General features: G+C 41.2%; 1 protein-coding gene across 2 annotated transcripts; it reads left to right on the top strand.

Annotated features, from left to right (window-relative positions):
• The first annotated feature begins 7,094 nt into the window (after positions 1-7,094).
• MTUS1 (microtubule associated scaffold protein 1) lies at positions 7,095-211,359 on the top strand. Of its 2 annotated transcripts, none has more exons than XM_029587065.1 (10): positions 7,095-7,480; positions 76,972-77,180; positions 122,999-123,065; positions 163,344-163,558; positions 163,847-163,952; positions 193,844-193,917; positions 194,005-194,100; positions 202,120-202,233; positions 202,521-202,618; positions 209,282-211,359. In XM_029587065.1, exons 1-10 carry the CDS (start codon positions 7,360-7,362, stop codon positions 209,493-209,495), a joined length of 1,314 nt encoding a protein of 437 aa, XP_029442925.1. In that variant the 5' UTR covers positions 7,095-7,359; the 3' UTR covers positions 209,496-211,359. The 2 variants fall into 2 exon arrangements, with proteins under 2 accessions (XP_029442925.1, XP_029442919.1); XM_029587059.1 differs by having other exon boundaries at positions 7,097-7,480; positions 202,117-202,233.
• The last annotated feature ends 671 nt before the right edge of the window (positions 211,360-212,030 follow it).

Below are 212,030 nucleotides of genomic sequence, written 5' to 3' on the forward strand. Positions count from 1 at the left end.
TTTAAGCAAATATATATTTGTTTTAACTGAAGGTATAATTAAACTCTGGATTTCATTGCTAGAGGATGTGGTAAAAGCTGGTAGTGAGCTGGCTTTAAAAAAGGTTTGGACAAATTCCTAGAAGTAAAGTCCATAAACCATTATAAAGGTAGACTTCGGGAAATACACTACTTATCCTTGCAGTATGCAATCGCAACCTTTTGGGATCCTGCCATGTACTTGTGTCCTGGATTGGTCACCACTGGAAACAGGGTACCGGGCTTGATAGACCGTTGGTCTGACCCAGTATGGCAAATCTTGTGTTCTTATGTTTTGCATTTTTCTAGTATTTTATACTATACTGTTTATTTTGTAATTGCCTTTAATATTTTTTTTTTTATTTATCTTTATTATAACCCACCTTGAGCATCATGTTGTATGGGACAGCACCTGAACAAAACCTACCCCAGACCCTCTCTCAAGGGGTCCGGGCACAACTTTGCATTCCCACCATGAATCCCTCCCAGGGATTTCAGACACTTCCCTTGCCATAAAGGCAAAAATCTCCAACATGGCTAGCACAAAGCAGCTTGAATGCAACTGAATGGAAGTTTAAAAGTCAGTGCACATAGGTATTGCTCCTCAGCATCCATGTGCAGTTTCTGGAGCCTGAGAGAGAGAAGCACCATGCACACTTTGGCTCTGGCCAGACAAATTTGCTAACAGTCCCAGTAGGAAAATAGCATCATCTTCGTTCCCTCTTAATGATTCTCTAATCCATTATGATATCTTGCATTCTAAATACAACAGAAGTTTAATTTCAGTATGTATGTAACTCTGGATTGTGGTCCTTCTTGTAGGAGTCCAAGGGCACACAGTTAACCCTGGGATTAATGTTCTTTTCACCACTTATAAGGTTTACCATGGGTGGGAAGAAGAGGATAATTGCTTGGGCCCTGAGTGTTAATCTGTGCCTACTTTCATTGGTTCTAATAACCATGCTGGACTCAAAGCTAGTGTTTCAACACAACTTGACTGAGTTTCTTTAAAGGTCAAATATGGCACTATTTAAGTCTTTTTCCATAAAATTCACAAGTTTTGGTAAATCTGTGAATCTGATTTCAACTGTGTCCCAGCCAGATCCATAGGGGGGACTCCATGAAGTTAGCAAGTAGCACATTTAAAAGTAATCAGAGAATTCTTTTTCACTCAACGCACAATTAAACTCTGGAATTTGTTGCCAGAGGATGTGGGTAGTGCAGTTAGTGTAGCTGGCTTTAAAAAGGTTTGAATAAGTTCATAGAGAAGTCCATTAACTATTACTCAAGTTGACTTAGAGAATAGCCACTGCTATTACTTGCCAGGTACTTGTAGCCTGCATCAGCAATTGTTGGAAACAGGATGCTGGGCTTGATGGACCCTTGGTCTGACCCACTATGGCAATTTTGTTATTTTCTTCCTACTCTGGTGTGTGTTTGGGGCTTTCTCCAAGGATATTCATATCAGTGTAACTCCCATTTACCATACCTTGCCTCAGATGCCCTGGTATCAAATTCTTACTCCTCCTGGGGTTTTTTCCACACCCATTTTTGTACCAGAAGGGTACCTCACAGATCCTTCCCTGAATAACAGATGGATATTTGTAATGGCTATACCCTAGTTGGATGCCATTCCTGTGTCTTTCATCTTCTTGACACTGGCTTCATGTCCAGTCTTTCTCCGAAGTTTTTGTTGAGTGGTGCTTAATCTCTTGGGTTGAGAGAGCCAGATTAAAATTAAAAAATCCATGTTCTAAAAAAAAAAAAGGAAAGGGGGTGGGGTGGAATCTCTCACAAATTGGATAATCCTGTCCCCCCTCTCAATGAGGAAAAATCAGCAAGAAAGTCTGAGCTTTACAAATCCAGGTCCCACTGTGCTGGACCAAGGATTTCTCCATAACAAAAGAACTTGAAAGAAAAATTCCTCTTGGGACTCCAGCTAAGATCCATACATATTCTAGAGGTCTGTCTTGTACAACAGGCAGCAATAACTGCAATAGGCTCCCATGGGGCTGCTGTGGCATAGATGGCATGCCCCTTTCCTGGTCTACATGTATAGCCTTTCTAGAAGGTCACACATTAAGCACCCAATGAGGCCCTGCATGTAGCTTTATTTTGTTAACATTTTACATTTCATTCCTGTGGCGAGTTATCCAAGGTGCCTGATAGGCTGTGATGCTATGGGTTTGGCATCAGTGAGTTGGGCTGCTTCCACCTATTGGCATGGTTAAATGCAAGGTCTATACAGCCAAATCTGGACACTTCCTTTTCCCTACTCATGCCTTTACCTCAAATGCAGCTTCTGAGGCCCCAGAAATGCCTCGAGGATATGGAGAGGCCCTGCTCCTCCTCTGAAGCTGTCACTTCCCTGAGCGCAGGTACCTCATCCACACCAGCAGATAGGGGGCCGGTGGCTCCCTGCATGGACAAGCTGCAGTGACAGTGGCCTGACAGGAGTCTATCCCTGCCCAGACACTGGTGAGCTGGAGGCATCGTTATGCAGAACTAAGAACGAATCATTGCTGGAGTTGCAGGAGTTCACTGGGACAGTTAACACAATGGATGACTTCTGGAGGTGGTTTGCTGGAGCAGGTCTGGGAGAAGATCATCCCTAGAAGGCACACAGTTATCTTAGTGCACAACAGGACATCTCAAAAGCCCTGAAACATTTAATTTTTAATTATGGAAAGCTATAGCTGCACATCAATTATCCATGTCAATCAAATTCAACAATTATCTACCAAATTAGAAATGGGTGGTCAGATTCTTAAGTATTTTAAACTATTTTGCGGGGATGGGGGGAAAATATTGCCATACAGTTGTGTTCATAAGTTTAAATACCCCTAGCAGAATGTGTAGCTTTCTAAGAAAACATGAATGATCAGACAAGACACATAATTTGTAATGTTTCAGATTAAACTATTATGTATCACAAAATAGCACAATCATTAAACTATAGCAATAAAGGAAACAAATTGGTCCTGTTCAAAAGTTTGCATACCCTTGAATGTTTGGGCTGATAATCACTCATGCTGACACACAGGTTCAGATGACAGTGAAGGATAGTTAGCCATTACTGGCCCTTATTTGATTGTAATTAGTGTCTATGTATAAATAGTCAGAGTTTAACTCTTGTGAAATCCTTGTGTATTTCATTCAGGGTTATACTGCCTTTGGTTACTGACGCATGGGGAAAGCAAAAGGTGACAAAGGATCTAAGAGCAAAAGTAGTTTAACTACACAAATCAGGGAAAGGATATATAAAAAGATATCCAAAGGTATTGAAACTCTGATCAAGAAGTAGAAAATTATGGGTTCTATTCATACCAAGCCACAGTCAGGTAGACCAAGAGAGATTTTGAATGCTGCCAGGAAAATTTGTTGGGATGCTATGAAAAACCCACCAGCAACTTCTACTGAAATCCAGGCCTCTCTGAAATAGTGGTTTGGGTGTTTCAACATGCACAATATGGAGATATTTGAGCAAAAATGGGCTGCATGGTGGAGTTATCAGAAAATAGCCGTTGCTGCACCAATGCCACAAAAGAGCCCACTTACAATATGCCAAACAGCACTTAGAGAAGCCTCAGAACTTATGGAACAAAATAATTAGTGATGAGACCAAAATTGAACTTTATGGTCACAACCATAAATGCTTTGTTTGGAAAAGTCAAGACCTATGAAGAGAAGCACACCATCCCTACTGTGAAGCATGGAGGTGGATCTCTGTTTTGGGTGGGGAGGAGGGGGTGAGCTACAGCAGCACAGTGAATTGGAGTTAAAATTGGCAGGATGAATGAAGCAGCTTATCCGAAAATATTGGAGAATTTGCATTAATCAGCCAGGAAGCTACGCATGGGGTGCACTTGGACTTTCCAACATGACAATGATCCGAAACATAAGGCTAAGCTGAAGGTTCTGGAGTGGCCATCAGTCTTTTGACCTCAACATAGTTCAGTCACTTTGAGGAGAATTCATACCTGCAGTGCATGTTAGACAACCAAAGAATTCACAGGATCTGGAGGCTTTTTTCCAAGAGGAATGGGCATGGAATGAAGAGAAGATTTATATTCAGACAACAACCGACAACCAACAAGGAATGAATTATAGTCTGGGTAAACAAATAAGCATGGGTGTAGCTTGCTTGTTACGACTGTTACTACCCCGAATCAATTAAGCCTGAAACTTCACTTAGAATACATATCCAGCGCAGCTCACTGCTTCAGTGGCAGGGGGGGAATGAAGTAAAGAGGATTTATATTCAGACAACCAACAAGGACTGAATTGCACAGGTAGGGTAAACAAGCGTGGGAGTAGCTTGCTTATTATGGCGGTTACTACCCCAAACAAATTAGCTAGATACTTCACTTAGATGCAGCTCCAGCAGTGCTGTCTGCATCGATGATGGGGGTGGAAGGAAATTGGAACCAAAAAGTTACCAATAAGGGCCCTGACCTCAGCAGTCAGAGTAACAGACAAGTATGAAAACAAATAGGTGTGAAAGCTTGCTGGGCAGACTGGATGAGCTGTTTGGTCGTCTTCTGCCATCACTTCTATGTTTCTATGTTACCACATGAGAAAATAAAGGGCCTCATTCACAACTATCACAAGACTGCAAGCCATCAGTGATGCAAAAGGGGGTAATAAATTATATTAAGAACTAAGGGTATGTACTCTTGAACAGGATAATTTTTTCTTCCTTTATTGCTATGGTTTAATGATTGTGCTATTCTGTGGTGCATAATTTAATTTGGAACACATTAAAAATAACGAGTGATCAGATGAGACCTCTTTCCTTAAAATGCTACACATCTTACAGATTCTGCCAGGGGTATGTAAACTTCAGAGCACAACTGTGCATGTATACACACACTATTTACAGTTTGTGCTTCTTACTTTTATATTTTTTATTCAGATCTGAACCAGAAATCTTAAGCCACATATGGTGGTTTCATGTATGCTTAAAACTCTAGCAACATACAACTGTGGATTTTTTTTTTATAATTTGCAGTACTACCATGTAGATGGTATCCAAATTATGTGGGCAGTGATAGGCTTTTGCTGCAGCGTGGTTCTGTTGTATAATGGATAAGTGATTGTGTACTGCATGCAGTACTATTCTAGTAGATTTTACATGTACTGCAGCTCGCATCATTATGCAGTCTGTACGTAATGTTTCTGGTTTTAGTATGTTTTTAGAAAATGTTTGTCTTTATATTTATATTGATGGTGTAACTTAATTCTGGTGAGATAATTTCACACTGGCAAGATATAAATTTCAAAATACTTTGACAATCATGCAGGCCACAGTGTGTTAACTGTTCTTCAGTTGGCAGTAGTAGGAAATGATCACTTTTATAGCCTGCATGATTCATATCTTTTTCATGGGAACTGAATGTATATAAATCATTGCATGACTTGAGACGTTCTGGGAAATTTGTACCATGCATGTTCTGGGCTTTTGCAGTTGTATAAGCAATAGAAAGCCAGTGTAGGCATCTTTTTTTTTTTTTTTTTTTTAATACAACCTTTGTTCTGCAGTGAAAGGAAACGTGTTAGAAGCTGTAGTTCTTTCCTTACTTTCAAAAACAATTTGAGTGTGCTACTTTTTTTTTTTTTTTACAGCTGCAGCTTGTTCTTTTGACCTTGAAGGATGTTTCTAGTAAATAAAATACTTGTTTTGGCCATGATAAAATAGTGAAAATCCACCAGGAATAAGAATCTAAAAATGTACTGAACTCTAAACTATAACCATTTTAAAAAGTAGTTTAATTCAATGTTGAATTGGTCTGAAGCTCAAAATGGAAGCTTTTTGCATCTGGATCTCCCCTTCCAGTTTTCTCTTTGAGAAGCTGGTTGGGTTTTGCTTATTGCTGTTTGTTTATTGATATAGTGTTTCCTACTTTTGATGCACAGTTTAAATTACATTCTCATGCTGTCTCGACTACTCTGAGAACACAGGTCCAAACCTGCTTTTCTAAAAGTTTACATACCCCTGGCAGAATTCGTAAGATGTGTAGCATTTTAAGAAAACATGAGTGATTAGACAAAACATCTCATATTTTTAATGTTTCAAATTGTGCTATTCTGTGAGTCATAATAGTTTAATCAGTAAAACAAAAACAAAAAAAAGCATAGCAAAGGAAATAACAAGTTTGCATGGCCTTAGTTCTTAATATTGTGCATTGCCCCCTTTTTTGCATCAATGATGGCCTGCAGTCTTTTTTGATAGTTGTGAATGAGGCTCAGCATATGCTATCGCTTATTTTTTCCAGTGTCAATAGGATGCTCCTTTAAAAAAAAACAAAAAAAAAACAAAAAACCCCTCATTTTAAGAGATACTTGATATAATGTTAAAACCTGTTATAACGAAAAGAAAGCAGAACCATTTTAATGTGTACGTTTGAGTAAGAATAGCACAACATAGCTTGAATGCTGTTTGTGACTATTGAAGAAATATTTCTTCCTGTCAGATTTTGTCTGCCACAAGATTCAGTGGCTTTTGTTTGATGCCTTGTAGTAATGCTGCCTATTAATTTAGCATACAACTTGATTTGCTATATATATTTTTTTAAATATTGGACAATTAAAACATGGGGGCTCCCAATGGAATCCTCATGTAATGTTTTCTTTTTGTACACACTTTTTTCACCATCCAACATGTTCTTAAAATATTAACATGTGTACTTAGTAATAAAACAGTACCAAACAGTATTTGGACCAGGGCTTCCAGCAAATGCAAAAGAGTGCTTTAGTGTGCATGCATATGCTTTAAGAGTAGATGTGTTTTGGTAGCTGATAAACACTTCTGCTTCACTTAGAGCACATAAATACATATCAGAAAAAAAAAACCTGAGAGCTGGGATTTCTTTCCCATGTGCAGGAAATTAAAATCTGCCTAGTGTAGTATGAATAATTTTCTCCTTGGCAACCTCTGAGGTGGCTTTTTATGATCTATGGCACTATTGGATGATATATTTGGCTTGCAGACCACCCCCCCTTTCTCTCTCCCCTCCCCCATCTCCCTAGTGAGTCCTGCATAACAGATTAATCATGAACACAGCCTGATGTAATTCAGAGGCTAGTTGTTCTAGTCAATAGGAGGTTTTATTCTGAGGACAAGCGTTGTTTCTGTAACATCTGGTGGGGGAAGTGCCGCCAGAAACCGCATAGTGGATTTCTGCATTCTGTTTGGTGTTCGTGATGGAATGAACTGTACTAGCTGCCAGCCTTTTTTTTAAAGGATTACTTGGCTTTGATCAGGGTGAAGCTAAAATACATAGTATGTCACAGTACATGGAGGCAGTTTATTGCTTGTAAATCTTCCACTTGCTCTGAAGACATGTTATGGTCCCCCACGTTTTCCTTATCCAACATGCGTGTGCGGCTGACTGCAAATGGATTGCTCCGCAACCTTCGGCTTCCTTCGGGATATAGGAAGAGCACAATAATATTTCATACAGGTCTGTGGGTTTCTAGCTCTGTATTGTATGCATATCTGTGTATACCTGCTAGTAAAATGGTGGGCACCTTGTTAAATTCTGCAAAACAAGTCTTCCAACAGCCATTTTATTTTTTAATTTGTGTCATTTGGTTTTGATGTGACTCCCTCAGCAATGAACATAAAAATAAGGCATAAACAGATTATCATGAGACCAGGGCTGTGTGAGGCATAAACTGCTCAGCTAGCAGGCATGTATTAGGTTGCCTTTAACATTATGAACTTTGTATAAAATGTGTGTAAATCTTACGTTTAACTTTACAGAGGAATTATTTTGCCATTTTGTGTGCACATTCTCTTCAGGGCTGTGTAACACATCTGGTAGTATTGTAGGATTCCTTTCTGTTTCTGCATATAACTAAGGTTTGGAAACATTTGGATAGGTGTTACAGCACTGGTTTCAAATTATGTTTAACAGCAATGTGCTCAGCAGTACTTTATACATTTTATGTAACGAAAGGATCAGGTATACTATTAGGTTCTTGGCTCCTGAGGCATTTGTTGTTTTAAGCAGCCCTCAACCTTAGGTTTCTAGCCAAACTAGAACCTGCCTCGGCTGGCAATTTGGCATGACAGCACTTAATGCTTGGTTATCCAGGGTTTGTTTTTACCAGGTTTTTGCTCTGCTTCCTCGCCTAGCCCCAGCCATTGCAGCCCCAGGGATATGCACCATGGGTCCTACTGGGATTTGGCACATGTGTAAGCAAGCCAGTGTGTGTCACTGTTTGGTAATGGCTAGCTACCCCTTCTGGTAATGTCCTCCATGCATTTGGCCTGAGAAATGGACACCAATTTAGGAATCAAACCTAGATCTCTCATATCACAGCCTTGATAACCAGATCAATCTTGTTTTCACATTAACTGATCAGACTTAATCATCTTTTTAACCATTCAAGGTCTTTTGTGCTTGGTCCATGCTGCCTTGAGTTTAGATACTATTTTCTCATGAATATATTGGAAACACTTCTGTATTTGAACCCTTCTGTGAAATAGTACAACCCTTCTGTGAAATAGTACAACCCCAGCCGAGGCAGGTTCTAGTTTGGCTAGTGATGGAAGAGCAGACTGATAGCATACCATGGTCCTTGTAGAATTCAGTTAATTAGAAGCTGAAGACTAAAAAAGGAAAAATTCCAACAGTGTTTGTATAGTTACTGGATTTCTTTTTTTAGGCTAATTGGTAATATAGGAAAGATTGCCATCTAGGATTATACAGGGAATATTTAACAGCAAAGAACAAATAAACAAGAGATGTTAAGAATATTATACTTGAATGCCAGTCTTAAAATGTTATACTTAACAACCATGGTGTCTGTTAATTTGCATAAATAGTTGGTTTAAGGGTCAAGTAATAGCACAGCATGCTGGTACAAATGTCAACAGTTTTAGTACCAAATATTAAATGGGAGGGAAGGATCTACTAATTCTCCATCATATGCTCAAAAGTACATATTCCATTGAAAACAAGCAGTGTACAGATGGAATTAAAATATTGTATACAAAGGACTGTGTGATCAGTGAAGTTCACCTCCAATTCTCCTCTTTCCAGACAGAGCTTGTAACATGTCAATATGCGCACAAGAGGGGAGCTACTTTAAAAAAAAAAAAACAAAAAAAAAACTTAAGGTGCTAACCCTAGATGCAGGGTTAGGGTCCTGGAACACAAAGCTAGCATGTATGCTTTTTGATGTGCTACTTGGCATACCAGTTAAAGGGAACCTTACTGTTTCAAATTGGCGCTTATAACTACTTTTTGAAATGGTTGAGTCATAATGCCAAAAGATATCCTACATCTTCTGACATTGAAAAGACTTGGTGGTCTGAAATGCATAACTACTCTCAAGGTTCTGAAAGGATGCTGATAGTGCTATACAGGTCCTGGAGGAAGCTGGAATCTTTGTAGGCTAAGATACATTTTTGACCAAAATAAATATTAAATATTCCAGTATATGAACTTTTGAGAGCAAATAGGTTTGTTTAATGAAATACTAAGTACTAAGGACTCAAATTTTGTGGCAACTTTTTTCTGTTGTATTATAAATTGGATGATATTCTTCGAACCTGCCCCCCTCCCACACTCCTGCTTCTATAAAAGCTTCTGGTGTCAATATCTGAAGTCCTCAAGGTTGAAAGGAAGTTCCTTCGATGTTTTGTTTTACTGCTTATTCCTGAAATGTTTGTAAAAATGGCTATTTGTTGGACAGTTTAATATGTTTTTATTCCCGCTGTCGTCATGGCTTTGTTGTCTTGCTAGAAGTAGCTATCCTCTTTTATTCGTTTTGTCCTTGATCTCAAAGTAGTAAGGATGTGCAGCCCCAAAAGTTTTGGTTTAACATTTTTCATTTTGGGGTTTTTCAGTTCATTTAATGTTTTGAATGGTTCATTTTCTAAACTGGAAAAAAAAATTCAAAAAAATAAAGCCTGAATCAATTTTTTAAAAAATAGACCTCCCCCAGCCCTGTATGTGCTGTTCTGCTCTTCCAAAATTGAACCCAGGTCCCAGGCCTGCTTAGCTGGGCTTCTCCAAAACATTTTAAAATCAGTCATGACCAGGTTGCTCATTCCCTGGCCCCCACTTACCCCTTTCCCATGGTCTTTAGAATCCTTAAGAACAGGTGTGATGTTGGCTTGCTCCTGCCTTGGCAGAAGGAATTTAAAAAATGGCACCAGAGTGATGTCACTTTGGCATCTGCTTTTGGTGCAGCCAGAAAGAAATGAAAATGCCTCATTGCATTTTTGACTCATTTTAAATGAATGCACTTCCCTAATACATAGGCCCCTTGGTTTTTGATCTTTCCATAATGGGAAATTAATTTATTTTGATATGAAATGCTTTAACTTACTGCTAGTAGCGGAAGTAAAAATGTCCAGACATCAGTATGAGTAAAAACACACACTCATTGACATTGCTGCTACATTCTATGAAATTACCTGAATTTTTTAAACTTCAAGAACAAGCAGGATGATAGTCCTCACACAAGGGTGACATCGGAAGGAGCCGTATGGAACCTTGATCTCAAAATTCTAGAACTTTCGGCATGCCCTACTGAGCATGTGCAGCTGTAGTGGTCACTCTGCCCCCTAGGCAGAGTCCCTCAGTCTTTTCCACGTAGCCGTCATTTTGCTATTGTGGAGCTCGTGCTCTTTTTTTTTTTGTCAGAAAACATTTTTGGTATTCAACTTTGTTCTGTTCTTACGGTTTTTGTAAGTGATTCTTTTCTAGAGCCTCAGCTTTTCTTCTGGTAGTTCTATTCTTTCCGCTGACCACATGGTGGGCTCTCCCTGTGCAGCCTGGCAGTCTGCTTAAAAAAAAAAAACTGCTCCTGCAAATTTTGTATTTGTCCTCTCCTTGCTCTATTCTTTATTTTTTACCACAGTGCTGTCAGGACTGGGCTTGGCAATATGGTGATCAGTGTAGGCCGCTGAGCCTGGGGACTCGCCTGAGTTCTACACAGGCTGGAGTTCCATGGCAGTTCACAGATTGCTCTGCATCAATGGAGTCATGTGGTGGAAGAATCGAGGATCATGCTGTTCCTGGGGGGGAGGAGAGCTCTTACTTCTCACATAAGGAACTAGTCTCCATGGGTGGGAGCCTAGGATGAAGGGGTTGAAGTGGTGGTAGGCCCTTGATGCTGTCAAAGGCATAGCATCAGTGCTGCGGCAGCCCTCACCACTGAGTCCTTCCTGTATCCAGGAGGATCTATGCCCTGGATGCTGCGGTCCCCCAATAGGTGGTTGGTGTGGACCCTCAGTGCCAGCATGACCTCAATGCCATCGTGATGCGGTGCTGCCCAGATACCATTGTCTCCATTGAGGTGTGAGGCCACCGGAGACCTTTTTGGACCACCAACACCTCTCATTACCACCTCAACTACATCAAGCCCCACCGACCAGATACCGGATCTGCCATTGAGTGCCCTTTTCACCCCTGTGGCTGTTGACCACTGGGATTCCCTGAAGTCACGCTTGTCCCTCCAGCCATTGGTTGGCAAGGGCTCTTGGTCTCTTATGGATAGAGCACAGTGGTAGCAATCTACTCGAGGCACCCTGATGCACTGGTGAATCTATCTGCAGTGGCCCAGTGCCCTCTGGGATACAGGGTGGTGCCCACTACTTAGCACTAGGAAGCGCAGAGCCGCCCCTTCACTGACAATCCCAGTGTTAGAGGTCCCGCAAAAATGCACATACTATTGATAATGAGCACTAGTGAGGCTCTCGTCAGCCATTCTGCTTGAGGCCATCGAGCTCGCAGCATCAACACCGAAAGAATCTGTGATCTGAGGGGAATTGCCTTTGGCACTAGCGATTGTTTGTTCCTTTTGACATCAATGACCTGTTGGAAGGGCTACAGGTCCTGTCCCTGGTCCATACCATTGGGCATTGGGGCCCCCAAGCAGTTGACGTCTGTGGGCACCTGGGGTGCCAGGAATGGCACTATTTACTGGCAAACTGCTTTTAGATTGCAGATATGTCCACAGTCCTCCATAAGAAGCTGTGCTTGCCAGGGACTTCGCTGTAGTTGTTCCCTGTGGGACTCGCAGGTGAGCCGGTTCCGACGCAGTTTTGATGACTCACCTCTCGGAGCGTTCTCAGATACTGAAGGGGGCAACATCATAGCCTACTACCCTCCACCATGCCTTACCCAGACACCAGTGGTGCTGGGGATGCCGCCATCACACTGTCTTCTCCGCCCCACTAGTTACTATGGTCTTGACATGCGGTTTGTGCGGTTGGGATGGAGGGAGGCTTCTGTTCCAAGAATATCTGATGCTGGCAGATGGTGTTCTCGCTGGCTGTGCAGTCCTCACCCATCTTTCATCCTGGTCTCAACTCTGCATTAGTTTGCAGTTCATAGTGCTGAGGAGCACTGGTGGGGGAGGTGCCATTACACATTGTGCTTGGTTTTGGGATGGCATGTAACCACTGAGAGTCTAGCACATGGTTCTCGATCCTCGATGGTATGCAGGATTTCTCCTACAAGCACGGCGCTCAGGATCATAGGTGTTACCACCATTTGTGGATAGGTTACCACTGCATGAGTTCTGCCCAGCCTGCTTTTGCAGCAGAGGGCATCCAGTGCCCTCTGTTGCCTGGGAGTTTTGTGTGGGTTGTTCCCTTGGGTGGTCACATCAGGTTATGTTCCACAGGTGCAGGACTGGCCTAGGACTGTACTCCTGGTTGGAACCTGAGGTGACTGGACACTGCAAGAGTGGCTCGAGCATCCTTTCCTTTCTCTGCAGAGGCCTGTCTCTTTCGCTCTCTACCATGTTCTTGTGAAACAGTCCCTGGGGCTTTGTGTCTGAGCAGTTTTTTCTCTGATCTGGGGCCTAGATCCTCTGCATCGGCATGTCTCCTTGGAGGCCGGGGAGCGGCAGTGGTGGTCATTGACTGGTCTTCAGCTGGGGCCCCTCTGGGTATTGCAGTGGCAACTTCCCTTATCCGGGCTTGATGCCTGTGCTGGGTTGGTCACTTTGGTGCCTCAGTGATCAATGATAGTGCCTCAGCTCTCCTTCGGGGAGTTGCTTGATCTTTCGAGATTGGGAAGCCCTGATCCTGCTGCTTCCCTCTTCCCCCTTTGAAAGGGGAGATTCGATTGGGTTCCAGAGCACTCCTTTCGGGTTCCCCTCTGGATGTCCCACTGTGCGCTCCTTCCCAACAAGGAAGGTCACTGCTCTAACTGGCATCAGCTCCAAGAATTAGCTGAGTGTAGCACTCTCCCTTGGATGCTCTGAGGAATGGCAGGTCTAACCTCAAGGGAGCCCTGTCCATTGTTGCCTCCCTGGTGACCCTCCGGGTTTCTCCTGGTTCGGGGGTTACCTTGTATTTGCTGGACTCTCTGGGCGTTTTCCTCAAGGATAGCTGTTGTCAGCCATCCTTGCCTGGGGGATCCTCTGTGAGGAGTGTTTCAGTCCATCAGCTGGGTGATCATGCCTTTCACCCTTTTGCCATGTCCATGGATGAGGGAGTTGTGGTCTGAGTACCCGGTATGAGAGGTTCTGCCCTCTGCTCACAGTAACATGCAAGCTGTTCTTTCCCCCTTTTTCAGCATCGCCCTGTCTGCAGACACATCAGTCCTGAGACATGCAGCGCTGTGCATTGCTGGGCCACATACTCCTTTAGTAGGGGAAATATATACACTCATGGCTGGGATAATGATACCAAAGCTGGGTGGCTTGGTACTCTGTTCCGAGATTGCCCTGGACCTGCCCTGATGCCCTTTGAGCTTCCAGGCTGGTAATACAATCAGGTTTTGCCGGGGTGTGCAACTCCCCAGTTTCCAGTCTGCTGGTGGAGCAGTCTGGACTTCTCCCTGAGGGCACTCACTCTGTTTCCATTATTTCAAGAAGACTGAGGGTTCAATCATAGTGGGATACTCCCTGCTGTCTTTTTGAGGTTGATAGACAGCAGGGTGAATTGTTCTTGCCCCGTGGTTGGCTGGTCTGGCTCCTTGAGTTCTTTGCTCCTTCCACCTTCTGATTGGTTGTCTGGGGAGTGGAGATGAAGCGAAAGCACTCATGGTATCTCTCCGAATACCTGCAGGGAGAGATTACCTTAGTTTATCTCATTCCCTGGATTGCCCAAAGGGCCTTCCTGTTATCCCAGGTACAGGCTAGATGAACCGATTGAGTGAGCTTGAGGCTTATTTTATCTCCCTGCGGGAACTTTGGGTACAGATCTCTTGGGGATTGGGCTCATCTTCTGAAACCCATGATCCTGTCCTGCGTGATCAGCTAGGTCTGCTTTCGCACGCAGCGTCTGTCCTAGCCTTGCCATAGTTTACTGATTGTTCTTCCAAGCGTGGTGTGGGTTTCTTTTGCCCATTCAGCCTACCAGACATACCTGGGCACTTGTCCCCAGATCTTTGGGTGTCTGTCGACAGTCTCTTTCTGGAGGGCTCTTGGACCCCAGTTTGTGTTTGTTTTTCACACTGAAGGAAACTGTGCCGTTTTCATCCTAGTGTCACGCTTATTTACATCTGTCCTTCCTGTATCCAGGAGGATCTATGTCCACTGTGTTTTGTCTGGGTTTACTTATCAGGAATCCTGTTTGTACTGTTTTCCGTAATGTGGAGCTTGCTTCTGCTAGGACTCGCTTCACTCCTGTGCCTCAGGCATCCCTGCTACGCATGAGGGTTTCTTTGTAGAACCCAACTCTTCTCCAGCCTGCACCCCTGGTGGGTCGGCTGCCTCTCAGGCAAAGAAGGGAGGTAGTGCTCCAGCACTGTGCGGTTTCCCACTTTGTCCTGCTTGTTCTAGGAGAAAGCAGAGTTGCTTACCTAGGACAGCAGGATGCTACTCCTCATAACACCCTCCTGCCTCCCCTGGGAGTTGGGTTTCTCCATATATTAGCTATATCATGAACTGAGGGACTCTGTCTAGGAGACAGGATGTTGACTTCAGCTGCACATGCTTAGGGTATGCTGAACACTCTAGAATCTCTGAGATCAGTCCCCGTGCCAGGCTCCATCCGATGTCACCCATGTGTGAGGACTAACAGCCTGCAGTCCTAGAACACCTGTTACAGGTAAGCAACTCTGCTTTATTTTAGTATAATGAAATCTTCCTTCAATAATATCTGGTTGAATTTCAAGTTTTTATATAGAAAATCAAAGGTCCTTCTTCAGTTTCAGAACTTACAGCCATAGATTTTGTCTAAAATTAAATTCACATCTGTAGGAATTAACTTGCAACATGCAGCTTTCAAAGTTGCAGTATGTAAGTTAGGTACTGTTTTGCAATTACTTTTGTGTAACTTGCCTTGCAAGGCATTGCTGCAGGGCCTGGGCAGCTCAAGCATAAACTTGCCCAGTGCTGCTGCTGCCTTGAGAGATGGAGGCAGAAATGGATGCTTTAGAGAGACGTTCTTTTTATTTTTGTAGCTGCCTACAAGCAGCAGCAGCAAGGAATTGAGTAGGCACATGTGCCTTGTCCCTGCACTTGCTCCTTCCCCTTTGCTGGATTTCCTTCTTGCTGTATGTAGAATAAGAGAGTTCACCCTTGGGGGCACTGTTTTTACACTGCTGCTGGGACCATAGCACCCCCGGTTGCCGCCTCTTGCTGTTTCCTAATGGGAATGTATGTGCATAGATATTGAAAGTGAAGAAAAATTGGAGTGCAGGGCTGGGAGTAAATGAGCATTAGAGGGTGATGTGAGAAAAATAGGGATATGGAATAATGGGAAAGGAATAAATTGATGGGGAGGATTTAGAGGTGGGAATGGAAGTAAGATGGGTTGGTGGAGAGGAAGGAATAAAATTAAGGCAGGCTAGATGTAGTAATGGTTGGAAGAGTATTAAAAAAAAGATGAATGCTAAAGGAGAAATGGAAGTTGAGAATTCAGTAAAATGGAAAGAAACAAAATTGGCTAATGACAGATATGGAAGATGGACTATAAAGAGAAAAATGAAACTGAAAAGCAGAAAATAGTAATGTACATTTATACACAATATTGAATTTCTGTGTGTGTGTATTTGTTTAATCAACCACTAATCCTGTATCTTCAGGGCCAAGTGCAATCAAATTCTGAAGGAGGGGAGGAGGGACTGGTATCTAAACTATGGAAACTGAGCTCTGAAATTTGTTTTGAGGACCAGAGAAGTCTGTGTCCACCTGGTAGTGAAAATCAGTAGTACTAGAAAGCAAGGCAGGCACATATCAATAGTTTTATAATTTAGTTTTAGTAACATACTTGTTCTGAATATAGACCTAATTACTTCTTTTTTTTTTTTCACATACACAGTAGAGCACCTTTTATCCATTTACAGGAAACTCTAATCTGTGCTTAAAGTCTCCCACACCTTGATCTATCATTGCTTGTATGTGGAATGTCTCTTTAAGGTATAAGTTTTAAGCAATTCATAGGGGATAGGAAAATTAAAATCAGATTTATGCGCTGCACGGATATGAACCAGCAGCATAATCTCATTCTTGTCGTCATGCAGTGGAATGTTAGCATAAATCAGCAGTATTGCTCTTCTCCAGATCCCTGTGTTACTGGCAACGGTGAGTCCAGGAGCTAATGGAACAAAACCCTTAAACACAAGTTGGAAAACCACAGGGTGAGCAACGGTAGAATGTTGCCTGGACTGTTTGGCCTGTTATCTTTTGTTTTTTTTTTTTTCTGGGTTTTGTTCTGCCTTTTAGCTAATGATTAAATGGAAAGGAAGAATCAAGTTTATCCCTCACTAAATCTGAGGCTTCCTCTGTAACTGGCCCAATGGATCAGTTATCTTCTCACAGCCAGTGTACTTTTTTTTTTTCCCATTTCTGGCACAGTGCCACTGGGGATACTGGTGGGGGAAGGAGAGCAGTTTACTTCCCTAGGTTTTGATATAAATATATGAGCTTAGAGATGCAGAGTTCACTGGTTGATCAGCTGACTTTGGTCCCATTGCACTGGCCATCACCGATGTTCAGCTGCTGGAAGCGACACTGCTAGGGAGCAGTTAGGATACTATTGGAACTACTTCTTGCCATAGTGAGCCATGGGGGAGGGGGAAGCTAGTGGCAGATTGAAAATCCTGGGTGCTTTGATAGCTGTGTGATGGGGAACAAGAAGCCATTAATTTGGTTTTGCTGAAGCTACAGGCTCCCTGAGTTCAAGCTTGGTACTGGCTGGAAGCTTAGCCCCTCTAGGACTAGTCCAGCTCTGTTTGAGACCTAATTTCTTAAACTTGTTAATGTCAGTCTGACATTTATACTGCCCCATCACTTCTAGGTGAAAATTAACTCCAGAGACTCTGTATTAACTATACAGCCTATAATACATGCCAAGTGGAGCACAATCACTTAATACTACTGTTGATGGATGTTTTATGTATTAAAAAAAGGTGGAAGCTGGAAAACTACTGAATGTGCTGATACCAATAAAAGTGAGTAACTGCAGGGTCTGCAATAAGTACATGCTCACTAGGACATTTGCATTCTTTTTTCTTACCAAAACAAAAACATGACACTGGTAAGGGCGCAAGAAAAGCAGTGTGCGCCACAAGGCCAAATGAAAAGGGTTAAAAGAAGCCCAATGTACCCCCCTCTTCATCAATACATCACCTGTGACTAGGCATACAAATGGCAAATGAGCCTGATGCAGGATATTTTCACTCTTTTTTTTTCAAGAATTTCTTGGCATATACTGTCAATATCTCCTTCCATCATTACTTAATTTGGTGTGACCTACTGGACTGAAGCATTATCTGTGGGAATAATATTCGTATATGACCTTTGGCAATCCCTTGTGAATGCATATAACTAAATTGCTGCAAAGAAATACATCTGCAAAATATATGGTTGAATTGTAATTTTATTTTTTTACATAAACCTTAGCCTGTTTGGAACTTCTGGATTCTAAGGCTTATAAAATGCTTTTGGTGTTCAGCATACAGTTACTTCCTGATTGTCTTCCCCCCCCCCCCCCCCCCCCCAATCAAACCTACAAAAATATGGAAGGCCATCAGACAACTTGGTATGTTCCTCTCTAGGTCATTTTCTCATCTGTTTGGACAATGAAAGGAGACCTCTTAAGTCCACATTTCAAAATGTGAGAATTGTGCACTATAAGATACTTGGACCCTTGAGAGGTAAAAACTGAAATTTCAAGTGTGAAAGCACTTGTTAATAGTTTTACTTAATAAACAAGCTTTGGAAATGCTGACATAACTTAAGCCTTAACTGTATGAGGACTGAGAGTATAATCTATATCAGCGCTTCTCAACCAGTGTGTCACCAAACACCGGCAGGTGTGTCTGGTCTCCCGCTGTCCCACTGCCCCGTTGTACTTTCCTTCTCCCTTTTTCCAGCCCCCGTGGGCCAATTTGAAGCCTAATTTCTTCCTGCCCCCGTGGGCCAATGGGAAGCCGCCTCCATTCTGCCTGCCCCCGAGCAGGCCATTCGGAAGCCTCCTCCCTACCAGTGGGAGTAGGAAAAAGGGAGGAAGCCTTTGGCCGATGAGGCAGGCATCACATAGCCCGGGGGTGGGGTGGGAGGAATGGCAGTGTCAAATCCTGATGAAGCAAGGCTGCCACTGGAGCCCATCCCCGTGATGGCGAAGAGAAAAACCTGACCCCAAACAAGCAAGGCCACCACAGGAGTCCATCTCTGTGGCAGTGAAAAAAGGACCGCTGGAGTAAAGCTGTAGTGGAACTGGAGCCAATCCCTGCAGTGAAGGAAAAATAAGTTTTTGGTGAGAGTTTGTGTGGGTGTGAATAAGTACCTGGGTGAGAGCTGGTGTGTGTGGGTGCCTGGGTGAGAGCTGGTGTGCATGGGTGCGAGAGCATTTGTGTGTGATTGAGAGAGACTGGTCAGGAAAATGAGACCAAGATTGGGCGTGTGTGTGTGTGACTGGTTGTGGGCACTAAGGAAGAAGACAGAGGACAAAGCTTCAGCAGCCCGTGCTGTTGGCCTGGAAAGGAAAGGAGTAGGAGAGTTGCTGGAGAGGGTAAGTAAAGATGGCTTTTCAAATTTATTTTTCTTGATTGACTGCCATTTTCATTATTGGGTATTATGCGGTCTGCTGTTTTGAAATTTATTATTTGGTCATGTTTTAATTTTGGATTGGATATTCTGTTCAGCAGCTGTTTTGAAACATGTTTAGTATAGCTTTACAATTATTTGTGTGGGGCTCTATAGCAGCTTGGCTTATTCTGTTTTCCCAATAGAAAATGTATTAGTGTTTAGGGCCTGGTTTAATAGTTGTATTTCTTAGATAGGATTGTTACTATTTGAGTGTGTTCCATAATACAGGTGTAACTTTGTGCGGGTTAGTTTGTGTGCATTATTGCAAATCCTGAGTCTGTTAGGTGCTACATTTCTCTTTCCATTTCTCCAGGTTCGCACTGCATGCAGAGTGGCTTTTTTGGTTTTCCATTCCAGTTTGTCTCCATTTGTGGTTTTTCTGTACTTGGTGAAGGTCAGTTTTGGGTGTGCCGAAGTGAGGTAATTTACTAGCATGTAGGCATTTGTATCAATCTTATTTGTTGTGTTTTCTCAATAGGATATGCATTAGTGGTAAATTACTGTCTTTTCATAAGGAAGGCTATTGTGCCTGGTAGTAAAAGGAGTTTGTTTTGCTTTTACTGGGATGTCATCAAAACCAGAATCTTTTTTGTATGGTGAGTTGTACAGGGTAATGACCTAGATCTGCTCTGCACTCATTGCTGGGGGTTGAGGGGATTCCTGTGGATGCAGAGTGCATGTTTACATTTAGCCCCGTGATGGTCACATGTTCAGTGTCACGCATGTGAGAATCATCTGTCAGGTGTCCCAGCCAAAACAAGGTTGAGAACCACTGATCTATATCATGTTACAATTCCTTCAGAATGTCTCCCTCCAGCTACCATCTCTCTCCCCCTTTAAAGTACCAAGGATGAGAGACTGTTAAGAGCCTATCAGCAGTTCTTTTTTTATTGGTTTAAGTGATAGAGGAATGGTTTGAAGAGCTTTCGGTTGTACTTTAATTGTGAATTTTGTATTAGATATTGATCAAGACTGAGCTCTTAGGTAGTTTTCCAGATATAGATGTTTTGTTAATTTACATTTTAGTTTTTTCTGTTGTGGTGAAAGCTGCATAAATGAAAAGGAAGTAATCTCTAACCAGATCCAGATTTCCACTAGGAGATTTATATTAATTTCCTTGAAAATCTTTAAATACAAGATTGTGAGCTATATTTTTAGGAACAATCTGTTAGTCTCCTTTTCAGTGACAAACTAGTCCAAGAGGGTCTTAGTTATATTTTTTGTTTTTAAATTTATGTAGCCCCTATACTATGGGGCCACCTTCGAAGACCTGGGGAGCATTTGGCTGTTTACCCCAGGATGGGGTATATTCAATCTCTGTAAGGCCAAACTGGATGAAGACACCTCTAAAACTGGCCATAAAGTCCAATGTCTACACCTTACTTGTGCTATTACTGGCATCAGTAGCATGGGATCTTCTTGGTGTTTGGCTACTTGCCAGGTTCTTGTGGCCTGGTTTGGCCTCTGTTGGAAACAGGTTGCTGGGCTTGATGGACCCTTGGTCTGACCCAGCATGGCAATTTCTTATGTTAAACATTTATTGTAATCCACTAAGAGAATTATAAAGATCATCAGGTTCATATCACAGTTGAGTATCTTTCCAATCTATCCAAGCATATACTTAAGGAGTATTATCAGTGTCTGTCTACCCCTGATCTGCTGGGCACAGTGTCAGTCCACAACCCTGTACTGAAATAACCAGCTGCAACCCTTCCCAAGGTCCAGCCAGCCCCAACACAGTTCCTGAGCATAAATCCAAACTTCTTCCCCTTCCAGCATTTGGTACTCATGAACTGAATCTGAAATGTCATCCAGCCTCCACACACAGAAAGTAGCTCCTGGGAATGCCCCCCCCCCCCCCCCCCCCCCCGTCGGAGCCAGTGCTAATCGAAAGCCCTGCACTGAAATAACCAGCCACAACCTTCCCCTTAAGGCCAGCCAACCCCCCCCCCCCCCAATACACTCACACACTTCCCCCAGCACAGCTTCTGCATCTAAATTCCAGATCCCAAACTTTTCAATCCGTAAGAATTGGTAATCCCACTCTTGTACTTCTCACTTTTTGGGCTGTTGGAAACCCCAAACTCTCTGCTCACCCCTTGTATTATACTCCGGTCTTGCTCCTCAGGCTGAAACCCACGCTGTAGGTCTTTGATACTATGTGCATTGTAGCACTTCTGGATGAAGTACTAGCTGTTTCTCCTTTACTTCCTCTTGACATGAATCCTCCAGAGCCACCTGTTGTCCTTAATTCTTCCTCAAATGACTAAGTCCTGGCACCGGTCAGTCACTCCTTTTCTACGGCGTACAACTCTCTTACAATTGGCTAACAGCCACGCACCTCCAGTGAGCTGTCTTAGAACACTTTGTGGTATTTTCCTAGTTCAGAAAAATAGGAGAAACTTTTAATCCTTTGAGTAAAGAACACCCAATATGCACCCCTTATAGGAAGGGCTACCCAGATACCTCCTACTAACCATCTTCCTCTAAAACTTTGGATGACCTCTCCTAACTATGACATTCCTATGTTAAAGTAATAGGATAATGTTGTGAAATCCCCTCTTAACCATATACAGTAGTACGTAGACCCAGTATGAGCTACAGCGCCATCTAGTGAACCCTTAGGGTTAAATATATATTCTGCACCTGCTGTAACTACCTGAATTATTATGTAGTAACAAAGCATAGTAAATGGCAAATAAAGACCAAAATGGCCCATCCAGTCTGCCCAGTTGATATTCATCCTATTTTGGTAGATGTGTGTTAGATTGCAGTTGGGGTTTTCCATGCAATCTCTCATCATTCCTATCATGTCTGTCCCAAGCATACCCAAGTCATCATTGTCATCACACTGTTAGACTATCCTTGTTATCTTTGAGACCTCTGTCACTGTCGTAACTGCCTTTGTCTGCAGGTTACCCCCATGCTTTTTTTATGCTCTGAAGAAATTGTACTGCTGTTTTAGCTTGCAACTGTTAATCTACAGTTTATCCCAATATACTTCAATTCCATCTTCTTGCCACTATGGAACTTCTGTGCTTATCGCATGCATTTTTTTTTAAAAATTCTACTGTTTTTCTCTTTCATCTCCTCTAATAGGGTATGCCAAGCATCCACCACCTTTTCTATGTGAAAATATTTCCTAACATTGTTCCAGAGTCTTCCCCTTCAGAGCGTCGCATCATAACCCTATTTCTTCATCTTAACTTTTGTTGAAAAAGATTCACCCATTGTGCATCATTAATATCTTTCAGGTATTTAAATGTCTGTCCCCTGTCTCTTTTCCAGGGTGTTTATCTAGTTTTATATTACTCAACTTCCTTAGTCTGGAGCAGATTGTAAATATAACATTCATATAAGATTCAATTGACAAATATGTAGACTGTCATACAATACCATAAAACACATACAATCATTCATTGATAAGCTTCAGTTAAAGCCTTAACTTTTAGGAAGAAAGTTAAGTATTTTTCTTCATGTACTTCAAGCGGGACTTTATTTCATAAAACGGAATTGATGCACAAAAAGGCCCAATTATGGGTAGATTGAAACTTATATTTGTGGAGAGGTTATCTTTAATAACTATTACTCCCACCACGCCATAAGGAACACAGTTGATGACCAGGTTGATAAAACTGTAATTTGTTGACATATTTAACATATCAGCATATAGAAGTTTGTGTCTAATCACAAGAAGCTTAAATTAAGCACATAAATCTATAGGTAGTCAGTGAAGAGCCACTAAACTGGAGGTGATGTGGTAACTCCAATGATCTTCAAAACCTTGTGGCAGAATTTTGAATAAGTTGAATTCTAACAGTTTTAGGAAGACCTACATAAAGGTTGTTAGAGTAGTTGAGGTGGCCAAAAAGGCAGCAATGTAATACTGTACATAATAAACCAGATGATGAATTTAATGGCCTCAACAATTTAAATGTGTGAAAAAAAATCTGATCAGATTAAGTGAGATGTTAATGTTAATTGTGAAGCAAGTATTTCACTCAAATTGTGGACTTCACCTACTATCTTTAACTGAATATTTTCACATACAGTTTTAAATTCACACAAAGGTAGACCCATTCCTATCCACAATATAATGCTTTTGGCAAGATCCAAGGCTAATGTAGTCTGATGAAGCTAATAGATTACATACAATGTTGAAAATGGGTTCAGGGAATTCATCCTTATTTTATTTGATGGGTTTATAATCCACATCATCTAAACTAGTCAATCTGTAGAGAGTATATATCTTATATTCATAAACATAAAACAGATTAAATATTCGCTAAATGATTTGAAATGTTTTGTAAAGACAAATCTTCAGGTGTTGCCTAAAAAATTTCAATTCATCGTTCCTCCTTATTCTGACATGGCATAAACTGATTGGCGTATCCCAAAAAAATAACGGGCCCAATGACTTCAGGACATTTTGAGTATAAATAAAGATTAAACAAGATTAAAAAGACAGAATCATGTGACTTCATTTTTTTTGCGATCTTTTATGCTCTCACTTAGCTTTTAAATGCTGACCAGCACATCTGTTTCCCCCAATATATCTGCTACATTTTGCTCTGAAACGCTGGTAAGCTTTTTCAATATTTTCTCATTTACTCATGCTGGACAGCTTTAATATATTTCAGGTTTTGTCCTATTTGTGTTTTCCTTTCTTAGGATATATTAACTGGATTTATGTACAAACATTAAAAAAAATAAAGTATAAAAGAAATTGCCTTGCTTTTGATACATCCAGTCCACACACTATCTACTGGTTAAATAAGTTTTTATAAATATTTGACCATTTAACTTCCTGTGCTATTATTTTTTCATCCTTTGTATTCATGCATAATTCTGGGGGTGGCAGAAAATGGCTAATGAAATTGATATCACTCCCAAGCAATACAGGATGTGGAAGGAGAAAATAAAATCAGCTTAAAAAAGCAGAAAAGGTGCCTAAGAAGTGCAACAAATCAAGGGACGACTACAAATGCTCCTAGTTTGAGCAATAAAATTCCAGACCCGCAGGCCCTAATGGTGGAGGTGGACTTGGACATTGTTGCTATTATGGAGACATGGTTCACGGATTCTCATGTTTGGGATACGGCCATACCAGTCTATAACTTAAGGACATAAAAGGGGGAGTAGCAGCACTTTGTCAAAAACAATATTCAAGCAACTGAGCTTCAAGGAATGTGGGGACTCAAATGGAAGAACTAGACAGATCTGGTCGAAGACATCCAAAAGGTGGGAAAGGGAGAAGTGTTGATTGTTGGAGACTTTAATCTGCCGGACGTAGCCTGAAGAATTTGTTCTGCGGAATAGAGAGATAATGGATGTTCTGCAAAGGTGTTGTCTCCAAACAAATGGTAATGGAACTCACAAGGGGGCAGTTATACTCAACCTAGTGTTCACTAAAGGGGGATAATGTTTCTAATGTCCTGGTGGGTGCCTACCTCAGCACCAGTGATCATCAAACAGTATGGTTTGATGTCACAAGTAGGATACAGAGAAGTCACACGAAGACCTGACTTTTGCATTTCAAAAATGCGGACTTTGTCAAAATGAGGATGTACCTAGAGGTAGAACTAGAAGACTGGGACAAAATGAGAGATGAAACTTTGTGCCAAACTACAAGGAGCAATTACAAAAGCAACAGATCTGTTAGAAAAGAAAAAAGTAAAAGAAATAAGCTGATTTTGTTTCTCAAAAGAGGTGGCAGACAAGGCAAAAAAAAGCAGCATTGAAGAAATATAAAGGATTCTAAAAAGAGACAGGGAAGAATATCTGGTAAAACCGAGGGAGATGAAGAAAGTAATCAAAGCAAAAAGTCAGGCAGAAGAAAGGATTGCCAGAGGGATAAAGCGAGGTGACAAAACCTTTCAGATACATCAGAGAGAAGAAAAGGTCCAAAGAGGTATAGTGAAATTGAAAGGAGACAAAGATCAATGTGTGGAAAGAGATGAAGAAATGCCCGAAATATTAAACAATATTAAACTTCAGTTCGGTGTTCACTAAAGAAGATCCTGGAGAAAGATAGTTGCTAGTTAACAAGACTCTGGATGGGAGTGGAGTAAACAAAACTCCATTTACAGAAGAAAATATATGGGAAGAGCTAGTAAAACTGAAAGTGGACAAAACCATGGAGTCTGAGGTTCATCCCAGGATACTTATGGAGCTCAGATGTGCTGGTGAGTCCACTGTGTGACCTGTTCAATAGATCCCTGGAAACAGGAGTGATAGAGTGATTGGCGAAGAATGATGGTCCCATTTCACAAGAGTGGGAGCAGAGAGGCTGAAAACTACAGGCCAGTTAGCCTCACCTTAATGGCAGGAAAAATTAATGGAGACTGCTGAAGGAAAGGATCGTGAACTGTCTACAATCTGGTAAGGTGCTTGATCCAAGGCAGGGGAAGGCCTTGTCAGATTAATCTGATATTTCTTTTTGATTGGGTGACTAGAGAATTGGATCAGGGAAGAACACTTAATGTGATTTACTTGGATTTTTAGTAAAGCTTTTGATACGGTCCCACATAGACTCATGATTAAAATGAGAAGCTTGAGAGTCAGCGCTAAGGTAGTGGCATGGATTACAAACTGGTTGATAGAAGACAGTGTATAATGGTAAATGGAATCTACTCTAAAGAGAGCGATGTTAAGTGGAGTGCCACAGGGATGGGTGTGGGACCAGTTCTGGTCAATATCTGAGTGACATTGCAGAAGGGATAGAAGGTAAAGTTTGTCTATTTGCGGATGATACTAAGATCTGCAACAGAGTGGACATGCCGGAAGGAGTAGAGAATGAGATGTGGTTTAAGGAAGCTTGAACGGTGGTCCAAGATATGGCAGCTGGGATTCAATCATTCAAAATATGAAGGAATCATACAGTATATTCAAGATATATTACAATTACCTTTAAGCGACATTTGCAACATTTTAAAAATTACAAAGTAAACCCCACACACCCACAAGACAATGCTATGTAATACAAATAGGACATCTATCCTCTAACATTTTGTTGATTAAAAGATACATTGTTATATATATATATATATATATATATATATATATATATGTAGTGTATGAGTAAGATATGTGAATTGTATATATATTTTAAGCAAAGATAAATGTTTGATTATGGGTAGAGGATAGATGTCCTGTTTATATTACATAGCATTGTCTTGTGGGGTTTTTTGACTTTGCAATTTTTAAAATTTTGCAAATGTTGATAAAGGTAATTGTAATATATCTTGAATATATTGTATAATTCCTTCATATTTTGAAAGATTTTGTATTTGGAATCTTGTCTAATCTACCTTTTGTTTGCTTGTCCCTAGCTGGGATTCAATGCCAAGAAGTGCAGAGTCATGCATCTGGGGTGCAGTAATTGAAAGAGTTGTATGTGATGGAGGGTGAAGGGCTGTTATGCAGGGAACAAGAGAGGGACCTTGGGGTGCTAATGTCTAGTGATCTGAAGACAGCAAAGCAATGTGAAAAGGTGATATCTAAAGCCAGAAGAATGCTGGGCTGCATAGAGAGGAATAACCAGTAAGAAAAAGTCCTCCAGGTGAGGCCTCACCAAGGACCTGTACAAGGGGATCATCACCTATGTTCAGTTCTGGAGACCATATCTCAAAAGGGACAGAAACAGGATGGAGGCGATCCATAGAAGGGTGACCAAAATGGTGGTGGGTCTCCATGCAGTGACTTATGAGGAGAGGTTTAAGGACCTAAATATGTATACCCTAGAGGAGAGGAGGTGCAGGGGAGATTTTAATGATGTACAATCATCAACAAACTTTTTCTGTTGGAAAGAAATCAGTAGAACTAGGGGTTATGAAATCAAACACCAGGGATGACTACTCAGAGCCAATGTCAGAAAATATTTCTTCACAGAAAGGGTGATGGATACTTAGAATGCCCTTCTGGAGGAGGTGGTGAAGACAAAAACAGTGGAAGATTTCAAAGGGGCATGGGATACTGTGGATCCCTAAAGACTAGAGGATGGGAATGAAGAAGAGTGCACGGGGTTAACTTTGAGTGGCAGTTACTACCCATAACCAATAAGCCTTCATACTGTTGATGCAACTCCATCATTGCGCTCTGCTTCAGTGGCAGGGGGGAAAGAGGCATTAGATTTGGACAGCAACCATCAAGGACATTGAATTGGTTGTCTGGGAAAACAAGCAAGGAGGTAACTTGCTGATGTGGTGGTTGCTACCCTTAACCAATAAACCCGATACGTTTCAATCAACTCCAACATTGCTCTTTGCTTCAATGGCAAGAGGGTAATGGATGTCAACTCATTGCAGATCTTTGTATCATTTACAAACTATTCATGCCCTTTGCTTGAAAAGGCCAATTTGGAGACTCCTCATCAAATTAAACTACTGTATTTAACTTGAACATAACCTACTACTGGTGAGCTCGAGTACATCTTGCTTCTGTCTTACTTTTAACTAGTAGAACCATGTTGGGAAATCAGTCATGCTATGATGTCAACTATTCATGCCCTTTGAAACTTGAAAAGAAAGATTTGGCGATGGGCTTTGGATACTTCTCAGAGCATATGCTTAGAGTAGTTTAAGATGTTGGATAAACGGTTTTCTTCTTATCAGGCTGTTCCATTATGAGCTATAATACTGTTTGAATATTCTCACCCTATGTTTGATCAAGGCAGATATTGTCCCCATAATATAACCATGAAGTGACTAAAGGAATTTGTGCCATCTTGGTATGCAATTTCAAAATGCAAGATTATTGCTCCTGATTTTAAAACTAAGATTAGGCTGATAAATACTAGATTTCTTAGTCAAGACTGAGAAGAGATGGGTTTAAATTCGGAACAGTTTTTAACTTTGGTTTAAACTCCTCTTCTTCACAGGAAGGCACTGAATTTCCTCAGTCAGGCTGGGGGAAAGAATTTATGGGTCCTGTGGAGTAGGGGTAGGAAACACCTGTATGGCCAAACTGGGCAGAGGCTACCTTAAAAAAAAAATAAAAAAAAATCAAACCGGCCATACTAAGGTTGTGCACCAAACAGAATAAAGCTGACGTGAAAAGTAACAGTTTCAGAGAATACAAAAATAGTCCCCAGAAAAATAGCTGAAAATCCAGACACAAGACTACAAAAGTTCAAAACTCTCTTCCAAACTTACTGTTTAGAAATAAGATTGTATATACCATAAGTATTTTTCAGAATTAGTCCTCTTCTTCCTCCCCACTGTTACCTTGTCTCTCTAACTCTTGCTTGCAGTGCTGGTAACATAGTGACCCATAGAAAATCTTCACATTGGTTTCTAGTGAAGATGTTGCAGGTCCCACTTTTGGGCTGTCCAAAGAAAGGTTCTTCTCTTTCTCAGTAACAATCCTGGAGCTGGAAAGTCAGGCTAGGACAATATCTCCTTGTGCTTCTTTTTCTTCCCTTCCTTATATTTCAAGGTGGTTATTTTAGCAAAAACAGGTCTATCAGCTTAAGCAACTCTTGCAACTAATTCCCCTCCTCCACAAATTCAGTCCCCTTTGGAGAGAACTATTCGGTCAATCATATAAGCCACCTACACCCACTGAATGTTCTGTGAACCTTGTTGCTGCTAGAAAGTACTCAGTATTAAAGCATAGGTTCCAGTACACCTCTAGTGGCCAAAGAAGGTGCTGACATGATTCTGAATGGGCTTTGTCCTGGTTATAGTTGAGTCTACCTACCCAGGCTTGACAAGTAGTGGAGTGACTGTAATTTTAATATCATTTATTCTGTTTTACTCCTCTCTCCTAGCAGGGTTTTTGAAAGTTTAATATCTTGCTGATAACATTGTGCTTAGTTTACCAGCCACCAGGACCAAAGGATGTGACCTTTTTTGGCATAAATTCTTGTTGTCTTTGTTTTTAAAGAACCTGTTTCTGTGATATTTTACATATCTTACATTATGAGCCTCCTAGGGGCCTTATTGACTATTTTTTGAATCTTATGTTTTTCTTAGGTATGTCTCAATAAGTAATTGTTTTGGTTTTTTTAATTCCAACTGCTTATATTGATTTGTTAGTGCTAAATACTATTGTAACACCACCCCAGGGTGCTTACTACACTTCGGTAGGCCATAAAAGTTTGTCTCTTAGGGGGCTATTCCTGGCTAGCTCTTAACATTTTTCCCTTCTCCACAGGGTCAGGATCCTTTGGAGGGAAAGTTCTGTTTTCAAGGCCCAGAGTGACAAGGATATTTTCTTGCATATTCCTTTCTCTAGTTTCCTGAGAGGAATACACATTTTCACTGTGTGCTATAAGTGCCCAAAACACTACTCCAGAGTCACTGGGAGAATGTCCAAATCTTTACAATTGAAACACTGGTGAATAATGGCACAAAAAACCGTAAATTGCAGATCCACAGGATTCTCTTGTTAGATATTTTTTTACATTCTCTTTTCTCTGTCTGTGCAAGTGTCATACCAAGGTCAAGGAAACTTCTAGCCTCCACAGCTTGGAAACTAAAGTCCCCAGGTGGGCAAGGTATCACTTAGTGAGCGGGAAACATCTTCCAAATTGGTAAAAAAAAAAAAAAAATCCCTGTCTCTGCACAGAGAGCTCCAATACTCTCTCTCCCCCAGGGGTGACTACGCCTGTGAGGTGTCCTCAGTGATCTTGCAAAGTTATTTACTCAGTGTTTTCAATATCTTGCTCTTAGGATTCCAGGCTAGATTAGCAACTTCAGTCCTTAGGGGAAGCAGAATCTTCCTCCCAAAACGGTCTTTCTCCAAAAAATGATGCAAAAGCTGCAGGTGGCCAGCTAGAGGTGGTGACCTGCCCTTGTCACCCCCCTCCTCTGTCCTCATTGAGAGTGTAGAAGGGGCAGTCTTTCCTAACCTACACAGCCCCAAAAACAGGGTTTCCCATTCCCTGAGTACAGGTCGTGTGCAGGGTCTCTCCTGCTGCCTACCTTGTAAAAAGTCTTTAAGACCAAAATATTCCTGGAATACCACTATTACTTACCAGTGAGTGCATAGGAAAAAGCAGATCTCTGGCTCAACTTGCAGGGTTTGCTGGAGCCCTAAGAGCAGGCCCAAAAATCCAAATTTAGGCAACACCTTGAAACACCACCTAAAACTCCTGGTCTAGGGTCTTCAAGCCTTTCCAGATGGCGAATCAGCAAAGCAGGTTCTTGTTGTGGAGGCTAGACCGTGCTGGAGATTCTGGGTAAGTTCCAAGGTGGGCTTACTGAAGTGATCTGGTACAGCTTTTGGCAGGAATCTGCCTGTGCTACCGTGTGCTTGGGTATTATGTCTGTGGATGGGACATGTGCTGTTTAGTTTTTTGTCTACTAACTTTTGAAGCATTGCCAAACTGATAAAAACTACTGTGTATTTCAGGACAGCTCTGAAATGGTGGATTCTGGGGTTTTGTTCACTACTTCTTCTTGCCATTTTGTACCTCATTCTCTCTCATATAAGTACTAGCCTTGCACTTTCTCTAAAGCTAAACACATTCAACTGGACACCCAGAATCATATCTACATTAGTATCAGTGTCATGTAAATAAAATCAATCATTTAATTATTCATATAGAAATACTACTGTTAAGCCAATAGTAAAATAAGAATGTGAGTTCCCAAAAGCTAAAAGTGCACTCTCATCCATAGGGTCTGTGAATCTTATATCCAGTTTATACTTTCCATAAATTAAATCTTGGCAGATGCCAGGTATTTTCTTGCTCTCAGCTCTCACTGTTACAAGCAAAACTGCAAGTTCTATACTTCACTGAGTATCAAGAACAAGATTTAACTCCCTAACTGTGAGCTGGCTCTAAGTGATGTTCTTATTCTCTAATTAGGTCTTATCTCCATCTTCTATTCTGTATTTCTGTTTGTGACCTTGAAGTTTTCAGACTGATTCTATCAAACTAGGAGAAGGAAGGTGTATCTAACTGCCCAGAATCCTGCACTTGCTTCTTTATGCTTTCAGCATTGTAAATGCGCATATAAGTAGTACTGTCTGTCATCTTTTCTGGCAGAATATTCAGTACTTTCCAAGCAAGCTAGGTGCTGACCTTGTGCTATAATGGAGTATAAGTTCTATTCTCTCTCAAATCCTTTTTTGCGATTTTACAACATACTTCACCATTTTGACAGTACTAACTCTGATCATGCTTTCACACACAAAATGGGGCCTATCTTTCTCCTCATACATACATATATTTAATCTTCACATCCACCCCTATGCTAATACTCCTTTATAAAGTTTAATGTCAGTAGCCTACTTTAGTTAAGGTGGAGCCCATACTCTTGGAATAGTCTCCCCGCTTCCCCAAAACGTTACCCAATTCCTACCAAAGTAAAGCTGTTTAAAATGCTATCCAGTGAACAGGTAGGATCCAACCACCTTCACGCCAGGTAGGCAGATTACCAAATGATCCTCAAGTCCACCAACCATCCAGCTATCTACATTCCTAATGATCAAAGCACCATCTAACAGCCAGTTTAACCCTTCTAGGCTCATGGCCTTGGAGATCCAGCCTCTGTGCAAGAGGATAATGCATCACCTGAAGATCAGGACCTAGCTACAGGATCAATTCTGCTACACCAAGATCTCCTTTCAGGTGAAGTTGTTGCTCCAAGGCAGTACAGGGGCTGCCAGACAGGACTTGACACTTGGTTATTATGTCCCTGAAAGTCTACTCTATATACCTCTCTATGCCTCAGCTCCTCCAGGTCTGCCACTCTAGCCTCCAGTGATCACTTGTTTTCTGAGAGCTAGGAGCTCTTTGCACCAGGTGCACATATGCATCCTCACCAACTGGTAGATAATCATATGTGTGACCTCTATGCAAAAGACTGGAAGGCTCCCATCTCACTGCTGGACTACTGTCCATTTTAATTTTGTTGAGGTCTTGGTTAATTTAGATAGCTATAGAAGTAAGAATATTAGAAATCAGTCCTTTAAATCGGGGGTCCCCAATTACTGGGCTGCGGATCATTTGGTACCGGGCCGCACAGAAAGAATAAAAACATTTTCATTTTTATTTTATTTCCATTGTATTTACTATTGTAGTCTGCAGGGTGACCACTTCCGTCTGTACCTCGTTTCCACATTTGCGCACTCAGTCGCGGTTTTTTACATGCATGGATAAATTAAGCCCACAAGCTGTTAGCTGCTAACCCACTTTGTAAGGCTTATAAAATAAGTAAAAAGCAAACATTGCTGGAGAGCTGGAGAGACTACCAAAAACAAAAAAGCTGCATTTAAAAGAAAATACCAAGAGTCCTACTTAAGTTATGGGTTTATCGCAACAGGTGATGCACATGCCCCAAGCCTGCTCTAATATGTGGCGACAGGCTATCTAACGAAGCCTTCAAAACTGTTTCGCCACTTAGAGACCAAGCACCCTGCATCAAAAGACAAGCCTTTGGAGTTTTTTGAAAGAAAAAACGTGAACACAAAGAACATAAGAAAATAACATGCCATACTGGGTCAGACCAAGAGTCCAAGCCCAGCATCCTGTTTCCAACAGTGGCCAATCCAGGCCAAAAGAACCTGGCAAGTACCCAAACAACAAGATGATCCCATGTTACTGATGCAATTAATAGCAGCAGTTATTCCCTAAGTAAACTTGATTAATAGCAGTTAATGGACTTCTCCTCCAAGATCTTATCCAAACCTTTTTTGAACCCAGTTACACTAACTGCACTAACCACATCCTCTGGCAACAAATTCCAGAGCTTAATTGTGCATTGACTGAAAAAGAATCTTCTCCTATTAGTCTTAGAAGTGCTACTTGCTAACTTCATGGAGTGCCCCTTAGTCCTTCTATTATCCAAAAGTGTAAATAAAGATTCACATCTACTCGTTCAAAACATCTCATGATTTTAAAGACCTCTATTATATCCTCCCTCAGCCGTCTCTTTTCCAAGCTGAACAGCCCTAACCTCTTCATCCTTTCCTCATAGGGGGAGCTGTTCCATACTCTTTACCATTTTTGTTGCCCTTCTCTGTATCGTCTCCATTGCAATTATATCTTTTTTGAGATGCGGCGACCAGAATTGTACACAGTATTCAAGGTGCAGTCTCACCATGGAGCGATAGAGGCATTATGACATTTTCTGTTTTATTAACCATTCCCTTCCTAATAATTCCTAACATTATTTGCTTTTTTGACTGCTGCAGTGCACTGAGCCGATTATTTCAAAGTATTATCCACTATGATGCCTGGATCTTTTTCCTGGGTGGTAGCTCCTAATATGGAACCTAACATAGTGTAACTACAGCAAGGGTTATTTTCCCTATATGCAACACCTTGCACTTGTCCACATTAAATTTCATCTGCCATTTGGATGCCCAATCTTCCAGTCTTGCAAGGTCCTCCTGTAATGTATCACAATCCGCTTGTGATTTAACTACTCTGAATAATTTTGTCATCCGCAAATTTGATAACCTCACTCATCGTATTCCTTTCCAGATCATTTATAAATATATTGAAAAGCACCGGTCCAAGTACAGATCCCTAAGGCACACCACTGTTTACCCTTTTCCACTGAGAAAATTGACCATTTAATCCTACTCTGTTTCCTGTCTCTTAACCAGTTTGTAATCCACGAAAGGACATCGCCTCCTATCCCATGACTTTTTAGTTTTCTTAAAAGCCTCCCATGAGGGACTTCGTGAAACGCCTTCTGAAAATCCAAATACACTACATATACCAGTTCACCTTTATCCAGATATTCTTCCCTATGTCAGTGCTAATCTTTTTGTCTCTTACTTTTTCAGCCACCTTTTTGGTAAACTCTGCTGGTTTCATTTTTTTCTTTTACTTTTCTGAAATAGAGATCTGTTGCACTTACTGTAGCTCCTCTTTAGTCCATGCTTATTCACTTCACTTCCCACTAAATATCCTTAAAATAGTTGCCCATTTTATCAGGCAGGTTTTGTTGTTTTTTTTAATTGAGGACTTTGCAATTTTGCTGCATAGACTAGGAGCATTAGTATTTGTAACATACTAGTTTCCTCTTGACTTGCTTATTCTCTCTATAATCTTACACCTGTTCTCTTCTATCCTCAAGCTCCAGAGTAGACTAGAGAATTCTGTTTTCCATATTTCCCCATTTCCCTTTGTTACATAGACTGCTTGGTCTTCTGCCATCATGTTTCCATCGAATCTGCCTATCCACGCAACTACTCAACTCTACAATCCTAACCACTCTGACGTCCCTAGTGCTTTCTCAAATTCAGATACTGATCTAATCTCCACCATTTCCACTGGGAGGCTGTTCCATGCATCTACCTTATTTTCTATAAAAAGTAATTCCTTCGATGACTCTTCAATCCACCCCCCCTTTCACCCTCAATCCCTGGACCCATCATTCCAGAGTCTCCTTTCTGTTGAGAGACCCGCCTCTGATAACTCTGAGGTATTTAAATGTCTCTCCCATCTTGTCTTTCCTGTACATGTTTACATCTTTAAATTTGTCCCCATAAACAGACTGTAAACCATTTTAGTCACCACCCTCTGGACAGACTTCGTCCTGTTTATTTCCTTTGAAAATGTAGTCTCCAGAACTGAGCATAAGATTCCAAATGAGGTCTCATGAGGGACTTACATACGGGGCAATATTACCTTTTTTTTTTTTTTTTGGGTTAACTATTCTCCCTTTGTACCATGTATGTCTGGTTTTTGCCATTAGCTTAATAGGTTGCATTAGATACTCTTCCAGCTGGGTGTTCTAATATGCTATTCCTCTTTCAGGACCCAGTATAAAAGGAATAAGCATGTTAAGAGGGGATAAACCACCCATTTATTTTGATTTGAATCATACAATTAGAGTTGAAACCTGAGTCAAAATATAAATAGAACAGTTGTTATGAATAAGGGCAACATGATAAAAAGAGAAAAAAAAGTAGCTGTCAACTGTAGTAGTCATCATCCCGCAGCAGTTCCGTCGCCCCAAACTATATGTAGCTAGTACGGGGTGCTCTTTATGATCTCGCAGAACTTAAAAAAAATCTTCCGTTACAGGAAGAAGGGTGCAGAATGTAAGTACTAGTAATGAACCTAAACACCACATTGCTCACGTTGGGTAAGAGGTGAGGCACTGCCATCTTGTGGTAACCTCCAACTTAGGATTCTTGCATATTGATGTTGAGGACATTACTGCTTCATGATCAGTGCACATGAAAAACTCTTGTCTGGACAATGTTTATAACACAGGTGGGAAGCAGAGACTGGGCTTGGCAAATCTGTTCTTTCTCCCCCCCCCCCCCCCCCCTTACAGCATCAACACAGAGAACAAGTCCAGATAATGCCAAATAACTGTCAAAAACTTTTGAAACTTCATAAGCAGATAAATGTGGTTATCTAACATACTACCAAAACTTCCTGAACATATTGATTAATTTTCAAGCACTTTGCACCATTTTCTTAAATCTTCTGTTTGGCCGCCTTGAGATACAGATACAATCACACCCAGATCCTACTCTTGTTTCATGCATAGAACAATTTCACCCCTTAGACAGTATTTCTCCCTTAGATTTGTATTGCCTGAATTCATAACACTGCATTTTTTAAGAATTAAATCTTAGCTGCTAGACTTTAGATGATTTCTCATGCTTAGATAAATACCTTGTCATGTTTTCACACCCTTCTGGAAGTGTACTCTGAGCATTTTGGTATCTGCAAAAAGACAAACATTTCCTAATAGACCTTCCACAATAGCATTTAATAAAAATGTTGAAAGCCAGTTCGAGTAATCCTTGTGGCACACCACTGGTAACCCTTTCTCCTCTGAGTGAGTTCAATTTACCACTACCATTTATTGCTTCCCATGCACTTAGTTTCTAACCCAGTCAATCACTTTAGGGCCCATCCAACGGGCACTCTATAAGTGGCTTATGTGGAACAGTGTCAAAAGCCTTACTGAAATCCATTATATCTAGCACTGCCCTTTGATCCAACATTCTGGTCACATATTTGAATAAATTATTCATACTTGTATGAAAAGACTGACCTCTGATAAACCATGCTGCCTCAGATCTTGTAATCAATTTGTTTTCAGAAACTGCACTAACCTTTTAGTAGTGATTCTATTAATATATTCACCACAGAGTTTGGGCTAACTGGCCTGTAGTTTCTAACCTCCACTTTTGTGTGAGGCAGAACCACATCTGCTTGTCTCCTGTCCTCCAGAACTACTCCCAACTCTGAACCACTATAAGTCAGCCAGCGGAGCTGACAGGAACTTTTTCTAAGTTGACTTAAAACCCTCTGAATCCTGTTGAGCCACCTAAAAGTAGCTGTGCTGGGTCAGATTACAGCCTATCCAGCCCAGCATCCTGTCTCCAACTGTGGCAAATCCAGATCACAAGTACCTGGTAGATCTATAAAGTAGATCTATTTCCTGTTACACACAGGGATAGCAGTAGCTTTCTTTTGTCTACCTTGTTAATGTTAGACTTTTCCTCCAGGAACTTGTCCAGGTCTGTTAAACCCTGCTATGTTAGTCATCTTCAGCACAGAAATTTAAGCAATTCTGCCTTTTCCTCATCCTCCACATTTTTCTCCCTTCTTGAGTCTCACAGTATTTTTCACTGCCTCCTATTGTCAACAAAATTGTATGGGGTCTGTATTGAAAGTCATATGAAAGAGACCTGAATATCTATTCTCTGGAGGAGAGGAGAGAGGAAATATGATAGACTTTTAAATACTTGAAAGGCATTAATGATGCACAAGAATCAAACTTTTTTCAGCGGGAAAAAAAAGCAGTAGAACTAGGGGTCATGGTGTAGAACTCCAAGAAGTTAGACTTGGGAATAATGTCAGGAAATATTTCTTAACAGAAAGGGTGGTGGATGCATAGAATGCACTCCTAGAAGTTCTGAAGACAAGATCAGTAATGGAATTCAAAAGGGTATGGGATAAACTCAGTAGTTCTTTATGGCTAAAGAATGGAAATAACCTAGATAGCATATTACCTCTTTTAACCTTTATGGAGCGGCATGGCGCTCACTATACTAAAAAAAATAAAAATATAAACTTGCTGGGCAGACTGGATGGGCACAATGAATCTTTCTTTGCCAAGTTTTATACTGTTTTTCCCTATCTGTTTTTCTCTATTTGTCATCTTCCGTTTGTATCTTTGTTCTCCTGACTGCTTTCCTAGCTTCTCATAGCTTTTCCAGATATTGTTGCCTAGTTTCCTCTATCTGCAATCTTTTGTAGTTTATAAATGCCAATCTTTTTTTATTACTTTTTCAGTAGCTACTTTATAAAACATAGGGCCTTTACCTTTCTAACAAAAAGATATCTGCTTTTAGCTTTTCCCACTGCTCTTCTCTCTTTCCCCTAGGTTTTCCTATCCAGCTAAATTTTCTCCCCCATTTTAAGAAAGTTAGCTTTCCTGAAGTCTAGGACCCATGCCTTAGAATGAACTTTCACTGCCTGCATGCTAATATTGAACCACACTATCCAGTGATCACATGATCCCATATTATCCACTATATCAAAAAGTCTCCCTTGGTAAGCACTAGGTCCAATATCATCCCCTCCCATACGGGTACCATTACCATTTTACAGAACACTTCCCCCTAAGAGAATCCAGGATCCCCTCTAGAAAATATTGCAGCCACGATGCTCCAATTTACATCTGGCTGATTGAAATCTGCAGGAATAGCACCTTTTTCTTTCATTGTAACTTCATGAATATCCTCCTGTAACCATTTTTTGGTGGATGGCATGTATTCTGACTGTCTGAAAACTAAGCATTAAATATTTAACCTTTGTTAAGTTATGTTGCACAGGGGAAGCATAAGGTAACATTTCTCCTTAATTAAGGACCTTCTCGCAGATGCTCAGGTCTTCAGTGTCATTATCAATCATCAATCGTAAAACTAAAGGCAGAAGAATTTTTTGGTATTTTTTTTTTTTAAATGCTCATAAAAAAATAAAGCAACATTACTTCCCATTTATGATGCCTGACATGTTTTGAGCCACTGCTTAAGGGACTTATTATTTGTGAAGCACCATTAGTGAAGGCTTTCTTTATTGCAGACTGGCTACCTTCTTGTCAACGACCGTTAAGAGATATTATCTTATGCTTCCCCTGTGCGACATTACTAACACAGGTTGAATATTTTGTGTTGAGACATCTATTTTTTGGAATTGATTTATAGGTCTGCACTACATTTGACTGTTTTTGTATGTATCCTGAGGGTCCATAAAAGAATTTATAAGTCAGAACATTCTTCTGTCATTTCTCCCAACTCTTCTGTCCCCAAGGGGTGGATTCTTTTCTGTGGGGAGAAGGTTAACCACCTTCTCCCAGGCAGTAGTGATCTCCCATGTGTGTATTACCATAGCGTTTCAGGACACGTATACTTACAAATCAGACTAGACCCTCTGGATGGGTGTTCACATTAGTTTACTGTGATTGATTTCAAAAGAATAGGTGCAATAAATAGTGTCCAAGTACATCCAGGTTCCTCAGATTTACAGGAGTCAGGTTTTAAAGGATCTTTGCATCTGTATGTCCTTCCACACAGGGGCTTATCCTCCATGGAATGGGGTAAGTGTCTCAAGTGGGCTGGGGTGACCTAACTGTGACTGGATCCCTTACTACAGTGCCCGAAGTCCATGAAGAATCCCTCATTCTAAGGTGGCAGTGTCCCATGTTCATATGCTTCCCTTCACTCTTGCTACCATCTTTGACTGTCTATTTTTCATATCATTTGATAAAAAGTCAGTCCCAGGTAGTGCCTAAAATAGAAACTGTTATGTACCAGCTGTCACTTTGTTTGGGTGCTCAATAGCCATTTGTATAGTGGGCTAGTGGTTAGAGCAGCAGGCTGAGAACCAGGGAAGCCTGGGCTCAAAGGTCAATTTTCCCACTGACACACCTTGTAACTGAGCAAGTCATTTTGTCCTCCATTACTCAGCATGCATATACTGTACCTGAAATGTAGCTCTATTTGAGCATGGGTTTGGATAAGAAAAAGAGAAAATCCAGATACAATAATGCTTATATTTAAAACGGTTTTAGTCCAGACCATGCTGGTTAAAAAGTGCTTTACTGTGTATACTCCTTAGTACATCCAAGCCTTTTTGCAGCTTAATTGGCAATACAGATCAGAAGTGTTATTTATGGACATAAGCTTAGAGAAATTTTACAATGGCAAGGCTCTCAAGGGTCTGTATTCTTATGATTTGTATTTCTCAGGTGATTTAAAGCACTTACTGTCTTTGATCTTTTGGTTTAGAAGATACCAGAGATGAGAAATAATAGGTTGAGAAAACATGCAGTATTACTATAGTAGCTAGCATACCTTGCATTATCAGTTAAAGCCTAGACTGAATTGATTTTTGATCTGCTTTTTAAAGAATTCATCTCCTCTTTAAATATGCCATTTGCAATAACTGCTCCCATACATTGGGGGGAGTGTAGATCACTAACAAACTATAAATTTTTATTGGAGTATGTGGAAAGAATATTGCTTTCTGTCGGTGCATGTTGTAGTCTGGCTTCATGGAAATTTCAGGGAAGGATTTTGTAATATAAAGAATTACAACCCTGTCTGTATGTTTTGTTTCCAAGGCAAGGGATTTGATCATAGGATGCAGACATCTGGCACTCAATACTGTGTTGGTTCATCAGTCAATGGGCTGAAAGGTGAAACAAAAACTTGAGTGGTAGGGGAGGATGAGTAAAGCAATGAGCATCACGGTGGAAGAATTCAGGAAGCAACAGAATCAGTATTTCCTAAATATCTGAATTGTGTACGTTTTTCAGAAACCTTAAGGGAATGTGAAAAACAGCAAAGGAGGAGCACATATTTCAGTATGTGAAATCACTTCTAGTCTATACGCCTTAAAACAATAAAGGGAAGCTGAAGGGAGTGGTGATAAGAGATGTAAGAATTGTTGCCCAGCAATGTATTGAGTTTCACTATGGGTTTCAAGCTGCTATTGTCTTCGATGCAATGTTTTGAAAAGATGACAGACAGATATGGAATAAAAGTAGGTTTCAGTGCCTGCAGTGATAATTTGTGTAGCTTCTCTTATTTCTACAAGAAATAAGCCAAGATATGTTGGCAGATTGAGTGTATTTGCGGATTAATCTTCATAATTTCAGTGGCTGTGTTAAATGGGATCTTGTTTCAAGGATAAATTCTTATTTCTTTAGATACATCAATATATAAAATAATTGCAAACAAAAACAGTAGAACTCATGGAAGTGATGCAAACTTATTTGGAAAAAGAGGACCCTTGAAGCAGTTTGGTTGTGATTCATCTGTCTCTGCTTTCTAGGCTTGGATTTGGATTTAATTGTTCAACTTTCTAAACACCTGTTTAAGGTAAGTTATAATTCAGGTATGGTAGGTATTGTTGCCCCAGAGTCCCCTAAATTAGATTGTATCTGAGGTAGTGAAGGGTGAAATGACTTGCCCAAGGTCAGAAGGAGCATCAGTAGAAAAGATGTTAACAGTGCAACGTATTACAGAGCTTCAAGTACTATTTTAAGAACTCTTGAGTTGTTTGGGTGGAAGGGGGAGACATGACAAGTGAATTTTGTCCCTAGTAAGTAAGCCATGGAAATATTTTTCATAGTCTCAGGTGTTCCCTATTTTAACATTGAAAATGAAGTTTTGTATGAGCCTTCTGTTTGGCTATTATAATAGACCGGTGGTTCTCAACAGGAGTGAAAGGACATGAGCGTGTCGCGAGGTCATGAAAGGTGTGTCGCAGACCCAGCAGAAGGCTGCTCTTTCCTCATCAGTCTGGATAGGAGTTGTCTGATTTCTTCTTTATTGGGTTTGAGAGGAAGCTGCTCTTGCTTCCTTCTCCTCTTCCTGGCCCAGTGGGAGGTTATTCCCTTCTCTTTTCACCCAGATCAGAGCGAGATGTAGTCAACTTCTGTTCATATGGGCCCAGCAGGATACCAATATCTGCCTGGCCTGCCAGTGAGGCTGCCAATTCTCTCTTCACCCCACTGGGGCCTGGACATGAAAGCAGGAGCATGAGGAAGAGAGGTGCGTGCTCTATAGATCAATTGCTGACTGCTGCTGCTGACTCATCTTTTTCCTTTCCACAATGCTGCTTTCTCTCATCTGCTGCTGGTAAAGCAGGGGGGAGATTCTGGATTGGACTGAAGACTTATGCTGGCTGGGAGCCAGGAGGAGGGGGAAATGTGCTGGACAGGAAGGCCTGGGGAGATAGGGAGTCAGGAGTCTGGGTAGGAAGAGGTGGGTGGGAGAAAGGAGGTTGGGGTTGCTAGGTAGGGAGAGGTGGAGGAAAGAGGCTGGGAGTTGCTGGGCAGGGAGGAAAGATGGAAGTGGAGGGAGAGATGGAGGTGTGGGGCTTGCTGGGTTTTGGGGGAAGGGAGGTCAGAGGATGCTGAGCAGGAAGGGGGTGGGAAAGAGGTGGTTAGATGTATGCTGGGTAGGGAAGGGCAGGGAGACTTGAGCAGGGGAGAGGGAGCATGAAGAAGAGGATGTGGGGTGGGAGGTTGGGAGGAATGTTGGACAGGGATATGTGCATGTGAAGGAGGATTGAGTAGATGGGAGAAGTGAGGGGTGATGGGGCCATGGAGGAGAATGACTGGCTACAAGGGCCATACTATGTCAGTTTGGAGAATGTGTTTCTTCTTCTCTTTGAACTTTGCTTAGTGTAAGAGGAAATATTTTTGTTTCTAGTTCTCCAGGTTTGCACTGCATGCAGGTGGTCTTGGAGTTTCCATTCCAGTTTTTGTTTCTGCATTTGTAACTTGTGGTATTTTATTCTGTTAGGTGAAGGCAGGTCAGTCAGTGTTCTGTATGTGTATGACTGAGATGAGGTACTTCACTAGCAAGCAGGGATTTGTATCAGTCTTATTTGTTGTATTTTCTCAATATGATGTTGCAGTGGTCTTGAACTGCTGCCTTTTCATGGGTAGGGCTATTGTTTCATTTCTTGTAGTTAGTGCTGCTTCAGTATGGCAGGTTTGATAGACATGTACAGAGGGGGTTTGTTTGTATTTTACAAAAAAATACAGTGTACCTGTTGTAGAGGAAGTTTGTGATGCTGTTGAGGTCAGAGAAGAATCAGAATATCATTTTTGTATGGTAAGTTGTACAGGGAAATCGCTAAGTTCTGCTCTGCACCCATTGTTAGGGAGATTCCCGTGGATGCAAAGTATGTTTATATTTAGTCCCATGTTGGTCAGTGTGTGTCACATGTGAGCGTCCTCTCAGGTGTGTCCTGATAGAAAAAAGGTTGAGAACCACTGTACTAGGACATACATCACTGGAGCTTTGCTCACATACCTACACATTAGAAGCACATTCTCCACTTGTAAGTACCAGGTCCAGTACCACTATTTCCCTGAGAAATAGATCTATCTATCTTCTGAATCCATAGTGAATGTTCCAGTTCACATCTTGCAGTATTACACTCTTTGTTGCTGTATTTGACTAGACCTTTACTCAACTTTTCTGCCTTCCAGAGAGATCTGTAGGTTACTCCATTGTAGATGGAAGTTGCATCTCTCTCTTTTCCATGGTAAATCACAGTGCTGCCTCCTCTCCCCATGCTTCCTGAATTTGTTGCCTTATTGTTTTGGCAAAGTACTATTTCCACTTTTTGTCTACCCTGTAATTCCTGAAAAGATTGCATGGTAAGACTGTGTCCCTATGACTAGGAAACTTGGAGCCACATTTTTTACAGCAAAAATCTCTAAATCTGTCCACTATTTTTTAAGATATATTTTAGTCCATTTATATTTTGTACTATTTCAAGATGTCATAGTCCATGTTAAACTGGTTTTGAACCCTTGGAGAGGCAAGCCAAATTGAATTAGGGATTGTAAATCTAGATTAATAAACTGAGTATTTATGCTTAAAACCTTCCACATGTTCCTCTTTCCCTGGCCTTAGCTTTGCATAACCTCAAACATGCCCCCTTTTGTCCTTTCACTTTACATGTAGCCTTAAGAGATACTTCCTTGTTTACTACTAACTTTAGAATGACAGATTTAATCATTTGCCATACATTGCTCCTTCAACTTGTTGATACCTCATCTTATTTCCCTTCAGTCCTGCCCTCTGTAATGATCAAATTCCTCATCAGAAATAATGTCCAAAGCAATAACTGGTGAAATTTTATTTTTGAACTATATAGTAAGTGTATCTACCTACATATGATTCCCCTAATGCTCGCAGCAAAAGCTATCCCACTTCTGGCAGCCGGAATTGCCATAGCCTCAAAAGTTGAAATGTTAGGTCAGGAGTAGGCAACTCTGGTCCTTGAGTGCTACAAAGAAGTCTGGTTTTCAGGATCTCCAAAATGAACATGGTGACAGATTTTTGCATACAATGGAAGCAATTCATGGCAAATCTCCCTCATATAAATTCATTATGGATATCCTGAAAACCCAACCTTTTTATGGCACTTGGCTACAATTAGCTACCTCCTGCATTAAGGCATTCAGCTGAATGCTGGGGTATAGTATGGAAACACTTTGGCAAATCTTCATCATGGAGCATGCAACATTTCAGATTAAACTAAAACAAAGATTTTATTTATAGTTTCCTGTTCTAGACTTTAGCATAACTTTTTCCTTGGCTTATTTTAACCCATTTGAATCTTTAATCAGTATAGTCACACATACTGTGCTATCTAGATGTCATAGCTGATCAAATAACTGTACCCAAATAGATAGTGATTGATACTGATGCATTGTTAGATTTTGATTTTTCTCAAAATTAAGTCTGAAAGTGGTGTTAGCCTGTTCTTTACCTTTAGAAAAAAAATTCCAGTGGATAAATAAAAATAACTTCTATTAAAGGTTACATTTTTATTTTAAATAGGACAAATGACTACTTTGAGTAAATTACTCTCGATTTCCAGTAGAGATGTGTAACCAAAAAAGCTAGTTTCATTTTAGTGCATACAAAAACCTATTTAGTATGCGCTAAGATTAGTATGTAACACATTTGATTTTATAATATACACATTCAGTTTATTGTACAGAAAAATGTCCACATGAAACGAAACAAATGACAGAACATACCTACTTTTTGGTACTATATGTATTCTGGGATAGGATGTTGTGGTAAAAATATAAACAGCAATAGGATTGCTGGGATATTTTTATCATATTGTATATTGCATATATCTCACACATGCTCTAACCTTGACAGCCTTTGTAAGTCCAATGTGTATATTTAGTATAATCAGCATAATACTCTAGTAATATGCTCCCTATCCCCCTCCCTTTCCAAATCCTTGGAAACAAAATACCTTTCACTTGTTGCCTAACCTAATGAAGACGGACAGTAGTGCTGATGTTTGTTTTTTTATGTTGGAAGTACTTGAAATAGACACTAAATTTAGCAGGGAAATAGGACACCTTTCCAGAGCATAACTGGCTGCATCTAAGTTGTTGGGCTCAAGTTATGCTTCTCCCGTCCCTCGGCAAAGTGCTTACAGAAAAGGTTTTGTAGGGAAGCAGAGGTTGCAGGCACAGGGCAGCAAGGAAACTTCTGGATTTAGTTAAAAAAAAAAAAAAAAAAGGTAGTAAGCTGTAAACTTTAGTAGCTCTGGACTCTGCTAAAGTTTACAGCTTACTACTTTTTCTGCTAAACTATACCATTTCATCTTGGTCTTCAGTTTACTTCCGTTTAACAAGTGTTACAGTAACTTCAATGTTTCGGTATAATTGCACTCTAATGCAGTTTCTGTATGGCACATGATAAAATGAAGTAGCTTATATTTGAAATTCCAGGGGTTAGCCTGGTGGCTTATTGGCAGAGGTACAGCTGAGCATGCTGCAGAAGCAACCTTCACAGCCCTTGGGACAAAGGGATCTCTGCTATTGCACAGGAGCAAAACATAGACATGGCTTAATGGAAGAGTCAACATGGTTTTAGCATAGAAAGTATTACTTTATCAATTTTTTACTATTTTTTGAAAGTTTAAAACACACAGATAAAGGTTAGCAAGTTGATAATGTGTTTGTGAAATGACTTCTGAAAGTCCAAAATGCCCCATGAGAGACTCCTCAAGAAATTACAGTCATGGGACAGGAGGCAGTGTTTATTATGGAATTGGTAACTGGTTAAAAGGCCAGAAACAGATAATAGGACTAATGGTCAGTTTTCCAAATAGAGAAAGGTCATTAATAGAATACTATAGTTAATAACAGGACCTGCTGTTTAACATACAAATGATCTGGAAAAGAGGGCAATAAAGTGATCAAATTTGCAAATGAGACAAAATTAATCATATTTGTTAAAATTTTGGGGAACTGCAGAAGGTCCTTGTGAGACCACGTAACGGAAGATTTGGCATTCTTGTGGACAGTATTCTGAGATCTTAGTACGCAGCAGTTATCAAAAAAGCAAATAGAATGTTAGGAATGGAGAATAAAATGGAAAATGTATCGAGCCATGGAGCAACCACATCTTGAGTACACTGTGCAGTTCTAGTCACCCCATCTCAAAACACACAACAGAACTAGAAAAGGTACAAAGGAGGGTGACAAAAGTTAGAGGATGTAATATTTCTCCAGTGAGAGGCTATGCAGTCTAGGGCTCTTCAGCTCGGAAGAGAAATGTCTGAGAAGGAGACATGAGAGTTCATAAAATGAGTGGAGGTGGAATGAGTTAATAAAGGACAGTTTTATTTATCCTTTCAAATAATACTAAAACTAGGGGATACTTCATGAAACAACCAACAGGTTCCAAACAGATTGCAGAAAATACTTTGACTCTGTGTGCTGTCAGGCTGTGGAGTCTCTTGCCAGAGGATGTAATCAAGGCCACTGGCATAGCAGGGTTTGAGTTTGGATACGTTCTTGACGGGAAAGTCAATAAATATTAACCTAGTAGACTAAAGATAGCTATTGCTATCCCTGGGAGTAAGAGGAATTAGATCTATTTTATGGCATCTGAAAAGTACTTGTGACCTGGATTGGCAACAGTTGGGGACAGGATGCTGGGCTCGATGGACCTTAGTCTGACCCAGCATGGTAATTCTTATGCTCATAGTGGCCAGAGTTAAGATGCGTATGCCTCTGGTTTTGGTAAGAGCTGCTAACTATTCTTTAGCCAAGGATTGTTGATGTCATATCTGGGCTAGTTTGGGGGAGAGTTATAAAGTAAGGGTAGCAGAAATAAAGGCTCCTGATGCTGTAACATAGGGAAGCAAGACCATCAGTTTGCTCCCAGAAACCCCCTCTCCCTCCCCAAATAAAACGTTAATGCCATAAATTGTTGAACACAAGGCCGCAGTTTATTACAAAACCTAACCCGAGCCCAGCATAAGCATTAAATGTTTTACCCCTCCCCCACCGCCATCATGCCCCTCTTCACTTACCACCGCATCCCAGTGGTAAGACTCACTTGACGCTCCCCCAATTCTTACCCCACCACGGCTCCAGCGAGGGTAAGCGTGCAGTCTGAGCATCGTCCCCCCCCCTTGCTCTTAGGCCTTCCCGTGTAGCAGCCCCAAACTACATGAGCATTTCCTCCCCCCTCCAAAGTCCTTCGCAAACCAAACACAACACATTTCAACTTCGGGCTCGGGTTTTCCGCCACAAACAAAAGTAACCCCTGTTACCTTTGTTCCCCCACTGCGGCCCTCTATTCACGCAGCTGTTGCATGAATCCCTCCTCCAAGGCATTGTTAAACAAATCCAATCCTATCTCGGAAAGGTGCACCCCATCCCCTACAAAGAAACCCCCAAGCACTTCCTACAACCAACTATGCCTCACCCAGAAACCCCCCCTGCTGAACCAACCATTTGCCAACCTGACGATTCAGTTTCTTAACCCCTTTACGCCATAACAGTTCTGAACAGTATTTGATTCGAACTATATCGGACCAACCTACCCTCGTGACTGGCAATAATCATTCATTATAGTCGCCAAGTCCTTCCTTATAATTGCCACTAATTTACGGCAAGACATTTTTCCAATGTCGTTCCCCCCCCTAAATGAAATACCATCTGTGGAGCACCTCCAATTTGCACTCGCCTTTGGAGGAAAGATCGCAACTCCTCCCACCGCATGCCTCCCTTCCCAAACATCGCACTGTCAAATTACAACTATTCAAATTTAATTGCTCTCCGTAAGGCCTCTTCACAGCCCTTCGCTGCGCATGATGCACGAATGAATGGCCCACGACCCAGGCACATTCGCATTTGGATGTCACCCCCTTCGTATCTGCGAAAACAAAGGACTGCATTAACCTGTATCGTGTAAACCCCTTTGATCCCCGCTTACCCTCATTTCTGCACATATGCCCAGAAAGCATCTGATCTCCATCTTCCCATCGCCTGAATCCACGTCTCTGACCATCCTAACTCTGCCGCCGTGGTTGCTACACCAAAATGGAAGGAATGCGGCAAGTAAACCCCCCGCATCCTACCCCAAGCCCTCAACTACGCACTGCAACACACAAGCGAATTGGAAGATTGTTAACGGTAAACCATCTTCGTGAATCAAGAATGATCCCCCGACTAGCGACCGTACCTGTACGAAAGCTTTCATGCACCTGACCGGGCACGCTATCTCGTCTCTCGCCTGTACCAATGAAATCCCACACCCTTTACCTTTCTGGTCAGTCTTGGATTTTAGAAATTGCAAAGTTACCTTACGCTCATATACCCACATGTCCTGGGCTCGCAACCCCTCTCCACCTGTGTTGACCTTTGATCGCGTGACCAATTCCCCGACTCTCATGGCCCCAAAAAAGGCTAGGGAAAACCCCACTCTAAATAACAATAACTCATATTGAGACTTACACACTACTGCTAATTGTTTTGCCATTGACAAAAGGTAGACATACCTTATAGGTTGGTTTGTCACCCTGCTCTGTTTGAGCTCTACCCCAGCCCCACAGCTCCCACTGTATCATGAAACCCTGTGTTGGGTTTCCATGTCCCCCCAGCGTTTGAAAAAAAAGCGAAACCAGCTAGCTGGCAACGCACAGATGACATGGAATACCCCGCCCCCTTTGCCCATAAAATATACTGCATGATGTACCCTTCTTGAACTTCCCCCCGCTCCAACCCAAAACCCTCAAAAAACGAGACACCAGTGCTCTGCCCATCATATAGGATCTCCACGTAAATGGCGCGAGGGATCAATGAATCAAGTGCCACATCTCAGCAATCCAAGGTTCCACAGATGTGCTGGGATTGTCTCTTCTGTCAGACATGCCTGGTGCGCCTCGGACTTGCCTGGGGCGCCTCAGCCCAAAATACGTCCCACTTGAAACGAGAGAGAGCATCAGCAATCACATTCCTGCTACCCGGCATGTCTTGCCGTGATCATTACATTCCACTGCAAGCATAAGAATACCAATTCCCTCAGCAATCCTGACACCAGCGAGCACCTGGCGGATTGCCGATTAACTACCTGCACAACCCCCAAATTATCGCACCACCAGACTACTTTCTTGTTCTGCAACTTCTGACCCCATATTGTTAACGCTACGATCATCGGGAACAGCTCCAAGAAAGTGATGTTGCTTGTGATACCTTCCGTCTGCCAAGACTCCAGCCACCGTTCCGAGCACCACTGCTCCTGCCAGTACACGCCAAAGCCTGTTGCCCCCGCTGCATCAGGGTATAATTCCAAATCCACGCTCGCTGTCTCCTTCTGCATCAGGCGCACTCCATTAAATGAATCCAAGAAACCCTCCCATATACCCAGTTCATCCTTTATGCCTTTTGTAACCCGAATAAAATGATGCCCAGCTTTACCCAGACTGTCCTGGCAGACAGCCTTCGGATAAAAGCTCTCTCCCCATGGGAATGACTCGACACGCAAAATTGAGCGAACCTATCAAGAACTGCATCTGCCTAAGCATCACTTTGACCGATCCACGAACCAACTTCACCAACCCTTTCAATTGGACAACCTTCTCCCACGGCAGTCGTGACACCATCTCGTCTGAATCTAATTCAATACCTAAAAATGTGATTCTGGTCACCGGCCCTTCCATCTTAGCCTGCGCAATGGGCACACCTAAGGACAGTGCCACCTCCAAAAAACCAGTTAACTGGTTTTGACACGCACTTCTCCTACTTGGACCCACAAACAAAAAATCATCTAAATAGTGTAACATCTCTTGTTGCCCTGTATGCTACATCGTGGCCCATTGAATGAAGGTGCTAAAAGCTTCGAAGAACGCACAAGAAACTGCACAACCCATCGGGAGACATCGGTTCACAAAGTAACCCCCGCTACTCCCATTGCCCGGGGAGTGTCCATTAGCTTGGCGTCCACATATTGCTGGATCATCTGCTACCATGGCTGCATCCAGGCTCCTGCGAAGCGTTGACTGCCAGGCGCAGCACCACCCGGGCCAGCAGCGCAAGGCCGGGCCATGCACTCTTGGGAGCCTATTGCTATCCTTCCGGTCCTGCCCTTTGCTTTAATCTTGCCCTCCCCCCCCCCCCCCCTTACTGCCTTTACTCGTTCCTACCCGGCCCGCCTGGAAGGCAGAGCGCTTCGGGGCCATTCCCACATGGGAAGGCTGATCACCCCTCACCCCTGTCCTGCCTATTGCTCATCGCCTGCGTGCGCTCTGAAAGCAGCCCAAGCCTGGGTCTGCCACAGGAGCACCTTCTCAGATCCCCTGACGGGGGCAGGAACGGGGAGGTGCGAACTTCGCCTGCTGTTGCTGCTGGGGCAGAGCCCGGGTCGCGCTCCGCTGGGGGGAGGCCCGGCGAAACGACTTCTTCGCCGTAAAACTCCTGGCTGGACGTATGTAAGTAAATTGCTTCTTCTAGCTCGGCAGGCAGCTGCCGGGGGAGGGGGCGGCTTCAAATGGTGGGACCGGGCTGGTATCAACGAAGTCGGGCTCAGGGCTGCTCTCCCCGAGTCTACCTGAAAAGGGGTGGAGGGGCGTGGCACGTGGGCCCGCAATCCGGCCATCGAAAGTGGGCTGTACGTCAGAGGGGAAACCCTAACTTACCAGCCCGATCCTCGGGGGGCGGGCTGGGACCCAGGACTTCCCTACCACCAGCGCCTTTCTGGTAGCAGGGACCGCCCCGTGGGGTGCATCCGTTGACTTGGCCCTCGCTCTGCGCATCATTAGATTGCCAAACCGCCAAAAACAATTTGTTTTTGATTACCTAAATGCCTGAATAACGCTCCTGTCAGGAACCAGCACCAGAGCAAAACAGCAAACCTGTCCTCTGCTTTGCTGCTGGTTTCTGACTGCCGTTAATCATGCCACCCTCCCCGCAAAGAACACCCAGTGGCCAATCGCAAGGCAGCAATTTAAAATTGTTGCCATTGCTATCCGTCCTCTTCCCCTCCCCCACCCCACCCTCTGTCCCCGTCGCTCCCAGCAGCTTGTACCCATGTTACAAAGGCAGCATGAAACCAGTTCACGCTGCCTTCTCTAGTCTGTGGAAGGTTCTAATTGAAGCTATGATCAGGAGAAATGCCAGCAGGCCAAAAAAAAACTATGCTCAGTTGTCCATCAGTTAGGCCTTTAGTCTTTTCTGCTTTTGTCTTAGACTATAATAAATGTGTTCAGCAATTGAGCTGATCAGCATAAACATATACAGAGGAACATAAGAACATAAGAAAATGCCATACTGGGTCAGACCAAGGGTCCATCAAGCCCAGCATCCTGTTTCCAACAGTGGCCAATCCAGGCCATAAGAACCTGGCAAGTACCCAAAAACTAAGTCTATTCCATGTAACCATTGCTAATGGCAGTGGCTATTCTCTAAGTGAACTTAATAGCAGGTAATGGACTTCTCCAAGAACTTATCCAATCCTTTTTTAAACACAGCTATACTAACTGCACGAACCACATTCTCTGGCAACAAATTCCAGAGTTTAATTGTGCGTTGAGTAAAAAAGAACTTTCTCCGATTAGTTTTAAATGTGCCCCATGCTAACTTCATGGAGTGCCCCCTAGTCTTTCTACTATCCGAAAGAGTAAATAACCGATTCACATCTACCCGTTCTAGACCTCTCATGATTTTAAACACCTCTATCATATCCCCCCCTCAGTCGTCTCTTCTCCAAGCAATTCTCTTCTCAATGCAATTCCAACTGTACATATTTACAAGAACTGGGAAACAAATGTAAGAACTTGAGTAAAGAATACTCAAAACCTGTCACTCAATAGTTGTGGTTCAGGATCAGACCTCTACATGCATTTTGCAGTATCTACTAATGTTCCTCTGTAGTCCAAAAATAAGCCATTCAGAATCAGTGTGACCCATCAACAATAAGGCAAAATGGGTGTCAAATGTTGAAGGAAGTTAATGATTGCAAATGACAAGCAAGATGAAACCATTTTGCTCTAATGGTCAGAGATTTGAACATATACTTGCTTTATGGAGCAATTGGAAGAAACTGAATTTCAGTTAAAGGACAAAAAATGGAGTATAAACCCTTCAGATTTTACTAACCTTCAGATGCATCCGAAGATCTGCAAGGTCTTCAAAGTTCATGTACTGTATAGTTTTTGTTTGCTTTAAATATATAAAGGAACACAACGAACAGCTTTATTAAAGTAGCAGAATAGATAAAAATGGCTTTTCTCAGATTGTTTTAAATTAAAATCAAGAAATCCGATGGATGCTCTACCAGCAATAATGTCCACAAAATATGGAATTCGGCGATTTCTCTTGTCAATTCTCATTTAATGTACCAGTAATTGTATAATAAAAGAACAAACATCTTAAAGGGAGTTAACACACAAAGTTGTGCAGTCAGCACAGACTTTAAAGGAGCTGACAAATATGAGCAAATTTCAGAATATATCACTATGGTAGTCCAAATAGAAATAGATTTTCAGTCATTGCTTCATTGCCTTTGATACCATAGTGCCAATTTGTGTAGAAATGGATCTCCATTGTGAAAGCTGAAAAATTAAATTATACAGTAAGCATGGCAGGAACCATTGGAAAGTCATTACCTTAACCAGCTGGTAGCTCTGTTCTTATGTGAATTTTTAAGTGCCTTAAGGTTATAGATAAATCTGTCAGAACCAATGGTGCCATATTGGGTTACTCCATTGTTGGGTACCATAGTTAAATGAATAACTGCCCCATACTTGAGAGAAATAAATTTTATTTTATTTTTCTTTCTTGTTCAGTGCTGCTGGCATAGAGCATATTTCAGAATGATTTTTGAGTTATTGGTTTTAATTTATCAAGTTTAAGCATCTTACATCTAAAAAGAGATAATGTGAATATACAAGATGCTGAGCATCAGTGTGTTTGCATATTTGGTATGTTTACCAAACAGTTTAGAAAGTCTATTCATGATGTCAGTTTGCATATTACTCGCATTGCACTTGGTAAATGCTCATGATGGGATAATGCCAAATTAACTGGTTACCCCATTTTGTTGTGCCAGTTCTTTAGCTTCCTGTGAAATACTTAAAATTTTAAGATGAAAAGTTGTAATTAATGCTAAATTTGGATTCCTAAGTAAGTCAAGACACTTAGGATGATTCTATCCTAAAAGTGTTCTAGATGTGCTAATTGATTTGGGAGGCATTCAAAGTTGCTTAGACATCTTGACTATTCATCTCTTCCACCCCTCCCCCTCATCAATTTTCCTAAAAAGGTCCCTTCCATAAAGACATGCCATACTGGGTCAGACCAAGGGTCCATCAAGCCCAGCATCCTGTTGCCAACCGTGGCCAATCCAGGCCATAAGAATCTGGCAAGTACCCAAAAACTAACTATCCCATGCTACTGTTGCTAATAGCCGTGGTTATTCTCTAAGTCAACTTAATTAACAGCAGGTAATGGACTTCACCAAGAACTTATCCAATCCTTTTTTAAACCCAGCTACACTAACTGCACTAATCACATCCTCTGGCAACAAATTCCAGAGTTTAATTGAGTTGAGTGAACAAGAACTTTCTCAGATTAGTTTTAAATGTGCCACATGCTAACTTCATGGAGTGCCCCCTAGTCTTTCTATTATCCGAAAGAGTAAATAACCGATTCACATTAACCCATTCTAGACCTCTCATGATTTTAAACACCTCTATCACATCCCCCCTCAGCTGTCTCTTCTCCAAGCTGAAAAGTCCTAACCTCTTTAGTCTTTCCTCAAAGGGGAGCTGTTCCATTCCCTTCATCATTTTGGTTGCCCTTCTCTGTACCTTCTCCATGGAAACTATATCTTTTTTGAGATGTGGCGATCAGAATTGTACACAGTATTCAAGGTGCGGTCTCATCATGGAACGATACAGAGGCATTATGACATTTTCTGTTTTATTCACCATTCCCTTTCTAATAATTCCCAACACTGTTTGCTTTTTTGACTGCCGCAGCACACTGAACCGACGATTTCAATGTGTTATCCACTATGACGCCTTGATTTTTTTCTTGGGTGGTAGCACCTAATATGGAACCTAACATTGTGTAACTATAGCATGGGTTATTTTTCCCTATATGCATCATCTTGCACTTGTCCACATTTAAATTTCATCTGCCATTTTTATGCTCAATTTTCCAGCCTCACAAGGTCTTCCTGCAATTTATCACAATCTACTTGTGATTTAACTACTCTGAACAATTTTGTATCATCTGCAAATTTGATTACCTCATTCATCGTATTTCTTTCCAGATCATTTATAAATATATTGAAAAGTAAGGGTCCCAATACAGATCCATGAGGCACTCCACTGCCCACTCCCTTCCACTGAGAAAATTGTCCATTTAATCCTACTCTGTTTCTTGTCTTTTAGCCAGTTTGTAATCCATGAAAGGACATCTCCACCTATCCCATGACTTTTTAATTTTCTTAGATGCCTCTCATGAGGAACTTTGTCAAACGCCTTCTGAAAATCCAAATATACATCTATTGGTTCACTTTTAACTACATGTTTATTAACGCCTTCAAAAAAGTGAAGCAGATTTGTGAGGCAAGACTTGCCCTGGGTAAAGCCATGCTGACTTTGTTCCATTAAACCATGTCTTTCTACATGTTCTGTGATTTTGATATTTAGAACGCTTTCCACTATTTTTCCTGGCACTGAAGTTAGGCTAACTGATCTGTAGTTTCCAGGATCGCCCCTGGCACCCTTTTTAAATATTGGTTACATTAGCCACCCTCCAGTCTTCAGGTACAATGGATGATTTTAATGATAGGTTACAAATTTTTACTAATAGGTCTGAAATTTAATTTTTTAGTTCCTCAGAACCCTGGGGTGTATACCATCTGGTCCAGGTGATTTACTACTCTTCAGTTTGTCAATTAGGCTTACCACATATTCTAGGTTCACCGTGATTTGGTTCAGTCCATCTGAATCATCACCCATGAAAACCTTCCCTGATATGGGTATCTCCAACATCCTCTTCAGTAAACACTGAAACAAAAAAATCATTAAATCTTTCCGCGATGGCCTTATCTTCTCTAATTGCCTCTTTAACCCCTCGATCATCTAACGGTTGAATGGACTCCCTCAAGGCTTTCTGCTTCTGATATATTTAATTTTTTTTACTGTGAGTTTTTGCTTCTATGGCCAACTTCTTTTCAAATTCTCTTAGCCTGTCTTATCAATGTCTTACATTTAACTTGCTAACGCTTAAGCATTATCCTATTTTCTTCTGTTGGATCCTTCTTCCAATTTTTTAATGAAGATCTTTTGACTAAAATAGCTTCTTTTACCTCCCCTTTTAACCATGTCTGTGATCGTTTTGCCTTCTTTCCACATTTCTTAATGTGTGGAATACATGTGGACTGTGCTTCTAGGATGGTATTTAACAATGACCACGCTTCTTGTACACTTTTTACCCTTGTAGCTGCACCTTTCAGTTTTTTCTAACTATTTTTCTCATTTTATCAAAGTTTCCCTTTTGAAAGTTTAGTATGACAGCCGTGGATTTGCTTACTGTCCCCCTTCCAGTCATTAATTCAAATTTGATCATATTATGATCACTATTGCCAAGCAGCCCCACCACAGTTACCTCTTACCAAATCCTGTGCTCCACTGAGAACTATATCTAAAATTGCTCCCTCTCTCTTCGGTTCCTGAACCAATTGCTCCATAAAGCTGTCATTTATTCCATCCAGGAACTTTCTCTCTCTAGCATGTCCCGATGATACATTTACCCAGTCAAAATTGAAATCTCCCATTATTACCACACTACCAATTTGGTTAGCTTTCCTAATTTCTCTTAGAATTTCATTGTCCATCTCACCATCTTGACCAGTCTTAACTTCAGTTTATTTCCTGCCTTACTGACTATTAAAAGTACAAACTCACACACACTAAATATTCCCAAAGAAAATTTCCCGAGCAAAAACTTACTGATTCCTTTCAGGCACCAGCAGGAGGTGATCCTCTCCTCTGGGCTCCCACCATATTGATAGTACTTGCAAACATACCTTCTGAAATGGGAAAGACACAGTATCTCATTTCTGCTCAGAATCTTGTTACTGAATAAGGGCTCACAGGGTTCATTTGGATTACTTGAATATTGCCCGGTATGCCAGTTCTAGCATTCAAACACCCTAACCTGAAACAAAAACGTATAAAGTATGTTAAACCCAAATATAAGAAAATGGCACCAAACCCTACAAGACACCACAGTGCAAGTTGTGACCCTACAGCTACTCACATGGGAAATATAATCAAAATGTTCACTTTCATATGAATATTGTATATGTACATACAAAGAAATGTGTGAAGGATGCTACATTGATTCTTGTACTCAATTTTCTTCTTGTTTCACCAATTTTCATAGACAGAACAATGAAAGCATAGTAGGTGAAAACTTCAAGGCAAGATTGATCCCTTAATGAACTCACAATCAAGGTACTTAAAGAACTTTAGGAGTACATAAGCTTGGAAAACCTTTGAAATTAGAATGATCAAACATAAAAGGACTCAATATCAGATTTAGGCCCTTTCAGCTTCAGAGTTTGTCTCCTCTTATTCTACTCCCTCCCTTTATTGAGTTGTAACAGCAAATGCAGGCAGCCTATGACACAGATAATGCTGTACTACTTAGTGTAGCTGGAAGGGGTGAGGGGCAATGGAAAAGTTCTGGAGGTTGTGGAACAGTTGAAGAGGCAAAACAGAAGGGGAGCTCAGAAACCAGAGAACAGCCACACTACACTGTTCCTGAACACAGCTTTTCTTTGTCTTCCCCCCCCCCCCCCCCTTCCTATATTGCAGGGAAGAGAAGGGGGAAGAAGTGATATTGAAGTAGATACTGTTGTAGAGCAAAGAACAGAAAAAAAAAGGGATTGAATTAGCACAAGTGTGAAACTTGTGAGCTGTATTTAACCAGTTTCTATTGCACCGATCTGAAAATCGCAGCAGATTTCAGCTTCACATACATAGTTATACAGTAGTACAACTACTTTATATAGTGAAATATTTTAAAACATAAAATGCAATAATAGCGCAACATCAGTACTGAAATTCAGTCTGCAAAGGTATGCTGAAAGTAAGATTGTAGGGACTTTCTGATGTGGGCAAAGCCTTCCTCAGCTCTATTTATTTTATATCTCCCGGTTTACATTCAGGTACTGTAGGTATTTCTCTATCCCCAGAGGGCTTACAATCTAAGTTTTTGTACCTGAGGCAATGGAGGGTAAAATGACTTGCCCAAGGTCACAAGGAGCAACAGCAGGACTCAAACCCTGGTCTCCTGGTTCATAATCCACTGCTCTAACCACTAGGCTATTCCTCCTCCCTTCTCTAATCTCTAAGAGTAGGGAGTTCAGAATCCAAGTCCCATAATTTGAAACAAACATGCTCTCATCTCAGATAAATGAACCACTGTAAAGGAAGGAATGTCCAGGAGAAGCTTTTGGGTAAATTGGAGAGCACAGGAATGTTTCTCTGCACCGACTGTCAAGCAAGGGGCAGATTTGCCATGAAGGGCCTTGAAAATTAAGGACAGAACCTTAAAACATATCCGCAGACTAACAGGTAGCCAGTGAGACTAGCCACAATTGGGGAGATAAGTGCACAAGAGAAAGCACCTGTACTTAACCGAGCTGCTGAGTTTTAGATAGTAGGGATCTAATATAAGAATTTGGCAGGCCCAGAAAGACAGCATTACAGTAGTCTAGTGAAGGAAGCATGATGGATTGGGTGACCATATTGGAATTAGGAAGAGAGAATTAATTTTAGCAGGCAGAGCTTAGAGTATGAAAATTGGATAAACGTATTATAGGGGCGCATAGAAGGGATCAAGTATAACCCCTAAATTGTGGACCTGAGATTTATGGGGGGTAGAAAGTCCATCAAATGAGAAATGTGTGGGAAGGCAGGCTAATTCTGAACGTGACAGGTCAATCTGTTTTCTTTAGGCTCAAAGCAAGTTTGTCATGTAGCCAAATCTTGATCTGAGCCAGACAAGTCTAGATGATAAAAGGCCTGGTCCATCGTTGAAGTGATTGAGGGGAAAAAGGAATTGGATGTCATCTGCATAAACTTTGAATGACTTTCCTAAGCAGAGCAGTATGGAATATAGTGATGCAAGGTACAAATTGAAAAGCAGTGGTGAAAGTGGAACCTTGAGTATCACCTGTTGTCAAAGGATATGGAGGTGATGTACCACCCATGTTTACTGTGTAAGAACGATCAGTTAGGAAGGAGGAAAACCAGGCCAAGACAATGGGAGGAAATACCCAGAGTTTTCAGTCTGTTAATCAAATTGTTATGGCTGTGCCAGATGCTGTTAAGATAACTAACAAAACCAGAATAAACTGTTTTCCTGTGTCAAATCCAAGATGGGTGGTATCAAGGCTTGATACAGGCAAGGACTCTGCAATGTACTAGGTACAAAAGTCAACTGAGTTATCCAGGAAGCCATGTAAGTCAACGAACTCCTTGTAACTGGGGAAAGTGCAGCCGTTCCATGATTCTAGATAGGAGGAGGATAGAGATAGGGTGGTAGTTGGCTGGATCAGTAACGTCCTCATTGGATTTCTTGAAGGGGATGAATTACTACTGATTTCAATGGTGAAGTAACCAGACCCTCAGAAAATTTATTTTCCCTATTACATTCCCAATGTCTGAAGTACTTTGAGGGCAGTGAAAGAGGAAATGAATGGGCAAATCCCATCCTTTATTTTTCCTTGTACCTTAATTACTTCAGAGGTGCAGATAAATATGAACTCAGTCCTATTTCGTTTCTTTGAGAGAGATGGTTTTAAGACTAACTCTTTATAGGCTGTGAAACAGGTGTGTTGTAGTTACTGTATATTTCTTGCACATAGCATTGGGGAGTCCATTAACTGCTATTAATCAAGTTCACAGAGAATGGCCTCCGCTATTACTGTCATCAGTAGCATGGGATCTTCTTGGTGTTTGGGTCCTTGCCAGGGTTCTTGTGGCTTGGTTTGTCCTCTAATGGAAATAGGATTCTGGGCTTGATGGACCCTTGGACGGACCCAGCATGGCAATTTCTTATGTTCTTACGTTCTTAAATAGGCTTGGAAGGCAGCTTATGAAAATTGTGAAATAAAATCCTGGTTAGATCCCTCTGCTAGTATCCCATGTAGAGATGTAAAATACATTTATAGCGCAAACCAGGTGGTTCCTTGCTTAATGAGATCTTGACTGTTTCCGTAATAGTATATTTATTCAAAAGAAAATGTTAATTTTGGGAGGCAAAAAAGACATGAAAGATCAAGGAATATAAAAAGTAAGCCAATAACAAGATATGTTAGTGATAAGGGATAGGTTTTGCTGAAAAAGTTTGGTGAAATGGGAAAGGGGTAATTTAGCACCTTGTGAGAAAGTTATGATGCAACTTTGTGCCTGAGTTCACTGTGAAGCTTATTGTGTTAAGTGGCCTTCCCTTTGCAGCCCTCCCTTTTCCTAGACTGATAAAGCAATCTGGAAAACTTCAAGGATGCAGACAGATAAATACAAGATGGGGGCATTACCTAGTCAGAGAATAAGAACACCTCTTAGATGTGAAAGCAATCAAGCTGGCTGTTAGGGAGTTAATATCTTGTCCTTGATGCTCAGTGAAGCATACTAGCAGTTCTATTTGATATGGCAGGGAGGGAGGCTGAGGGCTGGAGAACTTGGCATCTGCCCAGATTTAGTTTGCAGACACAATATAAGACTGAAAGAAACCAAGAAAACTATACAGCACGTGTCAACCAAAGAAAGGCCTTAAAATCTGAGAAGAGGGGCAAACTCCTATCAAGCGCTGAGCCTGTCCAGGTCAGCACGACCACCTCTGCAGTGATTGAGTTCACAGTATCATTCAGCCCTCATGAGAGAATGTTTGCTGTCACACCTCGGAAGAGATAAAAGGAAGCTCTTACAGGAAAGTGACTGCTTACTGCTCGGCCACTTGTATATGTAATTATTCATTTTAGCTGGGGGAAAGATTTACTTGGTGCACAGTGCTTTTATGACTTTTTTCTACTTTGTGCTGTCATTCTTATAACTTTGTTTTATTACTATACTCAGCAAATACATATATATACTCATATGATATACTAAATGATTACCTCGCATTCGTTGGGGAAAATCAGATTAATTCTGTTGTGGCCCTCTGACTCCTCTCATAACCTTCCACTCGGTTCCACCTGTGACACAGGATGATTTTAAAAGCAATTTACATGGGTAAAAAGCATTTTATCTGCATTAATTGTCTGCGCCTTCCAGTGTGGTAAGAAATCTAAACTCAGCTAAATGGGTTCTGGAACAATGCGTAAAGGAGGGATTACTTGGGGTACATTTAGTTTAGGAAAAGTATTTGTGTAGATAGCATTTTAAAATCTTCATGCCTACGTTTCTAGGCAAAATGTACTCACTGAAAAAGCAGGGCAAATGACCATACCTACTTTGAACCTGTGGCAGGTTTCAAATAAAGTATGCATGTACTTAAAAAAAAAAAAAAAAAAATTGTAAAAAGTGCATGGGTATAAAGTGTGTGTGATCTTTGCCATATCTATTTGCCTTTTCCTTAACAATTAGCATTTAAAGTCAATTTGTTAAATTTTACACACCAATTTTTTTTTTTATGGAGGGAGAGTGGAAAAATAGAATAAAATAGCTCCCAGCACAAACTTTGCATCTGTATACTGAGGTACTACAGTTTTCCTAGAAAGTTTAGTTTTCTGATACTTTGTGCTTTAAAACTGACACACCCTGGCTCATGTATTAACATTTCTTAGTCACAGGACTTTTTCCAGCCCTTACAGCTATTATCAGAGTAGTGTTTTGAGTATCAAGGGAGAGACTTAGCAGTTGGTGTGAAAAGAGGAATGAGAACTGCCAGAAATCTGACTGTGGAGAATGAACAGAAAACAGAGAAAAGGAGAGGTCTGTAGTAACTGCTGATGCAAAGGCAGATTTATTGACTTTGCTTATGGAGGGAGTATGCTTGAAACTTCAGGAAACACTAAGTTGTGTGAGCAAAATAAATGGGCTATAATGAAACCATCATTACATGCATTGGACTTAATTTATTTCCAGGGTTTGAGTTTGCATAAAGTGAAATGGGAATGTGTTATTGTGTAAAAAGGAAGAGAAACTTGCTAGCCACATAGTTTATGTAGTGGACCAGGCCCAAGGCGATCTCTTTACTAAATAGAAAGAACAATCCACTATTAGTCTACATTTGTAAGAGAACCCAGTAAACAAGAAAGTGTGTAGCGCACTCCTACCAGCAACTTGTTACATTTAGTTTCCTGATAAACCTTTTTTTGGTTGCTACTTCCAGTGATGTGGGTGGGGGTGGTAGAGGAAATGTTAAAATGAAAGTAAGCATCAAAGCTAAGTCAAACATCCAACTTAAGTTGTAATATAATGTTAACATAGTCCATTCCATCTATAAGGTAAATTACTGGATCTGGTGTTAAAATCTCTAAGCTGTAGTTTAGTTCTTCTACAGTAAGGATTTGTATTTCTCTGTAGAATACTCAAATATGAATATAAATATTTGAAAATGAACTAACATGTGTAAAGTGCAATTAAGTGTCATGTTGTGGGTGCATACTAATACAATTGAAAAGGGTAGAACACATTGAAACAAAAAATATACGTGCTGACCAATGTAGGTCCTTGTTAGTCTCTCAGTATGCCATTTTTTAAATTGGTTGCTATTCAGAGCCATTCTGAGAAGGGTGATTTTTCACACTCTGGAAAACTCCGTAATTGGGGTTTTTTTTCTGTTATCAGATATAGAGCATTATGTTGCAATTGATTAGTATAATAGCAGCTGCTTTTGATAAGCTGTTGAAAAATATACTTTTTTGAATATCTTTTATTGAAACCAGAGAATTCTAGACAGTAAACAATAGCGAAAAGTTAACATGATAGGTACAGTTAATGCTTTTTACATACACAACAGATATCATAGAAAGCAGTCATTTCTTGTTTCATTTTCCTTTTTCCAATACAGTTTTCTTCACCTCCCCCACCATTCACGCACCATATATTTATTTTATTTATTTAAACTTTTTTTATACCGACCTTCATGAAAAAATCATATCAAATCGGTTTATAAAGAACAGAGTGATAATAAACTTTAACCTTAACATAAAATAACATAAACAGGTTGCAGGAAAGTTACAATAAAACAGGGGTAAATGGGTTGGGAGAGGAATACGCTAGAGGCGGAAAGAGTAACTTTGTAACAATGATGGTACAGTAACAGTGACTTTGAGGATTATCTAGTTACATGACTGGTGTCTAAGACCTAATCAATAGCCTAGCTGGTATCGGGATAGTTACAGGAAGGCTTGGCGAATCAGCCAGGTCTTAAGTTTTTTCTTGAATGTTTGCAAGCAAGGTTCCTGTCTGAGGTCTGGTGGGATGGCATTCAATATGCTAGGTCCTGCTGTCGAGAAGGCCCGTTCTCTAGTGCTTGTTAGATGAGTGGATTTAGTGGGGGCGGTGTGTAGGGATCCTTTGTATACGTCTCTGATGGGTCTAGTGGAAGTGTGGAGCCTGAGTGGGAGTTGCAACTCTAAGTGGGTCTGGTGGTGTATGGTTTTGTGAATGATGGTAAGGGCTTTGTGCATGACTCTACTTATAGGGAGCCAATATAGATCTTTGAGGATGGGTGTAATATGCTCTCTTCTTTTGGTGTTTGTAAGGATTCTCACAGCTGCGTTCTGGAGCATTTGAAGTGGTTTGGAGGAGGAGGGGAGACCAAGCAGAATGGAATTACAGTAGTCAATTTTCGAGAATAGAATAGCTTGTAGGACAGATCTGAAGTCTCGAAAGTGTAGGAGTGGTTTGAGTCGTTTGAGAATCTGTAATTTGTGAAAGCCATCCTTAGTGGTTTGGTGGTTGAACTTTTTGAGATTCAAATGGTTGTCAATTACTACTCCCAGGTCTCTAGCTTGAGTGATAAAAGTATTGGGTTGGCTTGGTTGAGGTGTGTCACTATGTTCAGGTGAAATAAGTAGGAGTTCCGTTTTGGCTGCATTGAGTACCAGGTTAAGGTTGGCGAGGAGGAGATTGATGGCTTGAAGGCAGTTGTCCCAGAAATTAAGAGTTTTTGTAAGGGATTCGGTTATAGGGATTAGAATTTGAACATAGTCTGCGTAGAGATAATGTTTCAGCCCTAGATCTGTTAGCAATTGGCAGAGGGGGAGGAGATAAATGTTGAAAAGGGTGGGAGACAGAGAGGAGCCCTGGGGAACTCCTAGTGAGGGCTTGATGAGTGGAGATTCTTTATGGTTTACTTTGACTTTATAACCTCTATTGGTGAGAGGATTCAAACCATCTGAGGGCCGTTCCTGTTATCCCTATGTCGGATAGTCTGTTCAGGAAGATGGAGTGGTTCACCGTGTCAAAGGCCGCCGAGATATCGAGTAGTACTAGCAGGAAGGATGTTCCCCTATCAAGACCCATAATGAGATGGTCTGTAAGGGAGATGAGCAGGGTTTCTGTGCTTAGCGATTTCCGGAATCCGTATTGAGAGTTGTGAAGTATGTTGTGGTCCTCAAGATAGTTCGAGAGTTGGACATTGACTACTTTTTCCATTACCTTCGCGACGAAAGGTAGATTAGAGATAGGGCAGAAGTTGTTAGGGTCTTTTGTGTCCAGGTTAGGTTTCCTAAGGAGTGGTTTGAGAGTGGCAAGTTTTAGCGCTTCTGGGTAAATTCCTTGACAATGAGCAGTTAATTATATCGGCCAAACATTTGGCGATAGTGTCTGGTACTAATAGAAGCAGTTTAGTCGGGATATGGTCGGAAGGATGAGTAGAAGGTTTCATTTTTTTCAGAATGGTTTCTATGTCTGAGGCGGAAGTGGGTTCAAAGAATTCCAATGATGCTCCCATATATGAGAGGGAGGCCAAGGGAGGGGTTGTAGAGCTGGCAGGGAGGCGTGTTAGGAGATTGGAAATTTTGTTCTGGAAGAAAACTGCCAGTTCATTGGCTTTAGTTTGTGCTTGGTTGTCTGGGATGGGTGGCGTGGTGGTTTTGGTGAGTTCGGTTACATATGAGAATAGTGCCTTAGCATCAAATATAAGGTCATGTATTCTAAGAGCGTAAAAATCTTTTTTTGTTTGTAGTGTTGAGATCCTGTAGGAGTGTAGTGCAGATTTGTAGACCGCAAGTGTACTAGGGCAAGGAGTCTTGCGCCATTTGTTTTCCTTTTGTCTAAGGTCTTGCTTCATTTTCTGGAGATCTATGGAGAACCAGGGTTGTTTGTTTTTTAATGCCGGGTTGATTGTTTTGGTCGATAGAGGGCATAGTTTGTTTGCTACCAGGTCGGTGATGCTATGCCAAGAGCCTAAGGCTGAATTCGGGTCTGAGACACCCAGTTTGGTGAGATCTTTGGCTAGTTGCTCGCTTAGTGCCTCTGAGGTGCAAGTTCTTCTGTATTGAAAAGTGGATTGTAGTTGGTGTTATGAAGGATTTTCTTCCATCTTGAGGGTAGTGGAGATCAGGGTATGGTCGGACCAGGGTATGGGGACACATTTGGGAGGAGTGGTGTGTTTGAATCCTGAGTTGATGAGGATAAGATCCAGGGTATGACCAGCTTTGAGTAGGCTTATTAACTATTTGCTTGAAGCCCATTGCACACTCTCACTCATTGGGCTGAGATGGTAGCGCCTTCTAAAGATGGTAGCGCCTTCTAAAGTAGGGTGGTTGCTCTTTTCCACAAGAGGCAATAGTCCTTCAACAAGAGCAGGCACTTAGGATGATATCGCCTTTTTCCAGAGCAATTCCAGCTGATCCTGTTGCATTGAAATTCACCAATTGTATACCGAAGGCAAAGAGTGAGTTCCATTGGAGCCGAATGCTCTTTTTGGCCAGGACCAATGCAATAGAAACTGGCTGCCTCCCCTTGGAAGGGAAGCGCCATCGCTGGACACATGCAGGTAAAATAAAGCTCCCAACCAGGGAACCGCTCTGCCAAGTATTTTTTTTCCACGTCCCCGAATTTGTGTACAGTATCCATTCAATTTAGGACATCCAGTGAACATAAGACAGAATCCCCGCTTGGACATTGCATTTAAGGCAGTTGTCAGAGCCCCAAAGATGCATTTTAACCCACTGTGTTCATGACAAATAATCCCTATGCAGCAATTTAAATTGAATCTCTCACAGGGTTGTGGACGGTAACTGCTGCCAAAGTCCCAAGAAGGCCTTTTTCACGATTTCAACTGACAGGTTTCCCCAAATCAACCCTCTACCCTTCGGCCAAACAGGTTAGATGTAGGTCGGGTAGAATGGCCTTCAATTGCATGATCCAAACTGCAATTTTATTAAACTTAGGGGGCGTGTCAGTCTTCCATGTCAGTCATGACTAATAAACTAAGGTCTCCCTTACAAGTTTGATAATTTATAGTGATGTCCTTGCAGATACGCAAAGAACTGCATTTGGGGGGGTCTCCCACTGTTTCTAGTTGCTGAAAAAAATAAAAAGCTTTAGTTTCCTCATCTACCCATTGGGAGAGAATGTGGAAGCCTTTATTGGCCCATGTCTTGAAGACCCCAATCCTCTCTGGTATGAAATTATTACCCACAAGGGATATGAAGGGAGACACGCAACAACTAAACCCAATTGACTTGACGCCACCATCACCACGCCTTGCCATAGGCTGTCAGCTAAAACAGAATGGGGAGCACTGAGGCTATACTAGTAGGAGGTAAGTGTAGAAGGTTGAGGGGCAAAAGGGCAACCCAGTCTTGGAACAAACCTTCAACATTGAATTTGGTATGTCCTGCAGCCCAATCATGAATTTGACACAAGGCAAGCAATTTTGTATACAGGTAGGTCAGGTAGCGGCATTCCACCCAGTTTCTTGTCAGGCCTGAGTACATCAAATTTAACCCTAGCCCACTCCCCCCCCCCCCCCCCAAAAGGAATGAACCAACCATAGAATGAAAAGCTCTAATATCCTTTTCCTTCAGACCAATTGGGAGCATCTGAAGGCAAAAGAGAAACCTTGGGAGGACCACCATCTTGACAAGCCCATTGCTCCAAAAAAGATAGTGGAAGGTCTTTCCAACGACTAAGCTGAAGCCTTGATCTTTCGATTACAGGTGATATTTGCCTCATAATTTTATGTTCCTGGAATCCAGGCAAATTCCCAAATAACATATAGAAAATTAAGCCCAGCTCAAGGGGAAGGGACCCTGCCACCATAGTGGCAGAGACATGTCAAGAGGCAAGGCTTCAGATTTGTCATAATTCAAATGAAGGCCCACAAAAGAGCTAAACATAGATATAGTATGCAATATATCATTTAGCGCTTCCCTCAGGTTCCTAATAAAGAGCATCATATCAGTGAATAATCCCAACTTCACCTACTGATGTTGTAATAGAATACCTTGATAATGGTCTAAGTTACATAGAAATGACTGCAGAAGACAAACGGCCCATCCAGTCTGCCCAGCAAGCTTTCACACTTTTTTCTCAAACTTACCTGTTACTCTTGGCCCTTATTAGTAACTTTTTGGTTCTAATTACCTTCCACCCCTGCCATTGATGTAGAGTAGTGCTGGAGCTGCATCAAAGTGAAGTATCAAGCTTAATTGATTAGGGGTAGTAACAGCTGCAATAAGCAAGCTATTCCCACGCTTATTTGTTTACCCAGCCTTTGCAATTTAGTCCTTGTTGGTGGTTGTCTGAATATAAATCCTCTTTTCTTCATTACACCCTGCCATTGAAGCAGTGAGCTGCGCTGGATATGTATTCCAAGTGTTGTATCAGGTTCAATTGATTCGGGGTAGTAACCACTGCAACAAGCAAGCTACTCCCCTGCTTATTTGTGAATGCAAATCCTTTTTTTCCACATTTCCTCTTGCTGTTGAAGCATAGAGCAATGTTGGAGTCGCATTAACCGTGTGTGTTTATTGAATAAGGGTATTAATCATTAGGTAGTAGCTGTCATTCCTGCAAGCCACCCCCATGCCTCTTCTCTTCATTCACATCCTCTAGACTTTATGGATCCACAGTGTTTATCCCATGCCCCTTTGAAATCCTTCACAGTTTTGGTCTTCCCCACTTCCTCCAGAAGGGCATTCCAGGCATCCACCACCCTCTCCGTGAAGAAATACTTCTTGACATTGGTTCTGAGTCTTCCTCCCTGGAGTTTTAAATCGTGACCTCTGGTTCTTCTGATTTCTTTCCAATGGAAAAGGTTTGTAGTTGACTTTGGATCATTAAAACTTTTCAAGTATCTGAAAGTCTGTATCATGTCCCCCCGCTCCTCCTTTCCTCCAGGGTTTACATATTTAGATTCTTCAGTCTCTCCTCATGTGTCATTTGATGAAGACCATCCACCTTTTTGGTTGCCCTTCTCTGCCAATGGTTCCAATGAGAGGACAAAGTGTAGGGGAGAAAGAGGGCATCCTTGTTGGGTGCCTCTGCCCAGTGGGAAAATATCTGAAAGTACCCCGTTGACCAGGATTCGAGCCTGTTGTTGGCAATAAAGAAGCCAAACCTCTGCAATGAAATCTTCCCCAACACTAAATCTGTCCAGAGACCAAAAAAGATAAGGCCATTCCTCACAATCGAATGCTTTAGCCACATCTGGATTGCTTTGAATGAGAACCTGCAAGACCAAAATGGACTTAAATTGGACACTGAAAGGTGGCCTTTAATAAATCTAGTTTGAGCCTTATGCACAACCCATGCTATAGTTACACAATGTTAGGTTCCATATTAGGTGCTACCACCCAAGAAAGATCTAGGCATCATAGCGTATAACACATTGACATCGTCTGTTCAGTGTGCTGCGGCAGTCAAAAAAGCAAACAATGTTGGGAATTATTAGAAAGGGAATGGTGAATAAAACGGAAAATGTCATAATGCTTCTATATCGCTCCATCATGAGACCACACCTTGAATACTGTGTACAATTCTGGTCACTGCATCTCAAAAAGATATAATTGCGATGGAGAAGGTACAGAGAAGGGCTACCAAAATGATAAGGGGAATGGAACAGCTCCCCTATGAGAAAAGACTAAAGAGGATAGGACTTTTCAGCTTGGAGAAGACTGCTGAGGGGGGGATATGATAGAGGTGTTAAAAATCATGAGGTCTAGAACGGGTAGATGTGAATCGGTTATTTACTCTTTCGGATAATAGACTAGGGGCACTCCATAAAGTTAGCATGTGACACATTTTAAACTAATCGGAGAAAGTTATTTTTCCCTCAACGCACAATTAAACTCTGGAATTTTTTGCCAGAGGATGTGGTTAGTGCAGTTAGTATAGCTGTGTTTAAAAAAGGATTGGATAAGTTCTTGGAGGAGAAGTCCATTACCTGCTATTAAGTTCACTTAGCGAATAGCCACTGCTATTAGTAGCAACAATAACATGGAATAGACTTAGTTTTCGAGTACTTGCCAGGTTCTTATGGCCTGGATTGGCTACTGTTAGAAACAAGATGCTGGGTTTGATGGACCCTTGGTCTGACCCAGTATGGCATGTTCTTATGTTATTAACCTGCTGTATTACCAAATTCAAGCATGCTGCCAGTACGGCCGCTAATATTTTTATGTCTTGGTTCAATAGCAATATAGGCCTATAGCCATCTGGTGATTCCACATTCTTCCCTGGTTTGGGAATTATTACTATGGTGGCAACATTTTGCTTTCCCCCAAATAAGCCCAGAGTGTGCGCCGCTTGAAACATGCAGATCATAATTGGTGCCATCTGAGGTCCTAATAATTTATAGAACTCTGGGTGAATCTGTCTGCTCCTGGGGACTTGGCTAGGGGTAACTTCAAAATAACTTCAAGCACCCCTTGCAGCTGAACAGGGGTCACCAAATGTTTGGCCTCTTCGGGGAAATGCGGGAGAGTCAAGTCTTTAAAAAATGCATCCTTGTTCGAATTGGAAGAAAGTACAGAAGTGGGAATTCGCTGAAAATAGTCAGCGAAACTGGATAAAATTTCTGGGGTTCGAGTAACATACTCGGATTGCACCTGAAGATGCTTTATTAGCCCCTGCAGGCCCCTACTGCTTTTAAATCCCGGATTTGTTTCCCCACTGATATAATTTAAACTTGTAATACAACATTGCGCTGTGCTTTTGCTGTGAGGAGAGCATTAATCTCCTGTCTGGCTTTTTTGTGGAATCAAAGTTTGAGTATGCAGTTGTTTTAAAAAGTGTTTTGTTTTTTTTTTGTAAGATCGAGGATGTCTTGCTGGTATTTTATTTTGTATGCAGAGTAGGCCAGTATATGGCCTTGTTAAAACTGCCTTTGCAGCATTCCAAAAAGTAATACTGTCCACATCCTCTGTCATTAAGATAATTGTAATCTTCCCTTTTCTCTTTAAGAAATAAAGTGAATTGCGGATAGTCGTGCAGCCAGGGGGACATTCTCCACAGCCTGGAGGGCTGGACATCAGGAGCAAATTCTAGATGGCATAGCACAGCGTTGTGGTCTGAGAACTACAGGGTCAATATTACAATCTTCTACCATAGAATATAGTGTTTCCGATAATAGTAAATAATCCAATCTGGCATATACCGAGTGAGAGTAGTGCATGAAACCCGCCTCCTCCATCAATTAGCTGCAAATCTTTACATAGATAGCTGATGCCTATATTCTCTTGGGGGGGGGGGGGATTTGAGTTTTTGGAGGTTTGCAATCTATGGTGGGATTATCAGTGGTGATAAAATTTCACCCCATTACTATAGTATACTCAGTCCAAGAGGCCAATTGAGAGAAAAAAATGTGAGTAGGAATTAGGGACATAAATATTTACTAGCAAAACGTTGAGCCCCTGCAAGACTCCCCTCACAATTAAGTATCTACCTTCTGGATCCAATGTTGTGCCCTCACAGGTAAAAAAGAGATTCTTGGCTATCAGGATGGCAGCACCCCATTAACTGGAGGAGAAGGAGGAATAAACATGACCAACCCACTCTCTTGAGCTTCTGGTGCTCTGCAGCAGATAAGTGTTTCCTGTAAAAAGGCTACTGCAACATTTTTGCGTTTAAAATATTGTAGCATTTTCTTTCTTTTAACAGGGGAGTTTGTCTGCTATATTAAGAGATCCAATAGTAAAGTTAGATATTAAATAGTATAATTTTCCACCAAACTACAGCATAGATCTCTGGCAGCAGAAGTTCCCAGCAGAGACTCCAATACGTTGCCATTGGTATCCTATGAAAGACCATTAGAATATTTTTACAGAAAAAGCCATGAACATCTACAGCCCCTCTACACATCACATACACACTCAAACAGACCCATTCACACTTAGTATTACATTCATACACACCCAATTACCCACAGCAACTATATTGCCCAAAGCCCTGAATTCTGAGCCCTGATCCAGGCCTTGTGGCAATGCCAGACTCCCACCTAATAGTCCACACTGGCCAGGAACCTCAGGTGCTCTGGTGGTCTGTGCCAGACTGAACTGCATGGATCGGGCCCCTTGAAATGACCTGCTTGGCCTTGGTAGCGTCCTCATCAAAACAGATACTAGAATATGCAAGTTTGTAAGCTAGACTGCCACTCATAGGTCTATTGCAAACCTTCCAGAAACGAGCAGGCCTCGTCCTTTGTCATGAACTTTGGCTTCTCCGTGGTAGTACGCTCTCAGTCGAGCAGGAAATTGAAGGGCAAACCGGATCCCTTTATCAAATAGCTGGGTGCAGTATGGTGTCATCTCTTTACGGGCAGCCATTACTCTGGAAAAATCAGGGAATAGAACGATTTTGTGATCTTCATACTGTAATTCTTTTTCGATATGCTTGGAGGATATTTTTGTTCATATAGTGTAAGTAGCAGGCAATAGATTTCTGCGGTCTATGATTAGAGTCCACCGGAGGACCCAATCAATGCGCCCGCTCTACCAATATGGATCTCACATTGACGCTTCATTCCCAGGGCATTGGGCATCCACACTTCAAACCAATGATGTAGTGAGTCTGCTTGCAGTGATTCTGGCAAGCCCACAGCCTGAATGTTTCTCATTGAGCGATTTTCCAGCTCATCGAGCTTCTCCTCCAGCTCCAAATGTTTTGCGCATAAGGCCTCCATGCTGGCCTCAGCCTGCTCTTGTCATTCTTCCTGGTGTGTGACGCATGCATCTATCATCATTCGGGATTGCTTATTCGCCCACTTGTGTAGTTCGAGTGATTGCAGTTTCTGCAATTTGTCGTTTAGTGCAGCCGACACCACTTTGGTGATTTCCATGAGTAAGATCTCAGATGCCGCCTAGTGTTGTGTTGAGCTCGGCTGCCATTTTGTCTTCTGAGCTGGATGCCTTACCACAGTCATCCTCTTCCCCGACTCGACATGATACAGGGTAATAGTAGGGGGAGAAGCAGCAGAGGTTCACAATAATTCAAAGTAGAGATATCGTGTGATTAAGATGGGATTTGTTTAAGTTCTCATTTGAAAGGCCATGGACCCCCCCGAGGAGCATCGAGAATAGACCACCGCTCAGGAAGACATCATCGCTGGAAGTCCTGAAAAAATATACTTAACATGCATTGTTACAAGAACAGTAGAAAAGGAGTTTTCAAACAAAAATGTGCTTGCATTTGTGATCTCTCACTCATGAACTATTTTAGAAAGATTTAGTGATTTTAATTTTTTTTTTCCTGTGCTTTGTGTGCAGCTGTCTTTTCCTCCTATTTAATTGAAACCTGGACTAACCGGAGCTTTGGTATCATAAACCTTCATGCTACTTGTGATCTTTTTTTACCTGATTTATTTTCTTTCCCATTCAGCCTTGCCATTAGTGGTTTTAGATTGAGGTAAAGACCAGAGCTGCAAATGTCCTGAGTCAACCAGTAGATGTCACTTTTTGAGTGACTATTAGGACTTGTTCCTTCCTAAGGGGCTGTAAAATCTCTACTATTTCCTGACAATATGAAAGCAAGATGGGTTAACAAATATGAATTTCACAGTATATTTGTGCTAAACAAACTCATGTTTCAAGTACCTTCTGGAAACCAGAGATCTCCAGAGTGGATGATTTGTAGTTGGAGGTTTTAAAATAAAATATCTGAGAAATCCAACCACACTTGAGAAGGTAAGGACACTTGGCCTTCTTCTGAATACCTTATAACACATGTAAGGTGTGTCCAGTATTTTGTATCACCACACCCTGTTTGTTCTAATTAAAACTAAATTATTTTATCTGAAGGTTTGCCAGTCTCATGGCTTTGGATAGGATGTTGTAATTTGATAGTGTACATAAATAAGAGGATTTTTCAAGTAGAAATGTTGCCTTGGAAAAATTCTACAAACCAGTTATAAATGTGAATTTTTTTCATATCCAGTGGTGTCCATATCACAATGAATATGTATGAGGTTATATTTGTATGCAATGCCTCAACTGTATGCAGATCTCTCATGCATATCATATTGTGAATGTCCTGAAAACACTTGTTTGTAGCACTCCAGGATTGAAGTTGCCTATTCCTGCCATAGATTCTTAGAAATTTCAGGTTGGTTGGTCTAGTCTATGGCAGAATGTATTTTTAAATGGTTACTTTATTTGAATGGTGGTTGCAAGACTATTAGGCTTAATTTTCAATTTACAGCTTAAACATACCCATACCATTTGTATGTCTCTTTTATTTGGGAGTAGATTGAGTTTGGTACAGTAGTGGTATGTATATATTGCTTACTGCATAACTTGCCTTTAATAGGGTAGCTTGAATTTGATACTGCAGCAAACTCAAGTAAGATTAATTGATGAAGACTGTAGTAATCCTCTGGGAGATGGGAGAGCCAAGGACAGAAGCATCTAATACAGTATACTGAATTATGCTTGACAGCTTCTGGGAATAGTTTCCATTAAGAACACATAGTTACGGGTGGAATAACGTTACATGATCTTTAGTTGATATAAAGGGCAAACGTGACTGAAATGCAAGCAGTGTATTTGTGATATCAAAGGAATATAATTAAAGAAACTGAAAAATATATTTTCTTAGATGGCTAAATGATCATACATGATAAAAATGAAAAAGCAGTCTCTGAAAAATAAATCAGTGAGAGCAAGTCTCTAAGCCAGTTTGAGCCCCTAGTTCTCAAACTGCCCACAAGTGTGGATTTCAGGATTTGTAATATGCAAATCTCATGCATATTAGGGATATCCTGAAAACCCAACCCATGTGCAGCCCTCAAACTGGAGGTTTCCTTCTCCGTGTTTTAAGCCAATGATGGTGAGAAAGTCCTCTTTGTATGTGAAAACATAAATTAAAATGGTCCTGCTTTATATTCAGGTGGGTATGCTAATGGCAAGATATATTTTATTACACTTTTATCTGTTGGATGTAATTTTCATGCTACCAGATATGTGGTCCTATGGCTGCTTGGAACTCTTGAAACTCTTCACACTTTTTAAATTACTTCCAAGTAAATTAGGTAAAAATTTGAATGACAATTTTGGAATGTGTGCATTCATTGAGTAACAAATTGAATAACACTGCTTTAATGTATGAGACCTTGTTACTAGGAAACCTCCCTCCTTGAACTAATTAGAAAAAAAAAATCCTGGTATTGATAGACCTATTTAAGTATGATTCCAGTGATGTATTTTGCCTGACCAAGTCTTGGCTGTTAACATCTGACACTGTTTTGTTGAAATAGTACATTGCTGCCTGTCTTTAAACCACTGGAAAAAGGGGAAGATGGGATCCTTATTTTTGCCAAATCTTTGCAGCTATCCTGGGTCCATACTGAGAATATTCCCCTATTAGAATTACTTTCTGATCTCTCCTCTAAATTGGGGATCTCTGTTTAGTTTATGCTTCACCTGGTTGCTTAGCTTCTAAATTATCTGTATTAGTTTCTTAGCTGCTAAAGCTGACAGGAATGCCATAATCTTGGGTGGTTTTAACCCTCAGGCTGATACTTGCATGCAAGGACTTTCTGGCCATTATGCAGTCCCTCAAGTGGACTCAGCTGATTAATTTTCCTATTCACACACAGTCACACCCTTGACCTGAGCTTGGTCCACAGTGATTGGGTATGAGCTAATATGTGCCTTGCACCATTCATGCCTTAATTTACTGAATGATAATCATCCGGCTTCATTCCCATAAGGCTATTGTTCCTCATAGGATTTTGAGATGACCACGGAATGAGACTGATCTACTGTGTTCTCAGCAGCTTCCTGCTCTTGCTCAAGCCCTGGTACAAGATGTTAAGTCTAACCCGATCATTGGCAGAGATCCCATCATTCTTCCTTGAATATTCTAAGCCAAACGAAATCCCTGCTGCTCATCCAATGTCATAAAACCACCCCATGGTTCACTTCTCTCAGAATTTCAAAACACAAACTTTGGGCCGCTGAACGCAGCTGGCATAAAGAATAAGTCTGATGCCAACTTTGCCTCTTACTGTACAGGTTAATAGCCTATAAGGACACCATGGGAGAGACAAAACTGTTATGTATTCCACCCAGATCTCTGAATCTGATTTGCAGACTCCAGCAAAGTTTAGTATCATTCACTCACTTCCCTGCCCCAACAAGCAATTCCTTAATTGCTTCACAATCCTTGTGTGCAATATTTACTGCCTTGTTTTCTAAGAAAATTGCTCAGATAGTTGGATGCTTTGCCCCTAATGTACCAATATGCCTGCTTCCCTCACATTCCTTGCATGCTGCCTGCACAACTTCTCGTCTTTTTGTTCTCAAGGTCATTCTATACTAGGTCATTTGAAAGATAAATTGTGTGTATTCAACTCTGCTCTTCAGCCCTGATTAAAATACTGTGATCTGATGTATTTAAAATTTTTTCTATACTGTCGTTCAGTTGAATACCATCACAACTGTTTACAGTGAGGCACATAAATACATCGTTGGTAAATTGTATAGGTTAGTACTATCTCTAGAAAGTGCCATTAAAGTCGGGTAACAAAGTTTCATAATAAATACTATTTGTAAAGTGTTATAAATCTTGTCCTTTTCCACGCTTATCAGACTTAATTACATTTATAATTCTATTGTAATGTATATTTTGTTTAAATAAGATACACATATTGAACAATGAGGTGCTGTGTGCTGATGTTCTGCTGCCGGATTTCATATTCACTATTCTCCGTTTTCTTTGTAAAAAAAAAAAAGCCAGGTTTTTAAACTTTTTGAAAAAATTGAAATCTCTGTAGTCTAATTTCTAAGGGCATGGGGTTCCATAGTATTGGTCCAGCTAATGATAAAGCCCTATCTCTAACTTGGGTCAGTCTGGCTGTTTTAACAGAAGGAATGGTTAGGAGGGCTTTGTTAATGGATCTGAGGTTTCTATGTGGGTCATGAACATGTAGTGCTGTGTTTAGCCATTCTGCTTTTTCGTCATGAATCAATTTATGAATTGTGCAAAGTGTTTATTACAGGGATTAACTTTACCTCTATCTGAGGGTTCTAATCTGTGCCTCCCTTATTAAAAGTGGCAGGTATCTATACACTAGTTAAAAAAAAAAAAAAAAAAAAAGCCAACCTAGATTCCTTAGATCCATCAAATTGCTGTCCCATGTCCTCTTTGCCCTAATTTATCAAAAACAAATTGTCCATACCCAGCTGCAAGAATATTTGGAGGCTAACAACCTCCTTGAGAGCTCACAGTTTGGATTTTGACCACATCACAATTGTCAACTACTTTTTTGGTTTGACAGTATCCATCAGGGCTTTGATATAGGGACTAGATATCTTCTAGTCTTGATGGATATATCTTTGGCCTTGGACACCCTCAGCCATAAACTATTGGTTGTTTGGAGTCACTGGGTATTTCTGCTACTGTTTGCTCTTGCTTCTCCTTTTTTCTGTCAAATCATTTTTATCAGGGGATGATGCCTCATCTGTTTTGTACTCTTTAACAGAATATTCCTCAGGGTTCCTCTTTCCCCACAACCCTCTTTAATATCTATCTTGCCCCTCTCTGTTCTGTCTGGCTTGAATGTGTCTTTAAACTGAATGCAGACAATATACAGTTTTTCTTCTCCATTTCTTCAATATTTGCTTTAGAAAGATTTGCCTGACAAAGATTAAGGGATGAAATATGCAGTAAGTTGGTTCTCAATATTAAGAAAACTGAAATTATGCTCCTTACTAGAGTTCTGCCAGACGATGCTCCTACCAAGTTTCTATTTCCTAGTGTGTAGACAGATTGACTCAGGACTAGTTGGTTTATGCTCCCCTGCCAGCAGATGGAGACTGAGCAAGCTGAAGTCACAGTATACATAACCCTGCAGTGACCCCAGCTTGCCAGTATTCTCAGACTCAGCAGATGGTGGAAATGCATCTCCCTATTGGGATTGCTTTGAGTTTTTTGAAAGGAGAAATTTGAAATTCTAAAATCAGGAAAAGTCCTGCTCTTCTGTGGTGATACCTAAAGTTCCTTCCCCCAGTTGAGAATTCCTGAGGTGCTTTTCCATGGTCCCTCAGAGGTGCCTTGGTCAGGTAGCTGGGTTTTAGCTGCTAGCTCAGCTGAAGGGCAGCGGGTGCAGGAGGCAGACAGCGGCTGTGATGGCAGATGCCCTCTACCCCTGCAGCTGAAGACTTCTCTCTAATCAGCTGGTAAGCACTAAGCTCAAGTAAGGTTTAAAAAAAAAAGTACCTGAATAAGAGGCAGAGGGGTTTCAGGACTTAAGCCCACTGGTCCTGAATCCATCTGTCTACACTAAGGAAAATGAAATTATCAATTTATCCATTTGACCACACCAATCTGATTCAACGACTTGTCACGTCAACCTCACATTGACTCATCATAAAATTATTGGATCAAACTCCCATCTGTTCCGTGTTCTGAAGTTGTTTCTTTGCTACTGTGATTTTCACTATTAGCCAATCTCTCACTTTGTCCTCTCAATGACTATCCCAGTCTGTTTCTAGGCTTACCAAACTTCTTTCTACAAGCATATCAGCTAATACAAAATTCCACTGCTCAGTTAATTTATGGTGGTTGTTTGCTTAACATCTTGCCTATTCTAGCTGAAAACTGCTTATCTGTTATCTGGATGATAAAGTTTAAAACTCTTGCCTTGATTTTTTTAAGGCCTTTCATGAGCTTGTCCCGCCTTCCCTGATTTCATCAGTCTGGAAATATCAGCCGGCCTTCATCTCTTACTTCTCATTGCAGCATTTTCTAAGAATTCCTCCTCGAAAACAGGCCCAACTGACAGTCTCAGAAGCGAATTTTCAGTAAAGCTGGCCATGCCCTATGGCGTTGTCTCCCTGAGGAGATTAGATCCCAAGAGGGGACCTGCTTTGTTTCAGGAAATAACTTAGGTCCTCTTACCTCAGTGGGTTTTTTCGGACTGAACTTCTCTTGGTCTCTTTTGACTTGTGATCCTTTACTATTTCTTTCAGCTTGTTTTGTTAGCTGTACAATTCCTTGTTTAACTCTGACTTGTGATTGTTTGACTAATTTGTTAGTTTTACTCTTTGTTCTGCTGTCTTTTATGTATGTTTTAGTGTAATCCACGGAGCTTTGTGGATCAGTGGAATATGAATCTTTAAAATAAATGATCCATGCAGCTGCAGTTAAAGTATATTTCCTTTCTCTTCAGTGTATGTCTTGAGATGTAGTCAACATGGACATTGTTTTATTTTTTTTCTTATTTCCCTACAGTTGAGAAAAACAAGCAGAAGACGAATCAGAGAAGTCCATGCACACCAACATATACGTTCCCAGATGAGACGCAAGCTCGCGAGTTGGCACAGAGCAGAACAAAATGTGAGACACAAAGTGGAATCATTCTGCAACTGAAGCAGCTCCTTGTAAGCAGTAACCAGAAATGTGAGGCTTTAGCTGTGGTAGTCCAGAACTTACTGTCACAGGTAAGAATCTAAGCAATCGTAGCTATGAATATTAAGTTCTGTAATCTTAAGATTAATTTTTTTGGAACCTAGAGTAGCATTGTGTTTTCTCACAAACTGGGTGGGTCATTAATGAGAGCTGGAAATTATACAGACCTTTTCTAAAGATGCATGTTTGATCTAGCATCTCCTCCTCTCCTTCCCCTTGGGGTCTTAATGCTTAATGAAACTGCAGCTTCATCTCATGTAATTCTGCCTAGTGAAACAAGCAATCCAGATTTTTAGTCACCTTTAGTAGTATGCAAGTGTTAGTGTATGCTTATCATTTGCAGCAATACTTTGCATTTGCTGGGAAAGTTGATTATGTAAGCATTTGTCAACTACTTTTCCAAGCATGACCTGCCCAAAGCAGAGTAGTACAGTCTGCAATAAATAGCACATGAATTCCTGTACAATCCACCATTTTAATTAAATTTCAGAGTTTAATGTACTCAATTGTTCTACCATATTAAAACTTTCTTTGGTAGTAACTGATCAGCAGTTGCTGCTGCCAAATAAATCCCTGCTCCTATTTGCTCAACATGCCAGTTGAAACTTTCATAGCTTTCAAGCTTTAATTTGTTTCCTAGTACTTTAGGCTGGTTGAGACTACCATACACTGTCCTACAAGAAATCATATAAAACTAAGTATAAGGCTTTGCTTTGGGTTGGTTTTTTTCAATATTCAATATATAGTACCACTCGAAGACAACACACATATCAAAACTACAGCATAAATGTTATACTTTAATTATTTTGCTTACCAGAAAAGGCATGCTGGTAAGCCTTTCTTAGTCCTAGAGTTTTCTCTGTAGATAGATGCTGTGGTGTTGGGAAAGGGTGAGACGCATGCCCAGTCTTTCTATATGTAAATGGGTAAGGATAAGTTTACATAGCACTGATCAATATGCATGTGAACTGAGCAAACGTTGTCTGTCAGGGCTTAATTTGTAGTCAAAAAGGAAGTGGAACTGTGTGTGGTTGGGAGAGGGGGAGGTGTGACCTATGGAAAGGAGCAGGGCCAGAAGTGCGCTCACATACCCATATTACCTGATTTGGTCATGGCGCTGTCCTTGCCCCAGGGTAAGCAGGTCCAACAATCTTTGTTCTTCTCTGCTTCCTGCAAGGGCTAGAGGACCATGCAACTACTTGCTGTCTTCTGTTTCTTCAGGGGAGCCAGAATTGATTTACCCTGCTGGCTCTGCTCCGCTTTCTTGGGTCCCAGAAAAAAGATAACAGAATGCCGTTCTGGTTTGTTCTGCCAGAAATTAAGCCCTCAGCAATGGACACAAAAAAGGGGTTGAATTAGCACAAATCTTTATAAACAGCAGTGCCAGGGTTGAGACCTTGATAATTGGCAGTACTTCTCACAAGTTTCATACTCGTGCTAATTGAAAATCTTATTTTTTTTGTCTGATCTTTAGTCTATAGTATCTGCTTCAGTATCACCTCTTCCCCTTCTGTTCTCTGTGATTCAGGACAAGAGATGATGGGGAGGGAGAACAGGAAGGGAAAGGCTGGATTAAGAAATAGAGGCTGTTCACTAGTTTGTTCTCTGGTTTACCCCTCCCCTTTTCTTCCCTTCAGATTGTTGGGAGTGGAGGGGCTAGAGCAGAACACCCTTGCTACTCCACCTCTTAAGCCTGAAAAGAAGTACCAGTACTATGTTCCAGGCCATTCCCCCCACAAATTAAGCTTTGTCTAATATAACCTTGTCTCATTTCCTCATTAGGAGCTAGTGGTTACACTTATCACTTTTGACTGCAGGTAGCATCAAATAGCATATGGTCAGGCATGAACTGCAGAAAAGTCCTTCATTAAGGCCAGGGATGGCCCAAAGTAATCTGACTGAAGCAAGGGATGAGATGGCCTTTCCAACCCCGCAAGGCCCAGCACAGGTCATATCAAGAGGACTAAGGTGGGAGGGTCCTCTTGAAGTCTAGCCCTTTTGGTGATTTGAAATGTTGCAAGAGTGGGAAAGCAGGGGTCAAAGTTCTCAGAGGAGTGGCAAAGTGTCAGTGATATTTCTAGGAAGCTGGAAACCATGCCATGTTCCCCCAGCATTTGCCCCCTGGAGAAGTGGGGGATGGGTGGGGGTCTGTGTGTATGGCAGACTCTCTAGGTCTGTGCAAGGGTAGTAGGCACTCTGGGCGAACTTTAAAACCTTATGCTCTCTCCTTCCCAGCCCTGACCACACAAATAAAAACTGTGCATTTTTAATTTGTATATTCCACTTTTTAGGAAGATTTTACATAACAAAGGACATTTATAGTTTCCTGAGGTAAAACTAGTATACATGTGATATTTTTATATGCACTGCTGTGGTGCCAACTAGAAACCCTGTAAAAATTCTTGGAGCCCATATGGTATTAAGCATATTTAGACCTTCGTTTTCAGTTTATTTTATTTTGCTTGGGAACTTTAATGTGACAAAAATCAGTCTGAAAAAGAACTTTTCCACTTTTTTTTTTCACATTGAAATTCCCAAGCAAAGCAAATAACTGAAAATGAAGGTCCCTAGGTGTACTGTTCTTAGCTCTCGATCTGTAGCTTGAGTGCCTAAACAGTCAAACCTTAGTCCCAGCTTCAAATACCAGAAAACTCAGTCTTGAATACCAAACATTTATTCAAATGATGAATAGTTCAGACACTCACAGAATGAGGAGGAATTAAGAGTAACCTAAAAAGTTCTGTCTGGAAACTTAGTATTCTGATGGAGGCAACTGGAGCTGAGAGAAGGTGCGGAGAGTGAATGGTGAAAAGTGATGCTTTTGCATTGCTTGGAACAGGAGAAAGAGGATGCTAGCTTGCAGAGAGCCCAGTTTCAATGGAAGAAGACACAGCAAACTGTCCCAAGCATTCCTAGCAGTAAGGGACCATTGAGAGAAGGCAAGAGAAAGTAAACAGGGAAACAAAGCATAACAGGAAGCATCCAGTAAGGAGCTCAGTATCATTCAAAAGTCAATCAAGCAAGAAAGAGCTCAACATGCAGAGAACCAAGCTGTGCAATATCAATATGATGACATAGTGACAACATAACCAAGAAACACACATACATATTTTCAAACACATTGCTGAGGCAGAACACTAGGCATATTGTAAAGTGCATGTGATGTGGGTTTGGCCCTCCAGAAAGCCATGAGTAAACAGAATTACAATCACAATATAGTAAACATTCCATACCAAAACAGCACTAAATGCCTGCACTCACAGTAACAATCCTATCTCTGAAAAGGCACCACTGCAAATATTGCACCAGGCCTTAAAACACCACTACACGTCTTATTAGGGAAACAGAACAAGGCTGCGCTAGATCTCTGCACAGAAACTGCATGCCAAAAGAATACCTTACATCAGTCACACATGCAGAACACAAGACCTTCGCCAAATAAAGGATAAAGTAACCATAAAGTATAAACAAACATGCAAACAAAAACTGAACTGGAAATCGCAATAAGCCAGACTCTATGCAGTGCAACAATGAAAAGCAAACCATAATTCCTCATAAAGATGTAATAAGAAAAAAAATGTGACACTCCAGTCTTAATAGTAAACGGGTACTAATAAAACAAATATTTCAAAACAGCTGATGAACAGAGCAGCATTCAAAAATTTAAATTCTAGACCTATTTAAAATGTTTTCAAAAACCAATAAAATATTTCAAAACAATAGATAAACCCACCCAACAATGAAAACTAATAAAAAAAAATTCTCCACCCTCTGTACCTGGGATGGATTGGGGGAAGGGGGATGTACAAACTTCATACTCTTATGCTCTCTCTTACTCTTACACGCTCTCTCTCACTCACACCCTCTGTCTCCTTCATACATGCACACAGGATCTCTTACACAATCTCACGCTCACATGTATACAGGCGCTCTCTAATGACACCCATGCTCTTAGGGGCTCCCCACCCTTATTTGCCTTTGGGCAGGATGGGCTTCACCTTGTCTCTAGTGGACATTGCTCTTCAGGCCATGGCAGGATTGGCTGCTGTGTGACCTCACTCTTCAGCAAGATGAGGCCACTGCCACCACACGAGTGTTTGGGGGGGGATGGGGAGCATTTTGCTGCTCTCAAAATTTTGGTACAAGAGGTAGCTGCCTTACCTTACCTCACCTCATGATAGAACTGATTAAGGCCTAAAGCATGTTTCTTTTGAATGGGCAAACAAGATTAAATCTGCCACAGCTGTGGGGGGTGATATCCAGCACAAGGATAGAACAGGTTCTTTCCAGAATAAGAACTAGAATTTCTTCCCACTCAGCTGCACTCTGTAAGACTTTTAGACTCTTTTTGTGGAACTAGACAGACATGTTCCAGAGAGACTAAACTTTTTTTCACTTTGGTGGCAATGATTTTTCTATTTCATTTTAAACACCTTGGCCTTGACCATGAGAAGCTTTTGTGGTTGTTTTTTGTTGAAACTTAACATTTTTTTAATGTCTATCTCCTTTCCCACAAAGTTGATGGACAATAAAGCCACAGGGTTCAAATGGTGCCCAAATGTAACAGAAAAATGTCCATTACCAGTTACCATACTGGTGCATGCATTGTCTAGGGTTTAAACATATGCCAAAATATTTATTTTGTCTCCTACAGCCATAAAACTTCAAAAGTTCCAGCTTCAGGATACCAGTACCTTCATCTAAACTAACCATTCCAACTGTCAAACTTTTGACATCACAGGTTATCACTGCCTTTTTAGAGCTCAGTTAAAAGGCAAAGTAAGAAGACCTTTTAAGCACAGCTACTCTTCACTTCCTTAGTCAAGGTGTCTGGTTTAAATGAGAGAACTGTTGAATCCCAGTGTTTCATCATCAATTTAATCCTTTCATTTCCAAAGCTATCTGTTTCTTGGTATGTGCATTTGTTTTCACCAAATTTGCAAGATGCAGCAAATGAGTTAATTTGTTGCCTGAATTAAACACTTTTTTCATTTAATTCAGTTAAATTTCTGGTCAGGCCTATGCCTAGGTCATAGGCAGAGATACAAAGCAGCCATGGCCTAGGCCAGAGTGTAACACCAAAGTATCAGCTTAGGCCCAGACTAATGCTGGGGCTTTGACAGAGGCCTGAGCAAGGATAGGTCCTCCAAAATATTTTTCCCCATATACTTGATCTGTCAGGTATCTGTAGCTGCAGCCAGCCAGGTCCTGGCTCCTGAGCCTCCACAAAGGCCCAATACTGGGACCTGACCCAGAGACCTGGTCTCGATGCCTGGGCCTTGGCCTAGGTCCAACACAGGGACAGGGCCTCCGCCTGGACTAGGGCCTGAGGCCAGGTCTAGTCACCTGGGCCTCGGCCCAGGCTTGATGGCATAGCCCGGCCCAGAGACTAAGTCCCAATGCTGGGGCCACATCCCAGACCCAGGCTTGATGCCGGGCCCCACAGTTCAGTTAGGCTGCGGTACATCAAAATGGTGCCATCTGAGGAGGATGCACCAGAATTAATTAACTCTGTGTGATCCCAGTGGACAGTGTCAATTCAAGAACAAAGGTGAAATATTTGAGAGGAGAGCTCCAGGCCTAATCCTGGGCTAAATAAGCTGTGCTTCAAACTGGTAATATGCCAAGTACACTGGGATCCTTCATATTGATGCTGAGTACGTCAGAACAGGTGGAGCCTATATTGGAATCTGGTCATTTGTAAACACAGCAATCTTCAGCACTGAGTTTCACCTGCGATGTGCTTTCAAGATAACCCTTTCAGATGCTGGATATTTCCACATCCTCATAAGGCTATGCTTAAGAGCACACCTCCGAAGAAACACACAGCTTACTACACTACTCTACATAGTTTTCTCTCCTGTTTGAGTCTGAATCATTCAGAGCATTTATGGGAGGTTGTTCCATAGATTTGGATTTTGGTAGAGATGACTCACCAGGTCTATCATCTGAACTATCACTTTCTCTAGCTTGGGGGTACTTCACCTCCAGAAGACTTTTATTTCCCTGTCTTCAAGAGGGTGTTTGCAAGTGATTCCTTTTGATTTTCAGGAAGAACTAAGTTCCTAGGCTAGGAATTTTTAAACAATTTAATGTACTTATAGATATTGTAGTAATTCCCATATATCAAATTCTAAATGAACTTAAAATAAAAATCTGGGAGTCCCATATACTAATCCTTCAGTGGGCAAAAATGTAGGTATGAGTTACCAGGTACAAGCAACTGCTGTCTTAAAGAAGACTCAATTACTCCACCACTCAGTAGTGATAGTCACTAGTCAGCTCTGTAGTCATTAAAAACAAAACACTTATCAGTTCATCCAAGGAAGGAGCCACAAGTTTTAAATCTATTTCGCAGGAAATTATTACAAAACTCCCTGCTCTGTTCATGAACATTGACTAATTTTTTATGGTTACAATATATGCACTTATAGCGGAACTACAAAAATTCAAAGATTTTTCTTGGTCTGTTAAGAGATGAATATGGTAAATATCTCATACAATGACATGTTAATGCTTCCTAATCCCCAGAAAATCGAGAGGGGGAGGTCCTTTGGTTCATATTGGACTTTGGTTCATATTGGACTTCAGAGCCTTAAACAAATTTCTTCTCAAAGACTTTAAAGATGACCACGTTGTCCATGATCTTGCCTCTCAGACATGGAAGTTTGATTTGGATGTGTATGCATTTTTCAGGTCTAGAGAGCAAAGCCAAACTATTCATCATTCGATCTCTTCATCTTCAGTACAGGGCGCTACCCTTCAGCCTATAATCTGGCCCTCACGCCTTCACACAGTATCTAGCAGTATGCATCTATTTTTGCAGCAGTGGAAGCATTAAATTTAGTAATACAACTCCTGGAACTTCTAGAGTTGGTTATAAATTTCCCAAAATCCAACTTGAATCCAGTAGAGATGTGAATCGGAACCAGAATCGGTTCGGATTTCAGTTCCGATTCACATCTCTACAATCCAGTGCTACATCTGGAGTTTATTGGGGCGCTCTTCATTTCTCAGAAAGCAATGGTCATTCCCACCTATAAAAAAAAAAATCTATCTACTGTGAACAAGTTATTTAATAGCTAAATAGCTCAGCTCGCAATTTCCACAAAATGTTGGGCTATATGACTTAGTACATATTATACCTATGACATGATTCCACATGACAGTCCCAGTGGACCTTAAAAGCCCAGTGGAATATATCTTCACAAAGTCTAAAATACCAGGTAAAGATCAAAGAACTCAAGCTCCCTATTTTGGTGGTGCTATAAGTACAAACTCACAACTGGTTTGCCCTTTCACAGATCCCCCACATGAGATTATCCTAACTAAAGATGCTTTGTCCCAATGCTGGGAGCAAAGGTCTCCTTGGCACAGAGCCATTGGTCTACCTAAAAGATGAATTACCTCATCAATCTGGTCTAACGAGATTATTTTAATCCAGTCGATCCATGTTCAGTATCAAGGAGGAATTGCGTCTTATCCTCCCTATGGAAACCATCAGGATTTGGAGCTGTGTAATAGATTTATCATCTGGCCCACATTTACCAGGAAAGAATGAGTTCTTGACCCTCATGGATCATATTTGCACCAACATATAGCAAACATTCTCTACTGGGGACTTCCAGAGATAGTTATTAGCTACCCATCTCAACAAGGTTCAGCCACTTTGTTGCAGAGTTTAGCATTAGATCCTTCTCAATGTACTCAAATGGACCTTCTCTATGCCTACCCTCCATTACCACTAATAAAGGAGACCTTGGTAAAACTGAAAAGGTCAACAAATTATGCTACTAATGACCCTTACTGACCCAGGCAGGTATGATTCCCTCTTCATTTAAGGAATCCAAGCCATTTGAAGCCTTTTCAAGTCCTCTTATCACTTAACCAGTGTACATTAATGTATCCAGACGTCCACATCTTAGCTGTGGTGGCATGGATGTTGAAGGAACTATTTTTTTTCTTTATTAGGCTGTTCAGATGCTCTTGGTGTTAGGGTTGCTAGTAAACAATAAATACCAAAAGCCAGTAAGAGAAAAATCTTTAGTCGTTTATTATAAGATACCTCATAATAGCACTGTACTGTGTTCAGTTCTGGAGACCGCATCTCCAAAGGGACAGACACATGATGGAGGCAGTCCAGAGAAGGGTGACCAAAAAGGTGGATGATCTACATAAAATGACTTATGAGGAGAGATTGAAGATCCTAAATATGTACACCCTGGAGGAGAGGAGGAGCAGGGGTGATATGATATACACTTTCAGATACTTGAAAGGTTTTAATGACCCATGGTCAACAACAAACCTTTTACGTTGGGAAAAAAATCAGCAGAAACTCCAGGGAGGAAGACTCAGAACCAATGTCAGGAAATATTTCTTCACGGAGAGGGTGGTGGATGCCTGGAATGCCCTTCCGGAGGAAGTGAAGACTAAAACTGAAGGATTTCAAAGGGGCCTGGGATAAACATTGTGGATCCATAAGGCTAGAGCAGGGGTCAGGAAACCTTTTTGGCTGAGAGCCATGAACGCCACATATTTTAAAATGTAATTCCATGAGAGCCATACAATATGTTTAAAACTAAATATAAGTAATGTGTGCATTTTATGTAAGATCACACTTTTAAAGTACAATAAGTCTCTGAAATATTACACCAGGCCTTAAGACAACCAATACTTCTCCTATTAGGAAAATGGACCAAGTCAGGCTGCTATAGAGTCCTACACAGAAACTACACGCCAGCAGAAAACCTCACCTGAATCACGTGCTGTCCCTCACCTAACATAGAATAAAGAGACCAAAACGCATAACAAGAAGCATGCAGAAAAAACTGAATTGGAAACTGCAACAAGCCAGAGTCTCTGTATGCAGTGTAACAAAGGAAAAAAGAAACATCACCCATCCTTATAAAACAAATCAAGAAATATAAAATCATCAGCAGTAAAACTGTACTAACAAAAAGAAACATATTTGGAAACAGCTGATGAGTGGAATATCCAATAATTAAAACTCATATAAAACATTTCCAGATACCAACAAAATATTTCAAAATAGCAGGCACAAAAGACCCAGTAATGAAAAATAAGGATACAAAAATTTTTTTGCTCTGCATACCTGGGAACGTTTGATATCCAGGTGTCCTGAGATTGTTCTGAATTAGCAGGAGGCGGGGTGGTTTGCTTGGAACTTTCTCCTCTGTCACATACCAGCGCTCTCTCACACTGGCTCTCAATGACACACCTATACACACATGCTCTCAGTACTCACATATACACATGTTTTTTCTCTCACTTATATAGGCTCTTAATTACACATTTACACACATGCTGTCTATCTTTTCACGCTTACACACACAGGCTTTCAATCACATAAATACATGCTGTCTCTTTCTCTCACACACAGACTCTCATTCACATGCTTACAAACATGTCCTCTCTTTCTCTCATTTACACACAGGCTCTCAATCACATACTCACATGCTCCCTCACCTAAATCAGCTCTCAATCACATACAGACACACATGGTCTCTCTCTTACTTATACACACAGGCTCTTAATCATACATACACATGATTTCTCTCACACACAAAGGATCTCAATCATACACACATACTCTTTCACACAACAGGTTTTCAATCACAAACTTACACATACAGGTTCCCAATGGTAAACTTACATTCATGCTCTCTCTCACAGGCAGGCTCTCAATCACAGGCAGGCTCTCAATCACAGGCAGGCTCTCAATCACAGGCAGGCTCTCAATCACAGACATATTCTCTTTCACATATACAGGCTCTCAATCATTCACATACATGCAATCTCTCACTCACACACACAGGATCTCAAACACATGCTTGCCTCGCTCATTCACTCTCTCCTCCTCCCAACGCGGCTAACCTCCTTCTTTTTCAGCCCTTGCAGAGGAGTCCCATCGGCCATGGTTGAACCTCTTCATTTTCCTCTGAGCCGCGCTGCAGTCTTCTTTTCGTCGGACCGACGCAGACCACACTAGCGTGGCCTCTTCTTGCCGCGCACTGCACCCGATGCCTCTCCACTTCCTCTTCCGGGCCACGGGGGAGGGGGGCGGGAAGAAGAGACCACACTAGCGTGGTCTCTTCTTCCCGCGCACGCACCCGATGCTCACCACTTCCTCTTCCGGGAGGGGGGGGGGGCGGGAAGAAGAGAGCATGCCGGTGCCGCCGACTCCAGCTATTCTGCCGCGTTCCACCCGGGCTGACAGCATTTTAAGCCCGGGCGGAGGAGGACCAGGGAGCAGCTGGGTCAGCAGGGGACTGGAAAGTGTGGCGACACCTGTCTGCGAGCCAGATGCAGCCCTCAAAAGAGCCATATCTGGCTCGTGAGCCAGGGGTTCCCGACCCCTGGGCTAGAGGATGGGAATGAAGAGAAGAGCCATGGGGGTAGATTACTGGCGTGGAGGCTAGTACCTCGTGATTACTATACTTAATAAGCCTTCGCACAGTTAATGCAACTTCAACATTGATCTCTGCTTCAATGGCAAGGGGAAATGTGAAAAAGAGGATTTGCATTGAGAGAAATACCAACAAGGTCTGAACTTCACAATCTGGTTAAACAAGCATGGGGGGTAGTTTGCTTATTATGGCGGTTACTACCCTAAACCATTTAAGCCTGATACATCAAATTGAATGCATAAATATCATTGCACTCTGCTTCTATGGCAGGGGGAAATGTGGAAAACGGGATTACATTCAGACTACATCTAACAAGGCATTGATCTGTGCAGTCGGGGTAAATAAGCATCAGGGTAACTTGCTTGATGCGGTAGTTACTACCCTTAACCATTAAGCCTTATGCTCACCCTTGATGCAACTTCAACATTACTCTCTGCATCAATGTCAGGGGAGGGCAGGAAATTTGAATCAGTTACCAACAAGGGCCCTGAACTTGGTAGTTGATGAAACAGATATGGGAAAATAAGTGTGGGAGCTTGTGGGGCAGACTGGATGGGCCAATTGGTCTTTTCTGCCATCATTTCTATGTTTCTAGGAGCAGTGCAGTTTACCAAATATAGAGTAAACCTAGCTAAGCTCTTCGGAGCTGTTAGCTAAATTTGTCACTGCCTCTAAACATATACACCAATGGGAGAGTTTGCATAGGGTTTTTCAACTGGTTGGCATAATTTAATCTGGATTCTCGTAAGTCATATGATTTGTAAATTGAGCCCAGAAGACAGAAACTAAACTTAATGCTGACCTTTAACACACTGGTTAACCCTAAACATTTTAGCATAACAGCCTTGACTACTTCTACAAGTCTGGTTAGTGCAATGTCATTGTGCTGTGATTTTTCTTTCTATTCCTCCCCACCACCCAAACTAGTCTGACTACTTAGAAAACTTTCTCAAAGCACCAGTATCAAGAGACCCATCAATTAGAACCTCTTATTTTTACGGTAGGAAATGTTGTTTGTGGCATCCTGTGGACCCTTAGTCGCAGTGGAGATGACTCCTCTCATGGGGAGGGGCCCCATGAGAAACCACAGCGATAAGCTAACCTCAGAGAGCAGACACTTGTAGGTGGAAAGCTTTATTGTACTGCTGTAGATAGATGGTATGAGGCAGGAAGGAAAGGCACTGAAGTCCAGCAAAGTGCCAATACGCTCAGACAGTCTCAGATGTAGAAGTCTCACCCAGGTGTTCATGGAAGATAGGGACCTGCAGTGCGGGCATAACTGAGCCTGGTGGGTGGAATTGGAGAACTGGATCGCAGAGGTACTCACAGGAGAGTAGTGTGGACGTCTTCCTGGCAATGGAGATGGTGGGACCGAAGATCCGTGGTGCAGGATAGACTGGACTGATAGGCCCTCGAGGAGCGAGTACCAAATAGTGCAGCAGATCCTGAAATGAAAGAGAGAGACCCCCGAGGAGTGGTTGTCTAGTTAGTAGAAGCCTCAAAGGGTTGTAGGAAGGGAGAAGCCCCCGAGGAGTGGGTGCCTAGAGCTTCGTCAGAAGTGAGATTCCCTGGAGGGTAGAGAGGCGTCTAAGCAAGCAGCTTAGAGCAGTCAGAGTAGCTAAACCAAAGTCCTTGCTAACTCAACATAGGTAGGGTAGGGGAGGCTTAAATGCCCAGAGGTATTGACTTCATGCAGTGGGGACACCCCCGAGGTTCCCGCCATGACGTGTATTTAGGTGTAGGCAATGTGCATGCGCGCACCCTAGGAGGCCATGGGAAGGAGCATGGCAGACTGGGATGCCCATGCTGAGTTGGAGACACTGAGGGTTTCGGCACTGGAGGCAGCCATCTTGCCCAAGGAGGAGGAAAAGGGTAGAAAAGAGGTAAGGCAGAGTGGTCACAGCCGTCTGCGACCAGACGCAACAGGAAAGTTCCACTACATGAATCTCTCTCCTGATCCTCTTCCCCCCCCCCCCCCCCCCACTAGAGATACTAGACTATCTTGATTTATCTGGATCTAGCTTAAATAAGTCTTGTCACGATTCATCTTAGTGCTGTAAATGCTTACCATAATCAAGAGCCAGAAATCATCATAACTACAATAAAATAGCAATCATGAGAATAGGTGCAGAGCTAGGACAATTTACATTACAACCAACATGAAAAAAAATTCAAGTTCTGGTGTCACCTTAGCAGAAAATATCCCTCCACTGCTAAACATTTTGTGAAGCAATGTTACCTCCTGCAGAAGAAACATCTAGAAGCTTGCCATATCATACAGTCACAGCATTGACGCTCGGGACTCAAAAGTAACCTTATTAAAAAGCAGTAACCGGGTCTGCAGAGGAGTGTCAACTTCTTGACTCGCTAGAGGAACCCTGAGCTTCCAGGGGAGTGCCTTCTCTTCTTTGGTCCACATTGGTTCCTGCCCTGGCTGTGCCGGGCATCCTGACATCAACCCAGGATGCCAGGAGGGGCCTATTTCTTTGGACCTGCAGTGTTGCGCTGCCATCAAAGGGACACGTGGCTTTGTCGAGCTCCCAGACGCTGTCCTGCTGCTCTTTTTGGAAGATCTTTGCAAGTAAGTCCCCCTTTCTCTGGATATTTGCCTGTTTTATTTTCCATTCTTTGGTTTTATGGGGAAGAAGAGAAAAGGAACTGTTTTCCCTCTCCAAATCCTGCAGTTCCCTCCGTCTGCTTACCATTGATGGGTTTATGCAGCTGTTGAGCTCCAGTACTTCAGGGCTGCCTCGGCTTGGCATGGGATCCCTTGCTTGCTGCTTTTTGGGAACTCCATCTCCCTCACCCCTGATCTCCACTTACCACCTGGACTGGACTCTGTGCTATCATGTGGTTCTCAGGAGATCCCGATTCAGCCTTTGGGTGTTCCAAAGATTTCTCCTGTGGTGGGAGAACCTGTTTTGATGGCCTCTCGGGCATCTGCTAAGATCACTTAATGGTTTTTTGGGTGACACCAGCTTTTGGTACTTTACCATCATCTAACCTCCCTTAGAGACCTGCACAGATTACCACGGAGACACTTTGGATTGCTATTAATGGATTGGAACAATCCTTAAGGTCTAAATTTGAAAATGTGACTGCAGTTGGGAAAATTCAAACTCAGGTCACGGGGCATGATCTAGTTATAAAGGGAACTATAGAACATATCTCTTATAGAGAAGCAGTGTGAGTCATTGATCAAATGTGATGTAGTTTTAAGAGTCAGGAATTTATCCAACGAAGATTAGAAGCTTTAGAAAATAATTCTAGGAAATTAAATTTGAGAATTCTTAATTTCCCTAAGTCAATTAGTATTTCCCCAGTTAAACCTCTTAGGAAACTTTATGTTGAGGTTCTTAAAGTATCTCAGGATTCAATTCCACCCATTACTAAAGCTTTCTATATACCCTCTAGACCAGTGGTTCTCAACCCTGTCCTGGGGACCCCCCCAGCCAGTCGGGTTTTCAGGATATCCACAATGAATATGCATGAGAGAAAATGTGCATGTTATGGAGGCAGTGTATACACATTTTCTCTCATGCATATTCATTGTGGATATCCTGAAAACCCGACTGACTGGGGGGGGGGTCCCCAGGACAGGGTTGAGAACCACTGCTCTAGACTGCTTTTTCATCTAGCAGTCTATACAATTTAATGCAACAGAATTTAACAGCTATGTGCCAAGATTGCCAGATTGAAATTAAAGGTTCTGCCTCTTTACTTGTTATATGCTTTAGAACTTGATAGAATATGGACCATGAAAATGTTTTTTTTGTGCTTCTGATAAGTTTTCTTGGCCAGCAACTAGCATTATTTCGTGATGTTGCTCCAGTTCTCAGTTGAGGCAGAAAGATTTTTTGCTTAAACAGTGGGTGGTTGATATTGATGCATCACTTCTTCTTCAGTTTTCTTGTAAATGTATTGCTAAATTAGGTACACTTAAGCATCTTTTCTTTGATCCCGATCAGCTAGAAGGTTTTTTTGCAGAATACAGAGACTCTTGTCTATATCCTCTTAGGTTTGCATTCCTGCATTGTCTGGTATAGCGGGTTATGTTTATTAATTGGGAGCTCTTTTTTCTTATTTTCATTTGTTAAACTATAATCCCCAATTTGAAGCCTCATTTGGACAACAGCATTGTTTAAATTTTTTTTCCCCTCTAATGGTGGTTCAATATTTTGTTTCAATAAAACATTAATACATTGCGTACTGGAATAACAGAACAAGCTGGACTACTACAGAGAAATTGCATACTATCAGGAATACTGCATTTCAGTGAAACAGGCGCGCAAGCCCAGCCCTTACCTAATATAGAAATGAGACTACAAATTAGAAACAGAAACATGCAGCAAAATGGAAATAGCCTGAGAAACTAGACTCTGAGCAGTGGAATACTGAAGAAAGAGTAAAATATAAGAAATGCACTTTCCCAAAGATGGCATATGCCAATTGCTAAAATTTCAATTTTTTACCTTTGTTTGATCTTTGTCTTTTTCTAATCAGTTTGTCCTAGTCTTTTTTCCCATTTTCCCTTGTTGGTAATTTCCTAATTCCTTTTTAGGGTCTCTCTTCATTCTGTTTCTTCTCCTACTGTCTTCTTCCCTTTCTCCCGCTCACACACAGCTCATGCTTTGTCACAGACTCCCTCACACAAGCGCGCTCATGCTTTCACCCCAAGCTCTCACTCACATGCTCTACCACAAACACCAGGTCTCACTTGCTCTACCAGTCTCTCACACAGATACGCACCCAGGTTCCCATTCTTATGCACACCCAGACTCCCATTCTCATCCACAGACAGATGCACACTCAAGCTCCAATTCTCACCCCCTCCCCCTATTACCCTCAGGCTTCCCATTTGCTCCAGCCAAACTTCTATTTCTGCCACTGCAGGGATGGGATCCCGCCTTGGTCTTGTTCCGATTCTCCTCTTCACGGTCATCGGGATGGGATCCTGCGATGGTATTGATGCTCCGGGCAACGGCCCTTTTCTGGATCAGACAGTCCTGGTTTGGTGGGTCATAGCCCACCTAGGCCTACCAGTGGAATGACAGTTTCATAGGTCTGGCAGGCTGTAATAAACTATGACCCAGCATGGGCATGTAAGATCATAAAGAGGCCCCAGTATTTTTTGCAGCACAGAGTCCCACCCAGCACCATCTGTGCGGATGTTTCTTTTGGCTTCATTTTGGAGCCAGCTCAGCGAGCAAGGCTAATAAATTCTTCAGCTCGTCACGTACACAGCAATGAGAAGGCTCTCTCATGTCTGCATTTGACTGTATGTAGCCCATATAGGCCAATGTCAATTTTTACTGATATCAAAGGGTCCATCTTAGCTGCTTGTCTTAGAAAGAGTTGGGATATTTCCTACAATTCAGTCTGTTATTTCAGTATCTAGAAACTTTTGTGATTTGGCTGTTTGAGAGGGCTGGAAAATTCCCATGAAGATGCATTTTGGCAGTGAAAAATATAGTACTCATTTGCAAAGTGGCTCAATCAGATCATAGAGATCTTGATTCTGAAATTATAAAAATAGAAAAAGGCAACATGTCGATTTTTCAAAACAATATTGCATTTTATATTAGAATAAAATCATCTTTTTGGGAAGGGATATTATGATGCTACTCTTGTAATATCTTATGAGCATATACCTTGGATAACTGGATAATAGACTAAAGTGTAGATGTTTGTAGTATAGAGGGTATTTTTTTTTCTCTTTAAAAGGTCATGGTGCTGCACCCATGTGGTGCACACCCATGGAGCATTTCAGTATAATTAACTTATAGTTCTAACTTCATTCTTTGATAAAGTGAAGTTTGAAAAAAAAAATCCTTTTCAAGGCTTTACATTCTTGGCTAAATCCTCTTAAACTGAGTGATGTAACTAGATTAAATTTACTTAGAACTTTGTGATGCTAGAACACATGAATGCAGTTTAGTGACTTGCTTAGAAGGCAGAGGAAGTGGGAAATGAATCAGACAGGCCAAAGCTTATTTATCCCACTAAGTGATGGCTACTGCTGCCACTTAGAACTGATCTGCCTCCCTCCTTCTCGACTTAAAATGGGCATTCAGCATGTGCCAAATGCACATATTACAGGTATGTATTAGTATAACATTAGCTTGCTGCATCCGGAGTTTAAAAAAAAAATTAAATTAATCTGAGTGTTAAACTTGTCCGTTGAAATCTAATGCACAGTGTTTAAACGCTCAGATTGCTGCATCAGCCTGAAAGTGAATTAAGATTTGCTCTAGTTTTGAAAGGGCAATTGTTCTTGCCTTTTTTTTTTCATGAAAATTATTTGTATGCTTTTTAAGGGCGTGGGTGGTATGATGCCTCTCTCAACTTAAGCCATTATAAAATGTTAACCAAATTCAGGTCCACTTAAGTTCTTTCCATACCCAGATATATGCACCTTTCTGATAACCTTTTCATTATATACTTGGTATTTAGACTTCTTACCTAAGAGGCTGATACAATAAGGTGTGATCAGAAGGCATAGTTTTCTTCCGAGTTGTGCACACATTTTTGTGTGCATAACCCTTAGTGCAGCCAGGAACTACACATGCATAAAATGTGCATGTAAAAGTGGGCATGGTGCTTAGTGCCTTTGAATGGAAATACCATGCAAATGAAGGTATTAAACATTACACTCCCATGCAGGAAGGTGCGCTGGCCTGAACCAGATTTTCTTAGCTCTGGCAACTTTACTTGTCAGATGTGGTAAATTTTCCAGCACTGCTGTGCTGGCACTTAAGTGCTTTTGCTACTCAGGTGGCACGTATTAATATTGCAGTTTTATAGAACTGGCAGCAATATTGTAAGCACTGGTTTCTTGGTAATGCCTGGGTAGGGTAGTACATCTGTTTCCTCCACCAGAAATTTGCAGACTTTACTAGAGCTAGGCATACGTCTTGTACTTGTGATAAAGGGGCTTTGAACCTGAGAATAAGATCAACTTTGCCCTGCTCTTCTTCACCTTAATTTCTAAACAGTCTAAAATAGCTTTCTTTTGTAATCATTAGGATTTTTTTTTTAAAGCATGAAACTTCCCGCCATGACCTGTTAGCTCAGAAAACGCCCTCTGAGCTGTAAATAACCCTCCTCTTACAGCACACTGTTCCTCTCCCCCACCCCCTTCCTTGCATTAGCAAAGTCTCAGCTTATCTCATGAGGATATTACTTTCTGCTTAGTGACTATTTAAGGGGAAAAATGTATAAGTACATATAATGTTTAAGGAAATTTAAATATGAAATTGAACTGGGTGAAAGAATCCTGCCCTATAAGTAGACATCTAAAGTTTTGTTTCAAAATGTAGAAGAAAAGGCCTTTAGATGAAAGCAACAAAAATGGATTCAGGGCTGCATGCTGGAAACAGGACCTGAAGCATTTGCAGACTGATTTACAAATATAAAAACTAAGTACCAAATTGCAAAAAAAAAAAAGTCCTTTTCCAATTCCATTTTGCTTGCAAACATTTAAAATGTGCTGAATGCTCATTTTAACTCCCAATGCATTAGCATAATATTAGCTTATTGCACTGGGAGTTTAAAAAAACCAAAAAACAAAAAAAAAAAAAACCTTGTGCATTGGAACAACTATGAAGTAGTGCTCAAGCTAATCTTCATTAGTATGAGGGTTCTTCTCCTGGATCATAGGCTTCCCTTTGCTTTCAAATGATGGATTATTTGTAGGTTGTTATACTTTTCTGGGGATCAACAAACAATCCAAAGTTGTATAGATTTTTTTTGAGAAGATCTGTGTGGTTTTAGATTTATATATCAGAAAATTCTCATCTTCAATGAAAGATTTCTCAACTGACAAAGAGCATGTTCTCAAACTTAACATCACTAGAACTCTGCACCTGTTAAAGGTTAATAGGGATAAGGCCCTTGGAAAGGGAGTATTCTAAATCTGTGCAATGATAATGCAAGGATTGCAATCAGGCTTTTGTAGCATTCTATGATTTCCTATGTCTTGGAAAATTACTACATTGTGCTGCACTGCAAGTCTCATTCTGGGTTTTGGGTCACTGCACCAGAGTTGTTTATACAGAGTATCTCCTTCCTCTGGCATAGAAGTACTTAAAAAAAAAAAATAAAATATATATATATATATATAGACACTAAAGAGCTTGCTGCCATATAGACATTTGAAAGATTTTTTCTCTAAACAAGCCAAAAATCAGACAGTCCAGAAAGTAAAACAGCCATTTTTTCATCCCAAAGAGAACTGTCATGGCCAGTAGTAAATAGGGTAAAATAAAAGTTGCTTTCATGGCATCAGTGTCTAAAAGGTCCAAACCAGACACTCATCACAAAGGAAACTAACTTCCCTTACCATGATCATGAAGAAGCTACAGTTTCTAAAAGTATGAATGACTGGGTATAAGGATGCAACTAAAGCAACTGAAAATGGAAGTGGCTTCTTTATGGCTCAATTGTTTCAACAGTAGATAAATAGAAAGAGAAGACTTGTTGGAAGATATTGTGGTACTGCTACATGATAGTCAAAATCATTTTCTCCAACTCCTACTTGGATCTTTGAATATTTTTTTTGTTCAGCAATCTTAGAATTCAGGGGCTTCCAGAGGAAATAGGTCCTGTGAAATTTATGAAGATATTGCTACAAAGTTGCTGGAAATTCAGTTTATGAATCACTTGGAGACTAAAAGAGCACCTAAGAGTGCCCTCCCATCACACTAGCAACAAAAATAGCTTAGACCAACCAATGGTGATTAATATCTTGATAGCCCTAACTACTGGAAATCTTGAGAAAAGCCAAGCATAAGCACCTGAATTTTGGAAGGAAAGAAAATTGTCTCCAAATAGACTGATACTAATATTTAGTTTGTCTCCTCCTGCACATATAAATTAGCCTATTTTAAAATGAACCAAACTGTTTTGGCAACAGTATGTGCCTTTAATGGAAAATATGGAGGAGGTGATATAAGAACAAATGAAGTAATGGACATGCTCTATAAAACTGTTTGTATTAGGTGTTTTATAGACTTTAGTAAAACTTACATATTCCTTGTTCAAGAATATCAGTGAGTTAAAATTAAAATTCACAATATCCAATTAACCTCTCCATCCAAAGCCAACCAATCTATACAAGTCCACAATTAGTATAACGCAACTCAACCATAACTATCCTTATTTTAGAACTACTTCAATGAACTCTCAAACCACCCACTCAAGTCTTTTTTTTTTCACTAACTTTTTCAAGGCGCATACAACATAAAGGATGAAATGAGAAATTTAAATTGCTTTTTCACGTTCAACCTTTTGTTTTGGTTACTGTTCTTGGTTCAGTTCCCCTATTCGATGTGAACCGACCTGATATGGTCTCTACCATGAAGGTCGGTATAGAAAAGTGTTAAATAAATAAATAAATAAATAAATAAATTATACAAAGAACTTCCCCCATATAAACAGTAAGTTTTGGGTCAATACAATCAATGTAATCAATATGGCTGAATTACCCTAACATATATTGTCAGATACAGAGTATAGTCCCATGTATTAACAGGTCAAGCAAACAATGAAGTACCTTCCAAGTACTCAAATATGGACCCCAAATGTGCATATATTATGCATACTCATTTTTTAAGGCAAAGCATAATTCAATATTCACAATAACTCTAATCCATGAATGCCATTGCTCAATGCTGGGACAGACCTTCCAAAAAGTAGCTATTGTAAATATGGCCGCTAAAAGCAGCTACCCCATTAATGTTCTATATTTAACCAGCACTAAAGACCTGTTCCATCGACCCAGTAATCCTAACTCGGGTGGTACTTGAATAAGGATACCAAGAATATTAACAATTTCCTGAGTGACTTGTTTCCAAAAACCGCTAACCATCGGGCAGAACCAGCATATGTGCCCATCTGGCTGCAGCCTCTCCAGCAATGAACTCCAATACCCAGAAAGCATTTAAAATAAAATGAGGATACGATAATCTATTCAGTAACTTCACCGTTAATTGTTCTCTTACCACAAATGGAAATATGCACAGACCTCAATATACACTTCCAAGTTCTGTGATCTAGCTCTAAATTTAGGTCATTTTTCCAGACATCAACTATTAATTGTAAGGATTTTTCCCATATTTACTAAGTAGAATTCCTGAATATGAGATACCCTTCCCATTTTAATCAGGATCACTTATAAGTCTCAAGCCCATCTACTTTTTATAGTGGCTTTTGCTCAGTGCCCTTTGTAGCTAGAGGTAAAAAGCATTGGAATGAGGGGAAAGGTCAAATTCCCAAGGGATTGACAAGAAAGCAGCCTTCATCCCATAGTTGAGCAACATAAAGAAAACCACTGTCTCTGCAATTCCTAAAAGTTGAAGTGTACATCCTGGGAGTCGGGTTTTCATATATAGGTGCAATAGGAGAATTAACATCGCCCGCCCACATCTTCAGGACCTGTCACCAAACGAACGGTTTGAGCAAGCAGGGGACTGATCCTACAAACTCTTCTGCTATTGGGAGATTTATGAGCAAGAAAAGGGAGAACAGCCAGGTTATGTGCATCAGCCTGAAGTTTCTCAAACTGCAACCATGCCCCTTTAGAGCCATTGACTAGGCTTTCATAAAATGTCAAATGGAGACACACTTGTTCAGGTCCTTAAACACATTGATGGGATTCTGATGCGGTACATGCTGAAACATGAGTGTTTCGGAAGTAAGGTCCTTTTAAGTAAATTGATTCTAACCGTCCATGAGATAGTGGAGTTCCCAGCTCTGCATTTTTTGTTTTGTTTGAATTATTAATGGGGAGTAATTTTTCACATAAAGATTCTTAAAGTTCCTTGGGATAAAATCCCTAAATACTGAAAACCAGTGACCACCACCTTGAAAACCCTGAGAGATTCTGGGACTTCCATTTTTAAATCTAGTAAACATTTCAGATTTGTCACAATACTTTATACTCCCACCAAGGAACCAAACTTTGCTAAGAAAGCAAGAAATATTGGCCCTGATGTTTTAGATGTCATATATACCAGCACATCATTTGCATATAGAGAAACTTTGTGAGCTCTACACCCCCCAAGCGAAACCCCTGAATACCAGGATGCTGTTGAACAGCAGCTGCTAGGGTTCAATGGTTGTCAAATAGGAAGAAAGGGCATCCCTGCCTCATCCCTCAAGGTATATCAAAAGAGGGAAAGAATCCAGTTATTTAAATGCACCTGTGGCTTTTCGTACATAGCTTTAATCCACGTAATAAAGCAATCAGGTATACCAGCTCTTTCTAGTACTACAAATAAAAAGTGACATGTAAGGCAGTCAACTGCCTTTTCGGCATCTAAGGAAATTAACACCCTCGACATTCCCTTCACTTTAGCTGAATGTAAAGGTTAAATTAACTGCCTTGTATTGGAAATGGAGTTCCTCCCCTTCACAAATCCAGCTTGATCAGGATGCACTAAATGCAGGAGCAAAGTCACAAGACAGCGCTACACTACCTTGGCGAGTATTTTGATGAGTTGAGAGGATATTGTCTTATAGGAGCCACATTGCAGAGCATCCTTTCCCTTTTTATAAATGTGGTGTGGCATCTGCCATGGTGCCTAGTGACTGACCAGTCTACCACACAGCATTAAAAACCAGTAGGAGATGAGAAATTTGCAATAAGTACTTCTGAAAAAATCAATAGAGAACCCATCTGGGCCTGGTTACTTCCCACCTGGTAAAGCTTTAATAGACTGAATTTCCAGTAGGGAAATAGGCTCTTCCAGCATCTTCATTTGGGCCTCAGGAAGGGAATGTAACGCCAGATTCTATGTTAAAAAAAAAAAAAAATCATGAATCTGACATGTTCCCTCCTTCAAGCACTTTATAAAGATTAGAAAAATAATGCACAAAGGCCTTCTCGATCTTAAAAGATTTAGCAGTAGTTCTACCCATTTGCTGCCTTGTTTGAGCTATGTGAGAGCTGCACACTCTTTTCTTAGCCATTCGAACAAGAAAGGCCCTGCCATTATCCCTATGCTCATAGAACCAAAGTTTAATATATTTCAAGGCCTTCCCAACCCTGTTTTTATCTAGAATTTTCAATGCCTGTCTACATTTCTCCAAAGCTTTGAAAACTCAGGCTGAATAGATCTGTTTATGCCTGATCTCCAAAGCTTGAGTTTCAGCTAACAGCAAAGATTCCTTCCTCTTTCTTTCCTTTTAAATATTACTAGCAAAACTGTTCCCCTCCGCTAAAAAAAGAAAAAAAAAACTTTAAAGATCTCCTACCGCAATGCACTTCATGCATATCCAGCATAGCTCTGCTTCAACGGCAGGGGGAATGAAGAAAAGTGGATCTATATACAGACAACAAACAAGGACTGAATTACATAGTCTGGGTAAATAAATAAGCATAGGTGTAACTTGCTTATTGCGGCGGTTACTACCCCTAACTAATTAAGCTAGATATTTCACTTAGATGCAGCTCCAACACTGCTCTCTACATTAATGGTGGGGGTGGAAGGGAAATAGAACCAAAAAGTTACTAAGAGCCAAGAGTAACAGATTATTATGAGAAAAAAAGTGGGAAATTTGCTGGGCAGACTGGATGGGCCATTTGGTCGTCTTCTGCCATCATTTCTGTTTCTCTAGTTCCCCTCCGAATTATGGAGGTCAAGTTCTTCTACAGTGTCCTTAACAAGATTAGAAAAATGTTTATCACCTAAAAGAGAAGTATTAAGTTGCAAGTAAGGGGCTTAGCTTGAGCGACTTCAAAGATGAAGCAAAGCTCCACATGTCAAAACTTTACTACTTTCCAATTTAGATATCAAATTTGGAGTACAAAGAAAAAGTAGTCTATCCTACAATAAGTTCTGTGCCTTGAGGAGTAAAATGTGTAGTCATTTTTTTTTTCTGTATCTCAAGACGTCCTTAAGTTTAAATGTAGCAATTAAATCCCTTGAAACCCAAATTAGGAGGGATATTAAGCCTGGATTGAGAAGTTTTATCTACTAGTGGGTCTGGACAGATATTCTAATCCCCTCCTATGCATAAATATTCAAACCCAAATGCTGCTATCTTATTAGTAAGGTTATGATAAAATTCTGATTGTTCTGCATTGGGGCCATACACATTCACTAGTGTAAAGCGAACAGAATATAATAAACCCTATATTAAAGGAAATCTTCCTGCTATATAGAGTGGTGAAAAACCAAGGGCAGGCTCTTGTGAATAAGAATACATACTCCCCTGCTCCTTGAGCTGTAGGACGAGTAATAAACGTGCCCCACCAAGCCAGCTTTGAGTTTTTCATGCTCCTGTTCAGTAAGATGCATCTCCTGCAGCAGTAGTAATTGAGCATTGTTATAATTAGTAAATTGCAAAATACTTTTGCTTAATCGGAGAGGAAACTCCTCCGACATTGAATGAAATGCAACATATGGTCATAGCTCACTAAAAATATTGTATATCTGAAACAGATTATTGAATATAGGCATATTTGGAATAATTCCCTAGAAATACAACTCACGAACAGACCAATACAGTAAGGTGTGCTCTATTACCCCTTATACAATAAGGGGTTTAATGCATAAAAAATGCTCTGCCAAACACCCCCCCCCCCCCGCCCTGAAAACTAATAGTGCTTATCACATGCAAATACATGTTAAGGCTATTAGTTGGTCCCCAGGATACTGAAAGTAAAATGTGTGGCCAACCTGGTAAATTGTATAGAAAAGCAGAAAATACTGCTTTTCTGTACACCCTCTGACTTAGCAATATTAAGTCGGAGGAACCAAACAAAAAATGTTCTGCCTACTGGTGAGCGGTTAACAAAACAGACGCTCAATTTTACTGGCGTCCGTTTTCCTAACCTGTGGCTGTCAGCGGGTTCGAAAACCACCAGTAAAATAGAGCATCGGTTGTCAGACCCACTGACAGCCACCTCTACCACTAATAAGAAGATGCTAGGGATGCACTATTGTCCCTAGTGCCGCTTCATTAGCACACCACGTCATTTAAATTCAGATCGGTCTGCTAGAAAATATGCAGGAAGAAGGTATTTAGAACTAGACAATCCAGCTTTCATAACTTTCACAAACCATAATACACAAAATGCCTCCTAACCTTTAGGAAAAGACTCAAGACATGGCTGTTCAGGCAAGCCTTCCCGAACCCCATCTAATACGCATCACCAGCAACTCTCGACACAGCTGTATATATTGTACACTGTACATTTTGTATATTTGTATATAATTAACCGCTTCTATCTCTCTTTAATTCCTCCACCCCAGTTCAACAGCCCTTGTTAATTGTAACTGCATCTCTTCTTCACGTTTATTTATGTTCATTGTTGTATTCATCACACCCCTGTTTTTTATGTAAACCGACATGATGTGAATTTTTTCATGAATGCCGGTATAAAAAAACCTTAAATAAAATGTTGCATGCTATTTAACCCATTTCTCCAATGCAATAGTACCTCCAAAACTAACCCTCCTCCCTCCATCCAACAATCCTTCTTATCCTCCATCACCCTCTTCCCCCCACACCTCCTCCAACAGATCCTACCAACCACTAATAATCCCCCACCAAGCTCATTAAATCTCCTTCTCTATTCGAACGTACCCAAACCTCCAAAGCCATAGACTTCCTAACCTCTCGGTGGGAAACAAATTGGGACCAAGGAGGTAGTAAATACCCCCCTATCACCTTAAACCTTCCCAAACCACTCCTACAATCCTTGCCCAACCTGGGTATTTCTACCTTAATTGAAGCCCCCATAGAGCTGAGAACATAATTATATACATAGAAAATATATAAAAAAAAATAAAGCAGCATATTTGCAAAAAAAAAAAAAAAGAAATTAGGTTGATCAACAAATTCCAGCAAACAAAGAAATATTTTGTTCTGCAAAACAGATCAAAGCCAAAATAAAATCATGCAACATCAAAAATCACCTGAATTTACCAAAAAATATGGCACTTACTGATCATAAAAAGGAAGTGTATAAAAAAATAAGTAGACCATAGGAAACCAATCATTCATCTGCGACGCATCTGATTCAAAAGACAAGTTAGTAGTACAGCCACAGCAGTCAGGCCTCACATGGGGGCTGATGCAATTATGTGCACTGAAAGCGGGTGCTGACTTTTCAGCGCCTGCTTTTTTAATGCACGCATGGCGCCCGCAAGGGCGGTCTCACCACAGAGCGATCGAGGCATTGTTTTATTCACTATTCCCTTCCTAATTCCTAACATTGCTTTTTTGACCACCACAGCACACTGAGCCGACTATTTCAATTTATTTTCCACTATGACACCTAGATCTTTCTTGGGCGGTAGCTCCTAATATGGACCTAACATTGTGTAACTATAGTATGGATCACCTTGCACGTATTCACATTAAATTTCATCTGCCATTTGGATGCCCAATCTTCCAGTCTCGCAAGGTCCTCCTACAATGTATCACAATCTGCTTGTAACTTTAATACTCCGAATAACTGTCATTTGCAGATTTAATCATCTCACTCATCGTATCCCTTTCCAGATCTTTACAAATATATTAAAAAGCACCAGTCCATTTACAGATCGCTGAGGAATTCTTAACTTTTTCTACTGTGAAAACTAACCATTTAATTGTATTCTATTTTCTGTCTTTTAACAAGTTTGCAGTCCACAAAAGGACATTACTTCTAGCATGTCCTGATGGGATAGGAGGCAAAGTTCTAATTTTCTGAGCTGTCATGAGGGATTTTGTCAAACACTTTATGAAAATGTCTCCCAGTTCACCTTTATCACATGTTTAACCCCTTAAAAAAAATTGTAGCAGATTTGTGAGCAAGACTTGCCTTGGGTAAATCCATTCTTGCTGTGTCCAATTAAACCATGTCTATCTACATGTTCTGTGATGTTCTTGAGAATTGTTTCCATGATTTTTCCCAGTGCTGAAATCAGGCTCACCAGTCTATAGTTTCACAGATCACCCCAGAGCCCTTTTTAAATATCAAGGTTATATTGCCCCCCCCCCCCCCCTCCAGTCTTCAGATACTGTGGACAATTTTAATGATAGGTTAGAAATTACTAGTAATAAGTCTGAAACTTCATATTTTAGTTCTTTCAGAACTCTGGAGTATATACATCTGATCCATGTGATTTGCTACTCTTAGGTTTGTCAATCTGGCCTACTACATTTTCCAGGTTCACTGTGATTTGGTTCAGTTCATCTGAGTCATCACCCTTGAAAACCATCTCTGCAACAGGTATCATTCCCCCAACATCCTTCTTAGTCAACACCGAAGCAAAGAATTCATTTAGTCTTTCCATGATGACCTTATCTTCCCTAAGTGCATGATCATCTTACAGTCCAGCTGACTCACAGGCTTCCTGCTTTGGATATATTTACAGTTTTTGAGATTTTACTTCTATAGCCAACTTTTCAAATTCTCTTATCTTGTCTTATGAATGTTTTACATTTAATTTGCCAGTGCTTATGACTTTTCCTGTTTTCTTTAGATGGATCCTTCTTCCAATTTAAGAAATTCTTTTGGTTAAGTCTTCTCGCCTTTTAACCATGCTGGTAATTGCTTGGCTTTCATTCCATTCTAAACAGCATGCAGGTGCATGATCATAAGAGGTTCTATTTGAACTTCATCCACTGTGTGACGGAGTTGTGTGGAAATAGGATATAATCTATCCAGGATAGAGTTCTGTGTCCCCTGGAAAGATGTGTGAAATCTGCATCAGTAGAATTTGAAAGTTGCCACACATCTACTAAATCTGTTTACATACAAAAGGAATACCTTTTTCCATCCCCATGGCCTTCCTCATTAGGTTTTTGGGGCAGCCAGACTGGGATTTACCACACAATTTTAAAACACCTCCTAGAATATATGAAACTAGGAAAGATCAGTGATAAGATTTATCAAAAATGAGTGAGAATTGGGTGCAAAGACTGAAGCAAGCACCATGGATTTAGTGTACGCTTTCCCAACCATTATCACACACTTAGCTTCAACATCAGTAGTAACATGCTCCATTTGAAATGGTTTTTCATGTATCAATATGGCAACACCACACAGTTCAGCCAGAAGAAGAAAACCCTTCACTCTGTCATCTGTTTCTGGTGTCCAAGTCTGTGAAGTCTCCTGCAGAAAAACATTTACTTTCAGTTTATACAAGTTACTAAACAATGTAGTTAAGGTGGCTCAACTGAAGTAATATAGTAACAGAAAAAAATGACCACTTCCCAGCCCCAACAGTGGCCATCCAGTTATACCAGACTCGCCCAAGTGTGTATCAGATGAAGCCTACACTCACACCATGCCTCACCTAATTTTCCCACCACTCACTCCCTACCACTCTTCCTCCCTCCCCTTCCTCTCACACCCCACCATCCCAAGAACAACATAGAACACACCGAAAACATTTTCCACATTGTTCAAAATCTGGAATAGTGGCCCATCATTCAGTTAAACGGGTGCCACTCCCAGATAATATTCAAACCATCAAAGCAACTTAACATTACATCAAAATTGCTACTTCCTCAGAAATGTCCTTATCTGTCCCAGAACCAAGAAATCATAGGTCAAATACAGTGCAAAGGCATGGTCAGCCATATATGTGAAACCAACACACAACATACTGCTCCGTAAATTGCAGGAAAACTGTCCTCATGGCTACATAGGTACCTTCATCGGTCATCTGTGGAAGAGTCAAAATACAATTTAGCATCTGCTGCTGTATCAAATGTTAGTTTGTCCATTGTGCCATACCTTCAACTTTGCAAGATTCAACAGGTTGAATTGGATTTTGAGTGAAGAAGGCAGAAGAGGCAGATGAGAATTCTGTGCTTTATGGAGACCTTGGAGGAAAAAAATCCTTAATCGGCAATATTATATTTTCCTTGAAGAGCAGTCCTTTATTTGACAGGCCTGAAACAGGGGAGATTTATGGGCATAATTTAGTAGTAGTGCAATAACTATGGGTCTGGATGCACTTTGACTGCACACCCCTTAGTGATGTGCTATTTCAGATAAAGCACCCTGAGCTCTGACAGGCCCAACTGCTCAGGCAACAAAGACTCCAGAACCTGTATCAGTTCAATATCCAAGATCGATTTTTCGCAAGCCCCCCCAGGTGTAAATCTTTGTGCCTAGATTGATTCTTAAGATCTTCTAATTTCTCATTGATCTCCATTTTCTGCTGCTCCAGTGCTTTCACATTAAGCCTCAGGGCTTGAATGTCATCCTCTGCTCCAGACAAGTGCTTCACTGCTTCAACTATATTACCAACTACTTCTGTCAAAGCATTGAGAACCCCCAGCTTATCATTGTTTGTCAAAATCCAATTTTAGAGCTGCTGCCACTTATGCTGCTACCTTCTGAATTAAGGCATTGTATAGTTCTTCAGTGACCTTGCTGTCTGCAACCGCATCCACCATATTGGGATTGGCATTCCTCTTAAATGTGTTGTAATCGCAAGCGGCATTGTCCCCAAAAATGGAAACCAAAATCCCTAAAGCAGTAATCATTCTGCAGCAACAGCATCTCACAAGGTAATGGGTTCAAATAAAAGATTTGTGGAGCTGGCTCCTAGAGCTGATCTGCTTCATCCCATTGCCCATGTGACCTTTTTTTAATTCTGTCTTTAATGCCAATTACATTAACTAAATTGCTTAGCATTGTTTTGAGTACTGCCTCAGACTACAGAACCTGATCCTCTTGCTTCTATTCACATTGCAAGGACAATGCTTATTCAGAAATATTTCATTAGACTTAGGATGATTTCCAGGTCACACCCTTGTTTACTATTGCAAGTTTTTGCTACATGTTCTTCACCTAATGAGTAACATTGATCATCTTTGCCATTAATTGGCCGTTTCTTATACATGAGGATTCATTCCTTACACTTTTACTCAATTATATGTACCATTAATGCCAATCTCACCTGTAACCACCTCTTTGATACCCTTCTTGTCTTGGCCCAAAGCCTTTAATTTTTTGTTGCATCTTGTTTCTTGATTGTATTGCAAGCTCCAGGGAATTGTGCTCTCCATAAAGTGCCTCAATACAGTGCTGGATACATCTAGTATGCACTGTAGAAATAATGATAATATAGAAACTTGCACATTTGCTGAATGTCATATTTAAGGACAAATGCAGATGTTGAAACATGAGCAAACCTAAAATCTATCTCTTTAAATCATTAATGCCTAGTGTCAATGCATGTCACTTCTTCAATCCACATGCATTAACAACTTAGGATTTAATACGTTTTGACTGGCAAAGCCATTTTGATCCACTCTGCATTTTTAGGATATGCTACCTGTAGCCTACTGTTATCTGATTAAAAAAAAAATTTAAAAATGTGTGCTAAAGCACAGCCACTAATTTCATTAATAAAAATACATTCCAAAATCATTAAACATAATATACTTTTCATGGAATGTATATTTTATTTGAATATAACACAAATAAGTTAGTAATCATAAAAAAACTGCACTATAACCATGTAATAGAAAACTAGTAGATACATAATTGTAAGCAAATTTAGGGGTGCAGGGACCTGTTTGCTACAGGACACTTCTAGTTGCCCTCCCACCTTACTTCACGATCCTAAGTCAGGAAAAAGATGTGTTCTCCTCAGAAATTGATTTTTATTTATCAGAATTGGCAGGACTTAGCATTTAGAAGATAACAAATCCTGTCTCTAACATCCTGGCCACTAAGCACCAGTTTACCCTAAAAGTTCTGTACCATGGGTGGTTACAAACATGCCATAAACCTTAGCCTGCTTAATATATTAATACGGCTAACTTACCCCTGGTCCCAACTTCAGGTGATATCCCTCTCTTCACCTCTTAAGCAAATGTTGGCTGGGGTCTGGAGAATGTGTGCAGGGCAGGAAATTTGCTTCCTGGGTTTGTAACTGGCAGATCTGGCAGCGGTCCCGGAAGGGGTCTTGCTTCTGGCTCTGATATTTGCCGGGCTGTCTGGGGTTTGCTCTCGCCCCTCAGTCTCACTCTGTGTCACACTCCAAACCTGAGTAGGGTGTCTCCTCTCTCAGGTCTCTGGTCCCAGTCTCCTGCTGGTCTGCTTTGGACTCCCCTTTCACTCTTCTGGTTCCTTTTCTTTCAGGGGTCACTTCTCCGGTTTCAGGGTCACTTTTATGGCTTTGCATCCTTCTGTTAATCTGCCCTCATCTTATACTTTCTAGTTGATAAATATGTATAAGCTCAGGCATAATCACATAGTGGGTGGAGGGTATTTGCCACATTGCAGGTCTTCCGCCCCCCTCCCCCCCCCCCCAACACCACCATTTCTTCTGGAGGAGTACTGCCACATCTGTCTGCCAAGCTGAATGCCAGAGTCATTGTTTTTCTTCATCTCAGACTGCAGCCCCTTCTTCCAAGGATGGAGGGGACCTTCTTACCTCTGGACTCCCTTGGCCAGTCCATGACTCCTGTTTATGAACTTAACTGCTGCATTCTTTCTGCCTTGGTTTTTATTTACACAGGAGCATACAAATAGGTAGTTCTTGATAAAGTATCTTTCAGTATAAAGTTTTCACCTGGGCAAGGTCTCTTCTTTTTCCACTGAGACAGTATCTTGGCCTGTCAGTATTTGTCTGCATACTTCTTTGGCTATTATGATTCATATTTGGTGCTTTCAGTGGTAAAACATGGGATAACTCCCTATATAATCTTATAGGCTGTGTTCTTCCTCATACAGAACACAAGATTACATAAAAAGATTGAGCAAAAGGGTTCTTTCAAGCAGCTCTCCAGTGTTTTATTACAACTTACTAAAAACATAACAGGATGCTTTTGCACACAGTATTAAAAAGAAATCTTACTGCATAAAAAAATTAGTCACAAACTAAGTACATTCCTTTTTAATATATTCCATTGTAAAACTTTAATTCTAAAGGACATGGACTGTAGCTGAATTTATTTCAACCCAAATTTCTACCTGGTACATATACCCTTTCAATCAAATGTTATTGCCTTACTTTATACTTCATTACTCATTGATAAATTTGTTGTGAGGAAGGGTGATGGTTTCATATATTTATCATTAGGCGCTCTCCATTTTGCCTCACCTGTTTAATCATTAACTCACCTCCCAACCTCCATTTATTAATCAAAATTTTCTTTTTTTTAAAAATGTTTGGCAATAAAATTTGCTCTGTATCTTCCTTTTTTGTATGTTTTTTAAAAAACTTTATTATATACACATACACCTCCTAAATATTATCTGTCAGTATAGCATATAAAATTGCTATTAATTGATTTTGTTACTTAGTTTTTGCATTCATAGTGTTAAATGGCGGCAAGCTCCTTTTAAAAAAAAATAGTGACCATATCCTCCTTGTGAAAGGTAATGTTCAATGTTCCATTCTTCAATGTTCCATTCCACTTGTACAAGTTTCGGCAACCTTGCATTCTTCAGGAATTGTCTTCTTTCAAAGGGTTAAATCTAACAAAAAGCCGCTGCTGTTCTTCAATGATAGTGCTCTTTCTTCGGTGCCCGAATGCCTCCGCTCAATGCTGTGCTGACGGTTCAATACCACTAACTCTATCCTGTTCGTTTTTAAATTCACCAATGGATACTATCATAGCCAATCACAGTACTTCTTGTTAAGGACATCCAATCTAATTGGTCGTTGAATCCACCGGGTTGTTCTGTATGTAATTTAAAGATCCAAGCTTGCTCACAGTGGTTCAACAAGGTCAGATTCTCTGTTTTGTGTCTCAAACTCTCAATAACTGTCCATTTCAACTGATCCAAATGTATGATTTTGTTCTATGCAATGGGGAACAATGGGTGCTGTTGTGACAGCGATATTTATTCGAGACCGGTGCTCAGTGATTCTTGCTCTTATTGTTCTACTGGTATGGCCGATGTTAAACCTTTGGGCAAGGGCACTTGATAACGTAAATAACTGATTTAGTGGTACAATATGTGACTTTGTTTCTATACACATTGATTTTGTTACTTAGCTTTTGCATTCATGGTGTTAAATGGCGGCAAGCGCCTTTTAAAAAAAATAGTGACATATCCTCCTTGTGAAAGGTAATGTTCAATGTTCCATTCTTCAATGTTCCATTCCACTTGTACAAGTTTCGGCAAGTGTATCCCGTTACTGGATGTGTCCATGTGGGTCCTTCAATCGTGTTACAACACGCCATACATTTCCCACATTTACTGTGTGTTCCCCCAGTATGTACTGGAATCTTTTATTTGGGCATGCACCACTTTATCCCGTATGTTCCTGCCCCCCTTCATGGTTACTAATGGTTCCTCTTCAAAAATTCCATGCAACGCTACAATGTGCCAATGCCTTTGATTAAAAGGGTATATGTACCACGTAGAAATTCGGGTTGATTAGAACACATTAAAACCTGGGTAATTAATCTCTAGTATTAATAGCTGAATTTATTACAGCATCCTATTTTCTTTCCTGAGTGTTACCAGGGAAATGAGTGGCATCAGAGCAAAAGTTGTTGACTTGTGTGCGCTACCATGCCTGGAAATTCATAGCCTTATACTTTTTTCACATTCTGCTGTTGAATAAAAATCAAAATGCATTAAACTGGTAGTTTTTTTTCACTGATGTACACAACATGCTCTACACTTCATTATGAAAGAATAATTATAGAAATATTCCAAAAGTTACACAGCAAAAAAGTCCTGGTTGCATAACTTTTCACACCCCTTAACACAATGTGGAAGTTTTTTGCAACAATAACCTTCCTAAAGTATATACCAACTTTTCACAGTGGGCTGGTGCAATTTTTGCTCATTCCTGGCAGAAGAGCATAAAGAAAGGTGGAAAGAAGGTCAAATGATTACTTGATGGTTAAAAGGTGAGGTGGAAGAGGCTATTAAATCCAAAAGATCTTCATTCAAAAATTGGAAGAAGGATCCTTCAGAAAAAATAGGATAAAGCATAAGCATTGGCAAGTTAAATGTAAGACATTGAAAAGACAGGCTAAGAGAAAATTTGAAAAGAAGTTGGCCATAGAGGCAAAAACTCACAATAAAAACTTGTTTAAATATATCCGAAGCATGCAAGGGTGTCGGTTGGACCATTGGATGATCAGGGGTTAAAGGGGCACTTAGAGAAGATAAAGCCATTGCAGAAAGATTAAACAATTTCTTTGCTTCAGTGTTTACTGAAGAGAATGTTGGAGAGATACCTGTTCTTGAGAAGGTTTTCATGGGTGATGATTCAGATCAACTGAACCAAATCTTGGTGAAACTGAAAGATGTGGTAGGCCTGACTGACAAACTGAAGAGTAATAAATCACCTGGACCAGATGATATACATCCCAGGGTTCTGAAAGAACTAGAAAAATGAAATTTCAGAACTATTAGTAAAAATGTGTAACCTAACATTAAAATAATCCGATGTACCTGAAGATTGGAAGATGGAAAATGTAACCCTTATATTTAAAAAGGGATCCAGGGGTGGTCCAGAAAACTATACACCAGTGAACCTGACTTCAGTGCCAAGAAAAATCATGGAAACTGTTATAAAGAATAAAATCACAAAACATTTAGAGACATGGTTTGGGACACAGCCAACATGGATTTACCCAAGGGAAGTCTACATTTTTTTTTTTTGGAAGGGGTGAATAAACATGTGGACAAAGGTGAACTGGTAGATATGGTATTTGGATTTCCAGAAGGCGTTTGACACAGTCCCGCATGAGAGGCTTCTAAGAAAACTAAACTGTCAGGGGATAGAAGACGATGTCCTTTTGTGGATTGCAGGTTGGTTAAAAGACAGGAAACAGAGTAGGATTAAATGGTCAGTTTTCACAGTGGAAAAAGGTAAACAGTGCAATTTCCTCAGGAATCTCTATTTGGACCTGTGCTTTTTAATATATTTATAAATGATCTGGAAAGGGTTATGACCAGTGAGGTGATCAAATTTGTGGATGACACAAAATTATGCAGAGTTGTTAAATCTCAAGTATTTTGTGATGAACTGCAGGAGGATCTTGTGAGACTGGTAGATTGGGCTTACAAATGGCAGATGAAATTTAACATGGACAAGTGCAAAGTGATGCATATAGGGAAAAATAACCTTTGCTGTAGTTACACAATGTTACCACTCAGGAAAGAGATCTAGGTGTCATAGTGGATAATACATTGAAATAGTTGGCCCAGTGTGCTGAGGCGATCAAAAAAGCAAACTGGAATGTTAAGAAATATTAGGAAGGGAATGGAAAATAAAATGGAAGATGTCATAATGCCTCTGTATTGCTCCACCTTGAATACTGTGTACAATTCTGGTCAAAGCATCTCAAAAAGCTGCACTGGAGAAAGTGCAGAGAAGGGCGACCAAAATAAGGGGCATGGACCGGCTGCCCTATAAGGAAAGGCTAAAGAAGTTAAAGCTGTTCAGTTTGGAGAAAAGATGACTGAGGGGGGGGGGGGGGGGGGTGGATATGATAGTCTACAAAATCATGAAAGGAGTTGAACAAGTTAATGTAAATCTGTTATTTATTCTCTCAGATAATAGGTCCAGGGGGCACTCCATGAAGTTAGCAAGTAGCTCATTTAAAACAAATCGAAGACGTTTTTTCACTTAGCGCATAGTTAAACTTTTGAATTTATTGCCAATGGATGTGTTTTCAGCTGTTAGTGTTACTGGGTTTAAAAAAGGTTTGGATAAGTTCCCAGAGATTAAATCCATAAACTGCTATTACGGTATTTAATAAGCTTGTGATCTATATGTTTGGGTACTTGCCAGGTAGATGTGACTTGGATTGGCCACTGTTGGAAACAGGATATTGGGCTTGATGGACTTTTGGTCTGACCCAGTGTGGCATATCTTATATTATGACTTAGACTTGCCACAGATTTTCTGTTTAGGTCTGGGCTTTAATTGGGCTACTCGGACATTTTCTCCTTGCTGATTCACTCCATTGTTGCTTTTGCTTTGTGCTCAGGATCTTCATCCTGCTCAAAAGCGAATCTTCTGCCCAGTCCCAGGACTGTGGCAGACTAGGGTAAGTTTCCTACAAGATCTTCCTGTGCCTGCTGCTGTAAAACATCACCACAACATAATGCTGCCAGCAGCATGCTTTACGGCAGGGCGGTTTTTAGTTTGTTTTATGCCACCCATCGCTTAGCATTCAGATAAATGTCCACTTTGGTCTTACCAGACTACAAAAGCACCTTTGTGAGGCGGCACTTAGTGTCTCCTAAGTGCTGCCTCAGAAAGGCTGTGCAGCATAACATATATGGCTTTTCAGCAGTTGTTTTCTCCTTGCTACCCTCTGAGACAAGCCATGGTTGTGAAATTGTTGGAAAAGTCAGCGAGACCTCTGTTGTCTCTTAAAGTAGTTTTAGCCTTCACAGTGTACTTAACCCATAGCTACTGACTTTGGAGGGGCAACTTGATCACAGTAGTGTCTTAGAGGTGCCCTCCTGTTTACACTTTACATTTGAGGGACCTAATAGTGCACCGAGATATCCAAGCACATTGACATTTTTCTTACAGCCTCCCCCAATTTGTACTTTTAAATAACGTTATCCCAGAATTCTTTTGGCAGCTTCTTTTGCATATTTTCACACCTGTTTCAAAATCTCTTCATATAACAAATTGATTCTTCACCCAGGAGTATTCAGATAAATTGCTGCATTTGGACACAGCAATTTATGGATCTTGTTAAGGCAATTTTTTGAGAGCTGTGACAAAGGGTGTGAAGATTTAAACAATTTTTGGTTTTTTGTTTTCTTACTTTTGAAATATTTCTATAATTGTCCTTTCATGATGAAAATGTTAAGTATGTTGTGTAGGTGAGTGAAATAAACTTGTACTTTGCATTTTGATTTGTATTTTTTAAACAATGTGAAAAATGTACGAGGATGGGAAGATATTGACACAGCATTGTTTCTTTACACCATAAACCCAGAAAACATGACCCCATTCACACCCCTCTGATTGTTAACCATATTTTACTCTGTTGGGCTTTTTAAGTAAAACTTGCAAGCGGCTTATTTTATTAGACCTGTTTTGACATGTCAGCGTGGCTGCTAAACGTCAGTAGTGATTGATGCTGGGATTTAACACAGGCAACTCCATATGCATATTTGAACTAAAATAAAACAATCTACGGGATGGTTTAATCACCATCTTTCTCTGGTTCACTTTGGCAACTTGTTTATTATCTCATTTCATGATCTATTCTGTTCTTCAATGTAATAAGCAAAACTTTGACTGTCCATGCCGTTTGTATCTTTTTTTTCCTTTCAGCATATCTTGATTTCTTTACATAATCTTAAGTCAAATTTTTCTGATTATGATCTGCTCAGAAGCACGCACAAATCATTTTACAATTGAGTCAATCCGGCAAAGTTTATTCTCTACTGGAGGTGTGCGTTTGTTGATCAATTCATTTCAACAGTGCACATGTATTGTATGAATGGAGGGTATGTGGGCAACCATCTACATGTGCGCATACCTTCCATTCGTGAGATGTGTGCACCGCCGAAATGAATGGAGCAATGAATAAACATCCTATTCTGTATTGCTGTGGTCAAATTCAGATAACTTTATTGGCATGACCATTTTTACATATGTTGCCAAAGTAATGTTATGATTACAGAATGACCTAAACATGTCCCTGGAGCAGATTGGGTATATGGGGGTATTCTCTTCCTTATGTAATGGACACTATGGTCACATTACCAGTAATGGGTACTTCGTAGGTTAGCTAGTGCAGTATCAGTTAGGGGAGGCACCATTCCCTTTGAGGGAGCTGGAATGGCCCTCTTCTTTGAGAGATTATATAGCAGCTTTCTACTAAGCTCTGGGAGTAGTGTAGCTTTTGTTTTGACGTTATTGGAGGTGTGTAGAAGTTTTTCTGAGTTTGGATTTTTGGGCCTGCTTTATGGACTCTAGCATACCCTGCAGAGTTGGGTCAGGGATCTGTCTTCCTAGTCCACTCCCTGGAGGCTAATGGCTGGTGTATGTGTAGGAAGCCTATGAAACCCTGTGCACCATCTGGGCTCAGGGCAGGGGGTACCCCGGGGTTTGGGGCTGCCCAGGTTAGGGGAAGACCTCATCAATATCCTCAACAAAGACAGGATGTGGTGACCTGATGCCCGGACCTCATCTCATTTCTCAGTTGTGGGGAAAGATTTTTGAGATCTGGGAGGACCCCTTTTCCTGCCCATCAAAAGGAGCCACTAGAGCCTGGCTTGTTCTGCCCTGGATCCCTCCCATCAGGGATAAATCTAAACCAAGTCAACATTGACATCCAACTAATTGTGAATAAGGAATGAATTGAGAACACTAAGGAGACCCATCTGGAGTCTTCACTCTAGGGAGACAGAGGCTGGGAATATGCAAAGACAGTATTGCTTTTTTTACCAGTTTGGAATGGGGTTTCCATCCAGTTAGAGGATATCCTGTCCACCTGGGAGCTCCACTTAGCCAAGCCGTGGAGGGTGGATGTCTCCCTTTTCCTAGTTTACAGATTCCTGCACAGACTGAGGAAAGTGACTTTTACAGACCCAGGAATCCTGTGGTGCTGTGGATTGAGGTTGTGCCATTACTTAGTGTCCAAAATTAAAACTTTTGGCAACAATTTTAACTTTGGACACTAAATAAGTGACTACACTGTGGTTATTGGCACATACAGCATCCACAGTGATTTGTACTTGGACCAGTGTTTTTCAATATATTTATAAATGATGTGGAAAGCAATACGACGAATGAGGTAATCAAATTTGCAGAAGATACAAAAATTCATCAGAGTGGTTAAATCACAAGCAGATTGCAGCATGGCCTTATGAAACTTGAAGATTGAGCATCTAAATGGCAGATGAAATTTAATGTGGACAAGTGCATGATGATGTGCATAGGGAAAAATAATGAATGCTGTAGTTATGCGATTTTAGGTTCCATATTAGCAGCTACCATCCAGGAAAAAGATCTAGGTATCTTAGTAGATAATACATTGAAATCAGCTGATTGTGCTGCAGCAGTCAAAAAAGCAAACCATGCTAGGATTTATTAGGAAGGAAATGGTTAATAAAATGGAAAATGTCAATACTTCTGTATCGCTCCATGGTGAAGACCGCACCTTGAGTACTGTGTATAGTTCTGGTCACTTCATCTCAAAAAAGGTATAGTTGCAGTGGAGAAGGTTACAGAGAAAGGTGACCAAATTGATAAAGGGGATGGAATGGCTCCCCAATGAGGAAAGGCTAAAGAGGTTAGAGCTCTTCAGTTTGGAGAAGACAGCTGAGGGGGGGGGGGGGATATGATAGAGATCTATAAAATCATGAGGTCTAGAACGGGTAAATGTGAATCTGTATTTACTCTTTTGGATAATAGGACTAGATGGCAATATGAAATTAGCAAGTAGCACATTTAAAACAAATCAGAGAATTTTTTTTTCACTCAATGCACAAGATTTGGAATTTGTTGCCAAAGAATATGGTTAGGGCAGTTAGTGTAGCTGGGTTTAAAAAAGGTTTGGATAAGTTCTTGGAGAAGTCCATTAACTACTATTTATCAAGTTGACTTAGGGAATATCCACTGCTATTACTGGCATTAGAAGCGCACGATCTATTTAATGTTTGTATACTTGCCAAGTACTTGTAACCTGGATTGGCCACAGGTGGAAACAGGATGCTGGGCTTGATGGACCCTTAGTTTGTCACAGTATGGCAATTTATATATATATATATATATATATATATATATATATATATATATATATATATATATATATATATATATATATATATATATATATAAAAGCCAAAGGATTACATATTGCAGGAAAAAAAAAAACTAGAATGATCCCTATAATTCAAGCGTTCACTGCAAGACAAAATCATTAAGAGCCTAATGCTTCTAAATCAGCCTTTCTTAACAGGTGTCACGACACACCAGTGTGTCACCAAGCACACGCAGGTGTGTTGCCACACTTGCTGGTCCCCTGCTGACCCAGATGCTCCCCCTGCCCCGGTGAAATGGAACTCTTCCTCTGCCCAGGCTTAAAATGCAGATAGCTTGGGCGGAACCCAGCAGGAAAGCTGGAGTCTGTGGCACCAGCAGGGTCTCTTCTTCCCGCACCCGCAGCCTGGAAGAGGAAGTAGTGTGCAGCGGCTGCGCACGCGGGAAGAAGAGACCCTGCTAGTGTGTACAGCATCGTCCTGAAGAAGAGAGGTGAAGCCTGAAGAAGAGCAGTGTGACAAGGAGCAACGTCAGCCCCTGCAGTGGATGGGAGACCTTTCTCAAGGCTGTGAGGGCTGGAAGGTGAAGGAGGCTGCTGGTAGTTCTGTGGGGTGGGGGTGGGGGGAAGAGTGAGAAAGCATGTGCTTGAGATCCTGTGTGTGACAGCATGTATGTAAGTGAGTGATTGAAAGCCTGTATTTGTGTGAGACTGAAAACCTGCTTGTGTGAAAGTGTGTGATTGAGAGCCTGTGTTTAAGTGAGAGAGAGAGAGCAGGTGTGTGTGAGTCTGTGACAGCATGTGTGTAAATGTTTGATTAGAGCCTATATAAGTGAGAAAAGCATGGGTAGATGTGCATGATTGAGAGCCAGAGAGAGAGAGCTTGAGAGAAAGTTGCAAGCAAATCATTCCTCCTGCAAATTCAAAACAATCTCAGGGCACCTGGATATCAAACATTCCCAGGTATGCAAAGCATTTTTTTGTCCTTATTTTTCTACTATTGGGTCTTAGGGCCTATTATTTTGAAATATTTTATTTGGTATCTAGAAAATTTTGGTATGAGTTTTTAATTATTGGATATTCCTTTCATCAGCTGTTTTGCTTTGTTAGTGTGGTTTTACTGCTATTGATTTTGTCTTGATTTGTTTTGAGGACTGGTGAAGTTTCTCTTCTCTGGCCTGTTGCGGTTTCCAGTTCAGTTATTGACTGCTTGTTTCTAGTTATGCTTTATGGTCTCTTTATTCTTTGTTAGGTGAGGGTCTGCACATGTGACTGAGGTGAGGTGTTCTACTGGCGTTTAGCTTCTGTGTAGGGCTCTATAGCAGCCTGGCTTGGTCCGTTTTCCTAATAGGAGGTGTATTGGTGTCTTAAGGCCTGGTTACTCCCCGGGGGAATTCTGCGCACAAAAACTTAAAATTCTGCAAACTTTATATTGGTCAAAATAACACAATTTACATGACAGTCTTTAAGTAATTACATTTTAAATTATTACAGAAAAGTTATTACTTAGAGATGCAGAATTTTAAATATTTTGAGCAGAATTTCCCTAGAAAATTCACTGTAAGAGTCTCCCTTCCACTCACTCTCCTTACTCCCCTGGCCACTTTGCCCTCTCAGGTCCCAACTCTTCCACCTGCCAGTATTTCTCCCCTCCTCCTCTAGGCTCAGCCCCTTCCACTCTATCACCAGTCCCAGAGTTTGACCCCTTTCTCAGTACTGCCCCTCACACAGGCTCCCCCTGTCCCTCCCTCTCTCACTCACATGCTCCCTCTCTCACTCAGGCTCCCTCACACAGGCTCCCTCTCTTGCATACACACCCACACAAGCTCCCTTTCTCTCTCACACGTACATCCTCACACAGGCTACTTATGTCTCTCTCATGCACCCCTTCACACTGGCTAGCACCCTCACATACACACAATCCCTTTTTCATACACATGAGCTCCCAATCTCTCACACATCACACACTTTAACAATCTCCTCACATAATCTCCCACACTCAAGCATCCCCTTCCCTCACCTCCCATGCTCTCTCACCCCTTCCCCTCTCCTCTCGCGCACACACACACATTCACTGTCACCGGGACCTTCATCTTCACCTGTTCGCGGCACTGGGGGCCTTCATTTTCACTGCGAATGGCACACCAGGGCCTTCGTCATGAGTGTGGCATGCCAGGGCCTTCATTTTTGTGCGCTCCATTCGCTGGCATGCTAGGGTCCCCTCTGCCATTTTCTGCACAGAATTGCCAATTCTGCGCATGGGGGAAATTCTGCGCAAATTCTGCGCTCTGCAGTAGCGCAGAATTCCCCCAGGACTACCTGGTGTAATATTTTCAGTGTTGCCTTTTCTTAGGTTAGGTGGCTACTGTTTGAGTGCTGGAAATTGGTATTTTGGTATGGGATGTTTACTATTTATGCAATGTCTGTTCAGACAGTTTTTGTTCTTAACAATAAAAAAAAAATAATGGACTTATTTATTTTTTTTTTATTTCCACCATGAATTGTAATGAGCAGTATGTCACATGTGAGCGTGGCATGTCAGGTGTGTCACGATGGGGGGAAAAGGTTCAGAACCACTTTTCTAAATGATGGAGGAAATTCCATTTGCAAGTTGTGATACTTTAAATTCTGTACTCAAACTTTCTAAAAAAAAAAAAGTGCATTTCATGTTCAGTTAATCTCCATCTGGGGTTATGCAACTTTCTTACCTGATATTGGCAAGTGGAAGTAGCTGCTGTGTGTAGTGCAGCTAATTTTTAGTGCTTCAGTTCAAAAGACCCCAAGGCATATGGTCTGGATACAACATAATATGCAATAATGAAGACAAATTTCATATTAAAACATACCTGTGAATCAGCTGAAAAGGAGCAAGGATGTTGTGCTTGTTACAGTAGTGCTTGTAAATGTGCAATGTGTGCTATACAGGATAATTCATGTGGTTACTCTACTTCCAAAAGACTGGTTTAAACTTGAGCACAAGAAGGATAAGAGAGTGGCTCAAGATTAGCATTTTGGCTGGATTGGAGAATTAAACCAGGGTCTCTTGTCATTGCAGCTTTGTTCTCTGAACAATAGGCTATATACTGCAAGCTCATCTACTGGCCTTGGTTTTTGTTTCTCTTAAGTATGTGCTTTATTATGATGCTCAGGATAATCTCTGTAAATAGACTGACACTGAGTTGCCAATAGTTTTTTCTCATACAGAAAAAGTATATTTTGAATGCATGGTATACTGTTAATTTTCACAAATGGGTTCCATAATTGTTTTGGATGTTTATCATGTGTTTAGTTTTTGTTTTTAATATTTTTATTTATGTATTTTGTGAAGTAAAAAAAAACATTAAAAAGTACATGCTCTAAGTATTGTGCAAAGCTGTGTTTGCAACATGTACCCATAGTAGGCAGCATAGGCAGAGTGGAATGGGCTGCAGGGTCAACAACCAGCATTAATCAGATTGGTGGACTGTGCAGAGGAGACTGGAACAATGCCCAAAGGTATCTGTTTAATCAGCAGTTCTGTGTGATTGAACATGGAGTTGCATGTAAAGGATTCTGGGATACTTGACCATCTTTATTAAGAGAATTGTCTATGCTGTATAGTTTGGCACAGTGCCAACTAGTCTAATATTTAAATCGTCTACAATCTAGTTCATAAGTGCATCCTTATCAATAACATGTCTTTTTTTTTACCAGCTATGTGTCCTTCCAACCACATTTTTGGATTTTGATGTAATTACTTGCTTTTTCCAAATCTGAACTCAAGACAAGTTAATGCTTAATTCTTCTGTGTATTTAGACATAAACTACTATTCTTAGTAATATCTTGCAGGTTTAACATAATTTCTGTGCATGCTGATTAAGGTAGTGTGCCTTCACAAAATATTACAGCACTGTTTCTTTGGAAAATACAAAATTTGAGGATTAGTTATAGTGTAATTTTAATGTCATAAAATTTAGGAGCATTTATCATTTAATTAGCAGTTTAGATATTAGTGATACCAAACTCAAGGTATATATATAGGGCCATTCATTTTCAGTTTAAAACAATTTAACTAAAAATCCCTTGTTCTATATAAAAAAAAAAAATTAGTTTTTTCCCCTTTGTAATACAACATATGCAGGAATTTTTTTTCCTGATTGACCTGGGCTCCTGCTCCATTGCCAACACTTGAGACACCACCCACACACCCCCAGAAAGAATTGGGCACCCTCTTCCCTGCCCCAGTCATTACCTGTTGTCCAGCTTTCTTAGTGGCTTGGCAGCATTTATTTCCATTCACCAAAATAAACCCTTATTTACCTAGAATCACTTTTTGGCCCAATTTCTCCCATTTTGTTATAAATCATGATGAATTCCCTGGGGGGGGGGGGGGGGAAGCCCTGCTCCAATGCCCCTTTTGACTTTATACTACTGCTAGCTGCTGAGAAATGCCAGCAGGTGGTGGCAAACCCAGTTGGAGCCATGCCAGCCCTCAGCAGATGACACTATACTGTACTAAAGCTAAATATATTCTAAAGGCGGAGAGATCAGACAATCTTATGCAATAATTTTACTACAGAGTGGCATGAGTTTTAACAAACAAACCATTGGTGATAACTCTGAAAGCTTTCTAGCTGACTCTGTGTATCTGGTATCACCGAGCACCAGATGGGTATCTGTCTGAATACCCATTTCCCTACCACAGCACGTGGATACACTGCACTCAGCCGTGTTTCCGCAGTAGGGCGGTCGTCCATCAAAGTTTAGTGGGCTCTTGAGAAATCTTCAACTTGAAATCGAGTTAGACATGTTTGATTCTAAATGTAAATCGCATGACACGTCTCCCCCCAAGTCCGGTTGCTGTCCGTTGCCAAAAGTCAGTCCTATTTCCAGACTTGTGTTTTCCGTAAAAGAAATGGGGCGTCTCCTCGGTGACGTGGGGCTTAGGTGACTGAAGCAGTTTTTGCAAGAAAATCACCTGCAGAGGCACAGAATTGTGTTCTAAAGGTGGGGTCGCCTGTAAGGTTCTCACCATCTGCTGGTCGCTGTTAGCTTTTAGCTACCATAGTTGCTAGAGTAGTGGCCTTTCTAACTTAGGTTCCCGATCCTTTTTTTATAGAACAGCTTGTAATATAGAATGCAGGAAAGAATTGAGGAGTTTCATGCAAATATGTGATTAGCAGAAGCTAACACTTTGGATGTGGTGTGTTCCAATATAATTTTTTTTAAGTTTACCTTCGGTATTCTTGACGGGCACATGTGGAAGTCTTTAAGTGTTTTAAATGGATACAGTGGCAGGGGGAGATTAAAAATAGACTCCTGTGCCTAGGTCATTTTTCTCCCCACTGTACCAGCTCGTGTGTGAATAAGTGGCAATCGATCAGTCGAACGTCTGCGTCTCGCTTTTCTTGCATGCGGGGCTGTGGCTTTAAATAATCACTGGTTGCCTGTGCCAAGTGCAGAAGCTGCAGTGTGTCTGCTGCTGTGGCGAGGGGAGAGCAGTCCAAGGAGTACGGTAACCTGCAGAGAGGACTCCCAGGCAAGGTCCAATGGAGCTCTTGCCAGCCAGCTTTTCGGTGCGGACAGACCAGTTTGGGTTGTGCTGTACCTGTGCTTTCTGAAGTGTACGCAGCCAGGGGAGGAAAAAAAAAAAATCCGGGGGGAATCCTAAAGCCGTGAAATGGGATGCTCCGGTAGCAAAATGTGCCTCTCTTCTCCGTGTACTGCAGCCAGGGTAATTAGTGTTTTGTTTCGTAGTGCTTTTATTTTGTTTTATTTTTAGAAAATGAATTAGATGATGACTGGAAGCAAGATGAAAGGCCAACAGAAGACAAACTGCTGGCTGAAGTCTGGGTGGGTTTTTTTTTTAGTTAATGCTCTCTGCAGTGTTATGGTTTTGTACGCAGCACTGCTTGCATCTGAGCGGATCCTATACAGGGCACTGAGACTAGATGATGGCACTGTCATGCTTTATACCATGTGTGCTGGGGATGGTAAGGCTTGAATTGTATTTCGTACTGATTGGATCTGAGCGAGTTCATTCCCCCCCCCCCCCTTATGCTTTATTAGATTAGCGTGCTCAGTTTGTAGGCGGGATTGCTTGGGGGGGTGATGCTAATTTGGTTTTGTTTTTTTTCTGTTGCCAGTTTGGGAGTGTAGCTTAAAATCTTACAGTCCTGCCAAACAAGCTGAGCAGTTTCTCCGCAGACCTGAGTCAAATTCTACTGTCAAAGGATTCTACTCAATCGCTGTAAACAGCATTTCTTTTAAAAATGATACATGTGAAGGAGCTTCATAGAGGATTTAAGGAGGTCCATTTTTATCCCTTTAATTTGGGATGTAGTGTCTCTTTTTGGGGGGAGGGGGATTTGTTTTTAATTTTTCAACATAGAAAGAAAACAGACTAGCATTCCATTAATGTACTGTTTAGAAACCTCTCTAGTCTCTGTTTTGCCATGGCATATAGTTTCTCTTTCAGTGGAGGGAATCTGTTCTATACACTCCTTTAGGATTAAACGTTTAAGCCTGCTTTTATCATTTAGGGATCCTCCTGTTCGAAGGATATTTGGAGTAAATATTGCTGTTAACAAAATGACACAGCATCTGTGTGTTTGTAACAGCTCAAAAAACTCTCCTAAATACTTTCTCTCTTGGATATGCTCATTTGGGCTCTTTTTTTTTTTTTTCAATTTTGCAGCTAGAATGTGAGCTATTAGTTTACAAGCATCGTATTCAAAATATTTACTTGGTAACATGTGGGTTCTTTTTCCAGAGGGAAGAAACACTGAAACGACACAAAGATTTATCTCAGGAACTTGCTAACCTTCGTGGAGACCTGGGTAAGAAGAGACCTTTTCCATGACTTTGGGTGTTGAGGATTTTACCAATGTGTTAAATTTTTTTTTTTTTTTTTGCTTCTGCAAAAATCATTATCCTGTGATCTAGCTGTGGTTCATTCTGTGTTAAAACATTTAAGTTCTGAATTTCCCTTGGCTCCCACAGTTTGATCCAAGGTTCACTGGATTCCTGGCATTGATCTCTGTCTTGAACAGTTACTTCAGGAAACCTTCATCTGATGGCCAAATGATTTCACCCTCAGAAAGGGAGTGGATTACAAATACAGTTCTTGGTTTCCCAGTTAACTGTTGCATTTAGGTTCCACTTAGTGCCTTTTGAACCATTTATACAAGTCCACAGAATTTTAAAGTAAAAACCCTAAAATGGGAAGAATTTTGTTTTTTGAGTACATACCCAATGCCTATAGATTGAAGTACCTGAGTGAGACATGTATAGGATGAAATTTAAATATTTCAAAACTTGAGTGGAAAGCTACATTTGACTAAACCTTCTTTTGTCTTCACACAAACTCCAGTGTTTCAGATTTAGCAATTGTAAGCAGTATTTCTTTTTTTTTTTTGGGGGGGGGGGAGCAGGAGAGGCAGGAGGGTTGGAGAGAAGATGACTTAGGCAAGTTGTTGACCTTTATGCCTTGGTTAGTAAGTTTTGAAAGCCAGACTTCTAGATGTTGTTGTGATACAGTAGAATTCTGTAGGAAAGGACACATCGCATGCTGTAGCAGAAAATAGTGTATAAGGGGGAAGCTTGTGGAGTAGCGTGCTGTTTAAATAGCAAAGTAGGTTCTTATCTACACTTGACACTACTTGGTTGTGCAGGCAGGTATCTGTAAAACCAGCTGCTGGGTGTAGTTCAAAGGGGTTTTTTTTCCAGAGCCATTTTCTTGATTAACTTAGCTGGAAGTTGAAATGACCTTCAACAAATGCGGTTCCCTAACCATCCGTTTTCAGTGTCACTGGACTGCACATTATTTGAATAAACAGTTGACATATCACTAATATAAATTTAAGTACTGTAAATACATTTGGACATTTAGGGAAATGCTGTTTGGGAATATTTGTCAATATGAAGAGTTCTTCCTTGTTCTAAGCATGTGTGTGTATAGGAATAGGGTAATATTTGCATACCAAACATCAGAAACCATCAGGCTTATTTATTTATTTTTAGATTTTTATATACCGGTGTTCCTATATGAAATAAAGATCACATCGGTTTACATTGAAACAGAACATGAAAATTGCCAAAAGGCATTACATAGAACAAGGTTATGAAACTTGGAACAGAGTACATAAGTTCAAAATTTAACAATAACGTTGTAACATTGATGACCAAAAGATAAAGGAAAGAAAAGAAAAAGACTTAAACAATTAAGTTGACAGGTCTTATTGAGCATAAAAATTATAACGTATAAGTGAGAAAGTCTCAAGTGTCCTGCAGCAAGAGATTAGATACCGAAGTAGGTAGTGGTATGGAAAATGGGGGTTTGTGAAGAAGATATGCTCTTGCTGGTTGGAGGGGAAAAAATGATGATCATGGTCCTGGAAAAGCTTGGCTAAAGAGCCAGGTTTTAAGTTTTTTTTTTAATGAAGAGTGGCAAAAGGCTCACAATTTGGATATTACTAATTTGAGCTACCCAAAAATTGGGGGATTTAGAGGAAATCAGACTACATTTGGTTAGAAGAAGGTATACCAGAGTAAAAAATGCACTACACTTCCAATCTGTAGCCCAGCACCACACTACCTCTGTTCCAAAGGAGTTTAAAAAAAAAAAAGTCAGGTTACTTCCATGCCTGATCCTCAATCTTTCTGAACTTTTTAAACTCCTTTAGAGAAGAGGTAGTGTGGTGCATTTCTGACTCTGATATAGTTTCTTCTAACAAAGGCAGTCTGATTTCCTCTAAATTCCCCAATTTTTGGGTAGCTCAAATTAGTAATATCCAAATTGTGAGCCTTTTGCCACATAAGCCTGATGGTTTCTGATGTGTTTGGTAGGCAAATATTACCCTGTTCCCAGAAGAATCTTGCTTTTCAGGTCTTTAGAAATTTATTTTTTTTATCAGCTACCGTAAGTGCTCAGATTTATCCTTTCATTCTGGAACTTCCCTGCATCACCTCAGATGGGACAGGGGAGTCCAAGATAAACAGATGGGAAAAGCTCCATGACTGTATCTCTGAAAATGTGTAAAATGTAACTACCTATGTATGTAGATTGACTAAGTTGAAGGTTTTTCATTTTCTAGAAAGCAGAGATTTCTTAAGATTTTTTGGGAATGCACTACCGTTAATGTACTCACATTTCCCCCCTATCCTCTTTGTAGTTTAAAATCAAGTTTTCATTTTGTTGCCATGTTTAGCAGTGCTAGTGGCATCTCTCGACAGGTCTGCTATTGACCAGTGTCGATTGGGGAGAGAATGAACCAGTGCACTATTAAATACATTTGTCAGCTTAACAGAGTTCCTAAGGCAAGTATGCTTAGCTGTCTTGAATAGGATTCTTAATATGATTTGCCGCTCATGAGATATGCAGGTCAAATATTTTGTATAGCCATACTGAGATGTAGTCTCTCAAGCTACCACCTTGGAGACTGAAATGCTGTTGCCATAATCCACACTGACCAGGTGGAAAGGACTTTTTCTTAGTTTGTGTAGTGTGCTGAGGATAGTGCAGCTTCAGTTGTTTACTTACTAGAATGTATACATTTTTTTTTTTTTTTTTTTTAGTTGCTGTTTGGAAGACAGATCGCTGGGAGAGATGCTTCCCTGTGCATCTGAGGGCTGTCTTTGATAATCTTATTTACCCATTATTTCATGCAATAAAGGTCCTTGCAACCCAATGTTCTTCCCTCTTAACATTTTCAGCGTTAATGGTCTCTAAACCATGCTATATGATAGGCTACCTATAGAGCCCATCTTTTCAAGAAATAGATTGCTAAATGACTTAGCAGTCAAAAAAGCAAACAATTTTAGGAATTATTAGGAAGGGAATGGTTAATAGAATGGAAAATGTCATAATGCCTCTATATCGCTCCATGGTGAGACTGCACCTTGAATACTGTGTACAATTCTGGTCACCGCATCTCAAAAAAAGATATAGTTGCGATGGAGAAGGTACAGAGAAGGGCAACCAAAATGATGACTGGGATGGAACAGCTCCCCTATGAGGAAAGGCTGAAGAGGTTAGGGCTGTTCAGCTTGGAGAAGAGACGGCTGAGGGGGGATATGATAGAGGTCTTTAAGATCATGAGAGGTCTTGAACGAGTAGATGTGACTCGGTTATTTACACTTTCGAATAATAGGACTAGGGGGCATGCCATGAAGTTAGCAAGTAGCACATTTAAGACTAATCGGAGATAATTCTTTTTCACTCAACGCACAATAAAGCTCTGGAATTTGTTGCCAGAGGATGTGGTTAGTGCAGTTAGTGTAGCTGGGTTCAAAAAAGGTTTGGATAAGTTCTTGGAGGAGAAGTTAATGGCTATTAATCAAGTTTACTTAGGGAATAGCCACTGCTATTAATTGCATCAGTAGCATGGGATCTTCTTAGTGTTTGGGTAATTGCCAGGTTCTTGTGGCCTGGTTTGGCCTCTGTTGGAAACAGGATGCTGGGCTTGATGGACCCTTGGTCTGACCCAGCATGGCTATTTCTTATGTTCTTATGTACAGTTTCATCAGCTAACATAATTGTAAGGCACGCAGTGTAAGCGAGTTGGGCATGTTTACTTTTGAACTCATTTCCTTTCTGCGTTGGGTTATTTTCATTAGCTCAGTGCCAAATCTGCATCCTGTACTTGCTGTTTCCACTTTGTTTATGTGCGTAGTGTGCGATAACTTTGGCTTTGAGTAGTACTTCTGAGCAGGCTTGCTTGACGGTGTATTCACCAGTCTACAGTTTTCAGGATATATTTTATCTGACTCTAACATCCTGTAACAGATGGCCTGTTTGTTGTTAAAACTTAACCTGTGCAACTTTTACAATGGCTAATTTGTTTTTATTTTTTTATTTTAAAGATTAATTCTGCTGTTTTAATAAGACCTGAGTTTTTTAAGACTGGCATTTTCATGCAGAAAATGGGAGCTAATATCACTGTGCACATCTTTATTTTTTTTTTGTACTGTGCCATGATTTTGAGACTGCATCTCAATTTCAGTCATAAAATATATCTAAAACTACTTATTTTTCTCAACTCCTGTATCAATTAGTTTTCAAGAGTTTGAATGACACACCTATAAACTAAAGAAGTACCTGAATTGATGTTCCTCTCTGACACCCCATTAGATAAGGGAATAAACTGATTCACTTTCTTCATTCGTAGCTAAAACTATGGGGCACAATGGTGCATGAAGTTTGAAAGTTGCAATTAACTGAAAATCTTTAGAAAGGTCTTCTGGGGAATTAGACATTTAATGTACTCAATGCTAGATATACCATTAAATGCTTTAACAAAGTGTAAAGTATAATGGCTTGAAAAGATGCATTGGTCACTTTGGTTGTGGCTGCATCAGGACCTGTAATTCAGTAGGGATATGCACCGCTGAAATCTTCAGTTCATGTATCATTTTTTGGCAGTTTTTGGCCCAGATTTTGTTTTGGGAATGGGTTGTTTTGTTTTTTTTTTAATTTCAGGAATTAGTGCATGCTATTTTCTTAAAAAAAGAAAAAACAAAACATTGGGGAGGTTTGGGTCTTCTCAATTTGTTTTGGATTTATTGAAACAAAACAAATGGCCATTTTCTGTTCAGATTACTATTCATTTTTAAACAAATACACATCCCTATAATTTAACCTGCATCTGTCAGACTTCTTGTAATGGTGAGAGACAGGAGACTGTGGTGGGTTTTTGATGTCCTGGCATCAGATTATCAAGGAACACAAAGGTATACATGTAACAAAGCTGCTAGACTTTTTATGTACTCTTAAATCACTGTAATCTGCTGAACAGTGTTATGCATTGTCCCTGGAATTTCTATATGTGGATGAATGTGAAAAGAAAAGAGCAGAATGTCTAATTTATTTTCCTGCACTTATTTATGTGGGTGAGAGCACCCAGATCTGACTTAATAAAAATAGCTTAAAGATTTGGTAAACTCGAAAGCAGAGGATAACTAAAATTCTATAGCACAAATCTAGCTTATCTTTTTAAGACCAGGATAGACCCTTTTACCAGCAAGTGCCATTTTTCTATTTCTTTACTTGATCTTTTTCTTGTTTTATTTAACGTGGGATTTCTTCTCAGCAGTGGAGTTTGTGTCCTGTCTTACTTTTGAAGTAATGTTTTTAAAATATGTATTATCATTCATGCCCCTTGTAAAGGGATAGTGATAATTTCACCGCTGTTTACAGTCTGCTGTACAGAATTAAGTCTTTGAAATGTTAGTTGTCTGCTTAAAGTATTAGTGACAAGCTACAAAGACTTCTTGCCTGGAGCCTTTGCACTGCTTTAAACAAGCTATTAAATATGAGCAGTCTTGATCAGGCTACAGGCAGCAGCATGCCTTCCCCCCCCAAGAACCAGTCCAGCAGACACGCAGTATGAGAGAACCAACATATTGCACACTAATTAGCCCCAACTGCCTACCTCTTTGATATTCCTTTTATCTCTCTCTTTGGCAGAGAATCAAGTGGTTTTACCCAGGATCATCCTTTGACTTGCCAAGGCAGGGGCTGTAGAGTACTTTCCCTTTTTCTCTTACAAGGGGGTAAAGGCACTTGCCAGTGAGTACTCGGTAGTTGGGAAAGGGGTTCATGGATCTTGACTGCATTTTTATTATTGTGTGTATCTCATGATTTCATCTGTGCTTAGATGTGACACCAGTGATCATCAGACATTTTTTAATAGTAAAATAGTGACTTTGATCTTGCCAGTCAAATGCTGCATAGGCTAACAAGTGAGTCTTGAAAATCCTGAAGAAAATGATTCTTCTGGCTTTTAAATACTGTCAATTTATTGTCAAAATGAGGGAATAAATGCTATATCCAAATGCCCATTTGAGTATTCTGTGTAAAACATTTATATACCACCTTCTCAGTTCTTAATGCAAGAAGCTGTCCAAATTAAAAATATCAAACATAGCATTCCATCAGTTACAAAAGTAGACATAGTTTAAAACCCACTGAATCTTCATGGTAAAACTGCCCAAAACCTCACTCCCACACATTTCTACAATACTATTCCTGCACATTACCACCCACAACTTAAAACCAAAAGGACCAGCCACCTAAGTAGTTTAAGCCCCTACTCCCAGAATCAAAGAAAGTGTTTACTTGCCTGTGAAAGGCTAACAGGCAGATACAGTAAAAGTCGCGGGAGAGCAGGCGAGCGCCAGCTCTCCCGGTGCGCACACAGGCCACACTCCTGTGCGCGCAATTTAGTGAAAAAAAAAATATTCAAATTAGGGCCCATGGTAAAAAGAGGCGCTAGGGACACTAGCATGTCCCAAGCGCCTCTTTTTTTGACGGGAGCGGTGGCTGTCAGCGAGTTTGACAGCCGACGCTCAATTTTCCCTGCGTGTGTTCTCAAACCCGCTGATAGCCACAGGTTTGGAAACCGGACGCTGGCAAAATTGAGTGTCCGGTTTTCAAGCCACGGGCAGATTTAAAATTTTTAATTTTTTTTTGGGACCTCAGACTTAATATTGCCATGATATTAAGTCGGAGGGTATAGAGAAAAGCAGTTATTACTGCTTTTCTGTGCACTTTCCCTGTGCCGGCAGAAATTAACGCCTACGTTTGGGTAGGCGCTAATTTCTGAAAGTAAAATGTGCAGCTTGGCTGCACATTTTACTTAATGAATCGCGCGGGAATAACTAATAGCGCCCGCAACATGCATTTGCATGTTGCGGGCGCTATTAGTTTCGGGAGGGGGGGGAGGTTGGACGCGCATTTTCGACCCCTTACTGAATATAAGGGGTAAAGCTAGCACGTCCAAACGCGGGTTAACAGTGCGCTCTGCCGGAGCGCACTGTACTGTATCGGCCTGTTAGTATTACTCTCGACAAATATCCACAGACACTATTCCACAGCTGTGGGTCCAGCCAGTGAAAAAGTGCTAGATCTGGTAAAGTATAGCAGCAAAAGTGCTTGGTTATCGGCACCTGAAAGGTAGCCTGCCTTGTCTTTTGGTACTGAAGGATGTCACCTTTTTTAGCTGTGGAGGAAAAATGTTTAGTATATACAATGGCAGTTAAAGATCAGATGATCCAAGTCTGTCCAGCAAAATGTTGAGGGCTGTAACTGCTGCTCCATGCAGGTTACCCTCCGTGCAGAAAGGTTAACTACTACAGGGCACCTTGTTTGTTCATTTCCATTCTCTAGCCATTATCCCATGCCCTTTTGAACTCTAACATTCTTGTCTTCACCTTTTTGGGAGCTCATTCTATGCATCCACCACCCTTTCCATGAGGAAATGCTCCTAAATCTATCCCACTAGAGTTTCATGTCATAATACCTAGCTCTACAGCTTTTCCATCAGAAAAGGTCTGATTCTGGTGCATTAATACCTTTCAGGTATTTGTCTGTATATAGTCCCCTCTCTCACTCTTCAGAGTATGCATATGTAGTAGAGATGTGAATCTGAACCGGATTCAGTTCTGATTCCGGTTCCAATTCACATCGTGATTTTTTTTTCATCCAGCCCGATCGGGTTTTTTTATCGGCTGTGCCCGAGCCGATATACAAAAAACCCACCCCGACCTTTTAAAACTAATCCCTTAGCTTTCCCCACCCCCCCAAAACCTTTTACATGTACCTGGTGGTCCAGTGGGGATCCCGGGAGCGATCTCCCGCTCTCGGGCTGTCGGCTGCCACTAATAAAAATGGCGCCGATGGCCCTTTGCCCTTACAATGTGACAGGGTATCTGTGCCATTGGCCGGCCCCATCACATGGTAGGAGCACTGGCTGGCCTGCGCCATTTTTAAAGATGGCGCTGGCCATCCAGTGCTCACTGGAGCATCTCTGCCTCCCCCCCCCCCCCCCACACACACTCTCTCTCCAAGTAATCATAGTTATCCTATAATAACCTAGACCAGCATAAAAAAGTAATGCAATATGATTTTAAAACAGATTGTCTAACCCAAGGGGGGTCCCCAGCCTAGATCCCCCTGCCTAATGTAAGCTCTCTCCAGAACATATAAATCATAAATCATAACTTCTAAACCCCTTTCTCTGCTGGTGACCCTCCTGCCCTCCCCCCTCCCCCCCCCCCACCTCGAAATCAACCCAAAAATCCCACTTCCTTTCCCACCAAATTATTGTAAGTAATAGAAATGCATTTAATGCTTAGGGCACTATCCCTCTATATCAGTTGAAATATGCCTTGAAAAGAAAATTGGAGTCCAAGGGTCAAAGAAATTGGGGGAAAAAAAACAAAATAAAAGATCAGCAGCTTTGAGAACCATTAAGATAAAAAAAAAAATAAATGTGTTAAAAATATGTACATATATTTCAGCAAATATTTTTTTTGTGAAGCAAATTTTTTTTTCTGGTATTGATTAAAATCCCTCCAGGTCTGTTAGCACATGGTGTGACAGGCTTAGAGGTTTGCTTGCTGGTTTTCCAGTAAGTCATGAACTGGCTCTCCCCCCCCCCCCCTCAATTTATATATTTTACATAACTATAAAAATACTAAAGTGGAATTGTCCTTTTTGATCTATATTTTTCACAGATTATTCATGATAGTGGGTATTTTGGTTGTGGTTCTTACATAGAAGAACTAAAGTTTAAATGATATATTAATACAGCAGTAATCTGTGAAAATATAGATCAAAAAGGACAATTCCACTTTTTTACTATCTTTATAGTTATGTAAAATATATAAATTGTGGGGGGGGGGGGGGGGAGCCAGTTCATGACTTACTGGGAAAACCAGCAAGCAAACTTCTAAGCCTGTCACACCATGTGCTAACAGGCCTGGAGGGATTTTAATCAATACCAGAAAAAAAAATTTGCTGAAAAAAGCAAGCTTAAATCTTGGAAACACTATAGATATGCTAATTTAGCAAGGAAGGGTTATTAGAGCTATTATGAAATATGCCTTGTTTCATAATACGCTACCTTATACATTTAGCAAGCAAAGGTCTTTAGAACTTTATCTATAGTGGCTTGAAAAGTATTTGAACCCTTAAAGTCAGCAGATTTCTGTGGATTACAAACGATACTTACACAGATTGTTTCAGACAGTTCGTATGCTGTAAACCATATGCTATTAAAGTAATGTTTCAAAGTTACAATTCATTATTTCTCTGCATTTTTTTGTAAAAAAAAGTTTTAAACTGAAAATTGCTACCTGCATAAGTAATCAACCCCTTCAGACTAGTACTTGGTAGATCCACCTTTTGCTGCAGATACAGCTTTGGGGTCAGTTTCTACTAGCTTTGCAAACTGGCAGATTGGCTCCAGGTTATTCAGGTTGGTTGGATGATGCTTATGGACTGCAATTTTCAAATAGTGCCACAGATTCTTGATTGGATTCAGATCTGGACTTTGACCTGGGCTATTGTAGAACATTCACCTTTTTGTTCAACCACTCCTGTTGCTTTGGCCTTGTGCTTGAGATCTCTTTCCTGCTGAAAGGTGAACTTTCTTCCAAGTTTTAGTTTTTGAGCAAATGAAGCAGGCTGTCTTGCAATATCTCCCTGTATGTTGCATCATCCATCCATCCTTCAATTTTAACAAGATTCCCAGTCCCCGCTGAGGAAAATCATCCCTACAACATGCCACCCCCATGCTTTACTATTGGGATGGTGTTTGAGAAATGGGCAGTGTTGGATTTGCACCATACACAGTATTTTGAGTTTTGGCCAGTAAGCTCCATTTTCCTCGTCTGACCACAAAACCTTATCCCACATTTTGATGTTTGTTTTTCTTCAGTAATGGCTTATTTCTAGCTACCCTTCCATGCAGTCCAGTTGTATCCCGAGCTCTTGATGTGGTTGACTGGTGCATCTCCACTCCAGTCTCAGCCACTGAACTCCATCTCCTTTGAGATGATTGTTGGCCTCTGTGGCTTGCTTCACTAGTTGTCTCCTTGTCTGTGCAGTGTCTGGGTGGAATGATGCAGCTTTCATTTTCTTCACAATTGAACCGACAGTGCTCACTGGGATATCCAAGCACTTGGATATTTTGTAGCCTTTTCCTGTTTTGTGCATACCCATAATGTTATCTTTAAATTTTCTTAGAATGCTCTTTGGGTTCATTTTCACAGCTTTGTCAGATTCACAGTCTGACCAATGGTACTGGAATTAGGGGGGTTTTTTTAATACATAAAAGCTGACCTTTTTTACAGGTAGAGGCCAATTGTTAGAGCAATATCTTTTATTTATTATTTATTTATTTATTTAAAAGCTTTTACTATACCGACATTCGTAGGTCACATCACGCCGGTTTACAAATAACTGAAGCAGGCAGAAGTTACAATAAACACGGTAGGGGTAGGAGGAGCAGGTGAGAAGGGGGAGGGGGGGCAAGAGCAGCTGGAAAGATAAAGGACAGGTGAGTGAGAAGTGACAGGAATGAACAATAAAAGAACAGTAAGAGGAACAATATATCTGTAACTGTATTCTTAAAAGATAACGTACAAGGCAAAAAACATATTTACATAATTTACATTATTTGCTTGGGACGTCTCCATGGTGGATGGAGGACAGAAGAGAGGGAGAGAGGGGGGAAGCGGAGCGAGAAATTGGTAGGAGGGGTAACACCTCGAAGATAGGATGGGAGGAAAGGGAGGGGGAGAAGGAGGAGCAAGTAGGAAGGAGGACGGCCGCAGATGTAGAGGGGGAAGAGGGCTATGTTTGACTAACTTCTGGAAAGGCTTGCCTGAAGAGCCATGTCTTAATGCCTTTTTTGAAGGCATGTATTTGTATAAACTCGGAGCTTCCACAGCACAGAAGTCAAATGCTTTTGCAAGCCACTGTGTATGTATGTATATGAATTTATATACACACATATATAACAGACAAGTCACATAGAGCAGATCCCTTAAATGCACTCGACCTAAAAGTAGTAATAAATAGGACCAGCATGTTAGATAAACCAATAGCTAAGCTCGGGTGACTGACTACATAGTGTTCTTAAAACATTGGAGACGATGATGAAGAAAATCTGAGATAGTGAATTAGTCTGAGCTATTCTGCTGCCTGGGTTAATAAAATGGGACAAGACAATCTTCAAAGGAGGACCAGCATTGAAAATATATCACAGAGCCCAGTGATACCACTGGGAGCTGAGTTGCTTGGTAAAAGATATTGTGTAGGCAATATGGGAAGGCAGAGTAGTTAAAATGGCTTTGTCCAGGCCACTACAGGGAAAAGATGCAGGGCTCAGGAAGACTCATGACAAAATACTGCTGTGAAGGCCCTCTACGCAGTAAATAAACTTTAAGATATGAAGCAAACTATTGTATAGCGCTGGAATCCTCAAGCCTTCTCTTCCAGCCAGAACAGGTAAACAGTGGCCTCTGCCAATGAGTGAAGCAGCATGACTTCCCCATTGTGCATAAGTTTAAGTTGTGCTGGGTACAAAAGTATGTAACGCACCTTCATTGCATGTAGTTTGGAGCAGATGGGAGCAAACTTGGTGTTCTGTGGCCAGCTTGACAGAGTAGTCCTGGAAGACCAAGATTCACTTACCATATAGCAGGCTTTTCCCTCCTCAAAGGGATTTTAGGATCGCAGTTTTATGTGTGAAATTAAGGACACATACAATCACGACACATGACCTAGTGCCAGCTGTATCAATCCAGCCCAGTTTGTGCACCTGCTATTTGCACAAACTCCTCCTGCTCTGCAGAGGCCTAAATCATTCTTCCAGGATTCCTGGGAAACCATGCAGTTCTGCATCTATTGCCTCTAGTAAGCCAACAAAACGTAGATTATTCCCGAGGGTCTGATTTTCAAGGTCTTCAAGTACAGACGTGTCTCTCGCAGCTTAGTATCCTGCAAATTATACTCTTTCTTCAACCTCAAAGATATTGCTTCCAAAAGTAGACATTGTAGCCGTAACTACTTCAGCTTGGCATAAACATTTGTTAGAACTGAGGCTACCATAACTGAGGCTAATTAAATCTTCTACTGCCCTGTCACTTAGCTGATTTGCCTCAATTTCCAAGGCCACCTTCTGCCATCTTAGTCCAGCAGATTTTCCTTTCCATTCTTTTTTTTTTTTTTTTTTTTTTTTTTTTTAGTAATCGGGATGACATGGCCTCATCAAACACCATGTCAAAAGCACCACACAAATGACTTCTGAAGAAAAGAGCAATCAGATGAGATGCTAAGAAGAATACATTCTGATTGACGTGGATGTAGAGGGAATGCTCCAGAGCAGCAGAAAAATGTGTCCTGTCTTGCTCACAGCATCGTGTGACCTCTTTCAAACTTTAAAACAAAACAGAGGGAGGGGCGGAGATTTACTTGAGCTCATCACAATGGATCAGCTCCCTTTCTATACAAGTGCAGGAGAAAGAAGTGGGTATGGTGAGGCTAGCTGGTGGTTGCCTTGGCTGCTGCAAGTGGCTGCCAGAACTCTTCCACTGATGCTGCTCCCAAAAGTTAGAGAAGTCACATCCAGTGTTAGGTGCTCACTCAGCCTGGGGATGAAACAGAGGTTAGAAGGACTCAAGAGGAGGTTTAGGACAGTTATGATGAGGTGCTGTGACCTGTGCGTTGCACAAAGTGGGTGCCAGCTCTCCATGCCCTGCATGCTGCCCATTAATTAGCAGACACTAGGGCTCATGCTGTAGCTAAGAAGCATTCATGACTGCACATTCTCTGACAGGAGTTCTACATGTTTGAACCGACCCTTGTGTTCCTTGTTGCTGGGAGGTGCAGTGAACAGAACCCAGGTGCAGGACTGGGCCTTAGTGTTAGGCATTGGTGACTTTTTGTGGCGCACATGTTCAAGTCTGAAGGCATACTAATGTGTCGTGGCACACAGGTTGTGGAACACAGGTGTAACCCTTACTTGGGGTTTAATCCCAAGGGCACACATTTATTTTACTCTTCAGGGCTGCTCCAGCTAGCAATTTTCTCCCATGTTTAACTCTTAATCCTGGGGGGATTTTTTAATAAGGGGAAGCTCTTTTGGCCCGGACCATGATGTCTTGCTTTCAGTGTCTGTAAACTGTAGGTGCATCCCATGGGGTGAGATGCCAGGACAGATTATACATAGGAACAGACTTTGGGTGTTTAAAATAAAGCTTAGTGATTGGTGGTAATTTAAAGTCCATTTGTCAATAAGGTTGATGTTAAATCTGACTGCTGGTATGGGAGTGTATTTCTCTGTGGGTAGGGTTTCTTTTTCATGCATCTGGGTAGATCTCCCATGATTTTAATTGTGCAAAGCTTGCCCACCAGCTAACTGGGAGTCCTATTGGAGAGGTCCCCACATTCACAACAAAACAGTCCTACCTGATTCCATTTCCTTCCTGGACACCCAACCCATCCTGGTCCCATGAGTGGAGATCCGATTGGGGTCTCCTGATCTTCATCCTTAATTGTTGCTACTGAGGACTTCTCCTCTTAGGGAAAAGTCAAAGTGTATCAAGCTATGCCAGCTCTGCATCCCTGTGGGGAGGGGTGAGTCCAAAACCTCCCCACAAAACAATACCCAAATACTTGCTCTCTGAAAAATCTCTCAGCGACTGCTGCTTCGTTATGACTGGTGCTTGCCCCATCTAGGGTGTAAATTAAGGCTCATAGGTCTTTGTGTCCAGGGGGAGCCTTCTCCAAAGGGTGCAGGGTTTAAGCAGGAGTCGCGTCTTGGCCATCAGAAATATCACACAGAGGATCTGTCACTGGTGCTTGCCCATCTATGGAGTAGAGGGCTTCACGGGTCTCTGGGTTGGAGAGTCCTTTTGCCCCAAAGGAAATCATGCAAAAACCTATCTTACTGCAACTAAATGCAGAACAATTCTCCAGCAGGGTGTGCACAGAGAGGCACCTCTTAAAAATAAAAAGTTCCTGATGAGGCAGGGAGGCCTCAACAGAGAGTGAAAAAGCTACATCCTCACTGCTCTGAATCTAAATCAGAATGACTCCAAAGATTCCTAAAATGGCTGGACTAAATAGGAGCAAGCAACCAATCCAGGCCTTCCAGGTTGGGAGGGCAGAAAGGGATGGAAGGTTCATAGTTGTCACTAAGCCCCTGCTTAGAACTTTACATCTAGAGACCAACCCATAGGAGTGCCACACCGGCATATATAAGAAATTAGTAACCTCAAGCCATTTGGTCTTTCCTTAGCAGTAGGAAAATTAGTGGAGAAAAGGATAGTTTTTAATCCAGCAGGTGTTAGGATCTGAGAGATTGTAGTTTTATGAAAGGAAGATTTAACAAATTTGAGCACATTTTTTGATTGGGAGACTAGAGAACTAAACTATAGTGGTGTGTGCTGTTTCACAGACACACACACTGAAAAGCCTGGAGATGTACCCAAAGATAGTTGCCTGGATTAGAAAATAAATCCTAGAAAAGGTAATTATAAATAGTTTATTCCAAGAAAAGAATGGCAATTAGTGGAGTACATCTGGATTCTGTCCTAGGCCTCTTTATCTTAATGCATAATGTTGCAGATGTGGTTAGTAAGAGAAAGTTTTACAGATGACATCCAAGGTTAGCAAGAGAGTGGGCACTATTGAAGGAGTAGGCAGACTTTATATATTCACCTGTCCTTCCATTGAATAATTCTCACAACACAATAGGCATTTTGATTGTATTTTATATTGTATTAACACAAGACAATCTGGCAATTACTAGCATAGTTTAAAACAAATTATATAATACAATGCAATTCAGTAACATAAAATTACTACATAAAACAATGACTAATACAACTTAACCACAATATGCTGTTAGATCATATTTGAAATATTTGTTTTAAGAAGTCAAGGAACTGTTGCATGCTGGGCAGCTGAGTTTCAATGCAAAGAAATCCATGGAATCCAGTATATGCCATAAGGATATATTGATGAGCAGTAAGTAGGAGCGACCTCTAGGTGATCATATCTGAATATCTCAAGGTTGTGAAAGTGTGACAGAGGCAGAGGAAGGCTAGGGTGCATAAGGAGTCTTAACCAGTAGAAAAAAAAGTGATGTCTCTGGTCATATTAGTTATAGTATTATGTTTGGTTCTGGAGGTTGCAAGTCTGAAGAGATAATACAGTAAAGACTACTCGGACATGAAGACTGTAAAGAGCCCGCACCATAAACCCTATGAAATAAGGCTTAAGGACTTAAATATGCATAGCAAAAAAAGGGGGGGGGGTTAATGACCACCAGATATTTCTGATAAAAATATAAAATTTGTAGACTGAGGCTCCAAGGGGGTAGACTCAGGAGCAATTTCAAAATCAGAAAATATTTCTGCATGAAGAGGGTAATGCATGCATGGAATAGGTTTTCATTTTGCAGTAGGGGAGGTGTCAAAAAAAAAAAAGATAACCAATCTAGAAAGTGTAGAATCACACAGCATGGAATCCCACATTGCAAAGAGGTGATGGGAAATATTGAGATCAAGAGCAGTCTATAGTGTTGCACCACAAAGTAAAATGGACGGACGGGATAAGCGCAACAGTCTTTTTGTTACATTTTTCTGTCCATTCTGCATGAAACTTATTGATGCATTTTGTTAAATTAAGAAGGCCAACTTAATGAATCTGTCCAGTCTATTTTTTTCATATACATTTTTGGACTGTGAGTTTAGATATGTAGTTTGCTTGTTTAGTTTAGAAGGGGTAGCACGCAGCTACCCCTTCTAAACGGTTTCAGGGTACCGGTTCTAAACTGTTTCAGGGTACCGGTTCAGCAGCATCCAGAGTTTTTGAGGGGTATCGCTGCCTCCTTCACCCTCCCATGCTCCTGCCAAATTACACCTATGATCATGATTCTTTTCATAGGTCTTTTACGTTCTTAAATCTTTCTATGCCAGTGATAGTTGAAGTGATCCATTAGCTGAAATTTTTCTGTCAAGGGTTTGTAGTTCTGGAATCAAAATTATTAGTTTTTATCCTTGGGCTTATTTGATTAGTTTAATTGTATAAAAGCATAGAAATATAGCAGATAGGCCACTTGGTCCATTGTCTGCCTATCCACACCACCTGCTTAGCTTTACAATTGCCTCCTCTCCTTCAGAGATTCTGTGCTTCTCCCATGTTTTATTAAACTCAGACATGTATGAAAGATGTGCTTAGTTACCTGAAATTAATTTCAGATATAACAAACCTAGAACCTTAGAAACTAGATTTCTTCACATTTGTGCTTTAAAGAGGTTTATTGTGGCATTGCTAGCACAGATATAGATTTAGATTTGTAGTTTTACATGTAAAAATCATATAGTCTGAATGCACTATAACACTCCATGCCAAATTAACTTTACTATCATTTGAATATCCAGCAAAAGAGAGCAAGCTAGCCTGCTCTTATGTGTGCATTTCCGGAGTATGCAAACATCTGGGCAGTCTCTTTGAAGCAGTCCAAGCTTTCTGTCCCAAGGGCTGGTCTCAGGAGCTGCTAACACGCAGGGAGTCTGCTATAACCACAGCTTGGACAAGAGGCAGATTCCCAGCTTCCGTGTAGTCCAAAGAGTGTCTGAAAAGTCCAGGGGTAGCAGACCAGACTCTTACAAATGGATTTTCAGGAAGTTTGAAGTCAGGATCCAGTATGTGTCAGGCAGCAATGGACAGGGGCCCATCAAGTTGAAAACAGAGTCTTGCCTTCTTGTCTTACTCTTTCTTTTTTTTTTTTTTTTTTTTTTTTTAAGACTTTCAGAGGGTCTCTCACATGAATGCACTGGATCCAAGAACTGGCAGTGTGATTGGATATCCCACAGTCTATTGGTATAGGATTGTTTGGTTTAGAATCTGTTTTCTTTTTAGCAGGCATATTCATGCATAGTTCATATGTCAGTAGACCCGTGCTGGCAGAGACAACAACTTCAGAATATGCTACTTACATGGATAAGCTTGTTAGCTAATTTCATCTGGGCAAACAATGTCCTGTGGCTTGAACAATTGCAGTTTTAAACTCAATACAGTTCTGCAGTGTCCATTATATTACTGTGACTCCATTGTGTTTGGTTCTGTTAGATCATTCTTGAAGGAGCAGTATTCTATCTCCACCAGGAGGCCATTCCATGCATTGTCCACCTTCACAAAAGAATATCTTCTTAGGTTACTCATCATTTTTACCTATATTTCACCTTCATCCCATGACCCCCTATTCCAAAGCCACCTTTCCATTGAAAGAGACTTGTCTCCTGTGCCTTTTAATCTCTGAAGGTATTGACATGTCTTTATCAGGTCTCCTTTCTCCCAGGATATACATGTTCAGATCTTTGTCTGCTCCCACGTGCTTTATCATAAAGACTGACCATTTTAGTAGCTGCCCTCTGGGACAAACTAGCTTTTGAAGGAGTGGTCTCCATAATTGTATATAGTCATTTCAAATGAGATCTCCCCAGGCAATATTGTCTCCTTTTTCCTCCTGGCTTTTCCTCTCCCTATGTATCCAAGAATTCTCCTGGCTTTTGCAGTTGACGTAAGATCATCAGATATCACCCCAGACCCTGCCCTTGTTTTGTGCACAGAGCTTCACCCCCTATACTGTATCATTCCCTTGGATTTTTACAACCTGTATGCATCATGTTGGAATATTTTTTAGTGTTAAATTTTAGCTACCAGACTAGTAAATTCCTCAAGCTTCACTAGAGATCTAATATTTTCTGCAATTTCTAAAGTGTGTATTCTGTTGCAGGTTTTGGTATCCACAAAAAGGTAACCTTATCTGAATTGCACTGACTTCCTATTGTGTTTAGAATGCAGGTTAACATGAACTATTTAACATTCAAGGTACTGCATGATCAAGCCCCTCAATACTTTGCAGATAAGGTGCTAAGGAGTATAAAATGAGGGCTAGATCTTGTTTGTGCAACTCCAGTTTTCTGGAGCTCCTCACCAAAGGAAATCAATTTAGAGGGAATGTTTCATGAGTTTAGAACTTTTTTGGTTTTGTTTAAGGAAAGCATTTTTTCTTACCAAGTTACTGTTCATATCATTAGTCACTAAGGCTATGTATCTGGAACTCTATTAGTTGCTAGGAACCTTAAATCAGTGTGCCTTAAGATCTGATCATATGTGCCATAGAAAAGCCACCACTGCCTAATGCTTAGATCCAGACCAGCACCTGGGATCTCCTCTCAGCATTTCAGTCACAGCAGTCGCCAATGGTGGTTCTTAAAGATATAGGAGCTCCTTTTTGGAACATGTGATTCATGTAGCCTATAGCATGAGCCTTTTTGTGTGGTGATTAAATGGACAGTAAGGAGGGCATAGATAGCCAGGCCCCACTTCGTTCGGCACCCATAGTGCATACAGCACCTTCTCATCTTCCCCATGTTGAAAGAGATGGGGAGAGCATGAACATAGCACTGGATGTGACTCACTCTGACTGTTGGGAGCAGCAGCCATGGAGGACCTCTAGCAGCTACATATAGCAGCCAAGGTAATTAACCAAGTTGGTTGGCAGCATTATACAAGTTTGTCTCTCTCCACCCTCTCTTTCCCTTTGTTTTAAAATTTGGAAGAGAGACTGGAGCTTTCAGTGCTTCCCCAACTATTCTTGTGGTTATTCAAGTCCTCTCCATGTCTGCATTGCTTGCTCCAGGGAGGATTGGTATGCTTCTCAAAATCTTGGTTAATATGTGCCTTGGGCTTGAAAAGGTTGGAAAACACTACCTTAAATGATTTATGGATGAATTTGTTTTAATTATATTTGGTGTAATTGATGTTGAGTATATATGATGATTTTGTGTAATTAAATAATTGCGAGATGGTATACTGCTTTGAGCTGAAAAGATGGATGATTTCATTTATTTAATTATGTGATCATTTTTAACCCTCTATTTTGTTTCACACTTATAGAGACAGAATAAAGTTTTATCATTTTATTTTTCTTGCAACTAACATAGTAATGAAGGCAGAAAAATTCCAAACGGTCCATCCAGTCTGCCCAGCAAGCTTTTTTTGTTTCTCTTAAGGACTTAGTTGTTTCCAAGGGTGTCTCCACTATCTCTCTTCCCCCTTCTGTTTGTCTCAAATGTTGGTTCTTTCTATGGGGGTGAAGGCAAGTCACAGATCTGTTTTTTAATACTAATAGGGATAGTAAAGATTTTCCCTAGTCCATGTAGCTGCCAATGTTGTATGGATTTTTTTTCCTCCAGCAGCTTGTTAGGATCTCTGCTAACACCGTCTGGTAACAGATTCCACAGCTTGATTGTGTGCTGAGTGGAAAAAGTACTTTTGACTTGCTGGTTTTAGGATATGTACCCTTGTATTAATAATTGAAATGTAAATAATGATCCTTTTATTTACCTATTGCACTGCAATCATTTTATAAACTCTTATGTTCCCTCTTGGCCGTCTCTTTACCAGGCTGAAGATCTCTAGCCTTCATAGTCTCTCATCAAAGAGCCATTCCTTTGCTTTTATCTTTTCTGCTGTCTTTTTTGAGATGGGGCAACTTGACTTGCACACAATACTCAAGGTGCAATTGCAGTGTTTATCATTAGATGAAAGATTTTTTTTTGTTTGAAATCATTCCTAATATTGCATCTATTTATTTTAACTGCTGCCTCACATTGAGCTAATGTTTGCAATGCTTTGTTCAGTGACTATACGGTCCTTTTTCTGGGTAGTGTCTCCCAATACAGAACCTAGCATTGTGTGCCTGTAGTTAGGATTATTTTTCCCTATGTGCATCACTTTGCGCTTTTCCATAATTTAATTTCATCTTCCATTCAAATGCCCAGTTCCTAGTCTCATAAGGTCACTTTGCGCTTTTCCATAATTTAATTTCATCTTCCATTCAAATGCCCAGTTCCTAGTCTCTTAAGGTCCCCCTACAATCCTCTGCTGTCTTCAAAAATTGAATAATTTTGCCAACTGCAAATTTGTCATTTTTTTTCCAGATCACTTACAAATATTAAACAGTACAGGTTCCAGTACAGGTCCTCGTGATACTCCGCTAATAATCCTCCTCCATTTAGAAAACTGGCAATTTAGTCCCACTCTCTTTTCTTTTCACTAATTACCATTCCCCAGAACCGATCAGTGTTCTTGTGATAAACATATTTACCTGTCCCATTTTATTCTTGTTCTGTAAGCACCAATATATTCCTGGGTAAAATAAAATCAAAAACTGAAAATGTAGGCCTCTAATAACATTGCCTCCGAACCCATGAGGTTTTTAATTTCCTGATGCATCTCATGGGGCATTTTGTCAAATGCTTTCTGAAAATCCAAATCATCATATATCAACAGGCTCATATTTATCTTCATGTTTTTATGTTTAAATAATAAAAAAGATTGTAAGGTAAGACTTCCTTTTGCTAAAATCATGTTGATTGTTCCCCACTAAGACATGTTTGTTTATATAACTAGTGATTTTAAGAATAGATTTTTCCATTTTGCTTGGCACCACATGTTGGGCTCTCCGGTCTGTAGTGTCTCATTGTCCTGGAGCCCTTTTTAAAAATTGGTATTGCATTGGCCATATTCCAGTCTTCAGGTATATGTAGCTTCTGGATGTTTCAGAATTTTGCAGCAAAAGTTTACAACTTTGTGGAGAGAGAAGTAATTGAACCGAAATCCATAGTAAATGGTCCTTACGACTCTGGAGGATATGGAATCTTGAAGAGAGAACCTTTTGTTTCTACAGTGAGTGTTGATTCATAATGAAGACCTGCCCGTTCTTCTTGAAAGCTTAACATTTGTGTGAAGATCCCTGGAAGCTAGTGTGGCAAATCTGGAGAAGCTGAGAGAAAGAGAAATAAGAGGAAACCTTCAGAGACCTAGAGCAGTCGCACCTCCAATCTGGCAATCCCTGTGCTGCTTTGGAGGAGAAAGGTCACCTGGAAGGAGAATTACCTTGGTGAAGCATGAAGCAATCCTGTAGCTAGGACCTGCCCTCAAGTTGTAGTTTTCTCTCACACTGAGAATGTCTCTAGGGGCATGTACCCAGGAAGGGAAGGGTTAGGATGGCTGTTATAGATTCAGTTATTAGGAATGTAAATAGCTGGGTGGCTAGGGGACATGAGTATCGCTTGGTAACTTGCCTGCCTGGTGCAAAGGTGGTAGACCTCATGTGTCATGTAGATAGGGTTTTAGATAGTGCTGAGGAGGAGCTGGCTATCTTGGTACATGGGAGTACCATTGATATAGAAAAGTGCAGGAGGGAAGTTTTGCAAACTGATTTTAGGTAGTTGAAATGCAGAACCTCCAAGGTAGCGTTCTTAGAAATGCTCCCCATGCCGCGTGCAGGACTCCAAAGGCAGACAAAGTTCCAGAGTCACGGTATATGGATGAGACAACAGTGCAGGGAAAGAGGGTTTTTAGACTTAAGAACTGGGCATCATTTTCAAGAAGGGGGAACCTTTCCCAACAGGATGGGGTCCATCTAAACCAATGGAACCAAGCTGCTGGCATTAATCTTTAAAAAAAAAAAAAAAACAAACCTAAAAAGAGCATAGTTTTCAAACTAGATAAGGTATAACAGACAGTCGCTCACAGGAGCATATGGTTTGGAATTATCTATCTGTAAAGTATATTAGAAGAACAGCGAAATCAAGGCATCCCAGTAGAGAGGGTGCAATTAATATTAAAGTGGGACTGGTGCATTTAACTAAAGAACAGACAGAGCAGAAAGATTCCCAAATAACCCTGTCAACTGATAAGCAGATTAGTAGATCAAAATCCATACTTTGAACTCTCTGTATACAAATGCTAGAAGTCTTTTTTTTTTTTTTTTTTTTAAAGAGTTTGGATTTTTAGACCCGATTTTTATAACGTGTTGCCATGCTCATGTTTTATAATACAATGCCCGCACGCACATGCACACCTCATTTTCTATCTGCGCATGCATGTGCGAGTGGTGCCCACTCGAGCACGTGGGGGAGGGGGGAGTAATTTTGTAAAACGTCCTGCGTTGCAATCAGGCCTTTGCCTAGTTCCCTCCCAGTCCGCTCCAGTTAAGGAGCGGATTGAGAGTGAACTTCCCTACCTAACCTTCCTCCCTTTCCCTTCTACCCCTCTAAATCTACCCTAGCTATCCTTTTTTTTGTTTTAACTAACTTCCTCCTCTGAGTAGAAGTAAGTTGCGCATGCCAACCTTTTGCCAGTGCGCAAGTCATCAGGATAGTGCAAAATGATGCTGTCCTAGATGGCCCCCCTGGACTGGCAATTTTGTGCATACCGGGAGGTACGCGCATGGCCGGGCTGTTTCTAAAATGCACTTGGCGCGCCCACGGGCCCGGCCACCTGCATATCTCTCAGTATTTGCACACACCGGCAATTAAAAACTTACCAGTTAGTCTATAGCACTGAATGGAGACACATGATTGGCATCTGAGACCTGGTGGAAGGAGGGTAACCACTGATAGCAATATACAAATTATATTGAAATAAAGGGATGGATCAAATTGGTTAAGAGTAGCACTATATATTAGAGGGCATCGAGTCAAACAGGATTAAAGTTCTGCAGGACATAAAATGCAATGTTGAATCTTTATTGATAGAAATTCCAAGTGAAAAGGGGAATAAAATAGTGGGAGTGTACTACAGTCCACCTGGCCAGAATGAGGAGACTAACAATGAACTGCTAAAAGAATTTAGGTAAATTAACAAATCAGCAGCACACTAGTAATGAGTGATTTCAGTTACTCCAGTATTGATTGGGTTAATGTCACATCAGAATATGGTAGAGGTAAAGTTCCTAGATGAAGAAAAACTGCTTCATGTATTAGCTGGTATGACCAAAGGGGAAATCTTTTTAGACCTAGTTCTTAGTGGAACACAAGATTTGGTGTGAGGTTGCTATTGGAGCCACTTGGCAGTAATGATCAAATTTGACTTAACTGGAAGGAGGACATTAAAAAAAAAAATTATAGTGACATTTAACTTTCAAATAGGTGACTGATAAAATGAGGAAAATGGTTGGTTAGGAAAAACTGAAAGGAGCAGTTGCAAAGCTTTACATCAAGCATGGATTTTGTTTAAAAATACTATCTTGGAAACCCAGACCAGATGTATTTCATGCATTAGAGAAGGTGTAAAGAAGGCTAAACTACTAACAGTATGGCTAAAGGAGAGGTGAGAGGGAGAGATAATAGCTAAAAACATCTTTCAAGAAATGGAAAAGGGATCCAAATGAAGAAAACAGGAAACATAAGTACTGGCAAGTGAGATGCAAAGTATTCATAAGGAAGGCAAAGATAATTTGAAAAGACACTTGCTGTGGAAGCAAAAACTCATAATAAAAACTTTCTGTTATTTCACAGTAAAAAGTTGGATCATTACAAGATCAAGACATAAAAGATTCTTAAGGATAACAAGGTCATAACAGAGACTCTAAATGAATTCTTTACGTCATTCTTTACTGAGGAAGATGTAAGACAGATATCCATGCCAGAAACGATAGTTAAAGGTGGTGATTGAGAGGAACTGAAACAAATCTCAGTGAACCTGGAAGATGTAGGGCAAACTTGACAAACTAAAGAGTAGCAAATCACCTGGACTAGATGGTCTACATCCCAGAGTGCTGAAAGAAATGAAAAATGAATGTGTGGATCTGTTAGTAATTTGTAAACTATCATTAAAATCATCTGTGATATCAGAGGACTGGAAGATTGCCAGTGTAACAGCAACTTTTAAAAAGGGATCCAGAAAACTAGAGACCAGTGGAAGTAAGGAAGAGGCTGGGAACAGGCCAGTTAGTCTGGTGAGCAAACTAATGGAATCTGTGCTAAAACAGAGAATAGTGCAGCTTTTGGCATCCAATGGATTGCAAAATCTGAGGCAGCATGACTTTACCAGAGGTAAATCTTGTCAGGTGAGTCTGATAAATTTCTTTGATTGGGTGACCAGAGAGTTGGATCAAGGGAGAGCAATAGACATAGCAAGGTCCTTTGACATGGTTTCACACCAAAGGCTTATAAATAAATTGCGCGCCTTTGGTATGGAGTGATGACTGGGTTAGAAACTGGCTGAGTGGGAGGCGACAAAGGCTAGCGGTAAATGTGGTTTTCTTTGAAGGGGGGTGTTACTAGCTGTGTGCCTCAAGGCTGGTTCTTCAACAATTTTGTGAGCGACATAATAGGATTATCAGGAAAGACTTGTCTTTTTGCCGATTATACCAAAATCTGTAACAGCGTGGACAGCCAAGAAGGTATGGAAAATGTGAGAAGGGTTCTGGCGAAGCTTGGGGAATGGTCTAAGGTCTGGCAGCTAAGATTTAATGCTAAAAGCCCAATACATAATGTTCTAAGTAAACGGCTGTTTAGTAATTTGAATCACCAGTGAATGAAGGATGAACACAAGTGTTTCTGAAAAAAAGTTAAGTATTTTAACTTGTTTGATATGTAGCATTGTCCTTACAAGCATTGCTGGCAGTTTAAAACTTCACTGATCATACTAGATATTTTACATTAAGCCACAGATATTTTGAACCTTTGTCATTAATTTAAGGTATTTGCAGTTTCTCATAAGTTTGAAAAGATTAGCACTGTAAGCTATCTATTGATATCTTCTAACTCCTATGGATTGGCAATAAGAACTATTAGTGAAGGTGCTAGTGGCCTTCAGGCTATGCAAGACTACTTTTGATCCCAGAAATCCTGTTCTCATTTATCTTCTTTCACAGTTGAAAGGTCAGATGTACTATCTTAAATCAGATTACTTTGCGATCTCTGGAGGATATTGGGAAGATAAGATATTAAATATTTAAGGTCTTATGTAGTAGGAAAAAGAGAAAAGTATTGCAAGCTATTCCAAACTAGTCCTAAAGTTTATTGATGGGGAGTACTTTTTAACTCATTTTATTTCAAAATCAGAATAACTTGGCTTGTTAAAAAAAAAAATGTAATGTTGCTGTCAGAAATGGAAAAGGGATATAAATACAAAAATCACAGAATAGGGCTGGTCACAGATATAGACACGCTGTTCAATTTGCATGTTCCTGATGGAAAATGTGTGTAAAAAGCATTTGTATTTCCTGCCAGCAAAGTTTGCTGCCAATGGCCAAGAGTTGCAACCAGTCAGTAATATTGGTCTGCAGTTAGATTAATCATTTAAAGTTCTACCTTTTGTCATTCACTCAAGAGCAAGCTAATTAGTTTTTATGTTGGTGGAAGCCACTGATGTTTTGGCTGTTGAGTGGAGGAGTGCTTGGACACCACAATGACTAGTTGGCGAGAATAAAGAGCAGGGTTGTAGAAACCATTTGGGTTTTGAGGATTTCCATAATGGATATGCATAAAATCGATTTTCGTGCGGAAAATCGATTCGTGGCAGCAGATCGCTCCCGGACCCCCAGGGACTTTTGGCCAGCTTGGGGGGGGCCTCCTGACCCCCACAAGACTTGCCAAAAGTCCAGCGGAGGTCCGGAACGACCTCCTGCAGTTGATCTCCTGCCGGCGCCATTTTCCGTATGGAAAAACGATTCGCGGCAGGAGATCGCTCCCGGATCCCCGCTGGACCCCAGGGACTTTTGGCCAGCTTGGGGGGGCCTCCTGACCCCCACAAGACTTGCCAAAAGTCCAGCGGGGGTCCGGAACGACCTCCTGCAGTCGAATCGTGTCTACGGCCGGCGCCATTTTGCGCCGCCATTTTGCAAAATGGTGGCGCAAAATGGCGCCGGCTGAAGACAACACGATTCGATTGCAGGAGGTCGTTCCGGACCCCCGCTGGACCCCCAGGTAATTTAAGGCATTTTGGGGGGGTTCGGGAGGGTGGGGGATTTATTTTAAAGGGTCGGGGTGGGTTTTAGGGTGTTTTAGTGTGCCGGGTCACGATTTTAACGATTTTCACGATATTTTAAAAACCCAAATGGCGACAATACTATTCCCTCCCCCTCCCAGCCGAAATCGATCGTTAAGACGATCGATGACACGATTCACATCTCTAGCAGACATGACATTGTTGGCAGGCTTGATTTTAATCTGTTGTGATTTTTTTTATTTTTGTTTTTTATAGACCGACTTTCGTCGGAACATCATGCCAGTTTACATTGTAACAAAATAACAAAAGAGAGAAATACAATAAACAGGGAAGGGGGACCAGTAATGGAGGCGAGGGGACAGCAGTAGGAAGGATAGAGAAAGAGAAATTTGATAGGAACATATGAAGAAAATAAATTAACAATAGACAAAATATACAGGTGGGCTGGTAGGTACCAGACCAGAGATGGCAGTGAGAGGGAGAGGTGGGGGTAGGGGAGGGGGGAATGGTAGGGTAGGCTTAAAAGAGGGTGAGGGGAAAACTTATAACAGAATTTAGGCATCATTGCTTAAGGGGGAGAAGTACTATATTTTGGAGTCTTTGCTTGGGATGAAGAAAGAACATAAGAAAATGCCATACTGGGTCAGACCAAGGGTCCATCAAGCCCAGCATCCTGTTTCCAACAGTGGCCAATCCAGGCCACAAGAACCTGGCAAGTACCCAAAAACTGTCTATTCCATGTAACCATTGCTAATGGCAGTGGCTATTCTCTAAGTGAACTTAATAGCAGTTAATGGACTTCTCCTCCAAGAACTTATCCAATCCTTTTTTAAACACAGCTATACTAACTGCACGAACCACATTCTCTGGCAACAAATTCCAGAGTTTAATTGTGCGTTGAGTAAAAAAGAACTTTCTCCGATTAGTTTTAAATGTGTCCCATGCTAACTTCATGGAGTGCCCCCTAGTCTTTCTACTATCCGAAAGAGTAAATAACCGATTCACATCTACCCGTTCTAGACCTCTCATGATTTTAAACACCTCTATCATTTCCCCCCTCAGTCGTCTCTTCTCCAAGCTGAAAAGTCCTAACCTCTTTAGTCTTTCCTCATAGGGGAGTTGTTCCATTCCCTTTATCATTTTGGTAGCCCTTCTCTGTACCTTCTCCATCGCAATTATATCTTTTTTGAGATGCGGCGACCAGAATTGTACACAGTATTCAAGGTGCAGTCTCACCATGGAGCGATACAGAGGCATTATGACATTTTCCGTTTTATTCATCATTCCTTTTCTAATAAGGAAAAGGAGAGGCAGAGGAGGAGGGGGGAAAGGGTGAGCTGCAGGGTTAAAGTGCAAGCTGTTTGGTCAACAGCTGGATATGCTAATGTAAAGAGCCAGGTTTTGAGCCCTTTTTTAAATTTAGACAGGTTAGGTTCTAGACGGAGGGCCGTGGGCAGGGTGTTCCATAGGGAAGGGTCGGCAATAGAGAAAGCCCTTTCTCTGGTTGAGGTGTGGTGTGCAGTTTTTAGGGAGGTGGTGTATAGGGTACCAGCAAGGTTGGATCTGGAGGGGCGGGTAGATGATCAGAAAAGAGGTGCATTCTCGAGCCAAGTGTGATTTTGATTGACAATAAATTGTGGAGAATGGTGAGTGTTTTGTATTTTTTGCGTGAGGTTATGGGTTACCAGTGGAGGTCTTTTAGGATGGGGTAATGTGATCCGATCTATGTGCGTTTGTTAGGATTCTGGCCATGGCATTCTGTAAAAGTTGGAGGGGTTTGATAGTGGAGAGAGGGAGGCCCAGAAATAAAGAATTGCAATAGTCCAGTTTAGGACTGTGCGGAGGTCTTGGGAATATAGCAGGGGTTTAAGTTTCTTTAGGATGTGCAATTTGAAGAAGCCTGTTTTTATGGTATTGTGGATGTGAGATTTGAAATTTAAATGTTGGTCAAGATAGACACCGAGATCTCTCACGTTGCAGGTGAATGTATCAGGTGGAGGGTTGGTGTTGCTTAAGGCAGGGAGCGAGCGAGCTGGGGGATTGGAGATTGTGAGGAGCTCCGTTTTTGTTACATTTAAAGCGAGATGTAGGTTTGAGAGGAGAGTGTTAATTGAAATTTATTTATTTTTTACTTTTATATACCGATATTCCTGTACAAAATTACAAATCACACCAGTTTACAGAGAACAAAACTTTGCGTAAGAGCATAACATGGAACAATGTGAGAGACAAGAAACTGCTTAAGGCTAAGAACTTACCCGGTGCCAAACCAAGGCTAAGGACTTGCCCGGTGCAAACAATAACAAAAAGGCAAAATTCAACATAGTTAAATATATAAATAATCCTTTTGAACGGGAAATAAGTACTTAATAAATCTGAAATTAACAAGTTTCTAATTGGGGATAAATACTTAATGAATCAGAATTAACAAGATAATAGATAACAAGGTATGCATCTTAAGGCGGAATTAGACAGGATATGGAGTCTAGGCAAGAATAAGGCAAGAATCCCAAAACTGTAATGTTTTGGGGAGGGATTCTTGAAGCGGGATGAGGATTTGAACTTCGTCAGCATACATGAAGAACTTTAGGCCAAGATCAGAGAGGAGATAACAGAGGGGGAGGAGAGAGATATTGAAGAGTGTGGAAGAGAGGGAGGAGCCCTGCGGGATGCCCTGAGAGAGGGGAATGTGGGATGATTCACAATTGGCTATTTTTACGGTGTCATTTCTGTTGTCGAGATAAGAGAACCATTGCAGCGCAGAACCTGTGACACCGATTTCTGCTAAGCAGGTGAGGAGTATGGTATGATTGGTGTGAAAGGCAGCAGATATATCAAGTAGGGCCAGTATGTATGATTGACCATGGTCCAATCACCTTGAGTATAGTGTCAGAAAGGGTAAGAAGGAGGCTTTCAGTGTTACGGGCATTACGAAAGCCAAATTGAGCCGGGTGAAGGGTCTTGTGCTCTTCAAGGAATTCGGTAAGCTGGGTATTTTCTCCATTATTTTTGCTATGAAAGGCAAGTTAAAAATAGGGCGATAGCTGGGATACTGGGGTCGAGGTTAGGTTTTTTTTTAGGAGGGGTTTGACTATTGCATGTTTAAGGGGGTCGGGTACTTTGCCATGTGAGAGGGAGCAGTTTATTATGTCAGCCAGGAGTTTTGAAATGGCGGGGATGGAAAGAAGAGTCTTAGTGGGGATTATATCGGATGAATGTGTGGCGGGTTTAGCCTTTTGGAGGATTCGTTCGATCTGTTTAGGAGAGGTGAGTTCAAGGGACTCAAGGTTAGCGCTTGAGTTTTTGGGGAGGGAGTTGACTGGGGAGGGATTACCAGGGAAACATTGGAGGACATTAGTGATTTTGTTTCTAAAAAACATGGCAAGCTCCTCGCATTTAGTGCTGGCATTTTCTTCAGTGGAAGGAGGGGGGGAGAGGTGGTTAGTTCAGTGACATAAGAGAAGAGCATTGGAATTGAATTGGTAGTCATGTATTTTGGTGGAATGGTAGTCTCGCTTTGCTTTTAGCGTGGATTGTCTGTATTTATTTATTTATTTAAATTAATTTATATACCGGAGGTTCCTGTATAATATACATATCACCCCGGTTCACAAAGAACAGTAACTATCGCTACAAATAGCGGTTTACATAGAACAGAATAAAAGAAGTTTTACATTGAACAAAAAACAAAGTATGAGTATGTATGAGTGAAGAGAAGATTTGTAGGCAGCTGCGTGAGCTGGGGATGGGGTTTTTCGCCAGGCTCTCTTAGCAATATAGCGTTCATAAAATTTGAGTACCTTGGTTAATGCTTCTTGATCATGGATGATTTTTTAAGGGGCATTGGAGGGAAATGGTAAATTAGCACTTATGTTTGTTTAATATTGGATGTACTGTAACTTGCCAGTCCTGTCACTGCTATACACATTCTTGGATTTAAAACCTTTTTGAATTTTGGACTGTGTTTACGTGGATCCAGCACTCTCTGGAGTGTGTATATGTATGTATATGTATGTATATATATGTATATATATATAATACATCACAATGATTATACTTCTTGAAAATTGTCTTTTAAAAACAAAAGCCAGTTACAAAAGATTTTTGAGGTATCAAATGCTGGTAGGCCCCCTAAACTGCAGAGAAATAAAGGTTAACAGTGATACTTTAGCTTATGGGAGCTAATGCTCACTCTTCCTCTACACAGAATAGAGCAAAAGATGACATACAAAATATAAGTAAATCATAAGGCATACAACTATAATGTGAAAAAGGTGGGAGCAGTGTGTTGATAAATCAGAAGATAACGGACAGTATAATTTTATGGTTTAAGAGAGAAGACTGAGAAACACAGGGTTGGTTTTTTTTTTTGCTTGTAAATCCTTATTCAAACAGTCAAACATCTTAAGTTCCTGCTTGTGCTAAATTTTCCTTTAATTCTGATCATAGTCATTCATACAGTAATCTGGTTCCAGGAAAGTGCTCCTTCATGGGATGTTACCTTGGTCTTCCCTGTGATAGTTTATCTTGTAAATTTACTCTTGCTTTAAATATATGGCTTGTCTCAGCAGTATAGCATGCTTGTTATTTTCTGCACTGATTAATATATGCAATATTAGAGTAGCATGAATAGAATCCTCTAAATTGTCATTTAAATATCTTGTGGAAATAGTTGAAAATACTATTTGGAGGTGTATGGTTTAAGGGTTAGGGATGTGCCCAGCGGCGGATTCACGATGTCTGACCGGCCCAGGTATTCGCGACCCAGGACACATCACGTGGTCTGCCGAGCATGGCTCTGTCATCGCCGTGCACGGCAGACCACGTGACTGGAGCGATCGGCCCACCGTGCGATGCCCGATCCCCCGATAGGCCAATCCACCCCTGGATGTGCCTTTGTTTCAAATAAATTTAAAAAATGCAACAAATCAGGGCAATTGGTTTCATTTGAGGGTCCCGAAACAAAATTGGGCTCCTAAATGAAGGTAACCTTATTCGTTGCATTAATTTGAAAGGAATGCTTCGTGTCTAGGCCTCGCCGAGGCCCAAAGCAGGGGCCATGGCCTGTGCCAGAGCACGACTGCTGCGCCTCAGCCTAGACCCAGGTCCGAAGCTGGAGTCTCGCGTAGGGCATAGGATGAGGCCCAAATCAGGGGCCATTTCCTAAGCCTGAGCGCTACCCCAGATTCTCGGCCAAACTCACCCCCCAGCAAAAATCACTTACCTGATGCGTCTGGTATCGGATGGCAATGCCCGCTCCTGATGCCCATGCATGATGCCGTGGTCTGGCATGAAGACTGTGCCGGGACATCGGCCCGGAACCAGGCCAGGTCCCAACACCTGGACCCCGACTTATGGTAAGGTCCAGGCCTTAGAGCAAATTTCCAAACGAGCCTTTTCTCACATTGCACTAAGACTTCCAAAGAAATACTATTCTGTAATCTGAGATTATAAAAGCTTTAGAAAAGTGCTAAAAATGTATTTGTTTAGGGAAGCTTTTAAATGTGTTTTTCTCGATTATCCAGTTTTATGCTTTTTATCTTGTATTTTGATGGTGTGATTTGTTTGAAGTTTTGAATGTTCTAAACTATATTTGTTTAACTTTGTTGTAATCTACCTTGAACAATTTGAAAGAATGCAGAGTAATAAACTCCAGTAAATAAGTTGTTACAGTGGCAGCTGGTTGTGAGGAACTGAAGGACATTGTGAAAGTAGGACACAAACCAAGCCCCGGATTTTGTGTCTGATCCTGGTGATAAGTTTGTCAATCTGAGTTGTCTTCCAGTTTCAGAGTGATCCCATTCATTGCTATCAAAAACGTTTCTGGTGTGGTTATGACACCCAGTACCCTCCTCAGACAGAGGCATACTTTTTGATATTTCCTTGTCTTCTCTGACCACCTTTTTTTCCCCTCAGTCATCTAGCAGCAAAACTAACACCACAGGTTTTTTTGCTTCAAATATTTAATTTAAAACAGTTTTCATAGCCCTCACAATCCAAAGTATTTGGGTTATAAGTCAACATAACTAGTAAAATTTAAAAACATATATCAAATAGACATATTTATGAATAACCAAACACAAAATTATAAAAACATGAACAAATATCTCCTCTTTAAATAAAACCTCCTTAAAGTGCAGTCTGTCTATATTTATGGTCCATAGTATCAAATACCTATTTAAAATAAAATTTTCACTTGTTTTCCAAAAGTTAGTCAACACTGAATGGTTTCACTCTCATCAGATTGTTCCACTTAACTGGTCCAGCTACATTGACTGGGTGAATATTACATCAGGACATTCTAGAGAAGTAAAGTTCCTAGATGAAATACATGACTGCTTCATGGAGCAGCTGCTACAAGAATTAACAAGAGGGGAAACTATTTTAGACCTTAGTGAAACACAGGGTTTGGTGCAAGAGGTAACAGTGCTGGAGCCACTTGGCAATAGTGATCACAACATTATCAAATTTAACTTAACTGGAGGGAGTACAAAAAAAACCTACTGCAACAGCATTTAATTTTCAAAAAGATGACTGAGAAAATGAGAAAAATGGTTAGGAAAAAACAGGAGCAACTGCAAAGGTTGAGTTTAGCTCAGGCATGGATGTTTAAAAATACTATCTTGGAAGCCCAGTACAGATGTATTCCATGCATTAGAAAAGGTGGAAAGAAGGCTAAAAGATTACCAGCATGGTTAGAAGGTGAGGTAAAAGAGGCTATATCTAAAAACATCCTTCAAGAAATGGAAAAGGGATACAAATGAAGAAAACAGGAAGCAACCTATAAGCACTGTCAAATCAGATGCAAAGTATTGATAAGAAAGGCAAAGAGAACTTGAAAGGAAGCTTGCTGTGGAAGCAAAAACTCATAAAAACGTTTTCAGGTACGTTTGAAGTAAAAAGCCTGTGAAGGGAGTCAGTTGGACCATTAGGTAATCACGGGGTAGAAGGAGCACATAAGGATGAAAAAGCCCTAGCAGAGAGACTAAAATTATTTGGTTCAATATTCACTAAGAAAGATGTAAGAGATATACCCATGCCACAAATGATATTCAAAGGTGTTGATTCAGAGGGACTGAAACAAATATCAGTGAATCTGCAAGATGTACTAGGGCAAATTGACAAACTAAAGATTACCAAATCACCTGGACCAGATGGTATACATCCCAGAGTGCTCAAAGAACTGAACTGAAATTGTGGACCTGCTATTGGAAATTTTGTAAACTATGAATACCATAATCTATGGTACCTGAAGACTGGAAAGTTTCCAATATAATGTCAATTTTTAAAAAGGGATCAAGGGGTGATCCAGGAAATTGCAGAGCAGTGAGTGTGCCAGGCAAAGTGGAAGGGAACTGTCATAAAGAACAAAATTGCTGAACATATAGATAAGCATAGTTTAATGGGACAAAGCCAATATGGATTTAGCCAAGAGAAATCTTTCCTTACAAATTAGCAACATTTTTTTGAGGGCATAAACACGTGGATAAAGGTGAGTCCGATGATATAGTGTATCTGGATTTCCAAAAAGCATTTGACAAAGTCCCTCATGAGAAACTTCTTAGGAAATTAGAAAGTCATGGGATAGGGGCAGTGACCTATTGTGGATTGCAAACTGGTTAAAATATAGAAAACCGGGCTAAATGGTAAATTTTCCGAATGGAAAAAGGTGATAGTGGAGCGCCCCAGGGATCTGTTCTGGGACCAATGCTTTTTAATATATTTATAAATGACCTGGAAATGGGAACAAGTGAGGTCATCAAATTTGCTGATACAAAATTATTCAAAGTTGTTAAATTGCAAGAGAACGTTGAGAAATTACAAGAGAACATTGCAAAACTGGGAGACTGGTCATGCAAATGGAAAACGAAATTTAATGTAGACAAGTGCAAAGTGATGCCCTTAGGGAAGTGTAACCCAAATTATAGCTACAAAATGCAAGGTTCCACATTTTCACCACTCAGGAAGAGGATCTAGGTGTCATTGAAAATATGTTGAAATCTTCTGCTCTGTGTGCAGCAGCAGCTAAGAAAGCAAATAGAATGCTAGGGATTATTAAGAAAGGAATGGAGAATAAATCAGAGAATATTGTAATGCCTCTATATCACTTCATGGTGTGACCTCATCTTGAGTATTGCGTTCAATTTTCAAGAAATGTATAGCAGAATTAGAAAAGGTTTGAGAAGGGTGATGGAACAATTCCCTATAAAGAGAGGCTAAAGAGGTTGGGACTCTTCAGCTTGGAGAAGACTGCTGAGGGGAGATGATAGAAATCTGTAAAATGAGTGGACTGGAACAAGTAAACATTAATCAGGTTACTCTTTTGAAAAGTGCAAAGACCAGGGGGGACACAATGAAGTTACTGGAAATAAATTTAAAACTGAGTAAAAAAATATATTTCTCAACACATAATTAAGCTCTAGAATTCATTGCCAGAGGATGTGGTGAAAGCTATTAGTGTAGCTATAAAAAAAAAAAAAAAAAGTTTGACAAGCTCCTGGAGGAAAAGTCCATTAGCAATTAAGGGAAAGTTGGAACCTATCTACCTGGGATCCTGCCAGGTACTTGTGACCTGACTTTGGCCACTTTTGTAAACAGGATATTGGGTTTGATGGACCATTGGTCTGACCCAGTATGGCAAGTCTTATTTCTTAAGTTGTTACAAAGAATGTCCTTTTTCTCATCTCTGCCAGGCATACTTGCCAAACTAAAGGGATGTTCAGCAGCTTTCAACCCATTAATCTCAATGCTCCTTGCAGTTTAGAAATGTTAAACACACAAAAGTATAGTCACTCAAATAATGATATATTATAATGTTGAATTGGATCTACTAAACTAAGCCAATGCAGTGAGCCCAAAACAGGAGTGATGTGGTAAAATAATCTAGAGCCCATTATCATCCTTGTGACATTTTGAACTGCTTGTAAACACATTAAGATGATTGCTGGCGTACTAACAATAAAGTGAATTAAAAAGTCAGCCTTAAATTGGCTGACTTTTTACTCTGTTAAACTTCTACTGCCTCTTCACCGTACCAAGTTGTATTATGTCCCTGTTTTATTGTAACTGCTACTTTCTCTTTTAGCACCTGTTAATGTTTATTATATTAGTTTGTCACACCTTGTTAATTGTAAACCGGCATGATGCGATTCCCATCGCGAATGCCGGTATAGAAAAACTCAAAATAAATAAATAAAAATAAAATAAATTACAATAATCTAACTTAGGACTAAAGACTGCAATATGGCTTGAAAATCACTAATGGACAGATGGTTTTGGACCCCCACAATACTTGCAACTTAATGACTTAAGGACAGTCGCAATAAGTACCTTATCTGTTGTCTCAGATCGGGTTCCAATGGCACCCCTTATGGTGAGACATAATCACCCACTCCTCAAACTGAAAGGATGGGAGAATATCATCTAGTGAAAGTCTACTTAAAATCAGCTTTGATTTGTTCAATATTAAGCGAAAGCCAATTAGAATGCATCCATTCATGAACGTGTGCAAATATCCACTGCCTCTGCCACTGTTGTAATTAACACACAGAACTGAATATCACTGTTATGGCCTGTAGCCCACTCAAATTTGTTAGTACAGACCAGCAAGCAGGTACATGTTAAAAGGACAGGGCTGTTACCAGATAGGATACAAGACAGATGTTTGCCAATTTTTACCTTTTTGTTATTGGTTAGATAAGCATTCAAACTATCTGAATACATTTCCTGAGATTACTACAATTTCTAACTAACTAGAGTTTGTTTTGATTTATGCATCCATGTGGAGGATATGTCCAATAAAATTCACACACCTAATGGATATCTCAAAGCAGCATCTGAACAGATCCAGAGTTATAAGCAGGAAGGTTTCTGTGCTGTAACCAGGGTGAAAGCTGAACTGAAAAGGATCCAATATACAGTGGCTTGCAAAAGCATTTGACCCCTAAAGTCAGCAGACTTGTGTGGATAACAAATGACACTTATACAGATTGTTCCAGATAGTATGTTTATTGTAAACCAGTAGGCTCTTAAAGTAACTCTTTTGAAAATCACAATTCATTATGTCTGTACATTGTTTTGTAAAATAAAATTAAAAATTGAAAAATGCTTGCATAAATATTCAACCTCTATGCCAGGGGTAGGGAACCTATGGCTCGCGAGCCAGATGTGGCTCTTTTGATGGCTGCATCTGGCTCGCAGACAAATCTTTAATAAAAAAGTAAAAATCTTAACAAAACCCCCCACCCTCCTGACGCCCCCCAAGACCTCAAAAATTAATTTACTACAACCCCCCACCCTCCTGACCCCCCCCCCCCCAAGACCTGCCAAAAGTCCCTGGAGGTCCAGCGGGGGTCCAGCAGCGATCTCCTGGTCTTGGGCTGTCGGCTGCCAGTAGTCAAAATGGCGCCGACGGCCCTTTGCCCTCACTATGTCACTGGGGTCGACCAATGGCGGCGGTAGCCCCTGTGACATAGTAAGGGCAAAGGGCCGTCGGCTGCCAGTAATCAAAATGGCGTCGACGGCCCTTTGCCCTCACTATGTCACAGGGGCTACCACCGCCATTGGTCGACCCCAGTGACATAGTGAGGGCAAAGGGCCGTCGGCGCTATTTTGACTACTGGCAGCCGACAGCCCAAGACCAGGAGATCGCTCCCGGACCACTCCTGGACCCCCGCTGGACCACCAGGGACTTTTGGCAGGTCTTGGGGGGGGGGGGGGGTTGTAGTAAATTAATTTTGGAGGTCTTGGGTGGCGTCAGGAGGGTGGAGGGTTTTGTTAGATTTTTACTTTTTTATTAAAGATTTGTCTGCGAGCCCTGGACCCCCGCTAGACTACCAGGGACTTTTGGCAGGTCTTGGGGGGGGGGGCAGGAGGGTGGGGGATTGTAGTAAATTAATTTTGGAGGTCTTGGGGGGTGTCAGGAGGGTGGGGGTTTTTGTTAGATTTTTACTTTTTTATTAAAGATTTGTCTGCGAGCCCTGGACCCCCGCTGGATCACCAGGGACTTTTGGCAGGTCTTTGGGGGGGGGGGGGCGTCAGGAGAGTAGGGGGTTGTAGTAAATTAATTTGGTAGGTCTTGTATGGCTCTCACGGAATTACATTTTAAAATATGTGGCGTTCATGGCTCTCTCAGCCATAAAGGTTCCCGACCCCTGCTCTATGCTGTAGAATCTCCAAGCTTACATGTGCCGTCTCCTAGGTCGAGACTATGAATTACTCCTTGTAAGAATGAATGTTGACTGACCTATATATATTGTTTTATTAGTTTTATTTTCACTCAATTTTGCATCTATATAATTTACAAATTTTTATTTTGTTCAACTTTAGCAGATTTGACTTTTTATGCATTTTATTTACTTAGGTAAATTATCTTATGCTTATAAATGTACATCACTTTGACTATTTTGTTTAAAATTGTGATCAGTCAAATAAATGAATAGTAGCAAATGAAGGGTCATGGTACCATTTGCTGATGGACTGATTTCAACTGAACTAGAAGCCTAGAGAAGCAGGAACACAAACTGTTGGGCCAGAAGGAATCCTGATGCTTTTGATGGTAGAACAAAAGTACAAGGCAAAAATGTTTAAAGAATTCCAGTTTTTCCATTCTTAAATGTATGGCTTGCCCCCATATTGTAGTTGTAAGAATGCCATCACTTTTCAGTAGGGTAACATACATTTTACCCTTAATTTAGAAATGGAATAAATATCCAAAATATTTGGTTAACCAAAACCCTCCAGAACTCTCACACAATTTAATTTAAAACATTTATATATAAATACCATGATAGGACATCTAGAACCCATGACGTTTATTTATCTGCCTGATATCAAATAATAATTCAGTGGCTCTTACTGCATATCTAACTTGCTTTGGAGGGCCTTTAACTGAGTGAGTTAAATCTTATTCTTGTTTTGCAACACTTTAGTCCTAGAAATGAAATCTTCTAGATAAATATAATTCAACAGCACACTTCTAACATTTTTTTTTTGTACAGAATTGAGTGAAGCTTGGAATATAATGGACTGTTCAGGAGATTTGTTTTTAATTACTAGCAGGTCAATACACTTTCTACCCACTTTTCGGCCACGTTAGTCCAACCCACGATACACTATCCCTTTTAACCTACTCTTACCGCGTCTTTAAATCACCGGGTAACCCCTTCCACCCGCAGCATGTATATTACATGTAAATGATCGAATTAGCTATTCCCTCCCATACAGTAACGCGCACCCCGACTATCGCTTTTTTACCCTGCCATTTTGCCGCACGTTTAACCTGCTAACTTACCGCCTACCCTTACCCCTGCATTAGAGGCACGAAAAGCAGCCTTGCTTCGGGAGGAGGGGAGAGAGGACTGGCAGTGTAAAGCAACAAAGCAACTTAGTTTTTTTGCAGCCCCCCTCCGGAGACGGACATCGGCGAAGACGACTGCGGCTCCCCTGCCTCCAGCTGCCCGCGAAGATGGACGCCTGCACGGGCGAAAGCGGCCCTTGTGCGTGCAATTGAGCCGCTCAAGGCGTGACGTCACGACGTTTGGTGTCACGGCATGTGACATCACGTCTTGAGCGGCCCAATTGCACGCACAGGGGCCGCTTTCGCCCATGCAGGCGTCCATCTTCGCGGGCAGCTGGAGGCAGGGGAGCCGCGGTCGTCTTCGATGTCAGTCTCCGGAGGGGGGCTGCAAAAAAACTAAGTCGCTTTGTTGCTTTACACTGCCAGTCCTCTCTCCCCCTCATCCCAAAGCAAGGCTGCTTTTCGCGCTTTGCTTTGGGAGGAGGGGAGAGAGGACGGGCAATCCCGAGCGTAGGATTGCCCGTCCTCTCTCTCTTGCTACTTTTTTTTTTTCGCTTTTCGATTTTTTCCGCTTTCGTTGCTTGCTTCGGGAGGAGGGGAGAGAGGACTGGCAATCCCGAGCGTCTGAGAACCGTCCACTTCCTGGTATCTGTCATTTCAAATGTCATTTGAAATGACAGATACCAGCGTGTCCGTGAAGCGTTAGGCCAGCGCACCCAGGATACTGTATAGCGCTCTATACAGTAAAACGGGTTGCGCGGGCCTAACGCTTCACGGACGCTTCTTAGAAGCAGCTTGCATTTGCAAGCTATTTACATACAGTATCGAGCGGTAGGTGAGCTGGGCTGTGCGTGTGGCAACCGCGGGTGTGCCCGGCACTAACGCAGCTCTTCCTACCGCTCCTTACTGTATCGGCCTGTTTGTTTTTCATAGTTGGGAGCCCTTGGTCTCCCACGATTCTGTGGTAAGGGCTACAAAAGTCTATTGAAACATGGTTCATGTTTTAGATGTCTGTAATTCAAACAGAGAAAGAACTAGGACTGTGAAGAATGTTTTAGAGATAAGCCTTTTTATATGAAATATATCTAATTAAAATTAAGAACTTGCAGTGTCTGCAGTATATTTTTCTTTCATACATTTGAAATGTACTAAAAGACTTATTAGTCAGCTTTACATGGTGGAATGTGCTTTTGTTTCCTAATTCTTGATCAGCTTCTAACTGAGCAGAGGCTGATTTCTCCTTAGCTACGTTGCAGGGGGTTCATTAAAGACTAATGAAATATTAACTTTGTTCAGTGTAAATCTAGTTTTATGAACGAAAATCTGATCATTGCAAGTAAAGATGATCAAGCAAAGTAAAATAAATCAGGATTTAAGGGGGATAGAGTGGAGGATTGGGTTCAGCTTTAACTGTTTTAGCTATATGTTTAATTTCAATTTTAAAAAATATTGAATTACAGTGTACTTTCAGGGCTAACAAAAGGCAGATACAGGAAAAATCAATGAGGCATGTCTAGACTAATTGCAACTGAATTATAAGCCTGGTCTAAGGTCTGAATTCCTGTATAAATCTTTTTGGTGATGTTACTTAGGTTCATTGGTGTTTTGTAGTGCCCCCAGTGTTAATAGCTGCTTTTGAGGATCTAGTAGGCAGGCAAAAGACCCAGAGTTTACAGCACTTCTGAATCAAGAGAGGTCTGCAATTGAACCTGCGGTGAGAAAATATTGGATAAATCTGTTCATAAGGGCTACTGGGTTTGTGGCTCTGTTGGCCTAAAAAGGCTGTGTTCCCCATGCAGGTACACTTTTGTGTTTTGTGAGTTAATATATAACCTTTTTTTTTGTGGCCCAATGTAAAAATAAGCAAAAGGCAATGTATATAAGCTTTCAAGATCGCAGACCTTTACCTGTGACTTTGTAAAGTTTATATACTTATATCGTTGAATTATTCTTATGTTTGCCTTATAAAGGTACCATGGTTTACAAAAAAAAAAAATAATTTTCTACAGGACCAACACAGCTACTAGAATTCTGTACTAGTGTAGTTGGTGAGCTCAAACTCTGGATGTTGCCATTCATTTATGTAAATATGCTGCACAGTGTTTCCATTTTACCCTTTATGACACTCATTTCACTAGTTGTGAATAATGTGAGTAACAGAAATATAAAACTATTCAAGGTTAATTTACATGTCCTATCTTTTTACAGTAATTAGTTCGACTGCATGTGATAACTTGGAGAAGGAAAAGAATGATTTGCAAAACGCTTATGAAGGAGTCATTCAGAAGCTGAAGGACCACCACCAAAGTGAGCTGGAAGAACTGGAAGAAAAGCTTAAACAATTTTACAGTGAAGAGTGTGAAAGACTGCGGATTATGTTTGTTGAAGAAGCAGAGAAATATAAAACACAATTGCAGACTAAGGTTTGTAGCTGTGGATTAAGAGAGAGTTCTGTGTATCAAACTTCTTAACAATTGCAATTTTTGGTTAATTCTGATAATAGGAGCCTCCCCAGCACCTACTTTTCTGCTGCTTAACTTTGGTTATAATGTATCTGTAATTTGTCATAAAGTGCCATTGCCTATAGCTGTAAAATATTTTAAATGCAAGATGACTTAAAAAAAAGATATTGTTGAGCAGTTCATTATATATAATGGATTCAGAATAACCGATTCAATAGTTTCAAAGCAGTATTCATGCTGTATTTGCAGGTTGATGAACTAAATAGTACGCATGAGAATCATAGGCTGGAGCTGGAAACCAGCCATTCAGAGAAGGTAGAACTCATGAAGACTGCATATGAAGAGTCTTTCTCAGGTGAGTATGATGTACAGACTTTAGATTTTTGGCCAAAAATAAAGTAGCTTGCATTTGATGTTGCAGTATTGGATTTGATGTTTGCCCCATTTCTTCCATTGCGTTGTAAGAAGATCTCCTTTTGTATATAAAGAAATAGTCTCTTGCTTTAATGCCAACAGGATATTGTGCTGTATCAGGTTTGTCTTTAAATTTTGTGAAAACACTTTTGGCCTTGGAAAGAAACTATTTTGCTTAAGCTAAACTTCATGTAGCAGATGCTGTTGTGCCCTAAGCTTTAAGCAGCATATCCAAAGGTAATGTTTCCTGATGGGAATTCTGTGCTTATTGAATTTGTTGAGAAGGGGCTACTTAAGTGTATACTATTGTGGTACTTAAAGCGAGGAAAACAATAGTATGTTGTCATGAATGTGATTGCCTACCGAAATGATGCATTTTTTTCTTGTAATCCATAATCACTCTGCAAGATGTAATGGGCACCTTGCCCATCAAATATCATTACTATGAGAGAGTGCTCTTTAATTCTAGTATAGGATGAACTTGCTCTTTCACTGAAATGTCATGGTTTGTTGAAGTTCCTATTTCCTGTGTAAACCTTTTTCATATTTTGTTCTAAGTTGAGAAGGGTGTTTGCATCCATTTCCCAGGGGATAAAGTTAAAAACCAGCTCAGCCTCAGCTGTTAACAGTTGATATCACATGAAGACTTAAAACTGCACTTTAAGAATTCATAAAGGTTTCTTTTTACTTGCTAAAACAGTGGTCCTCAACCTTTATTCTGTCGGACACACCTGACAGATGGTTCTCACATGCGTGACGCACTGAACACATGATTGCCACAGAGCTAAATGTAAACACATACTCTGTATCTATAGGAATCACCCTACCCCCCCCAAAAAAAAGAAAAGAAAATGGGTGCAGAATAGAACTAAGACATTCCCCGTTCAGTTTACCATACAAAAAAAGATATTTCTGGTGTCCTCTCAGTAACAGCAACATAAACACTCTCTCCTACCAGGCACAACAGCCCTCCTTATGAAAAAACAGTAATATACCACCAGTGCATGTCCTACCGAGAAAACACAAATAATATTGATACAAATGCCTACATGCTAGTAAAATACCTCGCCTCTGTCACACACTTAGAATCGACCTTCAAGAACAGAAAGACCGCAAATTACAAATATGGAGACAAACTGGAATGGTAACAAGCCTATCTATGAAAAGGCAACACTATAAATATTTAACCAAGCCCTAAACAGCAATACACCTCCTGTGAGGAAAACAGAACAAGCCAAGCTGCTATAGATCCCTACGCAGAAACTACAAGCTTGCAGAATACCCTACCTGGGTGTCACACGCAGAACACACAGACCATCACCAAATACAGAATAAAGTGACCATCAAGTTAATGTTTGTTTTCCATTATTGCACTGCATACAGTCAGTCTGGCTTCTTGGTGTTTCCAGTTCAATTTTTGTCTCTACATTTCTATTTATACATTTCCCAAGTAATATAAAATAATTCTAAAGCTAGAATAATAAATGTTTCAAAACAAGTGACAGAATAACATCCAGTCATTAAAAACTTATAAAATTATTAAAAAGTCTCCTAACACCAATAAAATATTTCAAACAGCAGACACATCACATAACACCCAATAATTAAAATAGTCAATCGAGAGAGAAACTTAAAGCCACCTTTACTTACCCTCTCCTGCAATTCTCTTACTCCTTTCCCTTGTAGGTCAATAGCACTCACCAGAAGCAGCAATGGCTGCTGAAGTTCTGTCCTCATGCTCTTCTTGCTTAGGGCCCATGATTAGTCTGGCGCGCGCGCACCTACACACACTGTAGTCTCTTACATACCACACTCATCTTTCTCTCCCACACGCACCTGACTGATCTTTCTCTCACTCATGCTCTTACATACACACATAATGGCTCACTCTGTCTCACCCTACCCCCAAGACACAGGGCAGCTACAGCACAAGGCAATAAGAAAAAACATATGTAAGAGCAAGAGACTGGTCGGAGAGGTGACTGTGTGTGAGAGATTGGCCAGGGAGGTGATGAACAACTAGTCAGTTGCAATCACAAAAATAAAATAATCTCTCTTAAAATAAAAGAATGTTTCTAAAACACACAGTGCCCTTTGAAACATCCTCATATGAAAACAAAACAATAAGTGGATAGATTTAGGGTTTATAGCAGGGGGCTATTGGACATGAGCTCCTGGTGAGCTTTGGAGCAATCTCTTGCAGGAACAGACTTCATCCTGCATTGCCATGGTAAAGGAAGCCCCCAGAATCCTCTCTCCTACAAAGTGGCTTTGGCCAAAACTCTTAACTTTGCTCATTTGTACTTTTGCTTTTTAAGTGGAAAAAGTCTTTCTTTGGCCTCTCTTCTCTTCCATTGCGTCTGTGGGAAAATATCCATGAGTACAGCGAGTACCCTAGTATATTCCCCGTGTGCAATATTCACTGCTCACACTATCTCACACACATCGCATCCATCATTCATTCATTCATTTTAGCCGATTTCGGGTTTCCTGTTCTCCATATTTTGGTTTCATGCAAACAATTTTATCATAATCAAATTGTTAACAAGAGTCTGTTAGAACAGTCTGCCGGAAAGATTGCTAAAACCTGGGGACGTTTGTACAGTTTGAAGGACTTGAGAGCTTAATCTGGGGGTGACATTGACCAGCTTTGCAGAGGAGCCTGCAATTCCCCCCAGGCTTAGCTTCCTTTGCTCCTTCCTGAAACATCTATGCTAAGTGGTTTTTACCACTAGGGTGGCTACTGCCTGCTTTCGGAGCGGATGGCCGGGCTCTCAGGTATAGAGTGAGACGTCAAATCAGAGGCCTGACTGGAAGCTAAACATCTGCTGCAGCGGCATGGCCCTTTCTTCTTCCCGAATGCCAGGAAAACATTTTCTCTTCTGGGCCGCAGAAAAGAAAAGGCCATGTTGCTGTTGTCGGCTTCCACAAACACTGCTAATGTTCCACGCCAGGTTTGAATGTGCCGAAAGCATGGGCTGGAATGGCAGCAGAGTTCGTTGAATTGTGTGCATCTCGCCAGGGCGAGGAAAGGGAGGGAAGAGCAGTGGGAGACCAGGAAGTGCATGATACACCTGCCAGTTCTTGGCAGCAAGAAAGTGGCATCTTGAACTGTTTTCACATTGGGGTTTGTTTTTGTTTAACTGTTTCTGATGATTTACTACGCTTCCTGGTTTCCTACTGATGGCTAGCCAGCTAGTATTGCTGGCATCATGAGGTACCCAGCATAGCATTTAAAAGCTGTCAAAGGAGTACATCCCTTAGTACAGGGATGGCCAACTCTGGGTCTCAAGAGCCATAAGCAGGCCAGGTTTTCAGCATATCCACAATGAGCATGCATGAGATGGATTTCCATGCACTACCTCCATTGTATACAGATATACCAGACCTGTTGTAGTTCTTAAGGACCAGAATTGGCTACCCCTACCTTAGTATGACCTTTAGGATACACTCCAGGACAGTTCGGGGGGTATGGATTCATTCTGTAATAGCTCTAGGGAGCATTGTTTAAAACTAATTAGAATCTTACCAGAGGTTAAGAATTTGTTTTGTTAGTCTTCTCCCACCGCTGTATCGGGCAGTTCTGCCTGATTTGATACTGCTCTTGTATGGGCTACTGGATAATGTAGGGATAAAACTACAAATCTAAGAATGTCTTAGTTTATTTTCTGATCCAACCTCTAAAAACTATTCTTTGATTTGTCAAGATTCAGTAATTTCTTTAGTAATAGTATTTTATCAGTTAAACATACTTGATTAGGTATTGTGGAAATATATATCGTAAGAACATAAGGAATTGCCATGCTGGGTCAAACCAAGGGTCCATCAAGCCCAGCATCCTGTTTCCAACAGAGGCCAAACCTGGCAAGTACCCAAACACCAAGAAGATCCCATGCTATTGATGCAATTAATAGCAGTGGCTATTTCCTAAGTAAACTTGATTAATAGCAGTTAATGGACTTCTCCTCCAAGAACTTATCCAAACCTTTTTTGAACCCAGCTACACTAACTGCACTAACCACATCCTCTGGCAACAAATTCCAGAGCTTAATTGTGCATTGAGTGGAAAAGGATTTTCTCCAATTAGTCTTAAATGTGCTACTTGCTAACTTCACGGAATGCCCCCTAGTCCTTCCATTATCTGAAAGTGTAAATAACCGATCCACCTCTATCATATCCCCCCCCTTCTCCAAGCTGAACAGCCCTAACCTCTTCAGCCTTTCCTCATAGGGGAGCTGTTCCATCCCCTTTATCATTTTGGTTGCCCTTCTCTGTACCTTCTCCATTGCAACTATATCTTTTTTTGTGATGCGGCGACCAGAATTGTACACAGTATACAAGATGCAGTCTCACCATGGAGCAATACCAGAGGCATTGACATTTTCCGTTTTATTAACCATTCCCTTCCTAATAATTCCTAACATTCTGTATGCTTTTTTGATTGCTGCAGCACACTGAGCTGACTATTCCAAAGTATTATCCACTATGATGCCTAGATCTTTTTCCTGGGTAGTAGCTCCTAATATGGAACCTATTGTATAACTATAGCAATGGTTATTTTTCCCTATATGCAACACCTTGCACTTGTCCACATAAAATTTCATCTGCCATTTGGATGCCCAATCTTCCAGTCTTGCAAGGTCCTCCTGTAATGTATTACAGTCTGCTTGTGATTTAACTACTCTGAATAATCTTGTATCATCTGCATATTTAATAACCTCATTCATCATATTCCTTTCCAGATCATTTATAAATTATATTGAAAAGCACCGGTCCAAGAACAGATCCCTGAGGCACTCCACTGTTTACCCTTTTCCATTGAGAAAATTGAGCATTTAATCCTACTGTTTCCTGTTTTTTAACCAGTTTGTAATCTACGAAAGGACATCTCCTCCTATCCCTTGACTTTTTAGTTTTTTTAGAAGCCTCTCATGAGGGACTTTGTCAAACGCCTTCTGAAACTCCATATACACTACCTCTACCGGTTCACCTTTATTCACATGTTTATTATCCCCTTAAAAAAAAAAAAAGAAGCAGATTTGTTTAGGTGATGCTATACACTTAGATGCACTTTTACAGTTTCTAAGTTAGCACAGCTGTTAGCACATTTGTGAAGTTGCACAGATTTCACTAGTATACATCCTACCAGCTAACTAACAGCTGACTGTTAAGAGCTAGTCTGTTTTCTAACCACACTGATAAACAGTGACTGAAGGAGGATGTAGTCTGTGCAAGAAGTTTGTGCTGCTGGACAGGAATGCAATGTCAAGTACAGGGACCTAAGTCAGCAGGTCACAGGAGATAATTTATTTATTTTATTTATTATTTTTTTATACAGACATTCGATCTGAGATAACACATCTGTTTACATTCAGGTACTGTAGGTATTTCCCTATCCCCAGAGGGCTTACAATCTAAGTTTTGTACCTGAGCCAATGGAGGGTAAAGCAACAGCAGGATTCAAACCCTGGTCTCCTGGTTCATAGCCCACTGCTCTAACCACTAGGCTATTCCTAGGCTATTCACTAGGCTTTTCAGCTTCTTTGTAGGAATCTTCAGGTTCTGTGATTGTGTTGAGATCTCAGCTCAGTGTCTTTAGGTCTCAAGCATGCCAGCAGCAGTATTTGAGTACCAGCAGGTGCATGTCCATTGGTTGACTGGGTCCATGGGCAATGGCAGTCTCTGGTAATGGCCCTCCCTTGCTGTCTAATTTTTGGGTTCCACTTATATAGCCAAGAGTGCATGCATATTGATGAGGATCAATCTCTGCTCTTGATTGGAGAACTCTCCTGTGTACAATTCTGGTCGCCGAACCTACAAAAAAAAAAGATAGTTGTGATGGAGAAGGTACAGAGAAGGGCAACCAAAATGATAAAGGGGATGGAACAACTCCCCTCTGAGGAAAGACTGAAGAGGTTAGGGCCTCGGAGGGAACTTTCCTTCCACCTCCCCTCACCTTCCCCCCCCCCCCCCCCCCCGGCCCTATCTAAACACCCCCCTACCCTTGGCAGATTTACACCTGCCGAAAGCAGGTGTAAATCTGCGTGCCGGTGGGCTGCTGGTGCGCCATCACCCGACCCGGGGGCTGGTCCGGAGGCCTCAACCACGCACCCGGGCCGGCGCCACGCCCCTGGCCCCGGGACTTATGCACGTCCCGGGGCTATGCATGCCTATGCAAAATAGGCGTGCCGGTGTGCGAGTGCCCTGCACATAAATCCGGCCCTTAGTGTTTGGGTACTTGCCAGGTTCTTGTGGCCTGGATTGGCCACTGTTGGAAACAGGATGCTGGGCTTGATGGACCCTGGGTCTGACCCAGTATGGCAATTATGTTCTTATGAGAGCTAGGTAAATGCATAGACTAAGGAATGCTTACAGATAAGCAGGGTCCATTCATGGCTTTTTATTTTAGATTAAGCCAGAGTAAATAGTTTCTGGAAGTCATCAAACAAGGTTTATAATCTTATGTCTGCATATTCTAGGTCTCAATACAGTGGAAAAATCCAAAATCCTTTAGCTGCAGTCTTTCAAAATAGTTTGACTTGAAGAAAATGACTTTTGGCCTAAGTGATATTTGTGACCTATATTGTGTCTACAATAAATTCCTTAAAATTTTTATATATTGAATTTCATTTAATAGAATTTCTTCCTTGCAAAGGAAAACAACAAGAAGAAAAGGGAAAAAAATCTATAGAACATATTACATAGTAATGCAATCTTATTTTTAGTTATTTTTGTTTGCTCACACTGTAGGCTGTCTTTGGCGATTTGTAATCCATCTCCTAGCTGATGCTGGGCCATTGATTACATTCTTTTTTTATGCTCTCAGGAGCCTATGAGAACTTTTTGATAAATATTAGTTTGCATTTATCTTGTTTCAGGGTTAGTCATTTTATGTGTTGGGAATGTTTTGATTTTGCCTTTTCATTTATTTAGACATTTTATATACAGTGGTTCCATGTATAGATCACAGCAGTTTACAAAGTGACTTCCATAGTTATTCAACAAACAATGATTGGTTATCTTTATGGAAAATTTTACATTTTGTGTGTCTGGATTCAGTTTTTGGCCCATTGAGATCATTCTTGATAGAAGGAAGAATTACAGGCAGAAAGGGAGCTATGTAATGTTATCTTCGGTTTATATACTGCTACATTAAGTAAACAAAATCAATAAACTATGAAACAAAAGTTTAAAACAAAGTTGGCTCTTCAATACAAAAGTTACAGATGACGTACCAACTAAGTTGGTTGAAGGCATTAACTGCCAAGGATTCACTGCTTTTGGAGGATAGAGTAATGCTGGTTGGTATGCCCGGAACTGGATTTGGCTATGATGGAACTACATCTGCGCAAAGTTTACAATTAATGGAAATCTATATCTTGTAATATGCTGAATGTATTAATTTTTTTATGATTTGGAGGATCATAGTGGCACTACAGTTTTCTGACTGCTCAGATTAAACAAGTTCTGGATCATTGTCAGAAAATAGCATCAGATTCCATGGAAATGAAGTAACACATTTTTTGGATTAGAAATGTTTCTCTATAAAATCAGATGTTAGTTGGAGACTAATATGCAATTGTTGGTCAAAGACAGTGTAACTCTTCACAATAAACTTGAGAACTTAGAGAATGTGAATCTAGAAATTTGCGATAAGTTTTTCCTTATTTTTACACATCTCATAAGGTGAAAAACTCAGAAGTGTCAAAAGCACTGACCACATCTTTTACACACATTTCAAAAATATTCTATCAATTTTAGGGTAATTTTACTTCTGAGGGTAGACAGGCTCCAGTTTCTTTTTATTGCCTAGATCTGTTAGCAGTTCTAGACCCGTCAAATGGAGGTTCCTATTTCGGCAGCTTTGAAAAATATATTAGCTTTGGATTCAGAATGGCTGCTTTAGATGCTTCTCAAACATTGAGTATTTCCTGATGTAGCTCAGGCTACACAAAACGGGACAGTTTCTGTTAATGAATTCTCAGGGATTGCAGTTGGGGGGGTGTCCTCATTTTTTCTACATTTTTCTTGTAAGGGTGTGGTTAGATTCAGAGGAATATGATGTGGGGGTTTTTTTTTACACCCCCTTCCACAATTGTCAGCTTTTTTGGCCAATAAGATTTCTATCTTCTCCAGGAAACCAGGCTACCTAGTTTTAGTATCTTTACTTCTTTTGAATTGTTAAAAGTAGCCACCTCTGATTATTGTCCTTTGATTTTTGTTGGTTTGGTTTCCTTTTTTTTCTGTTCCAACTCTCCTTCCCATTTTTTGTGTACTAACTTGCAAGAATTATCTTTTTGGCTGCGTTTTTTAAATATTTGCTTTGAAGTTTTTTTGTAAAGTTATAAATAATTATATTTAAGTACACAATAAAACCCAAACAAATCCACAGCAGCATAACCCCTAAAAATCATATCTCCATCACTCAAAAGCTAATCTAAAACGCCAAGCCTTACTTGGAAGTAAATATCTAACAGATGTTTATTTCCAATTCTATTTATTACACAGTAACTTTGATTTTAAGGGGAAAGTGGATTTATACTCTTATCAGATGTGCCTGGTGAAACCCAGGTCACTCAGGAATAAGGGTATATTAATTTCTAACCTGATTGAGGAGCATATATTGTGGTTTTTAATCTATAGTGGAGACTTGGGAAGAGGAGGGTGTCACAATTAGTTTACAGCAGCTTTGTCGACAGGGTGTCTTGAGAGGCAGAGGAGGTAGTGTGGCAATTAGGTCAAAATCACTTTAAACTGGGTGTATTGTTGGCCATACAGGTTGGGGATATAAAGTGTTCAGTCTTAACACTGTTAGGCCAGGGCCCTGTAAATCTCTTGATTTATTGCCACTTTGCAATTTGTAGACTTTATTTTTAGGATCTTAATGCTTTGTGGAGGAGTAGCCTAATGGTTAGAACATCAGTCTACAAACTAGAAAAGCTGGGGTTCAAATCCCACTGACACTCCTTATGACCTTGGACCAGTGACTTCACCCTCCATGGCGTCAGTTACAATCTAGTATAATTCTTCTTAGGCAGGGAAATAATTCTAGTACCTGAATTGTAATTTGCTTTCAGCTTGAATTTGGAATAATTTTAAATGTAAAATCCAAATATAATTTTCTTTTTTGTGAGGAATTTCCTATGCATACAGAGCATCCACAGGATGGTTTCAAAATGGAATTTGACTAATCTTTCTGACTTGAAATCATTTGAGTAAATTACCAATGCATATTGAGGTTCCTTACCTAGATTTAATTTTTGAATCTGAGATATCTAAGATCTTAAGAAACAAGCTGATTCTTGTGTGTACTCTGAATCTGCTAGAACAGTGGTTCCCAACCCTGTGCCGGGGACCCCCCCATCCAGTCTGGTTTTCAGGATATCCACAATGAATGTGCATATGAGAAAATGCATATGAGAAAAATCTGCATGTTATTTTCTCATGCATATTCATTATGGATATCCTGAAAACCTGACTGGATGGGGGGGTCCCCGGCACAGGGTTGGGAACCACTTGTTCTCCTACACGAGTTTCTGTCAACCATGTTGCTGTTTTCAGTAAAGATATTAAGAGACATATAATAATTTATATCAGAGTGAAGAGTTAACCTCACTAGAGAGCTAGGGTGGTATATTTTTGGAGGCTGTGGGTGGGTATTTTGAGTCATTTTAGATCTGTGACCAATGGAGAATTGATTCACCACTCTCAAGGCCAACCACCTGCCGTTTGGATCCAGTTCCTTCAGATTTAATAAAAACAGTTGAAAGCCATCTTTTGCCCTGAATAATTATAGTGAATACCTGTTTGGAGGCAGGATTATTTCCCCAAATGTTATCAGACCTATTCAGAAGCAAGGCCTCAGTGTTGTGAATATTAGCAGCTATTGACCTGTCTCTAACATTCTGTTTGAATGAGATGGTGCACAAGTCAATTTATTCTTAATTTAGTGGATTTTTTTTTGATAATATGGGAATTTGCATCAATCTAATTTTCATGCAGGTTGTGGAATAGTCAGTTTTACTAGCTGACAAATGATATTAAAAAGCAAAGAACGTGCTTTTTATTAGATCTGTCCGGGAGCACTGAGAGGAGAGGATTACCTTGATGGTGGCTGTAAAAAAAATCAGTAAGTACAGCTTGGAGAGATTTTTTAAACTTAAAAGTATTGGGGAGAAGTCAACTATTGGGGTATATTATTTAGTGTTTGTGTGTGTTTTAACAGGTAGTCAAATAGGCAGGCACTAAACAGAAGTTTGTATTTCCCACCTCTCCCACCCACCCCTCGCTCATTCTTTAATTTATAGGCAGGTGTCCCTTTCACACTTAAAAAAAAATCAGCCTTTTACTTAAACTCAGAACTTAAAACTCAGGATAAACTCAGAACTTAAACTCAGAAATTCCCCACACCTTATCGAAAGTTTGATCATTCCCTTGTAGGTCACTACCAGATATATAGTGAATACCCTAATACATTTAACTGAATAAATTTATGAATGCAGCAGTCCAGCAGCAAGAGGGGGGGGAGGGCCTCCCAGTCTTTTTGTGTTGAGTGTCATATGTATGATTTTTTTACCCACCGGTGAGACTTACGTATGCATCCATGCAAAGAGCCCCTGTCTCTCAGAGAATGAGTCCGATCTCTGGAGGCTAGAGTGGCAGACCTGGAGGAGCTGAGGCAGACAGAGAGGTATATAGATGAGACCTTCAGGGACATAGTTGCCTTGGAGTAAGGTCTCATGATGGGAGAACATCAACCTGGTGCAACAAGAAATGATCCTGTAGCAAAGACCTGCTCTCCAGGTGGTGCATTATTGTCTCGCACAGAGGATATCTCTCCCAGTGCTACTGTCAAGGGAGGGAAGGGCTAGATCAGCCGTCATAGTTGGTGATTCTGTTATTAGGAATGTAGACCACTGGGTGTCTGGGCATGAGGATCGCCTGGTAACATGCCTACCTGATGGGAAGGTGGCAGACCTCACGTGTCACCTAGAGAGGATTTTACACAGTGCTGTGGAGGAGCCGGCTGTAGTCGTAAATGTGGGCACCAATGACATAAAATGTAGGAGGGAGGTTCCAGAAGCCAAAATCCAGAACCTCCAGGGTTGCCTCTTTTGAAATGCTCCCTGTTCCACGCACAGGTCTCGAGGCAGGCAGAGCTCTGGAGTCTGTGCGTGGATGAGACGATGGTGCAAGGAAGAGGTATTCAGATTTATAAGGAACTAGGGAACTTTTGGGGGAAGAGGGTGTTTTTTTCCGAAGGGATGGACTCCACCTTAACCAGGGTAGAACCAGGCTGTTGGCGTTAACCTTTAAAAAGGGGAGAGAGCAGTTTTCAAACTAGCAGAAAGCAGTCGCTCAGCAGCACATGATTCAGAGGGAGGTATCTTCAAAGAATACTAATGACGCATTAGTTAGGGCATCGCAACAGAGAGGTTCCAGTAATAAGGAAAGTAGTCCAAGTGCCTATAATAAAAACTCACCTGAGTTAAGATTCCAATTTATCCCTGTCAATTGAAAAACAGAATGTAAATACAAACAAAAATCAGACTTTGAAATGTTTGTATGCTAATGCCAGAAGTCTAAGAAGTAAGATGAGAGAATTAGAGTATATAGTAGTGGATAATGACACAAACTTAATTGGCATCTCAGACACGTGGTGGAAAGAGGATAACCAAAGGGATAGTGCTATACTGGGGTACAAATTAATCACAGTGACAGAGAGGGGCATTTTGGTGGCGGGGTGTGCTTTGTCTGGGATGGCAGAGTCCAACAGGATAAAGATCCTGCTATCACATCTTTATAGATAGAAATCCCTTGTGTGTTAGGGAAGAGAATAGTGATAGTATACTACCATCCACCTGGTCAAAATGGTGAAATGGACAGTGAAATAAGAGAAATTAGGGAAGCTAACCAAATTGGTAGTGCGGTAATAATAGGAGATTTCAATTACCCCAATATTGATTGGATCAGTGAAACACGGCATGCTAGAGAGAGAAAGTTCCTGGATGGAATAAAAGACAATGGAGCAATTGGTTCAGGAACCAACCAGAGAGGGAGCTAGTTTAGATCTAATTCTCAGTGGAACGCAGGATTTGGTGAGAGGGGTAACAGTGATGGGGCCCATTGGCAATAGTGATCATAACATGATCAAATTTGAATTAATGACTGAAATGGGAACAGTAAGTAAATCCACAGCTCTAGAGTTAAACTTTCAAAAGGGAAACTTTGATAAAATGAGAAAAATAGAAAAAAACTGAAAGGTGCAGCTACAAAGGTAAAGTGTATATCAGGTGTGGACATTGTTTAAAAATACATTCTTAGACGTGCAGTCCAGATGTATTCCCCCCATTAAGAAAGATGGAAGGAAGGCCAAACAATTGCTGACATGGTTAAAACGTGAGGTGAAATGCTATTTTAGCCAAAAGGTCTTCATTCAAAAATTGCAAGAAGGATCCATTAGAGGAAAATAGGATAAAGCATTGGCAAGTTAAATGTAAGACATTGATAAGACAGGCTAAGAGAGAATTTGAAAAGTTGGCCATAGAGGCAAAAACTCATACTAAAAACTTTTTAAAATTATATCCAAAGTAGAAAGCCTGCGATGGAGTTGGACCGTTAGATGATCGAAGGGTTAAAGGGACACTCGGGGAAGATAAGACCATTGTGGAAAGACAAAACAAATTCTTTGCTCCAGAGATGATTTTTCAAGGATTATGATTCAGATGGAACCAATTTATGGTCACCCTGGAAGATGTAGTAGGCCAGATTCACAAACTGAAGAGTAGTAAATTGTCTGGATCAGACAAGATAACACCCCAAGATTCTGAAAACTCAGAAATGAAATTTCAGACCTTAGTAAAAATTCATAACCTATGTTTTTAAAATTGTCCATTGTACCTGAAGACTGGAGAGTTCCCAATGTAACCCCGATATTAAAAAAAAAAAAAAAAAAAAAAAAAAAAGGCTCCAGGGGAGATCCAATAAAGTATAGATGGGTGAGCCTGACTTCAGTGCTGGGAAAAATTGTTACCAAGAATAAAATCACAGAACATTTAGACATGGCTTAATGGGACACAGCTAGCATAGATTTACCCAAGGGAAGTCTTGCCTCACTACTCTCCTACATTTTTATGAAGGGGTGAATAAACATGTGGACAAAGGTAATCTGGTAGGTGTGGTGTTTATGGATTTTCAGGTGTTCAACAAGGTCCTTCATGAGTCATCTTAAAAAAAAAAAAAAGTTTTTTAACCTAAAATGTCATGGGTTAGGAGGCGATATCCTTTTGTGGATTACAAACTGGTTAAAAGACAGGGGACAGTAGGATTAAATAGTCTGTTTTCACAGTGGGAAAAGGTAAACAGAGTCCTCTGAGATCTGTACTTCGACTGGTGCTTTTTAATATATTTATAAATGTTCTGGGAAGGGGCATGATGAGTGAGGTTCTTAAATTTGCGGATGCCATAAAATTAGCAGAGTAGTTAAATCTCAAGCAAATTGTGATAAATTGTAGGAGAACCTTGGCAGATTGGGTGTCCAAATGGCAGATGAAATTTAATGTGGACAAGTGCAAGATGATGCACATAGGAAAAAATAACCCATGCTATAGTTACACGATGTTAATTTCCACATAAGGAGCTACCATGCAGGAAAGAGATCTAAGCATCATAGTGGATAATACATTGAAATCTACAGATCAGTATGCTGTGGCAGTCAAAAAAGCAAGCAGTTAGGAATTATTAGGAAGGGAATGGCAAATAAAATGGTAGATGTCATAATGCCTTTGTATTGGTCCATGGTGAGTCAGCATCTTCAATACCGTGTGCTGTTCTGGTTGCAGCATCTGAAAGATAAAGTTGCACTGGAGAAAATACAGAGAAAGGCGACCAAAATGATAAAGGGGATGGAATGGCTTTCTTATAAGCAAAGGCTAAAGAGGTTAGGGCTGTTCAAACATGGAGAAAACTGAGGGTGGATAATACAGGTCTACAAAATCATGAAAGGACTTGAACCGGTAAATGCGGTTATTTACTCTTTCGGATAATAGAAGGACTAGGTGCACTCCATGAAGTTAACTAGTAGCTCATTCAAAACAAATCGGAGAAAATTCTTTCTCACCCAATGCATAATAAAACTCTGGAATTCATTGTCAGAGGATGTTATTATTTGTTAAATATTATTGATACTCTCATTGTTCCTTGTAATAATGTTAATGTTAATGTTCATTGGTTGATTGTTATTGTTCAATGTTCTATGTAAAAAACCCCGGTCTAACCTCCCAGACCAGGGCAACCTTTTTGTTACATGTAAACCGGATTGATTTGTATTGCATACAGGAATTCCGGTATATAAAAATTAAAAATAAATAATATAATTAGTGTAACTGGGTTTAAAAAAGATTTGGTTAAGTTCCTAGAGCAGAAGTCTATAAATTGCTATAAATAAATAAGGATTAGTAGCTTGGGATTTATTCATTTAATGTTTGGGTAGTTGCTGGGTACTTGTGTCTTGGTTAGCCACTGTTGGACACAGTATACTAGGTTTGGACCCTTGATCTAACCCATTGTGGCATATCTTATGTTTTTATCCTTATCTTTATTTTTATCAGGGAGATAAAAAAAAAGTTGACAGGTATTTTGAAAATATCCAGATAAAATCTGGTTAATAGTTGATCTTCCCTGAAAGCAAACTTTTCATTCCCATAATTTCCGACCTTAATTAGTCTATAGTGATTACTGCAGGCTTTATAAGATTTAAAGGCAGGATAAGTGGCCAAAGGCAAAGGGGTAGAGGTGGAAATACTACTGAAATTGACTGGTACATCCTGACCTCCCCCCCCCAGGATATTCCCATCACTGGAATTAGATAACCTTATCAGATTAAAAAAAAAGTCCCACTTTTAATCTGGGGGAAGGGGGCATTTGAGGCCCAGGATGAGTTTTAGCATCTGGGTTAAGGAAGATAGAATCTCCACTAGCAAGAGCACCAAATGCGCTAAGCCCAGAGTCCCTGGATTGTTGCACATTCTAGATATCATAAATTCAGAAGTGGCCAGCTGAGATGTAGAGGGGAGGGGAGCAAAGCTGGATGGGAGAAGTCTAAGAATCCTTCTTCTTTCCCATAAATAGCCATAAGGGGCATGCACAGGTGGCTATACACTACTGACCCAGATGTTAAATGGGTTGTTAGGCACGGCCCTGGAGAAAAGAAGGCCCCAAATAGGAGCCGAAGGAACAAACTCCTCTTGCATCTGTCCTCAGTTTTTTTGTATTCGACTCTGCTGTGCGGGCAAAGTCTACTGCCCAACAGTGTACTAATGCTGTTGCCAAACAGGATGAGGCTAAATTGCAGCTCTAGTCTATCTGCCTATAGTTGGGAGAAGCTGTAAACTCTGTCAAAGTTAATCAGGTGTTCGTGGGTGCCCCTTTAGATGGGACATTTGTTAGGCCTGTTCCCTCTCCTTCCTGCTACCCTTCTAGTTAGTGTGCATGTTATGAATCAGCGCTGCCCGTGGGTTCCCCCGCGAGCAGGCCACTTACCCCACACTGCTGTCTTTGCTGACGCGGCAGGACGCCGCCATCGGCCTGCCCTCGCGGCCCGGAGGCTGCCCTGGAATCTCCTCTTCGCCGCGGTCGGAGCCGCGGCCTTTGCTGCCTTCGGGGCTGGGAGTGCCCCCAACATTGTCTTCTTCTTCGCGGCGTTAGGCCGCAAGCCCCGGTGCCATCCGGCGGCTAGAGCCGCCCCCGGGGCACCCCCGCAGTGGCTGGAGCCGCTGTCGACGTACAGACGCTGTGCAGGCTGCTGGCCATGGTCCTGCACAGCTTCCTGCACTCTCCTCCTAGGCGCGCGGCCGCTGCTTCTCTCTACATTTAAAGGGCCAGACACAGGAAGTGTCTGGGCCCCACCTTGGGACTATTTCCTGTATCAGCCCTATAAAGGGCTGCTCCGTCAGTTCTCCAGTGCCTTGCATTGTCATCGTCTCTTCACTCTGGAGGCTCCTGCCTGCCAGAGTCCGTGTAAGGTCGTCTTCTCGTGGAGCTCCTCATCATGATGTCGTCTTGTTCTTCCATGTCATGTCTTCGTGCCTGAGGTCCTCATCCAGGTGTCTTCATCCTCTACGTCCTGGTATTCCTGCCTTCCTTGATGTTCCTTCCTATGCCTCGCCTCATCTTTGCTCTCGAGCCTTCTGGTACCGGTAGGCCGGGGGGTCCCTCAGATGCAGTACTCCTGGGTGGACTGCCTGCCGGTGGACGGTTGTCCTGTGCTCATGAGCAGTCTAGTCCTGATGTGTGTTCCTGTGCTGTCCCGCTCCCGTCGTAGTCTGTGACCAGTCTGCAAGGGCTGTGTAGGGCGCGTAACGGACAGGGTGGTCAGCGACTCAGTCCCGCGGGTGGTCTGAATAGGGCGCCCTGAGAGACAGTACCAATGTCCATGCCTCATGTTGCCTTTGTGGATGTCAAGAGTCTCGTCTGGATGCCGTCTGCATCGATCCTAAGTGTCTATGTCATGGATGCCGTTGCATCAGCCTTATGTCCTCACCATGGATGCCGTTGCATCAACCCCTAGTCTTCGTGCCTCGTGATGCCGTCGCATCAGTCATGTGTCTTCGTCCCTGGATGCCGTTGCATCAATCCACAGTCATGTCTTCATGTCAAGGCCCGTCTGCCCTCAGGCCAGGCCTGCTGCTCCATGCTGCTCGCAGCAGGTCCGAAAGGGCCCGGAATGGTCGGAGGACCATTCACCTTCCAACATTCTCAGATGTTTGGCCATGGGAGCTTGCCGGCCTGGCAGAGGGTAAGACCGTCAGCCATGCGGAGCCACAGTCAACCCTTGGCTCGGTCCTGAAGGTTGGGGTCGGGCTGAGGCCCATGGGCACACTAAACCACCAGAACACAACAGAATGCAAGGCCTTTTGAGGCCGTTCTCAACAGTGCACTCTTGATCAGGGGAGGCAAGTGAGGAGGCTACTCTGATAGAATTGGATGAAGAGGTGAGACAAACACCAACTGGTAGGAATAATGCATTATTCATGGCCCTCAAGAATAAGGGAACCCCTAAAACACCCAGGTTAGATTGAAGGACCAGTGAGGGAGATTGGGGAAAGTTCAGGAAGAAAACAAGGGATGTGTTTGAATATGAGACCGGGTGATCTAATTGCTTTGGGGCAGTTTATAGGCAGCAGCCAGAGAAGGGATCCTCCCCTGGATAGAAAATTTATCCAGGTGTTCTAACATTGGAAGTAACAGACAGGGAATTAGGACTTATGAGTCCCTTGTCTACACCTCTGCTGCTAGCTATGATATGCAGATGGGGAGAGTTCCCCATCTGCATATCATATTAAGTTAAATCATTGAGCACACTTTTCCCGGATGAAGCAGCCCTTACTCATGACCCTGGTAGTATGTGATGGAATAGCAAGGCAGAGCGAATTAGTGCTACAGAGCTTGGCCACCTGTAGGGCTATCACTTCAAAGCACCCACTGCAAAGGCAGGAGATTTGCCAGTTCTGTCCAGTTACCAAACTGGATGCTAATGGCTGGGCTGGAAATGATCCTATTTTCAGTAACAGGGGACAAGGATTCACACCCCATATTTACTGAGGTAATGCAGTTCCTATGGCAGCATATGACTCTATCAGACATAGCCCCAGGGAATGTTCAGACTAACCCAACTGTGATAAATAACAGAGCTGCAGTCCAGAGGGACAATCCTCCTTGCAAAATCAGGAGGAGAAACTGCGAGCACTGCCTATTTGAAGGGGCATGCTCAACAAGAGACAGACCCATGAAATCTGCTCCAAGATAGTGTGGTGAACACAAAAGGAATAGATGCCTTAATCTTTTTCAATACTTTATTGGTGCAGAGACGTTTCAAGTGAATTGCCCAATGTCCTCATACAAATCATTGGAAATATTCACTGTTTCTAATGTGAGAATGAAATCTGAAGAATCCCGGATGTAGCTTGGTGCTTCCGAAACATGAATTTTAAGGAAAATATCTAAAAATGAGGAGAGCGGTTCTAATAAGGATCCTATCGCTGAAACTATCGGTCTCCCAGGGGGATTGATTAAAGACTTGTGTACCTTAGGTAGAATATATAGAGTAGGCATAATTGGATTGTCAACTTTTAAGTAACTTATTTCCTTACTTGTAAGAAAGCCTCTGTCGTTTGCAATCTTGAGTAAAGTATCTATTTCTCCTTTGATTACACTTGTTGGATCTTTATCAAGTTTTAGATAAAAAGTCTCATCTGTTAGTTGACGTTCTACCTCTTTAATATAATTTACAGTGTCCATAATGACTATGGAACCTCCCTTATCTGCGGATTTAATCACAATGGAGTTGTCATTCTTCAATTTACCCATCGCTTCTCTTTCTTTCTTAGTTATATTAAAAAATATTTTACTCAATTTCTTATCTTCAATCTTTCTGATCTCTTGTAAAATAAGAGTTTCAAAAGTTTGTATCACAGGATTGGAGGTTCCAGGAGGTATCCAATTGCTCGGTTTCTTGATCACCGAAATATCAGTATATTCTGTTTCCTTGTTTGAGAAAAATTCTGCAATTTTAAGTTTGCGAATAAATTTAAACACTTCTACCCTGGTCCGAAATGCATTATAGGAGGGGGTGGGAATGAAGGATAAGCCTTTGTTTAATATCTTGATCTCTTCTTCTCTGCCTATTTGAAGGGGCATGCTCAACAAGAGACAGACCCATGAAATCTGCTCCAAGATAGTGTGGGACATGCCCTTATGAATGCAGAGGTCCAAGAGAAGAGGTGGTTGGGTTGCCTATGGGAGACCTGGTGGATCAGTTGACCTAGTTAATGGGAAAGGAGCAGAGAAAAGGACAAGAGGGGAGAAGGGTCAGAACAATAAGGAACAGTCCAGTCACCACAATTCAAACCAAACTTAGCCATACCAAAAAGCTGTGCAATCCCTGCAGGAGATCATGGATAAATGTTATCCCGAAAATCAGGGGATGGAGTTGGGGGACTAGAAATCAAACTGGCATCCGTGTGTGGGTACAATTTTATGCTTCATCTGTTCCATTGCAGAAAGCAAAGGTAGTAGCAGAGAGGCTTTGGAGTTGCTTTGGAGGGTAAATCTTTGCAGTGCATTGCTACAAGCACTTGCTTTCATAGAGAATGATGAGAAATCCAGCACAAACGGAGCCCTGGAACACACACTTCGAGGATATCTCCTGGTTATAGCCATCTTTTGTGGACTTTTTTTTTATATGCTGCATAATTCTGTTTAGTTTTATATTTATGGTTTAGTATTGATGCCTCATGCTTATATAGTTCCTCGTGTGACACGCCTTTTGGTGTTCTACCTGCAAAGATTGGTGCAGAGACTCTCTCTCTCTCCACCTATTCATCGAAGGACAGGGCATTCCCTGAATTTGGAGAATTCATTTGTTCAACTTGCCACTTACCTGGCTGAGTCTAATCTTTCCAAGTGTCTTGCATGTACACCAATACCACATGGTCTGGGTGATTCTTAAATGTGCGCAAACATTCCAACCTTACTGGTTCAGGCTTTGCTGGGTTCAAAGAACCACACAACTGGCCTGTGTAATATTGTGGAGCTGCCCCCCACCCATTTCTATCTAGCCCCACAAGATTGTGCACCTTTGACCTGTTTTAGTGGATGTACACAAAGGGGGAGGTTAGTACAATTTCTAATTTGTATTTGAGTCCCCACAGATAAAACACTTTTTTTTGTGTGTTCCATCCCTCAAGGTGTAACTTAAGCTCAGGGAGGGACTCCTTTTCTGCAGCTGGCTTTACTGCATGCCTAGCTACCCATGTACGAATGGGGGAGTAGGACATTGTTTTCCACTAGGACTCTCAATGACTATCTTGTACACCTTTAAGGTTTTTAATAAAGTAATTTGGCTCCACTTGTTCCAATGTAGCTGCCATATGGGTGGCTGCACACCACAGTGGAACAAACATGGTTTGGTTTATTTACCTTCACATTAAGTTGTATCAGCATTCATTAAGAGAAACTTTAGGAATGTAGTTTACCTGCCCAATTTTTCCTTATTTCATGTAGCCACTCCCAGGGCTCCATCTAGTCTTTTGCGCTAAACAAAGTGTGAGCTGACACTTCTATTGAAGACTTTGCATACCTCTATCCTCTGATCCAAACACACCACAATGCCCTTATTACAATATCAGCAACAAGCTTTACTACACTAGGGGTCACAATTGCCATCCCTGTGCAAAGAGTTGCTGACGCCATTTTCAGGCTACAAGCTCAAACATTTCCCAGCTGTAAATTTTAAAATCTTGTCTGCCCATGCTAGAAACCTTCATGAGCAGCTGGTTGAACTACCATTTGGTCCCAAGGTGGCCTCTGTAAAACCATATCTACCGTCTGTGGTCGGGAGTGTTGCGTTGGCTTCCCTCACCATCTTAACTCATTTGAAAATGCCTCCAATGTCATAACTCCATTATAATTTACTTGCTGACTGGATGGTAGAGCCCGAATGGTCTTAAGGTTTCCACTACCTTTGGAGACTTAGTATTAAAAAGGCTAGGTCTCCCGTATCCTAATGTATATAGGCATTGGCATTGCCATTTTATTAATCTTTTTATTTGTGGCAACTGAAAACTTGCAGTTTGCTGCATTCTGTTATCCTTGCAACCGATGATTCTTTTTATTAATCTTTTTTTTCCCAAATGTAAGTTTATTGATGACACACAACCACAATCAGAACGTAATCGTGTAAAGTCAATGCAGACATGAGCTACGATAATTGCTTCCAAAAAAAAGAAATAAAACAAACTGAGTAGTACATCATTTTTTCTAACCAGGTCCATCCCAAACCCCCTCCCTCCGCTAAGCCTCTAGCAAAATCTGGTGTGAAGAAAGCTAACTTAACTATATATTCAAGTTAGTTTGCACTACAAAATTACTTAGTCAAATACCGTATTACAAAGGTGACAAATTATCTATGATCCAGGGGTTCCAAATTTTGAAAAACTTAGTGTCTCTGATTTTTAGCAGCTATCAGTTTAGATAAGACATAGCCTATTTAATCTTTGCTTAACATCATACAATATAGGCACCAATTCCGATTCCGAAAGCATAATTTGATGAAACAGAATACTCTTAGATGCATCTGTATCCAGGGGTAAATTTAGCAGAACAAACTCGGGAGCAGGATTTAAAGGGGTCCCCAGCAATTTATGAGCAAAGGAAAAAAAAAATCATCCCCCAAACTCGCGTTATCCTCGGCACTGCCACCATAAGTGGAAAAAGGATCCCTTTCCTCCACATCCGTTCCAACAGAGATCTGGCTGTCCCCAGAAAAACTTGTGAAGATACTGAGGAGTAATATACCACTGTAAGAAGACCTTATAGCTATTTTCCTGTAGAAGCGTGGAAATTGAACTGTGCTTAGTGCCTAGATAGACTTGATCCCTTATCTCATTGGATAACTCCCGGCCCAAATCTTTCCCAAGCCACAACTATTGGTGTTTTTCTAGAAGTCCTGATTAAGAAATCTATAAAGATGTGGTAATTTCCCTTTCATAAAGTCAGCCTGGTCACACCAATGTTCAAATTGAGTTTTCCCCAGGGACAAATCGGACCCCCCCCCCCCCACACACACACACACACACACACACACACACTTTTCTGCTACAAAAAGTGTCTAATTTGCAGGAAACGAATTTTTCCTTAAGCTCTTGAAAAGAAACAAAGCTCTGGTTACCTTTAGATATCCAGTGTCTAAATTAAAATAACAATTGACCCGCTGGGAAACGAGTATTATAATTTTAAAGCTAATTTTAAAAATTATCTGAGATCCCACTAACTTTCCATTGCTGCCATGATTTTAAGGTGGCTCAGACTGTGGGAGGTAAACATTGCAAAGACAGCCAAGTTGAACGTGGCTGCCAGACCATGTCAAGAGGTATATCAACCCCCATTTCTCTCTCCAACCATACCCATTGTTTCACCTTTAGTTCTATGCCAATCTAATATGGCCCAAAGCTGCACTGCAGTAAAATACCAAGAAATATTGGGTACCCCCAACCCCCTTGTACTTTATGGCGATATAAAATCATTCGATTTATACGTGGGCATCTGTGTTTTCAAATAAAGGCAAAAATTTGCCTTTGCCAGCATTTTAATAATACAGAAGGGATATTAATGGGGAGAGACTGAAAGAGGTCATTTAGGCAAGGGATCATAGAAGCAGAGAAATGACGGCAGAGGAAAACCAAACGGCCCATCCAGTTTGCCCAGCAAGCTTTCACAGTTATTTTTCTCATACTTATGTTACTCTGACTGCTGAGGTCAGGGCCCTTATTGGTAACTTTTTGGTTCTAATTTCCTTCCACCCCTGCCATTGATTTATAGAGCAGTGCTGGAGCTGCGTAAAAGTAAAGTATCAAGCCCTTTTTGGTTAGGGGTAGTAACCGCCGCAATAAGCAAACTACTCCCACGCTTATTTGTTTACCCAGCCTGTGCAATTTAGTCCTTTTTGGTTGTCTTAATATAAATTCTCTTTTCTTCATTCCCTCCCTGCCATTGAAGCAGTGAGCTGCACTGTATATGTATTCAAAGTGAAGTATCAGGCTTAATTGGTTCAGGGTAGTAACCGCCACCCAACTAAATTCCAGTACTACAAGGGCAAAAAATCATTGAAAAAAATACACTGAAAAAAAATGAAGCAATAAACATTTGTTAGACTGATAAAATAAATAAAAACTACAAAAAAAAAGGCAAAACATAAACCAATGCCATGTTTGTCTTAATAGAAGCCATCCTCCCTGGCCAGGACAAGGCATAACCAGCCCAAATATTCAAATCCTGAAAAATTGACTTTGAGAGGAGAGTAATTCAACTTATTCAGGTCCCCTAAAGAATTACTGATTCGTATTCCGAAATATTTTATACTTTTATCAGCCCATTTGAAAAAAAATCTTTGTTTCAAACATTGGATCTTGTCCTTAGACAAATTCAGAAGTTCAGATCTTTCAATATTTAATTTGAAACCTGAGACCCTACTAAAATCACTCATGGCCGCAATTATCTTTTCCAGAGAACCCACTGGTTCAGTGAAGATAAAAAGAATATCAGTGAAGAGGGACAGTTTGAACTCTCGATCTCTTACCAAAACCCCCAAAATCTCCTTGGACTGTCAAATATAAATCACTAAGGGCCAGATTTTCAAAGGGGTACGCGCGTACCCCCCCCGAAAACCTGGCCCAAACACCCCCTGCGCGCGCCGAGCTTATGTTGCATAGGCTTCCGGCGCGTGCAAAGCCCCGGGACATGCGTAAGTCCCGGGGCTTTCCTGGGGAGGGCGTGTCACGATCTGCACGTCAAGGGGTGTGTCGAGGGGGCGTGACTCGTTCAGCATGTCATCCAGGCAGTGCCGTGGGCGTGGTTTCGGCCCGGGGGCATTCTGGGGGGGCGTGGCCGCAGCCTCTGGACCAGCCCCCGGACCGGAACATGCAGTGTGGCAGCCGGCCCAGCGCACAGTTACGCCTGCTTCGAGCAGGCGTAACATTCGTGATAGAGGTGGGGGGGGTTAGATAGGGCCGAGGCTGGGTTAGGTAGGGGAAGGTGGGGAGAGGGCGAAGGAAAGTTCCCTCCGAGGCCGCTCTGATTTTGGAGCGGCCTCGGAGGGAACAGAGGCGCAGGCTGCGTGGCTCGGTGTGCACAGGCTGCCGATTTTGGGCAGCCTTGCGTGCGCCAACCCCAGATTTTAATGGATATGCGAGTCATATATTCCCTAATATCCTGCTGTATTTGAGCACAAAAAGACTCAACAGCTAAAAGGGTGTCATTGAGATTCCAGTACCACCTTCCCTCATCATGGCTGGAGTAGTGCAAAGTAATCCACACTGGCGCATGGACTGACCAATAAATATCTGTCCCAGCTTGAGGAAGTTGCAGCAATAATTTGTCAATAAGGAAACCGTATATCCTAGAATAGAATTTATGGGGAGAAGAATAGAATGAATAATTTCTAGACTTTGGGTAGAGTTGGTGCCAGGCGTCTACTATTGCCCATTTTTTCATTAACATTTTAATAGACCCTAGCTTTCCCAGACCCCGCCCCCTCCCCCCTGAATTATCAACCTTAGGAGAAAGAGTTGTATTAAAATCCCCCGCAAAAATCAACAATCCCTCTCCTTCAGACTATAAGAAATTAAGAGTAAAGAAGAAATCTCTTGCATCTTCAGATGGAACGTAGATATTTACCAAATAATAAAGCACCCCTTCTAAACGAAACTGGACCAGTAAAATCCTGCCAGAGGGGTCGGACAAATTTTTAACAATTGAACCTTTAAAGTCTTTGTGAAACAGTATTCCTACTCTCACATACTTAGAAGATAAGGGGGCAGCAGCAAACTGAGTGGGGAGAACATTTCGTGTTACAGATATTCATAACGCTTTTTTAAGTGGGTCTCTTGTAGAAATACAATAGAGGCCCCGGAAGCTAATAAATCAGCTTTAAGAAGCTGTTTGCGGGGAATGTTTAACCCTTTAACTTTTAAAGATATAATTCTTAAATCTGCCATATTAAAATAAAATACCAGCAAGAAGAAGCAACTTGGGACCCCCCCCCCCCAAAATAATAGTTCTATGCTTAGGGCACAGTAAACTGTTAAGCAATACCACCCATAACACAAGAAAAGGGTAGCTGAATAACCCCCCACTTTTTTCAAACCAAAATACCCACTCTAGTTCCAGCCCCCCTTCATCCTGGTATTCCTCAATAGTCCCTATCTCAACTTCCCCCCCCCCCCTTCCTTCCCCGCAGCTACTATTTGTGCATCACAGTTGCACCAAAAAAAACAAATATGGAGGAGTACATAAAAATACTAATAGAAGGAATAGAGCTGAGCTTAAATGACTATTTCCCAGACCCCCCTCCTTTCAGAAAATAAAAATAATTAGCTAAATGTTAGCACAGCAAATCCCCATATCTCCCTAGAGATCCGACATATTCACCAGTCTCCGATCTCGCTGCTGAAAACAAACGTGGTTGTTTAAACAAGCCTTTCCAGACCCTAATTAAATCTCATTTCAACGACAACCACAGTCAGACATTTTCAGAACATTGTAAATAATTGATCTTAATGTTAAATTCCTTTAGACTTGCCTCCACCCAGTTTGAACATCCTTGTTTTATTGTAACTTCAGATTTCTCTTTTCACTTGTTCAGTTTTTATTTTACTTTACACCCCCCTGTTAAATGTAAACCAGCATGATGTGATTCTTATCTCGAATGCCGGTATAGGAAACCGCTAAATAAATAAAAAAGGGCAGTCAATGTTACTCAGTCCTTCTTTCAACCTTTCCCAATGTCCATTGAAGATAGTCGTCATAATTTCTCCTCAGTCTGTCTCCCTTTTTCCACTCATTGCCACCAAGGAGTTTACCGCTGTTTTCCACTTGGTCGAGGATTTCATCACCTCTCCCATGCCAAAATGGTCTCCACTTCAGCCGTCTTAACTTTGGTTGAGGTGCCAAGTATGCGAATGGCTAGGCCCATAGGAAACAACCACCGGTAGCAGTAACCCCCTCTTTACGCAACGCAGATGTAACTTCACAGAAATCCATCCGTTCTTTATAGTAATCCGTCCGCATATACCTTAATTCAGTGTGACTCCCAAAGCCATGATTGCTGCTTCCTGGCTGCTGACAAAATTTGTTCTTTAACAGGGAACCGCAAAAAGCAGGCCATAATATCCCACGGTCTGTTTCCCATTTTGGGGCCCAGAGACTGATAGGCTCATTCAACTTCCACTGATGTTGCCTAGGAGGGGAGGACCCCCACCAACAGCTTGGGTCAAGAAGAAAGTGCTTTTTTTTTTTTTTTTTTTTTTTTTAACCATCTTGTGGCAGTCCTTGTACTTTTCTGTCTCTGGGGTTCCCTGAAATCGCAAATTACATCGATTCCTATTTTCAAGGTCTTCCAGTTTCATATGAAGGTCAGCAGATTCTGTAGTTAATTGTTGGTAGTTATGCTGCAAGTTATTTAATTTGTCCACATGAGCTTCCAAACATACATCATTCATCCACCTGGTGACCAATGTCTGCCATTTCTTCCTTTAGATCTGATGACCTAGCCATGAGGTCTCTTTTCGAATCTCTCATATCTTTCCAAATTTTACAAAACTGTTGACAAACCTCCTCCTGGGTCAGGTGGTCAGCTTGTATCTCCGCACCAACAGAATCGGTGAGAACTTCCATATTCAAAGAGCAGAATTATCGGCTCCTGCAACTCCGAAAAATCTGAAGTCACTTTTACGTAAGAAAATTGTCTAAAGTCCAGCTCTCTCTTCTTAGCAGCCATAAGTAAAAGACAGCTATTGTCTGGTCCCGAATATCACCTTTTTGACAGCAGATGACCGGGAATTGCAGCAATATGGGTTCTGGATTAGCCTGAGCTCAGAATCAATCAGCCGTCTTGCACGAAGGCCACGCTGCTGCCTCTTTTTATTAATCTTAATGAATGTGGGCCACATTACTTTTTTTGGTGGGACGGGGATGGAGTGTGTAGTGCGCAAAACACATAGAGAAACAGTTATACTACTAAAGGTTAATGCCACTGTAATTCATGCTATTATAACTAGTAGAATTGACTGTAGTGCACAAAGCACACAGAGCTGGAAGAGTGGTGCATTCCTGAGGCCTATTTGCCTTACCCCAACTGTGGTGTCACCTTTTAAAAAAAACCCCGGCTGCCAGCTGAGAAGTGAAGTGCCCTGAGATGAACTGGCACTTGCGCTTCTGCACTTGTACTTTACTGTGAGAGCTGAAAGTGGTGCATTCCTGAGGCCCGTCTGCCCCATCCCTGACCATGGTGGCATCATTAAAGTGACGAGTCACCTTTTTTAAAAAGTCCCGGCTGCCAGCAGGTCGCCAGCAAAGGGCTGCAGACAAAGGGCCTGCCCCTTTGCTTCCCCCCCGGCAGGCCTCTTTACAGCTTTTTGTACCTGATTGTTTTTTTGGGGGCGGTTTGTTCCTTTCAGATTTGTATATAATGACTTTTGCCTCTATTCCAGTAATACTAGGGCAGGGGTGCTAAGTTAATGCTCCACTTGTCGAATACAAGATTGTCTGTTTATCAATTTGAGTTGTTTGCCTCAATCTATCAATCAAAAGATTTTAAACAAACATTAAGTTTGCTATATCAATGCCTGCTCTATTGGCAGAAAATATAATATTTTTTCGTTGATTGAGGATGACAATATAGCCTTTTTTACAACTGAGTCTTGGCACACAGATGCCGATATCTTACTTCTAAAACAACTAAATTCTCAGGGTTACTTAATTCATCGCCATGCAAGAACTGACTGTAGAGGAGGTGGAGCGGTACTGGTATATGGTGCAACTATTCCATTGTTGGCTACCACCCATAAGCATACTGGTGGGAATGAGTCTCGTTCTTACCTACATACATTGGGCTTCTGGGTTGATTTATCATACACAAGGAAGCTTTAGGAGTTCCTTAAATGTTTTGTTGAAATTTTCTTCCTTATTGTTACAATATAAATCATTACTGCTGATTGGCAATTTTAATGAGTAGATGTGACTGATGCCTTGTCTCACAATTCTTGATTCTGACTACTACTCTAGGTTTGACTCAGTTGATTAATTATCCTATTCATTGCTCTGGTCATACTTTGGACTTCTTTCTTCCGTCAGCCCTGCTAATTGAAAATGTCATTTCTGGGTTGTAGTGTACTGAGGTCCCTTGGTCTGATCACTTTTTAATGTCCTTTTGTTTTACTCTAGCTATCTATTTTTTTTTTGCCTGGAATTCAACATACTGGTCAATCTTTTTATTCAAGGGGTAATATCGATATCCAAGAATTTACTAAGAGTTGGAATGGTGTGAAAAGCAGTTTGATTACATCTTCTAGTGCTTTGGCCAGTTCTTTTCTAGATTTATTAGCTGGACTTCTAGATACTCTAAAGAGGGCTAAACGTAATGTGATTAAGCATAGAGTACCATGGTTTAACAAGAACTTGATCAAGCTAAAACAAGTAATGCGGGGTGTGAAACATTTGAGGAAACACCGTACTCTTGAGGTAGAGAATAGATATGTTGCAGATCTTCATATCACTCAAGTTAAAACAAATTTCAAAGGACCAATTACAGGTAAACAAAGGCTCAAATATTTTAACTTGAGTGATGTTATTTCAGGTAACTGGTTCAACCCCCCCAAATTATCCTCTGGAAATTCCCCTTGATGTATCTAATGGGGGTCTGTATTTCCTTGCCTCTATAGCCATGCCATCCTTTCTTTGGTCCTAACAATTGTTCAATCGATTTAGTTTTCGCAGACATATTTCTCAAGAATGTAATGCTGCTTTATTTTACCACATGTAATTGGTCCCTCCCGATGCAGCCTTTACAAAATGGTCTGTGTCGGGGACTGACATTTCAATAAAGATTTGACATTTTGGAATTATTGAACTTTTCCTGTTTAAATTGTTTTTTTCTGGTTTGTTTTACATGGACCTTTGCAATTGATTTTGCAACACACCTGTTGGATTGTGTTCATATTAGTATGTTTGCCCATCGTTCCGCACTTTGTTGTGGGTTTATCCCTTATCTTCATGGATCCTATATTTGCTTTGCTGCCATATCATAGATAAGGCTGCTGCCGTTTGAGTCCTGGGATGGTGCTGGTATAGCATGGCAAGGTTCTAGGTGTCCCCCTTTTTTTTTTTTGGCAGGGTTTGTTACGTCTCAGTGTTTGGCAGTGAACGGTTTGCAGTTCCTGGGATTGTATGTGTGGAAGAGGAGAATTGAATGAGTGTGCATGTACATGAGTCTGGGAAGTGAACAAATGGAATGAGATTGTGTGTTTGTGAGAATGAATGTGTATATGTGAGAGCTTATGTGCATGCTGCTACCAATGTTCCCTCTAAGGATCGGGTTGCTTTGAGCATATAAAATCAATAGGCTTTTTCAATCAAAGAAAGTAGTGGTATTGAAATCAAAGATTTTTGCTCCCTGCATCAGTGTTAAAATCTCTGCAGGTAGTCCAAAACACAGCCACTTGGATCTTAACACACTCCTTTCAGGCTACATTGGCTTCCAGTGGTAACAAGGATAAAATTTAAGGTTTTCTCCTTGGGTACATAAGGTTGTGAATAATGGTCTGCTGCTTGTATAAGCACAATATGTAAAGCCATATAAGCTATTTGATTGAGATCTGTGAGGCAAAGGTTTTGAGACATTCCTTCATTAGACAATTTGGTTAGTGGAGCCTCACAGTAGAATGTTTTTTCTGTGACTGGCCCACCCAGAAGAATTAAGAGCTGAGCTTTTGGTAAAAATGTCTAAATAATATAAATCAAATAAGACTGTACTGTTTGCATGAACATTTGTCGCTGAATCTGCTAATAGTCCAAGATAAAGACCCCTAGCAATTCTGGCATCCTCTTCTGTATCTGTTGAGCTTAATGGTATTATCTAATTTTATATCAATTTTTTGTTACCTACCTGGAATGATATTAGCAGGCTATAACTAGTTTACTGTAAGAGGAAAGTTGAATCGCACTTGCATCACCAGTATGCAAACTGATCATGCTCTCTCCCTCTGTACTCTCCTGTTCTCCCCCCCCCCCACCTCCCCTGTATTGTCCAATCCACCCAAGTTTAGCGCACACACTCTGATACCACACTTCTCAAACTATGCACTTTCTAGATGTCAGTATTTTCTCATCCGTGGACAGGCTTTTTCTGCTAGTTAAATAATAATTTGATAAATGTGTGTAAAAAGCTGCCTATGTCATCACATTAACGTAATCATTAACACTTGACCCTTTTTTCTTCAGAACTCAGGAACACCTGTGACTTTGAAAAGAGGTTACTGGAGGATTCAGTCAGAGAAAAGCAGGCAGCATTAGAGGTATAAATCTCACAACACTCATGCGCTATTTTTCCACCAGCTAAGGTTTTTCGTGTGTTCACTTTTTTCTTTTTTTTTCCCCCCCAGAAAATAATTGATGAACTGAGAAGTGAAAACGAATCTTTAAAGGAGAAACTGAAAACTGAGGAAGAACAAAAACTAGCCAAAGAGAAATCTAATGCGGTAAATGCTTTCTTTCCACCCCTGCACCCTTCCCTCATAAATTCCATGTAAAGAAGAGATCTCATGTACATAAAAGTGAACCGGTAGATGTAGTGTATTTGGATTTTCAGAAGGTATTGACAAAGTTAATCATGAGAGGCTTCTAGGAAAAGTAAAAAGTCATGGGATAGGTGACGATGTCCTTTCATTGATTACAAACTGGCTAAAAGAAGGAAACAGTAGGATTAAAAGGACAATTTTCTCAGTGGAGGGGAGTGGGCAGTGGAGTACCTTAGGGATCTGTGTTGGGACCCTTACTTTTCAATATATTTATAAATGATCTGGAAAGAAATACAACAAGTGAGGTAATCAAATCTGCAGATGATACAAAATTTTTCAGAGTAGTTAAATCACAAGCAGATTGTGATAAATTGCAGGAAGACCTTGTGAGACTGGAAAATTGTGCAGCCAAATTGCAGATGAAATTTAATGTGGATAAGTGCAAGGTGATGCATATAGGGAAAAAATAATCCATGCTATAGTTACACAATGTTAGGTTCCATATTAGGAGCTACCACCCAAGAAAGAGATCTAGGCATCATAGTGGATAACACAGTAGTATGGGATAGACTTAGTTTTTGGGTACTTGCCAGGTTCTTATTGCCTGGATTGGCCACTGTTGGAAACAGGATGCTGGGCTTGATGGACCCTTGGTCTGACCCAATATGGCATGTTCTTATGTTCTTATTCTTGAGTGGAGGTGTCCTAAAAGGTTCTTTCAATTTTTCCATTAAATTTGTATTGCTCCTGCTATCTGAGGCCTACAGATTGGAATATGAAAATAATGGACCATTGAATAGAAATATGTGAACATCTTTAAAACATGCTCTTGAAACAATTCAATGAACCTAGATAAATGTAAGAGTCTTCAAACTTCTTGAAGAAACAGGCTTTTAACTTCATGAACAAATGTGTTCATTTCATTGTATTCAACGTATTACCTGCTACAACAAAATATATACAATGACAAAACACAAGATAAACTTTTTTGTGTTTCTTCCCAATTTTTCACATTTTCTTCAAAACCAATGATAAAATTCCAGCAGATTTCCACAGCAGACCTGGGGAATAATCTACAAAATGCTTGAAATTTAACCCAAGGAAGAATGCACCTCCTGTTTGGCTTCAGATTTCTTATAATTATAGATGTATGAACAGAGTTTAGCCCTTGTGAGGGGGGACACTGGAGAATTGCCTCCATAGTAGTCCTAGCAAGCAGGGTGGAGAAAGTTGCAGAAATTGTTAAAATTAACAAAATCAAAATCTAAGATGGACTGATGGGCTAATGGCCATCTTGTGGCCCTTTATTTTTTATTCTTTTCTTTAAAAGGAACATGGGGCATCTGCCTGAGTGCTACACTCAAATGATAAGCTAGTTTCTCACAGGACAAGCAGGATGGTTGTCCTCACAAATGGGTGACACCGAGGATGGAGCCCACCACGGAAAACTTCTGTCAAAGTTTAACAGAACTTTGACTGGCCCCTACTGGGCATGCCCAGCACGGCACTGACCCTGCAGCCAGCAGGGGTCTCCCTCCAGTCTTCTTTTTTCCGCGCAGCAGCTGCCACGCGGTGAAAGGAGCTCTTACCACGTTCCTGACAGGAATTCGGTTTTTTCTTTCCGAAGAAAATTTGCCCCTCAGGGGTCTCCCTTCGACAAATTTTTGTCACCTTCGCGGAATCCGGTAAGTTTTTTGCCGATTTTCGACTGCCGTCGATTTTGGCCCTTGAGGCCTGTTGGCACTTACCGATCCCGCGGCTAAATTTGGCCCTAGGCCATGGCGACGGGGTTCCGTCGTTGTCCGGATTGCACCCGGACTATGTCCATCACAGACCCCCATAGGGTCTGTGTTCTGTGTTTGGGAAGTGAGCATGATGTCCTGACTTGCACTAAATGTGCCCTAATGACACCTAAGGGTCATAAAGCCAGGATGGAGAAGATGGGGCTCCTCTTCCATGCACCCACCCCAACACCATCGATAGCATCGACGTCATCGGAACCGGCACCGTCGAAGTTGCACCACCACCGTCAACCCTCCGGTGACCGTCCACCACCGATGACTTCTCGGCCATCGACTCCTGTCCCCTCCCCGGATGGGCGAGGAGATCGGAAGGACAAGCATCGCCATCGGCGGCACAAGTCTCGGCCCGTCGGATCCACAGCCATCGACCTCTGAACAGGCCGAGCCACCGACAAAAAAGCCTCGGTCAGACCTGGCACCGTCCACGTCTCGTTCGCAGGCATCGAGGAAACCCTCACCCTCTCGGGGTGTGGGAGCCGTGATCCCACCGGTTACGGTGGTCCCTCCGGCTCTGCCTCAGCCTCCCTCTCCCGTCGAGCCGGGTATCGTTACCCCTGGTCTCCGGGCAGAACTGGACCGGCTGGTCCAGGAGGCCATCGAGAAAGCGATGCAAAGGTTCCAGCCTCCACCGGCACCGTCTCCGGCACCGATTCTGGCACCGACTCCACCACCGAGGAGGGAACCGACCACCGAGCCTCTAGTGGAAGCGCTGGCACCGCTACTGAATCGTATGGAGGCACTCATGCGGGCCCTTCCATCGGTGATTCCAGTAGCACCGACTACACCATCGTCTCCGGCAGGATTCTCATCGGCAGGAGAAACACCGTTTCGGATTCCCCCATCCGGAGTAGTCCCATCGGTGCCTTCGCATACCTCTCCACCGATTTATCCCTCGGCTCCATCGATTCCAAGACCGGCACCGATTCCATCGGCAGCCCCGAAGCCCTCGATGCCGTTTACAGTTCCGCTTGCAGCACCGATTCCATCCAGACTTCCATCGATGCCTTTGGATCCTCAACCAGGTCCTTCAGGTCTGCAAGCCCCACATGATCCTTATGATACCTGGGGTGATGATACATCTTCTGATACAGATTTGCCATCCCCACCATCTCCTACAGAGAGTAGAAAACGATCTCCTCCTGAAGATCTCTCCTTTATTAATTTTGTAAAGGAGATGTCAGAAATTGTACCTTTTCAGTTGCAATCTGAGACCGATGACAGGCACCAAATGATGGAACTGCTCCAATTTCTGGATGCCCCAAAAATCATCGCTTCCATCCCCATTCACCAGGTATTTCTGGATCTTTTAAAGAAAAACTGGGAATCTCCTTCATCTGTGTCACCAGTTAATAAGAAAGCTGACTCCACATACCTTGTTCAGTCAGCACCAGGATTTCAGAAGCCTCAACTGGATCATCGCTCTGTTGTAGTTGAGTCTGCACAAAAGAAGGCCAAGCGCCTAAAACCACACTCTTCCACTCCCCCTATCAAGGACAACAAATTCCTAGATAGTGTGGGACGGAAAGTGTATCATGGGGCCATGTTGATATCTCGCATAGCTTCACACCAACTTTACATGACTCAATACAACAGAGCCATCCTTAAACAGATGCAGGACTACGCTGACATGTTACCGGACCAATACCAGCCACAGCTTCAAGCCCTTCTTCACAAAGGATTTGAGGCTGGGAAGCACGAGATCAGAATGGCCTACGATATCTTCGATGCTTCCACAAAAGTCTCAGCTACTGCCATCTCAGCCAGACGTTGGGCTTGGTTAAAGTCATCTAACCTTCGCCCAGAGGTCCAGGATCGTCTAGCCGATTTACCCTGCTTAGGGGACAATCTGTTTGGAGAACAGATTCAACAAATTGTGGCAGAATTGAAGGATCACCACGAGACGTTGAAGCAACTTTCGTCTGTTCCATCTGAGGTATCCTCCAAACCACCACCTAAGAAGGACTCTAAAAAGTCTTTCTTTCGGCCACGTCGTTATTATCCTCCGTCGGCTAGGCCTCGTCCGGCTCGATCCTCCACTAGACCTCAGCCACGCCAACCTCAAACAAAGACCTGCTGTGGCCCCACCTCCTGGGCCTGCGGCAGGCCTTTGACTTCCCGGTACGGAGCACATGCCACATCCCACTTTCCGACATCCCTGTGGGGGGTCGTCTGTGCCACTTTTTACAGCATTGGATACAGATTACCTCAGATCAGTGGGTGCTGGCAATTATCACACAGGGTTACCACCTCAACTTCATAACTCTTCCGGCAGACTCCCCGCCTCTTCAAGCATGGAGTCTATCCAGCCACTTGACTCAATTACAACAGGAAGTATCCCTTCTTTTGCAATCAAATGCTATAGAACCCGTCCCTCCCTCTCAACGAGGCAAGGGATTCTACTCCAGGTACTTCCTAATTCCAAAGAAGTCAGGGGGGCTACGTCCCATTTTGGACCTTCGGGCCCTCAACAAGTATCTTCACAAAGAAAAGTTCAAGATGGTAACCCTGGGTGCGCTACTCCCTCTGCTGCAAAGGGGGGATTGGCTGTGCTCCCTCGACCTAAAGGATGCTTATACCCACATTGCGATAACACAATCCCATCGCAAGTATCTGCGGTTTCTGGTAGGCCGCGACCATTATCAATACCGAGTACTACCTTTCGGTCTGGCATCTGCTCCACGAGTCTTCACCAAATGCCTCGTAGTCGTAGCAGCATTCCTCAGGAAGGAAGGTGTCCACGTCTAGCCCTATCTGGACGATTGGCTAATCAGGGCCTCCACCCCTCAGATTGCCCACTCCTCCCTAAAATTGACAATCAACACACTCCTTTCCTTAGGGTTTCTTGTCAATTACGAGAAATCTTGCTTAGTCCCATCTCAAACCTTATCTTTCATTGGGGCAGACTTGGACACCTTACAGGCAAAGGCTTACCTTCCACTGCAGCGGGTCCAAACTCTCATGTCCCTAGCTCGCCAGCTCCAGTCTCAGGACACGGCCACGGCTCGCCAATTCCTCATTCTCCTAGGACACATGGCATCCTCAGTTCAAGTCACTCCCATGACCCGACTAGCCATGAGAGTAACACAATGGACTCTGCGACACCAATGGATTCAAGCTTCTCAGCGCCTGTCCTCCATAGTCGCAGTTACACAAGCGCTTCGCCTGTCTTTAACCTGGTGGACGACTCAAATCAATCTCCTTCAGGGCTTACCTTTTCTCCTACCAGATCCACAAGTAATCCTGACCACCGACGCTTCCCACATCGGTTGGGGGGCTCATGTGGACGATTTCCAAACCCAAGGGTTATGGTCACCAGAGGAAGCCGAACACCAGATACATTTTTTGGAACTTCGAGCAATCCGTTACGCGCTCAGAACGTTCAAAGATCGTCTTTCGAATCAGATAATCTTAATCCAGACAGACAACCAAGTGGCCATGTGGTACATAAACAAGCAGGGAGGCACAGGCTCTTTCCTTCTGTGTCAGGAAGCTGCGCAGATTTGGGCAGAAGCCCTCTCCCACTCCATGTACCTCAGGGCCACTTACCTGCCGGGAGTAGACAATGTATTGGCAGATCAGCTGAGCCGGGTCTTCCAACCACACGAGTGGTCACTCGATCCTCTGGTAGCGACCTCTCTATTTCACAAGTGGGGTTCTCCCCACATAGATCTCTTTGCGTCCCCTCAGAACCACAAAGTAGACAATTACTGCTCTCTCATTCGGAGCCACCACTCTCGGCCGAGGGATGCCTTCTCCCTCAAGTGGACATCAGGTCTGCTCTATGCATTCCCTCCACTTCCTCTTCTGTCAAGGACTCTCGTGAAGCTTCGCCAGGACGGAGGAACCATGATCCTGATAGCACCCCACTGGCCACGCCAGGTGTGGTTTCCCATTCTTCAGGATCTCTCCATCCGCAGGCACATCCCTCTGGGAACGGATCCGCATCTGCTCACTCAGAACGACGGATGCCTCCTCCATCCCAACCTCCAAGCCTTGTCCCTGACGGCATGGATGTTGAAAGGTTAGTCCTTCAGCCTTTTAACCTTTCGGATTCGGTTTCTCGTGTCCTGATAGCTTCACGAAAGCCCTCCACCAGAAGATCCTATTCGTATAAATGGAAAAGGTACACAACTTGGTGCACTTCCCAGTCCCTTGATCCCCTTTCCTGTCCAATCTCTAAGTTCTTGGACTATTTATGGCATCTATCGGAATCGGGTCTTAAAACCTCTTCCATTAGGATGCATGTCAGTGCAGTAGCCGCTTTCCATAAAGGCATACAGGGTGTCCCTATTTCAGTACAACCCCTGGTAACACGTTTTCTTAAAGGATTGCTCCATTTGAAGCCGCCTTTACGTCCTCCGGCCCCATCTTGGGACCTTAATCTGGTTCTTGGTCGGCTAATGAAACCACCTTTCGAACCTCTACACTCCTGTGAATTAAAGTATCTCACATGGAAGGTATTATTCCTTTTAGCTGTCACTTCAGCTCGCAGGATTAGTGAGTTACAGGCCTTAGTCACCTATCCGCCTTACACTAAACTCCTGCAGGACCGGGCGGTACTCCGCACTCACCCTAAATTTTTACCTAAGGTAGTTTCTGAGTTTCATATTAATCAATCCATCATACTACCTATCTTTTTTCCCAGGCCCCACTCCAACTCCGGGGAACAGACTCTGCATACCCTAGACTGTAAACGGGCTCTAGCTTTTTATCTAGACCGTACAGTTTCTCACAGGAAGAGCACTCAATTATTCGTCTTGTCCATCCTAACAAGTTAGGACAACCTGTGGGTAAGCAGGCTCTTTCCTCCTGGTTGGCGGACTGCATTTCTTTTTGCTATTAGCAAGCTGGCATTCCTTTTCAAGACCGTGTAAAAGCACACTCTGTAAGGGCCATGGCGACTTCGGTGGCACACCTTCAATCGGTGCCGCTTCCTGACATCTGCAAAGCTGCAACCTGGAGTTCTCTCCATACCTTTGCAGCCCACTATTGTTTGGACAAAGCTGGAAGACAGGACTCCTTCTTCGGCCAATCTGTCTTGCGTAACCTTTTTCCAACATGATGTACCAACACCCTTCCACCTTCCCGGTAGGGTGCGGATGCCCTTACCAAATTCCACCCCAGTTGTTGTGCCTCTTGCACGTCGTTGGGTGCATTTGGTGCAAGTCGGGACATCCTCAGCTCGGTACTCACCCATTTGTGAGGACAACCATCCTGCTTGTCCTGTGAGAAAGCAAATGTTGCTTACCTGATGTAACAGGTGTTCTCACAGGACAGCAGGATGTTAGTCCTCACGAAACCCGCCCGCCACCCCGTGGTGTTGGGTTCGTTTTGTTTTTACTTTTTAGGCACTGCCTGTAGCTTTGAAAATCAGACTGGAGGGAGACCCCTGCTGGCTGCAGGGTCGGTGCCTTGCTGGGCATGCCCAGTAGGGGCCAGTCAAAGTTCTGTTTAAACTTTGACAGAAGTTTTCCATGGTGGGCTCCATCCTCGATGTCACCCATTTGTGAGGACTAACATCCTGCTGTCCTGTGAGAACACCTGTTACATCAGGTAAGCAACATTTGCTTTTCCGATCAAATGTCTTGGGAGTGTACAAATACACTGAGCAAATGTCTCCAAAAAATAAAATCCATCAAGTTATACATGGGAGGGGTGGCTAGGAATAAAGGCTTTAGTATTTGATACTAGGATGGTAGGAGTATGGATTCTGGTACGGTATAATATAAAGCCATGCTTCTTTAATTTTCCTTGGCTAAGAAATTGCTTTAGTACCATAATACTAGAGAAAGATGTATCTAAAACTTATAAAGATGCAGCACAAATATTTTAAATCATAACCGACTGAAAATATCCTATTCTGGATCACAATCACAAATCCTTCCAAACCAGGTATTTCCTGGCAGGCAAAATGTTTAGGCATTGTAATCCAAAAATTACAATCTGGAAAAATGTTGGTCACTAATTCCCCTGCTGAGACAACTGAATTTGGGTGGGTTTGCAGTTGTGATCCAGGAATGCAATATTGTGATCCATTTTTAATTTTCTGTCTTTTTCATAAACCATTAAATTTGGCAATTTAATGAGATAAGAACAGTCATGATTTTTTCTCTGGTATTCTTTTAAGTATGACCACATGGTGAAATCAATTGACTTTAATGGCATAATATTTCAGAAGAACCCTCAGCTTGCATATCTGGAGCAGGAGTTGGAAAGTTTGAAAGCAGTGATGGAGATAAAGAATGAAAAGCTACACCAACAAGATAAGAAGTTGATGCAGATTGAAAGACTAGTGAGTTTTTAAATACAGACTAGAAATATATGGTGCTATTACAAATTGTGTAGAGTGTGGGAAGGGAGTATGGAAGTGCCTTAATCTCATGTAATTTAATATTTAGATTTGAGATCAAATATTTAATATTTAACACAAATTATAGTTCAGGCATTACTTAGTGGAAGATTATCATTACTAAAGTTTAACAATCACAAAAGTCCTTAGTCAGTACTGTACAGCTGAGCCAGTTCTCTTATTCATATCAAATTGTAAAAATTAACTTTTTTTTACACTTTTTATCAAAGGTGGATAATAATGCTACTTTAGTTGAAAAACTAAAGAAATACCAGCAAGAAAATGAAGACTTAAAAGCTCGGATGGACAAACACATGGCACTTTCCAGGTAAAGATAGAAAGAAATTCTTGCAACAACTTGTCATATAGCATTACGTGGGTCCTAATACTTTAATGTTCCAATCGGACAGTCCGTTAAGTAGCCACTTTAAATAAACTTAGGCATACAGAACTTTTCCGGCACTCCGTCCTAATATGCAGTGCATGTTTCAGTGTATATGTATTGACTGCAGTTCATAATGGTTGTGTGTGACGACAGAGATGTGAACCCAACCTGAGCCCAATATACAACATCAGTGAAACTTCCCAAAACTCCCATCCTTTAAGTCAGGGCAGCCTACTGTCTTATCCCAGCAGTTGATCCAGTCTTTCTTTTGGTCCTAAATCATTGAACTCATGTTCTAAGCTCCCAATCTTAGATGTTCTCCATAGAGGTGAATCAGGGCTTTTCTGTGATCCTAGTGCACAAAGGAGTAGCTCATGACCCAGGGACACCCCTTCTCCACCAGTCCCTCCCAAAACCCAAGAAGAGAACTTGAATTGAGAAATTAGCTTTCATGTGTTGAGTCTGAATGAAAGTAAACAAAAGCCCTAAGCACCACTGATCAATATGCTGAATTACCACTGTTGAACAATCATACTTTCAAAGTGCTATTGGAAGTCCCTAAAGGAATGAGTTATATAATTCTGTTTTCATCCCAAGCTCCATACTATATGCTTCAGTGCTTGCAAACTGAGTCAATGGAATCCCATCTCTGCATCAAAAATTGCCGGTACTCAAAACACATTCACTAAAAAAAAACTACACACTGTCAACTGGGCATGTCCACTCTATATTTTATCTTGTATAACATGGCTATCTGTCCCCTATCTCTAATCTACTTTAGACTGGTGAATGCAAAAGCTGACAAACCCATCCAATGCCTGAACACTCACCCTCAATAACCCAGCTGACTACCAGTTCCGCCACGCTCTTGGCACAGAAAAACATGAGTACAAATATTAGCCTGAACAAAACCATTTTATATGCAGACCAACACAAACTGTGCAAACTCCCTGCCATTATCCCTTGCTCCCTATATATTATTGACCAACTGTTAACACCAAATGTCTCCCAATCCCTCAGCACATGCCTAATTGGAAAGAGAGCCACTGGATTACCCTGGCCCTGCACCTTATGGAAAAAGAATCTCACCCACCTGCAACTTTGTCACCAAAAAATAACCAGCCTCATTTTACCTGGGTGATATACTGCATAGTAGCCTAGTCTGTCACTTGCTCCCCTTCCTATCCTCGTTCCTACAAAAGGATACTGCATCTCTGCCCATCTCATAGGCTTAACATATTGCTGGAAAAATGTCTGGATCAAGTCCCATGCCTCACTATTCCGCCAAAGATACTCCTGAACAGATGCTCCCAACTAGTTTACCAGAGGAACCAAACCTCTGAACACATCCCACTTTGAACGAAAGAGAGCACCTGCAGTTTTCACTACTCTTGGAATGTCATTCACTTGCTGCTATAATCCATTTCAAACATAATACACTCGTGCAAAAGAGCAGATACCCTTTCACACCTGGCCAGCTGTCTATTGATAACCTCCACAACCCCTTGAACAAGGCTTTCTCTCCTCCCTGATGCTACTAAAAGGAAGTGCTCCAAAAATAAGTGATTATCTTGGTAATGCCCAACATGATGACACCAGTCAGGGCTCGACCCACCATGTTCCGTGCCAATAAACCTCAGAGCACCAGGTACTGTACCTCAGAGTACAACTCCAAATCATAGACAACTGTTCCTTCTGCATCAACAAAAAAAATTCTCTGGAACTCCCAAATACTCTCTAATCCTTCCCATCATGCATATAAAATTGTCCTCCACCTAATTATGGTTACTGCCAAGAGCCACCTGATAAATGCCCACCTCTATGGGTTTGATTGCATGCAAAATTCAGGGACCTAGAAAAAGGGGCTGCATCTTTAATGTGACCACTTTAGTTATCCTAACCAGCAGGACCAACTCAGAATTTACAAACCAGCTCAGGTAATCTAAGTCTTGACACAGGCTCATGTTTTCTTCTATGCAATTAGCATCCCAACAAAACTCACCACTTCATGAAATCCTGCAGAAAATCTGAAAAATTGCTTGTCTGAGCAGATCAATAAAAAAATAAATAAAAATAAAATCAGATAATTTACTACATTATTCATGCTGACCAACTATAGTTTGCCCAGTGAATGAAGGAGCTAAACATCTTGAAATCAGCACAATATGGAACACCCCATTTTGAGGCAGTAGTTTACAAAATAACTAATCTTGAATATATAACCCAGCAATGGAGAAATATCCAGATGTATTAGCTTTTTTACTTGTTGCTATCTGCTTTAGCCAACAATTCCCTCCTACCAGCCCTTCTCACCAAAGCTATCATTGCTTCAAAAGAAGTGTAATGCACAGAACACCAATCCCTTGGCATAGTTATTTACCAGTAAGCTGGGAGGAAAGGACAGATTCAAAATAATCCTGTACTTGCCAGCCATCTTCAGCACCACTGTGAAAGGAGAACAATGCGTTACTTCAAAAGAGGAGGAACTTCAGATGACACAATTCTACTCTTCCTCGGTTCAGCTGTCAACGTGTCCTCTTATCCCATCCCATCCCAGAACCTGATCGTGGACCTTGAATTTACTCCTTGCCTCCCTACATCCCAGATCTATATAATGTATCCCTTATCCCCACTTGAAGCTTCTCTCAATGTTAATGCCACCATTTTATGTGGGTACCTCTCTAACCATGCAAGCATAGCTCTGAAACATATTGGCATTGGGGCCCTTGATCTTAAAACATTGCTTGACTCACTGCCCAAACCTTCCCATGGGGTGATTAGCGCACTTGGATGGAGGCTAAGTGGGGGGAATGGTAAATACTGCCTTTTGCTGTGTATGTAATAAAGGATAAAAGCTGAATATCTTTTTACGTACTTTGGGGTAGATTTTCCAAGATGAGCACGTCCATGTGCACGTATGAATGCCGGATTTTTACATGTGCGTACAGGTGTGTGCATGTTATAAAATCAGGGGTCTGCACGCGCAAGGGGGTGCACACTTGTGCATCCTGCGTGCGCCATCGCCCACAACCTTCCTCAGTTCCCTCCCAGTCCACTCCAATTTCAGAGCAGACTGGGATGGAACTTCCCAACCCCCTACACTAACAATCCTTCCCTTTCCCCTAACCTACCTGCCCCCCCCCCCCCCCCAAAAATCGTTATTTTACCTTTTGCACCTGCCTTAGGGCAGGCGCAGGTTGTGCATGCCGGCATGCGGTCCCCCGGCACAGCAGCAAATGGCAGCTGTGCCAGGGGCCTCTAGCCCCACCCCTTTCCAGAGGCCTCAGGACTTACGCGCGTGGCCTAGCCTTTGAAAATTGGCCCAGCACGCATAAGGTCAGTCATGCACGTAACGCTTTGAAAATCTACCCCTTTATGAATAAAGGAATTGCCATTATGCATGTGATCAGATTACTTTTAGCTTGGAGAAAAGAAATCCTTACTGTCCTGGAGGAGTTTTCATCCCCTTTAGTCTCTTCTCAGATTCTTGTTTTTCATGGTGTACTTGTCTTCTGGAAATGTACCTTAACTACAATGATTGGAGCAACTCAATGAGGTTTATACAGTTTCAATTTTGTCAAAACTGCAACTATCTTCACTGTAATTCTTACCTTTGGAGTCCAAAAAGTTTGTCTACTCTAGTTCACATATTCTAGGCCACGTAACCATCCTGTGTGAATTTACAGTGCAAGACCAGGCAGGAAGACTTGTTAAATTGCCAACACACACATCCTGCCCACCTCTCTGCCCCTTGAAATGATCCCCCTATTTTGTTTGGTCTTCCAGCCTCCTGAGCAAACTGAAAGGAGCTTCCTTGCTGTCCCTGCCCCAGACCCTATTCCCCACTGCTTGACCCTTACTGATCCCTTGCTTTAGCCATAAGATAATGTCTTGAGTTCTTCAGGACATAAAATAATTCTCCATCTTATCCTGAAACCTTTTATCATAGATCCACCAGGTCCAGCGCTGGTAATCTTTGTAGGCCCCCAAAATACTGTTGGCACTGAGAGTAATGTTGATACACACAGTATCAGTTGATACACACAGTATCAGAAACATACTGTGTTCCACTGTGCTGGCTAATATAAGGAAACTCTGTATGCAGTTCAGTGTTTCCAGGCATTTTCTTTTTAGCCCCTCCCTCTTCATCTTCCCATCCTTTTTATCCCCCTCCCACCCTGCAACAACTTGAATGTCAATATATAATTTTTTCCTAAACTCTTTTGGCTTCCTCTCCCACAATTTGGTTAGCACTACTAAAGCATGAAAGACCCATGTCCCTTGGACCCCAGCTGCTTGCTTCATATGCCCCAATCTTGGACACCTCCAAAGGCGGCAACGAAAAATAACTCAGAGACTAACTTGGAGGATGATGAGTAGTGTACCCTCAACCCCAGACTCACCTGAATGAGGAATCCTGATTAAAGCTCCACTGTTGATGCCTGTCTGTACCACCAATCATCTTCTGCTCCACATCCTTCTGAGGCAGCACACTCCCTCCACACCACCTCTTGTGATATCCCTTGCTGCACCTTTATGCCCTGCTCCCCTACAATGCAAGAGACACTGGGCTTTCCCGAGCCCCCTACTGCACCCCTCCCCTCTCAACTTTCTCCATACTGCACCAACATACTCGATCCACCCTTTCTGGCCACTGTCCCATGCTCTCCCAACTAGACCTGCCTTTACCAAACCATCCTGGCATTCCCCAAACCACTCTACCAAATCTGCCACTTGTCAGACCTCCCTTCCAACCCTCTACCACAGAAATCCAGAGAATGCTCCAGTCCAATTCTGCATCAGCACTTGGGCCCCAAACTTCCGACCTCCTGCCCCGATGAGAGGTTCCTCTGCAACCAAGACCGTAATGCTGCTACTTGCCCACTGCTCCTCTGCTTCTGAAAAACACAGCTTCTGCAGGCAAGCTGCTATCCTTTTCAGTTTCCCTCTATCTGAAATCTCTGCTTCCTCTCTAACCATTGCCCTTGCAAGCTGAGGCAGAAACGCCCCTTTCTTTGGATGCCTTTCGTGATCCCTGACACTTCTTGCTCTGCTCAGTGCCCCCTAGCAACCAGCCCCCAGTTCCCCCTACTGGCAGATCACCCATACCAGTGAATTTCAAATCCAGAGTCTCAACCTCTGCCCTGGCTCCGGTTCCAACTGCAGGCCTGCATATTCCAGCTGCAACACCCATATCCAATTTCCAGGTTCCACCCTATTTGTGGGGTAAATAGTGGATTCCACAGTGCATGCTTTCAATGCCTTGCCAAGGAACATGCAAATCAATCTCCCCCAATCCTGTCCTACTGTCCTTCCCCCTCCCACCGCCACACTACATCTCCAGCTCCTCTGCCTCATGTTACCCTGGCCGAACCAGTTCAGGGAAGGACCTGCTGGACCTGATTTCCCTTCAGGCCCCCACCTTACTTGGTCAGCAGCTGCATTGGTCTCCGGATGCCTCTCTCACCTCTGGCTTGCTTTGGACCTTCTCCCTTGTGGGACATTGCCATCTCCATCAGTTAGGAAACAGATGTGCTTGGTACAGCAAGAAATGGAACTCAAGCAGGAGGAACTCATAGTGGAGACTAAAGAAGGATGCAAAATTCCCTGCCCTGGACCAAGTTTCCATAAAGACAAGGGGCCACTTGAAGCCCAACATGGTAGGAATCTCCAAGGCCAGGGGGAGAGGGTTAAGGAATTCTGTCTATACTCACCCCCCCCCCCCCTCCAATACACTGCAGAATCCAAAAGGGCACAGCCCTCTATGTGAAGGGATCCATGTGGAAGGGGAGTTGTGCCCATCATCAAGTTAGTGGCAGCAGGCTGCGTCTTTGTCCTACCACTCATTTACTTTCCTTTATTTTTTGCTGAATCAGGCCTTGTGTTATAAACACCGATGTAATCATTTACCATTTAGGAGGAAGACACAATTTGAACAGTTTTGCTATGAGACTATGGCTATAGTAAATGAGGTTTCTTGCATGTTTGCAAGAAGCACGGATTTAGTGAGGGTTTGCCATTCTCTAAGTTTTGTGGTGATGTTTGCCTCGGTCAGTCCAAAATAGAAATGTAGCAAAGCAGGACATTAAAACATGATTTTAAGCAAAATATAATTTATACCTTGATGGTTTAAAATAGACTAGAATAAATGATGTGGGAGAGTACTTTTCAAATTGGCATGGGTATCCTGGTATAGAATTTGGCACATCAGGTTGCACCATGATTCTTGCTGATCGATAAACACTAGTCTGCAGAGATTTTTCAAATAGTCTTTCAGATAACTAGATATCTCAGCAGTTCCAGATCTGCTATATTTTGTGTACTATAATACTACAAAGCCTTAGTTTACTAATATAGGGATAATCATGAGCATGCAGATACGTTTGTAGTTTTATTCCATATGACTTCAATACACATTTGTCTTGAAGTAGTATTAACTTTAACTAAAAATTTTCCAAAATTGGTAACTGAATTCCAAAGAGTCAAAACTTGGCTATTTAGTTTCAGAAATGTTTCTTTTGTGCCAAGTTTATTTTTTGTTTCGATTGGATTAAAGTTTTATTGAAATTGTAGTGAAGCAATGTAAGCCTTGTCTTATCTTTTTAGACAACTCTCCACAGAGCAAGCAGTTTTGCAGGAGTCACTGCAGAAAGAGTCAAAGGTGAACAAACGTCTATCCATGGAAAATGAGGAGCTGCTTTGGAAGCTGCACAATGGAGATCTGTGCAGTCCCAAAAAATTGTCGCCTACTTCTCCACTGCCTTTTCAGTCTTCAAGGAGTTCTGGCTCATTCTCCAGCCCTACGGTATCACCAAGATGACACCTTTTTGATAGACTGCTTAAAAAGCATTTCAGCAATGATCTGCGGAATTGATCCCAACATAAATTCATGGATGCAAGGGCTATATTAGCTGAACTATGATTATGGAAACATAACTGGAAATTTCTGGGGTGGGAATATTTGTGTAATATACTGGAAATATTGGGAGTCCATTTTGTTTGTTTCTCCCGCTGCAAGACTGTTTAAAAAAAAAAACTTTATTGAACATTGCACAAAGCACTTATGTAGCAAGAAACAGTAATTCTTGCCTTTTGCCTTTTCACCTACATTAACTATAGGAAAAACCTCAGGGCTTGTAGATAAGATCACAACCTTTATAATGTTTCCTTATCACAGAAACCTTTTTTTTTTAAGAGGGTGAATGTGTGGTTCGAAAGAAATGGATGTAACACAGGGGTGGGTGGGTGGGTGGGGAGGGAATGGCAGCTACTGCCTTTTGCTATGTATGTAATAAAGGATAAAAGCTGAATATCTTTTTATGTACTTTATGAATAAAGGAATTGCCAGTATGCATGTGATCAGATTACTTTTAGCTTGGAGAAAAGAAATCCTTACTGTCCTGGAGTTGTTTTCATCCCCTTTAGTCTCTTCTCAGACTGACTTGTTTTTCATGGTGTACTCCGTCTTCTGGAAATGTACCTCAACTACAATGATTGGAGCAACTCAATGAGGTTTATACAGTTTCATTTTTGTCAAAACTGAAACTGCAACTATCTTCGCTGCAGTTCTCACCTTTGGAGACCAAAAAGTTTGTCTACTCCATATTCTAGCCCAGGTAACCGTCCTAGAACTTGGGACCAGTACAATGTTCTTTGTTTTTATCCTGAATTTGGAGAGAAGCAGGCAGATGTTTCTGGAGTACAGATATCTCTGGAGTAATTCTTTCATTGTTTTAAAGCCTTTCAATAACCTCCCCGAACCTTTACATATAATCTGCTCATGTATATAAGCAAAGCATTTCAAAGTAGCTGAAAATGCCACAGGAAACATTTGTAGAAAATAACTGGAAAAACAGGTAACGCTGACAAATTAACACAGAATAACCTTTTGAGAAGTAGTGTGAAGTTTCATAAATGGCAAGGATGATTTATCAACAGCTAAGTGTCTGGTCTTTAACATCTGCCTTCCCCCTGGAAACTGCAAAACTAAGGTTTAGATGCATCTTAGCCCTGCTCATGATGATCACACAAGCTCAATATCAAGAAATAGAATTTGTAGTAAGCAAATGTTCAATACCCCCTGCAAAAGAACTTGTTCTAGTGTTCTGAAGCTGAATATTTGGGAGCTGAGCCTTGCATGTGTACCTAATAATGTTTTCATTTAAGACTGACTGTGCATGTATATTTTTGCTAAGAATTGTACCAAAAATTTTTACAATCTCAGCATATCTTTTGATTTACACGGTGCTGTTTAATTCAGATATGGTTGCCCCCGTTTCCAGCAAGAGACAGAACCACTGCCAACTTGCTTATACATGTCTTGTCTGAGAGCTTTGTCCCTTCAGACTTTTGTTTCCATTCTTTGTAAAGTGTTACCAATGCTACCTTAAAGATCTGGTCATTCTGTTTTTTGGGGTTTGGTTTTTTTTTGGGTTTTTTTTTTTTTTTAGAGAAGTGATATATGCATTGAGCTAATTACAAATTACCAAGAAGGGAGGTAGGAATGCAAAGCAAAACCTTTGGAGTGCCCTTTTTAACTAAACATTTCATATACGGCATGGAAATGTTTGCAAATTCTGAGAAACATGTATGTAAAACATTGTAGTTGCTCATTCTGTAATTATGAAAATGTAATATATATTAAAATGTGATAAAATAAATTTAATGGTGCAATAATCAACTTACTAAGTGAAGTATGCCTGCTCTCATTCCTCATTGTAACTTTACTTTCATTCCCAATTTACTGTCATGGAAAATTGAAACTATGGGTGTGCACTGTAACATTTTTCATTTTTTTTGTTTTTATCTAAAATGAAAACAAAAATCCTTTTCAGCCAACCAAATCCACAAAAATCAAAGACCTTCCTCTGGACCCCTCTAGCTCCCTCTCCAGCCCCTTCTTACCCCATCTGTGGGTCTTCCCATGGGCAGGAGCAATCCCCAATCATTCCTGCTTTGCAATTATGGGTTTTCAAAATAATGGCCAGTCACCCTAAGGCTAGCGCCATTATATTGTACAGCCATACTAATCTGGGGGCCCAGAGGCTGTCCCTCCAGAATCCTGCAATCAGGGGTTCTGAATCTGGCCATGAGTTGCTATCTTTAGACAATACTCACTCCCTTTCCTCCAGGGACACTAAGCGCCACCCTCTGTGGCATCCTAATCAGCTCTGGGAGCAGAAGACCCACCCTGGGGCCCTTCCACATGGTAGTGCACAGCACATACCTACCAAGCCCACTGCACTGATCACTGACTAATTTAAGAATGAACTGAAATTCCAATTGTCCATAATTCCTGTACATGCAAATTAACCTTTCTTCATCCTGTCTACTGCGGGGTAAATGACTTTTTGCC

Source organism: Rhinatrema bivittatum, chromosome 1 (assembly GCF_901001135.1).
Source record: "Rhinatrema bivittatum chromosome 1, aRhiBiv1.1, whole genome shotgun sequence".
Taxonomy (NCBI): Eukaryota; Metazoa; Chordata; class Amphibia; order Gymnophiona; family Rhinatrematidae; genus Rhinatrema; species Rhinatrema bivittatum.

Coding starts and splice junctions, on each gene's coding strand:
- MTUS1 (XM_029587059.1), top strand. CDS start 7,360: ATGTTATGGTCCCCCACGTTTTCCTTATCCAACATGCGTGTGCGGCTG. Junction 77,181..122,998: donor TCCAGAACTTACTGTCACAG/GTAAGAATCTAA, acceptor TTCTTTTTCCAG/AGGGAAGAAACACTGAAACG. Junction 193,918..194,004: donor AAAAGCAGGCAGCATTAGAG/GTATAAATCTCA, acceptor TTTCCCCCCCAG/AAAATAATTGATGAACTGAG.